At 43.8% G+C, this 286,450-nt stretch overlaps 9 protein-coding genes and 1 long non-coding RNA gene across 16 annotated transcripts; 5 read left to right on the plus strand and 5 right to left on the minus strand.

Moving 5' to 3' along the window:
• The first annotated feature begins 2,599 nt into the window (after positions 1 to 2,599).
• On the plus strand, positions 2,600 to 42,073 carry SUN2 (Sad1 and UNC84 domain containing 2). The gene is made up of 18 exons (XM_060245456.1): positions 2,600 to 3,023; positions 6,616 to 6,782; positions 14,777 to 14,970; positions 15,743 to 15,877; positions 16,547 to 16,642; positions 17,906 to 17,999; positions 18,683 to 18,753; positions 19,586 to 19,707; positions 21,645 to 21,860; positions 23,780 to 23,857; positions 24,522 to 24,565; positions 25,827 to 25,992; positions 27,331 to 27,546; positions 29,446 to 29,530; positions 31,236 to 31,351; positions 34,154 to 34,321; positions 35,143 to 35,235; positions 37,644 to 42,073. The coding sequence occupies exons 2-18, from the start codon at positions 6,649 to 6,651 to the stop codon at positions 37,758 to 37,760; spliced, it is 2,145 nt and encodes a 714-aa protein (XP_060101439.1). The 5' UTR covers positions 2,600 to 3,023; positions 6,616 to 6,648; the 3' UTR covers positions 37,761 to 42,073.
• A 2,009-nt stretch (positions 42,074 to 44,082) lies between these two features.
• Positions 44,083 to 60,531, minus strand: GTPBP1 (GTP binding protein 1). 2 transcript variants are annotated; one of them, XM_060245446.1, is made up of 13 exons: positions 60,288 to 60,531; positions 58,881 to 58,992; positions 57,139 to 57,319; positions 54,823 to 55,171; positions 53,807 to 53,930; positions 51,797 to 51,911; positions 51,530 to 51,674; positions 51,216 to 51,398; positions 49,570 to 49,705; positions 48,333 to 48,511; positions 47,300 to 47,500; positions 46,131 to 46,172; positions 44,083 to 45,507 (listed from the first exon to the last, which is right to left on the minus strand). In XM_060245446.1, the coding sequence occupies exons 1-13, from the start codon at positions 60,516 to 60,518 to the stop codon at positions 45,415 to 45,417; spliced, it is 2,091 nt and encodes a 696-aa protein (XP_060101429.1). In that variant the 5' UTR covers positions 60,519 to 60,531; the 3' UTR covers positions 44,083 to 45,414. The 2 variants fall into 2 exon arrangements, with proteins under 2 accessions (XP_060101429.1, XP_060101430.1); XM_060245447.1 differs by lacking the exon at positions 46,131 to 46,172.
• LOC132576707 (uncharacterized) lies at positions 55,948 to 56,135 on the minus strand. Its single transcript, XR_009555769.1, has 2 exons — positions 56,038 to 56,135; positions 55,948 to 56,007 (listed from the first exon to the last, which is right to left on the minus strand). It is a non-coding gene; the product is annotated as an uncharacterized LOC132576707 (long non-coding RNA).
• Positions 60,532 to 65,680: 5,149 nt separating the features above from the next.
• On the plus strand, positions 65,681 to 72,522 carry JOSD1 (Josephin domain containing 1). Of its 2 annotated transcripts, none has more exons than XM_060245448.1 (5): positions 65,681 to 65,792; positions 66,460 to 67,260; positions 69,366 to 69,494; positions 69,591 to 69,785; positions 70,224 to 72,522. In XM_060245448.1, the coding sequence occupies exons 2-5, from the start codon at positions 67,076 to 67,078 to the stop codon at positions 70,321 to 70,323; spliced, it is 609 nt and encodes a 202-aa protein (XP_060101431.1). In that variant the 5' UTR covers positions 65,681 to 65,792; positions 66,460 to 67,075; the 3' UTR covers positions 70,324 to 72,522. The 2 variants fall into 2 exon arrangements, with proteins under 2 accessions (XP_060101431.1, XP_060101432.1); XM_060245449.1 differs by having other exon boundaries at positions 65,723 to 65,796; positions 66,468 to 67,260.
• An 82-nt stretch (positions 72,523 to 72,604) lies between these two features.
• TOMM22 (translocase of outer mitochondrial membrane 22) lies at positions 72,605 to 77,034 on the minus strand. Its single transcript, XM_060245450.1, has 4 exons — positions 76,790 to 77,034; positions 76,380 to 76,498; positions 74,641 to 74,758; positions 72,605 to 73,361 (listed from the first exon to the last, which is right to left on the minus strand). Exons 1-4 carry the CDS (start codon positions 76,898 to 76,900, stop codon positions 73,287 to 73,289), a joined length of 423 nt encoding a protein of 140 aa, XP_060101433.1. The 5' UTR covers positions 76,901 to 77,034; the 3' UTR covers positions 72,605 to 73,286.
• A 4,160-nt stretch (positions 77,035 to 81,194) lies between these two features.
• Positions 81,195 to 86,342, minus strand: CBY1 (chibby 1, beta catenin antagonist). Of its 3 annotated transcripts, none has more exons than XM_060245460.1 (5): positions 86,029 to 86,342; positions 84,987 to 85,089; positions 84,290 to 84,395; positions 82,423 to 82,538; positions 81,195 to 81,666 (listed from the first exon to the last, which is right to left on the minus strand). In XM_060245460.1, the coding sequence occupies exons 2-5, from the start codon at positions 85,062 to 85,064 to the stop codon at positions 81,586 to 81,588; spliced, it is 381 nt and encodes a 126-aa protein (XP_060101443.1). In that variant the 5' UTR covers positions 85,065 to 85,089; positions 86,029 to 86,342; the 3' UTR covers positions 81,195 to 81,585. The 3 variants fall into 3 exon arrangements, with proteins under 3 accessions (XP_060101443.1, XP_060101442.1, XP_060101444.1); XM_060245459.1 differs by having other exon boundaries at positions 86,039 to 86,311; XM_060245461.1 differs by lacking the exon at positions 86,029 to 86,342 and adding an exon at positions 85,527 to 85,716.
• Positions 86,343 to 92,842: 6,500 nt separating this feature from the next.
• FAM227A (family with sequence similarity 227 member A) lies at positions 92,843 to 139,600 on the plus strand. Of its 2 annotated transcripts, XM_060245458.1 has the most exons (16): positions 92,843 to 92,927; positions 94,055 to 94,182; positions 95,299 to 95,384; positions 105,799 to 105,871; positions 110,680 to 110,756; positions 115,934 to 116,080; positions 116,752 to 116,853; positions 118,762 to 118,866; positions 121,208 to 121,331; positions 122,622 to 122,729; positions 123,860 to 123,939; positions 125,239 to 125,332; positions 134,880 to 134,998; positions 137,362 to 137,519; positions 138,433 to 138,582; positions 139,393 to 139,600. In XM_060245458.1, exons 2-16 carry the CDS (start codon positions 94,062 to 94,064, stop codon positions 139,496 to 139,498), a joined length of 1,650 nt encoding a protein of 549 aa, XP_060101441.1. In that variant the 5' UTR covers positions 92,843 to 92,927; positions 94,055 to 94,061; the 3' UTR covers positions 139,499 to 139,600. The 2 variants fall into 2 exon arrangements, with proteins under 2 accessions (XP_060101441.1, XP_060101440.1); XM_060245457.1 differs by lacking the exons at positions 137,362 to 137,519; positions 138,433 to 138,582; positions 139,393 to 139,600 and adding an exon at positions 136,386 to 136,606.
• A 5,852-nt stretch (positions 139,601 to 145,452) lies between these two features.
• Positions 145,453 to 176,283, plus strand: DMC1 (DNA meiotic recombinase 1). Its single transcript, XM_060244584.1, has 13 exons — positions 145,453 to 145,520; positions 145,695 to 145,739; positions 146,330 to 146,476; positions 148,287 to 148,369; positions 148,848 to 148,900; positions 151,529 to 151,570; positions 163,448 to 163,520; positions 164,011 to 164,102; positions 166,016 to 166,089; positions 166,173 to 166,287; positions 166,977 to 167,037; positions 171,967 to 172,083; positions 176,107 to 176,283. Exons 1-13 carry the CDS (start codon positions 145,464 to 145,466, stop codon positions 176,174 to 176,176), a joined length of 1,029 nt encoding a protein of 342 aa, XP_060100567.1. The 5' UTR covers positions 145,453 to 145,463; the 3' UTR covers positions 176,177 to 176,283.
• An 11,739-nt stretch (positions 176,284 to 188,022) lies between these two features.
• Positions 188,023 to 206,420, plus strand: DDX17 (DEAD-box helicase 17). Of its 2 annotated transcripts, XM_060245451.1 has the most exons (13): positions 188,023 to 188,353; positions 190,864 to 191,002; positions 192,766 to 192,865; positions 194,047 to 194,180; positions 195,181 to 195,246; positions 195,426 to 195,567; positions 196,108 to 196,268; positions 196,353 to 196,525; positions 196,935 to 197,045; positions 197,905 to 197,966; positions 198,339 to 198,398; positions 202,308 to 202,544; positions 203,515 to 206,420. In XM_060245451.1, the coding sequence occupies exons 1-13, from the start codon at positions 188,310 to 188,312 to the stop codon at positions 204,027 to 204,029; spliced, it is 1,944 nt and encodes a 647-aa protein (XP_060101434.1). In that variant the 5' UTR covers positions 188,023 to 188,309; the 3' UTR covers positions 204,030 to 206,420. The 2 variants fall into 2 exon arrangements, with proteins under 2 accessions (XP_060101434.1, XP_060101435.1); XM_060245452.1 differs by lacking the exons at positions 202,308 to 202,544; positions 203,515 to 206,420 and adding an exon at positions 200,115 to 200,375.
• Positions 206,421 to 206,840: 420 nt separating this feature from the next.
• Positions 206,841 to 218,265, minus strand: KDELR3 (KDEL endoplasmic reticulum protein retention receptor 3). Its single transcript, XM_060245453.1, has 5 exons — positions 217,660 to 218,265; positions 211,333 to 211,433; positions 210,671 to 210,829; positions 210,255 to 210,507; positions 206,841 to 207,132 (listed from the first exon to the last, which is right to left on the minus strand). Exons 1-5 carry the CDS (start codon positions 217,748 to 217,750, stop codon positions 207,092 to 207,094), a joined length of 645 nt encoding a protein of 214 aa, XP_060101436.1. The 5' UTR covers positions 217,751 to 218,265; the 3' UTR covers positions 206,841 to 207,091.
• Positions 218,266 to 286,450: the final 68,185 nt, after the last annotated feature.

Consider the following 286,450-nt stretch of genomic DNA (forward strand, 5'->3'; position numbering starts at 1 on the left):
AGGTCAGGCCATGCATGTCATAAAATGTAATGCCAGGTAGCAGATATATAAACTTTACAAAGGATAAAGACAAACACAATTAAAGTTTTTAAAAACTTAAAATATGCTTAAAAGATTAGCAGTCTTGCAATATTTTGTTTAACAGTTTCTGATAACTGACACTTCTTGCTCTGAATTATTGCAGCAAAATTTGGAGACAATCTCTGGTGTAGTAGTCTTGAGTATGCTGTTCATGTGTGTATCAGTAAATTGTAAACCTGGCAGAGCAAATTGTGATGCAGAAGGAAGCAAAAGAGAGGGAGAAGGAAACAGACAACAGCCAGTTACTCAGGGGCCTGATAGGAGCCACCTGGGGGTGTGTGTGTTTCTGATTTGGCCCCAGGGCCACATGTTTGACACCCCTGATCTAGACAGAAACAGGCTCTCACAATCAGTAATAGGACTAGTGGCATATTGAGAATTGAGTCAATTATATGGGAATTGAGTCAAGCATGGAAAGCACTGTTTAAATAATGTTTTGACACAAACTATGGCATTTTAATTGACGCCAAAATTATCCACTTAAACAATTAACATGCCCTTGGAAGCATGTCATTCAACTACACAAAGCAAGGAATTATTCCCTACTGCTTTAGGAGCATGTGTCATATAAAACGTTTTCACACTACACATTTTGATAGTACTTGTTTTTAAAAAGCATTTCATTCAGTTTGAGCCAGTGAGCAACAAAAAAGCTCTCATTCCGTGAGAGCCAGTTTGGTGTAGTGGTTAAGTGTGTGGATTCTTATCTGGGAGAACCGGGTTTGATTCCCCACTCCTCCACTTGCACCTGCTAGCATGGCCTTGGGTCAGCCATAGCTCTGGCAGAGGTTGTCCTTGAAAGGGCAGCTGCTGTGAGAGCCCTCTCCAGCCCCACCCACCTCACAGAATGTCTTTTGTGGGGGAGGAAGGTAAAAGAGATTGTGAGCCGCTCTGAGACTCTTCTGAGTGGAGGGCGGGATATAAACCCAATATCATCTTCTTCATTCCAAACATGAAAATACCCCCAGTTTTTCAGTAAAAAAAAATGTACCTCCAAGTTCTGTCTCCCTCCACCCCATAACATCACTGCTGTGGCTGCCAGAAATAACAGATTTCCATACACAAAAGTTCATCTAGTTAGAACAGCAAATTACGACCGGGCCATTTATTGCATAAAGAGCCTTTTGGGGAGTTCTCCTTACATCACCAAAACAGAATACAACCCTGCACTGTTGCTCAGCTGCACATTCATACAACTGTGTTAATCTTGGTTGTCTATGTGGCCCGCTGCTCTGGGCCTTCCTCGGTCTCCTCCCGACTTGAGCTCACCCAGGAACAGGGCCGGTTAGGCTTTCTGGAGCCCTAGGTGAATCACCCACTAGTGCTCCCCCCATTATTAAAAAATATAGGGAAAATGAAGAGCACAAAACTTGAAACTTTTCACATTTTTAATTTACTGATTTTTAATTTTAAAAAAATGTTATGTTATTAAAAAATTGTGAGAATAAGTGCTTGCCGGCCAAGCCAGGAAGGAGGGTGGCGGGATAGGATGAGGTGGGAGACCAAGTCGCACATTGGGGAGAGGGGGATGGCTTTGCTTGAGGGCAGCTTGGTAATGGGAGAAGACAAGGTGACAGTGGTCAGGAGCCAGAGACCTGTGTCTGGGAGGGGGCACCCAGTGGTGCCCCCTAGGCCAGGTGGTGCCCTAGGCAACTGCCTACTCCCACACATCGGCCCTGCCCAGTAACAGCTAAAGCCCTTTGGGACAGGAATTCAGCAGCAAAAAGGATTTGTGCCTGCATTCCAGGAAAAGCTTCACCTGCTGAACTTTTGCTTGTTCCAGTCCAATAGCTGCCAGGAAACCAGCGGGCAAGGATTATAACAGTGGCTTTGTTCCCTCCTCATTCTTCCTGATCAGTCTTGATCCCTATCTATATCCAGGTCATGCTATTCTTTCCATCCCGGAAACTTAAAAGGAAAGATTTGCCTTGTCCTCTTCCCGCGCGCAGTCCGAACTAAAAGTTTACATAAACTCGCCAAAGCAGGACGCTATACGGAGCAATTCGCATTGGCTGTGCGGTCCTGCATGTGGCAAGCTCCCCTCTTTATTTTTTGGCAGTTATTCAGAAATAATCCAATCCTGCCTTTAAGACTACCCATCATCACCAAAGCATGCTGCAAAAATTGCAAGTTGCAAACCCGGCGGCCAGCGTCCCCAGGGCAACAGGATTTTCAAGAACCTGACTATCAAAAAGAAAAAAAGCCTCATAGGAGACAGCGCATAGAATTCACCCACCGGGGAAGGGGTGGGGGGGGGGGGGAGAAGAGAAACCATACTTTAAAACCCCCACCGCTTTCCCGCTCGCTCCGTTCTGAAAGTTGTTGTTAAAGCCCCGGGGGCGGAGCGTCTCCTTGCAGCAAGCGAAGCCGAGCCCTTGACGCAATACCCAGCAGCTGAAGCCCGGAAAGGAACTGGCCCGGCGGAGTGGGAGGGAAGGCAAGAACGAGGCTTTTTGTTTAAACCAACCAATGGGCGCAGGCCGTCGCCAGAGATTGACAACCAGGGTCAGGTGCGGCCCCTGCCAATGAGCTGCTCGTGCAGGGATTTGACAGACGCACGCACAAAACCCAAGGCCTTATTGTTGCAGGGTGCTTTGGGGTTTGTTTGGGGAAGATTTTTCTTGCTGATGTAGGAAGGATTTCCAAGCGGGTGGAACCGGCGGCTCCTTGTGCCCCCACCCTCCTCGGCTGCGGATTCATCCCTTGAAGAGGTCGCCACGACTCTCCACTCTGCTGATCTCGCATTCTGGAGGGGCACTTTGGACTGATTTATTCTTCATTGGGGCGGACATCTAACAGGACGTTCGGTCGGAAATCAAGGCACTGCAGCTGAAGTTTGTGTGCGTCCAAGGCTGGGAGGCAGAAAGCTCATTTATTTCTTAGCTCATCCCTTATTCTTCGAGTTATTTGCCTCCCACCCCCGGCCGCCGCGAGCATCCCAGGTAAAGCTTTCTTCCTCTCCGCACCTTCCCTCCCCTGGCATTCATTTCCTTTCCCTTTCAAATGAGGTTGCACGGGGGGGGGGGGCTCTGAATTGCTTTTCTCTTCTTTCCTTATATCTCCCTCCCACCAAGAAGGACGAGCAACCGCGTGCTGCTTTTGTTATTATGGAGAAGTGAACGTAGCCGCAGACTGCAAGGGATTCCTTGGCGGGAGGGCCATCTACCCTTTCCATGCTTACTCAGGAGGCAGTAAATGGGACCTGCCCCCCGGGAAGCATATAGAGGAGACTGCCCAAGGGTGCTAACGAGCACTAGCTAGAAACGTCATCCTGTAAGAGGCTTACTCAGCCACTAATGAGCTGCAGCCTCAGGACGAAGTTATCTGTATTTAACTTGGGATCTCTTTTGTCTCCGCTCCCTGGCTTTAATGTTCCCGCTTTATTTTTTTATAATTTTCTCAAACGTTCCAATCGGTTGTTGAGGATTGATATGTATGCGTTTCTTTCCTTCATTTATGCCCTGCGTTTCTCCCCAACACGGTTCTGCTTTCCCCCCATTTTATGCTCACCACAACCCTGTGAGGTAGGTTAGGGGGTTAGGCTGGCCAGCCCAAGGTCACCAGCGAGCTTCCCCTGGCCCAGAGGATTCAGAGCGGGGCCTCCGAGATCCTAGTCCGACGCTCTGATCACTCCACCAGGCTGGTGTAGAATTTGCAACATGGGCGGGGGTGGGATGCAATGGGTAATAGATACGGTGCTGACTGTTCGTTGCTACTGGCGAGATTTTTAAAAGGCTCCTTACCAAGAGCCTCCTCTCCTCTCTGACCTTGGACACCCTCTCCTGTGGGGCGCGGGAGGGGGACGACTAGGGTGGCTCAGCGGTGAGAGAAATGCCCTTAGGGTTGGGCTTGCTGGGAACCAGTTTCTTCGCACGTTGCAAAGCTGAGTGAGCTCTGGTGCTGCAGGGAGCCGCCAGGATTGAGCATTGCGTTTTACTCTCTCGACGGTACAGCTCACTCTTTTGCGGAGTTTCCCTTCGTTCTGCACCCCTCTCGGGTGGGGTTAGGGAGATTAGCATGTGCTTTAAAAAAACCCAGTTGAGGGGCAGTGATGCCTTGAAGATACACAGGAAGTGGCTTGACACTCGCCTTCTTTGTAGAAGAACGGCTATTTTCCCTTGTTCAGTTCTGAAAAGAGGCCAAACCGGATCCCGGGAGCAGCGGACTTGCTTTCAATTGAGTTACCCCAGGGATGGATGCGGTTTCCTAATAGCGCTGAACAGATGCCTTTGCATTTTCTTCTGCCCCTCGGGAATGTAGTGTTAATTCTCTCGCCGTTTCCTGCCTGTTTGGGGGAAGAGGAGTCTCTTGAGAGATGCTGTAAATTTACAGGGTGGCGGGTGTGACACCTAAAAAGCTATGCTTTGCGGCGCAGCAATCGTAAAGTAGGGGTAAGTTCTAACAACGTGTTTATTATTTGTTGTTTGTGACGACATGGGATTTGCCTGGCGTTGAGGGGAACTGATCTTAGGCAGTTTTGCCATGTGACAAGGCAGGGAAAGAAAACCGGTGACTTTCCTCCTATTGTAGGAACAGAAACGCTGCAAGTGCTGTGGTACTGCAGAAACTTATCTGCTTTGTTACCCCGGTATGCAGGGCTGTCTCTAAGGCATGGCTCATTACAGCCTTGTGACTTTGGCTACACTTTGCTCAGCTTCCTGCAGTGTGGGGGTGCCTCTTTCCAGCAAGGGGTGGGTTGGAAAGTGGGGCTTTATGTCCATGTGAATGGGCTTTCTCACTGTGACTGGAAAGAAGCCCAGCCAACGCCATATGAGGGGTGGAAATTAAAAGTGGAGGTCAAGCTGAGTTTTTGCTGCTTAGGCTATTTTGCATCTTGGCAGGCCTCTCTGCAGGGCGGCTGGTGTGGGTTGCGGAAGGGGGGCAAACCTACACGAGTCCCACCAAACTCCAAATGGGCCTGGTCTTAATCTTGGCTGAGACTGGAGTTCTTGTTTTGGCTAAAAGCTCTCTGGCAGCTGTCTGCCAAGTTCAGACGCATTTGGCTCCTGATGCCCTGAAAGAAGTATGTGGTTCGCCCTGTCTGCTGGCCCAGTTAGAAACTCACATGCTAATGCCAGCCAATTGGAGGCACTGATGCTAGGGAGGAGGGGGTGATTGTAGAGACAGCTGCACCCACACTGCTGTGCCCCCTGCTGGACAAGAACGCCTTCCCCATCCTATTTTTTCAAGCAGAATTGTATCTTACTAACATATGAAGTGGTCTTATACTGCACCTGGCTGTTCTTCCTGGCAGAAAACGAAGAGTTTCAGACTGAGAAAGGCATCTCCCAACACCTGCTGCATGAGATCCTTTAACTGGAGATACCAAGGATTAAACCTGGGACCTAGTGTGTGAAAACAGTGTACTTTATTGCTAAGCTACCTACAGCTCATCTCCAGAGAGAGATCAACATATCTATTTCTTCCTTGCTAGTCAGGTGACAAACTGCACACCACCAGCTCCCTGGGCAGTCCCAGCCCTCCCTTTCACCCTTCTTGGAGCCCTCCTCCGTGCTTATATTCCAAGCAGAAGAATTAAGTAGCTCACTTGCCTCTATGTTGCCCTGTTCATACTGATTTCAGTGTTCTGGCTTTGCCCAAGGAACTCTGGAAATTATAGTTGTGCAAGTGTGTTAAAGAAATTTCTCCACAAAACTCTTAACTCCTGGAGTTTTCATAGCTACATTGGATTAAAACTAATTCAAGCTTGTATTTCATGTATGTTTGGATTGGTTGAATCAGGTTTTAAACAGAAGTTGTCAAAAGGAAAGGCCTTGTACTACGCATTTTAACATGCCTTAAAGACTAAACATCTCAGGCTAAGGCAGCTTCTCTTTTGGGATGATGTATAACCTGTTGATTTACCCATGATTTCCCAGGGAGCATTTTTCAGTTGGAGAATGGAATTGAGATGAAGCAAATAGGGTTTGATGGATTAATGGTTGTGACAGAAGCATGGTTGTCACTTATCTGTAGCTGCATTGAGCTGGTAAAATTATGGTTATATGATGGAAAGAGATGGCAGATGACTGATTTGGGATGGATTTTGATTTATTTAGACTGAAAAGGAATTGTGATAGAAACAGGATAAACTGCTTGATGTAGGGATAGTTGTGAAAGAAGTTACATTTTGAGTGGCTAGTCTAGCCACTTATTTATCTCTCTGGTCTAAATGAAGCCAAAGAAAATGTTGTTAAATTCTAATCCCTTTCCCTCAACTTTGACTGCTTAACTTATATGTATGCTGTACTGTTCTAAAATCCATTCCCTGATTAGCATGCATGTTTTGGGCAAGCTACAGAATAGAAACACATTGTAGTCCCTGTGAAGGCTTCTTAGGTACTTTTAAGAACAGGGCATAAAAGGGGAGGCGGCCCTGGGGTAGTCCCAAAGTATAGTATGGGTTTCTGTGGACCTCTTCTCTCCAGTTATGCATGACACAATGATATTTCTAAGACCTGTCCACTGTCTTTATCTGGCCCCTGCTGATGAATTCACAGTTCTTACATCCCCCTTCATCTGCTTCTTCCCCAGGTACTTTAGCACAAGTGGGAGCTTTCCTTGACCATGTCCCGGCGAAGCCAGCGCCTTGGCACTGTCCGTTATTACCAAAGTGATGATGTCGATGATGGTAGTAGCAGCAGCGGTGGGGGTTCACTGCTTGGTGGCCAGCAGGCCCTGTTCAAAGACAATTCCAACAGGTAAGTTAGAAGCAAAGAAAAAGAGAACCAGTATCTTTCCCTTTACCTGAGTTTCTTTGCATCTTTCTTCAAAACAAGCTTGCTGTTGCTCCTTTCCCCATTCCTGGGTTGGCAAGCTGTGGTTTACAAGACAGGATAGGAAGAGGCAAGCAGTGCAGAAGGTCCCAGGTTCAATCCCTGGCATCTCCACTAAAAAGGGTCTAGTCACAAATAGGCGTGAAAAAACTCAGCTTGAGATCCTGGAGAGCTGCAGTAGGTGGTGTGAAAGACCTCTGACTGAGACCCACTGCTAGTCTGAGTAGACAATACTGACTTTGATTGACTGAGGGTCCAAGTCAGGATAAGGCAGTTTCATGGGTTCATATAGTGCTCTTTTTTGTGTGCTCTTTTGTTTTTAGTGCTCTTTTTTGTTAGAGCTCTAGCTAATTAAAAGCAGGCTGAACTATCAAATCTGATTCTATGCATTCCAGCAATTAAAAATAAAAGAAAAATATTCTATATTTTGCATATTGGTTTTTCAGTATTTGGTGCACAGTTTCAGCAGCTGGAGTTGTCTGAGCTTCAGAATTCCAGATTTTGGAATTTAAAATCTGCAACATAAATATCATGGGGAAATATGTTGTGGAACTAGTTTCATCTCATCTTGGTTTCTCAGCAGTATTATCAAGGCAGTATTGCCTGGAATTCTGCAGACTTGTCATGAGTTGTTAAAAGACTCTTCATTCTGAGCACTTCAATATCACCCTTGCCGGATTCTCCCACATCTGTTTTGTGATAACCTTCCCTGTTTCCCAGAGTCCTCCCTGGTCTTTTTTTTTGCCAAGCAGCAGCATGGCCACACCCTGTCTGATGCAGAGCTTCATTACCACACTGGTTTAATTGGATGTGTGACAATATCAGTTTCTTCGGCTCCTCTAGTATTCTTGGCAGTTTACAGCATGGAGGTTCTGTCCTCTCCATTTCAATTCTCTTCAGTTAGAGGGGTTGTCTTCTGTTAGATGATGCTCTTGTGTCTAGGGGGAGCTTGTTAGGGCAGGCTTGTGAAACCCACTTGCCATATTGTCCCAAAGTGAGTAGCAATGACCTGCAGGCAAAGAAAGACTTTCTCAAAATGGAAGAGAGTGGTTCACCACCTTCAAGGCTATCAGTGTGGCACAAGTTGTTCACTTACATGTTTGCAGGTAGTCTAGTAAACCATTTTTGAGGACTACTTTGCAAGACTGTGGTTGCTCTGAAATGGAGGGAACTGCATCCTGGAGATTCAGAGACGTGGCAACAGGGCAGTTGTGTGATACCTTAGGTCCTCAGTCCCCTGCTGTTCTGGGACATTTTTGTAGCTACCAACAGTATTTTGAACAAGTGTTATTCTTTCAAGATTTTAACAACAATTAAAAATTTGTGTGTAGCGCTTTACACATCTGGCCTATAACAGCAGTAGTTGATAGCCACATGATAGAAGCAGAGTTGTGGAAGGGCGAGAGCTGCATTTGTTTGTTTTTTAATTCAAGATGAACAGAGTCCATTTTGAAAGGTTTTCCATTCTCTTTGTGAATGTCACATTGCTGCTTTTCTAGACTCTGGCAAGGCTGGGAGCACGTGCCCATGATGTGCCCAATTTAACCCTCTCAAGAAGTAATGGTCACATTCATGAGTAGCTAGCTTCAACTTTGATGTGATTGGCTTCCCCTCAGCATTGTGGTGTTTCCTTGCACCTCCTGAATTTTTCCTGCCCTTCCTGAGATGTTACCCAAACTTGCTTTTCTGTGATTTTTGAGAAAGATGGCAGCAAAGCTGGGATGACACCCATGTGGATTTTATTTATTTACTTAGAAAATGTTTATGTCACATTTCAAAGAATCTGCCCAAGGTGGCATATTAAAATAACAGAAAACATTAAAAGGTGATCCAAACCCAGCATTAAAATATCCAGCTCCGTATACAAAGATTAACCATAAGGACTCCACTGACAGCTTAAAATAACAGTTTCTAGTGTTTTAAAAAACATAATGTTCTTGATTAACAGTGTGGGTGAACAGAAGTGTTTTGTTGTGTCAACTGGATTAACAAGCAGTGTAGATACCTGGTGAACCTCAATGGGAAGGGCATTCCGTAAGCCGGTTCTATGACTGGAAAAGGCTGGATGGGAAAGTGTCACCCCCTTGGCACCATTTTTCAAGCCCAGTCCCCCATTGGATTTTTTCTTTATAATGCTATAATGGTATTCAATTGCTGATAGCAACATATCTATCAGTTTCTCTGAATTCCTGGCTGTCATGCTTTGTTTTGGTTTTCCTTGTGGAGATATATCTTCCCCTTTATATCTCTGCAAGGAAAGGGGCTACTTCTTTTTAAATTGGAAACCCAGAGAACAAGATAGACACATTGTGGTTTGTTTTGAATAGAGAAAAGCCTTGGTTGGAGTGGGATGTCTGCGGCAGGGAACTGGGATAGAGACAATACAGGGAAACCTGCCACATGGATGCCCTGTTGTTGCATAACATCAGCCTGTGCCCATTTGGACAACACAGCCAGAGGCATGACAAACAAGGGAATTGCGTTTCTTGATTTGTTTAACAACCTGTCCTACCCCACTAGTTGGGTTCAGGCTGGCTCCCAACACGTAGATGTACAGTTTAAATGATTAAAACATAATACTGTAAAAAGTTTTATACAAAATCACAAGATGGTGACAACATAACTAAAGTGCTCTCACAGATTTTCCCTCGTATATGTGCTCAGTTGTATCGGTTATTAGAGTGGCCAAATTCCCACCAATCAATACATAACAATACCTCTGCCTCATGTAGCGGGTAGAGTAGATGAATAGATGGGTAGGGGAAGCCTTACAGTGGTTCTCCTCTTTTCTCTGTGATTGGGGTCAAAGGGTGGCAATTGGTGAGCAGATCTCCCTGTGGCACTCACTCGAATGTGGTGTGCCTCAGGGAGCTATTATTTTGCCAATGATGTTTAACATCTATATGTGCCCCCTTGCCCAGATTGCCCGAGATTTTGGGCTGGGTTATCTCCAGTATGCAGATGACACCCAGCTCTATCTGCTGATGGACGGTCATGCAGACGCCGCCCCAGAACATCTGACCAAGGTGCTAGAAGCTGTGGCTGGATGGATTCAGTTAAGCCGGCTGAAGCTTAATCCAGCTAAGATGGAGGTCCTGTACCTGAGCCAAGTGGGTCTCCCTACCCTGGATGGTGCTCCTCTTGTGCCATCCCAGAAAGTGAGGAGTCTGAGCATGACACTGGATGTCTCCCTTTCCATGAAGGCCCAGGTCACAGCAGTTGCGCGATCAGCATCCTATCTGACCCCCCATGACTTAGCTACAGCGATCCATGCAATGGTCACTTCCAGATTGGTCTACTGTAACTCGCTTTACGCAGGCTTGCCCCTGAGGCTGATTCGGAAACTCCAGCTGGTGCAAAATGTGGCTGCACAGCTAGTAACTGGACTGCCTTTATGGGCAGGCAGTCTGCCAATGCTGTGCACATTGCACTGGTTACCAATTGAGTACCGAATCCGCTTCACGGTTTTGGTATTGACCTTTAAAGCCTTACGCGGCCTGGGACCGACATACTTGCAGGACCGCCTCTCCCCATACGAGCCCCGAAGACTGTTGCGATCAGTCAACCAATACCTTTTGGCCATCCCTGGCCCAAAGGACGTCTGGCTTGTCTTGACCAGGGCCAGGGCTTTTTCGGCCCTGGCCCCAGCCTGGTGGAATCAGCTCCCTGTGGAGGTCCGGGCCCTACCGGATTTACTTCCGTTTCGTAGGGCCTGCAGGATGGTGCTGTTTCGCCAGGCCTTTGGTTGAGGCAGGCAGACGTCCCTTCATTCTTCTGCTTATACCATCTATTGCCCTCCTCCACAATGGGCTATAAAATTACAACGAGCCGGAATATCTGTTTTATCTGAAATATGTGCCTGCCCGCCTATGTATATTTTTGTAGTTGCATTTTATTGGTATATTATTGAGTTATTACTGTGTTTGAATTGTTTTGTTATGACTGTGATCTGCCCTGAGCCCGTATGGAAAAGAGCGGAATATAAATCAACCAAATAAATAAGGGTGGGGGAGTGAGGGACAATCTAATATGGTGGTGTTACTAACGTTACAGAAGCTATCCAATATGTGCCAATGGAGCCAAGCATAAGGAGATCTTCTTGGAAATGGATCTGGTGTTATTCAATTAGACTTATTCCCAGGAAGTGCTCTTAGGATTGCAGCCTTTATCACTTATATTGGTGGCCCATACAACTTGTGTTTCATATAATACTCCAGATAGCACTGGGTATGGTAGCTGAGAAAAAGAAAACCATTTTCTGAGCAACAAAATGCAGCAGTGGTAAAATACTTCCATTTCCTTGCCACAGAAACACTTCATTAAGAAAGCACAGCAGTTCATTAGGGGCTGCAGAGAACAATGCACCTGTGGATGTTGCACTGGATTGTCTTGCCACATAGGGCAATTCAGTTCTGTGTGACTGCTGTAGCGTCAATAGCAGACTGTCTACATGTGTAGATGCAGGCCTAGTTGGCTTTAGAAGTGTCGCTTCTTGAAATGAAACCTTCTAGTGCTTGAGTGGACTTTCAAAGCAGTGCTCTCTTGGCATCAGGGCAGAGCACATCAGGCTGGGGACAGATTTGGGGGGTGTCTGAGGATTGGATCCCAGTGATTCTTGGTGCGTTTGGAGCAGTGCCCAACAGCATGGAATGGAGCCCAGTGCAGATTGACTTGAAATGTACACCTTTTTTAAAAAAATAAAGAACAGCTGAGAGGAGAAACATGCCTTTGTCCTTCACTTGGCTGGCAAGTAGCCCAGAAGGGAAAAAATGCCAGCCAGGATGTGTGTTCTTGTTTTCGCTGGCCAGTGGCAACCCCATTAGCAATGGCTTAATCTTTGGGGGGAAATAAGTTTCTACATTTCCTGTGAGCAGCTGCTAGGTGCTGAGGCTGACACCATTCTGGAAACCCACAGCTGCTGCAGAGGAAACAGGAAGGAAGTAGAATGGGCGAAACCATGGGCAATGTGTTCTCTGTTCTCCAGCGCATCTCCTCTGCTTGGTTGGAAGTTGTGTAGGCAGCTGAAAGATTTTGCCACCTGCCTGTGAAGTTCCTGTTCTGTTTTGTTTTTTGCAGAAGTTGTAGCGCTAGGGAGAAATAGCTGCTTGTGCTTTTTAAAACATCACCCATTTTGAGCTTGAATCTCTGCAGGGTTCAAAAGGTTTGTCTTTGCATCACCCACATCATCGTCCCACATCTCTGAGCAAAAAAGTCATTCTGGTTTGCTTCTGAGATGGAAATCCCCATCCCTATGTTAGGCTTTGCAGTTGTCTGAAAATCCGTTATCTAATCAAGAAAAATAGCACTGAGACAGGAAGCCATCACCACCACAGCAAATGTGAGCCACTGTGGCTAGCTCAGTGTTTCCGGAACTTTTAACACTTAAGAACATAAGAGAAGCCATGTTGCATCAGGCCAATGGCCCATCCAGTCCAACACTGTGTCACACAGTGGCCAAAAAAATTGGTTTATATATATATATACACACAAACACTGTGGCTAATAGCCACTGATGGACCTCTTCTCCATATTTTTATCTAACCCCCTCTTGAAGCTGGCTATGCTTGTAGCTGCTACCACCTCCTGTGTCAGTGAATTCCACATGTTAATCACCCTTTGGGTGAAGAAGTACCTCCTTTTATCCGTTCTAACCCGACTGCTCAGCAAATTCATCGAATGCCCACGAGTTCTTGTATTGTGAGAAAGGGAGAAAAGTACTTCTTTCTCTACCTTCTCCATCCCATGCATAATCTTGTAAACCTCTATCACCCCGCAGTCGACATTTCTCCAAGCTAAAGAGACCCAAGCGTTTTAACCCTTCTTCATAGGGAAAGTGTTCCAAACCTTTAATCATTCTAGTTGCCCTTTTCTGCACTTTTTCCAATGCTGTAATATCCTTTTTGAGGTGAGGTGACCAGAATTGAGACCGCACCATCGATTTATACAGGGGCATTATGATACTGGCTGATTTGTTTTCAATTCCCTTCCTAATAATTCCCAGCATGGCGTTGGCCTTTTTATTGCAATTCCACACTATCTTGACATTGTCAGTGAGTTATCTACCACGACCCCAGGATCCCTCTCTTGGTCAGTCTCTGCTAGTTCACAACCCATCAACTTGTATTTGTAGCTGGGATTCTTGGCCCCAAGGTGCATTACTTTGCACTTGGCCACATTGAACCTCATCTGCCACGTTGACGCCAACTCACCCAGCCTCAACAGATCCCTTTGGAGTTCCTCACAATCCTCTCTGGTTCTCACCACCCTGAACAATTTAGTGTCCTCTGCAAACTTGGCCACTTCACTGCTTGCTCTCAACTCCAAATCATTTATGAACAAGTTAAAGAGCATGGGGCCCAGTACTGAGCCCTGTGGCACTTCACTGCTTACCGTCCTCCACTGCGAAGACTGCCCCTTTACACTCACTCTCTGCTTCCTATTAATTAGCCAGTTTTTGATCCACAAGAAGACCTGTCCTTTTACTCCATGACTTTTGAACTTACTAAGGAGCCTTTGATGAGGAACTTTATCAAAAGCTTTCTGGAAGTCAGGGTAAACAATATGTATCGGGTCTCCTTTGTCCACATGTTTGTTCACCTCCTCAAAGAAATGTAACAGGTTAGTGAGGCAAGATCTTCCCTTACAGAACCCATGCTGAGTCTTCCTCAATAACTTGTGTTCATCAATGTGACTACTCATTCTGTCCTTGATAATGGTTTCTACCAACTTTCCCAGTATTGAAGTCAGATGTCTGGCCTGTAGTTTCCCGGATCTCCTCTGGAACCCTTTTTAAAGATGGGGATGACATTTGCTACCTTCCAGTCCTCGGGAACAGAAGCCCTTGTGAGCCCACACTGCTTTCTTCCTTCTCCTTAGAACAATCCATCTGTTCTGTGGGTGAATTCATGCACAGTTGCACAGTGCAGCCCACTGTTGCGTATGGGGGTATGTGGATTGGAACATCACTTCAACACCAGCATGATAAAAGAAGAGTGTGCTGTCGAGTCCCAGCTGGTCCAACCATGGGGTGTTCAAGGCTAGAGATGAGCAGAGATGTTTTGCCATTGCCTTTGTCAGCAGGGCAACCCTGGGTCATCTTTGGAGGTCTCCTGACTGTGGCTGAACCCTTCTTAGCTCTTAAGTCTCTCTAGTTCAGGCCAAGCTGGGCTATTTGGGCCACTCCAGTGCGAAAAGGGGAACATAATAAAAGTTTCAACAAGAAGACTTTGTGAGAACAAAGCTCTTCCAGGGAGGAATATGGGACACAATCCTTTTCTTGCCTCAGACATCAAACATGCCTCATCCCATCATTTGGGAATCAGGGGTGCACTGAATCATAGGTTCTTTAGCGACCCACCCAATCTCAGAAGGTGAGGGTAAAATAAGATCATCCAGGTGCACTGCCTCTCACTTGTGAAAGGAAGTGAGGGATAACAAGTGTAATAAGTGCCATTTCATTATTATCCCAGCCTTCTGTTTATTAGCTCATCCTTTGGCTTAAAGCACATGTACATTTTTTTGAGTGTCCCTCCACCACACCTGATTTTATCTTCATGATGATCTTGTGACATTAGTCTGAAAAATAGCTTGGTGGAGCTTGGATTTGAACCTGGGATTCCTTGGTCTGAGTCCATTCCTCTAATCATTGTGCCTGGTTGGAGTGGAGATCTGCACTTATGGATACTGTAGGCCACTGGTATGTTGTCTGATGCACAACAGTGCAAGAGATGCTCCACTCCCCTCTTTCTTCACAAGTTAGGTCAACCGCAGTCTAGCGACTAGAGGTTTGTTATCAGTTAGCACAACTTTTTCTCTGTGTGGGGCGGCCTCTGCCTTTCCCTTCCCTGCTTTTCTTTCTTCTCCTGTGTCCTCCATTATCACACCAGGATGTAAACTCATTACTGTTTCTACTCCTGCAGCCGAAGCATACGAAAGAAGTCAAACAGCATAAAGCGTCCCTCTCCAGCCCTTAGCCTGGGATCTAACACAGCTGGGCATACCACCTACTACAGTGAGTCTGTGATTAGCGAGTCCTACCTGAGTGACGGCAGGGGGAGTTCTGCCCGGACCAGTGCTGCCTTGGAAGAGCCACTGAATAGCAGCTCTTACTGGAGTGAGTATTCTTCTCTCTTCAGCACAAATTGCACAGAAGTCCTGCACAATGGGTCTGCCGCCACTCCCCCCACCCCCATTGCATTTTTTAGATTCTGCAATTCTTGCAAAAGCTGATCCACAGCCTGTGTGATAATGTCGTCTCCATTGCAATAATACATACCTGGTCTGCAGCATGACAATGTAAGCACAGTTATTGTGGTTATTCGCTTTGGTGATAAAAATGACCTTTTAATCTTCTTTTCCAAAACCCTGTGAGGTGGGTACCCAGTTACAGGAGAGTCAATTCAAGTGCATGCAAAAAGTTCAAAACATTTAACTGTAGAAGCACTTCCAAGCAATGCCTGGGTGGCAATGCTCTTAGATGCTCCAGTTTGCAAACAGGCAGCTTTGAATAGTAAGTTGATACTGCATTTAAAAGGCTGAACGGTGGAGTGGTGAAATACCAGGTGAGGATGTGTTTTGAGAATCTGTGACAAGGCCACAGGAGCTCATGCAAGGACTATCAGCTGGTAGGTTTCTTGGATCCTTAAGCTTGAACAAAAATATTGAGGGTATTTTAATGCACATTTTGGTTGTATTCTATGGAAACAGTTACATACTTGGAAGCTAGTTGGGGAAGAAAAGGGATGTACAATTTCTGAACTACTTTAAACTGGGAAATGTGTTTTAGCAAGCCTGAAGCCTTTGGAATTCAGTTACATTTACTGTGGAGAAAGGTGAACAAGAATGGCCTAGTTTCTCCCTAAAGAGAGTTCATGTTTCCTGGATAGATGATGAATCTTTGACTAGAAGAAGAAGAGGCACTGGAGGTGCAGAGTCCAGTAAAATCAACGGGTTGGCAGAAAGGAAGACTTATGACACCTATGCTTCTTCATCAGGCTACTCCTCTGAGGATGACTATGCAGGTACAGAAATGCTCTTGCCCCAAAGGGAGCCACTCTGAGTTGGCCTTGTTTTGTTTTTTTAAGTTGGGTAACAGATCTATATATGTTTATCCTTCATTTGCCAAATAAAATCATTTCAAAACTGATCTAAAGAAGTTGTGTGTGCGTGCATGTGTGTGGTTGATGTTACCAACACTAGCCAATATTTTCCCCTCTTCATATACCCCTCTGGTGTTTTGCTGCTTTGGATTCAATTATCCTGACAAGTAGCAGGATAACCATTTCAAAATCTTGAGATCTGGGCATTCCTCCTGTCTTTTCAAGTTCTGAAGCAGCTGTGGAGGGACTAGTTTTGAAAAAGATGGGAGGGGGACAAGATCTTCTGGTCCTACTGCATCATGGGCTCAGTCCTTACAGCATTTTTTAAATGGCCAAATTCTTCTCTAAAATTGCATCTAGTTTGACTCTTGATTTGGATCAGTGTGTTAGTGCTGCCCCCTACTGGACTAGCCAAAGTATTCAGGAGACCCAGACTAGGCATAATCAGCCCCTAAGTCTCCTACCCATCCCCTCTGCCTTCTTGGGCAAGGCTCTGTCCTACTTTTTCCTTATATTTCACACCAAAGATTGGGGAGGAGGGGTGGAGAGACAATGCCCCCTTCTCCTGACTAACAGTTCTGTCTCTTGTAGGTCATACTTCCTTGGATCAGAATGCTTCTGGTTCTGTGTTCAGGAATGCGCTCTCCAAAGCAGGCTCTTTTCTGTGGCTGGTGCTGATATCACCAGGTAAATGAGTGGGGGGGACTGCTAAGTGTTTATTCACTGGCTTGATGTTCTATTGCACAGAGAAACTCTGAGGACACAGTTATATTTCCAAAATGTTTACAGGGGCCTCTTGATTTTTTGCCTATTTTCTGTACATCTCCTAATCCCTATTTTCAGTTCTGGCAGGGGATGTTTGAAAGCTTCCAATGCTGGTATTTCAGATGTTGGGAACTGTGCAGTTCCTGAGCTTCTCCCATGGTTCAAGGAAGCCCCTGAGTTCTGGTTGCAAGAGAGCCACAAATTTGTCTGACCTGAACATGCTACTGTTTAAGATGAGGATGAAAGAACCAGGAAAGTGACAAAAGAAAGCCATACTGGGATGAGCAGGCCTAACTCTCTGTTGCTTGCCATGTTCAAATTGTGGTTTGATGCAGAAATATCACTCATTTCAATGCTGAAACTGGTTTAGGATTAAGATGCAAATCTCTCATATACCCTGAACTTGCCTCTGTGTGGAAGAATGTAGCACATTGTTTTGTGCATTATGTAGTTATTTTTGTCTATTGTCTATATTGTACTTTAATTCACATTTTTTTCTGTAGTGAATCCAATATCTTCCTGCAATGATTTAAATATCAAGGACCCCATCTGTGCTACTGGAAATACTGTAGTGCATTCCAAGATAGGTACAGTTGGGGTGGGGGGCATGGATTACACATGCTCCATTTATCTTCCTGCAAACTGAAGTATCTGATGCCCTGAAATGCTCCCAGGATTTCCCTGTGGCGTTGTTTTGCAAGGGAAGATGGGATAGACTTTCTTTAAGAGTTGCTTGTTCCCTATTAATGTCCTAATAAAACAATCCCTAATCTTTTGAGACAGCTGTGGAGAGAGGCAGAATCCCATAGACCCATTCTGCTAATTGTGGCCATTTCCTTCCGCATCTAGTGAAACAGATCCATGACTTCAAGGGGCAGAGTTTGAAAATTTCTGCTGTATAGTTCTAATTTAAAAATCGGGCTGCCTGAAGTTGAAATGGCTGGTCATTAAAAATCCAAACCAGCAAATGAATGGCCTTTGCCAGTGCCTTGGGTGGGCCAAAGGCAGCCTGTGCTCTGTTCTCTGCAAGGAAATGGACAAATTAATCCTGAAAAAATGTTTTTGTCTAGAAATGCCAGCCAAAGAATGTTTTGGGGATGGAAGGAAGGTAGCATATTAATGCCCTGGCAGAAGACAAAAGGGGGAGGCATAGCTGTTACTAATGTTTCCCTGGGGGTTTTGCAGGTCGATTTTTTGGGCTCCTATACTGGTGGATTGGGACCACATGGTACCGCCTGACAACTGCAGCCTCGCTCCTGGATGTCTTTATCTTAACAAGGTCAGTACAGAAGAGAGTTTACAACACTACAGTTGGGGGCAACAGGAGTATGGAAGAGCTCCTGATGGATGGAGAAGGCAGGAAGTGAAGGTAGACAGCAAAGTAGAAATAGGAAACTTGAGATTTTCACAGTTCATACACAGTCCTGCAGTTTGCATCAGTTATGCCTCTTATCTTCATCCGGGCTGTCTGTTATAAGGTATCCCTGTATGCAACATAGTAGTAAGGAGAGCCAATAGCTGGTGAGAAAATAAGAACTCCGGAATCAGTGGTGCTGTTCTCCCTCTTTGTATCAGTAACTACAGCATGACATCTGCCAACCTGTCCGCTGCATTTTTATTCTCTTCATCCAAGGAGTTCAGATTCCCTGTTTTATTCTGACAAGAACCCTGTGAAGTAGATCGAGCAAGCTTTTTTGCTGAGTGGGGTTTTGAACCATAGTGTCCCCCTGTCACAGCCTCTCCATGAGGCCATCCTTGCTCTCCAGCCTGTGCTGCGTGTTTGTGCTGCAGGTTTCCCTGCTTCCCCTATCTGGTGAGGTGGGATGGAAGGAAGAAGACAGACTGCAGTGGTATCACAACATAATGATGTGTTGTAGTGGATAATGCAAAGAAAGGGGAGCAAGATGGGGGCCTTGAGCAATCACATTGATGCTTACTCCCTTCTCTCTTGTTTGGTGCTAGGAGCTATCCAGTCTTGAAGAAGCTTTTCTTGCTGCTGCTCGTGCTCTTGCTATTGACTGCGATTGGTTATGGTGAGTTTTTTAGGCATCCTTTGCCTGCACAGCCACAGACTACCGTGGATCAAAGTCACCATGTGTTCCTTGAAAGAAGGGGGGAAAGTAATAAATACAAGTTTTCTTTCTGGTTCAGGCCTGTGGAGTCTCATATTCTTTCTCATGCAGTGGCCAGCCAAAAGTAGGGCATGGTGGTGTCAGGTTCCCCCTGCTGTTTCTCGCATTGCAAATTGACTTTGCCTCTGAACACACAGGTTCCATCTTACAGTCACAGCTAATCACTTTTACTGGCCAGATTTTGCTGGCAAAGGATGCCTCCAAAGGATCAAAGCCACCATGTGTTCCTTGAAAGAAGGGGGGAAAGTAATAAATACGAGTTTCCTTCCTGGTTCAGGCCTGTGGAGTCTCTTATTCTTTCTCATGCAGTGGCCAGCCAAATGTAGAGCATGGCGGTGTCAGTTTCCCTCTGCTGTTTCCTGCATCTCGTTGCAAATTGTCTTAGACTGCCTCTGAACACGTAGGTTCCATCTTACAGTCACAGCTAATCACTTTTGCTGGCCAGATCCTTCATGAATTTGCCTAATCTTTTAAAATCCCGTCAGCTAATGGACATAGCTGTGTCTTGTGATCAATTCCACAAGTCAATTAGGTGCTGGGGAAAGGAAATACTTCCTCCTTTCTGTCCTAAATTTACTGCCAGTAGTTTTTACTGGGTGGCTCTGAAAGGCAATATTATGGTATTAAGAGACAAGCAGATCTTCCTTTTATGGATTCTGTTGTACATTCCAAAGTTATCTTTAACCAGATTCCTTTCTCTCTCTCCCTCTCTCCTTTCCCCCTCTCATGTTAGGTGGTTGGTATTTTTACCCTTTTGGGCTTTATCCTTCTATGTTTTCTTGGGGAGCTGCAAAGTCATCCCCCCCTGTTACCAAGAAGGTGTATGAAGCTGGAGATTTGATGACACTCTATGAGGTGAGTGCAGAACATCTCAAGGGTGTACTTTTGGGGGCTAGCAGCAGCATTTCTCTTTACCCATCCTCCAAATATCCAGAAATACACGTGAGCACTAGGCACTTCTCCTTTTAGTAATTTCCAGTTGTGCCATGTCTGGGGTCCATATGGTTCACTGCTGGATGTTGACTGTTGCTAAGCTGTAATCTAGGGTGAGGACAGGTACAGCCTTCTAAAGGGAGTTGCAACAGCTCTTCATTGCCTATCTTCTAAACCTTGTTTTGTGATTTGTGTGTCCAGTCAACCCATGTCCTAACCTGTCTCTTATGTGTCAGGTACCCTTGTCCACTTTTAATGTTGCTGTTATTAAAGCAACACATACGCATTCATGGCTACAGTCATTCATTTACCTTACCCCCCCCCCCCACACACACACACAAAGAAGAGGAGGAGATTGGATTTATACCTTGCCCTTCACTTCCCAAAGGAGTCTCAGAGGCTTACGATCGCCTTTCCCTTTCCCTCCCCACAACAGACACCCTGTGAGGTAGCTGGGGCTGAGAGAGCTCTGAGAGAACTGTTCTTGAGAGAACAGCTCTGAAAGAACTTGTGGATAATAAAAGGAAATCACCGGAAACAATGTAACTTTCACAAAACAGTGTACAAATATATTTAGTGAAAACTGAATTGAACAAAAAGAACAGAACACTGAGTATACAGTATGAATAATGTCACCACAAAGTCTTTCCACAGCCTGGAAGTCAGCTTCTTCTAATAGACACAGGGGTGGGCAAAATCCTTTGAACTCAGCATTCAACTCCAAATGGAGTTATTCAGTTTATATCCCACCCTCCTCACAGGTGGGCTCAGGGCAGGTTATAGGTAACATAAATTTTTATAATAACAGTACAGTTATCATATCATGTAAATTAGAAAGATTAAACATTGGGAAGGTAATAAAAACCAGCATAAGACATTGCCTTGGTAGCGACACTATGATATACGCTTCTGAGTCGTGCCAATGATGTTGGCCACTGACCACAAGGCAAGAGCTACTGGTAGAGGAGGCCAAGAGGTGGAGGAATTGGTAACATCTGCAGGCCTTTGCAAAAAATAAAGTGTAGACAAAGATGCACAAATGTGGTTGACATGATAGTATTACCAAATCCCCTTCTCACTCTTTGAATCTCCTTTTGTCTTTGTCCCTGGAGACCAATAAGTGCTTTAGCATCAGCAGGGATATATTGTTGCTTATTTGTATTATCTTTTGTTACTGTGGCCACTCTCTTTCCTTCCACACTACTTTGGTATCAACATTTAGATTGTAAAGTCTTTGGGGCAGAGGCCCATCTGTTTTGCTTGCATTACTCCAGTGGGCTTCAAACAATAGCAACCTGTTCTAGTCAGAGCCTGGCTGAATATAAGTGAGAAGGGTCTAGAAAAGCTTTCAAAGCTACAGAAGTAAAGTAAGTGGACAGTCATACACAAATGTCTGTTTAAACAAAATTGTTATAGCTGATTTGTAAAAAATGGGAAGAAAGTGCTGTGTTGAGCCTTTTTGGAGAGGGCTTTCTGCAACTGACTAGACACTTGAGGAAACACCCTGTTCTGCCCCCTCTGTTTTCTTCCTTGAGAAGATACTTCATGTATTGCAACATTAGGAGTAGTTAATCTGAGAGAAACGTCCCCCCAAACAGTGAACTGAAGCTTTCAAAGGCATTGAAGGTATTGCCCAGCATCTTAAACTGTGTTTGGAAGCAAGTAGGAAGTCAGGACAAGTGTATGTTCCCTGCCACCTGTGCCTCTTAGGCAACTCAAGCTACAGTGTCCTGCATTGTAGCTTCTGAACAACCTTCAAGGATAGCCTGACATATGCCATGTAACAGTATTCAATCATGGGTGGAACTAAAGTAGCCTTATGAACCTGGATTTTTCTCTTACTATCTCCGGATGAAAAGGCACAGCAGCGGGTTTTATCTCGACTTCAGGCCCTGGAGAAGCGTTTTGAAACCTTGGAGGATGTTGCGTCAGTGCTGGAACTCCAGAAAGGTGCAGCCACTACGGGAGCAGCTTTTCAGCAAGATGATATCTTGGTGCTTCTAGATGGGGTGGTGAAAAGACGAGAAACAGCCATGAGAGAGGATTTCCGCACAGAGACAGATCTTCATCTCCAGGTAGGGCAGCTGTGAAGGATCAGGGTACCTGGGGACTGAGGATCCAGAAGAAATAGATCCAGGGCTGTGGGTTTTAATTTGCTTTGAATGCTTAATCTCCAGTTTTGAAAGCTGTCTTGTCTCTCTAGGAAGAAGCACCTAGAACCTCAGTCTGTATCTTAACAGCCCTTCCAATGGACCTCTGCTCCAGATTGCCACCAGAATCTCAGTTCTGGCAGCTACATTTCCCTTTCTTTTACACAGTCATGTATAAAAAGAAGAAAAAGAATTACTGGGGATGGGAAATCTGGGGTCACCAGGAAGAGGAAATGTGATGGCTTCTAAGGAGGGAGTCATTGGAATGGGATGGATTGCTCTGGTTGGAAGTAGTTGCCTCTTTGAAGGCTTAAGTTGCCTTTGAAGACCTGTATATATTTGTGTTACCATCTGTCATTCCTCATGTAAGAGACAGAGTGGAAGAGTAGCCATCTACAGTGCACATGTGTGTACTTGCTAACAGGTTCTTTTAAATATCCGCATACAAATTCACTTGAATCAGTAATCATGTTAAGCCTCTCTCATGGGTGAGCGTGTGCTGTATCCCTAGGAGAATGCAGCATCATATGGGTGCAATGGGGAGGTTTGCATATTTCAGTAACTAGCTGCAGAAACAGCTTGCTGAGATCTTGCTGAGGATGCATATGAATGTTCCCAGAAACAGGAGTTCGTGGGGGGTCTGCTGTGAATTTTGCTACTCAAGCGACATGCTTACGAGTAGGGCTTTTTTTGTAGCAGCAATTCCTTTGCATATGAGACCACACCCCCTGATGTAGCCAATCCTCCTGGAGCTTACAGTAAGCCCTGTACTAAGAGCCCTGTAAGCTGTCAGAAGATTGGCTACATCAGGGCCTAATATGCAAAGGAGTTCCTGCTACAAAAAAAGCCCTACTTAGGTGGCTGCAATTGAGATGCTGATTACTTTTTCCTCTTCATTCTCCTCTCAGTGCTTCAGACAGGCTACCTATTTGGGTTGCTGGGTTTTTTGTTTCCCCCCCTTCAAAGATTTTACATGCTTATCCAGTCAACTGTTTAGCCTTAAAATGAAGAGCTTCTCTGAGAATGGGAAGGAGGTGCCTTTGTGATTTGGACAACAGCCAGTCAATTAGAAGAGTGCATAGTCCTGCTTTCAGAAGGGGCTGGGTGAGTTCATGGTCGACATAACCTGCCCTCCTGGCCGTAAAGGGAGGGCGGGATACAAATCAAATAAATAAATAAGGGCCAAGCAGCCAATGCAGGGAAAATCTGGTTTCTGCTGGGAGCTAGGAGAATCCCTCTGTGGTTACGGTGTGGCACTGCACTTCTGCTGTATCGCACTACTAAAATTATGTATGTTGAGGTGCAGTCTTCTGCACTTCTGGTCATGAGTTCATCCACGATTTCACTCTGAAATCAACTTCCCTAACAAACTTGCTTTTGATGTTCCTTATATTTCCTTAGTGAGAGTTTTAACTGCTCACTTTGTTATACTGTCTCCTGCACTATCAGTGATTTCTTCACTGGAGACCTTTGTCTGTTAATTTTTTCTTCTTATTCTGAAGGCCTTTTTCAGATAAAATGTTCTCCAGTGCTCTGTTTTTTACTCTGTTTATGTCTGTTAATATCATTTAAATTTGGTATTTTACTTGTCCTATTTTTAAATTTTTTGTATGGAATCATGAGCATTTATTTTAACAACAGGTGGAGTATAAATATTCTAAAATAAAGATTGTTACTGTACAGTTATTTTAAAAAATGAGTCAAAACTTGTTAAAGGCTCACTATGTGTAAATACATGCTTATTTCATTTGCTTTGGAACGGTCTCAAGTATACTTACAGCTCTAGTAGTTTCTGAAAACTTGTTGCCTCTGTGCAGGTTTTCACTGTTTGTTTTTTACTGCAGCATGAACTGGATGCTTTCCAATCTCGGGTGCAGAAAGATTTTGACAGTCTTTTGGAGAAAGTGTCTCAGGCTACCCAGGTAATACATGACTGGTTTCAGAAGTGTACAAATGCTGGGGTTACATGGTTGAGATGCTTTTTGTGGCAGGAATACTTTCCCCAACTTTTAAGCTTGAGTTGTATTCCAGTTGCACAGCCAAAATATACAACAAACTTTCAATAACTTGGGCAAACAGCATTGGAATCATTACACCTTTTCCTGGAAGTGTTCCTCTGCTCTCATTATTTGTACAGCAAGTTTCTTTAATAGTCTTGAGTTGAGAAGGGCTTTTCCCCCCTGAATTGAAATTGTATGTGGTTGTCTGGGTTAGTCTCAGTTTATAGATGAAGAGTGAGGCTGGGAAAGAGTTAGCTGCCCATCTCCTCTGTAACTCCTTATCTGATCTGAGGTTTGAATTCATGCCTGTCAGCCAGGTATAAGTCTAACACTGCTCACATGTACATCATGTGATGGTTCCCAAATCTGGGTAGAAGAAAGGGTTCTGATCTACAAAATCTTTCAGTAAGCCAAAAAAGAAGATAATCCAACAAGAACTGATTTCTTAAGATCCATCTATTCATGCATTGCTATGACTTTGTCATATTCCTCATTTTAGGAATACACATGGTGGTAGTGTGTCTGCCTTTGTGCTTTCTGTACAATATCAATCTTACTTTGCTGTGTTTCCCTTCACTGACAACAGGATACGGAGACTCGAATGGTCCAAATGACTTCACAGTGGCAAAGGTAATTTGAGCATCATTAGCAAGTGACTGTAACCCAGCCATTTCCAATCTTTCGTAAATGGCGGTGGTGGGAATGTGTGTAGTGTGCAGGGATTATTATGTTCAAACCAACATTGGTCTTTGAAAGCAAAGCCATACATTTGCAGAACAGGTTTATGAAGCAATGCATCTGAACTCAGCGCTGTTAACATCTTGTATATCGTCTTTGTTTGTAAAACATATGAATCATACAAAGGATAAAATTCCTTGATTATAACCTGCAATCTTACACTGTAGAGGTCCCCCACTTTGTTGACCTTGCTTGGGATCTTGAGAAAGAGTAGAGGGTGCCTCTACAAAATGGCCGCTATAGGCATGCTTCTCTTTGGAAAATCGTTTGATATGGCAGCAATATTTCCTCCTTCACCCCCCCCCTTTTTTTCTTTCTCCACAGCTGCGATCAAACATGCCACACTCCAGAAAGTTAACCCCTTTACAATTATCTGTGCAAACACCTGGAAATAAATCAAAGGGCAAGATGGCACTTGTATGTGCCATGTTGAGAATCATTAGCTGATGTCATTTGTTTTGTTTGAGAACAATAAGTTTAACTTGGGGTTGGATCCTACAGATTTGTTTGGGTAGAAGAGGTATTTTTTTCCAGTGGAAGAAGCCTTCCCAAACGAAGAGGCTGTGCCTCTGTCATCAAAGCAAACTTCTTCTACCAGAGGAAAGTACCTCTGCTAGCAGAATGGATCTATGGGATCTCACCTATGACCTATTAGTCAAATTAAAAAGACATTCTGCACTGCATTCCCTTCTCTAATTTGTCTATAGTATGTAAGCTTTGTTACCATTATGTGCCATACTTTGTGGAGCTGTTAACTTGGTGTTCAATAGGTCTTTGTACTTTTTTGAATAACTTTTCTTTGATAACAAGAGTAAACAAACAGGTGTACTGATTGGCTATCCCATAATTGTTCTCAAGAAGCATTAGAGCTAGATGGAAGACAAATCTTCATTTCTCAGGATTTCACACTCTGTGCAAAATACCCGAGTCTGTGTGTTGTGTAATAATGTTAACAGATAAGCTGTACTGCTTTGATTGTACAGTTTAGTTAAACAAAATTACCATCTTGGGGAGACTTGGAGGAGTTTGCTGGGGTCCCTTCTCCACTGCCAGGCCTACTTTTTGGACCATGGGGTAGGAAAGAAACTCTTGAGTGTTTTCTACTCAGTTATACATCAGGGGCATCTTCAGCCTTTCTGTTTTGCTTTTCAAGCTCTACACAACAAAGTCTGATGGGTGACTTCCGAAAGGAGATGGGTATGCTGGAGGCACAGCTGGCAGGCCTGAAGAAGGAATTTGCAACCTTGGCTGCAGATCAGAAGGCCTTGGCAAAACACCTGGAGTCTGTTCCAGGACAGATCAAGAGAGTGCAAGAGGATGTGAGTTTGCAGCTCCTCTGTGTGTGTGTGGGGGGGGGGGGGGGGTGGGCAGGGCTTGTGGTTTTATCCCTGGTATGATACAGCCAGAGAGCTCAGCTGTGCAATCTGCACTCTGCTATTCCCTTGCTTTTGTAGGGATTGGAGTAGCATAAGCCATCATCAAACTGAATCACATGACTGTTCATCTTGACAGAGCAGTTCCTTGGTGGAACAGGCTTCCTTGAGAGGTGGCGGGCTCTCCTTCCTTGGAGGTTTTTAAACAGAGGCTACATGGCCATTTGACCGCAATGCTGATTCTGTGAATTAGGCAGATGATAAGGAGAGCAAGAAGGGTGCGTGGGGGGGAGGTATTTGTTTAGTTCCTGAATTGTGCAGGGGATTGGACTAGATGACTCTGGAAGTCTCTTTCAACTCTATGGTTCTATGATTCCTTGCATTTAGACGTATGAGTCACATTTCTGACCCCATAAGGAAGATTCCTACATTCCCTATACATTGTGGTACTTCTTGGCCACACTTCCTCATTAGCTGCTGATGCAACAGCAGTGAGTCTTTGACATGTCAGGTTTCCCCCAGTCCCCACAGTGGGCATTCCCCTCAAAGTGACCTTGTGGGAAAATGCATGATCACTCATGTGAATTTTGCCGCATCCCAGATCACCGTAGAGTTTCTATGCGAATGGGAGGAGTTGCACTAGTACTACTGTAATTTTCCTTTATCGGTGTCTCTAAAGACCTGGTGAAACATGCATTGAGCGCATATGAGCCTGTTGATAGCTTCAGTTTCATTTCTAAATTGATAATATTTGCAAAAAATATGAGGCCCTGCTAAAATTTGAAACCAAGCGGATTATAGAGATAGAGATAAGATGCAGTTCTTTCCTTCATTCCAAGGCAAAACAAGCTTAAACTGAACCAAAAATATTTAGAAAGATGGACGCTATTCAAATAGAAAAATACATTTTAAAAAACAAGTAATCTTTTACTCAACAATCATCATAGAGGTTATGAATTAGATTATGGCACACTTAGCTCATTTTGATTTTGATACTTCATTATCAAAATCAAAGCCACAGTATCCCTCCATATCCCTCCAAAGCCACAGTATCCCACTTGGGTCTCTTGATATGCAGGCATATGATAGCTCCAAACACTGTGGGTCTCTGGAGGTATTCCCATCTTTCATGACCCACGGAAACAGTTGATGAATTTGAAGTGAGAGTAATTTTCCGATTCCCTCTTGTCAGTTTACATGCTCTCTCATAAGAGGTCTGGTTGGGGTGAAGAGGAGAGGAGAGGAATGTCTTCACCAACCTATTCTTCTCTCTGATGATTTTAGGTGGAAATCCAGTTCCCCAGGTGGTTTAGCCAATTCTGGGCTCAATCTAGGCAAGATGGAGAGGGCAGTATGTTCCTGCAGCGCGAGGAACTACAGGAACAGCTCCGCAAACTGGAGCACAAGATCCTGGCCAAAGTCTCTGAGGACCAGCAATTGTCTGCACAGGATGTTGGCATAGCCCTCCAAATGGAAGGAGTCATGGGAGTAACAGCAGAGGTGAGGATCTGCATGCCATCTGTCCTGAGTGGCAATTTGTGGGAATTTTATGTTGAATGCTGTTCATATGGGAAATGCTGCTGTGTACTGGACTGATCTCTTTTGCTACTTATTCTTGTGCACCAATGGAACTTATTTGTGTCATATGTGGTTGGTTTCCTGCCTTGGAATATGATTTCAGGGCACGACAACTTCCTTGCATCCTGGTATGAATCACAATTAACCCCGAAAGAGGCACTGTGGAAGCAGCTCCCTGCGTTGTCTCATCTCCAGGAAGCTGTGATGGTAACTCTCTCCCATGGAGCAATAGCACTTACATCAGGCATTCCCCAGATCAAAGCTTGCAAAAGGCTCCCTCCTCAATTATTCTTCCCTGTCTCCATATCTTTAACCACCTAACTACTGCTGTCACTTCTGGCCAAGTAATTGTGGTATTTAGGCCCTCTATTCAAGATCATCTAATTCACTCCACCCTACATGAAAGTATTCTCTTCCCTGCCTCCTTCCTTTTGCATCGTATCTTGACCCAGAAATTCTACATCTTCAATACAACAGTGCATGGCTGATAGTTTATTCAGCCCTGGACCTTCCAGGTTCATCCTGTCTACAGAGCCCAACAACACCTGAACGGCTCATCCCCTCCGAACCATTACCCATGTGTGCCCAAGAGTTTTTCAGCATGCTGCTTATGGGAAATGTTTTCCTATAGAATTTGGTTGACTTTTGTTGTAAATGATCCATATATCACAGCTAGCTTTGGGCATATTTTGACACCCTAGAAATTAACACCTGTTCATCCATCTTGCTGCTCCTGATACCCTGAGTTTTGCTCCTGTGTTCGTGAGCTAGCTAGGTAGCTATTTATTTATTTAGTTAGTTAATTAGTTAGTTCTTTATTTTTATTGAAGTAAAAAGGATCATACAAATATAAGGTAAGTATAAATTTAGCAAAGAGCAGTATATAACAGAATCATATTATACTGATCATTGGTGTACCACAACTAACATTGAGATATGATCCAAGTCAGTTTATAAAATGTAATGGCTATGCAGTGTTTTCTTTGTGGCTGTCATTGTTTTTCTAAAATCCATCCCTACATGTATACATGTACAGTGCTTGTTTTTTTGAAAACATGGTGATGGAGCCTGCCTCAAATTGGGTGGGACACTAGCAGGCCCTCACCAGATTGTATCCTCAGCCATCCAACTGCCTCTTTCCACAGCTGCCTGTTCATTTTGGTAATATCCAATTTGGGCCCGTCACGTGGTAAGCCCTGACAAGTCTCCTCTGCTATGTGTGTTACCAAAGGATCATCAGGTTGTGAGAGTGTTAACAGTTCTCATTTGTTTTCAGCAGGTCACTAACTTCAGCATAAGTCCCTTTCATACAGTTTCTTTAGTCCACTTTGGCTTCTGAAAAAAGATTTTTAAAAAACATTTCACACAATTTAAGGGATGAGACATGGTCCTCCCACAGTTAGTGATGTTTAATCTGGGTTTTGCAAAGCCTATTTTGCTTCAATGTTGTTGTTTGTCTGGTTTTTTGCATTTTATCTTTATATAAAACGGGTGGGGGGATCTGTTTGCTTTCTGAAACCAGTGTGAAAGGAATCTAAGACACCATGTGTATATTGGAGCAACTGATGTCTCTTCACTGGGAAGTGGGTGGCATCAGATTGTTCCACGTGACAATGTTGGCCTGCGGTGTAGCTTCAGTGGTCTGTCTGTGTATTGGTGTGCTGCTGATTATACAACCAGCCTGTGGATTTTTGTAAACACAGTGTTATTCCTACAAAAGCCCTTGTTTGTGTGAAGGAACGCTGGCCTCTCAGAAGAAAATCATGCTTCAGGGGCCTGTGGTGCTCCTCTTTGCAAGTCAGCCCTGTCGTTTTGTTTCAGCAAGTGAACCACATTGTGAAGCAGGCCCTAAAGCGCTACAGTGAGGATCGCATTGGAATGGTTGATTATGCCCTTGAATCTGCAGGTATGGAGACCAGAAAATAAAGTTTTATTTTTTTACATTGTTAGATAAAACATGTTTAAAATTCTGTATAAGTATAAAGGACAACAAAACACATCCATTATCAAATATAAGAAAGTGATCTGTAAGAATGTTTATACTATGACTAATATTCAGATAATCAATGAAATAATGTCAAGCCCCTGTTGGAAAGATTTTCTAGAACTGCAGTTATTTTTTGACTGTATTAAATTAGATTCAGGTAAGTAGTTTTGTTGATCTGAAGCAGCAAAACAAAGTTTGAGTCCAGTGACACCTTTAAAACCAACAGAGTTTCAGGTCTGAAGAAGTGTGCGTGTGCACAAAAGATTACATCCAGAATAAAACTTAGTTGGTTTTAAAGATGCTGCTGGACTCAAAACTTTGTTGTGTTTAAAATGAAGTTTAACCATTTCAAATCACAGGAAAATGGACTAATCAGGTTATGTACTAACTGGCCTGTTGATCTCTTGAATTGTTTCCATGCTGTGAGAGGGAATGGAGGAAGAGAGCCTGAGAATCATGTTTTGTTTCGTAATGGGGGGGGGAAAAAGAAACAAGCTTTAACACTAAAAGAATAACTGAGACATTTGGGCTTTTCTTCATTCTCATTTTCTTTTGTGTATTCCTGTTTCTTTGGGGGTTCTTTTCTGTTCCTCAGGAGTTTTTCTCCTTCTACTGGTCAATGTGATATTACATTTTGTTCTATCTCCCTGCAGATTTAAATTGCAGGCTTTTAATGCCCAACATAAAGTGGTGTGATATAAATTGACAATTAGAGGAAAGTAAAACATGCAGAACAGAAAAAAGTACCCCAAAGCAACAGGAACACATGAGTGAAGAAAATGAAAATGTGGAAAAGCCCTTCATAGGAAATTTCTAATACAAGCATAAAATCCAGAGGGAGGCCCTTTCTCCATTGACTGTTGTCTCTGAATGTTTCATTGCCCCCTTTCACAAGTTTGAACACCTTCAAAGAAAGAGCCTAACCCCTCCCCAGTTTTTTTAAAACCAAAATAATATGTGCAAATTTGTGTACAGTGGTGTAGTGGCAAAACTCCATCTCTCTTGGACTGCTTTTATTCCAAGTATTTCCCACATTCCATGTGCAGGTGTTTTCATGTTTCTGTACAATAACATGCTCTTTTTGTGCACAGACCATTAACAGACTATTCTTCTACAAACAAATCTGTTTCATTTTAAACCTGTTTTTAAAAAACACAAAAGACTGTTTCCCAGGCAGGACACTATTAGCAGGTGCAGTTGCAGGACTTCCGTGAAGAGCCAGTGAGCTACTTGTCAGATACTGTTCATTTGTTGATGACAGCAAGGGCCATTCCTGGCAAGGATTATTGTAGTAGAAAAGAATTGTCTGCCTTTTAGACAGAGGGGAGGTATTGTAAAAAAGCTATTGTATTTCTGTACAGCGCTGCATTACTGATGTTCCTCAAAGTAAATTTTAAAAATAGAGTAAGAGGAGAGAGAATGGGCAGTTTCACACAGAATCACATAAATAGCCAGATGGTCCCAGAAAAATTACACTGGTACAGAAGCAGCTCAGGTTGTCTCTATTAAGGGTTCTTTTAGGTGATTTTTAATTCTCTGGAATGGTTTATGTGTCATCTTTTAAAATCTTTGACCTGAGGGCAACACGATGCAGTTCGGCTTCATCTGTCTCTTCTAACTACAGGGGCCAGTGTTATCAGCACTCGGTGCTCAGAAACCTACGAGACCAAAACAGCCCTTCTGAGTCTCTTTGGGATCCCCTTGTGGTACCACTCTCAGTCTCCACGGGTTATTCTGCAGGTAAGGGTCAATACAGAGGCCTTTTCCTGTGTTGCCTTCAGTTACTCTGTTCTTCCTTTAATTTTTTAAAATCCAACCTTTGTTCCAATAGGCCCAGTATGCATGGGGGACATCCCATTTTATCCTTACAACAATCTTTTGAGATATCTTAGGCTGAGCAAGAGAGCATGAGAGAGAGGCTGGCTCAATGAACAGCAGACTCAGATATCAATAACATGGTGGCCATGAATAAGGAACCATAGATATTGATGCATTTTCTTTACATAAATGTTTACTAGATGGGAGTGGGTGCTGAGAAACTCAGTCATGCCTTGAGGTTCAAGCCATTGTAATTGCAGAAAATTTACATGACCGTGCTTTCTCAGCCCTGACTGAGGCTTTCAGTATGCTGGAGCTGGGCTTCTCTACAGATCACATTTCTTGGGCTGGACTATTTCAGAGATTTATTGGAAGACCAGAAATACCATAAGAACATAAGAGAAGCCATGTTGGATCAGGCCAATGGCCCATCCAGTCCAACACTCTGTCACACAGTGGCCAAATACACACACACACACACACACACACACACACTGACAGCCACTGATGGACCTCTGCTACATATTTTTATCCAATCCCCTCTTAGAGCTGGCAATGCTTATAGCCGCCGCCACCTTCTGTGGCACTTAATTCCACATATTAATCACCCTTTGGGTGAAGAAGTACTTCCTTTTATCCGTTTTAACCTGACTGCTCAGCAATTTCATTGAATGCCCTCGAGTTCTTGTATTATGAGAAAAGGAGAAAAGTACTTTCTCTAGTTTCTCCATCCCGTGCATAACCTTGTAAATCTCTATCATGTCACCCCGCAGTCGACGTTTCTCCAAGCTAAAGAGCCCAAGCGTTTTAATCTTTCTTCATAGGGAAAGTGTTCCAACCCTTTAATCATTCTAGTTGCCCTTTTCTGGACTTTTTCCAATGCTGTAATATCTTTTTTTGAGGTGAGATGACCAGAATTGTACATAGTATTAAGAACATAAGAGAAGCCATGTTGGATCAGGCCAATGGCCCATCCAGTCCAACACTCTGTGTCACACAGTAGCCAAAAAAATTATATATATATACACACACATATATATACACACATACTGTGGCTAATAGTCACTGATGGACCTCTGCTCCATAGTTTTATCTAACCCCCTCTTGAAGCTGTCTATGCTTGTAGCCACCACCACCTCCTGTGGCAGTGAATTCCACATGTTAATCACCCTTTAGGTGAAGAAGTACTTCCTTTTATCTGTTTTAACCTGACTGCTCAGCAATTTCATCGAATGCCCACGAGTTCTTGTATTGTGAGAAAGGGAGAAAAGTACTTCTTTCACTACTTTCTCCATCCCATGCATTATCTTGTAAACCTCTATCATGTCACCCCGCAGTCGACGTTTCTCCAAGCTAAAGAGCCCCAAGTGTTTTAACCTTTCTTCATAGGGAAAGTGTTCCAACCCTTTAATCATTCTAGTTGCCCTTTTCTGCACTTTTTCCAATGCTATAATATCCTTTTTGAGGCGCGGTGACCAGAATTGCACACAGTATTCCAAATGAGACCGCACCATCGATTTATACAGGGGCATTATGATACTGGCTGATTTGTTTTCAATTCCCTTCCTAATAATACCCAGCATGGCGTTGGCCTTTTTTTATTGCAATCGCAGCCTGTCTTGACATTTTCAGTGAGTTATCTACCACGACCCCAAGATCTCTCTCTTGGTCAGTCTCTGCCAGTTCACACCCCATCAACTTGTATTTGTAGCTGGGATTCTTGGCCCCAATGCGCATTACTTTGCACTTGGCCACAAATGAGACTGCACCATATACTTATACAGGGGCATTATGATACTGATTTGTTTTCAATTCTCTTCCTAATAATTCCCAGCATGGCGTTGGCCTTTTTTTATTGCAATCGCACACTGTCTTGACATTTTCAGTGAGTTATCTACCATGACCCCAAGATCTCTCTTGGTCAGTCTCTGCCAGTTTACAACCCATCAACTTGTATTTGTAGCTGGGATTCTTGGCCTCAATGAACAAGTTCCTCATAATTGGCTGATGTCATGGAGGTGGGTAACAATGATATGATGCTGTCAATATCACCACAAGTGCCTCCATGTTGTGAGAAGGGGGGATAGAGTGCTTGACTTAGAAGTGCAATTTCCAGTAGTATTTTTGTGTTGGTGATAATGTGTAATTTCATCCTGAAAACCATAGAAGATAAATTGCACTCTTATTCATTCATTCATTGAGATTAATATGTTGGTTCCCCTTTCTGTACATGGGATTTTTGCTCCCATGTGCATTACTTTGCAGGTGCCCACATTGAACCTCATTTGCCACATTGATGCCCACTCATCCAGCCTCAACAGTTTCCTCTAGAGTGCCTCACAATTCCCTCTGGTTTTCACTGACCAGAACAACAGATAATGGTGGATAATTTTCAAAGGGAGTAAAATTAAGGAAGTGTGACGTAATAACTGGGTGGAATCTTGGGCATGGAATTATGTGGTGTGTGTACTACTGACGCGTAAATTTGACAGTGGCAGGTTTCGAAGTGAGTTTGCATAGTTCTATGGGTTGAGGCAACATTACACAGGTCCAAAGGGCCATTTTAAATCTTTGAACTGCTAACAAGAGGTGTGATTTTTTTTTTTCTTTGGGTAGAATGGTCACTTAGTGTCCCTGTGCTTTAGGACAGAAGGGTCATATGTGTGCTTGTTTTTGTTACCCAAGAATTGTGGGGTGTGCTTTTTTTGTCTGACTACACTACAGCCAGATGTCTACCCTGGGAATTGCTGGGCATTCCAAGGCTCCCAAGGGTTTGCTGTCATCCGCCTTTCGAGCAAAATCCATCCCACTGCAGTGACACTCGAACACATCCCCAGATCACTCTCACCCAAAGGAACCATTCCCAGCGCCCCCAAGGACTTTGCAGTCTTCGTAAGTAATCTTTGTATGTAGCAGGGCAAGTTGAAACCAGGCACATTGGGATAATGTCTTTCCATTTTCACTTGGAGGAGGAGGAGGAGGAGGAGGAGAAGACGACTTAGTGAGGGAAAACAGTTGTGAGATAACAAATTAGTAAGATAAGGAATTATTAGGCTGCTGTATCTACAACACAAATGTTGTATCTATTTTCTGCTAGTTCAGCCATCATGGCTTCCCCTCAAAATCCTGGAAGATGTAATTTGGTGAGGCTGGTGAGCATTCTGTGTCAAACAGCTCAATCTAGGATTGGGAAATACCTGGAGATTTTGGGGGTGGAGCCTGGGGAGGGCAGGGTTGGGGGATGACTGGAACCTCCATGGGGCTGTGATGCCACTGTCCAAAGCAGCCATTTTCTCCATGGAAACTGATCATGGTTGTCTGGAGATGAATTGTAATAGCAGGAGATTTCCAGGTGCTGTCTGGAGATTGGCAACCGTACCTCAGTCCCTCACACAGGACTATGGCTCTCCAGGCTTTCTAGTTGAGAGGAAATGAGTATTAAGCCTGTAGTGCAAGAATGTCCAGTGAGATTCCTTAACTAGCTTGGCCTTTGAGAAGGAAGGGGGTTAAGTATTTATAAATATCAGCCTTTCCCCCCCTTCTGCTCCTATAAACCCCTTATCCCTTTACTGTTGTGTGTGTGTGCTTCAGCATGCAGCTACAAGAGTGGCATTTAACTACACTTGTATCCATCCCCCTCCACCCCCAATCCTGTGGTTGCTCTATTCTCCCCATGGCCCTTGTCTCCCTCTCCCCAACCTTTGTTTCCACAGGGTTTGAATGAAGAAGGGCAGCAAGAGGGCATTCACCTTGGGAAATTCACATATGACCAGGATGGGGACCCCATCCAGACATTCCATTTGCAGGTAGGAAAAAGGACAAGAAGCCAACACAAAAGTTGGAGGGGGGCACTACATACCCCAAGGGATGGGCTGCACCACACGTTAGCCAACTGGAACTCCTTGGTTTCTAAGATACAGGCAGCAGGTTTGTTATTGAAATGGGCTGGGGCAGAAAAGCCAGCCACTCCAGCCCCAGGTAAAAATGATAAATATGTTTGCTTAACTTCAGTGACCCAAAAGCCTTGCATGGCACTGCCTGGGTGTCATGAAACTCACTGAGTCATGATAGCATCTATAAGCTCTGTGTTTAGCAAGGTTGTCTTTGTTCCAGTCTGTGAGTTTATCAGGTCATGGAACAATAGAGTTGGATAGGATTCCCCAATATTAGCCTACCAATCCTTTACCTAACACAGTCTCAATGGCAGTGTCCAGGGAAAGACCCTCATTAGAACCCCGAATGTAACCTTCATGGTCAGGGACACTGTCTCTTTTATCCCTAGAGTCTGAGGCTTAAACACTAGGGGAGGGATTGATTATGAGTTTTCCTATGGCTGGCTGGTGCCAGTCTGATATAATTTTGCACAACACTGCATTATAAATATTCTGTTATTCAGCATTCCATCTTCTAAGGGCTGAACTTTTTAAAAACAGCTGTGTCTATGTTCCCCATAGTAGCTGCAGAGATGACTGTTAAAAAATAAAGCAGAGCCTGTTTGGGCTTAGGACACTGCCACGGGAGGAAGGGTTCCTACCTCACCTCCCAGCTATTTGCATGAAAACTTTCCTGGGGTGTGTAGTATTTCCCCATTTTTGCTATTTGAAAAATAGGCGTCTAGCTTGGCTCTAAGCCTAGTGATTTCAGTGGGCTTCAACTGTGGTCACTGTGCACTGGTGTCTCCCCTTTCCTTTTACATAGCAATCTTGCAAGGTAGGCTAGATTGAGAGAGCAACTGGTCCAGAGTCACGCAGTGTGCTTTGAACAGGGATTTGAACTCAAAACTTTCCCAATCTGAACCTATCACTAGTCTCTGATGTGTTCTGCAGGAGCATACCAAAAGCTGTTCAGTTCTACAACTATGACAGAGCTCTGCAAACATTTTTAGGTTGATAGATGACAATGATGTCACACTCAGAAGGGCATCCCTGCTCCTCTGTCCTCTGAAAGTATTTGCAGAGTTTTGTCATAATATAAAATTGTGCAGAACTTGGTTACAAGACAGTGCCCCAGTTCCCAGCAGCAGCCAGAACCCCCATTCCTCCTTCTCATAGTCACCCAGGCTTTTTCAGTTTTGTTTTAAATGAGCAGGACAACCAAAATAATACATGCAGACCTTGAATTCAGCACCTATCTACCTGTCTATTGAATAGTAGGTGCATCTGCATAACAATCCCTGGATTAGGAGGGTGGGCTTTCCCACACCCCCAGCAGCCCTCATTGACCCCTGGAGAAACCCGCACCACCCTTTCTCCACTTCTGCTGTGATTTTGGGCAGCAGGTGGCTTGCTGGCCTTTTGACTGGGGGAGGACAGCCAAGGAGATCCCCAGGTGAGCGAGGCCTGCTTGGGCTGGCTGGATCTCTAGCCAGCCCAAGCCGGCCTCATTTGTCCAGGGCTCTCCTTTCTGGTATTGGGTTGCTTTTGGCTGGTGGGGGGGCAGGATATGCTAATGGTTATGTTAATGAACTCCACCACCTATTTTTCTATGAAACAACCCCTGAATGCATGTATCGTGTTCACTGAATTTCCACCTTTACATCTTACCCCTTTCATTGCAGAAGTATGAGGGGAAAGAGGCTACAGATGCATTTTTTAAAAAATTAAGGCTGTGAATTAAGAGATGCTGATGTGCAAATTGCTATGACAATATTCAGTAGCTGAATTAAAAAAAGAAAGAAAGCAAAGAAGGCCCCAGTGGCAGAATTGCCTGTACAGGGACAGTGAAAAAGACTGCAATTTTTGCTGGGCCAGAAAAATATTAATTTCCGGACTTTGCTGAGATCTTCCCCAAAATTTTGCACAAAGCAGGTTTTGAAAAGATCAGACAAAAGCCAGGAAAAACACAGGTGTATGAATGCACCAAGATGTGGCGAAGTGGGAAAAACCTCACTTTCAATCAGCATCAAATCTAGGATAAATAAACTGTGTGTTTGCTCTCAGGAAGTTCATGGCTGAGCAAAGATCTGCATGTTTCCAGTCCTAATTTGCTACTCCACACTGGCTTTCACAGATATGCGAGTATATCAGATTTCTGACTGGGCAGGCTGCTACTCTGGTTAAGTAGCATGTGGACTTCAGAGAAAACCAGGCCATAGGCTCCTCCCCTCCCTCATTTTAGCTCCGCTATTTCTTCTGCTTCCATAGAAGAATGGAGATCTAAAGCTTCTCTGGGTCTTAGTAAAGGGTGTCCCTTTTTTACTCCTTTCCATCTTCAGGATGAAGATAAGAGTGCTGCCTTCCAGCTGGTGGAACTGAGAGTTCTTAGCAACTGGGGCCACCCTGAGTATACCTGCATCTATCGCTTCCGGGTACATGGAGAGCCAGTCTCTTAACCCCTCCCAGTGCCATACCCGTGCTAGCTGGCTACCTCAAGTTCTTCACCTCAAGAGTGACAAAGGCAGTGCCAGAAAGAAGAGCAGCAGGAGGTGGGCAGCACTGTTTTTGCTGCGTTGCTCATCTGTGGGGAGTGGGCACTCAGCAGCCACCTTGTGGTCAATTTATTCTCTTCGTGTGTGGAGGAAGAAGAGGGCTCCTCAATTTGATCTTTTATAAGCTGCTTTTTAACGTGTGTTTTCTCTTTTTGAAAAAGCCTATGCAGTTCATACTTTCCTCACACCCCTCTCCACAAGCAAAAATTGCTTTCCAGGTTTTCCCTTGGAAAGCTCTGTCAGTGGTAGATCTAGTGCTATATACCTAACTATATCATGCAGGAGTATTAGTTTATCCTGTTTGAGGACAGTAGGTGGCTTCTAAGCTGTTGCTGTCTCCTTTCTGGGGCTGATGGAGCTCATTGCTGCTTTTACCTCATTTATAAAAGCTGGCTTGGTGTTGATAGCAATAGGGACCTACAGTGCTGTACAATAGGAATGGGCAGATAGGCAGAAATAAGTATTCACTTATTTAAAGAAAGTTTTCACATGCCAGATGCTGCAGTCTTGAAGGACATGAAAAGCCTGGTTTAAAAGGAAAAACAGTAGAAACACCGTCTTGAGTATTATAAGCTTCCCATTCCTGACAGGGCAGGCTACTGTCAAGACTCAGTCTCATACCACAGTGTTAACTTTTTTTTGAAGCTTCATGGGGAGTGAGGAGAGAGAGAGGCTGGGGCTTGCATCAGCCTGGAAGAATTTCCTCCTAATCCCAAATATATGGAGGCTGATTGCTGCTGTTCAGGGGCAAGAGAATGTATTCTGTACAATTCTGCCAACCTTCCATTCTCATGTAGCATATTTTAACCCAGAGGCTATTTCCCTGCAGGTTGTGCAATGTTGCAAATAGGACCCATGTTTATTTACTTTATATCTAATCTCTGAAGGGCTAAAGAAGAGTCACTGTCAGACAACGCATCGACTGTTGCGCTAGCTAAATGCAGCGTTTTACCCTGTTTCAGGCTTTTCCTTTGTATAGACTGTAGTCATTTATCTGTTTGCCTCATGGAAAATTGACGTACTAGCTAGAACAAGCATTTGGTCAGGTGCATTATTGTCCTGTTACATGGTAGGGAAAACCTTTACTGCAGTGCTGCACCTGAACTTCCTCCTCTACACATGCAGCCAAATGAGGGAGGTCAGAGTTCCAAGTAGGGAACTGCAGCAGTGGGGAGGCTGAGTTTTTTTTTAAACTTGCCTGTATATAAACTGACAGCAGAGCTCAGCTTATACCCCCTTTCCTCACTGCTGTGCTACTTCTAAACTACAGGAACTGTTGGCAGGGGGTGGAATGTTAAAAAATGGAACCCCTTGCCTTTAGTCTGAAGCAGACTACCTCATTGGGTTGCAGGTGCAAACCAGGCCAGTTGAAAAATCCAGGTAATAACTGGCTGTTTTCACACAGTAAGAAGTCTCCATGTTGCTTTCATTGTAGCTGTGCAGCAAGGGTGTTTAGCAGCAGAGCTGCTCCCCGTAAGTTTCCTGCATATTTGTATCCAATTTTCTCTCATCTTTCCATACAGCTCCACTGTGACTGCTATGGCCTCTTTTTTTCCCTTTCTGCACACATGGAACCAGGGAGGTTCCATGTGTACAGAAAGGAAATTCTGTGTGGAAGCAGTTGTGGTAAAATTTTTATTGCCACCTAGTAAAGCAACACAGCAAAGCTAGCTTACCACTTGGTTACATACATGCTGTAGTAACTTGGTGGTGGAGTGTGCTGTCATGTTACAGCCAATTTACGGCTTTTCAAGGCAAGAGATGTTCAGAGATGGTTTGCTATTGCCTGCCTCTGCATAGCGACCCTGGAGTTTCCTTGACAGTCTCCAATTCATCCTAATCAAAGCCAACCCTGCTTTAGTGTATGAGATTGGGCTAGCCCGTGGTCTGTCAAGGCCTGTGGTAACTTACCTCTTGGTAAATGGTTGTTGAGAGCTGTATTCAGCAGGAACAGCCCTCCTGGTATTTGATACCTCATTAATTAGTGCCTTCATTTTAAGGCCTCTAACAAAAAGATGAGGGACAAGCAGATTGCTGATATTTTCAGCTCAGGCAATTCCTCGTTTTGTCATTTGAAATAATTTTGCCATCTCAAGTGTCATATGCTACTTTACTCTGCATACTTGTGCATAAGGCACAGCTGTGGGAGGGGAAAAATCAGTTATGTTTGTATATCAAGGGAAAATGGTTGGGTTTAAGATTGTAAATAGTGACTATGAAAAGCAGTGCATGCACCTCAGAGCAATGGGGAATCAACAGCGTTATATGTATCTGATCACTTCAGTGTTCTTGGGTTGTGAGGGTTAATGACTTTGCCTCAAGGGAGATAGTGCTTAGCTGGTGTAATGTAATGTAATGCTGAGGTAGATCTAGGCTGTATTAGTATTACTAGATCTTGTAAATATAGAGCAAGGGAGATATATATATATATAGTCACTCCTAGAAGCATCCAAGAGAAAGCTCTTGTAGGTGGGAGGAAGAATGGGCACTGAAAAACACCTTCAAGTTAGACAACTGAACACATTGCTGGACTAGTTTTTATTTGTAGGAAATTTTTAAATGAGCTTTCTATGAGGGTAAAAAACCCCAAGAAAATGCAATCAGTAACCTGTACGTTTTTTCAGTGGGTATCTGTTCCGATCAAGATTGGAGTCAGGAAATATTATTTGCTCTATTGAAGAAGGCATCTCAGCAGGGGCTGTAAAAATACTGTCATGTATTTTGGCCTGCAGCAAATCCCTTCTTTAGAATATTTTGATGACTACATTCAGCATGACAGCAAGGGACCCATTCTGAAGTTAGTTTTCCCTAAGATACACATAGGGAAAGCCATTGCAACTCCTTGTAATTGACCATTCAGACATTACCTACTAGGACATACACAAGCGATGATTCTTAAACTACCTTTCAAGTTGCACAGGGCTTATTCCTATCTGCCACCCTTTCCTCAACCCTTCTTTCATTTTAAGATAGAAGTAAGTAAAGAGTAATAGAATCAGCCTTATGACTGCAGCTTGGCTGGTGAGCAGCTCTGGGTAAACTAGTTGCCTGCATGAACTCACCAAAAAAGGTAGAACATGGTTTGCTTGTGCAAAGATTTTGCCCTTTGTTTCTGCATTCATTTAGATCAGGGAAAGGTATCTTTTAATATATACTTGGAGTGCTATTTATCATATCAAAGAAAAATGTTTGAGTTATAGCTTAGCTCTTTGTACTCTCTGCAAGATGGGAGTGTTAAGCACTGATATTTTTAGGAAACTGTCTATTTGTTGAAGATGGAAAAGCTTGATTCAGCTTGAGAAAAAGTAAAGAGATATCTGAGTGCATATATATGATCAAATTTTTAAAATTTTGAGTTAATTGATCTAGTATAGTTACTGTACTTTGGATCTATAATTAAATCACTTATATGAATAATGGTCTTTCCTTAATCATATCTGAAACATGTATTTTAGTCACACTGTGACGTTCCTGAATGCAAGTACAAAAGGGAGATTAAAAATGAGAAGTAATTAGTCATGCTTGGGAGAGCATGGGATTTCATTGACACCAGTGCAGCCCTAAAACGTGTCCTCATTGTGGTGCTGCCTGCTGACACTTTTCGTGGTTGCTTAGAGCTTTTCAGAAAGTGGGTGAGGCTAGGTGAGCATTGGCTGTGGAGATTAAAAGGCTTGCTATTAAACAGGGGTTTCACCTGAACTGCTGGAGAGGTACTACGCAGAGTTATATACAACCTCAATCCCTGAAACCCACAAAATGGCTGTCACACCTCTTGTGACAGCCATTTTGTGCCCAGCAGCCTGCATTTGTGTTCCAGTGGTACCCACAAGTTCAAAAAGGTTTGGGAACCCTAAGCAAGAATTGTGACTTATACATTCATTGTTACTCCTATGAGTTATTTTTCCCATCAGCAGTCACATGCAGCAATACACATCCCTCAGCTTTTTGGTACTGTAGAATATAGAAGCATCAAAGCACCACTGAGAAAGAAGAAAATGCAGTTAGCAGCTAGAAATGCAGTTATCCATGGTAGCGTGTACAAAGCACCTTTTGAAGTATGGTTTGCTTCTCCTGTATCTACACTGTAGGAACTTCCAATTTGTATCTCTCTAGCCTGTTACAAATGCTGCACTATGTTGTTCATCATTTTATATCTACGGATTGTAATTTATGCCTATGCACACAAAAAAATCCAAAACAATAAATTATAAATTTAAGAAGTGTTTTACAACACTAGTTGTTGCTATGGAGGGGATATAAACAGAGGGAAATCAGAGTGCACCCAATGCAATCAGTATAGAATTTTGTTCTCAAAGTTGACTTGAACTGGATGTTTTGTATCATGGGCTATGACAACATTTAAGATTCCATGTTAATAATGTAACAACCTAATAGTCCCAGGAATCACATCCAGCCATTACAGTGGACTAATACCTACCTGAATATACAACTGCTTTTATTGTACTGGCACAAAATAGCTCTGCATAGATCTTGCTGTGTAGACTCTTACACTGGGGGTGACTATTTTAGTTTAACACTGAAGCTAAGTAATGAGATGACTTTGGATTCCTATTTAAAGGGTCAAGTAGCTTTTCAAGACCTCAGGACACAGAGTCCCCCTTTACTACTAATTTTTAAGCATTTGGGTTCACCATGTTATAAATGAGAGATATTCCTCTTCTTCCAGATCAGTGGGGTTTTTTACCATGTTGTATTTCACACTTTATCTGCTCCATTCTTCCATGTTCCTTAAAGATGACTTCCTTGGAAGTTGTACAATGTGTAGATAGCTACAAAACCAGCAAAAGTAACACATTCATTACCGGAGGAAAAATTTCAGCAAGTGCATCTTCTCCCAATGCCAGAAGCACTCTTCCATAAAAATACTTGGTACCTTCTTTTTGTTTAGCACTTATTTGTACCAGAGTTTGCAATAGCAGAGTGCCTTTGACCTTTGTTGTAAGTTCTCCCTCATACACCAGACCCCTGCCTTTCTAGTACAGACCTTTACTGCTGTTTAACTAGGAGAAATTTCTGCTACATGGAGGCAGTATGTTGGAAAGTTCCACATTTGGTTTGACTGTCTGCAGTGATTCTCTTTCACATTATCTGAACTGAGCTGTGATTTCTGAAGACTCACACTGGAATCAATGATAATTTTTTCACACTTTCCTTCTTGCTACCACAGGTGCAACTGGACTTCTACACAGCAACTTTTGCTTGTAATTTTTTTTTAAAAAAAACTGGCAGCTTAACATTGTACTGCTAGACCTTTGTACTAAAACAGGGGTGGCCAAACTGTGGCTTTCACACATATTGTGTGGTTCTCGAAGTTCCCACCGTCCTATCAGCTGGCTTGGAGAAGGCATTTCTCTCTTTAAATCATCTCCATGCCAAGCCAGCCAGCATCTTGGAGAAATGTGTTTAAAGTTAAAGTTGCTTTCTTTCCACATATTCCTCCCCCATCTATCTGCTTTCCTCCCTCCCTTTCTTCCTTCATCTCACAGCTCTGAAACATCTGCTGTATGTTTCATATGTCTCACTTTAAGCAAATTCAGCCACCCCCACACTAAAATATAAATCAGGTTCTGGGTTCCCAGTCATTTTTTTTAAGTCACGATGTTTACAGGTAGCCCTTCCTGCATGCAGCTTTATGAAAAAGCTGCTTCAACTTTGCAAAATGTGCACAAAAGAATAAGCTAGACATAACTGCTTACAACTGGCTTATTTTAATATCTGGGAGAACTAAAAGCAACAAGTCACCACATTTGAAACTTCAATGAAAACTTTTAATATCATTACAATATGCCAACCTCAGTAGTCTTAACTGCTGGTCTCAAAATACGTCTTCAGCATGGCACATCCTTCTTTCAGAGCTAAGGAATGAAGGGGGTGGATAACAGGACCTCAACACTTCTTCTCACTGCAGGTAGATGCCATTCCAAGGCCAAAAACACAGCAGCACAGACTACCATCTCATTTGAGCCCCACTTCAATTCCATTTCTCCTCTTTTGAGGGTGTAATTAATACTGTAGCTGCTCAGGACCAGGTCCAGAAAAGTTCAGGCAAGGCAGGCCCAACATACACCTACTGCTCTCCAATGTTCATTCAGTCTTTCAAAGAACTGTTATTCAAAAAACAGTAGAGGAAATTTGAAATGACAACATGTTGAAAAAGGTAAAAAGTTACAAACCAGTGAACTACAAACCTGGTTCTGTCTTTAAAAAAAAAACAAACACCACGTACACACAGCCATGATACTAATTAAAAAGTCAATTGAGAATGAATGTCTGGAAAGGGTGTTGGCAAATGTCTATCAAAAGTTATAAAACCCAACCATGTGACCACATAAGCTGTATGCTGACTCTAAAGTTCCTGTGTTCACAGACAGCCCAAATTTCCATCATTGTCTTACAGCAAAGTTATGATTCTGAGAAAAAGCTGAAACAAGGGAAAGGGTAGAAGCTGGCCTATAATGCTAAATGTGTCCAGTTGCAGGAGGAGACACCATTTCCCCAGTGGGGAAAAGCATAGCATTACAGAACCCACCAGCAGCAGGCACTATCAAGTAGTAGCTGTTTTTATGTCATGCAAATAAGGGAGAAAAGCATGATCCTTGACAGGAGGTGGGGGGAGGAAACTGCAGACTATTAAATGGACAAGCCAGTGCACACCATCTCTTCCCATCTCCCAGACACATGAATACACATGTAAACGGGCAGCAAGGTCAAGATGGCATGCGCCCAGAACAGAGGGACAGCAATGACTAGTTGGTAAGAAAAATAATTAGTTTTGGAAACATGAACCCCCCACACCAAAATTATGTGGTCAACTGAAGTTCTCACAATGATTATCTTCAGGTGGAAATAAGTGGTTTTGCTTCTATCACCCAACCACACCTCAAGCTTTTAAGCAAGCTTGTTTAACATGTAAGAGACCCAGGATTTCACTTGAAGCTCGATGCTGGTCATGAGCTTCCTTCATGGCAATCATTGCTGCATTACAAATGGGAAGGACAAGTGTACACTCAGCACCGTAACTGCCAGAGGGCAAGAATCACTGCCCCATAGAGAATTTGTGCTCTTAAAGGGGCTTAATGCTTTTAGCAGTTCTAGACTGCAGACACAAGGTGAATTAGTTTCTTTTTTTAAAAAAAAATGAGCAGGGTGGGGACAGGAAAAAATAGACAGGTACCTTATTCTGTATACCTGGATTTCTCCTGATTCTTCATGCGCGCGCGCGCACACACACACAAATGTCCACCATAATAAAAACTAATAAAAATAATGGACTAAGAGCTCACAATGTACAAAATGTTTCAGAGCAGAGGAAGAAGGCGGCAGTTGGTCAGTCCCATGTGTGCTTTGTCACCTTCATTAGCTTCAGCTGCTGACAACCCCCCCCCCAACCCCCATCACTCCCCTCCAGGAAGGGAAAAAAGTTCCACTGCAGCAACAGATCAGCTGAGATGGATTTTGGTTATGCTGCTTGGCAGAGAATGGGGAACTGAAGAAACGGGGAGAGGGTGTAAGAATTCCTCAGTGAGTAAGACAATGTTCAACAGCCACCGGCAGGAGTCACAACAGCTCCTTGAGACTTCACTTTATGGCGCTGGCCTCCCCGTCGCCGGCCTCCCCCTCCAGCCTTTGCCTGAGGAGACAAGAAAACTGGATAAGGTGGGGGTTAGGATGGGCAAGAAGTCCCCTGGGCCACGCTGTCCCTACCTGGGCAAGAGACATCTGGGACAGCAACAGAATCAGAAACAGCAATAAGGCTAAGCCCCAGAGGAAGAAAGGAAAGGTATCTGCAATGCAATAAAGCAGTCCATTTAGCTCAACCTTGCCTGAGAGGTCAGGAAAGGATTAAGCAGGACTTCAGCTTTTTAGATATTCTGAAAAATGTGAAGCTTCCTAAGCAGAAGTTCCAATGATGTTCCCCTAAGTATAAAAGACAGAGGTCTGGTTCAGACATGCAGAGAAAAGAAAGGGCAGAATGGACTGTACCGCTCCAGACTACAGGACAAGGATCACAGTCTGGGCTACTGCCTTATGTTAAGAACTCCCTGCAAACAGACAACCCACAGGGGTTTTTTATGAGAAGGAATTTTACAAGCTGGGGTCATGTGCAGTCTTTGACAGTGCAGTCCATTCTGCCACTTCATTCTCCTGCATGTGTAAAGCAGGCCTTGGACTTAGGGAAAGAAAGTCTCCCAGGTTCCCCATGAGTTGCTCACAGAGGCACACAAGCCAAAGCTACCAAAGAAGCAGAAATACCTTATTGCCCTCTCGGTTGTGGGGCTCTTCATCCAGTGCAGGCTGAAGGAAAGCATCAGGAAAAGAAAAGCACAGGTAAGAGAATGCGCAGAGCATGACAGACATGAGAGGAGTGCCCTTAAAAGCAGGGCACTGTTAAAGCAGCAGAAAGTACAGTACTCGACACACAGGAGAGACAGCAAAGCAAACAAAGAGCTATTTAGCATAGGGTAAAGCAAGAGTTATTCAAAACCTTTGTGTTCCATCTGCTGAGCACGCCTAATTACAAAGCATTTCCTTGTTGCAATAGTCTATGTTTCTGCCACTGGGCCGTGGTTTTCTTCTGCTAGTTCTAGCTGATACTTGAAAATCAACACATACCAAATTTCTCCATTGTCTAAGATGGCTCACAATTATATTGAGTGCATTTAATCATTATCTAGCCTTTCCATCAAGGAGCTGGGGAAGATTACACCCACTCCCTCCTATCTTGCAACAACCCTATCAGGTTAGGATAAAGAGAACAAGTAGCCTAAGGTGAAATTCACAGCAGTTTCCTCCAGCCGCTACACCACAGTGGCTCTGACCCAATACAGTTAAAATGCAACTACGCAATGAAAGCCTGACCAAAATACAGAAGATCGACAGCGGAAACCACATTTTAACTGAAGAGACCAACAAGCAAGACACCTCAAAAACAGTCCAGTCTTGGTGTGGACATCCTTTCTTCACACAGTGGAGACAAACTAAGCAGGGCCCAGTTCAGCCATGTGCTGGCAGTGGCGCTTGCAGAAACCCAGTGTAACAGCTGACAACTCAAGATGATACACATCTCTTTTTTAGTCAGTGCTAGATAAACACCAGGTGCCAGATGTTTTTGATCTTCCGTGAGAAAAAACTCAAGGAACCAAGTCAGCCTGCAATTAGCAGGCCCGCATGACAAGGTTTCACTGTCACAAGATGATCCCCAGCAAGCAGCTCTCATTTTCAAAGACAATCCTGCTCTTTCCAAGGCTGAAGAGGCAGGCAATGCTGTATCTGTTACCCAAGCTGTTTACTGGCATCCAGAACAACTCTGATTCTTCTTCAAGAGGGTCACTTTACTATGGGGAAACCCCAAAGCCATTAATGATGTTTAGGACATTCCTTACTAGGCAGTAAGGAACTGATATATGGGGCATGTTGCGTACCTGTGGTTGCTGGGCACCTGATGGTGCTGAGGGGCCTGCTCCCAAGGAAACAGCATCATCTGCCACAGTAGGGCTTCCTGCTGCCAGGCCAGCCTGAGCCCCCCCATCCTCTCGCTTTATCAGGGGGGCCTTTTTTGTTGACTGCATCTTGATCTGCTGGGGCTTGGAGTTCATTGGAGAGTTATTGGTGGTCTGGAGTAACTGCCAAGTGGAGCAAGTAAATAGAACTGTTACTTTAAAAGTCCATGAAGCCTTAGCTAAGCAGTTAACCCTGACATTAAGAGGGCCTAGAATACATTTAATTTAAAACAGTTCTGTGCTGCCTCATAACAGTTCCTGAGGCAGCTCACAAAAATATCCTTAAACAACAACAACACAGCAGAACAAGCACAAACAGAAAAAAAAATTTAAAAATAAAATCAGTTAAGAAGAAGAAAGGGGGACTGCAAACTTATCACCAAAAACCATGGGGAAAAGAAAGTCTTCACACAGCTTTGCAGCAAGGAGGGGTGAGGGAAAGAAATAAATTTGGCTCTTCCACCTCCTGCTTCTGTATCTTTGTTCTTTTAAACCCCCACAGCTGACGGCAAGAGGGAAATGCCAGGAGGGGACCAGACCTTCCTGATGCCTACTTCTCTTGCTATGGAGAAGGGAGAAGAGGGAAGACAGCAGCAGCACAGATGAACAGCTAGCTGTGGTCCACTTTTTACTGTCCCTTTCAGCAGAGCTAGAGGCAAACCAATGGACTGGGGCTTCTGATTGACTATGCAAGGTTCCCTCTTGTCCTAGAGATAGAAGGAAGCAGAATGCAACCAAGAGGAAAAAATCCCATGCATAAAGCAAGACACAAAGATCCTGAAACAAATTAGAAGTTTCCCTATCATTCCAGGGTACCATCTATTAACAAACCATTAAGTTTTTCGCTAATTAGAAGGGTTGAGTCCCAATAATCATCAAAAGACATTTATAAAATGCAAAAAGCAACTCTTACAAATCCTCACACACCCCATTCCCATCCCAAACTCTTAGGTACCTTGGTGATGGTGCCTACAGCTTTGGTACGGCCCTCACGGAAAACAAGCCGCTGGTCTATGTGCAAATATTCTGGGGTCTTGATGAAGCGGAAGTGAACAGTGGCCTTGTCTCCTGTGCGTAGGCAGTCTTTGTCCATGCTGAGGATAGTAGCTGTCTGGCGGATGCTGCCACAGTGCACTAAAAACAGTAAGATTCCCATGGACACTCAATAGGTAGCCACAGAACAAGGCCAAGCAGAACAGATGCCTCAAAACAGCTACTGCTGTGCTACACATGGAGGGTCCCAGTCAAGAGTGGACTGCCGGCTAGAACTCAGCATGTCAAGCTGCATCCTGTGGCACTTCCCTAGTAAGTCAACACTATAAAAGCCATGGCAATCAGGAGCACTGGAAGGGTTTGCATCAACCACAATGCTGACAAGAGGAGAATGACAGCAATCTAATGCCCAAAGTAAGATTTTTTTTTCCTCCAGCAGCCATATTCTATGGATTTTTTTTATATTTGTAGCCTTCATACCTCCTCTGATGAGGGGTGAGGCTGTGAGAAGGAAACTGGCCTGAGTTTACCCAGAAAGCTGAGCAGGATTTTGAAACAGGTTTCCCAAATCCTAGCCTGACATTCAAACCACCACAACCTTTTTGTTCCAAGTGCCCCCCAAAAACATTTCTGTGGGAAGATACTGGTGCAGCAGGAAAATGGTGTGGGAGTTGGGGAGAGGGGGAATCCAAGGTTGTATTTGTCCAAGCACAGCTGAAGTAAGCCAAGTTCCAGTGGTGCTGCCAGCATCTCAAGGATTTGCCTTGCACACTGTACACAGATCTCCTGCACCGACAGTCTCAGCAGCACAGCTAGTACTGCTTGGTGGGCATCTGGACAGCTGGGGGTGCCAAACAAAATGGTCTGGTGTGCTGCTGTTGGCACACATGCCAAGGGTTGCTTACCCTTGGATTGTACCATACAGGTGACTCTCCCACAGCTGAACTAGGACTTGAAGGTCCCACAATGGCTTACAGCTTCCCAGTGTAAATGTACACAATGCAGTATCCCTTGACTTTGCAAACACTGCTGGTACATGACTGTGCCTTCTGATTTCGATCTTCCCCATCAAGTTAGTACCTCAGAGCACCTCACCAGGAAAGAATTAGAAGAAGGTTCACCACACCCCCAAGGCTGAAACTGACACACGTGAACTTTCTAGTACAGGAAAAAGGGACAGAAGAAGCCACTCCACATACCCATTGCCTGATAACGTGGACTGATGGTGGTAGGATGATGCAATACCAGAATTTCAGCTTCAAATTCCCAAGATGCTTGGGGATTCAGTCGAGGAGACACCATCACCATGCCTTTTCGAATAGAGGAGCGCTTGATCTGGTGAAAAGAGAATGGAGATTAGGATAGATCAAACCAGGGCTTAGGAACTGGTTCTTCTGGTTTTAATTATTTTTTCAAAAGAAAAAGGAGTATATAAGGGGGGAAAAGGGAAGGGGAAAGTATAAATTCATCAGTAATTTTTAAATTTTATGAACAGTTAACAAATCAACTGTTTTAGCAAAAATCCACAATTCATATGTAAGAGCAGACATTAAAACATCCTTATTACAGTATTTTGAAGTGAGTTCTCTTTTAAAAGACTAGGTAAATTTTTCTTGGTTGTGATATTCTATTAACGATAAAAAGGTTACATCTTTTATAGTTGATGAATTCTTGTACTAAAATTTAAATCATCCTGAAAAACCAAGGTAGGAACTGATTCTTGATTTAGAGGAACCCAAACACAGAACTGCTACAGCTGCTTTTCAGAAGGTCATGGGCTGTTTGACATACAGCCACTTTTGCAATAGAATGAGATGCCTGTATACCAGAATGCAATAATGCTGAGCAGGACCTCTGCAATGGGGAAGGAAGACAACTTCAAGAGGATTAACTTCAACAGATACTTGGGTCAGCCTAAAGTTACTAGTTTTCAAGGTTTCAGGCTCAATGCAGAATATAATGTTGGGAGGTCCAGTATTCCGACATGGTGACCTTGCCTAATCCTCTAGATGCAGCTGCCAAGCCTCTAGATCAGGGGTGTCAAACATACCATTCAGGGGCCAAATCAGGCCCCCGGAGGGCTCGTATCAGGCTCCCGAGCAACTGCCTATCTGCTTTTTTCTCCCTCTCTCTTGCCTCCTTTTGCTTTGCAAGGCTCGCTAGATTGCACAGGAGCTACAGAGCAAAACCTCTATATTGGCTGAGGCTCCTCTCTTGGGGATGAAGGGGGGGGTAATAGTTTGCTTTGTCAGGCTCTCTCAATTGCTATTGAGCTACTGAGCCAAGCCTCTCTTCCTTCTATTGGCTGAGGCTTCCTTTGCCCAGTTCCCTGGATCCCATGGGAGAAATACAAAGAAAGCATCTTTAAGACCAATGAATGCTAACATTTTAAGCATGTTTTAAGTTTTTTAAAAAATATTTGTGTTTGTCTGCTTCTTTATAAAATTTGTATCTCTGCTACCTAATCTAAAATAGCCACACACATGGCCCGGCCCAACAAGGTCTCATTTATGTCAGATCCGGCCCTCATAACAAATGAGTTTGACACCTCTGCTCTAGATGCAGCTGCCAAGACCCAATAAGAATCCAAACTTTCAGCTGGAAAAAGGCAAATTTCTAGCCTTCATGGATGAAGTGATGTTTACATATGAAAAACCTTCCCAGTACATTTCTCACTGCCAAACAAATGATTCACCGATGGCTTATTCCTTACAGTGTAGTTTCTACCATTATCGCTCTCTGATATCTTTGCAATTTGTGTACAAAACCCACTACGTTGTCAAGCAGCATGCAGCTAGGTTATCAAAAAGCAATATTCTCCCAGTAGAACAATGCTCATGCTCACCTTTTTCAGAGCAAAGGAGGCTGTCTGCCCTCCCCGCACCTCTTTGACTGGCATGCGCTTGCGGTGAATGGACTTCACAGCAATGGGCAAGAAGTTACCCAGGGGATCTGGTCCTAGGAGCAAGGTGTCATTTAACTTGATCAGCCCTCTCAGTGTTGTCCCAGACACCACTGTTCCAACTCCCTACACCAGAGAGAAGAGAAAAAGTAACTGAATTAGACACAGTGAGAGCAATGGTGGAATCCAGTCAACTTTCCCATTCCTTCCTCAGCTCTGCAAATATGGAAGTGACTTCCAAACATCACTTTCCTTACTGGAACAGAGTAGGTATCATCTATCTGGAATTCTGCAGGCTCTTCTTCCCTGTAACTGGTCCGTGGAGACAGAAGATTGAGAAACATCTTAAGCAAATCCAGGTTCTCACCAGTGACATTTGAAATCTGGAATATTGGGCACATCCTAAAGGAATGAAAGCATAGGTTACTCAAAGCTATTCACTGGTTTAGCTTAAATATTTTGAGGTTCCTCACATGCTGAACTGGATATGTCCACTAAAGGAAGGAAGATTTAGTTCCAATTACCTTTCCGAGCTGAAGTTGGAGGCGGTAACAATGACATCATCCTTGCTCTGGACCAGAACAGGGATCTTCCTGCATCCTGGGGACTTCAGAAGTCGCTGCAACAGCTTCAAGGTTTCTTGAATAACACAATGCACATCGTGAGGCAAGTATTCCATTCAGTACAAACGTAATTTTGGCTGGGTTAGTTAAGATACACACCTACCACAGCACTTGAACAGACTGTGCATCAGTCACATTCACAATCCCTCTCAATATTTAGTAATTTCTGTACTGCCTTCTTTCAACCCAAGTCAGTTTACATAATAAATATCCCTATAAAACAATTACAATACAGCCCCAAAATTTTGATAGTCATACCACTTTAAAACCCAGAAATCTTAGCAATCCAAAAGCAGCACATTAACAAAACAAACATCAAATTATAAGTAAACTGGTTAGTTTAGAATAGACTTTACAAAGTCCTTGTAAGCAGGGCCATTTTGCATAGCCTTGCAAAGACTGGGAGATGGCTTCAATGTCCTCTGAAAGCCCACTTCAGAGCCACTAGTGAAAAAACTTTGAACAGATAAGTATGGCCTATGGAAGGGAAAGGAACTGAAAGCATCAGTTGCCAAGAAGAAGACTGCAGATTTATACCCTGCCCTTCTCTCTGAATCAGAGACTCAGAGCAGCTTACAATCTCCTTTATCTTCTCCCCCCACAACAGACACCCTGTGAGGTGGGTGGGGCTGAGAGGGCTCTCACAGCAGCTGCTCTTTCAAGGACAACTCCTGCGATAGCTATGGCTAGCCCAAGGCCATTCCAGCAGGTGCAAGTGGAGGAGTGAGGAATCAAACCTGGTTCTCCCAGAAAAGAGTTCGCACACTTAACCACTACACCAAACTGGATGACTGTTGTTGGTGTGAGAGCTCATCTAAGAATAGGCAGGCCTTCAATTAAGTGACCCCAAACCACATAAAGCCACCAGCACTGTAAACTGAGCTCAGAAATGAAGAAGCAGGCAATGCAGGCACTCCTGAACAAGAGTGATATGCTCAAGGAGGAGAGTCAACCAGATGCAATTTCTGGGTGGTCTTTAAGAAGGGCAACTTCAAATCCAACACATTGCAGTGATTCAGCCTTGAGGTTACAGTGGTATAGATCAGCAGGCAGTTTTCTGTATTACTTTACAACAGTAAAGAGCAGAACAGAAACTTATATTTCCTCTGTGACCGTTTTGTAAGATGAAGGCTTTAAGAACCATATCTGGCCACTGCTTAAAGACATTCAAGACAGAACAGAATGAGTCCAGGCTACAAAAAGAACAGATTTTGAAACTGGTGCATTTCTCAGCTTCCTGGAATTTCAGATTTCACTTAAGCCCAGCTGCTTAGCCTTCATGATGAGGGAGAGACAGATCACGGAGACAATCCAGATAGTGTCTACTGATTTGCAAAACTGTATTTATATAAACAGCCTTCTCTCTCCATTACTAGCAACCAGATGCCTGAAAGTTAATACTGACCACACAACACTGATGATCAAAAACAGCTGCTTCTGTCAAAAGTGAACCAAAGCTGAATGAAAATAATTTCTTAGAAAAGGAAAGCATTTATGGCCAAAGCAGCCAGAGGAAGGTAGAAAGACAAACAAAAAAACAGAAATGGATCTTTGAATTGGACCTACACAGTCTCTTTGCATAAGGCTAGAGGGAAGCTGCTCATGGGCTGGATCTGAGCCTTGTATGGGCCTGACGCAGCCCATGGGCCACATTTTGACACCCCTGAGAGAGGAAAGACATCCAGAGAAAACCTAAGGTTGAAATGCAGTTTTTAAAGTAAGTTTCAGTGTAGAAAAGATGCATTTTATTGAACTAATGTACAAAAAAAAATTAGATTAAGAACTGGGAGATAATATGGAGGAAAGAATATTTTTAAAAGCTTCTCTAGTTTATTTGAAGGTATGTTTCCAAAGTAGGAAAAGGCAAATATTTCCGAACTGAAAGAAACTGTTGTGTCAACATCCATTTACCCTGAAGAATATTAGCAGGACACATATCAATCTTAGTCACCACTACGAAGACTGGAACATTGAGTGCTAATGCCAGACCCAGATGCTCCTTGGTCATCCCCACAATTCCAGCATTGCTGCCAACCTGTATGGAAGAAAGCACAAGCAAAAGTAAAAACAGTTGCAGGCAAGCAGATCACCTCTAAGGGCTTGCCTAGAAGTCAGGCTTTGCCTGTGTTGGCCTTAGGTGGACACTCACCCCAAAAGGAAGAATTGCAGTACATTAAGAAGGAAAGATCAGTCAACTCTATAATTAAGCACTGTCTTCCTTAAAGTATCCCCTAAAACACAAAGGCCACAAACTTCCCAGGACAATTTCAATAATACAATCAAAAGGTATCCAGTGTTATCCTTGTAGAAGCAGTTCGGATTGCTTGCTCAAAAATAATTATTATGCTTATATTTATTCATGAGCCTGAGGCGCAGGCAGAGATAAGGAACAATTTGCTCATCTGTGTCATAGAAAGAAATTCACAGTGGCAGACATAGTCCAAGTCAACCCATGTTACAAACTATGGGCAGAAACCGGTGATCTCACCTTCCAGAGCAATCTTTTGTTTATTTTGGAAGGGAGACAAAGTAGACTAGGACAACTTGCACATCTGGAGAGATCTTTTACACTCCTACAAGTACAGAAACTCTTGAAAGGACTTCAGCTTAACATGGTGTGCATGATTAACTATGAAAATGAGTGTGATAAAGAATGTAGCAGTGCCACAAGAAACCATGTTGTGAGCAATACACTGCTAACTTGGAAAGTTCCAACATTTTGCAATGAAAAATTACCAGAAGTTGTTGAATAACTCCCAATACCAATTCATTATACTTCTGGATTCCTAAAAAGTTTCAGGGAAAATTCTACGGCACTTTTTAATTTATTAGTTCCTCAACATCTCAATGTGGCAGATGCTTAAAAAGTGTCACAGGTGCCAACTGACTGACTATCTTTGGTAGTGCTCCACACACACTCAACTTACCATTAGCATGCAAAAATCAGGTAGATGCCCCGTCATGCCAAATACTGTAGTCTTCAGGTACTTCTCATGCCCAGCAAGATCAATGAAAGTTATAACCTTTGTTGATTTCTCACAAATCTTAGTCCATTCCAGACTTCCACCATGGCTGTCAGGTTTGTTTACTACATTGCCTTCACTGTCAAAGCCCAAAATGTCATTGCCTACGCTGCTGGTCCGACCCGACTCAATCTCATGCTTGTGGCGGAAGAGTTTTTGCCGGGCAAAACCACGCCCATTGTCCAGCTCGCCGTGAGTCAGGACACCCAGCAGGGTACTTTTCCCAGCATCTACATTGCCAACCACTGCTACCCTACAGAAATGCAGAAGACAGTTATTAGGTCAGTCACCTCCAATTTAACACAACATCAGTTCCTCAATGCCATTAAAGGACAGTACTCTCTAGCATATTTAAGAGGCTGTGGCTATTGAAACAGTAACCATACTACAGAGATCCAAGCTGCAACTTCTAGATTACAGGGAAGGTGTAGCAGAACAAGTTACATCTAAAACTCTCAAACACAGGGGTCCTCAAACTACGGCCCGAGGGCCAGATGCGGCCCATTGAGGACGTTTATGCAGCCCACCGGGTTATGGCAAAATCAGACTGGAAGTGACGTTCGACCTAAACTCGCATTAGCAATGCACACTTCCGGCACTGGGCTAAGGCGGCGGAGACAGAGTGTGAGGCGATACTGAGGTGAGGTGAGTTCCCAGGCCGGGGTGTACGGTATTGGGAAGGGAGAGAGATGCAGAAGACGAAGAACTGACGGCCCGCATCCTTGTACAGTAATGGCAGCCACCACAACAGACAGTTTTTGTTTTTACTATAGTCCGGCCCTCCAACAGTCTGAGGAACAGTGAACTGGCCCCCTATTTAAAAAGTTTGAGGACCCCTGCTCAAACAGATGGTTTCCCACCCCCAAACATTCTGATTGTGATCTTGAAAAAGTAGTTAACTAAGAAGTGCATCATGGTATAAGGGTCACCAGAAGTGTTTCTTAAACACCACAGCTCAAAAATAAGCCTAATAAATAATACAGAATGGTCTGGACTTATGATTATAACTTTTAATCTTCAATGTATCAATGTACAGTGTAGTACATTATAAGATCTCATATCCAACTAAGGGCTCATTCACTGCCCCCCCTCTCAGGTATGCTTGACAGGCAGTGGGACGCCCAAGAGTCTTAGCCTTGCACATACGCAGCTACCATCTGCAAAACATCATGCATGACAAAGTACACGTGTACATCCCCTCATGAATACAACCCACCCTGTTCAATCTCTGCATTTTTTTTTAAATAGAAAGATGATCAAGCATGCATTCTGATCACATGAAAACTTTTACTGAGAGGGGAAGAGAGGCCTTTGTCAAGTCTACAGGATCAGAAAATTAATCAGTGCTAAACTGGAGAAGAATCCTACATTGGTTTAAGAACCTCATTTTATATTATTGTTACTGAAAATATCAAGACAGATTTTTCTCCCACTGGATACAATGCACTGCAAACATCACTAGAATATGTTATTTCATGCATTCAACAGGTTCTAATTTTGAATCCTAGTACCATTGCATTGTTTATTGGATATGCTGTCTAACTGAACTGTTTTCTAGATTTTGGAATCTGTCTTGAATCCCAGTGAAAATGATGTACTATAAATGAAATAAATATAAAATTTTCAATTTTTAAGTGCCAGAATCATAAGAGCCAGCACCAAAGCTTTAATATGCTTGTTCTGAGTAAAGATTTTAAAAAGCTGAAATCATTATTAGTCACCACCATCACATTTTAAGAAACCATATGCATGTAATTTTAACAACTCTGAAAGCAAATAATTTTACATACACATTTTACACCCAACAGAACATTTATCACTATGAAACAATGCTAAAGTCAACCCTCTGACCTAGAAACAAACTATCATAGTCACAAGCCACAAGGTAGATATCACACACCCAGCCCTAAACAAGACCTTTCAAATTCTACAGAGTAAGAACAAGATTTCAGCCAACAATGTTCAGAATCCAGGCTTACAAACAAAACACCAGTACAAGAAGCTGCCTAATCAGACAGCATTTGATGAGCCAAGCACACATTCAAGAACTTAATAAGCAGCTTGTATACAAAGCATAAAGGAAGAGAGACTTTAATAACAAGGTGAGGCCAGGTCACTCCCACAGTCAAACCAGAGTTACCGGCTTCCCACTACTACCTGTGCAGACTACAGGAACAGCTATCCTGGCTGACAAACACTGCTTCCACCTATCTCTCTTACCTGACTTCCAGGAAGTCATTGTCGCCTACACGCTTCCGAACTAAGTAGTCACGTACTTTTCCTCCTGCTTCCTGGTGCTCTCGTAAGAGGATCACATCTGCATCTATTTGTTCTGCCATGCTCTTCACTGTGGCATAGGAAGCTTCCATGTCTGCATCACTGAGCCCATACTCAGTCCCGTCTAACACAGTGGGGTGGGGGAGAAAATGAACAATGCTGAATGTCTTCTAGGTTGAGACAAGAAGAAACATCTATTTTATAATTAATTGACTCTTCTTTAGCACTCAAAAAGTTCTACAACTGCAGACCAGGCACGATGAATGCCCAATGCAAGTCTCTGTTGTTTTGCTCAGTCAATTCTTAGCACAGCTTTTTGAAGTAAATAGCAGGAGGGTCAAGCGCAAAGTCAGCTTCTTCACAATTCATCCCTTTCCCTCATCTCTTATACACTTATGCTAATACAAGGGGCAGGACTGTAGATCTGTTCAAATGTCACACTGCTGTAACTGACAAACAGGTACATTCAAGGAGACTGCAAGGATACCTGGTAAACGCATACTAAAGAAAACATGCATGTTCGCACTCTAGCCTACAAGAACACAGAGAAGGATTTTATTATTTACTCATTTACTTCATTTATTTAAATTAATTTACCTCATTTAATTATTTACTCATTTACTTCATTTATCTAAATAAATTTACTTCATTTATTATTTATTTAAAACATTTCTTAATACTTTTCTACATTGCAAAATATAAGGAGGCTTACAACATAAATAAAAATGATTATAAAAACACATTAAAACCACAATTTAAAATCTCATTCAGGACTGCCAATCAATAAAAACAAATGTTATTGTTTTACTTAAACAAAACACTTCAAATGGTTATTGTTAATTTTTCTCCTTCCAATAAAGTACAGCAGAAAATATATCCATATATGAGAGATTAACCTATTAATCTGGAGACAGATAATTCTGAAATCATTGCAAGGTAAACTATTTGAATGGTAAATTACCAAGCACCCATTAATTTTCTTATATAGCTGTAAAACTAACCTGAAAAAATACTACTCTAAAAATTAAAACTTTATTTGGGTTGTAAATAGCAAGAATGTGTCTTTATGTAGAAAACCATGATTTAAATCAAGTCTTACTGAATAGCGATTTAAATTGTGATTGAAATCAATTTGATTCTAATCCAATCGACCCTGGCCCAAGGTCACCCAGCTTCCATGGCAGAGTGGGCATCTGAACCTGGGTCTGCCCGATCGTAGTCCAACATTCTAACTATAATACAATCCTGGCTTTCTAAAAATAAAAATACCTTTTGGGACTTAAAGTTTCATGGGGTACACAAGATATATTTGCTAGCACCATTCTCAGTATTATGCTCAGACCAATCCAAAGCAGAGGACAGCATAGTTTATTGAAAACATATTTGTAATTGTAACTGTGGACCAAGAAAATTTAACTAACATTTTAAAGCATTAGCTGTATGGATGTGGTGGTGATTGCCAAATGCGTTTATTGTACTAGGGAGTAGAGGTTTTTGAACTCAAGATGTGAGGATCTACCATCTCTTCCCCACTCCTACTTGGAAGCAGCAAACATCACTATTGAGTCACTAATGCTTCTTAACACCAATCTGGTGCAGTCGTTAGAGTGTTGGACAAGATCCAGGAGTGTAAATAAAATAAACACATAAATACATGCACAACTAAAGCAGATAATCATGCTCACCTGACCCTTGACCAATGACATAGATTGTCTCCCCACATCCTTCATCCATTCTCTCCCACATCTGCCGGAGCAAGCTATCATACTGTTCAGATGTCGGACTCACCATTACTAGCTGAACACAAAGATAAATACCCTCTGAAAAGCATACTGCTTTGACAATGTGTGAGAACACTGACACTGTCTTTTCAGAGATGTCAGCCTCAAAATTTGCTTATATATATACATATTAACAATTATATCAAAAATATACATTTGGAAAGACTTCCACCAAAACAAAGTGCTGTCTGGACTACCAGGCAACAATCAACACTGCAACTACATTCAAAGGCCACAGTAATTAAAAGGCAATCACTCAAGAAAGAGCTCACAGCAATAAGCTGTGAAGGAGAATAAGAGATTTTTAAAAAATGTTCAATGAAATATATGTCTTTAAAGTAGACTGAAAAAACATACAATATCATAGAAACAAATGTGGCTGTTTTGCTATTGTTAAATGGGTACAATGCATATGAACTACTAATACTGCATGCTGCTCCAGCTTTTGTGTAAAACAGCTGCTCCATCATTTTGGTTGTGGATCCCATTTACTCCAAACTGCATTAGTCACTAATCAGATTGATAAATACAAGTCTCAAAAAGGGCAATACATGAGACAAGCCAGAATGATTCCATCATCAACTTTCAAGGACACTTTTCTTTCACATCCCACCTGTTTGGAGTCTGTCATGTGATTTGCTGTCCACCCCTCCACCCCCAGCATTACAGGTGAACAGGAATTCAAGGGCTCAGGCACTGACACACATTCTTGAGTCCAAAAAGTGCTCCCCCCTTCTCAAAACAAAATAGTTCCATGGAACTGGGTGATTATCGCCGATTTCAGAACATTTTAATTCCCCAGCACACAACTGCAGTATAACAATTAAAGACACTTTTAAAAATGTTGTTGAAAAAATGAAAGAAGTACTGGACACATCCGGCAGTCTTTGAGGGAACACTGGGTCGACACAACGCAAATTAAAAATATGCCACTTACATTTTTTCAATGCAGGCACACCCCTGCCACGTATACCACCACATCGTGGTACCCTTGGAACCACATCGACTTAAGGCTCCCCCCCCCCCACACACACGTCTGAATATGTACAAGGCTTGGAAGACAGCCGTCTTGTCACCTCTAAAGGCATCGACAGAACGGAGTGTGCATGTGTGAACGGCTATCTAACCCGTGTCAGTGACGCTGCGCAGTGCAAAGGACAAGGAGGGTCACCCACTCCCATGGGAAGAATGAGATGTCGAAGACTTTTTTTTGGGGGGGGGGGGAGGAAAGACGGCTGACGAGGACTGGAGCCGGGTGGACTTTCCTCGGCCAGTCGCTGCCCGCCCCCCGGTGGCCTCAGCCGGGCCTACCTTGCTGGTGAGATCGAGCTCCGGCTCCCCATTGAGCACCTCGCCGTCCTCGCTGCAGTCCGAGTCTGGAATATCGCGGTGAGGCCGGGACGAAGCCGCCGCTGTCCCGCTGTGTGACGCGGGCTCTGGGGCAAACATCGAGGCCGGCACCGGCGAGCCCCCCATTGGGGAGCGACTGCGCTCGGTCGCCATCTTGGCAGCCCCTGTCTCCGACTCCCGCCACATTAGCATAGGCCCCGCCCAGCCCAGCACAAGCCCGCAGAGACTTTTTGCGGCGTCCGCAAACCTACTTAATAATTCATTACCTTTCCCGCCAATCACCGTGCAGCCTCATTAATAATTACTATGGTCCTATGACAACCGAGATCTGATTATTAATAGTCATAAATCATGCCTCTCTCACCCCCCCTCCCCTTTCCGTTTCCTCCAGACTGGAATGATAAATACTGAAGCGGCGGTGCAGCGCCACCCCTTTAATATAGCGCTGAAGCATGGAACTAATCCTACGTGTTTAGCATGTCAAGACCAATGGGAGAGAAGAAGCTTGATAAACAAAGCTTGTGTCCAATCGAGCTAAAGATTTAAATAAGAGGTGGGAGCAGGATCGCGACAGAGGCGGCTTGGTTAGAAAAGAAGGCTGGAAATGTGGGGATTTCCTGTGTTTACTTTTGCCTCTTTGTGACAGAACTCTCCGGCTCCGGGATAGGACCTGGCAATTGCTGATGACAGAGGACCGAAATACATTCCTTTCATCCGTAATGAACTGATGCAAAGGAACTGACACTGTCTGAACGTGTCTGGACTAATCTCCAAACCTGCGAATTGTAAAGATTCACTCATTCAGGTGTTTTAATGTGAATTCATGGTTTCCAGGAAAACTGGCCCATTAAGTGTAACTATTCAACTACAGAACAAAGTTGGAGTCCAGTGGCACCTTTAAGACCAACAAAGTTTTATTCAAGGTATAGTGCATGCACGCTTCCTCAGACATTCTCAATAAAATTTTGTTGTCTTAGGTGCCACTGGACTCCAACTTTGTTCTACTGCTTCAGACCAGTATAGCTGCCCACCTAGATCTATGTTCTACCATAATAAAACTTGCTTATATCTCCCTGAAAAACACAGGGTCCAAGGGGGCAACTGGAATCTGGAGGCTATATTTAGAGGGGCTGTGGCTCAGTGCTATAGCATCTGCTTTGCCTGCAAAAGGTCCCATGTTCAGTACTCAAAATACCAGGTTAAAAGGACCAGGTAGTAGGTGATGTGAAAGCCCTCTGCATAAGACCCTGGAGACCCAGTACACGTGCTAGCAGGCAATACTGATGGTGATGGACCAATGGTCTGATTAAGTATAATGCAGCTTCACATGACCCAAGCTGGAATCTCCAGTCTGCCATGAAACTTACTGGTTAACCTCAGGTCATCCACTATCTCACAGGAGATAAAATGGAAGAAGGGAGAATGATATTGTAAGCCTTAGGGCCCCCCAAAGGGAAGTTAAGCAGGGTATAAATAAATATCTGTCAAGAAACATATAAAACAAGAGTTTAAAAGCAACCAACTGATCATAATTCATCAAAGCCTGAAACATTGTAGGGGGAGGGGGATATTTCAAACGTAGTCTGGAAACAAGCAACTGATGAAGCTATGTTAAAACTGGCTTTTATGGTCATATCTGTGGGCTCCAGTCATCGGAGAGTCTGCAAGTTTTTCCCCCTAAGTAAAGTTTCTGAGTTGTCTGTAAAGGCAGTCCAGAAAACTATGTTCCAGTAGTCCAACAGGTTACAGCAGCATGATGGATCATAAGGCAGCCCTGGATTAATCATTAACCAAAATAAACACATGCTTAGGGCACCAAGGGAAGGGGGGGGCACCACAGAGGGTTTTTATATTCCTTACTGCTCTATTTAGTATTAAACAAATTTTAAAAAATTAGAAGTTTATATTTATTATAGTTATGGGGGGTGGCCTGGAAGAAAACTGAATTTTTAATCTTTTATTTCAGCACTTATTGAGTCCTATTGTTTTGTCAGTTAAACAACGGAAGGGCCAAGGGGCACCATTGTTGGACAGTGCTTAGGACATCAGTTGGCCTTAATTCAGCCCTGCAGCAAAGCCAGAACAGTAAGCTCCATATAAGATGTAATGGTTTTAAATTGTAACTGTGTTTTATTGTTTTTTAAATTGTAAATGTAAATGTTGTTAGCCGCCCTGAGTCTGCTTCTGGAGAGGGCAGGATAGAAATTTAAGGTACATAAATTGAAAGAAAGCTCTTCTTGCATCAGCACAGCAACTGCTTTTCCAAGAGCAAACCTGGATCAAGGAGCACTCATAAATCAGTTCGTGCTAAATTCACCCTGTCCAAAACTGGGAGGAGCATCTCCAATATCAGCCGCTATCACCTCTGACTTGTCTGGATTCTGGTTTTGCTTGTTCTTCCTCAGCATCTGACCACAGCATCCATGCATTGATCCAGGATTGACACATCCAGCTGCTTCCAGAGGATTATTTAATAATATATTGAGCTAGATGATACTTGCATATCAATAGTACACAAACACAATTGTGTGGATGGTATTTACTCTAACGTAATGTTAAAATATACTGGGAGAAGGGTTGCATATCAACCAAACTGTTGATTTCAGCATCCCTGATAACTACTTTTTTAGTTCTATATAGCAGGAAGGGCTGAAACCATCAGAGTGCTGAACGTATAACGTCTCTAGAGAATTTAATGATCAACAGTACCAAAGGCTGCAGACAGATCTAGTAGGACCAAAAAGGATATATTATTCTTTTTACAGCTACAAGTGAAGATCCACCAGAGTGACTAATACTTTCCTGGCCTCAAAACCAGGCCTGAAGTTAGACTGAAATAGGTCACAGATAGATGTGTCCTCCAGAGGCTTCTGCTCTGTTACCACCTGCTCAGGTACATTTTATTTAATTAATTATTTGTGTTATTTTATTTATAGTCTCCAATTAGACTCAAGGAGGATGACACAGTCAATGCAATTAAAAAAATATCTAATAAGAAGTGTGATAGGGCTGGGATCCCAGAAATTTGAGCAAAGTATTAAACATGTGCATGCATGTAAAAGAAATTAGCTTTGTTGGTCTTAAAGATGCCACTGGACTCAAACTTTGTTCTATTGCTTCAGACCAACATGGCTACCTACCTGAAGCAGTAAATGGTATCACATAAGATACAATGCACTGAGAATGAGTGCAACAACAAATAATATATGCCATACACAGCGCATTGCCTCAGAAGGTCAAGGTGCAGTACAATCTTAAGCGGAGTTACATCTTTCTAAGCCAATGGGCTTCAGTTTAGAAGTGAATAACTCTGTTTAGGACTGCACTGTTAGAGACCAGCCTGTATGTTGCTACATCTTCTTTCAACAAATGTATACTAGTAATCATTACTTCCTTTGTTCAGGGGGGAAATCCATCCAGGTTACTCTCAGCTTCTTCTGGCAAGATTGGTTACAAGGGACAGGGTGCCACATAGATCACAGCCTTCAGAACACCTGTCTGCATTGTTCAAGGATACCAATCTAAAGCTATCCATACAAAATTTGCAAGACCGTGCTCCTAACACTTTTGCAATAACCTACATTTAAACTTGAATCCAAGTTAAATAATAGAGCAAATACATCATAAGTGATAATCGCATCTAATGTGTCAGATACTGGTTTCATACAATCCTGAACAATTGTGGTGGATGCAATTCAGCAAATGCAACAGTAGTGGAAACCAAAGCCTTTTCTGGTGTCAGCACTACCTCATAGACCTTCAGGTGAGCTCTATGGCCTACCTGTCTATGAGTCAATCACACAAGTTATCTCCCAGCACTTCTTACTTCCCCAAACTCTTTAGTATTCTGCTAGAAGAAAAATATTGGAGAGCAAAGTTGCCTATTGCATCAGCAAGCCAGGCTTGCATAAATGCTCCAACCTCATTCCTGTTTAAGATATCAAAATCTCCCAAACTATTTCAGATATATTAATCTCCATGGGCAGAACTGCCTGCAGGGGAAAGGGCACCACCACCAAGCAGACCCTAAGCAAACAGTAATCTTGACCAAGACTAAGACCTATACTTTAGCCCAGGGGTCCCCAGCCTTTTAGAGCCTGCAGGCACATTTGGAATTCTGACACAAAAGGTGAGCACAGCAACAAAATGGCTGTCATAGGAGTGGAGCCAGTCAAAAAATGATTGCCACAGCTTAGTTTCAGTAACATGGTGCTTGTACTGTGGTCTACCAAAGCAACATTTAAAAAAATCTGCACAACCAATCAAACGTCCAACAGTCAGTTGGAAGATCTGCCTGGCTCCACCCACTTTCTAAAAACTTGTTGGGTGCTAGAAAAGGTCCCAGAGTGTGCCTGTCTTTGCACCCACAGGCACCACATTGGGGACCCCCGCTTTAGCCCCTTATCCAGATTACCATAAACCTGCTCAGTACAGAAAAGCAGATCCAGAATATGCTACTTATTATGCGTTGGGCCTATAATAACCATGGCAGTCATAAAGTCTTGAGCTTGACCTGATAAGGCTAGTTCAGTGTGGATACTGAAGTCTGTTGGGACAATCAGCTCTGGGGAAAACAGACCAGCAAGATAAATGACAGCTATATGTTCTCAGGAAAACATACACATCTGTGTCAGCCTTTGCCATAAAAAGTTACAGGTTCACTGAGGCAAGGGAAAGTAAATTATATGTTAATTGAAAAGAACAGAGCTTGGAGTCAGAGATCTTGGGAATTACCAGAACCAGGATAGATGGGGCTTCATATCAACTCAAAGCCATAAAACTCACTGATACATAACCTTTGTGCTTGGCTGTGTTCTGCAGGCTCTGGAGGTCCAACCCTCCAAGGTACAGATTGGTTACCTAACCATCTGCATAACCACCTTGAGAGCCACCATGGTTCAGTGGTTCTGTTGTTGGCCTTTGAGCTGGGAGATCCAGGTTTGAATCTCAACTTTGACAGATTAGTTTGTTGGGTGACCCTGGACCAATCACAGTCTCATTTGAAATAACGGAATTTCGTGCCCTAGCTTTCCTCCGAGAAGGCCTACACGTCTTTCCCTTTTTTATCCCTGCAAACAGCCCTTGCCACTGGCAAGTTACGAGAGCGCAACTTTCAAGAGCCATGCGAGAAGATTCAAACCGGCTTCTTAGCTGATCTCCAATATTTTAGTCCCTACAACTGTGCACAGTCACTAGTAGTTCTTTAAGATCAGTTACGGCCCGACACTGCGCGACGTTGGCCAATGGAGATCACACCGGCTTAACTCCTTGCAACTGTCCCTAAAAGGGCCAGAGAAGCGCTTCGCTCGCACCTCAGAAAATCGATCTTAACCTGTTGTGACGTCACGCGGAGTCCCGCTCTCTCAACGTTAACAGGCGGGGCTAAGCGTGCGCGCGACGACCTGGGATGGGTAACTGCTGCGCATGTGCAGGCTAAGCGTCCAAGGTGGTCTGGGCCGCCAGCGGGTGAGTAGGGCCGGGGAGGGGACGACGTAGCGGGGAGGAGGCGCTTTTTTCTCCCACTTGAAAGGGGGTTCAGCCGTGGGGTTCCCTGGAGGGGTCTCCCGCCCTTCGCCTCTGAGGGCCTAGGTAGAGTTGACCCCGTGAGGGAGCCACTTACCTCACACGCCACCCTGAGCAGTCCCCCTCCCCCCGGATTATCTGAGTCACCCCAAGTTGGCAGCTGTTCGAGGGCCCCCCTCCGCAGACCTCAAGAAGGGGCTGCCATAAGCAGCAACTTTCTCCCGTTACTAGTTGGGGGGAGGGGGCTGTTTACAAGGCCTCGCTTTCTGCCCAGTTGCGGCTTTACAGTACAGGCCAGAACTGCTGGGATTGCAAACGCAGAATCCCATCCCCCAGGCACCCTTTCCCTTCTAGCCGCACAGCGATGGTTGGGAATGGAGAACATCCTTAGCTCTTCAGTGCTTGGAATGGTTGCATTTGTGAGGCAAACAAAAGTCAGCCTCCTCACACGGGGAAAAGGAGGGGGTGTAGGCCTTGGAGCTTTGTTGTTGCTTTAGGTTATACAGCGTATCTGTAAAAAACAGGTTTGAGGTGCTTGTTTGTATTTTCGTACTCGGTATAGTGGAAGGGGGAAAAACATGCCTAATTGCATCTGTCTTTTCTCCATTAGGGATTCAGAAGTATTAGCTAGGTGGAGCTGCTTCTTTCCCCTCCTACTTTGGAAGAGGCAGTTTTCTACCTCTTGGGATCATTATTTCTAGGACAGTCTCTCAAGAATTGGAAAACGCACTTGATGCATTGGTGGCATTACTATATTCCTTTTGAACACCAGCAGGCTGGCCTTGTTTAGTTTCATGAAGTTTGCCCTTTTGTTTTTGGGAAGTGAGCATTATTTACTAGGTAAGGCTGTGGATCTTTTGCTTAGTGGGCATCATTGACCAAAGGAAATGGAGGAAAAGGAGCGATGTGATAAATTCCATCTGACAGTCTGATGTTATGGCCATGTAACTTATAAAATATTTTTCAAGAGGAAACAAAGAGAAAGGGGGGAATATATTAAAGACAGTCTCTTGGATGCTGAAGAAGAAAAATGGAAGAAAAATGACTCAGATCTTCAAAAGTTTCTTATGCAGCCATTCAATAAAGTCAACTGTTAAAGCAGCAACAGGTTTGCTGCTTGTGAACTGGAGTTGTCTGTAAAAGAAGTGGTTAGTTGCTTTTTGTGTGTGGGAAGAGGCTTTACACATTTTATCTCTTCCCATCTTCACCTTGTACACTACGAAAAAATGAGTTGTGTGCCATGGAAAGGTGACAAGACCAAATCAGAATCACCAGAAACACCACAGCTGATGCCAGTGCATATTTATCATGAAAAACAAAGAAGGGAGTTGTGTGCTCTACATGCCCTCAATAATGTCTTCCAGGACAGCAATGCCTTTACACGAGATACGCTACAGGAGATTTTCCAGAGGTAAGTGGAACTTCTCTCTATTGGCAATATAATATTCTTTGTGTATGTGTTCACTGCTGGGGTTTTTTAAATTTCTGTACTTTGGAATTTGTGTACTCAGAGGCAGTTTGTAGAGTGAACGAGAGAAAGAAGAAAGGTACCCGGAATGTTACTGTTGATTGTTGAACTGATATCTTCTGCCAGCAGTTACCAAACATTTTTATAGACAATATGACCCTGAACAAAGGTGTTTTGTCTTTGTGCAGGGTCATATTTTGGCCTTTGACTTAGAGCCACTTCACATAGGTCTTAAAACAATGCATATAAAAAACTGCACATAAATATGTACGCATAACAAAAGGGGAATAAAGTTTGGCTGATGTTCCCTGCTGTGTTGACAGAGTTAAACATATGTTTGCTGCCAGGTTTGGTGTGTGGCCATTAGTCCTTTAACCCAAACAGATCATTTCCATATTGCCTACAGTCTGCTCTTTGGAAATCATTGTCTTCTGCAAATGCTTTTATTTTCCTAACCTTCAACTGCACAGGTGGCTTTACTGTCAAAATGCAGCAGTGCACCCTGCATTCCCTATTATTCTGTGACAGAAGGGTAGATAACATGCTCATGAAAATAGCATTGACACTTTATAAGTGGCCTGAGCCAGAGGAGGCTTGAACTAAAAAATAAAGCAGTAGTTGTGCTTAAATCTACACTAGAACTTGTAACTATTTATTTGCTTTTATGAACTGTATTGTTCATCCACTAGCAAGCTGAAATTCTTTCCTAGCATGTGTCATGTGTACCTGTTAGAGGAGTGCATCCCATAGATACAGAATGGTGCTAAAAACGCACAGTTTTTGTAACTTTATGATTCAGAGCTTTTATTGAAAATAAAGATGGGTAAAATAGTGAGTGTAATAGATCCTGTGTTGTTTGTGCAGTATTTTCTTGCTCTTAGGGGAGTTCTCTGTATTTCTCACAACTCTCAGGAGCCTTAATTTAAAAGTCAGCACGTGGAACTTGATTCTCTTGTGCCCCATTCTGGACGTGCTCGAAGTGAAAAATCACATTTGCGGAAAGCATCTGAAACATTAGGAAACCTCTGTGTTTCTAGGTGTTTGATTGATGGTTGTGAGGTTTATGTCCTTACACATTTAATAAATATAATTGCAATAATGTTATGTATGTAGTTTAGCCTATAAAAGTTGATTCCTACATAAAAGTGGCCCTATTCTGGCTTAATTCAGTTAATGTTTCTCTTTGCCTGTTTCTTTGCTTAACTTGTCATGGATCACAGACTTTTGTATTGCTACCAGACATTTGTGGAACAGGTCATAGCAAACCCCTTCTCCCCCATTTTAAAAAAATGGAACGATTAATACATAAATTGTGCCATCAAGTCACAGCCAACTTTTCTTGAAGTTCCGCCTTATGAGGTTTTCAAGGCAAGAGATAATAAGTGGTTTGCCATTGCTTTCTTCTGCATAGCAGCCCCAGTTTTCATTGGTGGTCTTTCAACAGAGTACTGACCCTGCTTCTGTGCTCTGGAGACTGAGCTAGTCTGGGCTATTAAATGTCATCTAGTAGTAGAGAGAAAGGATCTATTCATGTTAAATTTTTGAGGATGTAATTCCTAATACAGTCATTGAAGCATTGCATTTTACTGTTCTTGTGACTGAGGCCAAGATGACCACCTTGTCTTGCTTCAGATATTTTTGCATTGGGCCATTTTTAAATTCAGGATACCAGGTTCTCAAAACCATTTCTTTGAAATTACTGATACTGGATGAGGCTTCTATTAGATGCTGGTATCTGTTGTCATTCAAGCAGTCTATAGCCTCATCTGACAAGGAAGTCTTACTTCTGGGTTCTGCAAACACTTTTTGAACTCCTCTCAGAAAGACCATATCTTCTGACTGAAAGAGTTGGTGTTGGTGAAAGTGGCATGCTTTTGAAATGTATGTTGAGAAGGGTGGAGAAGACAAATGTGCAGTGTCTTTCTGCTGCAGAGAAAAAAACCTGGTAACCACTCTCCTATTCCTAATATGACCTTCAATGATTCCTTTCACCTCCTTGGGAAAAAATATGATCACTGGCTCAATGTGCATGTCCTTGCTTTATTCAGGTTGTCTCCCAATACCATGGTGACCCCACACAAGAAGAGCATGCTGGGAAATGGGAACTATGATGTGAATGTCATCATGGCAGCTCTTCAAACCAAAGGCTATGAAGCAGTTTGGTGGGATAAACGTAGGTAAGGAGAACCAGAGTATCATGCGAGGCTCACTGTCAGGAGAAGATTCTGCTTTTCAGTTTGCTTTTATAATTTTTCAATTTCTTTCTTTCTTAGGGATGTTAGTGTAATTGCGCTCTCTAATGTGATGGGCTTCATTATGAATTTGCCCTCCAGCCTCTGCTGGGGTCCACTGAAACTTCCCCTTAAACGGCAACATTGGATCTGTGTTCGGGAAGTGGGAGGTTCTTACTACAATCTTGACTCCAAACTCAAGGTGCCTGAATGGATTGGTGGTGAAAGTGAGCTCAGGTGAGTTCTCTTCCATCTTAGCTTTCAGCTGGAAGTTCTGCCTTGCCACACAATGTAAGCTGGAGTATTTGGTGCAGTATGATTGGGGTTTTAACTTCTCTTGAGTAGTGGAGAGGTTGAAGTTGTGACAACAAAGTTTAAAAGAAAAAGCAACTATATGCATGTGTTAATCTGGATCTTCTCCAAATTAGGAAAAGTTATCAGTAGGAGATAGGATCTGGAAGCAGGTATTTGTTATTCTGTATACCAAAGACTGTGTCCTTGGCCTGAGGAATGGATATTCATTGTCCAGATAAACTATTGAGGTAGAGAGGTAGCAATTTGTCTGAGACCACAAAGTGAGTCTGTGGTAGAGAAGACTTGAGGTAATCACTTAGATATGCTGGCCCAAAGAGTTCAGTGTCATTAACTGTCTTTTCCCTCTCTTCAATATCATAGGAAGTTTTTGAGACACCAGCTGCGAGGAAAGAACTGTGAACTTCTCTTGGTAGTGCCTGAGGATGTAGAGGCACATCAGAGTTGGAGAGCTGATGCATGACCTGCAAACACCTTGTCCTTGCACTACAGTACTGGTCCTTTCCCCTCACCAACTTCTGTGTCCTGTGATGTGGATAATAAGTGCTCTAACTCCTCTTCCCTGGAATTTGGAAGGGTTTTTTTTGGGGGGAGGGAGGTTATTTTATTTTAAGGGTGCAATAAAAGCAACCACAAGGTATTGTCAGGGCCAAAATGAAGAATAGAAACTGGACACTTACTAGGAAAAGGAAGAATCAGCTGTGTGCTCTATTTAAAATGCATTAATATGCTTTAGGAGTGAGGTATTGGAAGCCCCTTTTCCCTTCCCATCAATCTTAAAGGACTTTAGGCAGTTACACTACTGCCCCCAGAAGTTTCCAAAGCTTCTTTTGACTGGAGAGCATGTCTTTCCTTTAGGGGGAAGGCTGGGGCCAAGCATGCTCCCTTCATATCCACACAAAACTTTTTTGAAGAAACTTGCAAACCATTGGGGTCTCTCAGGAAACTCTAGATACTCTTAGCAACAGTAGGGTGCTTGCAGAGTCCTAATTGTGCCAAGAGTTGGGGGATGTATAGGAGGGGTAAATGGGACCATCACTATGGAACTCCTGTGGTTTTGCCTTCTATATAAATGTGTACTTTGTTGGTCTGAGCATAAGAGTAGCCTGGTTGGAAGATGTAAGCAATGGCTTATTAAAAGACCTCACAGGGTGTGGGGGAAGTGACTCAGCTGTGATTTAAATGCATGTTTTCCATTTATCCTGTTACCAGGGAGATACTCATTGAGCAGGGAGTAAAACTATTGGATGGAATCATGAAATAAAAGGGAAGGCTGACAAAATTTTAGCAACCTAAGAAAATGCTGATGAAAGGGCAAGTTTTGTAGCAGCATAAGACAGTGTTGACGGAAGGGCAAGTTTTACTATTATTGCTAAGAGGAGAAATGTGAACTAGGATCAAAGGGCTAGATTTCTTTGGCTGGGATAGGTGTTTCAGCAAGTTAGCAGAGGGTAAGAGGAGATTGTTTACTGGAGGCACTGAGCCACTATCTTCCTTTGTGGTTGGCAGGTGAACAGTCCTCTGAATTAATCAGCTTTATGCTGTGCCACCCTCTCCTTCTTCCACCATACCCCAGCAGAAAATTGAATTACGGTTTTCCTTGTTAACCCCATGCAGGTGTTGTAATATTGTCACAATCAGTAGATGAAATGGATAATTTAGGATGGGCTTTTCATTATTGACCCTTCTTTGAGCCTAGGTTTCATTCTGTTGCATTTTTCATTACTACTGTTTTGTGCCAGCTTCACCTCCAATATTGGAACAGCAGAAACCAAACCCACATTTTCTGCATTTCATACAGGCAGGCTATTTACATTTGCTACTTGGGCTATTTGGGAGTCTTTGGCCTGCCTTTCCTGAATGTGAGCGTGATGTATACAGTCAGTTAATTCAGCATTCCACTCTCCTTACAGTTTGCGGTGTCAAGATAGGAATATGATCTTATCTGTTGGCCTTCGGACAACCTGTAGACACTATACTGGAAACCTGAGTGGCTCTACATGTACTACAGTTCAAGCCCAATACGTCTGTTTTCACAAAGCGCCCTCACCCCACCTCAGACTACACATTCCAATGACCCAAACCAGCTGGTAGAACTTGTACACACCTACCCACACTTTTCACAAGCAGAACGTCAGGCTTGCAGATCTGCTTCTGACTAAGCCATTTTTTAGAAAAGCATATAAAAACTCAGCAGGAAGACTATGCTCTGACTAAATAGCACTTTCGAGAGACCCTGTTTGCATGGAAGTCAATGGACCAGTGCACAATATGCAAATATCTTATAAAAAACTTAAGGCTGTTTCACTTCTCTGTATTAATGCCATTCTTCTGTTCCCAGGGAAAGTGGTGTGATTCAGCTGCTCAGGAAAAGGGAACATGTGATCTAACACACACACACACCCTCTGGACAAGAGTTATGGTAACAGAGAAAAGGAACTAGCCTAGTCCCATTGCTTGGGAATGGAGAAGCCCATAATCGTTTTCTTGCTTGTTTGGTTTTGTTATAGCCTTGTCTTGGGTTTGTTTACAGAGATGTATTTTGTTTAACCAAATATTAAAAATAAAAAAACCTTTCTGAGTTACTTGTCACTTTCTGTTGTATTTAAGTGTCTTGTAATGATGCATGTAAAGGAAAAATAAATATTGATATGAAGTTGAAGCTTTAAATAAAAGTTTTCTTGCCACCCCCATTCTAGTTTAGGAAGGATACTAGTCTCTGCTAAAACACTCACACATAACACTGAGGTATAACATATATATTATCCAACCTAGAGAAGCAAACAATACATGAAATTTTAAAAAAGACTCCTGTGTGTGCACTGAAACTATTTAATACAAAAGTACAGTAGCTGACTTTGATACTAATAGATTCAGCAAAGAGACTTGGCAAAAATGACTTTTCCCACTTCCCCATATTTTTCACAGACAACATTTATAGGGCATGTAATTTTCTTCAAGTAGGAGCTCACTGCATAAACAGTCTAGTGTACATACAAGATTTTTCCATTTGCTGTATGTGCTGGAATATTCACTCAGTTTCTTACTGTTGCTGCTCTGAAGTAGATCTTCAATACAGCAGGAGAGGAATACAAGAATATTTTACACTGACACTATTTCTGGCTGAAGTTAGCCAAAATGTGACATATCCTGAGGTGGCTTCCTGGATTTAACGATACCAGAACAAAAGCTGCTGAAGTCTTTGCAGTTGCTTACAACATGGATTAAGTGGATGGAAAAAGTCATGACTGCGTAAGGGGGAAGGCAGATAGCCCATTTTAGGAGAACCAGATAGGGATCCTGCCTCCACTGTGAAGAGGCTGATGTTCCAATGCTTATGGGAAAAATGCCCCAGCCTAACCAATCAAAAGTTCCAACAAATAATTTCAAGATTTTCTTTCATGATATGGCTTCAATGTAATTCCTCTATATCTTTCCAGGAAGAGAAGGCAGGGCTCCTGGCATCCCTCCGGACAGCCCTGTGTTGGGTCCTAATAAAATCTGTAAGAAATCATGAGAAAACATGACTGAACATAAAAATAACATTCAAGCCTCTTTACAGCTTAACTGGGAAGGATTTTCCCCTCAGATTTGCACATCTCATTTCGAAGAATGCAAGCCCAGCATTTGCTTACATTTGGTAATGTTCTTTTTGCCCAAACTGCCTTAGACTTAGAGCACAAGGTCAATATGAGAAGGTTGCTAGTTATTCAAGCAATGAAATGTTTCTTATTGTCCAACACGATACCTCACAGTCTATATAGCTCTTTGGTTTTTCCCTCCAGAAGGCAAGAGTGTTTTCAAATTGATACAGAAATATTAAGGCACCAACTGTGCAAGCTTAGGTTCCAATATTTTGATCTCTAGTAAGATAGCCAAGGATTGTACACATTTTGTCATGAATGGTATTTATTGCTGAGCACCAACAAGGATGGCATAAGCAGCCATGAAAGCCAACCAAGGTCATAGTTAGATATGCCAATGACCAAAAGAGGGTGATGCCTCTTCTTTTAGGACGTCATTATAAGCTAGGAAGGCCTGCAGTCACTTGCATGCTTTGCTGTAATAATGGTTCCAGCCCTCAAGTGCCCTCATTCTGAAATTGCTATATAAATTAACTGCACCTAAGCACATCCTATCAAGAAGAAATGGGTAAATGGAAGTTTCTATCACCAGGTGTTTGTTTAAAGGCTTCAGAAAGTTCATCTTACTTAAAGGAGAAAAGCTATTATGATAGGAAAGGATATAAATCTGTGCATGTGATGATAATGTGTGTCAACATCAAGAGAAATGTTAATATGTAATTGCTGCAGTACTGCAGTTGGAGCCCTCTGCTCACGACCTGAGTTCGATCCCAGTGGAAGCTGGTTCAGGTAGCCGGCTCCAGGTTGACTCAGCCTTCCATCCTTCCGAGGTTGGTAAAATGAGTAACCAGCTTGCTTGGGGGAAAGAGTAGATGACTGGGGAAGGCAATGGCAAACCACCTCGTAAAAAGTGCCGTGAAAACGTGAAAGCAACGTCACCCCAGAGTTGAAAATGACTGGTGCACAGGGGACTAATTTTACCTTTTTTATACATAAAAGGGATTGTGAGATTATACATACAGAAGGAACTGTACAAAAAAGAAAACTATGTTTACATTCCAGTGGCTAATGATGAGGGAGGGAGGGAGAGGAATAGAAGTGCTGAAGGTCTAGAGACCAAAAAAGGAGGTAGTTTCAAAAACAGGACAAGGATCGCTAAATAAACGGGCCACACAGGATAGTAATTAAGTTCTTACCTGCCGTTGCTGCAGTTGCTGCTGCTGCTCCATCTGAAGTTTTTCTGTTTCAAAAACAACAGGAAGAACTAGAATCATGAAGGAGGTGGTCCCAATCCACAAAGCTGCCCTGGAGAATCTTTAGAGATAGAAGGACATTGGTAAAGCAATGGTTTTCCATCTCTGCTATAATGGAAAGCATACACTAATAAAGGAAAGGATATGCCTTAATTATACACTATTGCTTCACTTAAATACTTGAATATTGTGCTAGATTTTGGAGCCATTTACAAAACTCAGGAGTTACCCCAGCATCACGTGCCTGCCTATATGTGCAATACTATAGCTTCTTCCCCTTGCCTTCTTTCTCAGCTTCCCTACTTTGAGTGCCACTGACACAGCCGAACTCGAACGCATTTTTTTCTTCCTTGGGGAAGGGCTGTAGCTTAGTGGTAAATAATCTGTTTTGCATGCAAATGATCCCATGTTCAATCCCCAGAACCTCCAGCAGTGAAATATTTCTTCCTGAGATTCTGGGCACCAGCTGCCAGCCAGAGCACACAGGCCAATGGTCTAATTTTGCTGAAGGCAATTTCACGTGGGTGTTATTTACCACTGCTTTCTACTTCAAAATTCTCCCTATTAGCAATAATCTGAAATAACTCCAGGACTTACTGTTTTGTAACACTGATCTTTCATTCTAATATACCATGAGGAACCATTAAAGGGGAGGGGGGGAATATAAACTATACAACAGGTGACCAGTATTTAAATATTTACTCTAATAAGGTTGTCTGATCTTTGAGAAGTCCTGAAAATAAGTTGACTTTTTCAGTAAGAACATTTGTGATGGCTGGGGAATACAATGGTAACGCAGTAAGAAAACAAAGAAAGAATATACTTTCCAATCCTGGAAATGTGTTTTAATCTCTAATCCAGTGGTTCTTAAACTTTAGCAACCTAGAGACCCTCCTCCTACCATATGGATTTCAATTTTTTTGCAGCCCCTCAAACCAACTCCCCTTGTTTACCACATATTAGCCAGTGCCATTTTACAAGGCATGACAAACTGCACATGCTTCATGAAGCCCTCTATTCTCTAGTGTCCTCAAAACCATACAGTGAGGATTACAGCTGTTTAAAAGCAAGTTTAAGTAAAATGCTTGTGCTGTCTCTAAATGGCCCATAAGGTCAGGTCTCAGAGGGTGGCAGTTTCTATAAAGCTGAGATTGAAAAGCTCTGAAGCCCTAAACAGGAACATGATCTAATTATTTTCCCTATAATTAATTAACAACATTTAAACATATCTCAGTCGTCTTTCTCTTATCTTTTATTAAGATTGTCTTTTGTTCTCAATTGTTCAACAATCATTTGCAGAGCATAAAAAGAGTACTTATGGCCTCCCACTGAGCACACACTATTAAACATTGCTTTTCATAAAGCACAAGGGCTTTATGTTAAAAACCCTGAAACAGATACCATATTCTTTTTGCAGTCTTTGTTACAGAACAGACCATTAATCTCATTTAGATTGTGAGCCCTGTGGTAAAACTGCTGGAAACTGCAACTGTTCCAAGTCTGTGGGGTAAAGATTACAAAACTAACAAATATTTCAGATTCAGCGCTCTGCAGCACTGCTAATGAAGTATAAGCATGTTCACCAACAACACACATAACACAGTTCTGGCGAATCATAGCTCAACGTGACATAACGTATAGGATATAAGGGTAGACGAGATTTGGGTGCCTCCATTTCTCACCTGTACATTTTCTGGGCAACAGAACAGGACAAGTCGAAGGTCGCTCCCGCTGCAGCTCGGACGCTCTCGGGGAACATCTCTGTTAAACCCCAAAGCCTCTCTGCCAATGTCTCATCCAGCTGCAATCAGAATCAAGAAGACCGGTGGGCGGACGCTGCCTAGCCAGCCTTTCCTACCTCAACCATTAGGACTACGGTTGCCAATCCACAACTCCAACGTCGCCCCTTCCAGCCCCAACTTCTGGCACCCCACAGCAAAGAGAAAGCACACTGGCCCCGTCCCCACCTCTCCAACCTCCATTCCACCTACACGCTCAGGGCCGGACCAGGCCAGCCCGCCCCCAGGGCGTAACCTCTCGCACATGGCGAGGCCCGGCTGGACACCCCGCAAGAAGGGCCAAGCCCCGCTACCTCCTCGTCATCGTCCTCCTCTGTCATCTCTTCCTCCAGCTCTTCGGCCTTGCCCGGGCCCCCCTTGGGCAAAAGCAAGTCCTCGGGGGAAAGAGGCGTCGCGGCGGCCATGACTGCAACTAGGGAACGGAGAGTATCGAGACCCGAGACCGGCAGCGGCGAGAAAGTCACCGGAAGCAAGAAAAGTCGAAGGACGCGGTGAGGTAGATGCGCAGCGACATCTGGCGCCAGGGAGGAAGCGATGGCATAAGGGGTAAGGTCTGTTGCTTCCCGCAGGGATTTCCGACCCCCATAGAAGTTCCGGCCGCGCTGCTCCAAAGAAAAATCCGAAACGCCATGTAATACGTCAACCAAAACGACTCATAATAGTGTGCAAGTTTAACGAAGTCCAATAGCCCGCTTAAGACCACCAAAGCAATTCTGGGTACAAGCAAGAGTCAAGGGGCACCTTTAAGACCAACAAAGTTTTATTCAGAATATAAGCTTTCATGTGCTAGAAGCACACTTCATCAGACAAAAGCATGGGATGGCAAACAGTCCTAAATACAGAGAAAGTGGGCAGTGAGTTAGTATGCAGAGTCATGGAAATGTTTTTTAGCAGATTAAAAGTGTCACAAATTGGGGTCTGGTGTTTGTTAATGTTAACTGGGCTGAAACAACTATTAAGTTGGAATAGCAGATTGATGTCAATGTACTAAATCCCTTACGTATCCTGGGTGTGAAACTTTCACTACCCACCTGTTATTTGATTTGTTATTCTTTTGAATGTTCCTTCCAATATACCATTGTGGATTGATTGCATTAATAGGGTTCTACCCTTCCCAAAAGATGTTACTATGTTGTTTGTCAGAGTTTGGTTTTTCTGCCTATGGCCCATAAAACATGACCTGTGTGCAAAAAAAAAGTGGGGTTTTTTGCCAGAACTTTGCCCCTGACCTGTTCCATTAATTGCACCTGTACACCAATACAGCCTTTCTAATAGCAAGGATTTTGGCTAAAGAACTGCCTGAAACCTGAGTTAATTTTTGAAAGTTTTTGTTTAAAAATTTCTTTGTACAGTGACTGGAAATGGAGAAGAATGAACATAGTTAATTTTAAAGTCCTGCTTATGACCTAACATGGCTTTTTCCTTGGGGGAAAGAGGTGGAATGAGCTCCAGAACTTCTTTATGGAAACAAAATTCTCAAAAAATGTTTAAAAGTTCATGAGGGGCACCCATGCAGGACCTAGCAATGGTGATCCATGCGACGGTCACCTCAAGACTGGACTACTGTAACGCTCTCTACATGGGGCTGCCTCTCTACCGGACCCGGGAACTGCAGCTAGTGCAGAATGCGGCAGCCAGGCTGCTACTTGGTCTCCCAAGACGGGAGCATATACGGCCGGGGCTGCACGGACTGCACTGGCTGCCGATTGTATACCGGATCCAGTAGAAAGTGCTGGTCATAACCTTTAAAGCCCTATATGGCCAAGGACCGACCTACCTGAGGGACCGTCTCTCCCCATATGAGCCCCAGAGAGCACTGAGGTCAGTAGGCAAAAACAGACTGAATATCCCTGGGCCAAAGGAAGTTAAACTTCAAAGCACCCGCACCCGGGCCTTTTCAGCCGCGGCCCCACAACTCTGGAACCAGCTCCCAGAGGAGGTGCGGGCCCTGCGGAGCTTAGACCAGTTCCGCAGGGCCTGCAAGACCGCCCTTTTCAAACAGGCGTTCACCAATGACTGAGCTAATGTTTACTGCTAAATTAATAATGTTTACCACCAATGTTAGTTTCAGGAATGTTTTGATTACTGATTGATTGGTTTTAATGTGAACTTAATGTTTTATTATTGTACTGTTTCACTTTTAAATGTTGTTAGCCGCCCTGAGCCTGCTCCGGCGGGGGAGGGCGGGATATAAATAAAATTTTACATTACATGCGTTTCGTCTTCATTTCCCTCTTGAGGGTTTGGGCACGTCTTTTCTAGAAAGAAAGCCCTCCCCCTTTTGAGAGAGATCGACAGACATTCTTTGGCTTTTTTGGTTGTTTGAATTTATCCAGGATTAAATAAGAAAGGGGTGTTAGGAGACCCAAAAAGCCAATATAGCAGGGTTGCCACTTTCTGAAAAGTCAGGGAAATGGAAATTGGTCTGAAATCAGGGAAAGTCAGGGAAATTAAGTAATATGGGAATTAGAGCTGTGGAGTCTCTTGCACAAGGACCATTACATCAGAAGAACCTGAAAATTAAATCAAGTCAACAAGCAATATGTTTAGGTTCAAAGCCACGTTCAAATAGTATGTGGAAGAAGCAAAACTCCCCCACAGTAAACCTGCAATTTGTATAAAAGCTGCAATGCAAGATCCACTCATTAAATGCAAAATGGCTTTCATGAAAACAATTGCTGGAGATTGTGAGCTGGTTCTACGAAGATTTCAAAACCAAAAACCATTGGCACCTTTTTTGTATTAAGACCTTTGTAAGCTAATCAAGAAGCTAATGAGTTGTTGCATAAAATTGGAAACACTGCAAAACGTGTCTTCTGGTTCCCAGTTGTTAACAATTGACATCAAATTGAGAACTTGCTTGACAGAAGCAAGGTTGACATTGGCTTTGCAGCAAAGAAGCTATAAAAAAAAATTAAAACTGAGTGAACATCAAGTGGCCGAGTTTTGCCTAGGATGTCGAAACATGGTAGTAGCTGTTGAAAAGTTGATTGAGAGAAGTCCTTTGAAGTTCAAGATGGTGTGCGGCCTATCAGCATTAGATCCTATTATCATTTTATACAAGCCAAATCTTGGAATCACCAGAATAGGGGCTGTTCTTAAAGCTCTACGTGCAGCAAATCAGATCAATGACAGTAGTGAAAATATCAAAGCAATACACTACTTTAACCACAACTGGTCACAATGACTTCCAAGGCTCAATTTTATGCATATGTTGCAAAACAAAATGATGAAGTTGGACTGGATATGTTTTACAGTGGTATTTTGATGTCCAACAAAAGTTTCTCAGACCTGTGGACTGTTGTCAAAATGTGCCTTATCCTGTCATGGTAATGCTTCTGTTGAAAGTGGATTTTCAGTTAATGTCAATGTTAATTGAGAACTTGCATGAAGAAACTGTTGTCTGTCAATGTCAGGTTTACGATGCTGTTTTGAACTGTGGAGGACTTGAAGCTGTCGTAATTGATAGGAATGTCTTGCAGTCAGTCAGGCGTGTTCATGTGTGCTACACAGAGCACTCGGAGGCTAAGCACCATAAGCAACAAGAAATTCAGAAGAAAGAAGAAACTTGAGGGACAAATTAAACATCTTGAAAATGCTAAAAAATGAAAGAAGCAGCCAAAATGGAAGAGGAAACAATTGATGAGAAACTAAGAGAGTTACAAAATAAAAAGAGAAAACTGTAGAAGTGATAATTTTATATCTTAAATCTTCATTCTTTAAAAACAGATTATTTGTATTCTAATTTCTAACTTGATTATTACTGCAATTTCAAAACTAAGTTTTGTAATATGGCTTCAGAGAAACCACTTTAGATGGAACGTTTATATAATTTTTAGTGTACCTTTAAAGTAATAACAAAAATGATATGTCATTTGTTAGCATTCAGAGTTTACTTGAATTGAAGTTTGTATCTTGGTGCAATTACAAAACATGTTGCTGCAGTTAATGTTGAAGGAAACTGATATTAAATCTCTTTGACAAATATTTTTGCAGTTGAGACTTGTGTAGTTGTCGAGTGGAACATTTCATTAAGCCTTGCATTAATGCAACACTACCTATTTATTCTTTTAACTTGTGGTTATTTTTGAATGGTCAGGGAAATGAAAAAAATTTAGTGGCAACCCTGAAAATGCACCTAGAATTCAGGAGACCATCTGACTCCCATTTAACTTTCCCATTAATGTGCCATTTCAGTTACATATAGGGGCAGGAACAGAAATAGAAGGATTTAAACTCACACCCATGAGGCAAAACAGCATGGTGATGAGACAGATAATATGACCAAGGGTTCACACTTTCCCCTATACTGTGTAAGTCAGCTTCAGAGTCCAACCCACATCAAGAATGTCTGCAAACTACATGCAGCTTTAGGAAGCCACACAAAACTCTTCATAATTGTTTACCATCAGATGTCAAATTAGTTTCCTTCACTCATACATATTTCAGAGCTATAGGAATGGGGTCCAAAATTATGCTTATCACCAGTACTTTGTCAGCTCATGGGCATGAACTAAAGTCCAGACTTCATGTTTCCAAATGTAAGAATGAAAGGTACACAACTTAGACAACAATGGATCTGAAATAGATGTTCAAAAAGACAAGAGCATGAGAGACCTCTGCATGCATGCTTTCTCTCCCATATTCAAATGCCTTGTCCTGGGGGGGGGGCAGGGACAAAAAAAGGAAGATGCAGAGTTTCTGCAAAGTACTTTATTGACTAGAACAAAAGTATGTTGCACAGGAATGTTAAGTGCACTTAAAGAAGCTTCACAAAGAATGGGAATAGTACTATCTGTGCCATCTTAAGCAGAGTTACACCTTTCTAAGCCACTGATTTGAGTGGACTTGGGTGTGTCCAGGATGACACTGTAGATCCACATGCTGACCACACCTGAGAGCTTATTAACATTTCACACTTGGGGTCTTGGTTGCATGTCCTGTTGAGACGTAACAAGATGTGAGACCAGAATACTGCAGTCTTCCTAGGCAGATGTGACTTCATCAGTTTGAGGAAGTACATGTCTTTTTAAACCAGATTCTCATGCTCTCTCTTTTCTGCTGTCACCTGGAAACCCACATTTCCTGCTTACTTCCTCCTCCGGCTGTAATTTTTCAGTTCCTCCAGTTCCTTCTCCATGAGATGGGATTCTGCAGTTGTTTCGGAGAGCTGCAAATGAAAGGCAGCAATAGCAATAAGAGAACAATCTTTGTTTTCCCATGGTGCACTAGTGCTGGTAGGTTAGCATATAAAAAGCTTAGCTCCCTGAAAATGTAGATTTTACATCCACATTCCAGAATAGGAATATCTGCCAAGAATTTCTACCTATTGCAAACTGTATGGGGTGTTCTCAGTTAATACAGGACACTTTCCTGGACCTAACATTCCATTATATGGTTATCCATTGCAAGGGAAGACTGGCAAAAATGGACAAGCATGGTCAGACTGACAACAGTGGACAAACATGGCCAGTTGTTTCTTTGTTTTTAGTCTGCCTCTCAAAAGGGAATTCCAGGAACGTAGTTTGAAAGCCACTGTTCTTCCTTCAGCAAGTATTGGTTCAGGAGCACATGAATGGATTATTCATCCATCCACAAAACCCAATGAAATCAGTAGAACAAATCCCCAAAGAAATCCGATACTGTAGTACAGAACTGCATCTTCTAGCATTATGAAAAACTGAAGGTTATGGAAAAGAGGAGAGGGGAGTTATTGTTTTATTTAAGATCCAGAATTTCCAGGAACCCAGAAAGTATGGATTAGAGTTTTGACAAAGATTGGAATCTGAATCCCTGCAACTGCGTAAACCCTCTGCTGAATCATGTGGTGGCCTCCAGTTTCAATTTCCCTGTTCTGCATTAGAAAAACCCATTAATACAGACTTTACTAGATAGTCAAAAGCAATCCAAGTCATCCCATTCTCACCATATCCAACAAAAGATCCACTTTTAGCCGCAAGAGATTGTTCTCTTCCTCCAGCTGTTGGTTCCGTTTGAGTAGTCGCTGGGTCTCTCTGTGGTCCCCACTACCCCCAAATGAGTCTACATGTGAAAAAGAGAACAATATTAAGAATTGTCTTCCACTACAGACTCCACACTGCCTACAGCCCTTGAAAGGCTCAGCAGTTGTCAGCCTTGACCACAGACGTATACTGAGTTTGACAAGAAGTGACAATACTGCCAAGGTGGAAACATCCCAACACATGCCAAAAGACCTACAAATACCTTCCCTGGTAACAAAAGGCTGGAGCCAGCAACAGTATCAGGAAGGAGATTGAGCAGAACAAAAAGTAGCTGAGGTTCTCCCGTGGAATAACAACACCCAAGCAGACCCAAGCCACAGGGCCATTTATGGTACAAGCCCAGACACAATAACCAGTGCCTGCAAGGGTGATTGCTATAAGGCAGGGGTGGGGAATGTCCATCCCAAGGGCCGTTTATGGCCCTCAAGATCACATGGTGTGGCCCTCGGGGATTGCTGAGCCGAGCCATGTGGCAGTCTCCCTGGGGCCTTGCTGACCAACGAGGATTGCAGGGCCTAGCTGCACTGTGCAGTGGCCTTCTCGGGGCCCAGCAGGGATCACAGGGCCCAGCTGCATTGTGCGGCAGCCTCCCTGGGGCTTGGCTGGCTGGCCGGCCAGGAGAGCTGTGGGGCCTGGAAAAGTTACTGTCATAGTTCAGATGAGTTTCTCCCTCATTTCTTTATTTCCCTTTCTTTTCATCTTCCCCCCATTTCTTTATTTCCCTTTATTCCTATTTCTTTATTTCCACTTATTTCCATTTCTTCCCCACATTTCTTTATTTCCCTTCCTTCTCCTTTATTTCCCTTTCTTTCCACTTCTTCCATTTTTTTATTTATTTATTTCTTCTTCCCCCCCTTTGTTTTTTATTCCCTTTTCCTCCTCCCATTTCATTTCCCTTTATTCCTCTTTCTTCCCCCATGTCTTTATTTCCATTTCCCTTCCCACCATTTCTTTATTTTCTTCTTACCCTTTCTTCCCCCTATTTCTTTATTTCCCTTTCTACCCCCTCCCTCCCTCCCTCTCTCTCTCTCTTTTGAGGAACCTGTGTGGTGGGCATTGTGGAGGACTGCTGCTGGGGTATGTGGGTACCTTTAAAGGTCTGCTGGGAGCAGCTGCAGTTTCCACATGAAGGGAGGGAGGAAGTCAGCTTCCACCAGTTCAATTTGCACTTGATTATCCCAGATGGTGTGACCTAATATGCTAATGAGTGTGTGACCTAATACGCTGCTATTAGGGGATGTGGTCTAATATGCTAATGAGTTCTTGCTGGACTTTTTCTACAAAAATAGTCCTGGACCTAGGCATTTGCCTAGAGCGGCAGGCCATGTGTGTGCCAGATTAGGCTCTCCCTACATGACTTGAAGTAGAAAAACAATTTTTTGCATTAATTTTTCTGACCTGAGTCATTCTCCCTTGGCAGAGCACTGTTTTTTAAGTTGATAATTTTGTATGGCCCACAAATGATGTTATATCCATATGGCCCTTGGCAGAAAAAAGATTCCCCACCCCTGATATAAGGGAAAGACCAAAAGATCTTGCCCTGTGTAAATGGGCCCTGGACAGAGTCAGCAAGCACAGTCAACCCACCAACCGATCAACCAATTATGAAGGAAGCATTCCTCTAAGTTGCAACTAAGACTGATAATAAAGACTCAGGATGTTCAGGGGCTACTGTCACTCCAGAATGTATCCTCTGAGGTACTGGATGTTACCCTGACTATGGCTTCTGTCATGCCGCTGACAACATGCCGCTGAAGTGATCTTCCTCACCTGCAATCCACTGGCCATTCTCAAACTTCAGGCTCTGTCCAGCAAGGGTCATAGTTGGAGTGCCATAGTCCAGACCCAGTTCAATTTCACGGGTAGATCTATCTAGCTGTAGGGAGAAAGCGGTTCAATATGTGTAAAGACTTTAATTTTACTCACTCTAATTCTTCTTCTTCATATTTTAATGTTCAGTACAAATGCTAACAAGAGTAGGGTTATATGATGACTTGCGGGGGAGGGGAAATGCTTCCATCCCCCACTGGCCCCTTGCTTACTCCCCCTTGCTCTGACTCCAATTCCCTCCACTTTGTCCACCCACCCAGCCCTTCCTTCTTTCAGAGTACAGATTTGAAAGGGGAGATTTATAGCATCATCTTTTTTCCCCCTACAAAGAAAGGTCAGCCGGGTTAATCACCCTCTTCTAAACACAGTGTTTCTCATCTGTAAAATGGAAATGTTAATTGGCTGGTTGCCTCCAAATATCTGTGTAGCTCATCTAGTACATTTTTAGAATCCATGATCTGCAACAGCTAAGGGTTAGTACAGAGAGGTGAACAGATTGGGTATGGCATATAATTCCAATAGGTTACACTCCTCTGAGTTGCCATTCTGTGTCTGATGGACCTGAGGCAGCGGTTAAACAAAACAAAGTTCTATCTCACAAAACTGAAGTCTGCCCACTCCAGATTCTAGAACTTACCGAGTGCAGGCTAGAAAGTGAAGCTGATTTCCTGGGTGGGGTTTTCTTGGGACTGAAGGTGTTCCCAAAGAGCGGCATGGCTCCTTAGCCTGAAAGCCTTGCTCTGGTTGCCAGTGTGCAAAAGCAGCAAAGGAAATAAAGGGTAAGAATAACAAAAGGCCCATCAGAAAGCAGGGAAACATGAACATTCTGTAAGGCAGCAAGTTTAGCCTACATGAAAATAATGGGAAAGTCAACTGCTGTTTTTTCAAAAGTGAGTCTGTAGCCCTTCTTGCTTGGAGGACAAACAAAAACATTCCCTTCCTCAAACACTTTAGCCCCCATGTCATTTGTAAGGGTCAAGAGTTCATTGCAGAGAACAGAAAGGACTGGAGAAAAACAGATGGCATCTTTAGATTCAAAATGAGGTTAACCCATCATCTTTTTCATAGCAAAAGGTAATTAGTTGCTAGTGCTTTTTGTGTGATGAGCACTAGAGCCTTCTAATTCAGTGCCACTCCCAGAACTCCTAACAACATGATGCTCCCCACCTTTGCCTACCTAAGGCATGGCCAACACATGGAATAGAATGGGGCCTGCAGAGGAGATTAATCGGGCTGTACCACTTCAGATGCAGACGGGGAAATTGACATCTCAGGAGGATTCTACCGCCTTTCAATTACGACCCCTGGTAAAAACGGAAGATGCCTGACAAAGAGAAGCGTCAATTCTGGCTACATCCCAGAAACCCTGGGCCCTCAACCCCATCGACTCTTCCAAAGCAAACCTACGCTGGGTGGAAATCCATACAAAGGGCATGCCTGGCTTCACTTGCGAGGAAAATCTAACAATCTAAATGTATTCTTCGATTACGGGACGGGAGACGAAACAGTACGAGGAGGAGAGATGCAACAACACTGCCTTGCCGAATTCCAAACTAGTCCCTAACAGCCTCTCAACACCAACAACCGTTGGAACCACCACACCAACATTTACACAAAAAACCTCAGCACAACACCCTTTAAATTGCTTTTTATCGCAATCTGCGCAAGCGTACACTTACCCACACTTACTTCGCGAATGCAGGCGGGAGAGGGACGCGTGGGTAACAGGAGCAACAGAGAGCCCCACCTGGAGCAAAAAGATGAAGGAGTCTACCACGAGGCAGAGAGGGGGAGAGGAGCTCCTACAGAAGTGTTTTATAAGGAATAGGCGACTTGGCACCGTCTTATCGAAAAGCTGAAAGTGAGTCAAATGATATTATTTAGAGGAAACTGAAGAGGTAATCAGGGAGTATCGGAAAGTATCCTCCCGTTTCTTTTCCTATAATGGTAGTTTCCCAAACCGCCGTGAAGGGCGGAGCGAAAAACAGAGCCTTTGTCGGGACCATACCATTGATAGGGGGGGAGGGTTTGAGCGCAACTTCCCTCCTTTTATATTAATAATGCCATTCTCAATGCCATTCCCTCGAGACCCGAGAAAATCACTCCTCTCATGAGGATTCCCCAAGAGCAGCTAGTAGTCTGTACCTCCTTTTAGAGAGGCGTAAATGCTCGCGACATGGTTTGCACCGTTCGGTTGTCATGGTTATAGCGGGACGCCCGTTTCCGCGCAAAACCTCTCTCGGAGCTGCGGCCTATTCGGGGCGAGGGGAGCAGATGCCTGGGCCCGGGTCCGAGCCCAGACGCTGGAGGAGCAAGCGAGCGTGATTTGAAGTTGCTGCTAATTAACCAGAAGGAAGCTCTCACTGCCCTTTTTGGTCTGGGATGAAAGTATTTCTTCTCGTTATCTTTCCCTGTTGATATTTTACTCCTTATGTGTTCCTCCTATCTTCCCGCCCTCCTTCAAGGCTGAAATCCAAATGCGCGCTTCTCTGTAAATCCCAGACTTTCGACTCAGAATAAGCATGCTCAGGATCAGGCTGAGCAGCTGTATGCATAGCCTAAGCCTAGGGGGGATGCTCCATTTCCTTCTCACACCCACCACTAGTTCCCTGTGGTTAGCTGGAAAGGCACTGTTCACATACGTTGCTGCATTGCTTTTCTTTATAAATCAGTCAGTAGCAGGGTACATGCTATAGACATACACACATCCTCTGTTCCCCCTACAGCCAGTAGTTAGAAGCATCGGACTGGTACCTGGAAAACCCAAGTCTGAACCCTCATAGGTGCCATGGAAATTCACTGGGTGATCTTGGGCCACACTCTCTCAGACTAACATACCTTCCAGAATTATTGTGAGGATAGAATGGAGGAGAGGAGAATGATGTAAGCCAGGGGTGGCCAACGGTAGCTCTCAAGAAGTTTTTTTTTTGCCTACAACTCCCATCAGCCCCAGCCAGCATGGCCAATGGCTGGGGCTGATGGGAGTTGTAGGCAAAAAAAACATCTGGAGAGCTGCTGTTGGCCACCCCTGAGTAAGCTACTTTGGGCCCCCATTGGGGAGAAAGGCAGGGCATAAATGAATTGAGTAGATCTCTGTGGGGGGTGGGGAACTAGGGTTAGGAAGAAAGCTTTTGTTATAAACATAGAGGACTGGATGGGCTCAAAAGACAACTTTTATTGTTGAATGCACCAGTATAAGGCTGCAATTCTATACATACTTACTATTCTAGTGAACATGATGGAACTGTTATTTGACTAGACATGCATAGGATTGTACTGTGTCTTCTAGATGAACACAAAGAAAGGAGACTCTCCGAAGTCTTGAAGATGTTGTTGGCAGGAAAAGCAAAGAGTTAAACTGCTAGGGAACGCCAGAATCTCATTTATTTTGGCTATGACTGCAACAAAATTTGTTGACCAGCTTGATCTATGCATTTCTACTCTGAAGTTCAATTGAGCTCTATGGGATATAACTTGAAAGAAAAGTATGCATAGGTGTAATGTACTGAGTGACGAGACGTGTTGAAGGCAACATACTTTATTGGCGAGTACGTCACAAGGGAAGGAAACGCGGGCCGGGTCCCGATTATATACATACCCCGGAACAACCCTCCGTCTGGCCAGGTCCAATCCTGGCCAGTTAAACTTCCCGCCACAGATCTTGATTGGCGGAGTGTATTAGCGAGCTACATCCGGGGACCAGTGGGCTTCCACTGGTCGCCTCTGTAGCGTTCGCTGTGTTGTAACATCAAGACTGAAATGCAAGACATAACACTCCTCCCCGCCCTAGTTCAGGACACAAAGTCTTTCAAGTAGGCTGGTGCCCTGTGTTCCCTGGTTGACTTCCTTGGGGTTATTTGGGGAGTTGGAGCGGCCGCCGTGGCTGGCGGGGAGGCTGGTTCCTCGTGTTGGGGTGCCTCCGGAAGAGGACTGTCTGCCGCTTGTTGCCCTTCCGGAATCCCCTCTCTGGGGGGGGGGTCGCTCCCAGCGCTGAGGTGCTCTTCCGCTCGTATAGTCGGTGCAGCTGGCATGGGCTGGGTAGCTTTCGGGGGTGTTGCTGTCAGTTCTCCCCTGCTCCCCCCTCCCCTGATTGCTGTCGGTTCCTCTGGCAAAGTGCGGCGGCGCAGCTGGTCGATATGCCTCTTTAGGATCTGGCCCCCCTCCAACGAGACCTCATAGGAGCAGGACCCAATCACCCGCAGCACCCGGGCGGCTAACCACTCCGGGCTGCTTGCAAAGTTCTTAGTGTACACTGGATCCCCTGGAAAGAACCCCCTAGCGGCTTCCCAGGTTTCGGGGGAACTGCGGAGGTCCGTGGCCCAGTCAGGATGCAATTGGTCTAGCCTCGTGATCAACTTCCTCCCCATTAGTAACTTGGCAGGGCTTAACCCGGTGATGAGGTTGGGGGTGATTCTGTTATCGAATAGGAAGGCTGCCAGGCGGTGGTCCCAATCTCCCTGTACAATGCGGCCCAGGGCCTCTTTAGTAGTGTGCACCATGCGCTCTGCTTGGCCGTTGGTGGCCGGATGGAAGGGGGCGGACCGAATGTGCTGTATGAGGTATCTATTCAAGAATTCCTGGGAGGTGAAAGCAGTCCCATTGTCCGTGACGAGGGTATTGGGAATCCCATGCGTGCAAAAGACCCTACGCAAGGCTCTGACCGCCGCCGCAGTGGAGGTTGAAGCTACAGGAATAACTTACAACCACTTGGTGTATGCATCTACAAGAATAAAGAATATTTGGCCCTGGTATGGCCCCTCAAAATCTAGGTGTAACCGGGACCACTGCCTTCTATTGGACTTCCAGCGGTGGACAGGGGCACTGGGCGGATCAGGCCGGGACTCTTGGCAGGGTCGGCACCTTCGAACCCACCTCTCAATCTCTTTGTCCATTCCCGGCCACCATACATAGCTGCGTGCCAGGGCCATCATCCACACTATTCCCGGATGTGTTTCGTGTAGGGATTCCATTGTTTCCGCAATGGCGGGGGGAACCACCACCCTGCTTCCCCAGAGAAGCCACCCCTTGTGCATGGACAGTTCTTCCCTGCGTGAATTCTGCATCCTGTTTGCCCACGGGCCATCCCCTCCCCATCCAGTCTAAAACATGGGCGAGGATGTGGTCTTTACCCGTGGCCTTAGCTACCTCGGCGGCGTGGAGGGGCCTCTCTGGTAGAGTCTCTATAAGCATCACATGGTGGGCCGGATCCGGGTCCATAGAGGGTAGCGGCAGGCGGCTGAGGGCGTCTGCGTGTCCCATAGCTTTGCCAGGGCGGTGGACCAAGGCATATGTGTATGAATTGAGGAACTGATTCCACCGCAGGACGCGCTGCGACAGAATTTGCGGCGTCTGGCGGTCTGGGGCGAGGAGGCTCAGTAACGGCTTATGGTCCGTGGCGATCATGAAACGCCTACCGTATAGGTAATCGTTGAATTTATGCACACTCGCCACTATTGCCAAGGCCTCCTTGTCTATCTGGGCATAGTTGCGCTCTGCGGAGATCAGGGTCCTTGAATAATAGGCCACAGGAACCTCTCTCCCATCCTGGAGTTGGTGCCCCAGGACGGCGCCCACCCCGTACGGGGAAGCATCGCAAGCCAGAATCACTGGTAAGGATTCATCAAAATGGTGGAGCACCTCATTGGAAACTAGTAGGTCCTTGACTGCCTGAAAAGCGGCGGCCTGCTTCTTTCCCCGGACCCACGAGGCGTTTTTATCTAGGAGCCTATGAAGGGGTTCTGCGATGGCCGCTTTGTGGGGCAAAAATGAATGATAGAAATTTAACGATCCCAAGAAACTTTGTAACTCTGTCTTACACGTAGGGGCTTGAGCGTGGACAATAGCCCTGGTCTTGTCGGCCGTCGGGTGGATGCCCATGGCGTCTACTGCAAACCCCAGGAACTCTATCCTCGACATCCCAAGGGAACACTTCTCCCGCTTTACTTTAAGACCCGCCGCCTGGAACCGGCGGAGTACCTCATGCAGACGGCTACTGAACTCTTCAGCGTCCGGGGCAGCGATCAAAACGTCGTCGAAAAACGGTTGCACCTGGGGATCCCTTTGAGGAAGGAATCCATTATGCTCTGAAAAATCCCCAGAGCCATACTAACCCCAAATTGCAACCGCCGCACCCGAAAAGCTCCCCTGTGGGTCACAATGGTCTGTGCTTCTGCTGTCTCAGTGTCCACCGGGAGTTACTGGAATGCCTGGGCCAAGTCCAGTTTCCCAAAAACCTTAGAGCCCGCTAGTGCTGCCAGTACGTGGCTGACCACCGGAACGGGGTATGGGTTGTCCTGAAGTGCCTTATTAATTGTGCACTTATAGTCTGCGCAGATGTGCACATCTCCATTAGGCTTCACTGGAGTGACTATGGGTTTTTCCCATGCAGTGTAGGAAACAGGTTCTAGCACTCCCTGGGCTGTGAGGTGGTCTAGCTCCGCTACTTTTGGCTTAAGAGTGAACGGAACTCGCCTGGCCTTCAGCCTTATCGGTCTCACGTGGGGATCGAGGGGTAAGGTGATTGGAGGCCCTTTGTAGCACCCCAGGGACCCATCAAACACTTCCGGAAATTCCTGGCACACGTGCTCGAAATTTTGGTTTGCAGCTGCTGCACCCCCACTATTTGAATACCAAGCGGTCGAAACTAGGCCAGCCCCAGTAATGTGGTGTGCTCTGAAAAATCCCCAGAGCCGTACTAACCCCAAATTGCAACCGCCGCACCCAAAAAGCTCCCCTGTGGGTCACAATGGTCTGTGCTTCTGCTGTCTCGGTGTCCACCGGGAGTTGCTGGAATGCCTGGGCCAAGTCCAGTTTCCCAAAAACCTTAGAGCCCGCTAGTGCTGCCAGTACGTGGCTGACCACCGGAACGGGGTATGGGTTGTCCTGAAGTGCCTTATTAATTGTGCACTTGAACTCTGCCCTAACAGTGGCGCAACCCAAAATCTGTACGGGGTTTTTTTGAAAGTCCCACAGTATGAAATCAGCCGGTCGCAGCCTGGGCCAGCCACGGGGGCAAAGTTTTCTTAGAGACTCCTCCGAAATTATGGAGATGGAGGAGCCTGAGTCCATCTCCATTTGGCATGGAGCGCCCTCGATTCGGACCAACACCCTGACCTTATCGGGGGTGTTGAGGGGCAAGTTCATTACCTGCAGGCTAGTCGATGTGGTCGAGTGGTCATCGGTCGAGTCGTGGTTGGTGGACTGGCATCTGCGGGTGGCCTTGGCCCGGCAAGCCCGCGCTTTGTGGCCCACTCTTCCACAGTTCCTGCAGTCTATGTTGTGATAGGGGCAGTCCCATCGCTCGTGTGGATCCCCACAGCTGGTGCACTTGGTGTTGGCTGGTCTCTTGTTCGCTCGTGGCCAATTGGTCGTTCTCTTCCCCATTCCTGGTTAGCGACGGAGCTTGTGTGCCTCCTCCTCTGGGTTGCCCGGCGCCATTTCCTCTTGGTGGACGGCTTCTGCTCATGGGTTGTGGAAAGCTTTGGTGGCTCTCTCAAACGCGGTGGCTTCGTTGAAGGCAAGTTGGAGGGTGAGCTCCTCCTTTGCTGCAGTCTTTCGTCTCGGAGGCTCCAGACGAATCGATCCCTCAGGGCTTCATCCAGCTTGTCGAAGCTGCAGTTCCCCGCAAGTTGGCTGAGGGCAGCCAGGTAGACTGTGGCCATCTCTCCCGCCCCGTGATCCCTCTTGTGGAAGAGAAATCGGCGGGCAATGATGGATGGTTGGGGCAAGAAGTGCCCGGTCAGGAGTCTGACTATCTCCTCGTACGTTTTCTCTGTGATTTTTGCGGGGGCCGAGAGACCCTTTGCGATCTCAAATGTGGCCTCCCCGCAGACACTCAGGAGCAAATCTCTCTTATGGCTGTCATCCGTGATCATGTTCGCTCGTAGGTAGCAGTCGACCCGCTCCGTGTAGGTCTCCCACCTATCGGGGTTGGCGGGGTCGAACTCTGCAAGGTGGCCCGTCGTCACACTCGGGTTAGCCATGGTGGCAGGTGCTTCAGTCTCCCTAGACTGCATGCCTTCCTCGTCTCCAGCCAGGTCAACGAAGTCCCGCTTGGGGAGTTACCTGGCTAGGATCCCACCTTCGTCGCCACTGTAATGTACTGAGTGACGAGACGTGTTGAAGGCAACGTACTTTATTGGCGAGTACATCACAAGGGAAGGAAACGTGGGCCAGGTCCCGATTATATACATACCCCGGAACAACCCTCTGTCTGGCCAGGTCCAATCCTGGCCAGTTAAACTTCCCACCACAGATCTTGATTTGCAGAGCATATTAGTGAGCTACATCTGGGGACCAGTGGGCTTCCTCTGGTTGCCTCTGTAGCGTTCGCTGTGTTGTAACATCAAGACTGAAATGCAAGACATAACAATAGGATTGCAGGGCCAAAATACTATATGATATTTTAAAATAATAATTCCCTATTTGTGACTTTCTGTGTAGTTTGAATGAAACATATAAAGCAAAGCAACAGGATTCAACAGAATGTAAACTGTGCTTCAAAACTGAGGACAACTGTTTGAAAAAGTTTATCGTTTAGATTCTGTGTCACCCCACTGGGCATTAGAGAAACATAAAGGTAATATAGAAGTATTTTCAGGCTTTATGTTTCTTCTATGTGTATCTACACTGCCATCCTAACTGGGCTTAGAAGGATATAACTCTGCTTAGGATGGCACTGTTAAACTTTATTTGCACCTAGCACAATGTAATCTAAATAAGAGCCAAAATAAATATATGCCAGGAGATTCATTGATGGATATCTTGTCAATGTCCACTTTGCGCCAGAGTCTACAAAACCCTTCAACTTAATATTGAGGATGAAATTAGACATGTGGTGATGCAAAGCTTATTTTGGGGTGCAGAGAGAATGTAGCTGTTCCAGTTCCTTATTGAAACCTCCCAATATAAACAGCTTTGAGGCAACCCAAATAGTTCTTGGTTCCAGAACCAGTGTTTGGACTGAGCATCAGTGCATCTCCTCTTGAGCATCAGTGCATTTCCTCTTGTAGTGCCCCGGACGCTGAAGCACCTCCAGAATGTAGGTGTATGTTTCAGGGTGGTCTGACTCCAAAGGTTATTGAGGGTACAGCTTCCCCCCAGTTTCTGAATGTGCATTTGCTCTGGGGCATTCCACTTTGGAACAGTTAACTCAAAAGCTGGGCTTTGGTCCAGTGTGGGGATGTATGAGCTGTGATAGGCCAAGGCTTATTTTGGGGAAGAGATTATTTGAAAGTATTTGTGGTACTCATGAATAAAGAATAAGGAACTTGGATCTGGGATCTGGGATCAACAGCAGCCCCTTTGGCAAACCTAGTATATACTGAACATTCATACTCATGAAGTGTCCTGGAGAATTTTAAAACATGGTTAATGTTTTTGTCATATTGGTCCTGATAAACATTTTTGCCCTACTATTAATTTTGGATTTTTCCTAAACTTCTTGTGCCTTATTTCTGTGTCTTTGTTGGCTGCAGCAGTTGCTACAAAGTAATAGAAACAGTCAGAAGTGCTGCAGAGTCCCTTTTCCCCTCCTAAGTGTGTGTGTGTGTAAAACTATCCACCATTGCTCTCTAGTATAAATCAGTTCTAGACTATAACAAGAAATGTTCAAGTGAGATAATGCTTTGCAAGCAACACAGTGGGAAAGTTTGTATGGAAATAATAAAAAATAAGTTATTCGTGTTTTCCTTTTCTCCTATGCAGAAGAAAGATGGAATTTATACCTACTAATGCCTTTGTGAGCCCTTTAAATGGATTTTTGATATTACCATCAGCAACTCAGAAAAAGAAAGGTGGCACCATGCATTCTAAATTAGATGACAAACCACGAAGTATCCTTTGGTCCCATGGTAAACAATGAATACAGCTTTATACACTTTACACATTCGGTTTTATAATATAAAGGTTCTCTTATTATCCTGATACTTATTTAGTGCTTCTGGCACCCTTCTTTTTCAAAAGAGAGCATAAGATTTTGCTTAAGTTCTGCCTGCTCAGCCTCAGATGCTTACTTATTCATGAAAAGTAAGAATAATTACAACCTGCTTAACAGGATTGTTGTGTAGATATAAATAAAGAAGCACTCTTATTTGTCCTGAACTTTCAGTATAGGACAAGTTATAAATCACTTGTGGGCAGCTGGCAGCTGTTGGACCAAATATGGCTCTCAAATTAACTCTGGTTGGTTAAACATAAAGTGAACTTTATTCAAACTTTCTTCTTCTGCTTCAGGCCAACATGGCTGCCCAACTGAATCCAGCTAACAAGATTTTTTTTAGTCCTTAGCAACATATTGCTGGCTTCAGGACTTAGGATGAGAAGTGGACAATTGGGCCCTGACCTGGATAGCCCAGGCAAGTCTGATCTTGTCAGGTCTTAGAAGCTAAACAGGGTTGGCTGTGGTTAGTACTTGAATGGGAGACTGTCTATAATATAGTGGGTTCTTAGGCATTGAAGAGGTGAGGTGGTAGTGATAACAAGCTCTTTACTGAGTACAGCATGGTAGGTGGCTGCACTAACAAGACTGAGGAACAGGGCCTGCTGGGTCAACTATATACAACACTGGGTTCCCGTGCTAGCACATTATTGGGTCATTCAAACCAGCAGGGGGCCTGTGATTGGAGCAGGGCAGTTTGGATTTGGTTCCTACTGCCCATTGTTCCCAAGTCCCCAAGCTCAGTCCTTCAGGCTCCAGTGAACCAGGCAGGAACACCATTGGTAACAACATGTATTCTCATACATAACACTTTCCTTGAAATACCCAGTCAGGAGGTGGGTACAGCCATATTCAGTCACCTCCCTGAATATCCTTCAGGCCCCTAGTAGAAGGATTTGAAATTATGTCTCACCAGTCCAACATATTAACCACTAAATCATGCTGGTTTTCAAAAGAAACCCCCTCAAAAGGCTTTCAGTCTTCCAAAAGGTTCCTTAACAGATATTTGTAGTGTATGCTGTTGGAACAATGCAGAAAGTCAACCAGAAAATTGCAAATTTCAGAGCAAGATTGCAAAAATTTGACAGTAGTGACCTGGTGAGTGAAGAGATCTTACATCCCTGTTATGCAAAGAATCCCAAAATTCAAGAAGTGTTTTCAATTATGCTAGATTTCATCAATACATGATTTGGCAAAGTATCCTACTTAGCCTTTTTGATAAAAAGATGAAATCACCTTGGGTTCTTTTCTTTTTAGTGAAGGGGATGCCCTGTAACATATTTTATTGTTCCAAGGTGTAAACCAGGTGCAATGATCTTACTTATTACTGAATCAATTTTAATGAAAAATCCACTCTATGTTTTCCTTGCAACTTTGTCTTTGCTGCAGTGTGTTTGAATGGAGTAGAGATAGTTTCACTTTCAACATTCCTATTTAGACAGCTGAAACTCATGCTTCCTGAAGTTGTGTCCTTGCAAATAAAGTGCTGATACTTTGGGCCAGCTTGTCTCTGCTGAATGGATTTGACCTAATGAGTGCTCTAACCTAGGAACCCACAGCCAACGGTGGAATATTACACAGGAGAGCCATTGCCAATCTGAGTAGACCTGAGGGGTGGGGGGGAGAGCTTGCAAAGCCGTTTCATTGTTTTCCCAGGCTCAGAGCATTTTATATTTTTAGTTTCGGCTGTGATCCTTGTTTTATTTTAAAACTTGCATTGCCAAATCCCAGTAGTCCCCCACTTTTCATGTTTTCCCAGGCTAAGATAATTTTTAGTTTCTGCTGTGATCCTTGTGCTTTTTCTTGATGTTATATTTTTAAAATTGCATTGCTAAATCCCACTGCTCCCTCGCCTTTCCATTTTAAACAAAATACTGCAAGAGTTTTAAGCATGCTTGTATTTTAAGTTACAAAAAATATATTTAATTGTGTTTGTCTGTGTCCTTTATAAAGTTTATATCTCTGCTACCTCACATTACATTTTATGATACACTTGACTCAGGCCCCCAAAGTCCCATTTGTGTCAGAACTGGCCCCCCTAAGCTTCCCCAAAGCAACAAGCAAATAAAAGCGTACAGGAGTTGGAGACAAAGGCATGATCCCACCAGAGTTAAGATATTTTGTGCCTCATTGATTTTCATGGGCTGGGCTTTTTTTGTAGAAAAAGCCCAGCAGGAACTCATTTGGGAAAGATTTTAGCTTGTGTCAGTGGAACTGAAAAGTCTGGATTGACTCGTGCCCGTTATAACGAAAGATTTTAGCATCTGAATTTATTTAAAATATTTATATCTTGCTTTTTCCAGCTGGATGAGATGGCCAGGATAGTTCACAGCCCACCACTAAAACAAGAAAAATAGCAGAAAAGTGCAGCAATAATTGCAGAAAAAAAACAGGCCAAATCAGTTTTGGCATCAGCAATATAAAATTAATCATACATTAAAAAGCCATCAGCCAGGAGTAATTGGCAGTTCTCCATAAAAAAACCCTAATTCCTTTGTTTCCGACTGAAAAAAGTTGAAAAAATATTTTCAACAGCCATTACAAGCTTTACAGAGAGAAAGTGTTGCAAACTGTCTTTGAGAGTGCCTTCTATAAGAGAGGAGCTAGAATGCCCTCTCTCTTATGGCCACCCACTGGTACTTCTGAAAAGGAAGGCTTCACAGATGGCCTCAGTGTTTGGATAGGTCTGTTTGGGAGAAGATGATCCTGTAAAAATGCTGGTCCTAAATCATGGCTTAGAGCTGTGAAGGTTACAATACCAGCAGTCTGAACTGAGACCCAAAATAAACAGGCAACCAGTACAAATAGAACAGAATAGAACATATACTTTATTGGCTTGTCCTTATTACCAGCCCGGCAGCAGCCTTCTCAGAACAAGAACAAAATCTGTGGTGTAGTGTAGTGGTTAATCTGTGGTGTAGTGGTTAAGTGTGCGGTCTCTTATCTGGGAGAACCGGGATTGATTCCCCACTCCTTCACTTGCAGCTGCTGTAATGGCCTTGGATCAGCCATAGCTCTGGCAGAGTTGTCCTTGAAAGGGCAGCTGCTGTGAGAGCCCTCTCCAGCCCCACCCACCTCACAGGGTGCTTGTTGTGGTGGGGGGGGGGAAGGTAAAGGAGATTGTGTTTCAAACAATTTTATTAGTAACATATAGTAATATATTCAATTTCTTACATCATTAATAACTACTTTTTCCTCTATCCCATATATTACTTTCTAACCTCCCCTCCCCCCGTTACGTGACCCCCACCGGTGTACTAGACTTAAAATGTTAGTATTAAAGGTACCCTTAATCAATAAGAACCAAAATTCATATCCTCCTCCCTCTTATACTTAGTCATTATCAAAAATTATCCAATGTCCTTTTATTTTCCACTCTTTTTCTACGTATCTTCTGAACTTTTTCCACTCCATCTTAAATACTTCTAAATCATAGTCTTGTAAGGTTCTTGTTAACTTGTCCATTTCACTCCATGCCATAACTTTTACAATCCAATCCCATTTCTCTGGTATTCTTTCTTGCTTCCACAACTGCGCATACATACAGCTGAGAGCAAGTACCAGATTAAAGTCCTATCTTCTTTTGGAAATTTTTCCATTTGTGATCCTAACAGAAAAGTCTCTGCAACTTTGTTAAATTCATATCCCAAGATCATAGAAATCTCTTGTTGAATCATCTGCCAATACTTTTTCGCTCTTTCACAAGTCCACCACATATGGTAGAAAGAACCTTCATGTTTTTTACATTTCCAACACCAGTCCGGCATCTTATTATTCATCTTTGCCAACTTTTTAGGAGTCATATACCATCTATACATCATTTTAAAACAATTTTCTTTGATACTCTGACATGTTGAGAGTTTCATAGAGTTCTTCCACAAATATTCCCATGTATCCATCTGTATTTCTTTATTTACATTAATTGCCCACTTAATCATTTGGGATTTCACTACTTCATCTTCCGTAGACCATTTTAAAAGTAACTTATAAATTTTCGAAATTAATTTTTCATTATCTCCAAGCAGAACTTTTTTCATTTCCGTTTGTTCTCGTCTTATTCCTTCGGTTTTAAGATCACTTTCCACCAAACTCTTTATTTGTTGCATTTGAAACCAATCATACTTATAATTCAGCTCCTCAGCAGTTTTCAACTCTATTTTACCGCTATTTTACCGCTTGACCAGTTCCGCAGGGCCTGCAAGACCGTCCTTTTTAAACAAGCGTACATCGACTGCTGAATTGCTGTGAATAAAGGATCCGCCATCTGCATTACTATGGGACTATTTAAACTGGCAGAACCAGCGTCAGAATTTCACTATTGCTGCCAGATAAATTTAATTTAACTTAAATAATGTATTTTAAATCTATTAACTGGTTTTTATATGTTTAATCTTTTAATTGTTAAATTTAAAGTTTTTATCTATTAATGTAAATGTATAAAATGTTGTTAGCCGCCCTGAGCTGCCTAGGCGGGGAGGGCGGGATACAAATAAAATCTATTATTATTATATTATTATTTGTATTTTTAATAGTTGATTATATGACATCCATTTTCCCTCTCCTAACTCAGCCGTTTTTTTTATTACTTCTGCAGGCACTATCCATAGTGGTTTTCTCTCATCGCCATATTTCTTATACTTCATCCAGATATTTAGCAAGTTATTTCTTATGTAATGGTGAGAGAAATAACCATCCATCTTTTTCTTCCCATAGTACATATAAGCGTGCCAGCCGAATTTATTTCCATGACCTTCCAATGTTAAAAGTTTTTTATTCAATAACATCACCCAATCTTTTATCCACACCAAACAAACTGCTTCATGATATAGTCTTAAATCTGGTAATTGAAATCCTCCTCTTTCTTTAGCATCTGTTAAAACTTTCATTTTAATCCTTGGTTTCTTTCCAGCTCATATAAATTCTGAAATCTTCCTTTGCCATTTATTAAATTGTTTGCTGTCTTTCACAATCAGGATAGTTTGGAATAAATACATTATTCTTGGCAAAATGTTCATCTTAATTGCAGCTATTCTCCCAAGCAATGACAAATTAAGCTTATTCCACTTTATCATATCTTCATCCATTTTACGCCATAACTTTTCATAATTTTTAAACAAATCAATGTTCTTCATTGTTATTTCCACACCCAAATATTTTTCTTTAGAGGTAACCTCACATCCCGTTAGCCTCTGCAGTTCCTTTTGTTTATTTACTTGCATATTTTTACATAAAAGTTTTGATTTTTCTTTATTAACATAAAGTCCCGCCAATTCTCCAAAATTTTGTATTTTAGCTAACAACAAAGGTGTTACTTGTATAGGATTTTCATTTATAAACATTATGTCATCTGCAAATGCTCTATATTTCCGGGATCAGAAAATGGCGAGCTGAGCTGCTTTCCTCAACGGGGGCAGGCTGGCACTTCTATTTGGGGTAGTAAAAGGCAAACTAATGCTTTCTGCCTACTTTTCTCAGCTAGAGAATTGTCCAAGATATGCACAGATACTTTGAGGAGACTTACCTTGGCTGAAAGAGTGTCCTGGAGGGGGCTCCTTTGAGGCTTTGAGGGATCTCCGGAGAGAAGTCGTATATTCATCATCTACAGAAGTTTCCAGAGTCATTTATTTGATATAAGCTCGACAGGATGCGAGTCTTCTTTTACAACTTTAAACATCTAATCTACAAAAAACTGGTGTCGATTTGGATAAACTACAAAAAAAGTTATTGATCGCTATCTTTTCACTCCAAGAGTAACTAAAGCTAAACAAAACAAAATTAAAAGGTGGGAGTTGGATATAATGGAAGCCTGAAAGGAGAAGAAAAGGGGCTAAATTTGAACTTTGTAAATCTAAAAGACAGCGCTAAAAGGAGAAAGGAATTTATTGTTTAGTCTATCTGTGGTTGAGGAAGTAGCCCAACTAGTCACTTACCTGACGTTCTAGCATCCACTTCGGCTTCTGACTTTGGCTTCTGGACCCCCTGACTTTGGCTTTGACTTCTGGACCCCCCCGACTTCGGCTCCTGGACCTTTGACTTGCGATACCTGGACTGTGATTCGGTTTTGGCGTATTGGACCCTCGTTACTCCCCAGCTACAGACCTTGGACTGCCCCTGGACTTCGCCTGACCCAGCCCCAGCACGTGACACATTGCGAGATTTCTCTACCAGTGAAACGAGACTTGGTGGCAGGAAAAGTAGGAAGTACTAGAGGAAGAAGAAGGAAGTAAGAGAAGTAAACAGCCTACTCCAGGATTATAATATCAGTGAGAAATATCGGTGGCCATTGCTGGGAGGACAAAGTTTTAACAAAGTTTTTAAAGACTTGGACAATAAAAATTGGTGGAGTTAAATGAGTTGGTAATTTTAAAATAAGGACTATTGGACAGTGGTGAAGAAGATCTGAATTGGATAAAGGGAAAAGAAGGAAAAATTTTTAAAGTGAAGCAAAAGTTGTGATCGCCATTTTGGGGAAAATAAAAAAACTTTAAACATTAATATCTGAGCCTGGGTGGCACAGAGGATGGTGAAATTGGGTTCATTGGAAAGGGCAAGCTTCACTTTATTAAACCTGATGGTCCAAATTTAATTTGATGAGATAAAATTTTTTGACCTTTTTTACATGTCAGACCCGAAGCAAATTCGTACTAGTTCTGCTTCAATGGAGAAAATGCAAGCCCAATTAGATGCAGTGGAAGCCATGGATTATGAAGGGGGTGAAAGAAATGATAACTGCCTCTAAAAAAGATATAAGAAAGTACATTGAGGACTAAAAAAAAGAATTAAAAAAAGAGATAGAGAATCTCAGAAATGAAACTGTAGTAATAACAAAAAAAAGTACAAGAGGTGGAAGAGAGAGTGAAAACACATGATTCCACCTTGTTAAAATTACAAGAAAAGGTGTTAATACATGACTGCAAGTTGATGGAGACACAGATTCGTCTGAGAGGTGTACCAGAAGATGAAGAATCTGATTTGAAAGAACACATAATAAAAATAAGTGCAGAATTTTTGAAGGAAGATCCCGAAGGGAACAGAAGTATGTATGATTATATGTATAGAGTGAACTCACTCTATGCAAAAAAGAACAATCTGCCAAGAGATGTGGTTATAAGATTTATGACAAAAGAAATGGTGGGAAAAATCATGAATAAAATTTTTGAAAAGACATTGATAGTGGGAGGTAGCAGAATAAAAATTATGAAAGAGTTGCCAAGACAAGTGTTAACTGACAGGAATGCATATACAAAATTGACAGAAAAACTACGTGACAATGGAATGAGATACAGATGGATAATACCTGAAGGTTTGAGCTTTGAACTTTGAGGGGAAAGGATTGCAATTACAAACACACAGGAACTGCGTAGATTTTACGGAGAAAATAAAGAATTTGCACCATGCTGGATTACAAATTGATATCTTGGATGTAAATGGACTAAATACACCACAAAAAAGGGCAACATTTCATTGGATAAAAAAAAAATTGTAATATAGTTTGTTTACAAGAAGTGCATATTAGACAAAAGGATTATAAATTTTTATGGAGCAAGCAATTGGGACTAGAATTTTATACATTGGCTGAACAGAAGAAGAGAGGAGTAATTTTTATATTAAAAAAGAGTTAGACCCGAAATTGGTTTTTAAGATAAAGATGGAAGATATATAACAGTGGAAATTTTATTGAATGCTAAAAAGACTTTATTGTTGGGACTTTATGCTCCAAATGGTGCAAAGGACATTTTCTTTAAAAATATTACGCAACATCTTGATGAAGTGACTTATGAGCAAATTTTGTTGATGGGGGACTTTAATGGAACAATTCAGAACACAATAGATAGATCTGGGAAGACAAAAATTGATAAAGAAGGGAAATTGCCAAAATCTTTTTTTGAGTTGGTTAAACAAGAGAATTTGGAGGATATATGGAGGAAGTTTAACCCTGAAGTACGGGACTACACCTTTTTCTCAGCCAGACATAATTCCTTTTCTAGAATTGACATGTTGTGGGGTACTAAAGATTTTGGATAACAAGGAAGGTAGAGATTTTACCCAAAATAGGAGCTGACCACAACCCAATAATGTGGATTACAAAATTGTCCAAAAAGGTGAGAAGATGGAGAATGAAGATTAACTACAAAATAAAGAAATTGTGATATCTTTAGAAAATGAAACTAAAGCCTATTTCCAAGTTAATGTAAGAGAAGATATAGAATTTCAGATGGTATGGGATGCCTATAAGGCAGTAATGAGAGGAATACTAATAACACTGAATAATAAAGACAAGAGAGCAAAAGATAAACAGATCTTGGACATTCAAAATGAAATTAAGAAAAAAGAAGGTGAATTAAGAAAAAGGCCTGGGAAAAAGAAAATTATAAGGGAGATTACAATATTGCAAACACAAATGAGACATTTGTTAAATAAGGAAATGGAATGGAATTTGAAAAAATTACAACAGAAATCTTTTGAGGGTGCAAACAAACCTGGAAAGTACTTGGCTTGGCAATTGAAGAAAAAGAGAGAAAGTAAAATTATTAACAAAATTGTGGTTGATGGGAAAGAGATGGTGGACCAAGAAGGAATAAAGAGAGAATTTTTTAAGTATTATGCTAATTTATTTAAGGGTGTTAAAGTAAAGAAAGAAAGGATCAAAACGTATTTGCAAAAGATCAAAATAGCACCCTTAACTGAATATATGGAAAAAATTTTGAATGATCCAATTGAAAAAATAGAAATTGAAGCAGCGATTAATGTAATGAAAATTGGGAAGGCACCTGGACCAGATGAATATATGGCAAAAAAATTTAAAATGCTTAAAGAACAATTAGTACCGAAACTTCAAAAATTGATGAATGGAATAAGATTAAATGGGAAAATACCCAACACATGGAGAAAGAAGCTGTAATCTCGTTGATTCCAAAGGAAGATAGAGATGTCACGAATGTAAAGAATTATAGACCAATTTCATTATTAAATAATGATTATAAGATATACACAAGAATCCTGGCAGAGCGGCTTAAACAATATTTAATAAATTTTATAAAGGAAGATCAAGCGGGCTTTCTCCCCAAAAGGCAAATAAGAGACAATATTACAACTGTTGTAAATATTGTAGAATATTATGAAAGACATCCAGAGAAGGAAGTTGCGTTATTTTTTGTGAATGCAGAGAAAGCTTTTGATAATTTGAACTGAGACTTTGTTTGCAGTTATGGAAAAAATAAAGTTTGGGGAAAACTTTGTAAGAATGATAAAGGCAATATATACTGAACAACGTGCCAGGTTATGTATAAATGCAGATCTCACAGATGAAATGAAAATTAGCAAAGGCACAAGACAAGGTTGTCCGCTTTCGCCATTGTTGTTTATAATGACTCTTGAAATTTTATTGATGTAGATACAAGAAGATGAAGAGATAGAAGGAATGAGAATTAAAGGATTTACCTATAAATGAAAGTAAAGGAGATTGTGAGTCGCTCTGAGACTCTTCAGAGTGGAGGGCGGGATATAAATCCAATATCTTCTCTTCTTCTATTAGTACAAATCAACACAAACTGTTATGCAAGCTTTTGAGCTCACCAGAACTCTTCCTCAGGCTGGATGCTAGAAAATGTAAAAAAAAAAAGATTGAAGCAGATTCTTCAAGCCATATGGTTAAAGGTCTGATCTTGCATTTATCCAGCAAAGGTCCAGCATCAACCCCCAGATCAGTCATATATCTGTCCAAGAATGCCTCCATGGCTGAATGAAATTTGTTTGTCCCCCCGTCCATGCAATCACTGATTTCTGATATGCCTTCACAGTTTCCAGAGATTCCCCAGTGTTAGATAGAAATGAGAGAGACAGTAAAGTATCGTGTATATTGATGACAAGAAGTCCAAATCACTGGTTAACTTCCCCTACCAATTTAATGTAGATGTTAAACAGTAAAAGAACAAGGTAAACACCAAGTCAGTGGCAGAGCAGTAGCCCCTCCCCACATTGTTCAGATTTTTATTCTGCCCTCTGCACAAGCAGGCCCAGGGTGGATCACAACATGGGAACAGAGTCAGTTACCCATTACCAGGAGTGTCGAACTCATTTGTTATGAGGGCTGGATCTGACATAAATGGGACTTTGTGGGGCCAGGCCATGTGTGTCATAGAATGTAATGCCAGATAGTGGAGGTACAAACTTTATAAAGGACACAGACAAACACAATTAACAATTATTTTTTAAAAAAAACTTAAAACGTGCTTTAAAAACATTAACACTCTTGCAATATTTTGTTTATTTAACAGTCTCTGGTAATTGACAACTCTTGCTCTGAGGAGCCTTGGCCAATAGAAGGAAGAGAGGCTTGGTTCAGTAGCTCTGCTGTGCAATTGAGAGAGCCTGACAAAGCAAGCTCTCCCTCGAGCTTCATCCAACGGAGAAATAGAGGCTTTACTCCATAGCTCCTGTGTGACTGAGCAAGCCTGGCAAAGCCTGTGATGCAGAAGGAAGCAAGAGAGAGGGAGAAGGAAGCAGATGACGGCCAGTTGCTCGGGGGCCTGAGTCGGCCCTCAGGCTGCATGTTTGACATCCCTGTGTTACAGTATACAAATATTAAAGATAAAATCATTAAAATACTAGATTAAAACAGGCAGCATCACTTGCATAAAAACCTCTCTGGGCCACATAGATGGAATCAGTGGGCACCTCAGCAAAATAGGAACTACAGCAGGGAGGCCAACTGAGGTAGACGCCCTCTGCCTCAACTGAAAGCCTGGCAGAATAGCTTTTGAGAACCATCTTCTAGGAAGGAAGGGAGTCATGTAGAGCCAACCTGAAAGTCACCAAGGTCAATAGTATCAAGAGACTCCAAGAGATCCAGAAAAACCAACAGAAATACACTCATCCTGTTCATGTCCTGGCACTATCATCTTAGGCTAGGATGACTGACTAATAGCCAAACTAGATGAGAAATTTTACATGTTAGGTCAGTTCCAAGCCGAAATGGCCATGGAAGTTCCCAGTTTGCCTAACTGTGAGGGTGCATGTGGCTGTTTCGGCTCAGGAAAATGGCACTGGGTGGAGATTGAAGCTCCTTCTACTTCTGTGCCATATCCCCATGTCAAATTGCATCTCAGTGCACTTGGAATGTTAGTTTTCCAACAGCACAGATGACTGCAAATCAGGTGTCAAATTTATTGTTAAGTTTGGCCCTTAAAACCGTTCTAAAAACAGGCAGAAAGCTCTCTGTCACGAATCCAGGTAAGCAGTATTCTCCAGCAAATGCTGGAATTTCACTGCAACCCATGTGCACCTTGGCCAGAGAATATCCCCATGTGGAGGCTGCACTACAACAATGAATGCCTCTCCATTCTCAACAGTAATGTGAACAGAACAGGGGAATCATTCCTATGTGGAAGCAAACGAAGAATGCCTTTGAGGGTGCTCTTGACATTCTCTTTTTCCACAAAGAAAGTAAACTGCAGATGCTGTTGAGCTCTAAGAAAATAATCTGTAACACTAATTATGTTTATCATTGAAGGTAATTGAGGATACAAGTGGGAAAAAACCTTCAGGACAAAAGAGACTGACATCAAGGCAAATTAGGGGAAAAGGTATGCATTAAATTACTACCTACCTATGCACCTATTTATAAAGTCTTCAAAAACAAATATCATTAGCACATTTTAAAAATGTTTGTACAACCTTTTACGTAGAACTGAACCCATTTTTGGGAAAGGGCAGAAATTGCCTAAATAAATAATAGAACTCCATTTCCACTTGATAGGTTCATGCCTGCTTAGTTTTAGTAATGTTTTAGTATCAGATGTTTACAGATGGTTCATTGAGCGTATAGCTTATCAGTTTTTTCTTCAAATAATTTCCTGTTTGGCACATACTCTGGAGTTGAATTCCACCTGAATGTGGACTAGGAGTGAGGAGGGGATAGCAGTCTTGCTGTATCATTGATAAAAGCTAAATTTTTCAAATGCAAAATGTTTGTATCCCTGAAATTTTTCTCGATCCTAGGATAAAGTAACCAAATAAGAAACTTCTCATCAGTGATGCATCTGAGGGCTGTCAGCTTGGGGAATAACTTAGGTCTTTGGGAATGTGGAGAAACGCCATCTTAGTTAATGGTGGTGCTTGGTTGGGAGGGAACATGAAACTGCTAAGGCAGGCTTTGTGGCCTAGCCTTCCCTTCACTCCCTCCTCCCTTCCGGAGTTAAACCATCAACTCTAGGGGGAAAGCCTCCTAGAGGGGCAGGAAGTTCTTTTTTTTATTGGAGTGAGGCGGGAAAAGGTCAGTTCTCGGCCGGCCCTCAAGGAGAGAGGTTGTCAGTCTGTGGGCTCCTGACTGTGGGAGAGGCCTTCTCAAGAGGGAGAGAAGGACTCCAGGCAGTCAGAACGAGGAAGTCATCCACAGGGCAGGGCAAGTTTAAACCAGGGACGGGAGGATGCGTTTAAATCCACCTTTTATTTGTGCTTCTGGTTGCTGTTCGGGTGCTGTGCTAAACTTTTACATGCAACTGCTTTTGTTTTTTGTTTTTTGTTTCTTTTCTTTTTCTCTTCTAATTAAATATTTTTACTGTTTTAAATGCTGGCAGTCAAACTTTGTACCACATAGATCCCCAACCGCTTTAGACCACGCTGCTTTATGAAGGGGGCCCCGGGGAAAGGGGGAAGGCATGTAGTTGGATAAGGTGCCAATCCTCCAGGGGTTCCCCAAAGAAGTGCTGTGGTCTCTGTGATACACAAGTACAGGGTGGCAGAGGACCTTGAGGCCTGGCCTCAGAGCTGGAGAGGGGGATTGGGAGTCCTGTTCCTCTCAATCTGAACTCCTAGACTGAGCAGGTGGTGGCAGCGAGCCCAAGTGGCCAGAGGAGAAATAGCTCCTTCCAAAAAGGGGAACGGGGTCTGGTAGGCAAACCAGGGCTGTTCCATCACAGAGAATATAAGATCTAATGGCACAAATACCTGCTTGATGCATGTATGAGTCACATGAACTGTTGAGGAGCCTATGTATATTCATTGGGACACAGCTGAGGTGTTTCTGACTCAGTTGGAACAAATTCAGTACTTTGTGGAACACTTTGCTGTACAATTATTTGTCATGCATCTCAGCAGGTAATGTTTTGTTTTGATTTATGGAACCTCTGTAACTTGGAATACAGTAAAGGATTCATAAAACAGCAGCTTCTCTTGAACTTTTCATCTGGTTATTTTCTTTCCATCTGGTTATTTCTGATGCCACTGTAATAGTGAATAAGACGTAGCACAAGGTCTCTGCAAGGATCCCAGTTCTTCCCAGTACATCCCCCTTTCCCAGCAGCTATTTCTATCCCCTTAGAATCATAGAGCTGGAAGGGATCATACAGGCCATCTTTTCCAACCCCCTGCTCAGTGCAGGATCAGCTGGGACATCCCCAACAAGTGTTCGTCCAGATGCTGCTTAAAGACTGCCAGTGAGGGGGAGCTCACCACCTCCCTCAGTAGTTGAACAATTCTTACAGTAAAAAAAGTTTTTCCTGATATCCAGCTGGTACCTTTCTGCCCTTAATTTAAACCCATTATTGTGAGTCCTCTCCTCTGCTATCAACAGCTCCCTGCTCTCGTCTAAGTGAAAGCCCTTCAGATACTTTAAGAAAGCAATCATGTCCCCCCTCAGCCTTCTTAGCCAGACTGAACATTCTCAACTCCTTCAGTCTGTTCTCATAGGGCTTGGTCTTCAGGCCTCAGATCATCCTCGTTGCTCTCCTTTGCACGCACTCAATTCTGTTTGCATCCTTCTTGAACTGTATGTCAAGCATGTGGGTTCCATGACGAGTCGAGGTTGATACAAAGACTACGTTTATTGACAGACCGATACTTTTGCTCAAGCCGTTGCTTGAGAAGAATGAAACCAATACATTGATACACAACTTTTAAGATACACTTCAAAGGGATTCCTACAGGTAGGGGAAGCAAGGGAGCGTTCTCACATAGAATATCAAAACTACATTCATTCCCAGGGCGTTATCAAGCATTCAGCCTTGCATTGCCCAGATGGTGCATCCTCCTGGGGAAGGATTCATGGGAAGGTGCTGATTGCTTTGTTCCCTCTAATTAACGGTCATAAAGCAAAGAGGAGCCAGGAAAGAATAACAAACTAGCAGCATTTGGTTCTCTGGGATCTTACCCAGGCCTGCTTTTGTCAGGCCATAAACCCATCGGTTATTGATCAGAATTAGCCATGCTTGACACTGTAGCCTTCAGAACTGCACACAACACTCCAGGTGTGGCCTAATCAATGTAGTGTACAGTGGAACTTTATGTTATGCCTCTCTTGATACACCCCAAGATCATATTAGCCTTTTTTGTCACTGCATCACACACACATATTTAACTTATGGTCCACCTGTACCCCAAGAGCTTGTTCACGCACGCACTGCTACCCAATTAATGTTTATTCCTGGCATTGCAGTTCCCATTTCCCCCAACTTTGTTTTGGAAAAGAACAATTTTTGCTTACCTTTGAAAGAAAAGGGAAGGCTGTCTGAACCTTTGCATATGAGAGGAAGAAGAAGACAACAACGAGATTGGATTTATATCCCGCCCTCCACTCAAGAGTCTCAGAGGACTCACAATCTCCTTTATCTTCCTCCCCCACAACAAACACCCTGTGAGGTGGGTGGGGCTGAGAGGACTCTCACAGCAGCTGCCCTTTCAAGGACAAGCTTTGTGATAACTATGGCTGACCCAAGGCCATTCCAGCAGGTGCAAGTGGAGGAGTGGGGAATCAAACCTGGTTCTCCCAGATAAGAGTCCGCACACTTAAGCACTACACCAAACTGCTTCTCAGGGAGACAGATAAAAGAGTGAAAGCAAAGCTGCTCTCCAACAGATGGAACATGAAGCAGAGTATGACCAAGTTAGCACGTGCCACTTAAATAGTTTTGCAGTCTTCTCCCACTACACATGAGGAAAAAAACAGGCAGTTTCAGATACTCTTATATCAAGTTTTTTGAGTTGATCTATGGCTATGCAAGAAGATCACTTTGCAATCATATTTTAACCTGTCTGCATTTGTGATTTTGGTTTTAAGTGATAGCCTGAACATGCAGGCAGGCTCATAGGGAGAAAGTGGTCCTTCAGGTTCCCTAGATTTAAAGTAAAGGTATATTCAGACAAGGAAGTGGGGTCCATTCAGAACAGTAGGATTACTAAATAAGTAGGTAACTTCATTTATGTTGGTGTTGACTTGAGTTTTTTTTCCTAAACAAAAATTTGTGTATCGTGATGGTATAAGCCAGGGGTGGCCAATGGTAGCTCTCCTGATGTTTTTTTGCCTACAATTCCCATCAGCCCCAGCCATTGGCCATGCTGGCTGGGGCTGATGGGAGTTGTAGGCAAAAAACATCTGGAGAGCTACCGTTGGCCACCCCTGGTATAAGCTATTCCACATAGGCTTAATTAGTCTGTGGCGAACAGTTATCTTTTGTGTGATGTAAATATGTAAAGTATAATAGATTGCCTGCTGGACTGGGGAGATATGGGTTCAAGCCCCCATTCATCCATGAAGCTCATTGTGCAGTCTTGGGCAAGTTGCTTTTTGTCAGCTTGAACTGTCTCACGGGGTTCTCGTGAAGACAAGTTTGGTTCCTCCATGTAGTGCACCCAGCACATCTTGAAAGAAGGAAGGAATTCACATGTGAAAAATATATGGGACACATGGCTAGCCACCCTTGTCTCCATGCTGGGATGGGTATAACACCAGTGCATTTCACTGACATGAAGCAAATCTAAAGGTTAGACTAGACACTTGCTTTGGTTAAGAGTTGGGTCTGGTTCCCCAGACTACTCAGGTTCTCCATAGCAGCTGTGGGGGATTGAAAAAGCAAATGCAGTGCCTGAGCTCAGAATGCTGCCAAAATTGTTTTCCATGCCAACACAAAATTACTTCCCCATTTTTGCTGCTCCATGTGAAGCAACCAAATCAGGGAAATAATTCTGCCCCCCCCCCATTGTTTTGGCATAGAAAATGGCTGAGGAAGCAGGCAGGAACCTCCCCCTGTGGCAGCATTCTGAGCCCATGTGGGTTCTTCTTTATTTTTTGTATTCTGTTGTGTGGCTGTGGAGAACCCAGACCCCACTCTTTTGAAAAAGGGGAAGAGGAGAAAAAAGCGGGGAAGTCAATAGCGCCTTTAACTGAATTCTCTTTGATCCACATTGTAATTCAACTATAGTGAAGTATGACCAATACCGTGCATATGCACATTATAAAATGCAGTATGCATGGGGATAATACTACTTCACTTTTCTGACTGAAATATCTACAAGCTAAAGCCCAATACACTGATTCAACCAGTTTTCACATAGGTTTGTCCACTATATCACAATAATTCAGGTGCTCAGTAGGACCCTTTATTTCCTTCTGTTGCAGAGAAAGAGTGGAAGGCAATAATGAGTACATGTGTTTCCGCTGATACACGACATCAGACCAAAACACCCCTGAAGAAGGTATGATGAGGTGTGAAGGAGGCAGAGCCATCCATTCTATTCCTGTCTCTGGTATATTATTTAGATGCTAACCACAGATTGCAGGTAGTTGGGAAGCTTCTTTTTCATTTCATTTCATTTTATTCGATTTATATCCCGCCCTCCCCACCGAGGCGGCTCAGGGTGGCTCACAACATAAAATTCTAACAATAAGATTAATGAATATTAAAATACATTAAATAGTTTACAGCAGTTAAAACAAGAAAACAAGAAAACTATCAATGTGCTATCCTACAATCTTCCTTTGGGGGTTTTTAGGTACCGGTCAGTTATATGCCAACCAGAAGAGGACTGTCTTACAGGCCCTGCGGAACTGCCCAAGGTCTCACAGGGCCCTCACCTCTTCCGGTAGCTGGTTCCATCAGCAAGGGGCTGTAATCGAAAAGGCCCTGTCCCTGGTTGACTTCAGACGGGCCTCCTTCGGCCCGGGGATTGTTAGTAGATTTTGAGAACCAGATCTAAGCAGTCTGGGGAACATGTGGGGAGAGACAGTCCCTAAGGTAGGCAGGTCCTAGACTATATAGGGCTTTAAAGGTAATAACCAGCACCTTGGTATATTATTGGCAGCCAGTGCAGTCCCCGGAGCCCCGGCTGAATGTGCTCCCACCTGGGGAGCCCTAATAACAGCCGGGCAGCGGCATTCTGCACTAGCTGCAACTTCCAGGTTTGGCACAGGGGCAGCCCCATGTAGAGGGCATTACAGTAATCCAACTTGGAGGTGACCATTGCATGGATCACTGTTTCCAGATCGTCGTGTTCCAGGAAAGGGGCCAGCTGCCTTGCCCGTCTAAGATGAAAGAATGCGGACTTAGCAGTGGCTGCTATTTGGGCCTCCATTGTCAGGGCAGGCTCCAATAGTACCCCCAAGCTCTTGATCCTGTGTGTCATTGTCAGTGGCACACCATCAAAGGCTGGTAGGGGAATTTCCCTTCCCGGACCACGTCGACCCAAGCAAAGGACCGCTGTCTTCACTGGGTTTAGTCTCAATCTACTCAGCCTGAGCCATCTAGCCACGGCTTGTAACGCCAGGCCGTCCGTCCATGAGTTGATAGAGCTGGGTGTCATCAGCATATTGGTGACAACCTAACCCATACCTCCGGGCAATCTGGGCAAGGGGGCGCATGTAGATGTTGATGTTGAACAACATCGGGGAAAGCACCGCCCCCTGAGGCACCCCGCAATCAAGCGTGTGCCTCCGGGACAGTTCACCCCCAATCGCCACCCTTTGTCCCCAACCATCGAGGAAAGAGGAAAGCCATTGTAAGGCCAGCCCCTGAATCCCCGCGTCGGCGAGACGGCAAGTCAGCAACCGATGGTCAATCGTATCGAACACTGCCAATAGGTCTAACAACATCAGTACCGCTGAGCCGCCTCGGTCCAGATGCCGCTGAAGGTCATCCACCAGAGCAACCAGCACTGTCTCCGTCCCATGACCCAGGCAAAAGCCGGACTGATGGGGATCGAGAACACTAATTTTGAGAATAGTGCCTGTAATGATGCCACATTGGATCAGATGGCTCTAATATTGTTTTATTTAATTAGATATTTATATCCCTGCCTTTCTTTCTAGTGAAAGATCACTTTCTCCCTAGTGGGAACCCAAAGTGGCTTACAATGTTCTACTTTCCTCCATTTTATCCTTACCTGTAACTGGGAGAGAGTGAGTGGCCCAAGGACACCCAGTGAGCTTCCATGATGACGTAGAGATTCAAACCTGACTCTCCCAGATCCTCTCTAGCCACCACACCATGCTTCCCACTCCTGTAATGACTAACTTTGACTAGCTGCTTATTTGGGGGGGGGGGGGGGGGAGATTGTATTTTTTTATGTACGTGCGTGTGAGTACAGCTGGAAGTCATGGCAACCTCTGGTGACTGACTCCTACTGGGGGCATGGAGGATATTCAGTGAGGTGATTGAGTAAAGCCTGCCCCTGTCCTCCCAACTTCTGGGATGACGAAAAGCCAGTTTGGTAATTAAGTAATTAAGTGCGTGGACTCTCATCTGGGAGAACCAGGTTTGATTCCCCACTCTCCATATGCAGCTGCTGAGTGACCTTGGGGCAGTCACAGTTATTATAAGAGCTGCTCTCTCAAGAGTAGTTCTTGAAAGAGCTCTTTCAGCACCTACCCAGGGCCGGCTCGCCCACTAGGTAAACCAGGCGCTTGCCTAGGCCACTGGGAGGGGGGCGCCAAATTCGGCTCCCCCTGACCCGGTGCCCAAGACAAACGCCAAAATTTGCCTCTCCCCCCCTCCCTGTCACTGCCGCCACCACCAGCCCTCCCTTCCCTTCCACTGCGCTCTGCCCGCCATGCCCACCGCCCCCCCCCCCCCCCCCCCCCGTGATCAGAGGAGTGGGCATAACGAGGTTTGACCCTACTGGTTTTGAGGCGGCCAGCATCTGAGTGTTCTTTGAAGAGAAAGCTGGAGGAGGCTTTGCTCCCCCCTCACTTCCGGTTTTGGACAGTGCTCTCTAGCTGCCTCAAAGCTGGTAGGGCTGAGGCTTGTTGCAGTGCACTCCTCTGATTGATTTGTGGGGAGCACGATGGGGCGTGGCACTGTGGAGGGAGGGCAGGCAGCAAGGGGAACGGTGGGCAGGGAGCCTACCTGAGGCACCATGTAACCTAGGGCCAGTACTGCACCTACCTCACAGGGTGTCTGTTGTGGGGAGAGGAAGGGAAAGGAGATTGTAAACTGCTCTGAGCTCCAAATAAAGAGCAGGGTATAAATCCAGTCTCCTCCTCCTCTTCTTCTTCTGAGAGCCAGTTTGGTGTAGTGGTTAAGCGTGCAGACTCTTATCTGGGAGAACCAGGTTTGATTCCCCACTCACTCCAAATGCACTTGCTGATGTGACCTTGAGTCAGTCACAGATTCTCGCAGAGCTGTTCCTCTCAAGAGCTGTTTCTGTTAGAGCTCTCTCAGCTCCATCTGCCTCACAGGATGTCTGTTGAGGGGAGGGAAAGGAGATTGTAAGTCTGAGACTCCTTTGGGTAGTGAAGGGAGAGGTATAAATCCAATCTCCTCCTCCTCCTCCTCCAAAGGAGGTCTCCCATCCGAGTACTTGCCGGAGTCAGCCCTGCTTAGTTTCCAAGATCTAACTAGATCAGGCTTACCTGGGCTGTCCAGATGAGAGCAACTAGTTGCCTATTTTGACTGTTTCGAAACTGGATTTTACCAAAGCATAATGTATGAAAACCCATCAGAATGCCAAATGTTTTCAGAAAACCAAAAGCATTTTCCCACATAGCACCAAGGTTGCAAACAGCAGTGTTTACTACTGAGTAAGCATGGTTAGCATGCTTGTAAATAAGTAAACAAGCCCAAAATTTTATTGAGCTTTAATTTTCTGAAACAACATTTATATCCAGACATAACTAGGCTGGGTTCTTCCATGCACTAAATGGAAGTAATCTCCATTTCAATTGCTGGGACCTATTTCCAATACATGTCCTTAGCCCTGGAGTGTTAATCTCACTGAAGATGATAGGACTAAGCTGTTGAGCAACAAGGATTACAGCCATAACATCATTTCAAGCTAAACAGAATTTTCTAAAGTGCCTTAAAGCCAGTAATGCTCTTATTTACTGTGTGTGACCCTAATTCTCCTGATTGTGTGTTCTTTATCTTGCTTAAAAGCCTAGTTCACTATCTTGGGTCTCAAATTCTAGGATTCAAGCTAGGATTCTTGTCCTGTGTTCAAGAATGAAGGGTTTGTGGAAAATCGATTGGACAGACAGCAATGTGTTAATAAATGCCAGAGAGTTTATGAAGTTTATGGGATTTTTGAGAACCTACATGGGGGTGGGGGGGGGGTGTTATACTGGAAGGAAGGAAGTTTACCTGAGAGTAGCAATCTGCACATCAAAGGGATAGCAGCAGCAGAAGAAGAATTGCAGATTTATACCCCGCCCTTCTCCCTGAATCAGAGACTCAGAGCGGTTTACAATCTCCTATAACTTCTCCCCCCACAACAGACACCCTGTGAAGTGGCTGGGGCTGAGAAGGCTCTCCCAGCAGCTGCCCTTTCAAGGACAACCTCTGAGATAGCTATGACTAACCCAAGGCCATTCCAGCAGGTGCAAGTGGAGGAGTGGGGAATCAAACCTGGTTCTCCCTGATAAGAGTCCACACACTTAACCACTACACCAAACTGGCTACACCAAAGGATACTTAGTGTCCTAGTCTGTTTTTATCTCTGACTCTCTCATAGTCCTCTTTTGAAGGCTTTGACTGAGAGGCAGCGCACAGTCCTTCACTTCTAACAATTACAATATTATAACAATCTATCAGGTTATTTGAATTCTCAGCTTTTCCATTTAAAAAGGTAAGCTTCTTATACGTCTTTCTTCTTATATCTCTGCAAAGAAAGGGTCTCGAGTCTTACTTTTAAAAATAAATGAAAACTGGGAATTCAGGAAACCCAACTGTTGTTATACTATAACCAGGGGTGGAATTTAGTAGGAGCTTCTTTGCATATTAGGTCACACACCCCTGATGTAGCCAATCCTCCTGGAGCTTACAAAAAAGAGCCTTGTAAGCTCTTGGAGGATTGGCTACATCGGTGGGGGGGCAGGGCTGTGACCTAATATGCAAAGGAGCTCCTGCTAGAATTCTACCCCTGGCTATAACAATATTCATTGGCCAATTAAAAAACCTGAAAAAAACCCATTAGCATATGGGGAGAATGGCAGCTGCAAGGGAATTGGGGCCAGGAAAATACCAGGGGAAATTTGCCATATTGAAGCTTCATTGCTCCTGTGCTTTCTGCAAGCCTGTCCCCATATGGAAAACACATTAGTCAGCAAAGAGTTTCAGAAGTGGGGTAGCATACAAGTGATCAGGACGGACAGTAATCTATGTAGCTGTTGATGCCAGTATGAGTCCTCTAACATAGCCAGAGATAGATCTGATGCTATGATCCACTTTGTACACCAGAATTCTTTGTTGGAGACATGAGACTTATTCCTAGCTCCCAGATCAGTAAGTAGTTGATCACATCTGTTTGATTAGGAACTGGAGATGGGAACAGGATTCTTTCCCCAGTGAAGTCCAAGAAATTTTGGCATATCAACAAGATGCCTATTGAACTGGAGGAAGATCTGCTAGCTTTTACATTTTACTTTCTCTTTTGATCTCTAGGTACCAACGGAAAAAGATAAACTTGTAGAATTATATCAATATCCAGGGTACAATAAGCAGGAAGTGACGCCTCTGCCAAATGGAATGGACATAGACGAAATTGTGGAGAAAGTAATTCAAGCCCAAGGAAAAACACCTATTGGGAAGGTACTCTGCATACTTTAAAAAATGCAAGAGTATGTGACCTTCGTAGTAGTAGGTAGTTCAAGGGTCCCCAGGGTGCTATCTATGGGCACCATAGTGCCCACTGAATCTTTCCCTGGTGCCCATCAAGTGCTTTTAGAAAGTGGGCAGGGCCACTTTTTTGCCCAGCAAGACTTCTTACTGGCTATGCAGATTTTTGAAAACTTTACTTTGGCAGCAGCTGCCACCACAGCACAAGGATCTCTGCTGTGTGACTGACGGTAACTCATGTCAGCAATTTTGTAGCTGGTTCAACCTCCTGTGGCAGCCATTTTGTGGTTGTGCCCACCACACTGTTTCTGAATTCCAAAGAATCAAAACGATTGGGAACCCCTGAGGTAGATTGTGTTAGGTTTGTATGCATAACATTTATGTTATGCATACAAATAGTTACTCAATTGGGCATGAGACTGTCAAGTCTCAGTCCTAACAATTTGGTTCAAACATGCCAAAATTAAACTGTTGGAAGACATTAAGGTGAATAATCCTATTGACATCATTGCTTAAGTGGGTTCCGCTGGTACTTTGGTTGGTTCTGAGAAAACAGGAGGCAGGCTGGGAAGCTTAGACAACCAGTGATTTTTTTTAAAAAAAAGACATCTAAACCATGATGTTATAGTTTAGTTTCTTTACAGACAGCCTGGTCTCTGAAGATGCTACGCGGTTTTCTCAAAGCTCCCTGCACCCAAGCTGTTTTACTGGATAGTTTCTGGTGGTTTTTTCTACACCTGTATCACGTAAGGACAAGAACCAAATACTGGGGCATGGTAGATGATGTTCCTTTGGATATTTCACTTCTGTTCTTCTATCGGAGAGCCAGTTTGGTGTAGTGGTTAAGCGTGTAGACTCTAATCTGAGAGAATCAGGTTTGATTCCCTACTCCTCCACATGCACCTGCTGAGTGACTTTGGGTCAGTCACAAGCTCTCTCCAAGCTGTTATTTCAAGAGCAGTTCTTGAAAGAGCTCTCTCAGCCCCACCTACCTCACAGGGGTGTCTGGGGAGGGGAAAGGAAAGGAGTTTTGTATGCTTCTTTGAGACTCCGAGTGAAGGGCAGGGTATGAATCCAGTCTCTTCTTCTCAATACTGTTACTTTCCTGCCTTTGTCCTTATGAAGGGACTTTCTTTTCTTGTCTTTTTAAACACATGATGCTGGGCATACCCAGCCTTTAATTACATTGCTAATGTATTAACTTAATTATCATTCAGCAGCAAGGATTTTTCTTCTGGCCTTGACAACCCTGACTACTTCTTTAAAATGAGCAACAAGTAGGCCAGGGACAATAGAGCACAATCCAAATCTGGTGGGTTTTTTTTTAAAAAGTATTATTACATTTTAATCTTGCACTTCCACCAAAGCATTACAACCTCAGAACAACCCTGTGAGATAGGCTACACCTACCATCACCCTGTAAGCTTCATGGCTAAACAGGGGTTTGAAATTTGGGATCACCTTCATAACCAGTACTCTAGCTACTACATGTTAGAGGATAGCAGTTTTGGACACAGTCTTGATCTTTGCAGGGTGGAGAGACAGAATCAAGACTTGTTTAGCATATTGGACTGGGAAGACTGGAGTTCAGATCCCTACTCTGCCATTGCGTTTATTGGGTGACCTTGGGCTATACACTCTCTTTCAGTCGAATGTACTTCCCAAGGTTGTTGTAAGGGTAAAATAGGAGCAGGATTATTTATATCTCTCTCTGAATTTTTTGGAGGAAGGACAGGATAAAGTAAAATGAACAAAAAGGAGTCAAGCACTGAGTGAATTTCTGCCGTTGATTAAGCTTCAGATGCAGAGAAAATCTCAGTTTAAGCTCTGTAAAAGAGCTAGATTTCATTAGCTGAATGAAGGAAACATTTATTTTAAAGATCTATTTAAACTAAAGAAGACTACAGTTGATAAATGAATAGAATAAGCCAGCCATGAACAAATGTAGGGTGAAAATGGAAAGAAGACTGAAGTCTATACAAAGGCAAAACATGGGCCATTGTCCGTTCATTGCTCGCAGAAAAAAACCCTTATCTTTTCTAATGTTTGAAATGACTGCAAATGATCAGACTAAATAGCATTCCCAGTCAGACATAATGTATAGAAATGTATTTTATGTCATGTCAAAGCCTTTACATATTTACTCAGTAGTAGGTCTCATTGAGTTTAATCAGGCTTCCAATTAAGATTGTAGCCCTAACCGATGGGATTCTCATCTAAAGATCAAGAGGAACCTGTCTCATACATTTAAATGTCTGTTGACCTGGGCAGTGTTTTTTCTTTCTTTAATAAGTCTCTCTGGGGAACATATGGGGAGAGCTGGTCCTGCAGATGTGAGGGCCCCAGACCACGTGGGCCTTTAATTCCATAACCTTGAGCCTGATTCAGTACTCAACGGGAAGCCAGTGCAGTTGGCAAAGACTGAGTCATCTGGAAATGGTAGACACTCTGAGAGAAACTGAAGGAAAGAAGGAGGATCGCAGTGGAGGGCTGGGCTAGTCCAGGAAGGAACCGAGTAAGAATAATGTATACGTTACTGCATTGTGCAGGGGGCTGGACTAGATGAACCTGGAGGTCTTTTCCAATTCTATGATTCTATGATTTCTTTAGCTTCTTCATTCTTCCAGACAATCAATGTATTTCTCTTCCTACAGCCAAATCCAGAGGCTCAGGGATATTTGTTTGACCGCATTGCAGAAAATTATTCCCGCATTCTACTGGGCTGTCACAAGGTTTCCAACCAGGAAAACATTCTAAAAGTGAGTGTGCAAAGATCTGATTGCCATCTGACTGCAAACAGGAAAGTAGTAATGAATAACTTGAAAATGAAAAAAGATACTGCTTTAGGCCTGATTTCCCAAATATAGGAAGAATTTTAGTACATTTCAGTTAGACCCCAAGGACCAAACTAAAATTACATTTAACTCATGGCTTCCAGTTAGACACCCAAGGACCAAACTAAACATTACATTTAACTCATGGCTTCCATGGTGATTTGCAGTCAGATGGCAACTGCAAGTTAGGAACTCTCACAGTGCTTCAGGGGACAGTTGGATTGGGCACTATAGCATGAGGGAGACGTCAGCCTTTCCCCTGCATAATTTTTCCAATGCTGGAGGGGCATTACTTGCCTGATCAGGGTGGCTGCATGTCCACAGAATATAGCCCCCTAATGGGGCAAGTAATGCCCATCAGGCTATTTAAGGTCAGTAGAGTAGCATCCCCATGGCACAGCCCGATCCAGATCTGGCCCATGGTCCTGCAGAAGTAAGTTTCCATAGGGAACTTGTTGTTGCTGTCTGACAGCAAGTTGTTGTGGCAGCCATGAGTTAACTGCCAGTTTGCTTCAAAGAAAAGCTCAGCTGGATTGGAGCAAATGTCCACCTAGTCCAGGATTCTCTTTCTAACAGTAGCTGACCATGTGCATTTGACAAGCTGGCCATAGTGGCAACAGATTGTTGGGTGTCTCCAGCATCTGTTTTTCTGCTTCTGAACACTTAGTTCCATTTAGCTATCATAGATAATAGTTGCTGACTGGGCCTGTCCTCTGCAAATTTTTCTCAATTTTTTTTAATGTCATCTACCCCTCCAGCAGCATCTCCAGTGGCTTCTTCTGTAGCTGCTGTAGCAAACCACATGATTAGTTAAAGCTCATGTCCTTGTGCCATCTTCCAGCATTGCCAGCATGTCAGCTTTCTCTTTCAAACAAAAAACCTGCCTTCTCCCATTCCTTGGCCCAGGTGTTCATAACATGCTAGAAGAGACCCAGTGTTCTGCCCATGTAATAATCCTTATTTTCATGTTTCTCATGAAACAATCATGTCAACTCTCCTCCCCCCCCCAAAAAAAAATCAGTATTCTTTCACAAAACTGGCTTTGCAAGTTGAATGAACAGAAATAAGTGTTTAAAAAAATTAAGACATGAACAAGGGCATTAAGTTTGTTTAAGCTTTAAGGCTGTAGATGGGGAAGGAGCAGATTCATGATTGCCAGTGGTTTTTACTGCCTCTACTGCACAGGATATGGTTCTGAAAAACAGGACTAAAACAGCTAAGATTGTGGTTCCTTTTCATATCAGTAAGGAGCTGACAAACAGGCAGTCTGGTTTCTGGTTTTGCTGAATCTTAGGCTTTGCAAGATAACTTGATGGACACAGGTTTCTGAACAAGGACAAAAGGTCAGCTACTGTGAAAGGAAAGTGGAACTGGAAATGCCTGCAAAGACTATGCCTGTGGAGATTGAGAATGATTCTTTTTTTGTGCTGTCAAGTCACAGCTAAGAGGCATTCATAAGTGGTATGCCATTGCCTGTCTATGTGTCACAACCATGATATTCCATGGAGTCTCCCATCCAAATACTGGCCAAAACCAACTCTGCTTAGCTTCTGAGATCTGACATAGGTGTGAAAAAGTCCCCACTTCAGTAGAGTCCAACAAGGCAGCTCACAAGACAATGGTCGACCAGGCAGAACTCCAGCCTTAATCTAGTTTTGGATCAATGTGGCCAGTTGATCTAGTGTGCTTGACTGAGCTCCATATAGGAACTTAGTAATATGATGCTTAAGATGGAACACCTTCCTATTGATTTAAAATAAATTGTTTTTAGTGAAGAGCAGTTGTCTCTGGGTTCCTTCTATAATAATCCACTCCCTCAAGAGCAGTTGCCTGATCCCATGCTGGTCTTTGGACATTACTAATAATTAAGTGGCAAGAATTAAATAGCATTTCCAAATAGTTCCCCAATAACACCTCATAGTGCAACAGTTGTTAGGCTTGATTCAGTTCAAAAAGGAGGCCAGCAAGGATCCACAGCACACTCATCACTTAAACTGTGTGTGAGTATTGTCATACATGCAACGCCTGTGAAGCTGCACTTTGCAGGGGAAGCTAGGAAGTGGTAGGCAGGTTATATTTCAAGAAAGCTTGTCTACCGATGCTAACCTTCTCAGTCACAAACACCTGATAGCACTTCAGTGAACCTCTAAGTTGCATGGAATAGTTTGAAAAGAACTGGATTAGAGTTTTGAAGGATCTTTGGATGCAAAGCACACAGTTGCAATAATAAATGTTCTCTTTTTTTCTCCCTTTGCTTGAGCTACAGTTTTTCCCATCATTGCTGAGTCAAACGGTGTATACTTGCTTTTGCTCCTGTTTCACAAGGTCATGGTTCAACACTCAGGAATTCAAGGCCCAGCTCTGTGACGTCTTCTGCGAGTGGCTGGGAGGTGAGAGGCCCCTTTCTTCCTGCTCCAGAAGTAGATTCTTGGAGCAGGGTTGAGTTGGCATTTCATGTTTCACACAATAAAATATTATGGGAGGAGGTTCAAAATATCACCACCAGTTAACACTTTGCTGTCTTATAGAATCATAGCATTGGAAGGGACTTCCAGGGTCATCTAGTCCAACTCACCACACAATTCAGGAAATTCACAAATACTTCCCCCCCCCCACACACACACAGTTGCCTCTGCTCCAAGCCCAGAAGATGGCACATTATCATTGTTCTCATCCCACTGTGAACCATGTTGAAGTTTTTTTTAAAAAGTGTGGCTTCCCAGCTTTTTCAGAGAGGCTTTTATTACAGAATTAGATCCCAAGTACAACTTGTTATGGTGGCTTTAAGGTAGTATTGTTTGAACAGCTGCTCTCTGTGCCACGTTGCAAACTGTTTTGGGAAACTGAAGGAGCTTTCCAAAGCAGTTTGAAACATGGCATAGAATTCAAAAGAAAAAAAGAGGTTAAAAAATCCCGATGGGAATGACTTATTCTCTCCAACAGCATGCTTAAATCTGTCACACTTTTATTCCACCCTTGCTGACAAGTTCATGGCACATACATTTTTCTCACCTCCTCCCCTACGCTCAGAACAATCCTGTGAGATAGCTAGATCAGAGCATTACTTTCTTCATAGTTGAGTGGAGTTCTCTCTCTCTCTGTGTTGTACTGACTGTCTGTACTGAGTGCACCCCACTCTCTCTGTAGTACTGACTCTCTGGAGTGCAGTCATACCCTTCATATGCTGTTTCATGTCCAGTTTACCCTTAGCTTGTGTCACTCATGCTTCATTTTGCTATTTCCTGGTATCTGCATTCCTACATTTTATAGGGGAAAATGACATTGGGTCTTCTCATCTGGGAAAACAAGCAGTACGATTATCATATTTCTCCCAGTTCCTTCTTTCCAAGTGGCAGAATTACACCTCATTTTCCTGTTCACCTAAGTAAAAGTTTTTTCCTTCTGTACTACCTCCACATCTATTATTGTAATGAGACAGACATAGCTCTTCCAGGTTACCTGCCAGTGTACACAGAGAAAATGTCACATGTAGTTAGGCTCTAATTTTTTCACCAGTTCTCTGCTAACTCTTTTTTAAAATCCTTTTTTTGACATTAAAACAGAATGACACATAACCTTGTCCAATAAATTAAGGATTGGGTGGATGGCAATTCTGCTCTGGCTGCTCTCTCTCGTTACCTTTGCTTCTGTCAACTGGTGGGGTTTTTTTCTTCCAACAGGTACACTTCATGCTCCAGGGGATTACAATCAATGGGATTATTCCCATCTAGAACCAGAGCGATCCAGGAGAGAAGACATGTTTTCAGGAAAGAGCAAATTAGGGTCTGGTAAGAGTCCTGACCAACTGGGCAAAGTGGGCATCTGCTGTGTAAAATGAAATGACTCTCTATCTTTGAGGCATTGTTACTGGGGCAAAAAAAGAAAGGAAAACCTTCAAATTATGGTACCATGGAACTGCAATAGAGGAACAGCTTCATTTGTTAAGACCTTTAAGAACATTCTGTATTAGGATGCAATGTTTGCATTTTGTGTTTAAGTTTTCTTTGAAAAATTATTATTATTATTATTACTACTACTACTACCACTATTATTATTATTATGAAAACCAACAAGGAATCATATGACTCCTTAAGGACTAAGATTTATTGAAGCATAAGCTTTTTCGGTTAGACCCCACTTTGCCTAATGTGTCCGAGGTAGATTTCAACCTTCAAATAATGATTTCAGTATATCTGTTCATTGTTTTTAGGTGCCACAAGACTCTTTTTGATTTTGTCAAACTTGACATTCCCTCTGGAATGCGAAATTAAGGTAGTATTTTTGCAACGTAACAGGGATTGCAGTTACAAGTGTTTACAGATAGTGTTTACCTGTCTGTCTCACAACTGTTTTGGGTCTGTTCATACAGGAACCTCTCAAATAATTGTTTTTAATGGTATAGAAAGAAGTGAGGGCCAGCACAGCCACTAGACAACTTTTGGCAGTCGCATAGGGGGTGGCCCTGGGGGCCCCCTGGATGGGTGCAGGGGCCCCCTCCCTCCTGGGCGATTTAAATCACATGAGAGGGCACCCAGGAGCAGTCACTGCCCTTCCTGTGGAAAGGTCCTGCCAATCAGCTGATTGACGGGCTTTTCCAGGTGCAGGAGGGCAGCAGCTGTTCCTGGGTGCTCTCCAGCATGATTTAAATTGCCTGGAGGGGGGGGCGGACTTCACCCTCCCAATCTAGGGCACCAGCAAGCCTGGCACCAGCCCTGGAAGGAGTGATTCGAAGTAGTTGGTCAGTCAGTGATATAGGCTAACATTTCAGAGGAAGAATCTTCTTAATATCATAAGGATCATAAAGAATCCCACTTAACATGAAATGTAAAATGAATGTGCTGTGCAGAGAATGCACTATGTCCCAGGTGAACTGTCATACAAAGCAGAAATTGTAAATAGTATTATTGATATCTGTCAGATGATGAAGATCCCTTTGGTACTTCCACAACCTCTGGCAGTTCAAAAAAGTCTTCCAAGTCTTCTTCTCGAATCCAAAAGGTAAAAAATTATTTCATTTGCATGCATTAGTTTGGGGGGGAAAATAATTAATCACTGATCTTTGAGACTATAGTGCCATGGCATTCCTTGTTGCATTATCCTGGTGCATCTGTTAAACAATTATATACTCATTATTGTAGGTTTCTGTATTACTACACTTGTTACTTATTTTCAGATACCTCAGGCACAATGTGCTTTGTCTTCTCCTTTCTGCTTGAGGCATACTGGAATATGGGTCATCAGTTCTCATATGTCCAGGAGATGGAGGTTGAAAGACATAGCCCAAGTTTTGAATTTTATACCAATTCACTATGTAATTTTATGATTTTTTTAAAAAAATTGCATCAGTAGATTAGCTGTCTGCATGAAGGACAAGTTACTGGTGATGCTGGGAGTCCAGTGAATGGTGCCCCATTGTTTGTTTTGTTTTTCCTAAATGGCAGCCATGCAGAACTGCAGTTCAGACTGGATTGAGGAGAAAGTTAACTCTGTTCCCTGCAGCATTTCCCCAAGTAGAAATAGCTTCACAGAACTCCTTTTTGTTTTTGCCCAATTGTAGCAAATATAAGGCATTTTTAGTATGTATTGCCTCTGTCTTTGCCCCTACCAGTTGAATAACTGTTCTGTGAGTGCCTTTCTAGTCAGGGAAATGGCACCAATTGGTGAGGGGAGTAGGAGCAGGATTAAACTCTCCTCTATGCCGTGGTCTTGATCCAGATCAGAGTTCTGTGCATTTGCTTAGTTAAGCAGTCTCAGAATTCTCAACATCACATGCAACTCAAGCTGTTGCAACTAGATGTATAGTAATCTCCTGGTAGAAGGAGAAAGGGAGAGGCACAGGTGTCATGTGCACATATTCTTGCCTATGAACTGGAATGCAGGGGGTTGATCAATGCCCTATGCTATACAAGGGCCACAGCATGGGGAGGAGGGGCAGCAGGGATGGGCATTGCAAGTGGCTGCTGGCCTCTGCCCTCTAGGCTGGATTGTGGCTCCAGCCATCAAAACTGCTATCATCTCTGGTGATTTTTGTTGTGATCTTGTCACAAATATCTACTGGATAACACCAGCAGGGTTTGTTTTAGTAAGTACTTATCCCCTTGAGCCTGTGAATGTACAAATAGCCATTTACAAAGACAGAGAAGGCAGATACCTACTGCCACTGCACTACTCAACCTTCAAATATTTTTCGTTTTTCTAATCTTTTCCCCCCACCATGATGTGTCTCTCCCCTTCCCAAACATATCCAAGCATAATGTGGTATAAAATTTTTATTTGATCTCTCTTCTTGTGTCTCAGAGACCTGAGCGTTTAAGAAAGACTGTTAGCAAGCCCACTCAAGGACTCCAGAAGCTTTCCTCCAAACTTATAAATCAACCTTCTTCCTCAAGAGGTAGCATATTAAAAAGCAAAGGAAATAAACTCGGGCATTTCCCACAAGTTCCATTTTAAAAGAGATCTTCATAATATTTTGTTTTCAAACATTTGTAGCTGTCAGGATATGGCATGCCACCTACATCCATATAGACATGTGTTATCATACTCCATACTTCTGAAGCCACACCTCATGATAAGATTCTGAAGAGCTCTCTTAGCTATTTTAAAAAAAATCCAAGTGCAAGAAAGAACCTTCAGCAATTGGTATGTACTGGAGAGATATAATTGTGTGCTTCACCAAATGATAATGCAGAACATGCAGAGGAGCCCTTGGGGCAGAGAGCAGGAGACTGCAATGTTAAAATGGCCTATGAGCAAACTTAGCCAAGCAGCCTTTGCCAGCACCACAGTTCAACAGTGCAAGGGCCGTTTAGCTCTAAGGCCACCAACAGCCTGGAGGGGGGAAAAATGTACCTTTTAAGTAGAGGCCTCCTGTTTGGATATGGGTGGCTGAAGCTTTTCATAGTTTGGAAGTAAATATCATCCCATTAAGCTTCTGTTAAAGAGACAGGGCCCTCTTTTCTCTGGGTCGTTTGCAATCCTACTCATCTTACACCTAGCCAGTAGCACTAGTGATGGCCATTGTCTCTCCTGCTGTCTCCTCCCACAGTGCCAGCTAGTGACGGTGAGGCAATGGGTGAACTGACAGCAACTGTTTTTGCTGCTGTATAGTCCAAATCAAGTGGCCCCCTGTGACACTGGCAAAGATGCTGGGTGCTCAACTCCATTTGCTCTTCGCTGCCAGCCCCCCAGGGCAGCTGCCCACCATAACCTTTCACTGTAGTTTAAATGGGCAGTAAGCCATTGTTTAAGCAAGTCCACCCTGAATGCACAAGCTCTGCTATACCCAGATCATATAGCAGTACACCATTGCTCCAAACAGCCCAATGTTTCATACACATACTTTTTCTAGATCATTTTGTAAGGTGCTGATGATGTTTAAGCAAGGTTATTTGGGAGAAAGTGTTGAAAGGAGTAAATTTGGACCATGTCAGTTTGGTGGAGTGGTTAAGTTTGTGGACTTTAATCGGGGAGAACTGGCTTTGATTCCCCACTCCTCCACATGCACTTGCTATGTGACCTTGGGCAAGCCACAGTTCTGACAGAGCTGTTCGTTCAAGAGCCATTCTGAAGAGCTCTCTCAGCCTCAGCTACCTCATGCGATGTCTGCTTTGGGGGAAGGAAGAGAAAGGACATTGTAAAGCACTCTGAGACTCCAAGTGAACGGCAGGGCATAAATCCAATCTTCTCCTCCTCTTCCTCCTCCTCCTCCTCCTCCATATCTTCTGCTGGTACTGAGAGGGTCCATACTACAACCCTTTGAAAATATTCTCTGGCTGTTTTGCTGGTTTTTCACAGGTACCATGAACATGATAACAAAGTGGTAGCAAGAAATAAAATATAGTTTACATGCTAAATCTAGAGATTCATACTGTGCCTTGAGTTATAAAAATGAATCACATATGGAAAGACCAGGGCCGGTGCTAGGTTTTTGGTGCCCTAGGCGAGCTGCCCACTAGTGCCCTCCCCCTGAAATTTAAAAAACAGAATAATAGTAGAAATGAAGAAACTTGAAACTATTTACATTTTTAATTTTCAGTTATTTATTTATTTAAAATTGTTAAATTAAGCAATAAAAATTGTGAGAATACTACTTGATCCTTTTAGCTGGAGGTACCAGGGATAAGGCGTTCACATGACCATTTATACTTAATAGTTTTAGTTGGAGGTGCCAGTGACAAGACCTTGTGCATGCGAGGAAGATGCTCTACCACTGAACTATGACTCCCACCCATGTCTCTGTTAAAGCAGAATTGGAAGGATAAGTGGCAGCATACAATTTCAACAGGAGCCAGTTTTTAGAAACTGTAATTGTCTCTTCTTCAGCTTTTACAATTGGTTCATTTATCCCTATTGGGCTCCGAGGAGCGCACTGTGCAGGCGCCATCTGCTGTCACGTTTCCCGGATCTGTAACAGACCAGGGAAATACGAAACCAGCCAGTCATTATCTGTGATCCAAGGAGCCTGTTTTCCATTGTGGAAGGCAGGCTCCAAGGAGCACACACGGGGGCATGTGGTGGTGCCCCCTAGGCCAGGTGGCATCCTAGGCGGCTGCCTACTTGGCCTCCTCCCATGCACTGGCCATGGGAAAGACCCCTATTTGTGCCTTGAGTTAATTGTTGAATTGGGGGCCATATGTTCATGTTGAGGATCAAGACTGCCTCAGCTGGGGGGCGTGGCGTCGCACGCATAGGGAATGGACGCCTGAAAACAGAGCTCCTTACTTACCCCTGCCAAATCCACTTAAGCAAGCGCTCAGCGTTGTTGTTTGTTTTCTTTTTTTTCTTTAATTAGTATGGGAACAGTAGATGGTCAAAAATCCAGATCAAAAAGAAACCCAAGGAACTCTGTTAAAGACTATTTTCCCAAAAAGCCTAAGGCTAAGGCCTCAGGAAAAGCAAGCAGCCCTGCAAGCAAGATGGCGTCGGGAGAAGGGGAAAACACAGCAGCAGACCTAGCTTCATTTCGTTCTGAGGTAATGGAGGCTTTTCAAAAACTGGAAAAAAATATGACTGACAAAATATCTGCCATGATCCAGCCCCTTTCTGCTCAGTTGGAGGGTTTCAAAACGTCCTTAGAGAAGGTGGCAGAGACTGCAGATTCTGCTTTTAACATGGCATGTGCTGTGCAGGAGGACACTCAGTATTTTTATAAAAGAGATGAATGGGCCACTGATAAAATTATTGCACTTGAGAACCAACTGAAAATGGGGAATGTTAAAATTCGCGGGCTCCCCGAGAACTCTGCCTCTCCCTCTGACCTAAAATCTCTTATAGCCTCCTGGCTATCAAAGGCATTGGGTTTTTCTGAATCTGATCTTTGTGCCCTGGAGGCTGCATATAGAATTGGCCCTTTGCGCACACAGAAAACTTCGTTGCCTAGGGACATTTTAGTCCGTTTCTCTTCTGCCTCAGTTAAATCCAAGCTGCTGCAAAAAGCCCGGGCTATAAATCCACTTCTGCTAGGAGATTACAACATCCAAATTCTACAGGATTTGTCTTCTGAAACCTTGCAAAGGCGGAAAATTTTGAAGCCAATTATTGAAATCCTGAACAGGGAAAACATCAGATATCGATGGGTTGCTTCGTACAAGCTGCAAGTTACTGTACAGGATCGGTCGTTTGTCGCTGGAGGCCTTGACTCAGGCCTAAGCATGCTGAGAGATTTGAATCTTCCTGTTCCCACCGGCCTTATAGAAGCAGTTTCACATGTTCACTCAATAACTTCAGACACTAGATGGCGTCGTGTGCCTATGAACCGTCCTGATCGGCCTGTTTCTCCTAGAAGCTAAACACTGGAACTGTTGCTATGCAGAAATCTTCCCTTTTTTTGTGTGAATTCTTGACGTCCCCCCCCCCCTTTTTTTTTTTTCCTGACATATAAGCTTTGCCTACTGAACTGCTGACTTATAAGCTTTGCCTACGTGTAACTCTGTCACGGCTTAGAAATATGCTGATGATTGTTTCGTGCCTATGAAGCAATGTTTATATACGAAATTGGGGGGTCCCCCCCCTTTTTTTTTTTGGTTATTTATATCTTTTGAACACAATGTTATGAATGTGAGGGAGTTATTAATTCAATTCAACTCATTAAAGGAAATCTTCTTGGTTGATTGGGTATGCATGATTGGAAGAATGGGGTGACTTGGAATATATGGTTTGAGTAGGAGCTGGAATGGGGAGGCTGGGTGTTGAGTGAGGGAGTGGGAGAGAGGGAGGGAGAGAGAGTGAGTGAGGGGGGGTAGATCAGAGTGTGAAACTTGAATAGTATGATTAGGCTTTTATATCAATATATTTCTTTCTACTATGAGTTAATGAATTGTCAGGACCTTTTCCCTTCCTGTGTGAATTGTTGAATGGAAATGAATCTGTGAGACAGAGGGTGGGTAGGGAATGTATGTGTGTGTCAGTTTGTGCCTTATGCTACTATGAAGGTTTGGAAACTTGTTTCCCTCACCATCATATCTCCCTACATAGGCTTATAAGTGGCTGAAGGATAGTTGGTGGGGAGTGTTTGGGGAGACCAGTATTTAATAGCGTTCATAGTTCTGTTTAAAGTTTCATTGTATTTTTATCATAGTGTCTTAAGTCTTACAATAACTTTGTGATCGAGATCTGATGCTGTTACACATGGTATATTAGTTTGCCTGTAATTATCTTTAATTCACTAACCTGAGTTGGTAAAAGGCACAGGTTTTATTATATGTGGCTTTCTAGGCATTTTAGCCTTGACTCGATCAGCTTTGTTTGGCCTTTCATCATAAACTTTCTATACATTCGGCTCTGTTATTCTGTTTATAAATTTTATTTTTGCTGGGTTGATAGTGTTAAATATAAGCATTTTTGGCAGAGAGGGAGAATGGAGAACTTCAGTTTTTTTTAATTAGCTCCATTTGGTAGTTGTTGCTAGTTGTGTGGTGTCTTCAGTAACGAAGACTTCCGCTTCAAATTTATCCTTTTAAGTAAATAGTTGTTGTTTTCCCAAGTTTGGGTTAACAGAGTTGGAGGGTGAGTTAGTGGCTAGTGTCTGTTAATGCTAGACCACTGGTGTTGGTTATGGTTTTTTGTTTGTGTTACGGGCATAACTGTATTGAATTATTATGGATTTAGTTGGAAGTTTTTTAAAGCCTTTGATCTGAAATCTGTCCTCATACCTTTGAAATTTGATCTACAGGATTCGCCTCTAGCTATCCTGGTGGCACCTGGGTTCAAAGCTATGAATTGCAATAATTTTGATAACCTTGGTTATTTCCTCTTTCAATTATGGCAGAGTGCCACTTGAAATTTCTATCTCTAAACTGTAATGGGCTAAATAATTTAATTAAGAAAAAACGGGTTGCCTCTGCCATCTCTCATCAGAAACCAGATATAGTTTTTTTGCAAGAAACTCACCTTAAGGGTAACCAGCCCAAGGTCTTCCAGTCAAAATTTTTTGCTCATCAATTTCAAGCTTACGGGTCCTCCAAAGCAAGAGGTGTGGCCATCTTAATAGGTAAATCAGTCCAATTCACTTTTGAAAATTCCTCAATTGACCCTAGGGGTCGGTATATTTTTATCAATGGGGTCTTTAATGGTAGCCCTTATACTCTGGCATCGGTGTATGCTCCAAATGATGGACAAATTGCATTTATTAAAGATACGTTGTCACAACTTCAAACTTTTCATAAAGGGCCCATTATTTTGGGAGGAGATCTCAACTATGTTGTCAATCCTTCTTTAGATAGATCTCAAAAAAGCCTGCTACCTCTATCTGCCAATAAATGGTCTCAATCAAAAGATTCGAATGGCCAAAATGATTTAGCTCAAATCTTTCAATCCTATAATCTGTCAGACATTTGGAGAAGCAGGCATCCAAAAGAAAGAGACTATACCTTCTTTTCTTCTCGTCATCAAACTTATTCCAGAATAGATTTTCTTTTAGTTTCGGATTCTATTTCTAACCCTTTTTTTTAAAGTAGACATTGGCCCAATGATTTGGTCTGATCATGCATGGTTGGAAGGTTATATGTCAGGAATCACTGAAAGATCTTTTTCTTTTAATTGGAGATTGGATAGTAAACTACTGTCTATGAAATCGGTTACAGATTCCATTGAAAAAGACATTAAAGAATTTTTTCAATTCAATACTGAGTGTGGAGTACCTCAGCATATAGTTTGGGACTCGTTTAAAGCTGTAATTCGTGGCAGATTTTTGGCTATTGCCTCTTCGTATAAAAAAGAAAAAGACAAAATTAGATCAGATTTGGTTGCCAACATTACCAAATTGGAAGAGAAATTTAAAAAATTTGGTAGCAAAAAAACTTATTCAAAACTTCTTATAGAAAGGAAAAAATTAGAATCTTTTGACGTCTCCAAGATTCAAAAACAAATGGCTTATATAAAACAAAAATATTGGTTTCGAACTCCTCAATCCCTTAAACTCCTATCATGGAAGGTTAAAAAGAGAATATCCTCAATGGCTATTTCTTCCATTCGTTCTAAATCCGGTACCTTGAAACATTCCACTAAGGATATTGTAGGAGTTTTTAAAAAATACTATTCATCTCTATATTCCTCCCAGCATCCAGCATCAGACCTTATTTCATCTTTTTTAGACACTCACTCAGTTATTAAGCCTGTTTCTCCTGAGGTTAAATCCCTTTTGGACAAACCTTTTACTGCACTTGAAATACAGGAGACTATCAAGTCTATGAAATCCAATAAATCTCCAGGCCGAGATGGCTTTATACCAGAATTTTATAAATTTTTTAATACTTTGTTGGCTCCCATCTTGGCGGACGCCTGTAATCAGTTTGTACAGTCTGGTTCTTTTCCAGTTACTTGGTCACAGGCAAAAATCATTCTTCTTCCAAAGAAAGACAAAGACTTGCTAGACCCTAGTTCATACAGGCCGATATCGCTCCTTAATTGCGATTACAAGATTTTTACAGCAGCCCTGGTGGCTAGGCTTAATACTTTTATAGGGAACTACATTCATCCTGACCAATCGGGCTTTATCCCACACCGTGAGTTAACGGACAATACTAGAATGGTCCTTGATGTTATTCAATACTGCCGGAAATTTAATATTGAGTCTTCCTTTATCTTGTCTATTGATTTTGAAAAAGCCTTTGATTCCGTTGAAGTTCCTTATCTTACAACCTTACTGCAGAAAATGAATTTTGGCCCGAATTTTCTGAAGATAATCCATTCTTTATATAAGTCGCCTTCTGCTATTCTTTCTATTAATAATTTGGATTCTGAAGAATTTAATCTTTTCAGAGGGACGAGGCAAGGTTGCCCCTTGTCTCCTCTGCTTTTTGCAATCGCAATTGAACCTCTTGCTAATGCTATCCGTAATACCAATATTATTGCTGGTATCCCTATTAGAAAGAAACAAATTAAGGTGTCTTTGTTTGCAGATGACCTAGTGCTTTTTGTTACAAAACCTAAGACTTCTTTACCAGCTGTCTTTGATTTATTATCTGTATTTTCTTCTATATCGGGTCTTCGAGTAAACCCATCTAAAACCATTCTTTATCCCATCACAATTTCAGATGCTCTCCAAGATTCCATCTACTCAAATTATCACTTCAAAAAAATGGATAGATATTGGACATATTTGGGGATCAATATACCTTTAAAATTGGGAGATATTTTTAAAGTCAATCATCATTTATTGATTAAGGACATTCTTACTATGCAAAAGAATAAAAATTCTTCACTCATTCCCTGGAATGAAAAAATTCAGATTATTAAATCTTTTATTTTTCCCAAATTTCTGTTTTTATTTCGAGCCATTCCTATTCTTATTCCTGAGGACTTATTTGTGGGTTGGCGTCGTTCGTTCTTAAGATACATTTGGAACAAGGGCTTATCTAGAATAGGGTATGCAACTCTTATTCGTTCTAAATCCTCAGGTGGTCTGGCTCTTCCGGATCTGCATAAATTTTATGAAGCTGCCATTTTAGGAGGCCTTGTCAGATACCATGATGCTGATTTAAATTCAGGCTGGAAGGTCCTAGAAGATACCTATCTAAATAACAAATCGTTTCAATCTACATTATGGGAATTTCCAAAGAAGAGACCTCCTAATATCTCCTCCAACCTTTTCCTTAAAGCCATTTTTCAGATTTGGGACAAACGCCGCCTCTTTTTAGCCCCTCCTATGTCTCCACTATCTCATTTTATGGATGTTTCTTGGTTTCAACCGGGGTTTTTTTACAAGTCTTTTCCAATTTGGAAAAAATATAATCTTTATAGGTTTGTGGATATTTTGTCCAATGGAAAAGTGCTCGACAAAAAATCTTTAGAAGAGAAAACTGGTGGGACAAAAATCCCATGGTTTGAATACTTGCAAATTAACAACTTGGTGACATCACTCTCAAAGAAATACAATTTCAATCGACCTCTTACTTTCTTTGAATCCTTGCTACAATCTCCTTTTTTAAAGCGGAAGGGACTGATTTCATTTATCTATAAGGGTTTGCTAGACATTGATGCTGTTGATTTGTTATCCTATCAAGAAATTTGGCAAAGGAATAGTTCAATTAATTTTCAGGAGGATGTTTGGCAACAAATCTGGTCATCTCCTTCGTTTGTTTCAAAATCATTGAATATACAATTACAAACTCAAAAAATTTTGTTCCGGTGGTATTTAACACCTCAGAGATTAAGCCATATGGCGATAAATCAATCCTCCAAATGTTGGAAAAATTGTGGAGAGGTGGGCACATTTATACACTGCTGGTGGTCTTGCCCGAGGGTGCAGTCGTTTTGGGCAGTAATTGTGGCAAAAATCAAGGATATCACGGGCTATAGTTTACCCTTAAGATTGGAACTCATTTTGCTTGACTGTTGGAAAGGTATTTCTATTACTTCTCTCAATAAATCCCTGATATCCCTTTTACTAGCTGCTGCTAAAATGGTGTTAGCCCAATTTTGGAAATCTCCCAATATTCCTCCAGTTAAAGCCTGGTATGCTAAAATCTGGGAGGTCTATGCTATGGACAAGATAGCAGATAGTTTATGCAATATAAATAATTCAGAAGGTAACGATTCTCTGATGTACAAGTGGCTTCCATTTCTTAAATTTTCTTTTAGTCCTGTAGATCAGATGCGTACATGTATTCCTGGTAGATATTATGACATTATTAATTTGATGTAATTAACATATGGACAGAGTACTTATTTTTTAATTCAGCTGCCAAGTATGTATGTATGTGTGAATGTATGTATGTGTTGTTTTGTTTGTATTTTGTGTATATATATATATTCTGTTTTCTACTGGTATGCTATGCTTATACACAAAGAATGATTGCAGATACAGTCATTGATTGCTTTATTTGTATGTTTACTAAATTCAATAAAAAAGTTTTTGGACATAAAAAAAAAAAAAAAAAAAAGACTGCCTCAGCTTATCCCAGGCACACTGAACATCCTGCATTGGATATCATGTTTGGTTAGTGGCCTGGGCACCTAGAGCTAAATGTAGGTAAACCCAGACCTTCCATATGTACTCAGATTTGTAGTTCTGAGCCTGTGCAAGTTGGACTTTGCATGCATAGGCCCTATACAGACCTCATAGCCAGACTTAGGGCAGGCCACAGCAGCAAAGGGGAAAGACAATCTGGTTTGATCCTGATCCCCCTGGTTTGCATAGAATTATGATCTCCTTAAAATGAAATAGGTTTTGCACTGAAAGAATAATAGCAAGCCAAAACAGGTCTACTCAGTAGTAAGACCCAGTTTATTTTTTGGCGATTACTACCAGGAAAGTGTTCTTAGGACTGCAGCCATGCAAGCATTTTTCCTTTGGATACAAGAAAAAATGTATTCAAATGCTTGCCTTTCATAGTTTGAAACATTAATCAGATATATAATACCTATTAAATTAAAGGATGTCTTACAAAATAACTGAATAATAAGTAACAAATCCCTGTGCTTTTTTTTTTTAATTTCAGAAAGTTCATGTTCTCATCTTCAGTCTGCATTGCATGATGACCTGTTCAGGCAAAAGGATTTATGGAACAAACAAGGCACCCTAAAAAAGAGGCTAAAGATTGCTTACCTTCCCAGAGAGGTGGTGTGATTTTGGGAACAGGGAGGTTTTCAGATATCATAATTACTGGTAGACCTGGAGTGAGATAAAAATATAGTCCTTACTGCTAATATCAGCAACAGACAATAGACAAAAAGGTCTAAAGATTCTTTTCAGGTTTTTCAGAATAAGTATCTTGATTTTTTTTTTGAGAGACAGAGAGCACATAAAAAAACAATTCTCCCTATGATAGTAGTGAAACAGAAATGGAGCACTGTGAATGAACTGGTGAGCAATAAGAGTTCGGTAGATTAGAGAATTTGCTGCCAGAAGATGTAGTGATAGCTACAAACATAGACAGTTTTAAAAGGGGGTTAGACAGATTTATGGAAGATAGGTTTATCAATGGCTGCTAGCTGTAGTGACTTAAGAGAACCTCCACATTCTGAGGCAGTAAACCTCTGCATACCAGTACTGGAAGGCCCTGGCCTCTATAGCCTGTTGTTGGCCCTCCATAATAACTGGTTGGCCACTGTGTGAGATATGATACTGGACTATATGGACTACTGGTCTGATCTAGCAGGGCTGCTGTGTTCTTAGGGAGCAGATCCAAATTATGAGAGCCAGTTCACATTTGACAGTGGCCCCTATATGAGTGATCTTGGGAGTGTGCAGGATTAGAGCCAGACTGGTAGCCAGTTGTGAATCCTCAGGTGGGGGCTGCAGGAATTTGCAGAATCAGCTGCCTCAAAACAGTACCTCAGCTTCCATGGAAATCAAAGTGGATGTCCTAAGGTGGTGGTTCATACAAGGCATCTCTAGGTCAATGTTGCCCATTATCCAGTCATGAAACACTAGCAGCCCTGCACACAATAGAGGCTTTCACAGGGTGGCTGCCGTGAAATGTAATCAAGCCTGTAAATGAAAGTATGTTACATTATTCTGCAAATGAACAATCTATAGGAAATTAGTCAGAGATTAGAGATTACAGTGCTGAAATAAAAAGGCAAAGGTAGCCGCTGTGCAGGCACCCAGTTGTTTCCAACTCAAGGGGTGATGTCACATTACGACATTTTCTTGGCAGATTTTTTACAGGGTGGTTTGCCTTCCCCAGTCATCTACACTTTACCCCCAACTGACCGCTCAGGTCATGAGCAGAGCTTGGATTGCAGTACTGCAGCTTACCACTCTGTGCTACAGGTCTCTGTAGTGCTGAAATAAGTTATTTTAAACAAAACAGTGAGTGAAGTTTCAAAATTTTTAAAGTAGGTTTTGAGGTCAAAATGTGTGCCCATAATTCATGATTAAGGTTCATGCTTGAAATATGGCATAAATATTTGGCTGCTTTGGGTTTATTTTTGTTCTTGATTGGTTAAATGGATTATTTATAGTAGTACAGTGTGATTTTTTCTCCTAAATTCCTTTACAGGTGAAATGCAACAGAAGAGCTGTCAGCTGCTCTCAAATGCTACATGCCTTTTTCTGTCAGATGTTGATTGTGACTCCATGTCATCTGTCAGATTCTGTCAAATATTTACTGCTACTGCAGAATTGTTGGATGTCAGATGCTAATGATGCTATCAGCTATTCACTGAATATTTTCACACGTAGAGAACTTTTGGAGAATATTTTCCATTAAAATGTGCTGAGGCTTTTTTGGGAGAAGAGTTACCCATATTCCTGATACTGTTATCTATGCAGTCCTCCTCCCACCCAAATCATTGGGTCCAATTAGCACATCTTCACAAGCATGGACTGGGAGGGGGGGGGGGGGAAATGGTCCAGGAAAAGGAGGGAAGGAGGAAGAGCCTGCTCCACTAGCTCCATGTTATGCATGGTCTGACCAGACATCTCATTTGCTGTCTGGGGCTCAGCTACGCTGCATGCTTCTTTCCCCCACCCAGAATGGAGGAGTTGGCCTCCTTCCCCTCATCACTTGGGGCTCAGGCACCAGAATTTACCTCCACATAGGGTAAGAACCATCTTTCGCTTGGGTTCATGGTAGAGGAAAATCGCCATCCTGCTAGACCTTTTCTTGGTGGCTTTGTTGCCCAGTCCATCCTTGCACAACTCCATAAACCTTGAGTCAAGCCTTGTTGGTGTTCTTCCTGTCTGCTGTCATGATGGATGATAGGTTCTTACAAAAAGACTGTGCAGCCACTAGTCAGTTAATTTCTGTGCCATTCCCAGAATATTGCAGCCTTTATTGTGCAGCACATAAATTAATGCACATTTGTAGCTTAACAGCCACTCAAAGTAGCCATTCTAGACAGCTGTGTATGTATTATCAAAACCAAGGTGCAATTCAGCTCACTCAGAGTAGAAACTATTACATATGTAAAGTACAGTGTTCTTTGATCAGAGGCCACTGCAATTGACTACTGCTATCCATATCTGTCTTCAAGTCACACCCAGCCTGTCATGGTCCTGAGTTCACCTGGCATCTCTTGAATATCAATGGGCGCAGCCCACTAATTCAGCACTTCCTTCAGAATCACAACCGTGAACCAAAGGCAGGATGTGACGTTTTTATGTCTCGGAGGGAGATTTGCAAGCCTATGCCATATCTTTATAATACCAGCAGGGGGAATGGGATGAAAATTATTTTACAGTTATGTTTTGTTCACAGTGTAGAAGTACAGGATTTTCTTTACTGTGCATGAGCTCATCAGTTTATTGATAAATTCTCAAGACACTATGCTTAATTAATCTGTCTTTGAAAATAATTTCCATCATTAACAGTAGAAATCAAGTCTTTCCATGGAGCACCAGCACAAAGTGTATGAATTAGTGTCAGTGAAAAAATATTGAGATTGTAGGAAGGTAACTTTACAGATTGGATTTGAAGGTACCTTGGGCTACTCTGGTCGAGGATTCCTCATAGAGAACATGAGAGGAAACATCCTTGAAAACCAGAGCTTGCTAGTGGCTACAGGGACCTGGTGGGTGTACTCTAGAATGGGAAGCAAACAATGTTTCTGGGAGCTACTTAGGCTTTTTCCCCCCACAAGACCTTGGGAGCTACCCATCACAAAATGGCAGCTTGGTGGGTGCAGCCAGTCACAGAATGGTGGCTTGTTCAAAAATTGTCGTGTTTAAGACCAGGTCTGCAATGCTCAGGTAGGGAAATTTCCTCTGACTTTTTTTCCCCAAAGCAAACCCAGCAGCAGCCCATACTGTAACTTGCCCTCAGTGTTTTCCCTAGAAGACATTAAAAGCAGCTTTGATGCTGGATAAAAGAGTCAATAGTCTGCTTCTTTCCCATACAGCACCATGCTGGGTCTTAATATTATATTTAATAGAATAGAATACAACTTAATAGCTATAAAATAGAAATGCTTCTTGTAGAATTTGTCATTTTACTAAGTCCTGTTTCCAGGTTATTCACAAATGGGCTTAAGTTTCCTGGTTTTATTCTTTTTGTTACATTTGATTAAAGCAATCAGAGTAGAACTTTCCTTTACACTTAAAACCACCGCTTCTGCTGAGACATATGCAGATGTGATCAAACAAAGTTTCAGCATCCTCTACCAGAGCCGCAAAGCTTATAGAAAGGCATTTTTGAGACACTGGAGAGAAATGAAGAATTTTGACCAGCAATGCAAAGAGAACCAAGAGCTTTTCAGGTATTTAAAGGGACTGCAATTGCAACTTCATTTTAGCATTATGATCTCAGAGAGGACGACCTAAAAGTATGTTTCCATGATCACTTTCCTGTACAATGAAAGCATGTTTATCTCACTTGTTTATTCATACTGTGAACTATCATCCTAGACTGATAGCTCAGTTAATGCATTCTTGGCATTTTCACTGTTACATAGTTCTGTACTCTATATTCTTGTTTGTAATGGCCTACAATTAAATAAGTGACTTTGCACACAGGAGACATGTTTCCCTCATCATTGCCCTTGTGTATTTGGCAGTTTCCCCATAGTTAAAACACAGTATTTTTTTTAACCTGGGGTAAAAATGCCATACTTCCCCTTGATATCACATGCACTGCTGTTGTGGTTGCTCTCTTAAATATATTAATATACAAGTAGCATGGGCTTTTGTGATATCAAAACATTATGGACTATTTTAATGCATTTTCTTTAAATGTCTTCAAGTTGTGTACTTTGTTTTTCCAGTGCTTGACCACTCTCCTAGCTGGATATTTTTGGTAACAGCAAGAACAATTGGCAACAACTTGTCTTTTTCCCCATCCATTATATGTGTTTAACTTATCAAGTTATTGTCATTTTTAAAATCCCTTGCAGTATTGCACACTGTTAGTATGTTTCTCCAGGTTCTTGCCAATCCTAATCAGAACTGAAGCTTTCTGCAATGTAACCACTTCAGTTTTTCTTTAGTTTCTTATATTGAATTAAAAGGTATATTGCCCTTGAAATAGTTCATATGTATTCTTAATTCCATTCTTTCACTTTTCTCCACAGACAAGAGGAACAAGAAGAGATTAAGAAAAAAAATGCAGAAAAGAAGAAAGAGTTGCTTTCTCTTCGCCCAGATGCACTGGACACTTCACACAAGATTTCAAACTAGATACCAAAAACCTGCATCTAGGAACCTGATTTGAGTCCATTGTAACAATTCAGAGAACTTATAGTTGAATGGAGATAAAAATACACTTTTCAGATGAAATACAAATTAGATATGTTTGGTGTCAGCAGTCCTAATGATCTTCCTTTCTCTGTTTTATAGAAAAAATAACTGGAAGAAAAAATAGATTTTGTACAAAGAAATCCAAATCACTAATTACAAACACTTCCACTAAGTATCAAGAAAAAAAAGGTAAAGGTAGTCCCTTTGCAAGCACCGAGTCATTACTGACCCATGGGGGTGACATCACATCATGACATTTTCTTGGCAGACTTTTTATGGGATGGTTTACCATTGCCTTCCCCAGTCATCTACACTTTACTAACAAGCAAGCTGGGTGCTCATTTTACTGACCATGGAAGGATGGAGTCAGCCTTGAGCCAGCTACCTGCACCATTCACAGAAGCAGCCATTGTACTTTGCTGTTGGGATTTTGCCAAGGTTGTGAGCAGAGCTTGGACTGCAGGACTGCAGTTTACCACTCTGCCCCATGGGGGTTCCTAAGTATCAAGAAGGCCTATGTTAAAGAACATCTTGACCTTTAATTGAAGCCATGTATATATACACAGATACAAAACAGTGTGCCTTCAGTGAACGTATACATTTCAGCTTACATCTTTGTTTCCCAGTTCTTTCTTGTAAGAAAAATGCATAGTAAAATTTACCTAACTTTACATATTGCAAAGTATAGCCTAAAACATTGTTTTTAAAAATCTACCATTTTGAATTTAATATTGAACCTTATGTTCACTGAATTTGCATTGAACAAACTGAGACTTACATTATTACAATAATGGCATTTGTGAACACATGCTTCATGCAAATATTATGGACTCAATCCAGCAAACAATCTAGAAGAGCTAGATTTCAGTTCAGTAGCACCTAAGAGCTACTGCATTTTGAAGGTATATGTTTTTGAGTTAAAGCATGTCTTTGAGTTAAACCCACTTTATCTAGCTGGGTCTAGCTGTTTATCTAGCTGTTTTTCAAATAGCAACCCCTCTGTTGAAGAACAACTTTTAAATCTCTGGGTCAGAAAAGGTGATTGTGGTCAAGGTAATCCTGATAATTAACTGTTTCTTATGATCAGCCCAGCACACTTGCACCATATGTAGCAATACAATCCTAAACATGTATCTACTCAGCTCTGGCCCCTGTGTGGAAGTGGCCAGCTAATGCCCCCCCCCCCGTGGCCTCATTTTTGTACAGGTGATACAAATCTTGAAAATCCATATTATGTCAGTTAGAATTCACCCAGAATAGCAGATCCAGGAAATCAGGTGGAAGAAGTCTGAAGCACTAACACTTGTGTGGAGCAGCAACTGCTAATTTTTTTTAACTATGCATTTTCTTTAAAAAAGTTTCTCATTTAAATAAAGCAGCCCTGTCACAAAAGGCTTGTTTTTTTGTTTTTTAAATCAGGGCAGCATACTTTCTGGCTAGGTAGCTTCTAGTGGTATACAGGAAAGTTTGCTGCCTTACGCTGAAAAGGGAAGAGGCCCTCCCATGACTGCAAGAACAACTGTCACCTTTTTTGAGACAGTAAATTTGTAAGGAAGGTAAAGCTATACTAATTCTGAACTTCCAACAGTTCCCTAACATGGGTGATATATAAATGTGTAACAAAATGAGTACAGTGTGGTAAAGATCACCCTAATGTGAGTGATAATAAAATGAGTATATTGTAGTACAAAGATCCCCAGTGTGGTGTCCATAGGTGCCATGGTGCCCCGCTAGCACCTTTTCTGGTGTCTATCAAAGTGTTTTTAGGAAGTGTGGGGCTCTTGCCCAATAGGGCTTCTAATTGATCATTGGATACCTGATTTTCTGCCACCACCATGTTAAATTCTTTAACACACTTCTTTCCCACTGTACTTTTTAAAATTACTACTTTTCTGCACATAAACTTTCTCTGTGTGGCTCTGCCTCCCATGGTGGCCATTTTGTGGTAGTGCCCACCACCCCATATCAGGATTCCAAAGGTGCCCATAGGCTCAAAGAGGTTGGGGACCACTGATGTATGTATGACTTATCAGATTCTTTCTCAGGGCTTAAATGAATATTCTGCATTCACAGAAGTACTTTGCTGTTGCAATTTTGCCAAAGCATATCTGAAACTACATTTAAGCACATAGAAATTCTCTTTCCCTAACCACTGGGGGAATAACTCCAGTTTATCCACACTAACAGTGGAGACAGAAATGTGGTCTTTTTAGAATTTACAACTGAAGTCCTAGAAACACTTTCCTGCAGGGCTTTTTTTGTAGCAGGAACTCTCTTGCATATTAGGTCACACACCCCTGATGTAGCCAATCCTCCAAGAACTTACAGGGCCTACTGTAAGCTCCAGGAGGATTGGCTACATCAGGGGTGTGTGGCCTAATATGCAAAGGAGTTCCTGCTACAGAAAAAGCCCTGCTTTCCTGGGAGTAAACCCCACTGAATAAAATAGGACTTGCTTCTCCATAGAGCTGCTTAGGATTGTTTCCTAAATACTGTCCTGCCCCATAGTGAAGCTGCTTCTAAAAAGGTGAAGGATGGTAGTGATCATTCTTCTCAAGTCTGATGGACACTCACATGTAAAATGTGGCACACATGTTCATTTGAAGTCTTCAAAGAGCTCAGTCCTTTTCTATGCCATGTTTTACATATTTGCTCTATTCAAAATTTCATGAGAGGCATGTGAATTTTCTAAACAAACCTGAACAGAGTAAATAAAGTATTAGACTGGTTCTTCATGCAGATGAGACATGTCACAGGTGTATTTTTTCTGGTACAAGATGATGGAAGCCCTAAAGTGTAAATATGGTCCAAATAGCTGTATAACATCATGATCTGGCCTTTGAAAAGCGGGAATGTTTAACATAATTTTGCAGTTTTTCTTGATGACTTTGTTGTGAGGATCAAATTGTGGAAAACTCCATGTTTCTTGCCTTCCTCAGGTCAGCTGAGTGATTACTTTCGCTTCTACACAGCTTTCTCAATTTACTCTTCCATACATTCCAGGCTCTGGTTGGGCAGGAAGGGAGCTGGCCTAAACACCTCTGTAGTTATTTGTTTTCAGGTGATCCACAAAGCTGTGAATCAATCAGGAGCTCACAACTGGAGGCTCTTTTTTTTTTTTTTTTGTCCTTTTAAGGAGCAACCCTTTCCTCCCCCTCTCGGTCTTGAAGCTGCATATAACATCATTTGAATCCACCAAAAGACCCATTACTATGTGCTTAGGTGGCTGGTATTTTATCAGCTTGGAGCTGGAGGGTGGTATGGTGCCTTGTGGGAAGCAGCATAAACGTAGTTAGGCAGAGTTACCTAGTCTCGGGGTCTACTGGCTACATGCAATCTTGGGAGTTTTACAACTGCCATTTCAGACGTATAATTGACTTCAGAGTGACTGGTATTATTCCCACTTTTAGGTTCATTAGGTTTGTGTTCTGCTCTTCCAGGAGTCATTCCTCACCCCATTTTGAACCACTAGGATCTGTCTCCGATCTGCCAGGTATCATCTCTAGTTCCCAAATTCCACCTCTTAGGGGATCTATCATAGTGCAAATGTGGGTAAGATTAGAGTGTTCCCCATCTCTGGATGTGATTTTTCTTTGTATAGCCCTGCCCCCACTCCAAAACACATTTGTCTTGTTTTAGAAGCCAAGGTGATTTCATTTTCTCCTCAGATGTGGCATCTCTTGTGCTTCACAGGGTAACCAACAGCCTAGTGGGAGAAAAGGCCTCTCGCTTTAATAGAGCCTCAATGTGTGGTGTAAGCTCTTCATGGTATGGAGTTAAAAAACATTATCTGATAAATATCCTTTCAAGTCTCTATTAAAATGGCAGGACTCCCTCCCCCCACCCAGGCTGTGCCACAGAGGATGCAGATTTCCCTCCTCAACACAACAGTGATGGAGCAGCAGGCCTGTTAGTTTTAAACCTGGGTTGACTCCCAATCACATATAAAGTGGGTGTGGGGGGTCCCTTTTTAAAATTAGGAGAATTAAACATCCATGCCTACTGTTCACTTCCTTGTAACCTCTCCCCCCCCACCGCCCTCAAAAAAAACTTTTCTCCCAGACTGCTCTCTTCCATAGCCTAGCCAGGGGGTAAAAGAAATTGTGAGGAGAAAAGCCACAGGCTGAGATAGTTAATCTCTCTACACATGTAGCCCTTTCACTTAAAAATATATAAATAAATTGGGCCCCATACCTTCCACAGTATGTAACTGAGGGAGACCTGAATATAAAGACAGGAATCTAGCACTCCTTGTAGTTTGAGCCTGATTAGAAGAACTATTAGCATTAGGAGTGTGAAAGTACCAAATATGAAACTCTGATTCTATATATAATGTAATGAGTGGCTATTTTCTTGTAATAGATTATATCCTTTACAGTTTGAATCTGATAAGAAGTATTAGCCAGATAGTGAAACTAATCATGTGCTATTGATAGCTTTCTGTCTGTCACTATATTTTGAAACATGATGGGTGCAAATTAGTAGATTTTTCTCTTCCTCACAGTGATACCCCACCTGTCACCTCAATAGCATTTCATCAAGCTGAAACTGAGTGATGGAGTGGCAGGTGTTATATTTTCCCTGCTGCTGCAAGAATTTTACATTTTTGGCATGAGGGAAGAACATTTATGGAAAGTCAAGCCATGCATTAATTCTGAGGTAATAAAATCCATGCATAGAGACCTATCTCCGTTTCATGTGGGAGATTTTGAAATCACCAAATCATAAAGGATTTTTAAAAAAACCCCACAACATAGGGATTTTGATGTGTGACCATTAGACAATGCCTTCCAGGTGGCTAAATAGCCCTCTTCACGTTACAGTGAATGCATGTATAACCTTCATTGTAATAAAAGAGCCAATTCACATTCACTTCACAAATGAAACCAGGTACCAGGATCTGGGTAAACGTGGGGTTTCAGTCAGGGCCTTTTTTGGAGAAAAAGCCCAGCAGGAACTCATTTGTGCATTAGGCCACACACCCTGAAACTACCATTGTTTCACAAAGGGCTTTTTGTAGAAAAAGCCCAGCAGGGACTTATTTGCATATTAGGCCACACTCCCTGATGCCAAGCCAGCCAGAACTGCGTTCCTGTGCATTCCTGCTAAAAAAAAAAGCCCTGGTTTCAGTCACAGGTTCAGCTATATATGCATTGAATGTAACGTAAGAAATCTATAAAGAAAATCAAGTGTACACTATCACAGATTGTATGTGCATTCACTGTAACTTGTGAACAGGGCTAGTATGCTTGCAGTATCAGAGGGTCTAGTGCTCAACAGTGAGTGGATATTTGCTTCTCTGGGCTGAAAAAGTGAGCCACTGCTGCTATTTAGTGATGGAAGCATTAAAGTAAGATGGAGTTGAAGAATCCTTTTAGACATATAAAACAAAATCAGGCACAATTATTTAGCTTGCAAAAACCAATGGTATAACTGATATATTTTCCTATAATCATCATCAAAGGTTTGTTTTCACATTTCACAATTATTCATAAATACAATGAATGAAAAATCCAAAAAATGAAAACATCCGCACAGACATCCCAAAAACAATCTCTTACATTTTATTGCATTTTTAAAATTATCCTTGTTTTGAAAATAACTTCTTGAATTATAATTTCGTGTATCTGTCTTCAAGTTTAGGAAGGATCTATATCAGTGCAAATTCCATGACCCATCCAACCAAGTCTTTCTCTCTCTGGTTTAAATACCTTTCAGTGCAAATAACTTATTTCTGGAATTTACTTAGCTGGTTAAAGCAGATGAAAATTACAATCTTATGACTGCCAGTAATGACGTATTCCAAACTATCAACAAATAGTGTGACTGACATGTCTGATTTTATATGCTTTCACATTATCCAATTGCTTTCTGCAGGGCTAACTGAAATCTGTCTCCTCTAACAATGAAATCAATGGAAGATCAGGTAGTACAGGAAGAACCAGGGTACCAAGATGATGAGGTATAGATGCCAAGTTAATTTATCAGCAGTTCTTAACCTCTTAAGCAACATTTAATGTTAAAAAAACTGTTATAAACAATTATAGAATAATAGATAATTATTTTTTGCTTAAAATAAAATATGGGTGGCTATATATCAAAATAACCAGAATTTTGTGTGTTTTTTTAAACTTAGGAATCCTTTTTCCAGGACATTGATCTATTACAGAAGCATGGGATTGTAAGCCTATTTCAGTACATTCAGCATACACGCAGACAGTGGAAAACACTGCTTGTTGTGTTCAAGCGCCTGACCTGACTGTCTCTACAGATCATCCCTCCATTAATTCAAGGATTGTTCAGTTATGTTTATGGATTTGTGTTCATGGGTTTATATACCTGCCATTTTATCCCACATGGCTTACATTCCTGGCTGACACTGCCAATCCTTCCCAACTCCCCCATCCTTATTCTTCTCTGCTGGAGTGCTGACCACTGTTATGTACCATTTTTAAGATGTTTTAAGTCTCCAGGATGATTTTATGTGCAGACTAATATCAGCTTTCTATTGGTTGTGTAAATACCTTAATTTTGATAATCTTGTAAAAGAGTAAGGCCAAAACATCACATTCATCAACTGATGTTCCTCTACCCTCCCATCCCTTTTTCTAATTACTTAATTTGTATAATGTTTACAACAAAGTATTAAAAACAGTTAACAAATTTTAGTCAGTAAAACAATAACATTATAATACTAAGAATAGCAGATATTTTTGACCAGCTTATTTTTATTTGTTTTCAAATTTATATTCAGATTTACTTATTTTGCAGAATGCAGCTGATATCAAAAAGCTGAAATCGGTGGGCATTTGTACAATTAAAGGAATTCAGATGACAACAAGGCGGGCACTATGCAATGTGAAGGGGCTTTCAGAGACCAAAGTAGAGAAGATTAAAGAAGCAGCCAACAAGCTTATAGTAAGCCAAAGCTACTGCTTTTATTAGGGTTTGTAGAATCTTTCGGGATCAAGTGCCGTGTTCTACTGGAGAAAGTTTTCCTTCCAGACGTTTCGTTCTCAGCTGCGGAGAACATCCTCAGTGGCGTTGCAGCCGGAGCAGGCGCTCAGACCTTCTTGGCTGCTGTGCATTGAGTGGGGCCAGGGCTGCTGGAGAGCTGCTATTTCTAGGCTGGAGGGGGTGTGATGAAAGTGCCCCTTTCATCACACCCCCTCCAGCCTAGAAATAGCAGCTCTCCAGCAGCCCTGGCCCCACTCAATGCACAGCAGCCAAGAAGGTCTGAGCGCCTGCTCCGGCTGCAACGCCACTGAGGATGTTCTCCGCAGCTGAGAACGAAATGTCTGGAAGGAAAACTTTCTCCAGTAGAACACGGCACTTGATCCCGAAAGATTCTACAAACCCTAATGATGTTACCAGCCGTGAAAACCTGAAATCTTTGATACTACTGCTTTTACTTAACAATTATAAGTAATCTTTTGAGCACTTCCAACTGGCAGTGTTAGAATAACTATAGGGTGGATGCTGACTTGGGCAAATGGAGCTAGACTGCCTCCCCTCAACCACTGCAACCTACTTTGAGCCTTGACATTATGCCCTGAGAGTTAGTGGACCACCAAAAACAGGATTGGGCAAAGGGTGGGGGTCTGTAGTAATGGGGGAATCAGCAAAAATTACCTCCCCCTTCTACCACAGACACAAGTGCTTCTTCAAGCAGAAAATGTTAGGATTCAAGGTGTATTTATTAAACAATACTATCAATGTTATTTATATCAGAACTCTTTTCTACTATGGAGCTCCAGGTGGCATAAATAGGGTTCCCAAGATGTTCCACTGTCCTGTGAGTTCCCAGTTGAAACTTGGATTCCAAGGCATGCAGGGGCCTGGTTCTAATTGAGACCCAGCACATAAAGAGAAGGGGCTTACTCCCTCCACCCCACCTTCCCAACCTGCATTTTTTTCCTAGATCCAATCAGTTTAGATCTGGGGTGTCAAACTAAATTGTTATGAGGGCCGGATCTGACATAAATGAGACCTTGTTGGGCCAGGCCATGTGTGTCATAAAATGTAATGCTGGGTAGTAGAGATATAAACTTTATAAAGGACACAGACTAACACAAAGATTTTTAAAAGCTTAAAATAAAACATGCTTAATACATTAGCACTCATTGATCTTAAAGGTGCTTTCTTTGTACCTCTCCAGTGTGATCCAGAAAACTGGGCAAGGGAAGCTCTGGCTCATTCCTTCCTTCCCCAGGGGACCAGGAGGGAAAGGAGCCTCGGCCGATAGCAGGAAGAAAGGCTTGGCTCAGTAGTTCTGCTGTGCAATTGAGAGAGCCTGTCAAAGCAAGCTATTCCTCCTCCCTTCCTCCCCAATGGAGGAGCCTCAGCCAATGGAGAAAATAGAGGCTTTGCTCTGTAGCTCCTGTGTGTCTGAGCAAACCTTGCAAAGCAAGCTGTTATGCAGAAGGAAGCAAGAGAGAGAGAGAAGGAAGCAGATGACAGCCAGTTGCTTGGGGGCCTGATAGGAGCCCTCCAGGGGCCTGATTCAGCCTCTGGTCCACATGTTTGACACCCCTGGCTTAGACTGTGCTCTGTGAATGGTGGGGAAGAGCAAGGTGAGTGTGTGAGTCTGGCAACAGGCTGTTTTCATCAAGGACAAACCTCAGTATCTTGTGACGTTCAAATGCAGCATAATTCTTTAATCAAGCTGTTTGAGTTAAACCCATCTAAAGCCAAATAACCCATTTTGTTTGCTTCATGTTTCCCCAAGGAACCAGGATTTCTGACTGCTTTTGAGTACAGTGAGAAGCGCAAGAGAGTATTCCATATCACCACAGGCAGCCAGGAATTTGAGTGAGTAAACAGGAAACATTGCTGTTTAACTTCTTCCCTACACAGTTTCTGTTTGTTTGCTAGTTTTATTCAAACTGTAAGCTTTGTTGGTCTTAAAGGTGCCACAGGATTCCAATTTCATTGTATTGCTTCAGACCATCACAGCTGCCCACCTGGATCTTTCTTTTCTGAGGTCATCTTTTGAGTCTGAAGATCATTCTTAGCTGAATATCCTAGTCACATCAAATGTCACAGTATCAACTCTACAGAACGTATTATTTCTGTGTATACATAATAAAGACATTTTAAAATAACAAGCACTTCCTTCTTTAAAGTAACCAGCAGGAGCCAGCCAACTGCTAACACAATTCCATACTGTTCCAAAATGCTGCCCCTCTAATCTCAGAAAAATTTTACTTGAAGCAAAAATCCTTTCACGTTGCTTTTCTATACCTTGTTTTGCTTACTTTCTCTTTCTCCCTCCCATCTACTCCTCTAGTAAACTGCTAGGAGGTGGGATTGAAAGCATGGCCATCACAGAAGCCTTTGGAGGTCAGTAGTGGAATACACTAGACATACTAATTTTAAAAGACTGCATTTGTAAGCAGATTTATCATGGGGGAGGGGGCATTGTCTTGGGCCTTACATTCACAAATTGCCTCAATAGACATAACATTATCTACAAATAAGGTTATACTAAGAGTCACAGAGATACTTGTTTGTTAACAGCATTGATTTCTTAAATGTAAACATTTAGGGTTTGCAACTTTAGGCTGCAAAATTCCTGGAGATTTGATGGTGGAGCCTGGGTAGGGCATGGTTTGGAGAGGGACCTCAGCCAGCTAGGTTGCCAATCTGCAGGTGGGAGCTGGAGGTCTCCCAGGCTTACAATTAGAGATGCCAGAAAAAAACTAGAGAAACCAACCTCCAGGTGGGACCTGGGGATCCCCCAGAATTACAACACATCTCCAGACTACAGAGATCAGTTCCCCTGGAGAAAATGAATGCTTTGGAGGATCATTAGAGTGGCCAGGTCCCCCTTGGCTATAAGATTTGCCAGATCCAAGTTGGGAAACTCTTGGCGATTTGGGAATGGAGCATGGGGAGGACAGGGACCTCATTGCCATAAATCCCACCTTCCAAAGCATCCATTTTCTGTAATTCCTGTAATTCTGGGAGATACCCAAGTCCCACCTGGAGGCTGGCATTCCTAAAACAAAACCATATGCAGTGAGAGGAGCTAACCCTGCTATCTCCTTATTTCACTGCAATCTGTTGCTTTGAGCAGTTTTTGGAAAACTTATAAATAAATACACATGGATACTCCCTGTCATCTCTGTGTTATCCCTTACATCTGTTTGGAGCCTTGGCCAGAAGATCCAAAGTTCACAGAAATCCCAAGGAAACAATATGCAAGATCCAGATTTGCTTACAATGAAATTTTAATAAATCATCAAACTTACAGAAATGGCAGGCTAACTTCAGTTCACTGGGACTTGAACATGCACACAGTGAAGCCAGCCAAAACTCAAGACAAGACACATAGCTAAAAGGATGCACTTTATATCCTAATTGCTGGCTACAAGTCAAGAATAGCATAATCAAAAGTACACTCTAGACAATGAGAAAAGCCAAGCCATATCTTGCACCTGGTACTCAGTGGAGGAGGAAAACAAGTCAGGTTTCTAAATAACTCTGGAGAGTGTGAATGAACAAGCTCCCTTTGGAGTGGCCTCCCAGCCATCGTGCCAGGCAACTAGAGGTCAGCCAGGAACTAACAGAACTACAAAATGGGGTTACAAAGGCTATACAACCTCTTAAGTTCCTGCAATAAAAGACAGATTAGCTAGCAGGAAAAATATGTTCAAGATAACTTAAGTGTGATATTACTACTAATGTAGATATGGTGTTCATTGTACACACTTGAATTAAGAGACACTGCAGTAATGAAATTAGGTGCCTAATTTTATTTGGGTGCCTAATTTTATCTACCAAATTTTGATGAAAGCACAGTTTTAAAAATGACTACACTGTCACTGATAAGGAAAAAAGTAAAAAAAAAAGAGTTAAAGTTGCACAAAAAGGTATTTCACACTTCAGAGTAATATGTATCGTTTTGATTCTGAATTCAGCATGTATGTGGCATATATACAAATGTTCATACAATATATAACTGTACATTATAATTATTTATATCCAATATGAGTTGTGTTCCAGAAATAGGGAGCCCTAGTGTTGCTGGCCTTCAGGTCGGGCCTGGAGATCTCCCGCTTTTACAAGTGATCTCCAGCTGGGAGAGATAAGCTCCCCTAGAGAAAATGGCCACTTCGAAGGATGTCCTCTATGCATTGTTCCATGCTGAGGTCCCTCCACTCCCCAAACCCCACCTTCTCCCAGATCCACCCCCAAAGTCTTCAAGTATTTTCCAACACAGACCTGGCAACCCTAGGAAGCCCTCACTCCTGGTTGGTGCCAATGTTGTTAGAAATCCTGATCACTTTTGAATGCATTTGTCTGCGTGACAGTACTGGCTTCTGGGCTATGATATGCAGAATAGAATGCCCCCCCACCCCAAAAAATAGTAGAGAGTGAAAGATAAAAATATTTTGGCTTTTTGGAAAAGTGTAGAGCTGCCACCTCCAGGTTGAAAAATTCCTGGATATCTGGGGGGTAGAGCTCGGGGATGGGGTTAGGTAGGGGAGGGATCACAGTGGAGGATAATGCCATAGACACAACCCTCCAAAACAGCCACATTCTCCAGGGGGGTATAATCAACAAAAAGGGATCACAGTTAATAAGACAGGTAATACAAAAACCAACTACTGTGATGTGGTAGCTAACAATATTTATTAAAATAATTTTAAAACCCAGATGCTCATATAGGACTTTTTTTTGTCATATTGAAATGTGAAAATGGATCTCTGTCATAATATGAAATACAAAAAGATATTTGCAAAGGTTTTTAAATGATTTTAATAAATATTGTTAGCCAGCACATCACAGTAGTTGTTTTCTGTATTACATTCTCCAGGGGAGCTGATCTCTATAATCTGGAGATCAGTTGTAATTCCAAGGGATCTCCAGGTCCCACCTGGAAGTTGGAAACCCAACGTCTTGGAGAGTATTCTTAGTATTCCTGTAGTTTGCAAAATGTCAATGTTTACTCTTCCTTTTCATTAGAATTCCGAACAGGGAAAACTCAGCTTTCTCATACTCTTTGTGGTATGTATAACAATCATATTGAGAATTTTACCTTTTGTGTTGGAAGGCACTTGCACAATGATTTTAAAATAATCTGATCATACTAAAATAAATGTTGCTACAACAAGATATTTTGACCACAGAGATCTGAAATATACTTGTTTTATGTCATACTGTTTTTTTTAATGCTATCAGATTTTTGTTAGTATTTCTAGAACACATATATAAACTAGGGGCTGTATAGGCAGCAAAGCAAAAGATACAGGCCATTTATCTTTTGCTTTGACACACATGAGACAGAAAATGGTGGTAAAAGGTGAAAGATGTATGTGATCTGTAGAGATGTTGGGATTAGCAGAAATGATTAAACTTACTTCTTTAATAAAAGAAAATACATTATTTACTTTTATTGCTAAGTGGAAGCCCCTAATTGACTTTGTGCATCATAAAGAAAAAAATTTACTTGATAATATGTGGATTTGAAGAGTAATATCACGTTTATACAGGATAGAGGGAAAAGGTTGGGTGAAAGATTATGGTTAAGAGGAATAAGTTGGAATGTGATAATAAGTGATTGTATTTTGCTTTGCTGCCGAGATATTACTTGGACTTGGTTAAACAGCTAAGATATGTTTCTCTGTGCTATTTTATTTTTTCCTTTTTCTATTTCTATTTTTGTTTTTATTGTTTATATATTTTCTTCTCAATTTTTCTTGTTTTGTGTGTGTGTGTATTAAACTGGGAATGGAATGGTAGGAAATTATAAATTTAAAATATCACAGGAAGGCAGAGACGTGTTTCTATCAAGTGTCTATACAGGAGGAACATATATAAGGTATCCCTGTATCTTTTTAAAACAGTGGACTGATGATAGCAGTAGCTTTTGCCTTGTTAAACAAGAAGGCACATGATTCAGCAACATGAAGTAGGTAGAGGTCTGACCAATGTCTGATGGGAGACTTCCCAGGTATTGTTGTGTCCTTAATGCTAGATATCAACATAAGGAGGCAACACAGTTTCAAACAGAAGTGCATTTTAATAACTCCAGTTCTTCCTCTGTCTGGAGCTGCAGTGAGAACAACTTCCTTTCTTCCTCTTCCTGCCCACACCAAATCCTGGAGTGGATGAGGACAGTCTAAATAAAACAAGGGCCTAGCTCTAGACTGAAGGAATAGAGTGTCAAAACACCATAACACCACAGGTCAACACCACCACATCAACATATCTTAAGTATCTAACCATGCATATAATTGTTCCCAGTGTTTCCTTGCTGCTTCTTTAGTTTTCCCAGCCAACAGCTGGGATAAGTAGTCTATTTCCACCGTTTCCAAAATTTTCTCTAGCAAGTCCGATCTTGTTGGTATCTCCCACAGTTTCCATTTTTGCGTCAGAAGAATTCTGGCCACTGTGTTCATATGAACTATTAAATGTCTCATCTCTCTTGTATAGTCACTCAGATATATGTTCAATAAAAATAATTCTGGTTTGAATTGAATCTGTGTCTTCAATATTTTTTTGTAAAAGTTCATGTACCATCTTCCAATAGCCTTTCACCACTTCACAGGTCCACCACATATGGTAAAATGAGCCTACATATTTCATACATTTCCAGCAGTTATTATATTAGAATACATTTTAGAAAGTTTCTGAGGAGTTACATACCATCTATAAAACATTTTATAGAGATTTTCTTTAAAGGCTACTGTGACATCTCCCATTCTTCTAACATAACATTACGACCCACATTCTTTGCCCACTGAACCATGCAGTCTTTTACAGTCGCATCTTGCATTTTCATCTGTAATAAATATGAATACAATTTCGAAATCAATTTCTCTTGAGGACCCAAAAAGAGTTTATCAAACAAATATTGTTCTCTATTAAAGCCTATTGTCTTGTCTTTAGCATATCTGGATTCTATTTGTGTTCTCATCCACCAGCTCATTCTAATACCACTATCTTCAAGTTCGTCTTTTGTTTTCAGAAGGTTATCTTTTTTCAACAATTCTTCATACCTGTAAATCTGGTTTGGATTTAGATGATTTGGTAGTGTGAATGCTTCCACTGGAGACACCCATCTTGGAATTTTCTGATAAATTCTAGATTTTAACCAAGTCCAGGTGTGATACAGAGATTTCCGAAACCAATGGTTCTTGAAATAGGGGTGTCCTTCTAACCTTTGATACCACAACTATGCATGCCAACCCAACGTAAGATCATGTCCTTCTAACAGTAGCTATCTTCTGTTATTCAGTAAGACCCAATCTTTCAGCCAAAGTAGAACTGAAGCTCTGTAGTACAATTGCCAATCAGGTAAACTCAAGCCTGCCCTTGTTTTAGAGTCTTGTAGCAGTTTCAATTTAATTCTTGGTTTTTTCTTTCACCAAATAAACTCAGAAATCATTTTGTTTAATTCTTGAAAAAACGCATTGGTCAACAGCACCGGTATAGTTTGAAATAAGAACAGCAATTTGGCAAGATATTCATTTTTATTGAAGCTATTCTTCCCATTAATAAAATATTCAAAGCTTGCCATTTTTCTAAATATTTTTTAATCTCTTTGAGAAGTTTATCATAATTATCTGTCTTTAAATTGCTGCATTTGTTTGAAATATATATGCCTAAATATTCCACTTTTTTCTCATAAGAAAATCCTGATTTTTGTTGGAGTAAATGAATTGAATCTGCTGTCATATTTTTGGCTAAAAACTTCATTTTTGCATAATTTATCTTCAGGCCTGCCCAATAGCCAAACTGCTCAACTTTATTTGTCAGGGAGTCAATTGAGTCTAGTAGTTGTTCCAGAATAAAGACCAAGTCATCTGCAAATGCTCTCAATTTATATTGCTTGCCCTTGATCACTGCCCCTTTAATATTTGGGTCTTCTCTTATTTGGGTATTCAATATCTCCAAACATAAAATAAATAAGAGTGGTGATAATGAACAGCCTTATCTTGTACCTTTTTGAATGGGAATCGAGTCTGATAATTGATTGATTGATTTGATTTATATCCCGCCCTCCCCACCGAGGTGGGCTCAGGGCGGCTTACAACATAAAAGCATAGAACAATAACATTAATAAATATTAGAATACATATTCAATAATTTACAGTAGTTAAAACAATTAAGACAGTTAAGACAAAGGAACAGAAACAATCTATTAATTTGGTGTTAATCTGATGGTAACGGGCTTCCTCCGAAGTTCTTAAATGCCAGTCAGTTGTATGCTAACCGGAAGAGGACAGTCTTGCAGGCCTTGCGGAACTGTCCAAGGTTCCTCAAGGCCCTCACTTCATCTGGTAACTGGTTCCACCAGCAGGGGGCTGTAATTGAAAAGGCCCTATCTCTGGTCAATTTCAGTCAGGCCTCCTTCGGCCCGGGGATTACTAGCAGATTTTGTGATCCAGATCTAAGTACTCTCTGGGGAACATGTGGGGAGAGACGGTCCCTAAGGTTGATAGGTCCTAGACCATATAGGGCTTTAAAGGTAATAACCAGCACCTTGTAACAAACCCGGTATACTATTGGCAGCCAGTGCAGTTCCTGCAGTCCCAGCTGAATCCATTCACCATCACCTTTGCTGATTGGAGAGAATATATTGATTGTATTGCCCTTAAAAAGGATTCACTGCATTCCATCCCCTTCAATTGCTGTATCATGAATTGCCAAGAAACATTGTCAAAGGCCTTTTCTGCATCTAGGCATATTAATGTCAATTGTTTCTCCGAATGATTCTCATAGTAATCAATTATATTGCATATTGTTCTAACATTATCTTTCAAGTATCTTCTAGGAAGAAATCTTGCTTGGTCTTGATGTATGATGACCGAAAGAACTTTTTAAAATCGTTGTGCCAATATATAGGCAAAGATTTTATAGTCCACATTCAACAGAGAGATTGGTCTAAAGTTCTTTATATCTTTCAGGTCTGCACTCTCTTTTGGAATTAGAGATATTGTTGCTTCTTGCCAAGAATTTGGAATATCTGCTTCTTTTTGTATCACTTCCATGAATTTTTTAAATCGTTTCAATAAACAATCTTCAAAAGCTTTGTAATATTCCGCTGGAAGGCCATCTGGACCCGGTGATTTAGCATTCTTTTGCTCTGTGCAGTACCATTATTTGTCACACACCTCAGCAGCTAATCTGTTGTTTTGATTCATGGAGCCTTTGTAACTTGAAACACAGTGATGGATTTATAAAACAGCAGTGTCTCCTAGACTATAACCTTCTCATTTGGTTATTTCCTTGTGACACTGTGTTATAATGGGTAGGATTCAGTACAAGGGCATTGTGAAGCCCTCGCAAGGATCCACCACTCTCCCCTCCCCTCATCAGCCATTTCCAACCCCAGGAAAGTTTATTCTCAAAGTATCTCAGGGCAGTAATCACTGGGCAGGTTAGGAGGCCACAGCAGAGAGGGAGAAAGGAACAGTGAGAGAACAGTTGCCCCCTTTCCACTGCATCCTCTTGACCTACAAGGCTATTATACCATGTGGAGTAAACCTTTCTGAAATTGCAAGTGACTGCTGTGGGGAGTGGAAAACTGAGATCATCAGCAACTCTCCATGCCTTTCACTGACAGATTATGAGATCTAACCTACTACAGTATGCTCCTTTACAGTATATTTAGGAGAAAAGTGTGAATGATTTGAGACTCCACATACACATTACAAAGCCCTTGTGTTTGTTGAGGAGCAATAAAAAGACATTGTATTACATCTACAATGAGAGTTTTGTGCCTCCAATTAGGGTTGCCAACCTCCAGGTGGAACCTGGAGATCTCACACTTTTACAACTGATCTCCAGTTGGCAGAGACCAGCTCCCCTGGAGAAAATGGCTGCTTTGAAGGGAGGACTCTATGGTATTGTACCATGATGAGGCCCTTCCCCTCCCCAAACCCCACCCTCTCCCAGATCCACTCCCAAAATCTTCAGGTATCTTCCAACACAGACCTGGCAACCCTATCCCAGATGTACACTTGCTGTTTCCATTTGTGGCCAAAGCATGCAGGAAGAAGTGGTTGTAGCATTTCCCCCTTCTGTTTCATGTCCTCAAACTACCATGGACCTGCAATTGTCCCTGTTGTAAAAATAATGTTACTTATGTGGCTCATAAGTTTCACAACAGAACCAATAGTGGCTCCATGGAGCATTTTGAGGATCTGAAAACAGTAGAGGACTGGCTACAGGCACTTCTCCCTGTATTCTGTGGTCACAAATGTGAAGAGCTAGTGAGTATCTGGGAGGCACAAAACTCCCAACAAACATGAGGACTTTGTAATATGTAGATAGACCCTTAATGTAAATGTGCAGGCTTCTATGTTTCTTACCTACTTAATTGGAAACATGTTGTACATCAGCCTGAGCTGGGCTCACAACCCGAGTCTGAGTTGGAGTCAGGCAGTTTCCCCTCTGACAAAGAGCTGCTGGTGGGACCTCTGCCAGCAGCTCAGGCACAAGACCCTGCTGCTGAAAGCTTTCCAGCTGACAGAGGCTGGCCTGTGACACTTCAGTCATTGGCAAACCAAAGTCCCTCCTCAGTGGATCAAAGAAATACCTGCAGCTGGTCTGGAGCTGTCAGAGACTGAGCCAAGAGATCAAGCCTCTACAGCTGAAGCAGAGACCTCAGAAGCAATTAGCCGGACTGCAGAGGCTAATCCCAGCCCTCCTGACTCCCCCAGGCAACGCTGGGCTAAAAGACACAGGGAGCTCCAAACAAGGTTGTAATGCACTGAGTTCGGAGGCATTCAGAAGGTAACATACTTTATTGGCGAGTACATCACAAAGACAACATGGCGGGGCCGAGTCCCCTATTATATACATTACCTGGAACAACCCTCTTCCTGGTCAGGGCCAATCCTGACCAGTTAAACTTCCCGCCACTGATCGTCATAGGCGGGCTGCGTTCATCCCTTCTAGTCACTGCCTACAGGCGCACTGCGCTGTACTATCCGGGGACGAACGCAAGACACGACACTCCTCCCCCCCCAGTTCAAGATACATAGTCTTCCAAATAAGCAGGTGGCCGCTGCACCCTGTGCGACCGCCGAGGTTCGATCTGGGGAGCTGGGCTTGCGGCCAGGGGTTCTGTAACTGCTGGTCCCTTGCTGTGGGGCGAGGTCGGCAGAGCATTGTCCCGAGCCTGCGGAGGTATCTCCCCCGCTGGAGAGGGGTCATCCCTGTCCCTGTGAGGTTCCTCCACCCGTGAAGCCGGCAAGGCCGGCAGGGTAGCTTCTTGTGGTGGTTCCGTGCTCTCCCCGTTCCCCACTTCCTCTGGCCCTGCTGGTTCCTCCGGCGGGGTGCGGTGGTGCAATTGGTCTATGTGTCTGCAAAGGAGCTGCCCCCACTCTGACAAGACCTTGTATGAACAGCACCCAGTGACCCGCAGCACCCTTGCTGGTATCCACACCAGCCTGCTCGCAAAGTTTTTCGCATAGACCGGATTCCCCGGAAAGAACACCCTTGTGGCCTCCCTGGTCTCAGGGAAGCAGCGGAGGTCCAGGCCCAGTCAGGGTACAACCTGGTGGTTAACCTCCTGCCCATGAGCAGCTCGGCAGGGCTTACACCCGTAGCCGGATTAGGGGTGATCCTGTTCCCAAACAGGAAGGCAGACAGTCAGTGATCCCAATTCCCTTGCATTATTCACTCCAGGGCCTCCTTGGTGGTGTGAACCATGCGCTCCAGTTGGCCATTAGTGGCCAGGTGAAAGGGAGCGGACCGTATGTGGCGGATGTGGTACCTATGTAGGAACTCCTGGAACTCCCTGGAGGTAAAAGCAGTACCGTTGTCCATCACTATGGTTTCAGGGATCCCATGGGTAAAAACCCTCCATAAGGCTCTGACTGCGGCCGTGGTGGAGGTGGAAGCCACGAGAATCACTGCTAGCCACTTCATGTAAGTGTCCACCAAGATAAAGAATATTTGCCCTTGGTATGGCCCTGCAAAGTCTAGGTGTAGTCGGGACCACGGCACCCGATTAGATTCCCAGCGGTGAACTGGGGCGCCGGGCGGAGAAGGCTGGAACTCTTGGCAGGGCTGGCACCTTCTAACCCACCCCTCTATCTCTTCATCCATCCCTGGCCACCAGACGTAGCTCCGCGCCAGGGCTTTCATACGTACTATTCCAGGGTGCGTCATGTGCAAGGCTTCGAGCACCTGCTTCCGGAGTGGGCAGGGGGACCACCACTCTGCTACCCCAGGGAATGCACCCTTTGTGTAAGGAAAGTTCCTCCCAGCAAGAAACAAAAGGCCTGAATTCAGCGTCCAATTTGCTTATGGGCCAACCCCTCCCCACCCAGTCCAAAACACGTGCAAGGATGCGGTCTCTACCCGTGGCTACCTCTGCAGCGTGGAAGGGCCTCTCCAGTAGAGACTCCAGAAGCATCATGTGGTGAGCTGGGGCTGGATCGAGGTCCATCACCAGCAGCAGAAGGCAGCTGAGGGCGTTGCCGTGTCCCATCGCTTTGCCAGGGCAGAAGACAAGCTTGTACGTGTATGAATTGAGGAATTCGTTCCACCTCAGGACCTGCTGCGATAGGATGTGCGGCGTCTGGCAGTCCAGGGCAAGGAGGCCGAGCAGCGACTTGTGGTCCGTGGTAATGGTGAAGCGCCTACCATACAGGGAGCTGTTGAATTTGTATACACCTGCCATGATTGCCAATGCCACGCCTGTTTGGGTGTAGTTGCGCTCTGCCTGGGTCAATGTCAGGGAGTAATAGGCCATGGGGACTTCTCTCCCGTCCAGGAGTTACAGCGCCCACCCTGTAAGGGGAAGTGTCGCAGGCCAGAATCACCGGAAGGGAATCATCAAAATGGTGGAGCACTTCATTGGAAACCAAGATGTCCTTGATCGCCTGGAAGGCGGCGGCCTGCTTTTCCCACCAGATCCACGGGGCACCCTTATCTAGGAGTCTATGTAGGGGTTCAGCGAGGGCTGCTTTATGGGGCAAGAATGAATGATAAAAGTTCAGGAGCCCTAAAAAACGTGGAAGCTCCGCTTTGCACATGGGGGCCAGGGCCTGGACTATCGCCCTAGTCTTGTCAGTCGTTGGGTGGATTCCTGCAGCATCCACTGCAAACCCCAGGAACTCCATCCTTGGCACACCGAGAGAGCACTTCTCCCATTTCACCTTGAGATCTGCATTCTGGAAACGGCGGAGCACCGCTCGCAGGCGGCGGCTAAACTCATCGGCATTGGGTGCTGCTATCAGAACGTCATTGAAAAAAAGTTGTACTCCAGGAATCCCTTTAAGGAAAGAATCCATTAAACTTTGGAAAATTCTCAGAGCCACGCTAACCCCAAATTCTAGCCTCCGTACCTTGAAGGCACCCCGGAGTGTAACGATGGTCTGAGCCTCGGCCGTTCGCACATCCACCGAAAGTTGTTGGTATACTTGGGCCAGGTCCAACTTCCCGAAAATCTTAGAGCCGGCCAGGGAAGCGAGGACATGGCTGACCACTGGGACAGGGCAAGGGTGGTCCTGGAGTGTTTTATTAATTATGCATTTGTAGTCTGCACAAATGCACACGTCCCCATTTGGCTTTACCGGGGTGACTATGGGGGTTTCCCATGCTGCGTGGGAGAAGGACTCTAACACTCCCTAGGCCACGAGGCGGTCCAGTTCGGCTTCTATTTTTGGCTTAAGCACAAACAGAACCTGCCGAGCCTTCAGCTTTAACGGCTTTACCGTGGGGTCCAGCTGCAGCGTGATAGGGGGCCCCTTATAGGTTCCCAGAACTCAATCGAATACTTCCAGAAACTCCTGGCACACTTGGTCGAAACTGTGGGTCTGAATTTGGTCCGCCCCTACGATTTTGATGCCCAGGGGCTTAAACCAAGCCAATCCCAATAGGGTGGTGAGCTGACGCTTTACGACAAGTATGTCCAGAGCCCCCTTAAAGGTTTTGAACTCCACCCAAACTCTGGCCTACCCCCATGATCTGTACTGGGTTTTTCTGAAAGTCTCGCAATATGAACTCTGCGGGCCACAAGGGTAGCCGGTTGTGGGGGCAGAGTTTTCTGAAGGTCTCCTCCGAAATTATGGAGATGGAGGATCCTAAGTCCAATTCCATCAGGCAGGGGGCCCCTCAATTAAGACCAACACCTTGACCTTTTCTGGAGTGTCCAGGGGCAAGTTCATTACCTGGATGCTAGTTGAGGCTGTCGTGTGTGCATCCGTCAAGTCATGGTGTGAGGACTGGGACCTCCTGTTGGTTCTGGCCCTGCAAGCTCGGGCGATGTGGCCCACCTTTCTACAGCTTCTACAATCCGTGTTTCGGTAGGGGCAGTCTCGTCGCTCATGTGGATCTCCACAGCTAGCACACTTTGTGCTGGCCGGCTTCTCCACAGCCTTTGGTTGGGTTGATGGTTTCGGGCTGCCTTGTTGCTGGTGGCGAAGCTGGTGTGCCTCTTCTTCATCCAAGCCCTCCGAGATCAAGGCAGTGGCGGCCTGATGCGCAGATGGGCTGCTGTGCGTCTGTTCAAAGGCAGTCGCCTGTCAAAGGGCTTTCGGGAGGTCAATGTCTTTGTCCTCGTATGCCAGCAACTTGCGGCGCAGTTTCTCTTCCCTGACGCCCACCACAAAACGGTCCAGCAGGATCTCCTCCAGGTTTCCCGGAAAATCGCACCTCAGGGCTAACCCTCGTAGCTCTGAAAGATAGTTGGTGGCAGACTCAGTCTGCCTCTGCTGTCTCGTGTAGAACGCATGCCTGCGTGCAAGACAGGATGGCTGGGGCGCTAGGTGGTTTGTCACTGCCGTGACCAACTGGTTGTAGGTGGCCCTTGCGAGGGTGGTCAGTTCGATGAGTTACTTCATCAACTGGATGGTTTTCACCCCGCACGAACTCAGGAGGAGCTCCTTCTTCTCCACTGCTTCCTCCATTTTGTGCAGCTTGATGTAGTAGCTGAGCTGGTCCACCCATGATTCCCATAAGTCGGGCCGGGTGATGTTGAATTCCAGTAGGGTTTGTCCTGGAGCCACAGCCATGACACCGGTCACGTGTGGTGCAGACGCGCAGCAGCACTAGAGCTTCGTGCATGGGGCTTGCAGACAGCCAGGCGAAAGGCTGGCTGCTCAACAGGATCCGACCTTCATCGCCAGGCTAATGTACTGAGTTCGGAGACGTTCTGAAGGCAACATACTTTATTGGTGAGTACATCACAAAGACAACATGGAGGGGCCGTGTCCCCTATTATATACATTACCCGGAACAACCCTCTTCCTGGTCAGGGCTAATCCTGACCAGTTAAACTTCCCGCCACTGATCGTCATAGGTGGGCTGCATTTGTCCCTTCTAGTCACTGCCCGCAGGCACGCTGCGCTCCTCAGTGGATCAAAGAAATGCCTGCAGCTGGTCTGGAGCTGTCAGAGACTGAGCCAAGAGATCAAGCCTCTACAGCTGAAGCGGAGACCTCAGAGGCAATTAGCCGGACTGTGGAGGCTAATCCCAGCCCTCCTGACTCCCCCAGGCAACGCTGGGCTAAAAGGCACAGGGAGCTCCAAACAAGGTAGAGGAGTGATTGCTGGCGTCTGTCAAATGTGAGTGATGGCGGGATGGAGGTCAAGTGAAATGGCCAGGCTTGTTAGCAACAGCTTTATCAACAGCCAACAGAAGCAGAAAGGTTGTAGAAGCAAGAAGTGTCTCTGTGCTGATTCACCCACCCTTCAACTCCTGACTCTGTGTTCACCTTGACTATGACCCTTGGACTGACTTCAGACTCTCTGGCTCTTCTGAACTCCTGACCTCAGACCAGTATTGACTTGGCTACCTAGCTCTGACCCTCTGACCACTGGACTGATTGGATCTCTCACTCTCTGGCACTCTGACCTTGGAAATGGATTCTGGACTCTTGATATTTGCAATGTTTGTCTGCTGGGCACCCTGCCTGGCCCTTTTGGGGGACTGACCCATTACACACATTTCTAAATTGTGTCATGACCATGCTTTTGGAGGCTTGCCATAAAGGAAATCATTTGGATTACTTCTCAGCAGTCTTGAGAATTGGGATCTACCTCAGTGAATGAATGATGCCAGATATATATCTTTGAAATGTAGGTAAGATGCTAAAATAACAATATAGTAGGCTGATCCAAGTAGTCAGCTGTGTTGGTCTGAAGTAGTAGAACAAAATAGATGTCAAGTTTCACCTTTAAGACCAACTTAATTTTATTCAGAATGTAAGCTTTCGTGTGCTCTTTAAGCACACTTCATCAGATGAGGAATCCAGTACAGTGAGCAAAGCTACACATAGCTGATAGTCAGTGGCTCAGAATGCAAACTGGTACAAATTTAAGATCCAGTGACAGTATATTAAAATTATCTGGTAGAGAGTGGTTTAGAATGCAAAATGGTACAAATTTAAGATTCAATGACGGAATAGTAAAATTAACAAATTGAGCAAACCTTTGATCTGAGTATGGGCATGCAAAAGCAATAAAACAATAATATGTCAAAATGTGAGAATGCCTGTTAATGACTACATTAAGCCTGGGTCAAAAGGAAGATATTTATATCTCAGAAGATTTCCCATCCAACTAATTTATCTTTTAACATGTAACATACATATAATTTGCCATTAGGAGAAAAATACATTAGAATTAGTGGGAGATGGGTTCAGTATATGTAATGAGATAAACAGCCAATATCCCTGTTTGAGTATGTCAATACAGCTAAAAGAGAAATACATTGGATAGTGATGTTCTTGTCCACCTAATTTACGTTTTAACATGTAAACGTCATTCTAGTTTGCCATAGGAAAAAGGAATACAATAAAATATGCAATGCAATGCATATGCAATGAGATAAACAGCCAATATCCCTATTTTGAGTATGCCAATACAAAATATAGAGGTTGCCTCTATATTAAACTTGTTATTATCTTATCATATATTATAGTGACAGCCCAGCTTCCATCAACAGCTGGTTACACTGGTGGGAAGATTATCTTCATTGACACAGAAAACACCTTGTATCCTTTCTTTTAAGATTTAATAGTTAAAATAAATTGGTTGGAAGGCTTTCCTAGAATAAAACTGACAATTAAAAACTGTTATGAAACAGAGAAGATGCTTCAGGTAGGAGGTTTGAACTATCGAGCCATCTCTGTTAACCAGGTCTTTATAGGATTGGCAGCGCTAAGTTGGGAAATACCTGGAGATTTTGGGGGTGGAGCATGGGGAATGTGGGGACCTCGACAGAGTATGACGCCATACATTCCATCCGCCAAAGCTGCTATTTTCTGGAGGGGAACTAATCTTGGTTGTCTGGAGATCAATTGTAATAGCAGGAGATCTCCAGGTGCTACCTGGAGACTGGCAACCTTAGGTCTTTAGCTTCATGTGAGAGTACTAATGCAAATCAAGTACTTCACTTTAGCATGTGCACTGTCAGTGGATTTATTTGCATGAGTATATAAAAATGAATTAGACTAGGGAATCCTTAACTTCAAAATGCTTTAGTCGTCCTGACCGTCTTCGTGACATTGCTGATCGTTTCAATGTAGACCATGATGCAGTTCTGGATAATGTACTGTATGCACGAGCATACACTAGTAAGTTTATAACTGAAGATGACCTGGAAACCTTCTTATTTTGAGACTGCTATTGCCATCATTGTTGCTCTGTGCTGAAGAGTCACTAGGAATGTTCCTTCCATTTTTCACTTTGCAATTTAAGTTTTGTTTTCTTCTGCTGGTATTAATATGCCCAGGCCAAGTTTGTTTAATTAATATACATTCCATATATACTATTATTTTACTGGAAGTTCAATAAATAGTGCAATATATAAAAGTCATCCAGGTCACACCTCCCACTGGCTTGAGGAGAAAGGCTATGAGTAATTCATTGTTCTTCCTCCTTTCCAGTGGGAGGATTCCCTCCTCCCCTAATACTAGTGGTTCCTGCTTAGAAGCAATAAGGCTTTCATGGAATTCCAGTTTTGTGAAATTTGTAGCATCATGGCTGAAAAACTGGTTCAGTATTGTTCAGTCATGCCTGCTCCAGCTTTATACATGGGCACACACAAGAAGCTGAATCAGTCATTGGTTTCTCAAAGCCAGTATTGTCTATTCTGGCTCATTGGGATCTTAGGAAGAAGTCTTTCAAATCACTTATTACCTGATCCTTTTATCCAGTAATGGCAACCAAGGACTGACTGAACATTAGACCTTATACATGTAAAGCCAGTGTTCTGGTATGGAGCCATGGCCCATACCCTTCAGATTCATCTTATCCTTCCGTGGGAGCCCCTGCCACATTCCACTGGCTGGCCCACTGAGAAGAGAACCAGAATTGTAAAAAGGTAGCAGAGCTCCTCATCTAGGGCTGGCATGAAGATGCAGGCTTCCCACTCTAGAATCACCTTGTAATTCAGCTGGGAGAGGGATTGATGTTAAGAAAACTTCAACATTATTAATTTATTTATTACTTTAAATTTCTATCCCGCCCTCTCCGCAAGTAGACTCAGGGCGGCTGACAACATTCATATTCTCAAGTTAAAACCAATACAAACCAATAAAACATAATTACAATTTAAACTTTAAAAAACCATTTTGTGGTGCTGTGTCACTACAATATAAGCGAGTTCTTATTTTCTGACGGTGATCACCTAGAACTCTATATGATGTCGGGTGGCAGTTCTCTCCTGGTTAGGTATCAAAGGCCTGTTGAAACAATTCGGTCTTACAGGCTCTGCGGAAAGTGGAGAGATCCTGCAGGGCCCTTATGGCCTCCGGGAGAGCATTCCACAATTCTGGTGCTGCCACCAAGAAGGCCCTAGCTTGCGTTGAACGCAACCTAGCCTCCTTTGGTCCAGGGATGGACAATAGATTTTTTGTCCCTGAACGCAGTGCTCTCTGGGGAACATGTGGAACATCACCATACACTCTGAAATAAAAGTTCACATTATATTAACAAAACAAACATTATTCTGGCTTTCTTTCTTTCTATTTAATTGTAAGTGGTGTCCACCTCCAATGGAAAAAGATGCGAAGGAAACAAAGCATGATGCCTCAAGTCAGTTGCTCTTCTGTTATCCACAAAGCTCACAATTCAGAGCTCGATGATTCTGTGCCCTGATATGCCCTCAGATGAAGAGGGCATGGCAGTTGAATCACTTGTGGGGAGGTGAAACATAACAAGAACTTCTTTGGATACACCTCGAAACAGTCCTTTCTCCCTGATTAGGATACAAAAGTTCCATTTCAGAATTAGCCTGAGTGTCCTGGTGCTCTTTGTGGCCACTTCTAATCAATGCAAAGACAGTAGAAGGCTCAAAACTTTATGGATCTTTAGAACTTTAGATACACACTTCACAAGGATTAGGGTAAACGATGTAAAATGATGCTGCCACTCAGTCAACTGGAACATGACACTCCAGTTTCTAAGTATGCTGTATCTGTAAATGTTCATTTTAACTGCTTTTTCTCTTTCTGATTATTTTCCTGTGGCATTTCTCCCTCATCAGGTGAGCATCAAATGGAATTGCTTGACTACGTGGCTGCAAAATTCCATGAGGAAGCTGGCATTTTCAAACTATTGGTACACATTTAATTGTTATAGTCATCCATTCTTCTTTTCCTGGATGCTTTCAAAGCTGTTTCTCTTCTCACATGTCTTGGCAGATCATTGATTCTATTATGGCGCTGTTCCGTGTGGACTTTAGTGGCCGTGGGGAACTGGCAGAAAGGCAACAGAAACTTGCTCAAATGCTGTCAAGGCTTCAGAAGATATCTGAAGGTAGGCAGGAATAAAAATTTTGGAATTAGCAAGAATGCTGGTGTTGATCTGTAGCCTGATGGCCTTCAAATAAGATGTAGCCATAAGAACCAATATGAAGTGTGGAACTGTCAGGTTTAGTAGTGGGAAACCTATGTGCTCAAATTTCTGCTCAACCACAAAGGCTGTCACACACAGTCTCTTAGCCTAACCCACCTCACAGTTCTGCTGTGAAACTAAAATCCTCTGCACTCCTTGGTGGCAGGTGGGATACAATGCAATAGACAAATAATATAACTACTTAGAGAAAATCTAGTAGCAACAATGTGGTGGTAATTCACTGGGAACATGTTTGGGTTGCCAGATAGTGATCATTAGTGTGCCAAACTAAGACTGGGATGCCTTGGTTTCGGTTCTTCACTTTGTCATGAAGGCGACATTTGTTGAAGTCATCCTCTCTGAGACTGAACTACCTCACCAGGTGTTATGGAGATAAAATGAAAACCAGAAGCCTCGATGCCTCCCTGAGCTCCTCAAGTGGAAGGGCAAGATCAAAACTAGATGGAGTCTTTAATGCTTAACACCTTCCACAACCATAATTTCCCATTATTACTTGCAAGGCTAGGAAGAAAAACTAGCTGGTAGAGTAGTGAGTATATTTTCTCTTTTTATATCCACCCCTTTACTTTGGGCCTTGTTTCTCACTGCAGAATATAATGTGGCTGTATTTGTGACCAATCAGATGACTGCTGACCCAGGAGCAACTATGACGTAAGTGTAGTGTATCGGACTCAGCGCAAGCGCCGCGCGACCCGAGCCACCCTTGGGTCGCCGCGCGCAGCGCGGGAAAAGCCACTGCCAATCCTGACCAAGGGCGGGAAGTTTAACTGGCCAGGATTGGGCTGGCCAGCGAAGGGGATGTTCCGGGAGGCATGTATATATTAGCGGACCCGGCCGCGTGTTCTCAGTTGCGTGTGATGTACTAGCCAATAAAGACCTATGCCTTCACCACGTCTCGTCTCCCAGTACATTACACTGGCGACGAGGATGGGATCTAGATAGGTCCGGCCGCCCCGAGGGGAACCTGACCGGGCCGGAGACGAGGAAGGCGTGAGACCGCAGGATCGCACAGCCCGCCGCCACCATGGCGAACTCTACAGTAACGACGGGCCATCTTGCGGAATTCAACCCGGAGCACCCCGAGAGATGGGAGACCTACACCGAAAGGGTCGAGTGCTACCTGCGGGCGAACCTGATCGAAGAGGACGACAGGAAGAGAGACGTCCTGCTGAGCGTCTGTGGAGAAGAAACTTTCGAGATCGCAAGAGGCCTCTCCGCTCCAGCTAAGCTGACCGAGAGGACCTACCGGGAAGTCGTGAGACTCCTCACGGGCCACTTTTCGCCCCAACCGTCCATCGTCGCCCGCCGATTCCTCTTCCACAAGAGGGACCAAAAGTCGGGGGAGACAGCGGCGGTCTACCTGGCGGCCCTTCGACAGATCGCCGGGAACTGCAATTTTGACAAAAGGGACGAAGCCCTGAGGGACCGTTTCGTCTGGGGCCTCCGAGACGAACGACTGCAGCAGAAGCTCTTCGCTAAGGAGGAGCTCACGCTACAACAAGCCTTCAACGAGGCGACGGCGTTCGAGAGGGCCACCAAGGCGTTCGGCCAGCCACGCGGCGAAGCAGTCCACCAAGGGGAAACAGAGCTGGAAGACCGAGCAGAGGAAGAAGCGTTTCAGCTCCGGAGGCCTCAGAGAACGGACACACGGGCCCCCGCGAGACAACGAGCGACGGAGAGGGCCACCGCCACCACCGGTTCCAGGTGCGCCAGCTGCGGCGACCCCCACGAGCGACGGGACTGCCCGTACCGCAACCTGGACTGCCGCAGCTGCGGAAAGACAGGCCACATCGCCCGGGCTTGCCGGGCCAAGAACAGCCGCCGCCAACCGTCAGCACATCACGACTCCCTGGACACACACACGACGGCATCCACCAGTCTGCAGGTATTGAACTTGCCCCTCTCGGCCCCAGACAAGGTCAAAATGTCGGTCCTAATCGAGGGCGCCCCCTGCATCATGGAAGTAGACTCGGGTTCCTCCATCTCTATCATTTCGGAGGAAACCCTCAAGAAACTATGTCCCCGCCGCCGCATCCAAACGAGGCCAGCGGACTTCGTACTGAGGGACTTTCAGAAGAACCCAGTACACATCGTGGGGTGGGCCCGGGTGCATGTAGAAAGAGGGGGTTTTAGGGGGCCCCTAGACATCCTAGTGGTCAAGCGCCAACTGACCACACTTCTCGGGTTGGCGTGGTTCAATCCACTGGGGATCCAGCTGGTGGGGGTGGACCAATTGCAGGCCAGCAATTTCGACGGGGTCTGCCGGGAGTTCCCCGAGGTCTTCGACGGGTCCTTGGGGAGCTACAAGGGTCCGCCCATCACCTTACCGATAGACCCAATGGTCAGGCCCATAAGGCTTAAAGCGAGGCGCGTCCCGTTCGCCCTTAAGCCTAAAATAGAGGCAGAACTGGACCGCCTAACAGCCCAGGGCGTCCTAGAACCTGTAACGTATGCGGAATGGGAGACCCCCATAGTAACGCCAGTCAAACCCAACGGGGAGGTTAGGATCTGCGCTGACTACAAGTGCACGATCAATAAGGCGCTGCAAGACAACCCCTACCCAGTCCCGGTGGTTAGCCACGTCCTCGCAGCACTAGCCGGGGCGAGGGTTTTTGGAAAGCTGGACTTAGCACAAGCATACCAGCAACTGCCGGTCGACGCTAAGACAGCGGAGGCGCAGACGATCGTGACCCACAGGGGCGCGTTCAGGGTTAAACGGCTGCAGTTCGGGGTCAGTGTAGCTCCGGGGATATTCCAGAGCATAATGGACTCTCTCTTGAAAGGGATCCCCGGAGTTCAACCCTTCTTTGACGACGTTTTAATCGCCGCCCCCACCGAAGGAGAGTTCAGCTGCCGCCTGCGAGAGGTCCTCAGACGGTTCCAAGCGGCGGGGCTGCGAGTCAAAAAGGAGAAATGTTTGTTGGGTGTTCCGCGAGTGGAGTTCCTGGGGTTCGCCGTGGACGCGGCTGGAATTCACCCGACGGCGGACAAGACCAGGGCCATAGTCCAGGCCCCTGCCCCCAAATGCAAGGCAGAACTACAGAGTTTTTTAGGATTATTGAACTTTTATCATGCATTCCTGCCACACAAAGCCGCTGTGGCGGAACCGTTGCACCGCTTGTTAGATAAACAGGCCCCGTGGGTCTGGGGTAAACGCCAAGCCGCGGCGTTCCAGGCAGTGAAAGATCTCTTGGTCTCTAACGCGGTACTTCATCACTACGATGAAAACCTACCCCTGATCCTGGCTTGCGACGCCTCCCCCTACGGAGTAGGAGCGGTCTTAGGGCACCAACTCCCGGACGGGAGAGAGGCGCCGATCGCTTACTACTCCCGGACTCTGTCCCCTGCCGAGCGGAACTACGCCCAGATCGATAAGGAGGCCCTGGCGATCGTGGCGGGGGTGCAAAAGTTCAACGACTACCTCTACGGTAGGCGTTTCACCATCGCCACTGACCACAAGCCGCTCCTCGGCCTCCTAGCCCCCGATCGTCAGACCCCCCAGATTCTGTCTCAGAGGGTTTTAAGGTGGAACCAGTTCCTGAATTCATACACTTACGCTCTGATACACCGCCCCGGTAAAGCAATGGGTCACGCAGATGCCCTCAGCCGCCTGCCGCTACCCACAACGGACCCAGATCCCGCCCCGGCACACGGGGTGATGCTCATTGAGTCGCTCCCCGAGCGCCCACTGCACGCGGACGAGGTGGCTCGGGCGACTGGGAGAGACCGCATCCTCGCACGGGTCAGGGACTGGGTGGGAAGGGGGTGGCCCTCGGGCAAGGTGGAAGAAGCATTTCGGCCGTTCGCGTCCAGGAAGGACGAGCTATCGACACACAAGGGGTGCATACTCTGGGGGAGCCGGGTGGTGGTGCCCCCCCCCCCTGCGCAGACAGGTATTGGAGGATCTCCACGAGACCCACCCGGGCATCGTGAGAATGAAAGCCCTGGCCCGGAGCTACGTGTGGTGGCCGGGCATGGATGAGGAAATAGAGGGGTGGGTAAGAAGGTGCCAACCATGCCAGGAGTCCAGACCCAATCCGCCGTCCGCCCCGGTCCACAGGTGGGAGTCGAACGGGCGGCCGTGGTCCCGCCTCCATGTGGATTTCGCGGGGCCGTATCAGGGCCAGATCTTCTTTATACTTGTGGACGCATATACAAAATGGCTAGAGGTTATCCTGGTGGCCTCGACCTCCACCGCAGCAGCAGTCAGGGCGCTCAGAAGGGTCCTCTGCACACACGGGATCCCTGACACCCTGGTGACGGACAACGGCACGGCATTCACCTCCCGGGAATTCCGGGAGTTCACCGACCGGTACCTCATAAGGCACATAAGGTCCGCCCCATTCCATCCAGCCACCAACGGCCAGGCGGAGCGCATGGTGCGGACCACCAAAGAGGCCCTTGGCCGTATAGTACATGGGGATTGGGACCACCGCCTCTCAGCATTCCTGTTCCACAACAGGATCACCCCAAACCCTGTAACCGGTTTCAGCCCCGCAGAACTGCTCATGGGGAGGAAACTGACCACTCGTCTAGATAGGCTACACCCGGACCGGGCGCCGGATGTCCGCGGGTCCCCCGAGGTCCGGGAAGCAGTGAGAGGATTCTTTCCGGGCGACCCAGTGTATGCGAAAAACTTCGCAAGCGGCCCCGAGTGGTTGGCGGGAAGGGTTCTGAGGGTAACTGGCTCCCGGTCATACGAGGTAACCACCGCCGGAGGCCAGGTGCTGAGGCGGCACATCGACCAGCTGCGCCGCCGCACCCTACCCGAGGAGACAGAAGAGGCAGTGAGTAGGGAACCGCCAGCAACGGAACCGCCAGAAGGGGCCCCGCCAATACAGGAGCTACCCACGTACGAGGCCCCCGCAGCCGCGGGACCAGAACCGGAGCCAGCACCCGACCCGGGCCGGCAACAGCCAGAAACGGCGCCACCCACGTTGGGATCGGGCCCCACACCAACGGCAACCCCGAGGAGATCAACACGGGAACGCAGGACGCCAGCGTACCTACAGGACTATGTAGTTTAAACTAGGAGGGGAGGAGTGTAGTGTATCGGACTCAGCGCAAGCGCCGCGCGACCCGAGCCACCCTCGGGTCGCCGCGCGCAGCGCGGGAAAAGCCACTGCCAATCCTGACCAAGGGCGGGAAGTTTAACTGGCCAGGATTGGGCTGGCCAGCGAAGGGGATGTTCCGGGAGGCATGTATATATTAGCGGACCCGGCCGCGTGTTCTCAGTTGCGTGTGATGTACTAGCCAATAAAGACCTATGCCTTCACCACGTCTCGTCTCCCAGTACATTACAGTAAGCAATGCTTTTTTGTTGTTTTTATAAATCATAAAAATAGGAAGTAAGGTAAAGAAAGGAAAGGGATAGTGGCCAATGTAGATGCAGTCAATGATATGAAATAGTTCTGTTGCTGTTGCCAATGACAGCTGCTTCTGGATCTGCCCCCCTAGCTAAGGTCTCCAAAGCAGTTATACCAAAGCAGCTGTTATAAATGGTACTCTACAAGACCTATTGTATAAAGAAAGTACTTAGTTACCCTACAAACTTCACCTAATTGTTATTGTTTGACTTAGCTTTCAGGTAGACCCCAAGAAGCCAATTGGGGGCCACATCCTTGCCCATGCTTCTACAACAAGGATTAGCTTGCGAAAAGGAAGAGGAGAGTTGCGTATTGCCAAGATATATGATAGGTAATATTGGGGTGGAGTAGTCCGGTAGCTGATATCAGAAAATAGAACCAGAATCTAGTTCCAAATGGTGTAAACAGGTTGTGGCTTAGTGGTAAAGCATCTGCTTGGCATGCAGAATATGGTCCTGGGTTCAGTCCCAGGTATCTCTAGTTAAAAAGATTAGAAGAGAAAAAACTGTGCTTGGCTTGAGTAGCCTATACAGACTTTTATGGATCAGTGGTCTGATTCAGTATAAAACAGCTTTGTGTGTGTTCACCATAGTTAATTTGGTTTCAAATTAATAGAGCAATGGGGGGGGGGGGCACGGAACGGGAATAGGGAGCTGACTGATGACTGTGCCGGTGTAACTCAGATTTATGCCACTCTAAAGGGCATTCACTTTCCCCAAACCAGTTGCGGCTGTGCTCTTGCATTCAGGATACCAATGAAGCGTGCACCCAATCAGCACATCCACCCATGCCAGTGCCACCCTTCCCTGGCACCCAATGACAGCTCACTCTGCAGTATAAATGGTTCTAAGGAGGTCACCCCACAACTCTGGAAGTAGGGCGTGCAGCATGAAATACTATCTGATAACTTTGTGCTATGTGGACTGAGAGCTAGCACACTTGCACCTTGGTGGTGGGCAAAACACAGACAGGGCACCTAGCACCATCAGGAAAGCGCCTGGAAGGAAGACACCACCAGGAGAACAAAGTCCACTCCATGGCTGAGCTCTCCCAGATTTCAGGCCTCACAGGTACAGCAGCTCGTCTGCTGGGATCCCAAACGTTGGCCACACAGGAACAGGTAAGCAAGGCAGTCCTTCTCCAACCCCGCTTCCTTCCCTTGGCCAACAACAGTGGCATTGATTGAACCAGGACACAGCATCTCCTGTTCCCAAACCTGGCAGCCAGGGGGACCAAAAGTGCTCCCCCAGACACAAGTGGACCCCATGTACCAGGCAATTTGGTGCACCAGGGGATGCCCAAGGCAGCTGCTGGGGGAGGGGGATGAAGGTGGCACCAGTTCACAAGGCTGTCTGCCATGCCAGTTGGCAGGACTTCCCCTGCACAAAACAGACCAGTGCCTGGGAATCCCCTCCAACCTGAGTGCCAAGTGATCCCACCTGATGGCCTAACCCTTCCTGTGCAGCTGCAGAATGCCCTGACACTGCTGACAAAGTGTGTCTCCACATACACAGCAGTTCTGACAGGATGCTGGTTGAGGTGTGGATGGTCTGGATTCTGCCACCTATGGGGTCCCTCTTGCAGCACTAGAGTGTGTCCATGATAGCCAAATGCCTGACAAGCTGTTACCAAGGAATGTTGGCACCTGCTTCACCACATGTTTTCCCCATGTGCAGGTGTTGATCCAACAGGGACAGTTGTTACCTCAGCTGCTGAGGTAAATCCCCCTCCCATGTGCCCTCTCTGCAGCAGAAGCCTTGGGAGCACACAGACACATCCAGCCTCCAGGCCCTGCCATTCTCACACCAATCAAGAAGGTACCCCTAGCACCAAAGGATGGTGGAGTTTCACATGTCAATACCATGATCCCACTCTTACCATTCTGGTCCCCTCCAATAAAGCTAATCCATTGTGTGTGTCCCAGGTGTTAGTTGCGGACTATGAAAGGTGGGAACACATCAGAGGTACCATGCAAACCAGATAATCCTCACAGACACAACATCCAGACAATAATGCAGCCACAGATAAATCACACATGGAAATGCCATTGGTGATCCCTCATGGATTGGCTCTGTTTGTGTTCCCTGGGCCCCGGCAGCCAGTGTGGGCTGATGACCCATCCAGGAACCAATGCACAAATGATACTGTTGGCATAAAGTGTTGCCACCTTTGTGAGTGACAATGGGTAATAATGGGGGGGGGGGGCTTCCCATGGCCAAGTGCTCAGTGCAACACAGAGCACCATTGACACTCCCTTTGCAGACCAGAAGCCCTGGGGGCTGCTGCAGATGGGCCACAGGAACACCACTGTAGTCCTGGATGAGCCCTGAACCTGGCCATCTGTTGCCAAGATGTGGCTGCTGGTGCTGCAGAACAGGGGAGGACTTCAGTCCTGTTATAGTCGCCAGACATGGGGCCTGCATCTGGCCCAGACAATCCCACCCACCCTTTCCTCCATCTGGGGGGCCATCAAGTGGGAGCAGCTGGAGAGCCATTGCAAGTAGCGGGAAGTCATTTGAGGGGGCAGCAATGAATGGAGGGGCTGGCAGCATCTGTGCCAGCAGCTGCCAGGCTCCTGGAGGGGCTTCTTGCCCCTAGTGAGGGATGCAGGTGAGGGACAAGGGCTCATCAAGAGGCTACTGGGGGACCTGTCTGAGGCTCTCTGGGTTCACTGTCCGCACCACCCCTGGTGGGGGAGCCAAATGCAGATGCCCTCAGCAACATCTGAGCACCACAACCATAGGTGAGCAGGAGGTACCTGCACATCCACATTCTTCTTCCTTGGCCCCACCATGGCTAACAGGTAACATCCCAGTGACAGGTGGCTGGGCATCGTTACAGAAGCTAGTCTCTTTAAGAGGAGGTCCCCAGGTAAGAGCATAGATCCTGTGGCCTGTCCCCTCTGCCCCCTGCCAGTGACAGACCTTTGGCTCCAACTCCTCCACTTGGGACTCCCATTGGTCCCACCTGTCCTCTTTATCACCCTGCTCCTGTCCAGCAGCGACACCAGAATGGGCCATTCCAGTGGAATCACCATAGACCCAGCCATGACAGTGCCCAGCAACACTGTTTTCCTGTTTGGCTACCACCTAAGTACCCTCTTGGGAAAGTTACTAGTGGTGCCACTGCTGTGCTGCAGCCAGGCACCACAGTGCAAGCGCACCTCAGGATTGTTCTTTCTGGCTGCTTTTGAATGCAAGTATAAAAATACGAAATTGTTAATAAATTAATAAATTAACTTTTAACTTAAATCTTCATTTCAATTAAAAGATTTAGGTTCCAAATAATCAGAAAAGGCATGTTCTGTCTTAATTTGTACTACAAGCTTGCATTTCTATTGTATTCACCCTCAAAATAGGGTTGCCAGGTGGGTTTACCCTGCCAGCAGGAGGTGGGAGGCAGCTTTCCAGGAGTGGGGTGGTTGGGGCAATATTGCCAACGTGATGACATCATACAAAAGTGAAGTCATTACACTGGTGATATTGCATGACAATACCCTAGCATTTGGGGCAAAACTCTATGGTTAACATTGAATTTTTACCCCAAATGCTAGAGAATTGCTATGCAACGTCCCCAGCATGATGATGTCCCTTCCATGTGACACCATTGCGTCAGCAACTTTGTCACAAGAGGAGTTTGTTTATCAGGCCGGCTGTGGGCTGAAGCCCTGAAAATCAGGGGAACCCTCGCCTCTACTGGTGGTTTGGCAACCCTATCTCAAAAGAACAATTTGTATAATTCACAGCTGTCGAATAACCAAGATTCAAAAATTACTCCAGCAGTAAGTACTGTTGATCAAAATTTAAATTATCCAGCCTATGTATTTGAAACAAAGGGGACAAAGACATTTGAGTATGCATATATTGACTGATTATCATAATTGTCAGAAGTAAAGCATGGAAAATGTGTGCAATGAAGTTTTTTTAATATCAGTTAATATGGCAGAAACAAAGGACATCAAAGCATGTCTGTTTTGTGCAGCTTAGGTGAAACCAGGGCTTTTTTTGAGCAGGAATACACAGGAATGCAGTTCCAACCAGCTTGGCACCAGGGGGTGTGGCCTAATATACAAATGAGTTCTTGCTGGGCCTTTTCTTTTAAAAAGCCCTGCATGAAACAATGGTGTTGTAAGGGGTATGGCCTGATATGCAAATGAGTTCCTGCTGGGCTTTTTCTACAAAAAAGGCTCTGCATAAGACATACACAGAAGGGCGTACATTCAGCTTTTCTACATATGATACATTTTAGGGGCAGTTCAGACAAGTACAAAAGCGATAGCTTTGTTGAACCCGTGTTTCTGTGAAAGAAATAATGCTTTATCTAGAATGTAAAGCCACTTTCTCTATTTTCTCAGCCCTGAAATGCCTGAAAATGAAGCCACATTCGCAATAACTTCTGGAGGAATTGGAGATGCCAAAGAGTAGACAGATCTAGTCAGCAAACAATTGAGGAAATACCACCACCTCAAGTTATTCTGTGATACTAATGCCTGGTTATTTGGGTTCACTGCACTAAACTTGGATCTATCTAAACTTGGAGCGTTCAGAACTGGGGTTTGTTAACAAGCTAATACAGAGCTCTTCTAAGGATGTTGGATCCATTTCTGTGGCAACCAGTCACATGCAGTCAGACTTTCTGCTTGCCACACAGATACAGTATTTGCTTCACGTAAGATGCCAGCAAGCAAAATTTTTTTAAGAAACTGAGAATGTCCAAGTGTCATGAGAATCGAGGCTTAGTAGGACGCCATAACATGTATGCGTGTGTGTTGTTTTTGGCATACTGGTTGCCTGTAATTAACTTTTCAGTTTTAAACATCTCAAGCTAATTCCAGGATACCATGCTGATACTTCTGCAGTTTTAGTAACTATGCATGTAAAACAGAGCATGGAATGATCTCGAAAATGAGCTATGGTAATCAGTTACCATTTTTAAAATATACTTGGCATTGAAGCTTCCATATATAGCACAATCTGCTATGGTAAAATGGAAATTGATAGCATGTTTGTCCTGGAAAAATGGTAATTGTAAAGCTTTCAAAATTAAATCCATCTTGACAGGTTTGTTAACTGAAGTCAAGCAGTTGCCAAATTTTAAAATTCAGATTTATACTTTTCATTTATGGCTAGTTTTTGTGTCTATGGAAAACTACAGCCTCTCTTCCATCTGCTTTTGTCTAACCAGCAGAAGCTGGAAAAATATCCTAAGTGGTTAAAAGAATATACTTATTTTGTTTGTTCTCATCTGTTTATGTATTCCTAAACAGCACATGTTTGGTCCTCTGTGTTTTATTTCCTCCTAATCATCCCAGGAAGTTGATTGTCCCAGAACACAAAAGATGCTGTGTTCCAGACTCTTTAAAATCTGGCAGACAAAAGGGACATATAAAATAAGAATTCTCTCTTGGAGTCCAGAATACAGATATTTTTCTTATCTATGATTTTGCACTAAATATCTTTCTTAAATCAATTTAAAATGGTACTGGATCCTATGTGTATATTAATCCTATTTGCCCCTAATTCCTGAAGTCTGGTGGTAATTATGGTAAATTAGAGGAAAGATAAGAAGAGTCGCCAAACTGAATCAGACCCTGAAGTTCAGCATCTTGTTTTCATCAGTGGCCAGCCAGTTGGCACAGGGTAGCCTACTGACAACAGCTTTCATCTGTTTAGTGTGCCTTAGCACCTGACAGTGAGAGGCATTCTCTTATCACCAGGTCACACCCTAACAATGTATATATGAAATGAGGATTTCCCTCCAACATGAATCACTTCGTATTTACATTGAATTTCATCTGCCATTTTGTTGTCCATTCATTAAATCTGGAGATGCCCTTTTAGAACACTTTGCAATCCCCTCGTGTTTCCAGGATTCTGAACTGTTTAGTTTCAGAGGATAGTCATGTTGGTTTGCAGTAGAACAGCTAGATTTGAGTCCAGTAGCCCCTTAGAAACCAACAAGATTTCCAGGGTATAAACACTGGAGAGTCAAAGCTCCCTTTGTCAGATAACAAGGAGGAATGGCGATCCCTGAGTCCTCAAAAGGTGGGAAGGGTGTTTGAAGGAATGAACAGTCGACCCATGTATCTTGAGGAAGCAGAGAGGTCTGACTTCTTTAGCCAACCTTCCCTATATTTATATAGCCTGCCTTGAAGCTACATATTTGCTTAGTACATAGTGTTTAAACAAACAACAGGAAGCATCTGTTCAAGGGAGACCAAATCTATACTTGTTTACAGGATTCAATAGTCATCAATTTGTCAATACTGCATGTGTCAGCATAAGGAAGTGAGAATGTGGTGAACACGGATGTGAAATGCCTGTGCCCTTTTGACTCTTCAGACACAATGGGGAATGCAGGGCTCCAGGCTGGTATGCCAGATACATGGTTTCACCCACGTTCCTGTCTGTGGTCTTTGTGGGACCCGGGAATCAAGCAGCTTCTCAGGGCATGATTCCCACATGCCACTCTTTTTTCTTTTCTTTCCAGCTATCTACACACTTGTGTTCACCCCAACTACTTTATCCATAGATAATAGGTGATAATATAGTAAGGCGTTTTTACAGCCTGATCATAGCTAAGCATTTATGATATAACACCATTTGTTTTATAACCTCAAGACCCTTTAAAGGACTAGCCCTAATTGGATATGCAAAGGACGTATGCAAGTGACATGCTGTAGACGGAATCAATTCATGTGCCTTTATGGCAGGAAATTTATTGTGGAAGGGGTGATCAATGACACATTCAATAACACATTCAAGCATAGGTGAGAGCATCACCAGAGATGGGCAGTCCATACTGGCTACATTATTACAATACAAAAACCATTTCCTGAATAATTCTTTGTTCCCCTCCTCCTTTAGTCTAACAAAAGGTTTTCTTTCTTGAGTTCATGGAGAGTTTGCGTGCTCTATGCATGACAATTTTTTCACAGGAAAATCTGTTTCTATTGCAGCCAAAAGGAATTCCTTTTCCTGGAAGCATAACTTGTAAGTGGCAGTGGGGCTGCTATTGTGATCAGCTGGGGCAACCAGCCTTTTGCTAGGCAGAGGAATTTCCCTGGAAATAAGTTTTCTTCATAACTCAGTTTGGATGGGGTTTTGGGGGAGGCCTTCCTTCCAACATCAATGAGGCATGACCAGGCAAATTTCAGGACCTCTGGGTAGATATGGAAGAGCCTGGAAAACATACTTGGAGAAACAAACAAACAAAACAACAATAATAGGTGCTTTTTTCCCCCTTTAAAGCTTTTCTTGGCTGTCCACAAATTGCCATGACTTGAGCTCAACCCTGTTGAGATAGGGTTGCACATATTAGCTAAATTACCACACTTGTTTTGGACTGGAGACATCCTCCTCCTCACATGGAGTCTTAGTTTGACAAGGTCTCTATCCTTCCAATGTTAAAGGGCAAATTTTATACACCATACAAATCCACAATATAAACCTATGCATCACTTCTCATGATTCAGGCTAGTGTACACCCATATAGAAAGCATGCACCTAGAGATTCATGAGAGGCTTTTTACTTTGTTGCAACAGATATGAATTTTAAAAAAGAAAACATGAAATTGTGCACAAGATTGGAGCTCCAAAAAAAGATTACCAGAGCTGGAATTACCCCTGGATTATGAAAATGGTCACAAAAAGGGAAGAAAAACTTTTGCTATAGCTTTGGAACATATGAAATTGTCAAAAATAAGAAAAACGTCAAAAACAAACAAAACAAAACTGAGGCCTCAATAGAACACTGCCAGCTTTAACATACATATATATAAGGGATCAGACTCAAAATGATTACGGAACTGGATCAGAGAATTTAAACCATTTTTCTCCGTGCCAGTTCATCCAAAATTTGTTCTGTGGGACTCACATAGGTTTGAGAGTGGGTTTCAACAAACTTTAACAACAAAATCCTAAAAGCAAATTCTGGTTAATACACCTTGACAAACACACAAAACAATTCTTAATTCTATTTATAATAAGCATGCAATAAATATATAAACTTAGGAGAAAACCTAGTAAGGAGCTTGCACAGCCAAGGAGATGTGTGCGGCAGTGCAAAGATATAATTCAAAACTGATGCATAAAGCAGGGTGCTAAAACATGCACCTTGATGAAGAAGGTTGAAATAATGGAGAGGCTGAAACTTCATAAAATAAAATAGATAAGCATGTAGATGCCTCTTTCCACAGCTAAGAGATTTACCAAATAGCTAAATAGGAAGATTGATATGTACAGTTCATAGATGGAACATAACTATAAATGACATTAAGAGAGCAAATGAAGATATACATTTGAGGAATGCAGAACATTATTAAAGTCCAGATTTCTAATGAAACCAAGAGTTTTCAGAAATTGCCCAGGACAGTGAATTACCAACAAATCTAGAAAAGGTATTTCTATGAGAAACACGACACTGAGAATAATTGAGTCACTGATAAAACAAAGTATTAGTTTTTCAAGACTTAAGAGAGAAGATGCACAGTGAGAGGGTAGTTTTATCCAAGGAAGGGTACAGATGTGCTTCTATAACACATGCTATAACTTCAAATGAAAAGAGGTCTTGTAGGAACCAAAATTTGTGAGGTAGAATTTTAAAACATTGTTCTTTTAGAAAATAAAAATTCAGAACCAACAACAAAAGGAATTTTCAGATTTAAATGAATGAAAAATTGGGGAAGTTCAAAGAAGATAGAAAACTGTGTTAAATGTAAAACTAATAGCCTTGACAGGAGACAAAATCATTGTGAGCTGCAAAAACAGCAGCCACCAAATTCTCTGGAGCCCAGCCCCTTCCAGCGTTCGTTGAGCTTGATTAGTTAGACGCTTCATATCTCCCCATGTGATATCATGAGCTGTCTGGGTGTGTGGGCGTCGCAAAATCTCTCGTTTGAGGCTGAGATTGAAATTGGGAACCAGATTTGGGAGACCCTGATGCCATGCCATCTTTAGCTGGGTGAATACAACGTGCCAGAACCCACAAAAGACCTGCAAGAGAAAACACAGCAGCATGCCTGCACCCCCAGGTAATAAGGGGAGCTGGATCATGCCAAGTTAATAAGCCCAAAGATCAAATTCAATTGTTCCTGAACCTGCATTTGGGTAGGAACCTTCATTTTCACTCCTTTTAATTGATTTTGAAGAGTGGTTTTCAATGTCTGATTAGCATGTTTCATAACAGCTTGACCTGTGGAATTATATGGAATACCAGGACTGAGACTGATTTCTCATTGGATACAAAATTTTTGAAAACCAGCAGAATAGCAGGCAGGGCCATTGTCTGTCCTGAGTTTTTGAGGTTTGCCCAGGACAGTGATGGCAGCAATTAAGTGAGCAATGACATGAGTAGCAGACTCCCCTCTTTGAGGAGTGGCCCACTACCGCAAAGGCAGAAATAAGGTGAGCCATGACATGTTTTATGGCTGCACCACAGTGAGCAGTAGCCTAAAGATATTTAGAGTACATGTCTATGCAAACATGGACACAGTATCAGGGTTTCAGGGAAACTATATGGTTAATATCCATTTGTCAAAGTTTGTTAGGGAGCACTTTCCCCATGAGGAAACGTAAAAACACTTGAGGCTCATTGGCTTGGAGAAACAGGGTGACATGATAAAGGTTTACAAGATTATGCATGGGATGGAGAAAGCAGAGAAAGAAATACTTTTCTCCCTTTCTCACAATACAAAAACTTGTGAGCATTCAATGAAATTGCTGAGCAGTCAGGCTAAAACAGATAAAAGGAAGTACTTCTTCACCTGAAGGGTGATTAACATGTGGAATTCACTGCTACAAGAGATAGTGGCAGCTACAAGCATAGCCAGTCCCAAGAGGGGACTAGACAAAAATATAGAGCAGAGGGCCATTAGTTGCTATTAGCCACAGTATAGATATACATGTGCATATGTGTATGCATAGAAGAAGACATTGTATCTATATTCTGCCCTCCCTCCCAACAGAAACCCTGTGAGGTGAGTGGGACTGAGAGCACTGACAGAAACTGCTCTTAACCAGAACAACCTCTGAGAGGGCTATGACCGCCCAAGGTCACTCCAGCAGTTGCAAGTGGAGGAGTGGGGAATCAAACCTGGCTCTCCCAGATAAGAGTCCACACACTTAATCACTACACCAAACTGACACATATATTGGTCACTGTATGACACAGAGTGCTGGACTGGATGGGACACTGGTCTGATCCAACACAGCTTCTCCTATGTTCTTATGTTAGTTTGCAAACTACACAGGTTAACAGCATAAATAGAGAAGTAAAGTCTTATCAGCAAATGCATTGCCCTGAGCAATCACACCAGGAAGATTAAAATTACTTTCACTATTAGTAACAGAAAAGAGGTAACTCATAACAAAAAAATAAAAACTGCAAGATTAAAAATATAGCCAATCAAATTAAGGTCAATTTGGAGATATACATGCACCAGGAAGTTGATGAATCAAATTAAGTGCATATAAGGTGTCTTATTAAGTTGAAAGCCTGTGTGAATAGTAACAATTTCAGCCTGCTGCACTGAGCACTGCTGCAAAGTAAAGTGTGTCTTTTACATTTCCCCCCCAGCAAACTGGGTACTCATTTGACCAACCTCAGGAGAGTGGAGGGCTGAGTAACCTTGAGGCAGCTACCTGAATCCAGCTTCGGCCAGGATCAAACTCAGGCCGTAAGCAGAGCTCAAGACTGTAGTACTGCAGCTTTAACACTCTGCACCACGGGGCTCTTTTTGAATCCAAATTAGCATTTTCCTTGGCCAATTTCATCATCAACTCTCCTGCTGCATCAGGATCATCAATCTGTCTTCTGATTGCTACCTGAAAACTGATAAGGTCTAAATAGGGTTTTTGTGGCTTTTGACAGAGTTGCAACAGGGAGCACAGCTTGCGCTTCAATAGTATTGAACTGTCCAGATCCATATAGTTGTTCACCATTGGAGCCACACCCTTGAGCATCAGCCAATTACAATATTCACTGTCCCATACCACATATTGTCCAGGAGTTAACATCATTCCCACCATATTTTCCAATCTTGAGGAATCACAGTGTATCCATTAGAGAGTCCTTCTAAAAGACTCTGCACATTGGTTCCTCCTATGCCCACATCTCTGATAGCCTTTTGAGTTTCACTCAAGACAGAGTGGGGCAACACAGTATAGTTAACAGCCTGTTGCCTATTCTCATTCTGGGCATGTTACTGGGCATACCAATAAAAGGTCAGGCAACTCTTCCCCTGTCAAATGTACAGGGCAAATAGACAACATTTCTGCCAATTCTGAGAAATTTTCCAATTTAGCCTGATCAAGTTCCTTCTCCAAAACTTCACAGACCATGCGTCCTGGGGTGTTAGATGGTGGGCCCACGGGTGGATCTGTTGGTGGAGGAGGGGGAGAAGGAGGAGGAAGAAGAGGAGGGGCAGGGGGCACAAGTTGGATACCAGTGCCTTTTAGGGGACAATCTTTGGAGAGCTGGCTTGGGTTAGAAATGGGCATAAATTTCTCTACTGCATACCTGCATTGATGCCAGGCTTGCAGCAGTTTAATAGAAGCTCGGGGCTCTGTGTGAAAGATCTTCCCTATCTTCTCCTAGTCCTGAAGTTTAAGAGAACCTCCCTCTGGGTACCAGAGGCATTGCTTACTGATCTCTTGTAACAGAGTCTTGAGTTGGCCAGAAGTCACGGACCCGCCAGACTTTTGCATCAAAAACTTTATCCACCTAAATGTTTCTGCTCAGCCTGAAAGAACTGTCCACCCATACTTACCAAATGAAAGGGGTCATTTGAAAACCACAGAGTGCGCACTTCGGGGCCTATGCCAGGCATTTGATAAGTAGGAGCTGAGCTGCTGGACTGTGCCAGGTGATACCTAAAAGCAGGAGCTGTTCCTGCTTCGGTGAGCTGTCCCTGCTTCGGGAGCAGAATGGTCCATGTTCGGGCGCCACTTGAAGGAATGAACAGTCGACCCATGTATCTTGAGGTCTGAGTTCTTTAGCCAACCTTCCCTTTATTTATACATCCTGTCTTGAAGCTGCATATTTGCTTAGTACATAGTGTTTAAACAAACAACAGGAAGCATCTGTTCAAGGGAGACCAAATCTATACTTGTTTACAGGATTCAATACAGTCATCAATTTGTCAATACTGCATTTGTCAGCATAAGGAAGTGAGAATGTGGGTGAACACGGATGTGAAATGCCTGTGCCCTTTTGACTCTTCAGACACAATGAGGAATGCAGGGCTCCAGGCTGGTATGCCAGACACATGGTCTCACCCACGTTCCTGTCTGTGGTCTTTGTGGGACCCGGGAATCAAGCAGCTTCTCAGGGCATAATTCCCACAGGTGTTGTAAGGAAAGGAGTTAGGATGCAAAGGTACAATGCCAAATGTAGATTCAGGTGTAATTCAATGTAAGTATGAATGTTGGAAGAAAATCCTAATTTCACATATGCATTGGTGGGGTGTGACCTGGTGTTGGTCTGAAGCAACAGAACAAAGTTTAAATCCAGTGGCACCTTTTAAGACCAATGAAGTTTTATTCAAGGTATAAGCTTTTGTGTGCATGCGCACTTCTTCAGATACAGTATGCACAGGATCCCTGGAATTACAGTTCATCTCCAGACTACAGAGATCAGTTTGCCTGGAGAAAATGGATGCTTTGGAGGGTGGACTCAGAGGCATTACACCCTAATGAGATCCCTGTCCTTCCCAGGCTCCATCTCTAAAACTAGGAGATCCTCAACCTGGATCTGGAAACCCTACTCCAACATCCTCCACCAGTAGCCAGGGGGGATGTGGCAACCCTATCTGTAGTGAGATAAGAACCATATGTCCCTATCCAGGTGGGGGAGTGGGGTGTCCATTGAATGAACTCAAGTTCATCAATCTTGTTTTAAGAACATAAGTGAAGCCATGTTGGATCAGGCAATGACCCATATAGTCCAATACTGTGTCACACAATGGCCAAAACTCAGGTGCCATCAGGAGCCAGAACTCCAGAAACCCTCCCACTGTTGCCCCCCAAGCATCTCTACCCCAGACAGATAGTTCCATCTATATCTTATGGTTAATAGTCATTGATGGACCTCTGCTCCATATGATTATCCAGTCCCCTCTTGAAACTGTCTCTGATTGTAGCTGCCACCACTTCTTGTGGCAGGGAATTCCATGTGTTAATTACTCTTCCAGCAAAGAAGTACTTCCTTTTATCTGTTCTAAGCTTAACAGCTTTAATTGCTCTTAATCATTTTAGTTGTCCTTTTTTGCACCTTTTCCAGTGCCGTAATATATTTGTTGAGGTGCAGTGACCAGAATTGTACACAACATTCCAAATTAGATCACACCATAGATTTATACAGGGGCATTAGGATACTAGCAGATTTGTTTTCTCCTTCCTAATAATCCCCAGCATAGCATTTGCCTTTTTTTATTAAAGTCGTAGACTGAGTTGACATTTTTTATCTACCATGACTCCAAGACCTCTTACCACCAGTTCGGACTCCATCATCATAGATTTATAATTGGGATTTTTGGCTCCAATGTGCATTATTTTGCACTTGCCTACACTGAACCTCATTTGCCATGTTGACACCCATTCTCCCAGCCTCAACAGATTCCCTCTGGAGAGCTTCACAGTCCTCCCAGGCTTTCATCACCCTGAACAACTTAGTGTCTTCTGCAAACCTATCCACTTCACTGTTCACTCCCAACTGTAAATCATTCATGAACATTAGGGTTTGTAGAATCTTTCGGGATCAAGTGCCGTGTTCTACTGGAGAAAGTTTTCCTTCCAGACGTTTCGTTCTCAGCTGCGGAGAACATCCTCAGTGGCGTTGCAGCCGGAGCAGGCACTCAGACCTTCTTGGCTGCTGGTCTGAGCGCCTGCTCCGGCTGCAACGCCACTGAGGATGTTCTCCGCAGCTGAGAACGAAATGTCTGGAAGGAAAACTTTCTCCAGTAGAACACGGCACTTGATCCCGAAAGATTCTACAAACCCTAATGATGTTACCAGCCGTGAAAACCTGAAATCTTTGATAACATTCATGAACAATTTAAAAAGCACTGGATCCAGTATTGAGCAGTGCGTTACCCCACTGCTTACCACCTTCCACTGCAAAAACTGCCCATTCATACTCACTCTCTGTTTCCTGTTAATTAACCAGTTTTTAATTCACAAGAGGACTTGTCCTCTTATCCCATGACTGCTGAGTTTACTTAGGAGTCTTTGACGAGGAACTTTCTCAAAAGCTTTCTAGAAGTCTAGGTACACAACATCTGCTGGGTCACCCTTGCCCATGTTTGTTCACCATCAAAAAACTCTAAGGTTAGTGAAACTTTCCCTTACAGAATCCATGCCAATTCTTCCTCAATAGTTTTTGTTCATAAATGTGCCTACTAATTTAATAATGGATTCCACCAATTTACCCAGTATCAGCATTACACTGTCCTTCCTGTAATTTCCCAGATATCCTCTGGAACTTTTTTTAAAAGATGGGGGTTACACTGGCTCCCTTCCAGTCTTCGGAATGGAGACAGATTTTAGTGATAGAGTGTCTTAATCTATTTTTGAAGTTTCTCTGTTTGAGGACTGCTTATGTAATTCTTGATGAAACTTTCAGGATTATAGATTACTTGCCTTGGACAGTTCTATTTAAGTGCAGCCACACAAGGGTAATGGCTGACATATCATGTGGGTAGGGAACTGTATTGTCTTTATACAACCATGAAATCTAACTGAAAGAAAAACAGTGAGGTGGATCCTACCCCTATTATATAACTTATTGAGCCACATTTATTTAAATATTTACAGATACCCACACAAACTTTGCCCTGGTTTTAATAGTGAGTTTAATGCTCTTCTAAACCTATTGACTCTTATTGCTTCAGATGTTTGTTAACTCTGTTTAGCACTGCACTGTCATTGTCAGTAACAAGGAACTATCACTGATTTTATTCTTATGAATCTGTTGAGGCATTTTAATGGTGTTATTTTGCTTTAGTATTTATTGCAAGTTTATGATAATTAATGGGTTTTGATTTTCATCTCAATTTTGTAAACAAGTAATTTTGCTGACAGTAAAAGCCCACTACTATGAAATTAGGGATAAATTTGTCAGAGACTAAGACCCACTACTGTTTTCAGCACAGGGCTTGGTCCTGGACCAAGTGTTTATTTACCTAAACACAACTAGTGCCTAGATCTCTACAATCATAAAGAGCAGGGGTGGCCAACGGTAGCTCTCTAGATGTTTTTGCCTACAACTCCCATCAGCCCCAGCCATTGGCCATGCTGGCTGGGGCTGATGGAAGTTGTAGGCAAAAAAACATCTGGAGCGCTACCGTTGGCCACCCCTGACATGGAGAGTTTCTAAACATGAGTCGCAGCCAGATTTGAGTGCTGCTAACTTCTGAAATTGAGCAACTTTAGGAAGTTTTGTTTTCATTCATTATTTTGAAGCCCTTTATTGTACTAAAAAGACGTAAGACAGTAAAACCCAAAAACAGTAATTTCAGTTTCTAACCAGCGTGGCAATATAAGGTCTGTAAGATTTCTGGAAAACAGCGAAGAGCAAGCATCATGGCTGCAAGGGTAGGACTATATTGTAGCAACTCGCTATTGACTAATCGCTATGCGACTATCACAAACGACCCGCACTTATCAATGCCCGTCGTGGTTCAACAGCAACTGGCTTCGAACTCAGGAGAGTGCTCTACATTTCGGAGAATCCAACGTAAAAGCTCGTGATGGGACCTTATCAATTTCATTTTTCGACATATAAGAGTTCATTGTCTCACTATTCCGGTACCTCCTCCTTTACGTGCCACTGGAAGAAGCCCCTATTCTTTATGCAGAATACGCTACGGACTATACGTAACTCATTATTTCCCTGCAGTTTCTACGCAAGATCGGAATTTCCCGCTTCTCTACGCTAAACCCGGTTTAGAAAGAGCGGTAGATACAGAAATTGCTGGGAGTAGTAATTTTCCGTATTGCGTTTCGTAGCAAGGTTTTTACTCAGGCGTCTCCTAACAATGTGGCACAAGCGCTTTCCGCAGATGCCTTTTGGGAATAGAAACAATTCGCCACACAAAGAACCAACCCAGACACATTGCTACGTTCTTTCCCTATAGCGTGTCCCTTGAATGTGCTATTTAGAGGACGGTCAACGCACACGGCTGATGTTAGAGAATAGATGTAACGACTTTTTTCCCGCCTCCCTGGCTATTCAGGGACGTAACTTACGCAAATCTCGGGTAGACCGGTAACGTAAGAAGAGGCGAGCTAGGGTGACGGCGGCCATTTTGTGTGTGGAGACCGGGAGAGAAAGACAATCCTGCCTCTATCGCTAACCGGTTTTTGGTTTTCTTCAGCCCGTCTTGAAGGACCCGAAATCAAGCCTAAGTGGCTCTGCAGCTCGGGAAACACGGCTGCTAAGTTTAACTCCACAGAGATAGAGCGGTAGCAGCAAAACCGGTAGCAGCTGCGGTTGGGCCTCCTGGTCTCTAGCTCATCCGCTCACATTGTCTTGCGCTGCGGCCTCCTTCGGCCTGAGAGGATGCGAGGCTTCGGAGACCGAGGCCGCGACCGTGACCGCGGCGGGTAAGGAGGGTCGGCGAAGGAGGGTGGGCTGCCCGACGGAACTTGCTGCCTCCCACCCCCGGAATGTGGAACCGCCTCGGGGCCTTGGCGGGCAGAAGTTGACCAGGCACTTTTTCGTTTCGGGAAATACTGACCTGTTGAATTTCTGCCCATCATTGTCAAGGCACAAGAGGGCCTCCTTAAATTGAGGGAGAGGGAAGAAAAAGGAATAATGAGAGCGTATTTTTTGTTTGGTTGCAAATTTGCTGTCATGTGTACACTGCGTCGAGGAAGTCCTATTGAAATCGGTATAGTACTTCTTGAGTAAGCGTGTAGAGGGCGGCGGCATTAAATGGAGTTATACTTGCCAGGTTTTTGGGGTGGTGGTGCTGGCAATTCACCGATCGGAACTTTGATTTCCGATGGGGAAAAACTTCACCCACTAACTTCTGGATTCAAAGGAACTGTCCAACAACAACAACAAAAAGTTGGAAATTGAATGTTTTTGCGTGGGAAATATTGTCACAATATGGAAGCCAAAGTGTGGGCGGGGAAGTGCCCCTGTGTAAGCTACGAAGGGCGGAGATCTAGGGAGAGAAGCGAGAAGGTTGAAGGAGGAGGGAACTGCAGGCACGGAGGACTGTTTTCTCCTCCCCCCTTTCCTGTCTGTTTTTAATGACCGGATGAGAAGGGAGTCTCTTCTTGTGACGAATTGCCCATCGCGGTAATCCGACGGACATTTTCGGTGTTCGCTTCCTCCTGACCCCGCGCGATTAGCATTTTTCTCTGGGTTGGGCGGGACAGGCACCTTTACAGAAGCAGGTGTGGTGTTTTCCGGTGTCTGTCAGGGTCTCTTTTTGCAGAGGACATTAAAATGGTATATGAATGTTACTTCTGCAGCCAGAACGGGTGTAATCCTGTTCAGACCGCTGTGATTCTAGTCCTTGCTTGTCTTTGAGAACAGCGAGAGGACTCTTAATTCCATTCTGGGTCTTCTGGATTTCTAGGCCTCATTGTCACATATATGTTTGGGATGGCAAATGTGTTAGTTTAAAGCAACAGTGCAGAGGCAAAATAGTTTTGATTCTTATTTGCTCATCATGTAGCTTCAGTTTATGCTGCAATCCTTTGCTTGCTAGGAAACAGTTTTGTTTATATTAAGGAGACAAATGCCATGTGAACTTTTTCTGGGATCCCCTAATACGTTGTGTGTGTTAACTGCTGTCAGAATTCCTTCTGACCTATGGCGATCCTATGAACTAATGTCCTTCAAAACATCGTGTCATTAACAGCCTTCAAAATGAGGGCTGTGTTTCCTTTATTGACTCAATCCATCTCATGTTGGGTTTTCCTTTATTCTTGCTGCCTTTGAGTTTTACTAGCATTATTATCTTTTCTAGTGACTCATGTCTTCTCATGTGGCCAAAGTAGGATAACAAAGTAGGATTGTTGTGTTCTATATTGAGAATTAGACAGTTCTCCCTTCAGTAATGGTAGTATCAATGCCGGTTTTGTCCTGTTACAGTGGGTTAGCACTACGGAAATTACTTTTGTGCTACTGTTTTTCTGCATGGCCGTTACTGATTCTGCCAGTCTTTTTGAACTAGCAGTAGTCAGTATGAGAATCAACTTGGTCAGTGTTTGACTTGTAGGTGCTGGACATGCCAAATTAGAATGGCTGTTGCATAAAGTTGCCAGTACCTCTATCAGAAAGCATACTTGAGTGGAAATCTGCAGCTTCTTTCTCGAGATCATTAAACCAGGTCAAGGCAAATGTCATGCTTGACATGTTCACGTTGCTCGTTCCTTTTCTTAATTAAATTCAGAAATGACGTGTCAAAGCAAAAAATATTTCCTTGTGTAGTAGGTCCCAGGAGGAATCTACCTGCAAGGTTACATAACTGATTAATTGCAGTGTGTGTGGTTTATTTTTATTTATTTATTTCATTCGATTTATATCCCGCCCTACCCCATTGAAGCGGGCTCAGGGCAGCTGTGGCATTTGGAACCAGTAGTTTGTTGCTAAATTAACCATGAAAATGGCTTACAAAATTACTGTCATTCATATATAGTATTTCTTTTCAAAGTTTTGCTTCATCATTTGAAATTCAGCATCCATTGGAAAGTAATGTTAGGAAAATACTTGGCATTTCTAAATGACCATCCAAACTTAAAATGAACTGGAATAGTTTTGATTCTTTACTGTTATGGTAGAAAAAATTACATACAATAAAAGTTTGGTGTTTTCAGTATCTTCTGAAGCAGCATTGTTCTGTGTGCATAATGGTGCTGCTGTGGCTTGGCTTTCTCTCCTTTTTGTTTTTTATTTGTTGGCTAGCAGTGCTATGTGGCAAATGGTGAAAGAATGAAAGTTGATATTGCTTTTAGGTCGTACTCTCCCCACCATATTTGATAGTGTTTCTTTGATTAAGCAATATTATAGTACTTAAGAAATCCACAAAAATAGATTCTTAATTTTTTTTCTGAAGTGCTTTCTGTAAATAGTTGCTACTGTGTCCCCCCTCCTCCAGGTTTGGCAGTCCTCTTCCTCCCAAGAAATTTGGAAACCCCGGTGAACGGCTGCGTAAAAAGAAATGGGACTTGAATGAGTTGCCCAAGTTTGAGAAGAACTTCTATGTTGAACATCCAGAAGTGGCTCGACTCACTCCAGTAAGTGTTGTTCTTTGCATACTTGGAAGCTTTCCTAGTTTTAATCTTTCCAACTGGACGCTGTCTAGGCTTTGAAAATGGCTAGGAGTTTGTGTACAGATTCGTTTGCTAATTTATATACTATACTGCTTATCAGTCAGTTATTACAGTTTATATATTTTTATTTATCTTATTTAAGATTATATAAACCTACAAAATGTATGTTTGTAAAAGCTTACTCAGCCACCTTTCCTAGACATATTTATGTTACTAATGTGATTAAATAGAATAGTAGCAAGGACAAAACTCTCTTCCAGTTTGCAAAACTTTTGGTGCTTGATCCTTTAAAAGCCATTCATACTCACCATCATACATCGGCCTGAGATCCTGAATAATTGCTGCCAGTCTGAGTAGACAATACTAACCTTGATAGATCAATGGTCTGACTTCGTATAAGGCAGCTTCAAGTGTTCATGCAAGTGGCTAATCTCACTGTGGAATTCAAGTTTGTAATCCATGTTATCACAGCCTCTTATGTGTCCTGACTTGTGCAAAGGCTGGGGAGAATGGACTTTGGGCGGTTAAATTTATTTTTAAGAGCACATTCCCAGCTGTTTTGCTAAAAAATGATAAAGCTGCATATGTGGAGGTATAAAAAATGGCCAAATGTTTATATTTCTTACAAAAACAAGATGCAACTCTCCAAAATCTTTGTCTCTAGAAACAGGAATAGGCCCTCATATACATTAAATCATAATCGTTTAACTTTTTAAAAAATTGTTTCCAAATAGTTATTTACAGATATCAAACAAGTGAAAACAAAGTTCTTTTTTACTTTTAACAGGGTTGTGGAGAACTTGCTGTAGTTTTTTTAAACAAATGCATTTTGAGGGATCAGTGCTTGCCTTTGAGTGTAACAGGGTTTTCAAAAAATTATAGTTGTATTTTCAGGGCATCAGAAATGCTGTCTGCCTTTATGGAGATGATATTAAAAACAGGAGTTGAAGGATATATCACTTGGGTTTGCTGTGAATTCTGATGAAATAAATCCAGTGATTTTAGTATACAAATAAATCCTCTAACGAGGAAGCCAAAGACCCCAGATGGAATAAGCTTCAAAAAAGATGGAGTAGCCTCAAAGAAAGTGGGCAAAACCATTTGCTAAGTTTTTAATTAACTCTGAGTATTTTGAGATGAGTGGATTATGAATGCTATAAAATATGATATAGTCCATGTTAAAATATTGATTTAGATAAGCAAGGACAGGTCTTGATGTGATGTATTTTCTCGATTTGCTAGAGCCTCATTTTGTAGATGCAGTAGAATATTGAATATCTTGAGAATATGTTCATAGTAAAGTATTTAATATATGACAAGACAGCTACAGGAGGTCCCATTTTGAGTCGTACAGGCATTTGGTTAGAGCCAGCCTTCCTCAAAGAAACATTCTTCTGACTTAAGTAGCTCTTTGGTAAGGTGCTTTAGGCTGGAAGAAAGCTTCAGGCTTTGCTCCGTGGAGTGGTAGGATAACAGTAGGATCCACCCCAAAAAGGCTGTTGCTTTTTACTACGTAGGATGTGAGTCAACAGGGCCTAGTACACTTGAGTTTCAGAAACATGTTCCTACACTGATAGAGACTTTTCTTAGATCTTTCGCTACCATATAGCTGTTAGATAAGAGAGATCTAAAAATCACATAATGTATATTCTGTTAAAGTTTGGTATGAATTATATCCACTGATAGAAATAAAAGGACTATCTATTTGTTTGCTTTTTTAAAAATAGTATGAGGTTGATGAGCTAAGAAGAAAGAAAGAGATTACAGTTAGAGGAGCAGATGGGTGCCCCAAGCCTGTATTTGCCTTCCACCAATGTAACTTCCCACGTGAGTATTCGTCCAAATAGTTAAGCACAGGTATTGGGAAAGGGGAGGGAATCTTAACTACAAAAACATTTATATGTCACTTTTTGGCACCCCCAAAGCAATTCATAGTAGCCATGGAGACAATAATGGATAAAACAGAGAATCACAGTGACAGTCTAACGAGTGCAATAAATACAAGCAGAGGAATGATACAATTAATAACATTAGAAGCAGGATGAAAATTGAACGTGAGCCCATTAAAACATTCCTGTCCCTCATAAATGATAAAGGTAATCTTAACCACAAGCTTGCTCAGGAGCTTGTTTACAGTCCTCCTAAATATTAAAAGAGAAATATTATTATTATTACTAAATATTAAAAGACCCAATGTTTCTTCTGTAGGAAGGCATTCCACTGTGTGCGCCACCAGTAGGAATTTACTTTTGCGTGTCACCAGCTGCCAGACCTATATTTAATGGAGCACCCTTTTGGACTAACAGAACTTTTCAGAGACATATCAGAACATATTTCAGTAGTGTAGTCTGGAGATCACTAAGCCATGCATAAGTGTAGCTAGGTTAGGTTTTTTGAGGAAAAGTCATGTTAGGTATACCAGCCTAAACTGATAAACTGTCATTCTGGCTGCTGATGCTACGTTTTCACCAGGAGTACACCTGAACTGCAAACCAGAGTTTTCTGGTATAGTCAACACAGTCCAAAGCAACTTAAATACCTTCTTGTTCCCCTGGACCACAATATCTGTATCTGGCCTGTAGAAAGCTTCAGTTTATTCCGTTTCTATTTATTCACATATTTGGCAAATGCAGTGCCTCTTTTGGATCAGATTAAATCATTACCTGTGTATTGATGATACCATACCACAAACCCTTTGGCTTTCTCAAGCAGTTTCTTATAGATGTTAAATAAACTTGAGGCAATGGAATAGCACTGCAGGACTAGAACCACCTTAAGATAGGTCAATAGGTGAACTGTAGATTTCATGGTTTTTTTAGCTTCAGGGTAAAATTACCTTCCAATTTTAATTTTAGCCACATGCTAAATATGACTAAGCAATAGCAATAATTATTTTTGTTGCTTATATTTGACTTTAGAAGGTAATTTTAGCATGTAGCTTTGGAGAAACTATACAGTGATACTTCACAGTTCTTGATTTTGTTTGTATCTTTTCCTCTGACTTTTAGAATATGTAATGGATGTCTTGATGGACCAGCATTTCACAGAACCAACCCCAATTCAGTGTCAGGGCTTCCCATTAGCCCTCAGTGGTCGTGATATGGTGGGCATTGCACAGACCGGCTCTGGGAAAACATTGGCAGTACGTTGTTTTTTCTTTTTCTGCGGGATTACTTTTTATTATTGTCTTCTCAACACCAAGGCTAGATCTTGAATTTTCCCACACATCTTAGTATATCCTTTGAAAGTTGTTATGGTGTTCTTGGTAAATGGGGAAGGGTATATGTTTATAAATGAAGTACAGACTTCAAGGGTGATAAGAAATGTGAGAAATTGACTCCAGTGTCACACAGCCCCATCTTAAGTATGTGTGTTTAGTAGAAGCAAGTTTCATTTTGTTCAGTGGGACAATTGCAGTGAATAGGGTCACAACCATAGACAGGGACCTCAGTAGTCTGCTTGTACTTGGATATAGAATCATAGAGTGAGAAGATGCCTCCAGGGTCATCTAGTCCAGCCCCATTAACATGTACCATTGTCAATGAAAACTGCTACCATATATGTCCTTAAGTCTTAAAGCCTTGAAAATGGTAAAAGAAGCATTCAGAAGCACCTCTATTCTTAGATGTTTTGAATCGTGAAAACTACAGAGAGGATTATGTGTGGAAAAACTTTTTATTCCTCTTTGGTAAACATCAGTATCAGTGTTGAAACTGTAGTCTCTGCTTGCAAGTGTGTCCTGAACTGCAGCCTGCTTACTATCATCTGCTGTTTCTCCTTTTCTCCCTACACCAGTATCAGTACTTAGCTTGGTTAAGCAAATGAGATCCTAAAACTTCACTACCATAGATCTCACGTGAATGAATTCTAGCTGTCCCCCATTAATGCAGCTCTGTGAAGATCAGCTTGGCTGATCTCAGGAATTGAGATCACTTAATTTCTGAACCAGGCATAACACATACCTATCTCTGTTATGTTGAACATGCCTACCTCTGTTATGTTGAAGTGGATGTTCTTAGCTTCTGGTTTGATGCCAGTTTAGTGTTTTGAGGCAGGATTTTAGAAATAGTTAATTGTTGTACAGTAGCTGTATATCTACTACATATTGTAACCTTTAATGGATGCTGTTTTCCTCATTTCAGTATTTGCTACCTGCAATTGTTCACATCAATCACCAGCCATATTTGGAAAGAGGAGATGGTCCAATTGTGAGTACTTTTTTTGGGTTGTCTTCCCCTCACCCCATGGTGTATTGTATGCTGGTTTGTCAGACTGTATTGTGGATCTTTGGTAAATTGCAGTTCTGTGAGCTTCCCTTCTATTATTTAAATAGGGGACTGTTGGGAGTGTTGTATTTAGTATTCTGGATGGGTTTTTTTTTTTGCAGTGCTTGGTTTTGGCTCCTACTCGAGAGCTGGCTCAGCAAGTCCAACAGGTAGCTGATGATTATGGTAAATGTTCAAGGCTGAAAAGTACCTGTATATATGGAGGAGCACCCAAAGGTCCCCAAATCAGAGACCTGGAGAGAGGTAATTGACAGTTGGTGGAACTCTAGTATTTTCGTAAGCAGTTACACTTTTCTAAGTTCTTGAAAGTCTATTGACGTTAAGTTAATGTTTTATGGGTATATATAATTAGTAAAAGTAAAGATTGCCTTTGAACGATGAAGTTATCGTAATTATGGCCATGGGGTGGAAGATTCATGTGTTCAAATCAAATAAAAATACTATTCTGTAGAAATGGTGTTATATGATTTTTAATCAGTTTAATATATATATATAATATAAAATTTTATATTTTAATATAAAAATATATCATCAAATTTTTATTTAATTTGTCTGTAATGTGTGCATTCAGAGTTACAGACTAGAAGAGGTTCATTCAGCTTCGTTATAAGCAAAGATACATGTGTAATGCATGCTTAACAACTGTATTTTTATGCTTGAGATAGTCATTAGGTTAGTAGATTAAGGCATGAGAACGTAAACCCAAGTAATGGCAGGGTTGACTGGTACAGTAATCTAGATTGTTAACTTGAAGGTTCAAGTGATTTTATTCCTCTTGTCCAGGTGTTGAAATCTGTATTGCTACGCCTGGACGTCTGATTGACTTTTTGGAAGCAGGAAAAACCAACCTCCGCCGTTGTACATACCTTGTATTGGATGAAGCTGACAGAATGCTGGATATGGGTTTTGAACCTCAGATTCGCAAAATTGTTGATCAGATACGGGTATATAATTTTTTTTGTCTTTTTACATTTCCTTTTTATAACAAATTTACATGTGTATGCTATATAACTTGTTGTTCCTCTCAGCCTGACAGGCAGACTCTCATGTGGAGTGCCACTTGGCCAAAGGAGGTGCGCCAGCTGGCGGAGGACTTTTTACATGACTATGTTCAGATCAACGTGGGCAACCTGGAGCTGAGTGCTAATCATAATATCCTGCAAATAGTGGATGTGTGCATGGAGAGCGAAAAGGACCATAAGTATGGATGCTGCTATACTATCCTCAGTTTTCCTGCATGTTCAGTCAGAACCTCTTTTTATCTGTGATACTATCTGGCTATACCATTTCAGTTACACCAGTGAAATTTTAAGTATATATTGACATCTATTTTTATCCTTTTTGCCCTCTTTCTAATGGAACCTTCAAAGTGCTTACAAAAAGAAATCCATAAAATAGAGCCACCAATATAAATATTTCAGTAATACTTAAGACCAAACTTAAAACCAGTCACTTCTATAAGTATGCACTGGCTTAAAATATTTAACTCACTTTTAAACGCTGTTCTTAGTTATTGGATAATTGAGTGGTATCAAAATGAGCTTTTCTGCTTATCTCAAAATGAATAAACTTCCTTATGTATAATTTATAAGGTTTTTATTTATTAATAGATTGATACAACTAATGGAAGAAATTATGGCTGAAAAAGAGAACAAGACTATTATCTTTGTGGAGACAAAAAGACGATGTGATGATTTAACTCGAAGGATGCGTAGAGATGGGTAGGTCTTGTGGCCTTAATTTGAATCAATGCATTGTAGATGAAGAACTTTGAGAAGCATAAATGGTCCTTTTGGCAGCCCTTGCAGTGATGATGTTCATATGAATGTTTTCGTTGTTTGATTTATAATGAAACCCAGACAGCAAAAGGGTTGCTTTCTAGAAATTGTTGAATCTTGCTTTCTGTGTGAGAAGCTAGGATCTGTGTGTTTGTAAGGCCTATATTGAAGTTGGTTACAAATAATGGGTTACAGGATACCCAGATGGATGTGCTGCAGCAGAACCACGTGCTTGATTGAGAAGTGAAGTATTAGGAAGTAAGAGAGAGGACTAAGAATAAGTTGTTCATAACATGTTCTGAACCACTTGGGTAAATCTCTATGGATAAAAAGCAGGATGTAAATATAGTAATAAGAAAAAGAAAACTCTGGGAAAATGAAATCGTAGGTCAGTCTGTGAACGAAGAAATAATTAATCACCAATATGATAGCAAACACTCATCTCAGAAATATGCAAGCTGTAATTGGAAAGCACAAACTGAGAGAGAGCATGGTGTTCTTCCCAAATGCTTGTTTGGGTTCCTTCTTATAGAACTTTCTATGAACTAAGAAACAGTTTATAGCCTGGGCAAAGAGTTCTTTACCTTCTTAGCTTCTGTAGAACCACACCATCTCCTGGTGGTGTTTGGCTGTATATCTGAAAGGTATCCATTATCATGTTGTTGTTTACTCTGTCTTAAAAGCTTGAATTGTCTTAAATTGGTCTGCATCAGTATGTTGTTAAACTAAATATTGACAGCATTTAGGTTTTTAATTTTCTGCCTTTGTTGTCTAAAACTTTTTTAATCTTTTGTTTTGGTAGATGGCCAGCTATGTGTATTCATGGAGACAAGAGTCAGCCAGAAAGAGATTGGGTGCTTAATGGTGAGTAGAATGAAGAATTTGTCTGGCTTACCAGAACACTTTAAAACAACAACAATGTGAACTGTGTTATTTATAAGCAGTACATTAATACAGGTTTATAGATTTTTTCTATATGCTGAACGTACTTCCTGTTTAGCTTTTACTAGTTTCTGTGTTGAGTTTAATTTGTAATGTACTTTGTTAACTGCAGTAATGAGCGTTTTTCAGAACATGCCAAGGGAAGTTATTTCCTGCAGTTCTAGTATGGGTCTGATTCTTGGCATTCAGGACTTGCAATGGAATGATCAGAATCAAAGAGATATCTGTGTGTGTTGCGTTAAACATTATTTTGTGAATCAAAGAGGTATATCAAGATTGGTTCTTTTCTTTCAGAATTCCGTTCTGGAAAGGCTCCTATCTTAATTGCTACGGATGTTGCATCTCGTGGGCTAGGTTTGTACACGTAGGCTTCTCTGCCTGCTTCTCAGGTCATTTCTTTAGATTCAGAAGTTTTTTTCCCAAAGAATTTAAAGCGTGACTTTCCCCCACATGTGAAATGCCTTTTTTTAACCTTAATCTTTTTTTTCTTTCATATTCAAAGTCCTCTTCCTGCTCCTAATGAACAGGCTTTGGTCTTCAGCAAGGCCTAGGCATGACTAATCGATCGCCAGTGGGGAGAAGAGACGTCCAATTACTCAGCCCAATCCTACCTCACCCACCTCCTTTCCAGCTCCAGCTTTGTATCTGGATGGCTAGGACTGGACTGCATCCAATGAGCTGTTGACTAGAATTATTAAGTAGAAGAGTGTACACCTTAAAAGAAATCCTTTTTCACCCAAATGCATTACTAACGTAATTGCGCCATAAAAGCCTTGCCTAGATAGACTTCACTCTTTCCTTCACCCAGTCACAGAACACTGTTTCACTTAGGTGAGCATATTTAGTATTTTCATTCACATGTCCTCCTACACAAGTGCCTCACTTGTCCTCCTACGCTGGATTACTGAGGTTATAGTAAAAGCCACCAGGTGCTTTGTTATAGTGAGAACGTACCTTAGTTTTCTTTGAGGAGTGTGGATGCTTGAGTGAACAGCACTTCACCAAGGATATCTGTATTCTCTGATTCTCGTGGGTTCAGAAATGTCAGACCCCCTTGTACAAACTTGGCAAGTATGGCAGTAATCACACTGTGGAGCTATTCAGTAGTATTGAGTCCCATTGGGCTGGCCCACTGTGACTGATCTTAGAGTGAATCTGGAAATAATCCTATATGTGGTTTATACGGACTTCTTTTAAATGTGTGAACCTATTGCCACTCAGAATTCTTTAAGTACTGAAAAGATAGCTTGTTCATATTGCATCTTATATATTATAAACATACTAAACAGATTAGGAGCCTTTAGTCTCATAACCTTCATTCTCCCACCCCATCCTCTAAATTGTCCACTGCTTCTCTGAGAGATGTTCATATGGACTTCAGTCTCTGTCCTCTGGGGTCATGTCTGGACCTGTGCAGGTAGAACTTAGGCCTGTTAGGAGAAGGGGTAAAGCCATAATGGGTGTTGTTTTTTCTAAGTAAAAGACAATATTGTTTTCTTTGGCATTCGTTTTTAAACAGGCTTGCTGTGTGCTGGTAGCTTCTTTGTGCATCTTGCCTAGACACTTAAAAACAGCCCTACTCCTCATATAGATCCCCAAAACAACTCATTTGGATACTATTTAAAGAAAACAGTCTTCCCGCTCTGCCTTCCCCACTTCACTGAGGCTGTGGGGAAAAGGTACCAGAGTCTGTTTCTTGTTACTATATAACATCTTGGCTTGTTTTGGGGCCCAGAATTTGCTGCTTTTATAAAACATAAAATAGTACCTAACCAGCAAATCTCTGGACGAATTCCTCCAAGTTCCTGGAAAGTGAAGGCTTCTACCTAAAATATAGAACAGGGGCGCGCACTTTTTGGTTGAGTCACCAGGGTTTTTCCCTCTTCCCAGTGGAACACTGGTTTCAGAAAGCTCCTTCCAGGTAAGTTGAGTCCCCCATAATGGCTTCTTTGTGAATGAACCCCGAACGAGAAGACTTCCCTCTGCACTGTTTCTCATTAAAAAATTGGTTACACTTCACTCTGTTAAAGTCAAATCATTAAATTTCTTTTTGTTTGTTTTCTTTAACAGAAACTTTGATATCAGCTGCCGATCACTCAGTGCAGGTCTGGGGACATATCTACATTGGTGGTCGAAGCAGCTCTCTAGATGATCGTGTTTGCTAATTTCAGCCCCTCCCAATTTACATTCAGACATTCAGTCCTTTTCCGGGGGCATCTCAGTGGGTATGCATCCCCAGATAGTCAGGCTCCTTTTTAGAAGGATCAAGAACTGAATATAGTTCCTTGGAAGAAATATTGTGATGAGCACGATTTACGTCAGTGCAAACTTGATTAAGAGAAAAATCTACTTTTTACTGCATGTTTCCCCTGCCTCCCACCTTTCACCCTATTTAGATAATGGGCATATCAATCCACCCCACCTGTCAAAGGTGGAAATTGCCCCACTCCCTCCCTCCTGCTTTTCCTTGGTGTCCTTCCGTTGATTTCCCACCCAGATCTACTCACTGAACCCTGCATTGTTAATTGACAGTTCCTGTGCTTTCTAACAAGAAGCGTTTCTTGGTATTCCTTGTGGCTACTTTGCTAATGGATGTTCACAATCGGATTGGCTGAGGCCATGTAGCCTGCTGTCTTGTCAGACTCCAGTTAAATCCTAGATGTGAAGATGTGAACGTACTGAGTGCTTTACCCTGCCCCTCCCTAATATTTGCTGTTTGAGATAGTTGCACCAAGCTGGAGACTCGCGCTGCCCCCTGTGAAATCTGCCTTCTCACTTTTTAGTGTGATTCAGGACTTTGGAGTCTGGAAAGAATGAGGAGCCCCCCCTTGCTGTAATAAGAAACAGACATAACACCCCTTTGCCACCTATAACAACCCACTGTCCCTTTCCCTCAGTCCTTTTATTTGAAATTGATGCAGTCTGGGCAATAGATGCAGCCTTACCCTATGGATGTAATTTTTAACACCTTCATTTTTGACAATTGCCCCCTTTAAGCCCTGTGAGGGGACAGCAAGCGTTGGAGGACCTGAAACATTTACGTGAACCCAGGTTCTCAGGCGCTTGACAACCAAATGGGGCTACAGAGAAGCAACTAAGCCAGTTCACAGAGCGAGCGTGTGTGGGGACTTCTCGCTGCCATGGACCCTTGATGCATGCTCCCCGCGCTCCAGTGGTCCCGTGTCAGAGGGCGGAGTTTTCGAAAGGAGGCCGCCAAAAATAAAAGGCAAAGAGACGGGATCGGCTGCAGCGATTTCCCACAGGAGGAGGGAGTGTGCATCGGTCTGGTAACAACAGGGAATGTTTCTCATTTTTAAAAGAAAAGTCAATCTGTGTTTTATCTTGGATATAATCTGAATATTCTCCTTAAAATGCAGATTTTTTTGTACGTGAGCTGTTAATTTAATGTAAAATTGCTTTTCCTTAATATTGTTTGGCAGGGTTTCAGCAAAGCATTGCACTAACATTTATGGGTTTCTACTGTCCACATTTCTGAAGTTTCAGGTGCTTCCCCTAGGCAATGCAGTTGGGTTTAATCTTCTTAGTTCACATCAATGGCAAACAATTTTATACTAAAAATCTTACCTAGGCAAAACTTAGTGATGTGATTAAATGTTAGTGTTTTGCATATCTATAGAAACAAAGGATTAAAATTGTCTAGCCATCCTTTACCCAAACTGACATAATTCATCACAGCTGTAACTGGAATATCTTACGGCTGCTAGGGAGGGGAATTTTTGAAATTATTTGTAGCAATTGTCATATTTTGAAAAAGTTCTGTGTTAACTTGTTACTGAATGGAAGGTAAGTGACTTAAATGATGGTAGACTTGATAGGCTTCTCCTAACAGAGTTAAGGGTGTTTAACAGTTCTTTCACTCATCCCTTCCATTTTGCTGTTTGTAAAAAGAGTGGCACAGTTTGTTGATACAGGTAAAACTGCCTGAATTCCACAAGTTAATGTTCAGAGAGTGATACTATGTGTATGTGTTCACGGCATGCCTAAGCAAAGGATGGGTGAATTTGAGAGTGATGAACTGTTTTAACGTGTGAAAACAAATTTTGCATTCTCATTGGAAATCTCCTAATTTAGCCTTCTGCTCTGTTGGGAAAAGTCTGTATTGTCTTCACTCTTTGCAGCTAGTAACTTTTTTCTTTTCTCTTGTTACTGTCACTTGCATTCGTACACCCTACCTTCTGTTGGCACATCCTTCCTCCACTACCCTCTCCTCAACCCTTCACTGTGCTTTGGTTGCCTCACAAGATGTGGAAGATGTAAAGTTTGTGATAAACTACGACTATCCAAACAGCTCGGAGGATTATGTGCACCGAATTGGCCGTACGGCTCGTAGCACCAACAAAGGCACTGCGTACACATTCTTCACACCAGGGAATTTGAAACAAGCCAGAGAACTGATAAAAGTGCTAGAGGAAGCCAACCAGGCCATCAATCCAAAACTGATGCAGCTTGTGGACCATAGAGGTGGTGGTGGAGGTGGAGGTAAATGTTTTCTAGTTGTTTCATTTGTTGACTTGCATATTTCAATGGGTGGGTTATCAAGTGTCAGTCAGGGCATAGGGTAGATTTCCCTGGCAGTTAGGGTGCTTGTTGGATATGTAGGGTCATCCCTGCCAGAAGTCGGAATAGATGGTCCATCTGTTTCCTTGAGTGTGTGTATATATGCAGAGTGTGTAACCCATATTTCATAACAGTGTAAGCCAGTACAGATTTAAGATATAATTTGTTAGCTGCCTTGGTGGCCCTTATGAGTGCAGAAAGTTGGAGTATATATTTTGTTAAATAAAGACAGACAGAAAAATTGAGCAGCATAATGAAATAAAAAGGAGAGTAAACAAAATTGTCCAGTAAACAAATAATAGTTACCAGAATCCAACTACTACAAAAAGATTTTCATCTCCTTGCAGAATGGTGCACAGAGAAAAGCCAAGCAGATTGAGGGCTCAAACAAGGGCATTCTAGAGCTTTAAGTATCACCTTTATATAAGATGGTATCTGAAGCAAAACTGCTCCTAATATTAAAGTATAGTGAGATTCAGAGCAGAATGTAGAGAACTCTTCCCACTCACTTATAGGCAGGGCCATAGAAATTATACAGAGATTTTTGTCCTGCCTGATAAGAGGTCTCTTTGAAAAACTCACATTAAACATACTTACTTTTATATCCTTGATTGTACTCTCCGAAATCCCCATCAAATGTCTTCCAACTCCTTAGTTCTTTTTTAAAACTTAGATTAAATCAAATGTATCAAACTTTATGCTTTTACAGTGTTTTATTCTAAAATTTGATGATCATATAATGTGAAAAGAATTAACAGTTGTGTGGTAGTTTCATGATGTCTTAATAGGCGCTATTAGATATAGTATTGCAAATATGGATACAAATTGATTTATGAAGAGCTTTTATTTTAGATTGAGATGCTGTATTAAAGTGAACCATATCTATCACTAGGTGGTCGTTCTCGTTACCGAACCAGCAATTCATCCAACAACCCTAATCTGATGTACCAGGAGGAATGTGAACGAAGGCTCCGAGGTGTTAAAGATGGCCGAAGAGACTCTGGTAGCTTCAGGGATCGTGAGCGCAGTGACAGCTTTGCCAATGGAGCCAACAAGGCCTATGGTAGCACATATGGAAGTCCCAATTCTGCCTTTGGGACACAGCAGGGCCAATATGGTTATGCCCAGGGGGCCTATGGAGCTGCTGCTTATGGCACAAGTGGCTATGGGGCAGAATATGGTGCTGCTGGTTATGGTGGAGCCAACACTGCCAATGCTGGGAGAACCTCACAAAGTACCAGCCAACAGCAATATGCAGGGATGGGCCGTTCAGGCCAGCAGCCTCAACCTCTCATGTCGCAACAGTTTCCTCAGCCTCCAGGCACTAACGTGATGGGCTATATGGGACAGACCGCTGGCTACCAATATCCACCTCCTCCCCCACCCCCACCCCCTTCACGCAAGTGAGACCATTTGGTTTACTAGCGCCAGTCAAGATTTGCAATGTAAGAACCTTCTCTTCCCTTTCTTCCCTCATCTCACCCATTGTGATGTGTTCCAATACAGCTTAGATGTAGAGTTCACCATCCAAATTCTGCCCAAGACAGTGGTCCCTAGTCCATGTTACTGATTTTGTTTTTAAAATTAGAATTGACTGGAATACTGACCATGTTACAGACATGAAGTTTGGCCTTTGCATGCTTAAAGAATCTCGAATGATTTTCTCTTTAAAAACGAAATGAGGAGGGGGAGAGACTATGCAGGGCAGAAATGTCCCAGCCCAATTGTCTTTGTGTCTGAGGCTTGTGTAAGAAAACTTGCTGCAGAGAGGACATGTTCTCCATGCTGTGAACATCAAGAATGAAGGTGCCATGCAGTGCTCCCTTCTTAACAGAAAATAAGAGTGTACTATTTTCTCTAGAGTTAAGACTTCATTTTAAAACATGAACATAGAATACAAAGTATTTGGATTTGGTATAGGTGAATTTTGAAAGTATAATTTGTCTAGTATTGCTCAGCTCATGGTGTTCCAAAACCCCTCTGTTAGACAAAATAATAATTACCAGATAATTTTGGTTAGCATTTCTGCAGCTCTTGGATGGTAGTAGCTGGAGGGGGAAGGTGTAAATATCAGTAGGGGGTCCTTTGTCTGTTGCAGTGTACTTTCATCCCAGATTTAACTGCTGAAAAAATAAATTGGGTTTTTCTGTGGCTGTTAAATTATTACTAACTGGATTCCACTTAAGAGAGCTTGAGTGAAATCTTGCCCACAGATATCGGCTGCCATGGTTAAAATTGCTCTTCAGCAGAAGATAGAAATAAACTAAGACAGTTTCTGTTTACTTGGTAATATTTCTTTTAGTAAGAAGTATTTACTGAATAGGTTCAGGATACCACTGTCCAAAATACAGTGATTCAATTTTAACTTCAGAGGTTTATTTAGGTCCCTGTTCAGGGGGAGTTGAGGCAGAGATAGCTAATATGTCTTGGAGTGTCATTCGTACCTTCAACTGATTTGGGCTTTGCTTTTGAGTGAGCTATCCTTTGCACTCAGCTTTTACAGGTAGGTAGTAGCATTCTAGGAAATTTTAGGCAGGTATAACACTTTTATTCAATCTCTTTTTTTTCTCCCTCCTCAGGCTGAGAGAGGGTTTTATGTTGGTGGGTAGGGTGGGTGGGATAGGATTTTTCTTCTAGTACTGAGGTTTATATGTTGTGACTATTAGCAGAATGGCTGGTGATAGTTGATCTTGTTACATCACCTGTCACATTCAGATATATGACAGGAGATGACTTGCGTCCTGATTTGAGGGCATAAATCTTGTGATGCAAGGTTGGCTACCTTATTTTCTGTTTGGGGGAGTACATAGTTCAAACAAAACAAATAAGATTGCCCAGTTATTTTATAGTGATTAAGACCTGACTTACAAAAACCAGCTTTGTATTTGCATTCCTCAGTAGAGAGCAGGATGAGGGATGATAGATCACTTATGTATCTGCACGCAATGTACAGGTAGGTTGTGGGCACAATCTGTGGGAGGGAAATATGTGCCAGTTTAAATTTCTCTTGTCTTATTTGACTTACATTTGTCTAGGTCTGGAAAATCAGAGAACACTTGATGTGTCTGGCAGAAAGCTCCAATGCAAATGAACATTCATTTACTGAACTTTAATCTACACTTCCTTCATGAAATATATCTTGGAGCTATATTTTTAGTTCACGCAGAAATTAATCTACAGGTTTAGGGGGATGTGGGAAAACCACATAACCTTCTCTCTGTCTTTAAAGGTAAAAGGGTTTCAGGACAGTCAGGACTGCTAAGTGGACTTTGTGTTTCTTCAGTCCCTTTGCAGAGGCAAAATTGTTTTGGGCTTAGCAGTGCTTTGTTGCAGCTTGAAGACTGCTTCAGCCTAGAGTCTCATGCTCAGCCAGAGTATTAACCGTTGAATGCTTCATGGCATGTACTGCTTCTGTCCCATGTGGCACTTCTTGGTTCCGTATGCCAGCTAGAGAGCCCTGTTGACAAAGCAGTAATGTCTACCATTTTCCCAGTAAAAGCATTTGTGGAAATAACAATCCAATATATCTTTTTACTGATAAGTTTTTGTGTGGGCTTTGCTTAATGGAAAGGTTTAGAGGCTTTTTGGGTAGGATCAGTACGCTGTTTCAACCCTGACTGGTATTTGAACACATTCCTGTTATATTAAACAAAGACTTGAATGGAGAGATTCGTAGCTCTGTGGTGTTCAGGCACAGTATACTAAAGGCTATGTTATGATTAGTTTATAAATTGTCCTTTTGATACCATCTTGTTTTCTTTTGTAGGTATGAATAAAACACTGTTGTCAAAGTGCAAACTCTTGTCTTAATTCAAAAGTTTTTGAATTAAATTTGTATTTCAGAAGTTTGTATATCCCACCTGCTCCTACTTAAAATATATGGGACACAAGAAGTACCCAGTTCAGTGGTGCAGGTTGTCCTACATGGTCTTCCTCCTCCCATCAGTTCAGTGTCAAGATAAATTCGTATAAAAGTATAAATCTTTATTTGAACATTTCTGCTTGAATCCAAGGCAGAATAAAATTGTTGGACTGCCAGTTCAGAATAGTCAGTTCTGTGGCTGTTGAGGCTTCTGTGTCCATTTCTGTCATAATTTTGACCATAGCAAAAGTATTTAATGATTTGACCTGGCACCCACTTAATTAGGATCTGTTGAATGAACTGTCGCTCCAAAAACATTTGTATCAACACCGAAGTAAATGAAGACAAGAGCAGTATAAAGTTAACTATTTTATTTGTTAAAGGCAGTTTGATTACCAAAGGAATGCTCAGATATAAAAGACAATAGAAATACTTAAGTATCGCTCAGCACTGAAGAATTTCTAGTCATTCAGTCTTTAGGCATAGTCTGAAATTTGCCAGTCACAGTGTTGAGCAGCAGGTAAGTTCCATGAAGGATAGCTGAACCACAAGGCACAAAAGGCAATCTTAGAGTGTCTTCAGGAGTGTATATCATTTGTGCACCTCTTCAGATGGGCATTGGGAGGCTCAATTTCTTTCCTTTCAGTACTAGAAGACAAAAAATTTTGCTCAGTGTGGGAAAGGAATAACAAATTGGATAAACTTATGTGGTGATACTTAGCTAGTATTCCTTAGCTGTTTAAGGCTGCTTTATACATCAGAAAGCTACACAGAAAGGAAACCCCTGATGTTTCAGCTTATTAAAACTTGGGTCGAGCATCTTCCCTTCCTCTTTTTACAGGTAACCAAAGTCTGAACTTGGCAAGAGCTAAAGCAGTGTTTTCCATTTTCAGGGTCGTGACCCGGTACTGGGCCACGGAAGCCTCACTACCAGGTCACAAGACAAGCCAAAGCTAGCCCCGCCCCATCTCTGTGTTCTGCAGAGAGGAGCTGAGCTGCCTCTCCTTCTCCCCCACTCCCAATTTTTGAGAGAAAAGCTAGCATCCACTGGCACTTCAGAAGATTTGGATTTATATCCTGCCCTATACTCCAAATCTCAGAGCAGTCACAATCTCCTCTACCTTCCCCCCCCCCCACAACAAACACCCTGTGAGGTAGGTGGGGCTGAGAGTGCTTTTACAGCAGCTGCCCTTTCAAGGACAACTATGAAAGCTATGGCTGACCCAAGGCCATCTCAGCAGGTGCAAGTGGAGGAGTGGGGAATCAAACCCGGTTCTCCCAGATAACAGTCCGTGCACTTAACCACTATACCAAACTGGTTCTCCAAACTTTAGACCCATGAAGGTATGAGCTTTCATGTGCCTTTCAGTATGTTCTTTTGGGGAGATTTCCCCGGGTGGCAAAGAAGGGTGTGTGTGTTTTTTTCAGCCAGGAGGGGTGGGGAGTGGGCATTCCAGTAGCTATGTTTTTTTACCAAACGACTCCTGGGCAGCATTTTTGCTTTCTGGGGTCATCTGATGGTGAGGAAGGCTTTTTTTTTCTTTGCCCCCCCTTCTTTCTTTCCCTGCAAGTGATGCTCTGTCTGTGTTCTTGGTGCTGGGAGGGAGGGAAGCAACAGTGGGAGGGCTTCTAGTGCCCTGGCCCCACTGGTGGACATTCTGGTGCTTTTTTGGGCATTGTATGAGAGAATTTTGGACTGGATAGTCTACTGGCCTGATCCAACATGGCTCCTCTTATGTTTATGTTTTTTCTTTCCATGTCTTTCTTTCCCTTTCCTTTCCTTACCTTCCATTTCATTCTTTCCCTTTCTCTTTCCTTCATTTTTACTGGATGAAACTTTTCTGTTCATCATACTGTTGTTGCAAACATAGGAGCTCTGCCAATGAAAAGTTGGCACCCCCAGTAGTAGCCAGGTGGCCTTCTATGAGATTTCTGTGTGAGTGAGAGTAAGAGGTGTGGGGCAGAAAGAGATTGTTGGAGATTATTGCGGTATATCTCAACAGCGCTAGAAGAGATGGTACTATGAACTTGGCACCATTTTACTGGTTCTGCTTTTAACAGCTGTCTGACACCAAAATTAAACTCCTGTAGATATTAAAAAGGATGAAAGTAGTTCACTGGCTAAGTATCTGCACAACAGTTTGCTTTGAAAGGCATGGGAAACACAGCCAGTAAAAACCTGCAAGCCCCTCATAAATATCCTTTTTGGGATAACTGCAGAAAAGCTTGTATGAACTTCATATAACTTGAAATTAATTCATTAATTGCAATTCAATTCTCTGCTACCTTTCACAGCAATTTCCCCATGTTTTAACCAAAGAAAAGTATGAAAAACAGCTGTCAAAAGATTTTCTTGAAACCAAGCAAGCTTGGTTGTAGCTTGAGGCAAGGTCCAGTAGTATCAGCTGAAGGAAGGGCCTACTAAATGTGTCAGCATATTTTGAGGTAGAGCAGCTGCCAGGGCCCAGTGTGGGTGGTACACAGTGCTAGCATTTCTGATGGCAATGGCAACAGCACTCCAAAGAAGAGGCAGGTTTGGGGGAGTGCCCTGGAAGTGACATCACTTGGTCCTTGACACCACAGGAAATAACATAATTCCTGTCTCCCGCCTCCACTTCCAAAGTCTCCTGGCTCCACCCCCAAATTTTAGTGGGCCACGAAGGAGAAGTGTAAAAATAACCGGGCATGGAAAAGAAAAGTTTGGGAAACCCTGAGCTAAAGGACTTTTGGTGCTTGGCTTTTTTAGTGGTCTGCAACCTATGGCCCACAGATTAGCCAGTCCAGGATCCCCTTGTGTAACTGAAGGCATACGGGATTGTATATTTTTAATACAGACAATACAAATTTGGTGCATTTACAATGCAAATTGCTTTGGGACCTCAATGTGGAAGGAAAGTGGGAGAAAATATTTAAATTGACACACGTGCTAGGAACCCACATGAAATTACTCTCTGTAGTTGTTGCAAATATGATCCACGTTTCTTTCATTGGAAGAGCTGTAGAATATGTGAAGCATGAGCATGTCTGGAGTACGGGAAACAATTTTAAAGGGACGCAGGTACTCCATTGGTGCCTCTTGCTGCTGTGGGTTAAACCACAAAATTCAATTTCTTTCATATTATAAGAAGTTATGTTTACTTCCTTGTTTGCCTTTAGAGTTGGTATGGAGAAACACTCCTCTAAGGAATCAATGGTAGGCAGTAAAATTCAGTTACTGATAGGGCAGTTTCTGGCCTTCAAAAATCCATATAACATTTTGCACTAACAGTTTTGTGTTAATAGCAATTTCACATATATGGATGCTTCATAAAGACAGAACTAATGCTTACAAGTGTCTTAAGTTGGGAGAGAGTACTGTATGCCTAAATATATGGTCTGCTTAGGGTCAGCATTACAGAAAAATGAACCATGAGCAGTTACCATCTGTTGACTGCCTGATGTATTAATTTCATTCAAATATCTCAGCAAATGGCGGTGATTGTCTTGCTTGTTCACTCCCCTCTCTCTTCTGCTTGTGGGCAGAGCACAATTTGGAAGTCTGGGGTTGAGAAACCATGTTTCAAATTGTCATGATATCAAACTCCAGGCACTTGCATCTAGACATCCTAGCAAACAAACTTGATTGAAAGCTTTTCATTCTCAGGTACTTTCCGTTGCAATTTTTAAGAGGGGTCCTCAGAGCACACAAAACAACAAGTTATGCCCATAACAGTAATGGGATGGCTTAATGCAACTTCTTTATCAGTAATTTTCACTCTTAAGATTCTTACCTTTGGTAATATAGAGGTAAAAAAAGTCACAATAAAAGATGGTCTGTACAACTCCAGAAACTACAGCAATTTGATCATAGTAGTTTTCTGTTTGGTAGCGCCAGATCCAGTTGGCAAGATATAGAGCACGGTAGAGGCCTAAGAAGAAAAGGTAATGTGTAGTGATTGTCTCTGCCTCGCCTGTTTTGCTAATCATGAAAAGCTGTGGAAGGATAGCCACTGATTCCAGGTAAATAGAGAAAGTCCAGAGGATCTGAGGAAGAGGAAAATAAGACAAAGTTAGTTTGTGGGGCTATGGAGGGATGCAGAGAAAAACCATATGTGGGCCTTTGTATATCCTGAAACATTTCAATGGCATGAAGGAAATCATGCTGTTATCACCTACATCTCCCCTGCAATATGCATGGCTTCCTTACCTCCAAAGGGGTGAAACTCTGGTTTTCCAGAAATGACAGACCTGTGACAGGGATCAAAAGGAACTCAAGGCGGAAAGAGTCATTCTCATTATCAAAGGTTTTACGGAACTTCCCGTAGATAAAGTACACAGTAATGTAGGCACAGATTAAGAAAACAAGCTGTGGAGAGACAAAATTAGAAAATGTTACAGTTCTATTTATCTTAACAATGTAAGGCTTTCAGGATTATTCTGGAGTAACCTTTGAATTTGGTCCCTTTAGTGATTTTTCAGTACATCAAAGATCAGGCTACAGATTTGACCTCAGTTTCTATTTTACCTAAACACCTTTAATATTTGCTTTGCAGCACCACATCTTATTGTGCAGTTCCCGCCTCTCTGCCCTTGAATTGCTGCAAGAAGGGCATGGAAACGTCTCTGTTTATAGCTGCTATGTTCCAATAAGGCTACTGGACAGTGCAACTCTGCTCCTAGGGAATAGGATTCAGCTGGAGTCTCCAGATTTAAGACACCCTGTCCACCTTTATGATAGAAATAGAGCAGGAGGCAAAAGCATGCATACAAACCAAGAGTCATCTGGGCCTCAAGGTCATGTTTTGCTTTGTGTTCACCTAATTAAGTGATGTGGTGGTGGGAAAAATGAATTCAGGCTCTTGACCTTACCTTCATGACAGTATTGTAGATGGAGATGAAATTTGTGAATAAGTCAAGGTAGCGGCTTGTGAAAACAACTGCAAAAAGGACTTGGCTCTTTCCTGAGATTCCTGCAGGCCACAAGAGAAAGTAAAATCAGATGAGTGGGAGAAACATCTCTTGACAGTCATAAGGATGCAGTCATCTTAGAGAAAGCCTTTCCTTCAGTGGTTTGTGCAAGCTACTGCAGCTTTAGAAAGGTTTCTGTAACTACATTCTTAATACTCTTTATTAATAAAAAGCATTATCAGTGAGAAGTTTCAACTGTGAAATTTAATTTGTGAAATGGCTTAGTGTTCCAGAGAAAAGACTTGTCACTAGCACACACAAAAAAGATCACTCCCAAGTTGTGAATACACAGAAACCCTGATTTATAAGCATAGAAAGGAGGCACATGGCCAAATTAACCCCCAGAGTGATATGTAATTGGCCTTGCCGCATGTGAAGTCATCTCCAAGCTTTTCTAAGTATTACAGAGTGATTGCTTACTCTCCCAGTTGTGAAAACTTTGACACCGGCCTGTTTTGTTAACCTCACTGTGGTCATCACAAATATATAATCCTATTTCCATAAACCCTACTACACCAAACATGACTACCCATCTCTACAGGGCTGCCAACTTCTGGTTAGAAAATTTCTGAATGGAGCCAGGGGATGGCAGGGACCTTGCAGGATATAATGTCATAAAAGCCCACCTCCAAAACAGCCATTTTCTCCAGGGGGACCAATCTCCATCAGCTGGAGATCAGTTGTGATTCCAAGAGACATCAAGGCCTCACCTTGAGGTTGACAACAGTATATATCAGTTCCAAACACCCACGACATATATTTGTCACAATTGGGAAATAGAAGAGATTTATGTTTCTAGAGGAAATGGTACAAAAATAAACATACCTCTATAGAGAATTTCACTGGTCATTCAGAGTGCTGTGTACTTGAATTGTGGGTATAGCTTCCTGGGTGACCTTGGGCCAATCACTCAGCCTAACCTACTTTACAGGGTGGTCATTGTGAGGATAAACTGGAGGTGGGAAGAATTATATTGTTTGACCCTGGTCAGTCTTTGGATGGGAGAACACCAAGGAAAGTCCAGGCAGACAACGGCAAACCACATCTGTTCATCTCTTGCCTCGAAATCCCTACTGGGTTGCCAGGTCCCCCAGAGCAGCTGGTGGGGGATGGGAGCACACAGCAGGGAGGAACACCAGGCATTTCAGCAATGTACCTATGTGACCCAAAAGTGACACAGACATGTTGGGGGGAGGCATTCTGCTTTTGGGGCAAAATTCTGGTAGAATTAGCTTCGCTACCATAGAGTTTTTGCCCCCAAACCAGAGCTTCATCCCCAACATACCTATGTCACAAGTCATGTAAGCACATCACTGAAATGCTAGGCATTCCTGCCTTGGGGGGGGGGCGGTAATTCCCCTTCACCAGCCAGCTGGCTGGCAGCAGAGAGGTGGGGCCTGGCAATGGAAGACCCTCACCCCCACATCTGTATATAACATATTGTCATGGTCCTAGGCCTGAGGCTAGGGAGTGAAGCAATCTGTAGGGCTCAAGACAGCCTTTCCCTCGTGCAGGCCTGGCCTAGGTTTCCTAGGCACCCTCCAAGCCTCAGGATTGGGCCTGGGGAGAAATGCAGGGATAAGCAGACACCAATAGCTGTCAAGGAGACGGGTATAACAGCATATAAAACTGTATACAGGAAGGGAAGTGTGTTCATTCCCTGAAGCTGAGGTGGTAGTAGAAAGAGTTGGTTTTATACCTCACCCTTCACTACCTGAAGGAGTTTTGAAGCGGCTTACTATCACCTTCCCTTCCTCTACCCCACAACAGCCACCCTAGGGTTTGCCATTGCCTGCCTCGGCATAGCAACCTCAGACTTCCTTGGTGGTTTCCCATTCAAATACTGACCAGGGCTGAGTCTGCTTAGCTTCTGAGATATGATGAGATCAGGCAAGCCTGGGCCATCTTAGGCTATAACTATATTTGTTGTTGTATTTGTTTAATTTTCTGTTTCTCATTTACTCTGCCTGGGTCCTTCACGCCTTATATTTGGTCATATATCAGGCCACACCCTGACTGAAAAGGGAGTTGCCTGGAGACCAGGGAGGGTGCTCTGGGCCCTCACTAATAAAGCCCTAGAACCAGAGCAGTAGCAGCCAGTTAGATCCGTGCTTGCTCCAGGGCTGAATGGAGTTGGAGGGAACCAGGGGAATGAGGGATCCCTGGAAAAGGCAATCTTACCACAGTAAATCCTGCACAGCCCCACCCTTTTCTACAACTATAATTGGGCAGCCAGGGGAGTCTTAAACTACACGATCACACCGCCATCGGCCTCCCCAGGACTAATAAGGGTGTCACATTGTGGCAGTCCTGTGTTCAACCAGCAGCAAAGTCAGATGAGCAACAATAGGTGCAGAAACAAAAGCTTGCATAGCAGCACTGGAACTCTCCCACAGCATCTTTGTAAACGCTGTTGCCATCCACTAGTCACGAGACTGCTCATTGATGATGCCCCCATACTAACCAAGTAGGAAGGCATCAGACAATGAGCAGCAAAAGACAAATTACCCCATGATGTCGTTTAGAGCAGGAAGCACAATGGGCAAACAATGTACAGCCTGAAAGCAACAGCACAAAACCTCAGGGCAGACCTCAAGACAAAGAGGTACTAGGATTGTCACTGACACCTCTAGCCAAAAATTCCAGGTCTCCTTATTGATGGGCTTGAATCCCTGTCACAATATGCTCAGTCTCCAAGGAAACATCCTTCTGGCAGGATAACAAAGCATCAAACAGTGAAAGAAGGAATCGCATTCCCAGACAGATCTACCTCCATAAACTGATTGGCTGGAGGAATACATGGAGAACCCCATGGTATTCCTCTAGGATAAATGCTCTAGTTCCACCACAGAAAAATACTCTCAACAGATTCATCAGAACACTCCATGCAACAGTTGTATTGGTAGCCGTTTGAGAGGAACATGCATGCCCGCTGCACAGACCTCCACGAGGCCCATTTTCCTGTGGGCCTTTGCACTTGTATGGCATCTTATTTAAACCAGGTGGTGAGCAACTGCATGTGGCTGGTTTTGCAGTTTGCAGTTGATCTAGGAATGTTCACAGCTGAGAAAAGCCTGTGGAGGCAGGGGCAACCCAGCTGTCCTCCCCATCCCATTCTGTAGACATAATTCCTAACCCCTGAGTCTCAAGGCCTGAATCTCCAAGAGAAGCCCTGTCACCCAGAGCAGTCTGCTCTGTTAAAACACTCCAGTGAGAGAAACATGGGGAAAATAGCATTTACTGCTTCAGAGAGGCTGGTTGTAAATTGGCAGTTGCTGGCATTCCTCGAGACATACTAACATTTATTTCCAATGACTCCATGTCTGCTGGACAAATCAAGCTATTCACTCTAAAATGTGTTTCTTTAAGCAAGGAAACAATCACTTTCATCAGAAAAGCCAAGATTGATAGTTCAGTGCTTTCAGTACAGCAGATGAGGCCTTTTGTGAGGAAGTAAAGATTTCATTTGTGTGGTTCAGGGCACTTAGAGCCCTTAGAAGAGCAAATAGCATCACTTTGCTTCTGCTTCAAGTTACTGATCCACCTTCTGTCTTCCGTCCAACTCTGATCTATGGCAGCTTGTGATTTGCACCTGCTGCTGTTGCATTTGCTTCTCTTTTCTCGGCCAATTTTTTTTTAACTTTTGCCCCTATAGATTTTGCTCTTTCTCCTCTCCCCACAGTTTCCTGCCCATCCAGGGCCTCTTCTGAATCCTCAGTCTCCCTGACCTGTTTGCCGGTTTCCTCATTATCTGTATTTCAACTGGTTTATATGGCAGCTAGCTTAACCAGGACTTGCAACATAGAGCATATTTGGTCAACATTAAAAGGTGTCCTCTTGGTCTCAATTGTTTCTAGGAACTTATCAAAGTTGGGTTTGATTCACAGAGCTTTAAAGAGTTTGGGACCAGAACTGCCTATTCTTATATGAGCTTGCCTTTTCCTCAAGATCATGTCCTCCGGGGATAGAGCCTTTTTGGTGGTGGCATCTATACTCTTTCTGAAAATGTTTGAATATCCATTAGATCCAGATTTAAATAGTTGTAGTTGCAGGAGGATCTGATTACGTAATGCACTTTGCTGCTCCCTATTTGTATTTTAATTTTGAAAATATACTTTTTAGACCTAATTGAATATTCTATGTTTAATTATATTACCTCTTTTAAAGGCTTATTAAGCAGAAAGGTGGGGAATGTATGTGTTAAATAATGATCTGCCTTGAATCCGTTCTTTGTCAGGCTTCACAAAGTACATGTTGTGTTGTCCCTAAGCTGGGTGGAGAGACATGTTCTGGAGGTCCAGACTTCCCAGGTGTGTGTGGGCCTAACCCAAACTGGGGGTATGACACATTGAAATAATCTCCTCCCCACATCTTTTTCCCAGCCTGAAACAACTTGGAGGGTGAGCTATTTGCTCCGTTGTGGAAATGTGCAGACCCCAACCGGGCAAATAGCACTCCAGGTCATTTTCCAGTTGGATAACTTGACATGGGAAGGAAAAGGAGTGGCCCCACTGGTAGATCTCCTGATGGCACTTGGGGTTTTTTGGCCACTGTGTGACACAGAGTGTTGGACTGGATGGGCCATTGGCCTGATCCAACATGGCTTCTCTTATGTTCTGAAGGAGCACTAAGCCACCTCTCTCTGTGTGGTGTGATCCTAATTCAAATTGGGCCTGCATATGACAAGGACGTATGAAACTTCAAAACACATCACCTAATATATGCCATTTATTGGATACATTCTATATTAATCCCTGATTGGACAAATCTCAAAGATCTCTTCAGGAAAAGAGACCAAAGGTAAAGAATGTTGTCGACTGACTTTCTTGTGTATTGAGTAGTTTTGCAGTTAAATCCCTGTGTCTCATTGTTCAGCCTCAGTGCAGAAACAGAATGACAAACAGCTACACAGAATTCTGTACAAGAAACTTGATTCTGAATGCTCTTTCCTCCTACTACTACAAACATAGCCATTTATCTTGATCGCAGGATATATGCACACACACACATCAGGAACTGAGATATGCTTGTACCACTTTTACTGCCACATCACAACTCCTCCCAAATACAGCCTTGATCACACCCCCAAAGGGGAAAAAAGTTAGGGTGGAGTGGGCTTGCTTGCACGCAGAAAACTCTGATCATGCAGAGAGAAGGGTTTAAAAGAAGCTATCCAAAGAAGAGAACAATTTTTACAGAAAAGGAGATTAATGTAATAAAATAAAAGAAATAATGAATTAGCATTCAATCTGGGATACTAAAGGCTTTCCTCGAGATCTCAGTCTCAAGCTTCAGTGTATTTATGTGTAGAGGGCAGGGGAGGCAATAGTCTTGATTCAATTATTAAAAAGCGATAAGAGCTTTTATTACGGTTAGTTTTTATGCTTCAAAATACCTAAGTATGTAGGTGATCCTGAAGAAAGAAATTATTTGTGGCCAAAAGCAAGTGGGATGCGTGCACTTCTTCCACCCCATTTCTTCTTTCTAAATAGCACTCCTGTATTTCCCCTTGTTTTATGTATAAGGTTTTGGCCATTTTCTGTTCACTGAGGAGAGTTCTGAGAAGGAACAAAGAGATCTTTGGCTAAACTTCTGGCTCCACCATTTCTGCTGGTTGTAATAGCAGAGTCCAGGTTTGGAACTTGGAGTTGTTCTTCTACGCATCTGGCATACAAGGATTCCCTTCTTTGTTACTGGCATCCAAGTACCCCAGGCTGAGGATTCCTGCCCTTTGTATCCTTCAAAAGAAATCTTATTTTGCTGAGGTTCAGTGATGTTTCAGGTTGTGAAGAGACACAGAAGGAAAGGTCGGGCCACTGCAAATTCCCCGTTTACTAGAAAGTCAGTGACCAAATCAGATTGTGTGGACATGCCTATGAATAAATTAACAGGTAGTTTTAAATGAAAAATTGATGCAGAAGCATTGTTATGCATTAAAAATGTTATGGGGATGTGTCTGAGAGAAACCTGTTCCCTCATCAGAACATTTGTTGACTAGAGTGGGTTCTACATAAATGAAAGAATGCATGCAATTCTATTTTTCTTATTTTCCACCCCTATTTCATTTTTAAGTTAGTTATTCTTTGTTGTTCTAATAAGCTCTTGGCAAAACCCAAATCTAGTATTTTAGGCCACAAGTCTATTCATAGGCTTGGCTGCTCCCTTCTTTCCTTCTGAATTGTTTTCCTCTGGTCAGCAGGATGGAGAAAAAGGAGAACAAAGACTTACCAGCACAAGACTTTGATCTCCATATCTTCACCAGCAACATGATCATAGCTAAGAGGTGAGAGACATCCCCCAGGATCCGAAATATATTCATGGTGACCCACAAACAAAGGGCTTAGAAGGCAAACCACATAAGTAATCTTGAGGAAGAAGAGATATGTGACAGTTCTTTGAACTTCTCTTAATAGGTACTTTCTGGATCCTCAGTCAGAACTTGGTCAAGGATGATTCCCTTCCTCAAGAGCTAAATGATGCTTTTCCATTAAATGTATTTGGGAAGTTTTTGGGTGGAAAAAAACATATAGCCTTTTCTTCTCCTGGTGGAACTGCATTCAGATCTTTTCTGCTAATTAGAAATCTTCCTAGTTGAACTCAAAGCCGTGGTGTATTAGAACTAGTTTCTGTTTATGTAGAGAAAGTTTGTTTGTTCTTCTTGTGCGCTTCTTCTGTGGGAAGTTTGGTGCCTCCTCTAGGCTGATTTGTTCCCGCGACAGAGTAGTGGACGGGCATCACAGTCTCAGTTTACTGAAAAGCTCCAGGACGAACACTGGGTGACGTGGCGTGGCGGCTGCTCATATGGGTTGGGTGAAGGAAGAGGCGGGAACAAGGAGGCTGAGCTGAATTTTCTCTTGCATCCCTCCAGCTTTACTTCTCAGGTTACAGCCTAAAACGTTCTTAAAGGGGGAAAGGAGGTGGGGGAGATATCCCTTTACAAGTTCAAAGGGGAAAGTATCAGCCTGTTGCAGCCTCCCAAGGACTGTCTTCCTTTCCTCACAACACTCTTGGTCTTCTGTGCAAACCACTTTAAATGAAACAGTTAGTTGGGGATCAGCAAATGTGTGTTGCATTCTTCACTCCCAGTTGAATTTTCCTCATGTCCTTCCAGTTTTTTACTATCAGGAAATACTTCTTGGCAGGGCCTTTTTCTGGGGGAGTGGGGTGGAATGCATTTCCAGAACCAACTCTTTGTGGAAACAAAATTCTAAAACAAAACAAAACTGTAAAAGTTCATGAGGGGCCCCCATGTGGTTCTCCTTCATTTCCCTCTTAAGAGTTCCAGCACCTCTTTTTCCAGAAAAAAAATCCCTGCTTCTTGGTGTTTGTGGGTGTTTGTCCTTTGCTCAGTCACTTGTGTGACTCCGCAGGGTATGCATACCTAGAAAACACCGGGTACTCAGGGACCTGAAGTTGAACCTAATGAAGTCTGTTTTCCTATAATATGCACATCTGTTAATTCATGCATGCACATACAAACATCCACATTAATCTGCTCTCCTCTACCAGGACCCTAGGTGGTGATCTTATCAAGATGCTTTCCATTGTATTCTTCTCTCCCTACAGAATTCCCATAACTTCAGCCTGCAGTTCACAGGGGGAAAGAGCGGTGGCTGAGGTGCACTGCTGCTTTACTATAGTTACAGGGAACTGTGCTGTGGGTACTATTTTTATTTATTTATTTATTTTAGATTTATATACTGCCTTTCTCTGAGTTCAGAGAGCCCAGAGCAGGGCAGTAACAAACCGAACAGTATGCAAATAAAATTTAAAAAAAAATTAAAATAGCTAACTAAAAGTTAAAATAGCTACTTGTTTTCTAGATGGGCAGTGGATGGGGGCCAAAACAACGAACCATTAAAACCCATCTATGGCTGGTCTTTCAGAGCTGTTCCACACAGCAACACTTTTCTTCAGACGCCATTCCATGAGGATAGAGTCAGGTGGGTAGCCATGTTGGTCTAAAACAGCAGAACAAAGTTGCCACTGGACTCAGACTTTGCTCTTCAGAAGAGCCTGTTACTGCTGTAGCTGCCAGTGCAGCACAGTAGCAATGGGGTTTCCAGATGGTGAATTTCCTCACATTTTTCTTATTCAAGTCCAGTGATGGCCATGCCATCAGAGGGCTTTTTCAAGAATTTGTTCCCAGTAATTAGTATGGGCATTGCAGGCAGTATACCATTCTATTGGTATATCATTATGTCGGTTATCAGAAAAAACGACTTGGAAAAGCCCTCTGGTAGTGAGGGGATGCCTGCCTACTGCAGGGAGTGTGGCAGAGAAAATGGCTGCCATATGCGTGGGACTGGAAAAATCAAACATTTCCTGCCCACCTGCCAGGCTTTGCTGGGATCCTTCCCAAAACTTTACAGCAAAGACAGTTTCTGCAAGATTGGAGAAAAGCTGATGAAAATCCAGGAGGTGCAGGAATTCACAATGCTGTGGGGAAGCAGGAAAAAGAACTGCTTCCCACCAGCATCAAACAAAGGGCAAATAGGTTCTCTTGTGTTTTGTGTTCAGTCCTCCATTGCAATTGATAGAGTTGGAGCTGTTGGGTGTGTGAAGCACTTTGAAAAAAACGACATATAAATAGCACCTACCCTCTTTCTTTCTGCTGTACTACTAGGAAACTGTAAAGTATATATGATCTTCTCTCCATTGAGAATTCATCATACTACATTGATCTCTAAGAAGTACAGAATATTGATGGCAGCTGAGTGTCAATTAAGAAATAAAACAAGGGGATGGGGAAGAAAGACTGGGGAAAGTTGTTGATGGGAAGGATTTCCAGTAGTTTCCCATCCCCTCTAATTCCTTCATACTCAAAGAATTTTAAAATCACTGCATTTGAAAACTCAGAAAATGATGTATTTTCGGGCATTTAATACATACTAGCAGTAGAACTTTCTAGTACAGACCCTGCAAAAAAATTATCTGTCTTGTAGTCGTCAGCCAAGGTAGTAGGGTTCTCAACTTCCCGCTGGGGGATGGGGTTTCCCCCAATCTTGGGGAAACAGGATTGGCCTCAAAGAGCTCCAGTGGCACCCAATGTGCCCAGCATGCTGACATCACCCAGAAGTGCCATAATCATGTCAGGCACATAGTGCAGGGACACTCTAGCATTTTGGTATAAAACTCTATGGCACCATAGAGTTTTATACCAAAATGCTAGAGCATCCCCCTGCCAGCAGCCAGGAAGGATATGACAACCCTAGCCAACTGGCTGTCTTGCTAACTCAATAGAATGAGTTAGGCAAACAATGTCATGGCAACACCAAGACAGCATATCTGTGACAGGCAAGGCACCCTTCTGAGCAACCTCCCAGGGTTAGTCCATTATTAGTAGTTATGTACCTTCCCCCATTTCTCAGCCTGCACATGTGTTCCTCCTCCCACCCCCACAGCTTTCCAGTAGCACAAATGAGTGTGTGAAGGAGTGTGACACAATCACAAATGCTTTTGGAAGAAGTGGAAACATGTGGGTAGTCAAATATGCAAATAAATTAGGGGGCTGAAAGGGGACTTTAAAACAGCTCTCAGCTCTAAATATGGAAAAGGCCCTCTCAGAACCCCCATAAAATTGTTGGTTTTAAAATAATTAAACTTTTAAAAATAATCATGGACCATTTACAAAGTCATAATTAGATACTTCTGGACAGGCTTAAAACCCTGTTGCTCCCCCCCTCCCCCGATATGTGAGCAAAAGCAACAGGTATGATTCTAGATGCATAATTTTGGCTCTGTCCTGCATGAATAGATATTTTGTATTATGAGAATCCTGGTAGTTCAAATCACATGGAGGAAAAAAGGCATTGCCTGGTCCCTACTTAACAGAAAACCTGGCCTGACAATTACCCTTACAACAGAGGCTCATTCTTCCTGTGTCTAGTCTGTGCCACTTTGGATTACAGGTGGGATCATATGAAAAGGATAGCTAACTCTTGGAAGGCACAAATTTGGCATGGAGTGAAGGTGGGCTCCACGCCCCACCCAGAGGCAAAACCAGTGGGGCCAAGGGTTGGAAGTCAGTGTGGTTCAGGGGCAGAACCAACAGAAAATACTAATTCATTTAAAATGCACAGTTTTCTGTCTCATTCTACTCTGTGTCTCTGGCTGAGGAGATACTAGGAAGGAAAGGTGATTAGAAAAGGCAGTCTAAAACAATGCCAGTAATTAGAATAACTGCTTTTGAGGCACAGACAAATGAAAGTTAAAATCAGCTGTAGGTAAGGTTCCCAGGTCTTCCCTGGCCATTGGCAGAAGGTGAGGGGGGAGGGGAGGGTTGCCAGATCCAGGTTGGGAAACTCTTACAGATTTGGGGATGGAGCCTGAGAAGGACAGGAACCTCAGTGGGGTACAATGCCATACAATGTCATCCTCCAAAGCATCTATTTCCTCCACGGGAACTGATGTTTGTAGTATGGAGATGAGCTGTAATTCTGGGGGATCCCCTGGTCCCACCTAGAAGCTGGCATCCCTAGCTACAAGTACTGCTGCAAAAGTCCTAAATTAGGGGTATCAAATGTGTGCCCCAAGGGCCGGATCTGGCCCCTGAAGGGCTCCTATCAGGCCCACGAGCAACTCTCTGTCATCTGCTTCCCTCTCTCTCTCTCTTGCCTTCTTCTGCATCACAGCTTACATTGCCAGGCTTGCTCAATCACACAGGAGCTACAGAGCAAAGCCTCTATTTTCTTCATTCTGCATCACAGCTTACATTGCCAGGCTTGCTCAATCGCACAGGAGCTACAGAGCAAAGCCTCTATTTTCTTCATTCTGCATCACAGCTTACATTGCCAGGCTTGCTCAATCACACAGGAGCTACAGAGCAAAGCCTCTATTTTCTTCATTCTGCATCACAGCTTACATTGCCAGGCTTGCTCAATCGCACAGGAGCTACAGAGCAAAGCCTCTATTTTCTCCATTAGCTGACCAGCATATGAAGCAACTTATGTACAAAACTCACAATGCTCAGTCATTTCACTTTCCCCCCTGGGTCTTAGGCCCAAAGCATTGACTATAAAATTTCTGTAATGACTGTCAATAAATCAAAAGTAGCTTTGTAGCTTACAGACACACACCTGAACAACACCTGAACAGGATACTCAAGATTGCTACAGCACAGACATTGTCTCCAGATTTTGATGCAATAAATAAAATATTGGAAGAATGTTAATCTTTTCAGCATATTTTAAGTTTTTAAAAATATCTTTAATTGTGTTTGTCTGTGTCCTTTATAAAATTTATATCTCCGCTACCTGGCATTACATTTTATGACACACAAGGCCTGGCTCAACAAGGTCTCATTAATGTCAGATCCAGCCCACATAATAAATTAGTTTGACTCCCCTATCCTAAAGGTTCGACACAGCAAATTCCTTTGGCTTGAAACACACTAAATTTTTAAAAGGCCCTCTCTTATTCATTTTATGTTTTTTAGAAACCCTTATTTAACAACCAGTCAGAAATAGGGAAAAGCAAATCAGACCAGTGAGAAACTGGCCAAATTGCAACCTTATTGAATTATCCTCCATACAAAACATCCCTTTGGCAAAGAAAGCTATATGGTAGGAGGAAGGGCTGTCATGTAGCCTCCTTAACTTCTAGTTTTCTGTATGTGGGGATCACTCCTATCCACACTCTTAAGTGGTACTTACTGTCACAGATACAGAAAACCTCCCTCTATTTTTGCATTTACCTTAATAGGAGCATTAGGTCACGCTAATTATCTAGAACCTTTTAAAGCTAGGTTCTCATGAAGGGAATCCCCAACACACATGCTGAACCTCAACATGCCAGACTATTTTGCCAGCATGCAGAACTAGTTTTCTGTATTTATTTTATTTTAGTTAATTTCTAGTCTGCCGTATCCTGTGAGCGGGCTCGGGGCAGATTGCCACACTTAAGCAACAACAATAAGCAATAAAATTAGAAGTAAATAAACAATTAAACAATTAAAACAATAAAATTACTCCATACTGTATAAGAAATAAGAGTGAAATTTTTAGATGCTGCTGCTGAAGCTAATGATAATGGGAGAAAAGGTGGGTGTGTTTTATGCCTGTCATTGTTTCCTTGACATGGCTGGGTTATAGGCAAGCTTCCTGAGGCACTGGCAGCCCTCTTCAGGGTTAGCCAAGTACAACCTTCATCCTTCCACCCCATTGTTTGCTGGCATACTAACATCTTAACAAACAGCTATATGGGGGGATTTCAGACAAAGAAATTTCCTGTCTTGAGACTAGGACATGGCACAGAAACTTCCTTGGTTGCCCTGATGAATGGTCTACGCTGGTTGATTGACAGAGGTCTGTATTCTGGACCTACTGGTGGCTTTTGATACCATCAACTATGGGATCCTTTTGTAGTGCCTAGCTGAGGTGGGCCACTGTCTCTGTGCTGATTTTAATCTATCTTGATAGGTAAAGAAGGTGGTGCTTGAGGATTCCTGTTCTGTCCTTTGGTCTTTGGCCTGGGGTGCCACAAGGTTCTGCCCTGTCCCCCAAGGTGTTTAAGTCTACACGAAACCACCGGGGGGGGGGAATCATAGGGAGATGTCCACAGATGACACCCAACGCTCTCCTTCCTACCAAATGTCAGTGAAGCAGTGATAGTGCTGAAACAAATGTTTTGGGGGGAAAGTAAAGGGCTAGATAAGAAGATAAATGGAAGTGCTGCAGAGAGGGAGTAAAGATGACAAAGCAGTAGGTACATAACCTGTTCTGGATAGGGTTGCATTGTCTGAGAAAGGCACGTAGTTTGGAGCACTCGTGGACTTTGCCACTTAAAGACAGCTGGCAGAAGTAGTTGTGACACTTTTTACCAGCTTCAACTGGTTTGCAGATTGCAGCTGTTCCTGGGGAATGTTGATCTCAGTAAGAACCAGATTACATTAATGCACTTTGTGAGGTTCTGTCTTCTGAAAAAGGTATGGGAAAAAATAAAGTGGTGCAAAATTTGGGAGCTGGAATATTGCCAGTGGTTTGCTGCATTAGTTACATAAAACCAGTTATATCAACAGTTTTGGCTGCCAGTTCCCCGCTCCCCAAGTTGTTTTTGATGTTTAACGCTCTTAATTGCTTCATTCTGAAGGTCCATTGTCACTCATGTAAGTCTGCCCAGGTTTGGCAGGGAGAAGGGCTTTATGTAGAGGCTAATGTTTTTGGAACTTTGATTGGCAGGGACAGGGCTTTTTTTGAGCAGGAACAACACAGAGGAACATAGTTCTTGTTGGCCTGGCATCAGGGCAAATGAGTTCCTCCTGGGTATTTTCTACAAAAAAGAGCCCTGGGCAAGGATCAGTGGTAAAGACTTCTTGTCTGCTGCCTAAACTATGAACTTCATAATCCTTTCCAGAAGTACCTAGGCATGGTTTTTAAATTCTTTGTTCTGTACTATTTTTGTGTTTTTAACAAGTTCTGGTTTATTATTTGCTTGTATGCTGTGTTGGGAACTGTATGAGTAGAAAGAAGGCCTAGAAATTTTGTAACTAACTGTACAATTTTTAAAGTCTTTCCTGAATCTTCAAGATTAACAAGATTGGAACTGATTTCCTCTTTGGGCCCCTTTCTTCTGGGCTCTTAAAACTGCTTATTTTGCAGGGCCTAAAACAAAGCAAGGACATGAATGAAACTGAATCCCCAACAAATAATTTTCCTTCCCTCACAGAAGCTATACTGCCAACCTTCTGGTAGCTTTGGCTGATAACAGACAGGCAATGTGGAGCGGATGGGAGGTGTTCCAAATTAGGCTGGCTCATAAAGAGCTGTCCTGAAGCCTCCACACGCTCCTTCACAAGCCATCCCCATCCCATCCATGGGGCGACATGGGCGTGTTCAGACAGCTGTTGCGCACCATTCCCGTCACTCAGCTTGGGTTCCCCCCCCCATACATTTTCAGTAGTCATGTGCATGCACACACATATGTGCGCATGTGCATATGTGCACTCTGAACAGATTTGTTTTTAAAAAGCCAGATGCAACTTGGGGCGGCTGGGCAGTTTCACACCGCCAAGACGCCTCGCTTGCGCCCTTCTGCTTCCAGACACCAAGGAGGCGACTGGTGTGCGGCTCAGATATTTGCTACCACTTTAGAAGCGGTAGCTTTTTGAGTCACTGCGGAGGATGGAGGACAGGGTGAGTATGGGACGCGGCAAGCCAGCAGATGTTTGTGTGTGGAAGGATTTTTTTTGGTCAATTTCAGAGCCATCTCTGAGTTAGCCCAAAGTGCTGGTCTGTAATCACCCTTTGTTTCCTATGCAGCTGGAATGTTCAGGAACGCTATCCCTATCCTCAAAGCTCAGCTAATGAGTATCAGAGATTTGCTGTCTCCAGCTTCACATGCAGTTTAGATTTTGTGACTAAGAACTCTGCAAGGCCTGCCAGGATTTACGGTAGGACCCTAAAGTGGCCAGATGCGAGCAACAGAAGAGCAAGATTCCTTTCTAAGCTGTCTACATTAAAGAATTTTAGCTGGTAAAGCTCATCGTGCCATAATATTGCCAGGGTGAGAAAAGCTTGCCTGCAGAAATTGCTTGTTCCTCACAGGAGCTCTGTCCTCTTCTATTAAATCTGGCATGCCTAGGGCCTAGTCAAAATACATATACCTCTAAACAGTTGTTTCCTGTGCTCTTGATTCAGCGATTCTTATTATATTAAGGAAAATGGAGAAAAAAATACATGCCTTCATAAGACAGACGCCTTGCATTGCAAGGTGAGTGTGTGAGTCAAATTTCTAACCTCAGGGTGGTGCCTGGGCCTTGAGCAGCCAAGTGACAAGAACCACTATGGGAAGTGACTTTCCTCATTGCTGCTGTCTCCATGGCCACCAAAACTTCACCTGCTAAACTTCTGCTAGACTCGGCGCAGTTACTTAAAAGTACAGGATGAGATGAGATAAAAGGACAGGTGAATGTGCATTTCCCTTCAAAGCTACCCTACAGATGCGCCCTAAGAAGAACAGCTTTTTCTCTTGCCATTTTCTACTGCCAGGCTGGGGCCTTTTGCGAGAGGAGTGGCGGGGGAAGGAGCAACAAAAATGCTCCAAATGTGACATCCATGTACCATCAAAATGGCTGAGGGAGGATGTGGGTGAAGAAATGCTTGAAAGAAGGGGGAAGAGGCTTCCAAATTTGGAATAACTGAAAAAGAAAAAGTTGGCACATGAAGTGGGAACAATTAAAAATAAACCTTCTCATTCCCCCCATCTCCTTCTTCTGCTGCAAAATAAGCTTGAAAAGCTTCACTCCAGGTGTCTCCCTGCCTCCTAAAATAATCCAAGATGCTGCTACTGTCTCTCTCTTTCTCTGTAATGCTCCCCCCCACCAATGCCTTGGGTTTCCATGGTGACTGCAAGCAATGTCACTAGGGTGACAAGAGAAAAAAATTAGAAATTAGAAGACATACTTGATTGTTATTTGTTCTCATAATTTTCCAAATTAAGAGAGTTGTTTATTCTCCTACCCCCAATTTGGGGTAGTAATTTTCATAACGTGTTACCAATTTAGAGCAAATTTTTATCGTATCAGCTGGGTCCTGATGAAACAATGGTGGGAAGAAGAAGATAACAGCCCTTCTCTCCATCAATGACTTCTTTCCACAACTCCACAGTATAGCAGGAAGCAGACACTCATGTGCCTTTTTGTTGGGTTTCTGATGCAATTTCACTTCCTGTTGTCATGAGTTAATTAAATGTTTGTATATGCATGCTGATGTTTAGCCAGTGAGTAGGTAGGGCCAATGAGAATGTGTGCACGTACTTCCCGCCAAGGCTAGGTGTAAATATGCATAGTGACCAGCGAGGGAGAGCCCTAATAGGCTAATACATATATTTGGAAGGTGGTCTGAGGGAAACCATTTGGTCAGTTTTATTGTCCTTTGTGTAAAGCCCTTAGATCTCCATGAAGTTGAAGTTAGGACTCCAGAGAGTCGAGATGTAGCCTAGAAGCTAGAAAGGATATTGAATCCTTCTTTGTTTTCTAGAAATCCCAGTCATACCTCTTTCTCATTAGAAAAGTAAACTACTTTTATTCTTAAGCTAAACCGTGTGCCTGGCTGCTTTTTGTGGTTATCTCCACATTACTCTGCTAAAGGTATATGTAAACCCCAACACTTTTACATTGAAATTGTCTCTGTTTTCATTTGTTATACTTGGACCTCACATATGATGTTGTCTTAAAGCACTTTTACACATTTCTCCCACTGTTTGCCAGCATGTGTGGAAGATCAAAAACAGTTTTAAATATTCTTGTTTCAGATTTTTAAATTTATTGGTAGCTATGCAGAAAGTGGACTTGTGGTCTGATTTCAGTCTTTCTGTACTGGCTTGCAGACTCCGAGTGTCAGAAGTCAAGCAAAGCAGAGTTGCTCAGTCCAAGGTCAGAGGTTCGGAAGCCAGGCAAGGCAGAGTAGGGGACTTAGCATACTTGTTGCATCCATACCTAACAGTCTCTCTGGCTAGTTTTATAGTCCCATACCTAAGGGTCATGCTTGCAACCATTCCTCAAAAGTGATGCTGTAACTACTCATCTTCATTATCAGCAAGCACCTGGCATCAGGCCAGGAGGCGTGCACTTAGCAGTCTTGTCTGCAGTTCTGTTCCCAGTCTCTGTCTGTGGCACTCTACGAGGCTGGGAATGGCCAACTGAGGTTCACCTGCTGAATCAGGACTGGAGAATGTTGGTGGCTCTGCACCAGCTCTTGGATGAATTCCAACAAGCCTGTAGCTCATTTTCCTGCTGGTCAGCTTCCATTAACTCAAGGCTGGCTACACAGGGCTTCTGTACATGAGACTTCTCTCCTCCTGAGGAGTCCTCACTATCGCTGAGCTTAACTTCTAACGACACTTTCTACAATTTTTGCATCACTTCTAAGAACATAAGAAAAGCTCTGCTGGATCAGACCTATGGTCCATCTAGCTCATTTCCTCTGGGTAGCCATCAACAAGGCATAGAGGCTGAGGTCTTCCCCTGATTTTGCCTCCTGGGTCTGGGATTCAGAGGTTTAATGCCTTTGAATGTGGAGATTCCCCTCAGTTACCATGGCTAGTAGCCACTGACATATTTATTATCCATTAATCTATCTAATCCCCTTTTAAAGCTGTTTATTCCTGTGGCCATCATTACATCCTCTGGCAGCAAGGATTTTAATCACTCTTTCTGTAAAGTACTAAAGAGCTGGTTTGGTGTAGTGGTTAAGTGGTGTAGTGGTTAAGTGTGCGGACTCTTATCTGGGAGAACCGGGTTTGATTCCCAACTCCTCCACTTGCACCTGCTAGTATGGCCTTGGGTCAGCCATAGCCCTGGCAGAGGTTGTCCTTGAAAGGGCAGCTGCTGTGAGAGCCCTCTCCAGCCCCACCCACCTCACAGGGTGTCTGTTGTGGGGGAGGAAGGTAAAGGAGATTGTGAGCCGCTCTGAGACTCTTTGGAGTGGAGGGCGGGATATAAATCCAATATCATCTTCTTCTTCTATATAAAGTCCTTTTGTCCATCCTGAACCTACTGCCCATCAGCTTCGTTGGCTATCTTTGAGTTCTAGTATTTTGAGAGAGGGGGAACAATTCTCTTTGTCAGCTCTCTCCACCTCATGCATAATTTTATAAACCTCAGTCTATTATGCCCCCCAGTCATCTTTTTTCTAAACTAAAAAGTCCAAGAGTCATCAGCATTTCCCCCTTGTCACAAGCAGGGGACCAGGAAGGGCCTCTACCAGCTGCTACCACTCTGGTACGATTCAGCCTGGGAGGGCCCAGAGCACCCACTCAACCCGTATCTTCCTTCCTAACAAACACCTTCCATCCTTGACTAAAGAAATGTGAGGACCCAGGCAGTATAACAATAATAAGTTTACTTTAAGTACTCAAGAACAAGTGGTTTTAATTATTAGTGCAACACTGAAAGTGAAACAAACAGTAAAGATGGTGCAAACAAAATAAAAGCCGTGATACAACTAACTATACGTTCCCTTCCTTCTGCTTCCAACGGACTCACCACTCTTTGGATGAGGGAACTCTCCTGACTGCAGCCTTCTCTCCAGTCCAGCTTTTCCAGATAGAACTCTTTCGCCTCTTTAGCTTGGCCTTTTATTTCCTTCCTTCCAGATCCCACCCCTCTGGTCTCTACTGGGCAGTTTTCCCTTCAAAGCTGCTGCCCACCCAATCAGAGGGACAGAAGGGATCCTGGGAAATGTAGGCCCTGTAGCTACTCTGATACAGGCTTCCCTGGAGCCTGTAGGCCTCACTAGGCCTAGGATCATGACATCCCTAATAATCTTGGTGGCTCTCCTCTGTACTCTTTCCAGTTTTACAGTGTTCTTTGTAAGATACAGTGACTAGAATGTACACAGTCTTCTAAATAAGGCCACACCATAGATCTATACAGGGGCATTATAATATTGTCCATTTTATTCACAGTTCCTTTTCTTATAATCCCTAACACTTGAGTGGTATGTATTTTGGGATAGCTTTTTTATCAGTTCCCCCATAAGTAAGTACCTCTTTGATCAGTATTAGTAGGCATAAGGGTTGCAAGGTCCAACTCAGAAAATATCTGGAGACTTTGGGGGTGGAGCCAGGAGACTCCCATTCCCTAAAATAAATAATAATACAGCAGTGCAGTTCCCCTGAATACAGTCTTAATTTTCTTGTCCCCCAGCAGCTAAACTTCCACTAAATGAAAGTGAACACACTCTCACAAAGCAGTCAAAATAAATACAATTAGCAAGCACACACTTTTGTGATCTTACTGGGAGAATTTACTCACATTGCTTAATATAAGCAACTTCTTCAGAATAATAGGAAAATGAAAGAACAGCCTAGGGGGTGGAGTTTTCCTCCAAATAAACAGAGGGGCTGAGAGCAATGTGGCTCTTTCTGCTTGCCTTGCCCTCCTGCAGCTTTCCTGCCAAGATATAAAGGCACACAGACATTCAGAAACAGTTGCAAGCCTCTTCTAAACCTTTGAGGTTTGAAGAAACATGGTGGCTGTCAGGCTTCCCCCTGCCAGACAGCTGGCTGGTGATGGGGAGGATCTCCTGCCAGGGCATGGGAACTGGCAAACCAAGTAGGCAAGTAATTTTGTATTGTCTGGCCTCATGTCAGTTAAATTGGTGCCTTATGTGAATGAGCACTTTTCCAACTGGACTCAGAGTAACACAAATAGATATTTGGGGAGAAATCTCTCCTCTGCCATCTCTCACTTCCTGTCCTAGCAGGAGCTAGGTTTTAATATCCAGCTAGATAGTGCCCAATCTTAATGTATTGATTTAGTTAATTTACATTCCATCCGTTCCTGAAATGGGCTCAGGGCAGATGACAACATAGATAAAACAACAATTAAAACTTACAATTAAAATCAAAACAATATGAGGCAGTACAGTAAAATAATAGGCAAGTTATAGACCATAGATGGTGGTTTCAATTGGGCACATTCTAAAGTTCAGTGTACTAAAATACAATGGGTGATTGCAGGGCTTTTTTTGTAGAAAAAGTCCAGCAGGAACTCATTTGCATCCTAGGCCACACCCCGTGATGTCACCACTGTTTCACATAGGGCTTTTTTGTATAAAAAGCCCAGCAGGAATTCATTTACATATTAGGCCACACCTCCTGTTGCCCAGCTAGCTGGAACTGCGTTCCTGTGCGTTAAGGCTCAAAAAAAAGCCCTGGGTGATGGTATAGCAATAAGATGGCTAGCTGATGGGATAGGATGCCTGTTGCCTCAACCAAAGGCCCAGCAGAATAGCTCTGTTTTACAGGCCCTACAAAAAGTTAACAAATCAGTAAGGTCCCAGATCTCTGTGGGGAGCTGATTCCACCAGGCTGGGGCCAAGGCCAAAAAAGCCTTGGCCCTGGTTGAGGCAAGTCAGACATCTTCGGGCCAGGGATGGTCAGTAGCTGCTGCGAACCAGATCTTAATGATCATTGGGACACATAAGGGGAGAGGCGGTCCCATAGGTATGTCAGTCCCAGGCTGTGTAACTGAAACCACAACAATTTTATTTTAGTCATCATTTATACAAAGTAACAAGGCACAAATGCAAAGTTGGAATGAAGACAAAAACAGAGATTTAGCAGATTAATTAGCGAAATTTTATTTAATATGAGTAAAAGCAAATAGCCCAAGTAATAGTCAAATATGTTATATACTAAATACTATATGTTTCTCAAATACCCCATTCCAGTGCCCACACAATATCTACACTGTTCAGTATGAAGCTCAGAGAATGAAAAGGGACAAAGGAAGGAAAAGGACAGCGAGGGTGAAAGAAGGTGTTCCTTATCCTTTTCTATTGGTGAATGTCACCGGGGTGGCACTTATGGGCATTATGGTATTTAATGAACCAAGCAGACCTCAGACCTACACAGATCCAGATAAAAGGAATTCCAGGATGGATAGCTAGGCAAGGGTGCCCAACAGAAATCCAAGCAATCCAAATGATATCCAGAGGGGGTAGCACATGGAGGAGGACTGGTCTGACAGAAATTAGTCAGGACCCAGGACATACAGCTGAAGCCAAGAATGGACTGAAGGGCTGAGCAGCAGCTATAGCTTTTATTGATTGATTGTATGGCAGAGATACACACAGGAAGTATATTATAATACCAAATATGTAACCAAATTAATACAATAGTTATACAGTTCAACTGGGCAATCTCCCAATATACTACACCTGTAGGAGCCATAGAACTATATTGGCAAAAATCTGATTTATCTGGGAGGACAGAGAGGCCAGGAAAATTCAGATGAAGTCAGAGGCAAGCTTTTAGATTGGCTTGTAGAGGAGGAAGGGGAAAGGCTCAGCATAGGGAAGAGATGTTTTTGGAAGAGACTTTTGAGACAGAAGGCTTTCCAGCTCAGGAAAACAGAAAATATAGATGCTTAGGGCATTTCTCGAAGTAACCTCCTTAAATTACCACTGGAAATCTTTTTGTTAGGTAAGACAATAGAATGCCAAATTGAGTAATTTCTGTCTGGGCTTTTCCTTGTACCAGGTAACACCTTCCTGCAGCCATGCCAGCTGGCCATTATATCTTACGAGTGGTCTGCTCCTGCTTATTCCCCTGCTCAGCCTGGCTCTCCTCTTGTCCTGCAAAACACCCTTCAGAACAATTGTCAGAGAAGGGTTTGCCAGCTTGCCTTGAATTTCACGGCACTGGTGGGCTGATTTTAGTCCCAAGGAGTTGAGAATGAGGACCAAAAAATAGAAGCAGAATGGTCATGGCAACAGGCATCATATTTTCAAGGTGAGAAAATTGTTCACCATATTTTTGCCTGTCTAAAAGTGAAAAGTGAAGGGGGTGGGTAGAGCAGAGGACTCTCCCTCCCACAAATACTGGGAAGGAAAATGAAGCATAGCAGTAGCCACAGTAGATGCTGCCATGCTCTCTTTCGCTTTCTGAGGTTATTGCCCTTTTCCCTACTCTTCTTCTAAAGGAAATATGCATCACTAATAAAGCCAAATGAGTATGATATTTTCTTCCATGCTTGCAGTCATATAACTGGAAACCTACTTATTAGTTGTCTGTGTCCTCCCTCTCGCCTCCCTCTCTGTCTCCAATCCCCCAGCTCTTGCCTGTGTTTGTTTAACAATCCATGTGCATAAACCCATGCTGGAGTCCATGGTAATATTTTCATTTCAAAAAAGAAACTGACAAGGCACAAGGCAAAATTGTATCTCTTCAAATGTCCCAAACAAAACATCTGTTTGCAGAGGACACAAACTTGGTTAATGGTTACACTTGTATTTTCCCTGCCTCCTCCCCACCCTCCTTGAAAGTGACATGCAATCAAAGACTTCCTGGTTTCAGAAGTCTTCAATCAACTTCATAGGATCATAGAATGACAAAATTGGAATCTAGTTCAACCCCTTGCTCAGTGCAGGATCAGCCTACAGCATCCCCCATAAGTGTTTGCCAAGTCCCTTCTTAAAGACTGCCAGTGACTGGGAGCTCCCCACCTCCCTAGGAAACAGATTCCACTCTTACTGTAAAATTTCCCCCCTAATATCCAGCCCATACCTTCCTGCCCTTAATTTAAACCCGTTATTGCAAGTCCTTTCCTCTGTTGCACTCTTCTAAGTGAACAATCATATCCTCCCTCAATCTCCTCTTCTCCAGACTGAACATTCCCAAGTCCCTCAGTCTTTCTTCATAGGGCTTGGTCTCCAGGCCCCTGATCATCCTCATCACTCTCCTCTGCACCTGCTCCATTCTGTCCACATCCTTTTTGAAGTAAGGCCTCCAGAACTGCACACAATACTCCAGGTATGGCCTGACCAATGCAAAGTACAGTGGGACTATAATATCTTACAATTTGGATGTAGGCTTGTAGGGCCAGGCACATCAAGTGCAATGAAGCTCTTTGGGGGCAGGAATCCTGCCCCCCCCCACCAGCCAACTCTGTGCCGGCGGATTGCAGGCCCTTAAACTGGGGGAACCCGTGCTTCCAATGGGAGGCTGGGAAGCCTAACTGCTATCCTGAAGTGTATTCCCCATCCAGTATGCGTGTTCCTCATTTTTGTTACTCTGATGTAGAACTCAGCACATATCCTTGTTAAATTGCATCTTGTTCACATCCACCCACCTTTCCAGAGTGTTCATATGATTGAATTCCATCTCTATCTTCTGGTGTCTTTGCTGCTTCTTTCAGTTTGATGTCACCTGCAAACTTAAAGAGTCGCCTCTCCATACCCTCATCCAGAATATTTAAAAGTATCAGGCCAAAAACTGAGCCCTGTGGCATCCCAATGGAGACCTCCCTCCATTCAGATGAAATGCCATCAACTACTCTTTGAATGCAGTTCTCCAACCGGTTCCTTATCCACCTAACTATCTTAGGCTGAGTCTGGAAGGCAAGAGCAGTGGTGTGTGTGTGTTCTCCTCAGAGGAGAGCACAGCCTGGCTGCTCTCACCTTCCAGATCTGCACAGACCCAGAAGGCAAGAGTAGCGGGGCAGCGTATGGTCTCCAGGTATGTCCTACCCTGGAGTTGGCAACTCTATCTGCAAATCAGTATCTGCCTGAAAGAATTTGCACCATAGGATATGTATCTGAACCTTCTACTTTTAACCCCCAAAATGTTCTTCTTCAAACATTACAACTGCAAACACAAGCAGCAGGGATTGGCATTTTTGTCTTTACTTCATCATGTCTTATAATAGTTAACAGTATTCTAAATTTAATTAAACAGCTACTCTTTGCAGTGCATACTTATGGGTTGCTTCCAGCCCTGTGCCATCCATAGTAATGCAGTTTGTATTTTTAATGTGTGTGTCTATATAAAATATCTGCTTTATTTACAACTACTCAAGCAGAGCATTTGTTGTTTTTGTTGCCATTAAGTCATAGCTGATTAATGGTGACCCTGCAGGGTTTTCAAGGCAGGAGATGCTCAGAGATGGGCCGCGGTCACACTCACCATTAAATCCATCCCTAAGCCATCGCTATTATACCCCGCAGCTTTTTTACAACGAATTTCCTGATCAGACATCCCTCCATCCTTCAGTTCTAAGCAGCGTTGGTCCCATCGCTGGTTGATCAGAGGTCTCAACCGGACCTCATTTTTTGAGATGGCATTCCACACTCGCACAAGCGCAGCACCGTGGGATATCATGCTTGGCTTTACAAAAAAAAAAATGCCAGAAAAGGTGTGCGATCTGCACCCCCCCCCCCCATTTAAACACCAGGAAAGGAAGGGGAAGCCCAGGAGTTCTCTTTGCTGTCTCTCCGCCTAGCAGGGATCCAGCAAAGCTGGTTGATCTTCCTCCCCCCCATTTAAACACCCCAACATGGTATTTAAATGGGGGTGGGGAGCATGGCAACTCTCTTTGCTGTCTCTCCGCCTGGCGGGGAGACAGCAAAGGTGGGTGATCTTCCTCCCCCCCCCCCATTTAAACACCCGACGTGGTGTTTAAATAGGGGGGGGCATGGCAAAGGTGGGTCATCTTCCTCCCCTAGCAGGGAGACAGCAAAGGTGGGTGATCTGCCTCCCCCCTCCCATTTAGGAAAGGTCCCCTGTGCAAGCACCAGTCGTTTTCGACTGTGGGGGAATGCTGCTTTCACAAAGTTTTCATGGCAGACCTTTTACGGGGTGGTTTGCCATTGCCTTCCCCAGTCATCTATACTCCCCCCCCCCAGCAAGCTGGGTGCATATTTTACTGCCCTCGGAAGGTTGGAAGGCTGAGTCAACAATTGCTGGTGCAATGATATCATTTGGAGTGGGCTCTCGCAGGGAAGCAGATGTGCACTTGCGACAAGTCGGCTACAATGGAGCGTTCAAACATAGAAAGTACTCACGGGAGTTGTCGGAAGCATTCTTATTCCGGATTTAATGGGCCGAGGTTTGACGAACATAAACTAACGAGATGGGCATGGATGAAAGCCAGATGCATGTCGGATTTTATGTGGTTGTCCAAACATCAGCATCTGGCAATGGTCGTTGGCTCGTTCGTGTCCCGAACTGCGACGACTGAGACGTGGACTTTTTTGATAGTACATTAAATCCGGAATACGAATGCTTCCAACGACTCCCGCGCATACTTTCTATGTTTGAACGCTCCAGGCCACGGTCACACTCACCATTAAATCTATCCCTAACCCCTCGCTATTATACCCTGCAGCTTTTTTACAACGAATTTTCTGATCAGACATCCCTCCATCCTTCAGTTCTAAGCAGCATTGGTCCCGTCGCTGGTTGATCAGAGGTCTCAACCAGACCTCATTTTTTGAGATGGCATTCCACACTCGTGCAAGCGCAGTACGTGGGAAATTCGTTGTAAAAAAGCTGCGGGGTATAATAGCGATGGCTTAGGAATGGATTTAATGGTGAGCGTGACTGCGGCCTCAGAGCGGCTTACAATCTCCTACAACTTCTCCCCCCACAACAGACACCCTGTGAGGGGGGTGGGGTGGAGAGGGCTCTCCCAGCAGCTGCCTTTCAAGGACAACCTCTGAGATAGCTATGGCTAACCCAAGGCCATTCCAGCAGGTACAAGTGGAGGAGTGGGGAATCAAACTCAGTTCTCCCAGATAGGAGTCCACGCACTTAACCACTACACCAAACCGGCTCTTTTAATCAATGGTGCGACCTCATTTGAAGTACTGTGTACAATTCTGGTCACTGCACCTCAAAAAAGATATTATAGCATTGGAAAAAGTGCAGAAAAGGGCAACTAGAATGATTAAAGGGATGGAACACTTTCCCTAAGAAGAAAGGTTAAAACGCTTGAGGCTCTTTAGCTTGGAGAAGCATCGATTGCAGGGTGACATGATAGAGGTTTACAAAATTATGCATGGGATAGAGAAGGTAGAGAAAGAAGTACTTTTCTCCCTTTCTCACTATACAAGAACTCGTGGGCATTCAATGAAATTGCTGAGCAGTCAGATTAGAACTGATAAAAGGAGGTACTTCTTCACTCAAAGGGTGATTAACATGTGGAATTCACTACCACAGGAGGTGGTAGCGGCTACAAGCATAGAAAGCTTCAAGAGGGGAATGGATAAGCATATGGAGCAGAGGTCTATCAGTGGCTATTAGCCACAGCTTATTGTTGGAACTCTCTGTCTGGGGCAGTGGTACTCTGTATTCTTATGCTTGGGGGGGCACAGTGGAAGGGCTTCTAGCCCCCCTGGTGGACCTCTTGATAGCACTTGGGGGGCTTTGGCCACTGTGTGACACAGAGTGTTGGACTGGATGGTCCATTGCCCTGATCCAACATGGCTTCTCTTATGTTCTTAAGAACTCTCAAGAGGGAAATGGAGAAATACACGGGTGCCCTTTATGAACTTTAAAGCATTTTTTGAGAATTTTGTTTTTACAGATTGGTTCCAGAACTCTGCCAACAAACTCCAGGTTTGTAGAAAAACCCAAAAAGGGTGAAAATGTGAGGGGTGGGGGTTGAAAATCCCTAAATTTATTTATGTAATGTCTGCACCCAGGCAGATACCACAACTTAAAGGGGGGGAGGACATGTGGTTGCCTAGCAACCCAAATAAACATTGTAGAAGCATTTGGTAGGAGGTTTGTGGGTGGGGAAGAGGCAGCAACAGGAGGGTATGAGGGAAAGAAAGAGAAAGCAGCAGAGGTGATGGGAGAGGTGAAAGGGGGAGAAAGAGATGGTGGTGGGAGGGCAGGGGAGGAAGGAGGTGGCAGCAGCAGGATTTTTTTTGAGTAGGAACACAGTTCCAGTGGGCTGGTGTTGAAGTGTGGGAACTGAGGAGAGCCTACAACTCAGAACCGATTATTACACAGAGAGAAGACTCCAGACCAGACTTGCATATTCCATAATGAGTGAATCTGCTGTCTTGATTTGGTCTTGATTTGGTTTTTGATTGGTTGCATTCAGATGTCTACATACTTTCCAGCATAAAATATTTCCAATAATCTCATCTGTGGCCTGAAGATAAAAAAAAAAATATTAAGAAGTCATCTGCAACATCCTTGCACTGTTCTTTAGGTACGTAATCCAGTCATCATCTGAGTTCTGCAATGCAACAATACAGCCATCCTAAAACATACATGTCACAAACTACTTTGCTAGCATATTCCCACTGAAAATAAGCAGGATTCTTTGTGACACCTTAAATAAATTTTTATTCTGACATAAGCGTTCAAGGACTGGAGGTCACCTCCTTGAGTCTTGTGTGTGAAGAATTGGGCTCTAGTTCATGTGTTAGTGTAAAAATGTGTTTAAGGTCTCTCAAGGCTCTTGTTTGTTGAAGTCCTGACCTGGATAGCCCAAGCAAGCCCGATCTCCTCAGATCTCAGAAGTGCTAAGTAGGATCAACTCTGGTTAGTACTTTGATGGGAGACCTCCTTGAAATACCAAGTTGGGAGGACAGGGGCAGGTCTTATTCAGCCACCTCTCTGAATTTCCTCTAGACCCCCCAGTCACCAGAGGTTGCCATGACTTCCAGATGCAGGCACACACAACAAATATAAGAAGGAAGGAAGAGCTCTTGCTTGTTGTTACTCCAACATGGCTACTCTCTGGCATTTATCTTTCTGTAGGTTTATTTGCAGGATAATATGAACAGTTTGAGAACAAAATTACATGAAGGTGAGATAAGACTGCCATACCTTTGCCATGTGTAGCAAGATCAGTTATCTGTTTCCCTTTCATAACAGCAACCTGCCTTTGTTTCTTATCTCATTCTACACCTGTCTCAGTCACTGAATAGAATATGCCTCCAGTCTTCTACATGAAGATGGAGAAACTGAAATGGTTTCTAGGGCCACCTCAAGTGAATTCAACCCTTTCATGTTGAGGTACCACATGCAGTTTGGAAAGTATGAATACAAAGAAAAGGGAATAGAGAAACATTTTAAAATTCATCTGGGATAATTACTGAAAAAACTAACAGCATAATCCTATTGCAAGCTGCTAAACGGCTTAGCACAGGTAAACCCTACATTGATGTAGCTCACAGATATGCCTATGGTGGAACCAGCCCACTTTGCCTTGCAGACCTAGTTCTCCCCACTCCCTCCATTGGGTTGCCAGTTCCCAGAGAGAGCTATTCTGCTTCCTGCCACTTAGGGTATCTCATAAGAACATAAGAGAAGCCATGTTGGATCAGGCCAATGGCCCATCCAGTCCAACACTCTGTGGCCAAAAAAAAATTATGCATACATACACACACACACATATACACACACACACACACACACTGTGGTTAATAGCCACGGATGGACCTCTGCTCCATATTTTTATCTAAACCCCTCTTGGAGGTGGCCATGCTTATGGCCGCCACCACCTCCTGGGCAGTGAATGCCACATGTTAATCACCCTTTGGGTGAAGAAGTACTTCCTTTTATCCATTTTAACCTGTCTGCTCAGCAATTTCATCGAATGCCCATGAGTTCTTGTATTGTGAAAAAGAGAGAAAAGTAGCTCTTTCTCTACTTTCTCCATTCCATGCATAATCTTGTAAACCTCTATCATGTCACCCCACAGTCGACGTTTCTCCAAGCTAAAGAGTCCCAAGCGTTTCAACCTTTCTTCATAGGGAAAGTGTTCCAGCCCTTTAATCATTCTAGTTGCCCTTTTCTGGACTTTCTCCAATGCTATAATATCCTTTTTGAGGTGCGGCGACCAGAACTGCACACAGTACTCCAAATGAGACCGCACCATCGATTTATACAGGGGCATTATGATACTGGCTGATTTGTTTTCAATTCCCTTCCTAATAATTCCCAGCGTTATTGCAAACGCACACTGTCTTGACATTTTCAGTGAGTTATTTACCACGACCCCAAGATCTTTCTCTTGGTCAGTCTCTACCAGTTCACACCCCATCAATTTGTATTTGTAGCTGGGATTCTTGGCCCCAATGTGCATTACTTTGCACTTGGCCACACTGAACTGCATCTGCCACGTTGACGCCCACTCACCCAGCCTCAACAGGTCCTTTTGGAGTTCCTCACAATCCTCTCTGGTTCTCACCACCCTGAACAATTTAGTGTCATCCGCAAACTTGGCCACTTCACTGCTCACTCCCAACTCTAAATCATTTATGAACAAGTTAAAGAGCATGGGACCCAGTACTGAGCCCTGCGGCACCCCACTGCTTACCGTCCTCCATTGCGAAGACTGCCCATTTATACTCACTCTCTGCTTCCTATTACTCAGCCAGTTTTTGATCCACAAGAGGACCTGTCCTTTTACTCCATGACTCTCAAGCTTTCTAAGGAGCCTTTGATGAGGAACTTTATCAAAAGCTTTCTGGAAGTCAAGGTAAACAACATCTATCGGGTCTCCTTTGTCCACATCTCTGTCACCACTGTAATTTTGGGGTCTTCCTTCCAGGAGGGATAGACTTCTGACCCCTCCTTCTCAACCTTAGGCTCCTCCTCTGGACTCCTGGAGGGTTGGCAACAGGAGCCTTCACCACTTCCTTCCCACTATGGAGGCCCCTCTGGCAAATGAATAGCGTGTTGAAGCAGGAGAACTATGTGTCCCAGAGAACACTGCCAGATTCAAAAGGTAACAATATTTATTGAAAAGAGAAAGTCTACACGTATACCTTTAACCTAAAACCAGATCAGCAAAACAGAAACAAAAGAAATTTGGAATAATTGCAGACCTCCTTTCCCTCCTCTAACATGTCCTAAATTAATTCTGATTTATTGTTTTAATTGTTTAACTGTACTGAAGTTTTATTGTTGGTTTTAATGGTTTTTAATGGTTTTATTATGTTGAAATCCACCCTAAGCCCATAATGGGAAAGGGCAGACTATAAATCTATGGAAATAAATAAATACTCTTACTAGATGTTGCAAGCAGAATAGGCCTAATAAGTCTTAGAAAGCTGCAAGTTTGGTCACTGGAAGAAGAAGAATTGTAGATTTATACCCCGCCCTTCTCTCTGAATCAGAGACTCAGAGAGGCTTACAATCTCCTATAACTTCTTTCCCAACAACAGACACCCTATGAGGTGGGTGGGCTGAGAGGGCTCTCCCAGCAGCTGCCCTTTTAAGGACAACCTCTGAGATAGCTATGGCTAACCCAAGGTCATTCCAGCAGGTGCAAGTGGAGGAGTGGAGAATCAAACCCAGTTTTCCCAGATAAGAGTTCACACACTTAACCACTACACCAAACTGGCTCTCTGGAGAGATCTGCAACTTCCCAACAGGCTGCCTGGTCTCTCAAAATGGCCACCATGTCGCACAGCACAGCCAGATGCCTGCTCTCCTTGATGGCCCAGCACTTTCCACCCCCTTTTCCTCTTGGTGGGGAATATTTCTCAACTCTCTTGCCAACCCAGGAACTGTTCATCTTTTCCCTAAAGCAGTCTGGGAAGAAAAGTCCCAAAACATGTCTGGAATGTCCTGTTTCATCCTGCCTCTCTAGCAAATGACTCCCTCCTCTATGGTTAACAAGGAGAGTGGGGAGAGAGACAGCAGTCAGCTGCCCTTGGGAACTCTAAGCTGGCTCTCTCCCACAGAAGAAAAGCCCCTTTTAAAAAGTTAGTTCCAGCAAGGAAGGTGTTTTTGCCAGTATAGCAAACCATAAAGGCTACATGATGTTTTGTGTACAACTTGTGTACAAAAGCTCACAATGCCCAGCCATTTCATGTTTTCATCAGGGTCTTAGGCAGGGAGATGAAGACCCGTGGCTATTGGGATGAATAACAGCAGGTGATCAGCCTCATGAACATGTGGGAGGGAGCTAGGAAAAATGATTGGAATCTGGGAATAGCCAATCAGCTTGAGCAACCCATCAGAGGTGATTGGTTCTGACAGTTTAAGATCTCAGCCTGCTAGGCATGCCACATTCCTCCCTCCACCTGCAATTGCTGTGTTTTTTTTTCTTTCCTCTTTTGTTGTGTTCTGTCTGTGGGTTGGGGCAGGTTTTATCTATTTATTTATTTAAAAAAAATATATGCCGCCTCTTCAGAGATTTGCTTCAAGGAGCTATAAAGTTAAAATCAACTTTCTTTAAAAGACCCCAGCCAATAAAGACCTAGAAACACAAAAAAACTTGGAAGCACAAAACAATGTTAAAAATACAGTGCATAAAAATGTGGCAGCCTCAGTTATCCTTATAACATAACTCCAGTCTGAAACAAATTGTAAAAACAATTAAAAAGAGACACGCCTAGTTAAAACCCTGGGCTAAAAGAAATGTATTAATTTGGCACCTACAGGAAAGTAGAGTAGGCACCAGGTGACCCTAAAAGTGAGGGCAACTGTGTGACACAGAGTGTTGGACTGGATAGGCCATTGGCCTGATCCAACATGGCTTCTCTTATGTTCTTACAGCTTGCTTTGCCAGGCTTGCTCAATAGCACAGGAACTACAGAGCAAAGCCTCTATTTTCTCCATTGTCTGACCAGCACATAAAGCAACTTGTGTACAAAAGTTCACAATGCCCAGCCATTTCATATTTTCATTTTGGTCTTAGGCACAAAGCATTGATCATAAGATTTCCGCAATGAATGTCAATGTCAAAAGTAGGTTTGCAGTTTACAGATTCACACCTGAAACAGTGCCAGACTAAACCCTGTGGAGGCCCCTAGGTAGTCAAAATCTTGGGGGGGGCCCTTGCAAATTATCGCAGAGTCTGAGTGCCCACCCCACTGCCTGCAGGCACCTTCTTAAAAGCCCCTTTTACTAAACTGCAGGGGAGAGGCAGAGAGAGGCAAACTTGGCAACAACATGAGCAGCAACCGCAGCAGGCAATTTGGGCAAATAGCAGCTCAGTTGTTGGCTGTGCGTGTAGGCTGGGAGGGCTGCAGGCAGGGGAAAAACTGGGGAGGGGAGATGGCCCAGGGCGCCTAAAGGGCCCACTTTAACTGTTAATCCAACTCTGACCTGAACAACACTGAACTGCCTACTCAAGATCGCTACAGCACAGACATTGTCGCCACATTTTGATGCAATCATGAGCCGACTAAAAAACAATTCAGAGCAAGAGCTGTCAGTTATCAGAAACTGTTACATAAACAAAATATTTTTTTTTAAAGGTAAAAGTAGTCCCCTGTGCAAGCACCAATAGTTTCTGACTCTGGGGTGACATTGCTTTCATAACCTTTTCACGGCAGACTTTTTACGGGGTGGTTTGCTGTTGCCTTCCTCAGTCATCTGCACTTTTCCCCCAGCAAGCTGGGTACTCATTATACTGACCTTGGAAGGATGGAAGGCTGAGTCAACCTAGAGCTGGCTACCTGAACACAGCTTCTGCTGGGATTGAACTCAGGTCGTGAGCAGAGCTTAGGACTGCAGTATTATAGCTTTACCACTCTGCGCCACGGGATTCTGTAAACAAAATATTGTTTAATCTTTTAAGCAGGCCTCAGATTCAGCAGGAGCTCACAGAAGCACAGCTCCTGAACCTTTCTGATGGTTCCCCCTCTTCCTCCCCACCTACCTTGGCCATTGAATAGTAGGTGCAGCTGCATAACAATCCCTGAATTCGAAGGGCGGGCAGCCAGCCAGTCATCAGGGACTTTGCCACACCCCCAGCAGCCCTCATTAACCGCTGGAGAATCCCACACCACCCTTTCTCCACTTCTTATGCAATTTTAGGTAGCAGGTGGCTTGCTGGCCTTTTGCCTTGCGGGGGGGCAGCCAAGGAGAGCCCCAGGTAAGTGAGGCCTGCTTGGGCTGGCTGGATCTGTAGCCAGCCCAAGCAGGCCTCGCTTGCCCAGGGCTCTCCTTTCTTGCATCAGGCTGCTTTTTGCGGCGGGGGTGGTGGTGGCATATGCTGATGAGTTATGCCAATGAGCTCTGCCACCTATTTTTTTTTCCAAACGACCTCTACTTTTAATAGGCTTCCCAAATCCCCCGCCTGGGCGGGGGACCCCCGATTTGGAGTCTCCTCCCCCCGCTCGCCAAAAATTCAGAAAGCGGGGGGGGGGGAATGGCGGCCCTTCCCACCCAGCCCCGATCCCAGCAGCTTCTCCTGGCCCCTTCCCTTCCCACCGATCCCTGATGCTTCTCCTCATCCCTTCCCTTCCCACCCCGGGTCACAGCAGCTTCTCCTTGCCCTTCCCTTCCCACCCAGCCCCTATCGCAGCAGCCAGAGTTCTTCTGTTTTCCCAGGCTGCTTCCCGCCCCCAGTCAGCTGGCCGGTGGGGGGGAGCCCCGCCCTACCCCCAAAGGACCATGCGCCTTTGCACCTCCGGAGGCTTGATTGAAAGACTTCAACTTGGAATGGTGTATCTGTGTTGCTGTGAAGAAGTTGGCAGCAACTTCTTCACAGCAACTTCTGTGAAGAAGTTGGCAGGCCAATCCCCTGCATCAGATTTGCCAGAAATGGGAGGGGGAAGGGGGAGGAGAGGGAAACGTCTTCATTATTCCCTATGTGGAGATCGATTCTCATAGGGTATAATGGGGAATTGATCTGGAGGTTTCGGGGGCTCTGGGGGAGCTGTTTTTTTTAGGTAGAGGCACCAAATTTTCAATATAGTATCTAGTGCCTCTTCCCAAAGTACCCCCCAAGTTTCAAAACGATTGGACCAGGGGGTCCAATTCTATGAGCCCCAAAAGAAGGTGCCCCTATCCTTCATTATTTCCTATGGAAGGAAGACATTTAAAAAGGTGTGCTGTCCCTTTAAATGTGACGGCCAGAACTCTCTTGGAGTTCAATTATGCTTGTCACACCCTTGTTCCTGGCTCCGCCCCAATGTCTCCTGGCTCCACCCCCAAAGTCCCCAGATATTTCTTGAATTGGACTTGGCAACCCTAGCTTTTAAGCATATTTTAAGGGGTTTTTTAAAAGCTTTAATTGTGATTGTATCCTTTATAAAGTTTACATATCCACTACCTAGCATTACATTATTTGACACATATGGCCCAGCCCAACAAGGTCTCATTTATGTCAGATCTGGCCCTCCTAACAAAAAAGTTCGACACCCCTGCTTTAAGCACTTCTGGTTTGTAACCATGAAACTGTTTTGTTAAAGATGGCACCACCAGATGAACCCTCTCTTTCGAGGTGAAGAGCTGATATAAAGTAGAATGCTACTTCCAAGCAAACCTCCAGCACAAAAATGCTCTCTTGCCTTATTTCCGTCAGTCACTTAAGCTCTCGGTCCTAATGTACTAACACATTTAAATTCCTTTCAGCCTGCCTACCAGTACACTCTGAGTACTGTCGGTGTGTGAGCTCTAAGAATTATTCACAAGGGCCAGGGGTCTCTAACAACATCTCCTATTAACCAAAACTCATGGCTATTGAAATTTTCTGGCTTTTAAAGTTCATGTGCACCATCACAGACTAAGCTCGCCATGTAATTGCCAACCATTTAGTATGTTGAACTGAGCCTAGACCATCAGTTTGATCACAAAAAGTCCTCAACAAGTTGTGGCTGTGCAACTGAATTCCAAAAGTTGGTCCATGCTCAGCTCAGAGTACGCTGGGCAGCAGCAGTTGGTAGCCCCGCTAAGGCAATATGATAAGGAGTTTTGAAGGAAGAGACCTGCGTTTAAATGTATATTCAGCTTTGAAGTTCAGTGGTGAAGTCAATTTCTCTTAGCTGTTCCAAGAACACAAGAGGTGTCCTGCTAAGGAGAAAAAAGTCCAGAACAGGCCTCAGAATCACTACCACCTCCCTGTTACCCACCCACTCCCTGCCTGAACTATCCCAGGTTCAAGAAAGGGGTGACTTTTGCCTCATGCAAGGTGGACAGGCATTTGGGGCTGCTGGTGAGTCAGCTGCTCTCTGAGGCCCAGAGGGAGCAGCAGTCGGGTCTGTGCAGTGATTACCAAGCTGGCCAGCTGCTGTCCACTTGCCTGAGACCCAGATAGGATAGAAAGTGGGCACTGCTGGCCATCCACTGCCTCAGCCCTGGAGCCATGCATGGCAACCACTGCATGGCAACCACTGAGCTGGACAGCTCCCACACACATTCCAGACAGGGCATGAATACCTGGCCACTACTGGCTCTTCCTCTTCATTCCTCTTGGGGGAGGGGCAGGGTTGTGGGCAGTTGGGGCCCTGCCCAGCTTGGGCCCCAGGGCAGCTGTCCTAGGTGTCTCATGGCATAGACCACACCTGCCCTGCTAGATTAGACCAATGGTCCATCTAGTCCAGTATCTCACTCAATATAATAGTTAAGCAGTTCTCCTGGAGAACCAACAACTTAGGCACAGAGGCCCTCTCTTGATGTTGCCTCCTAGCAGTAGTATTCAGAAGTTTACTGCCTCTAAACATGGTGATTCATTTTAGTCACCATGGGTCATAGCCATTGATGGATTGATCTAGTCCCCTTTTAAAGCTCTCAGTGCTAGGGGTCATCATCACTACATCCAATGGCACTGAATTCCACAATTTAATTACTTGTTGAGTAAAGAAGTGCTTTCTTTTGTCTGTCCTGAATCTATGGCCCATCCTGCTCCACTGGATAACATGTTGTGGGGATAACATGAAGAACCTTGTATGTTGCTCTGAACTCTTTGAAAGAAGGATAGGGGAAAAATGAGAGAAATAATCAGTTCAGTTTGTGGCAAGTCAGCATGAGCAGAAAAAAACATAATCCATTTACTGAAAGGTCATGTGATTGATCCTCCTTTGCCCTCACACTGTTATTTTGAGGAAAAGGCCTGACAGTTTAACTAGTGTCAAATAGTGGAAAGACTGGCCAATTTAGGCTATTACTTTTTTGCTTGCCCTTGGGACATCTCTCAGCACTCTGGTTGCTTGAGTTTCGTTGTTGTTTTTAACTCTTAAAAATGCAATTCCTACTTGCTCTTTAGTGGTGTCTACAATCATATGTCAAGTTGGTGGGTAGCTGTTAATTCCAGCTTGGGACAGAGGTTGGTGGTGAAACGATTTTCTTCATGTTCCCAGAAGCTACTAGATCTCCTCTGTTCCTTCACCTCCCCCATCCCCACAACATTAGCAGCAGGAAAGGTTGGTAGAATGGGACTATTTTGGGGAGCGTCTCCTTAGCAACGGCTGCTGCCACCGTCTGTGGTGGTTTATCCATAGGTGCTAAAATATTCTATGCTTCTTAATAAAGAAAGCAGCTGGTAAAGCAAACTTGGGGGTGTGAAGGGTTGTCCACCCAGTTACCTTGCCCAGTGTCTCCAACAGGCCCATAGCCAGAAAATTTGGGGTGGAGGGGCCCAGGTGAAAAAAAATTGGTGGGGGGGGGGCGCAGGGCTTGGCTGCTTCTTCCCGGTTCTGCTTTCGACCTCCACCTGCCCCCAGGCGAGGATCACTTCCCCCTACTACTCAAGAGAAAGCCCATGCCTGCCTGAGCAGCCTGCAGCAGGCCAGAGTCCAACCGTGGGGTGGGGGGGAACGGGCAGGGGGATGCTAATGGAAGAAGCCACCCCACAACCTTGTCACACCTAGTATGCGCATCTGCAGCACTCCTACAAAACCAGTTACATTGAAGGATAATAAGTGGATAATTTTCAGTCTGCTATGGCAGGCAGCTAAAATCCTTGTACTGAAAAATGATGCTTTCCCCCATGAATCGCTTGGCAGTCTGCAGAACGGTCAGCTGCTTACAGAAATGGGATGGACCATTGATGGGCGGGGTTCAGGCTCCTAGCGACCCTCTCGGTCTCCCCCTCTGCTCAGGCAGTAACATTTGTTACCACTCTCAGTCCTCTAAGAAGGTCGGGTTGGAACGTGCTATTATAGCAGGGAGGAGCAAGATATCGCGGTGTGTTTCAGTCCTCGGCAAAGTTGCTGTCGTTTTAACTAAGCCGCCAGTGCTGTGTGACAGCTGCCAAACAGTCATGCTGTGCTGAGCAGACTTTCATTTGTTGCTGAGGGCTTCAGGAAGGACATAACTCCCCCCCCCCCCATTTAGGATGCAAGTTTGGCCCAACAGGCAACCACTTCCTCCTTCAGTTCGCTTGCCTTTCCAGATCTTTGCCACCGCCACCTCAGAGGCAGAGGACAGTTTGGGAAAAGGCCTGTGGTAGCACGGATCCCCTCTTCATGTGGGCCCCAAGATGTCTGTGGCGTTCACAGCCCCCAGGTGTTGTCGCTTTCTCTTTCACTCTCCCCCTCGCTTGCTCTCGCTGTCCATCTTTCTCTCGTGTCCGCCCCCCCGCGCGCGCTGTTGCTCTCTCTCTTTCTTGATCACTCTCTCACTGCCCCCCCCTTTAACTCCGCTTCACCACCTCCAGATCCTGCTCGGAAAGAAAGTGTGTCGGGTTCTTAGAGGGCAGCTCCAATGGAGGGGCCCTATAGAGGGAAGGGGGGTTTAAACAGAGGGGCTATGCCCCTCGTGCCCCTAATGTAGCTACAGGCCTGGTCTCCAAGCTCACAAGAGACTCAAAAAAGAGCAGCAACTGGAAAAGTAAAAGAAGTCTAAACAGAGTGTGTTTTGACAGTCCATCTATTAAGGTCTTGATCAAAAAGTGTCCACACTGCCGCCTACTGGGGAAAAGCATCCATCCCTCACCTATAATGCAGTCTGGTAAATGCAACTCAGAAGATACAAAATAAAGCTTTTGTTAGGGACCACTTTTCTTTTGTTACTGGAAGTTGAATTTGCAGAAGAAGCCTCTTGGGAGGGTCCTTTTGGAATGGAAGAACTATCATAGAACTTTTAAAAGGCTGTTAGTACACTCATGAATAAATGAAACTGCCTTCTATAGAGGCAAATCACTGGTCTATCAAAATCAGTATTGTCTACTCATACTGGCAGTGGCTCTCAGGAGGGTCCAACTTGTTCTTCATGGACTAAACCTTGGAGCTTCTGCATGATAAGCAGATGCTCTACCACTGGGCCACATATAACTATGTTCAACAGAAGGTTACGCTTATTCCTGGAGGACAGGGTCTTCCTGTTCTGTACCTGCATTTTTCAATGATGTGTCTAGGAGGTGATTCATGCCATTTTGGGATATATATATTTGTAGTGAAGCTGACTTGGTTATGTTCCCTGGCATTGATTTGTAAGTTTCAGAGGGCAGCCATGTTGGTCTGCTGTGAAACATACTGGACTTCAATCTAATTGACTTGGAAGAAAGTGCTATAATTCTCTTCACCTCCATGTTTGCTACTGTGTTGAGGTCTCCTTCACGCATATGTTTTTAAACTGTTTCTGCTCCCCTGCAGCTCTACAGTGCTGGGTCTGAAGAATGACTGTGGGTACAGCTGTTTGGTTGGGATTGGAAAAAGCTAGAAATTCACAGATAACTCTCTCAATGTAAGTGCTTTTTTCTGCAGACCTAATTTGTTTGTTTTGTTTCATTAATGTGACTTCTAAATGCTTCCAACCTCTTCACCCATAAAATACTTACTACCTATACAGCACCATGTTCCTTTGACTAAAAATGATGCCTTCATACAGGGGCAGGCTTTACCAGTCAAAGCCACTGGAAACTCTACAAATTATCTGTGTAATTGAACGAAGAAAGAAGCAGGAGATGTTAGATCATGGCATCCGGCCCCATCACACCTTAGCAAATAGAAGGAGAAGACATGGAAGTAGTGACAGACTTCACATTTCTGGGATCCAAGATCACTGCAGATGGTGACTTTGGCCATGAAATTAAAAGACGTTTGCTCCTTGGAGGACAGCTATGGCGAACCTGGGCCGTATAATAAAAAGTAGAGACATCACCCTGCTAACAAAAATCCGTATAGTCAAAGCGATGGTATTCCCAGTAGTAATGTATGGCTGTGAGACCTGGACCATAAGGAAGGCTGAGCGCAGAAGAATAGATGCTTTTGAGATGTGGTGCTGGAGAAGAATCCTGAGAGTCCCTTGGACTGCAAGAAGATCAAATCAGTCATTCCTAAGGGAAATCAACCCAGACTGTTCACTGGAAGGTCAGATGCTGAAGCTGAAGCTCAAATACTTTGGCCACCAAATGAGAAGGGAGCACTCACTGGAGAAGATCCTGATGCTAGGAAAGCCAGAAGGCAAAAGAAGAAGAGGACGGCAAAAGATGAGATGGCTGGGCAGCATTACTGATGTAACAAACACAAATTTAAGCAGACTTTGGAGGATGGTGGAAGACAGAAGGGCCTGGCGTGACTTTGTCCATGGGGTCGCAAAGAGTCGGACTCAACTGTGCGACCAAACAACGACAACAAAAAGTGTGGGCTGCCCCCCAAAATCAACAGAGTAAGATAGAAAAGGCCATCATTCCTGGGTTAGTATTTTAATTTGTTCTGGATTTACATATAAGAATTGATTAATAGGTCACATAGGAGTTCTGTACTTGTGGCAGATAACCTTGCCTAATGTCATTGTGGCAAACCACCACAATTGCACATGGAGGAACACCAAAACTAAAGCTTCTGTATGTGGTTAATACATTGGATGACCAATGGGATCATGAATGACTCAGACAGCCAGTATAATGTAGTGACTGGCATGTCAGAACAGAACTGAGAAGGTATGGGTTCAAATCCCCACTCAGTCATGAAGCTAATTTGTGAGCCACTAGTGTCTTTCACATGAGAATGGGATTTTGTGGTTTCCCCATTGCTGGTGCAGCTGCAGATAAAGTGCAGCAGCAATGAGGCTTTCACATGGCAGGTTTCTGAGTGGTATTGCTGCCCCCAACACCCTAGCAGCTGTTAACTGCCACTCCTGGGACACCCAGGGCTTTTGCATTTTTTTTAAAAAAAAATCAGCATTAGAATGTCATAAGGCAATTGGTCCCCTTTCTCAAACTCAATAACTTGGCAACAGTGATCTATGCTATGGTCACCTTGAGATTGGATTACTGTAATGCCCTCTACATGGGGCTGCCCTTGTCTCAAACCGGGAAGCTTCAACTAGTGCAGAATGCTGCAGCCAGGTTGTTAATGGGGCTTCCCTTGTGGGGGCACATTCAACCTGTACTGAAAGCGCTGAACTGGTTACCTATTGCATACCAGATTCATTTCAAGGTGGTGATTCGTGCCGTTAAAGCCCTATATGGCTAGGGACGTGCATATTTCCGGGACCGCCTTCCCCTGGAGAACGCTTCAGTCAGGGTCGCAAAACCTGCTTTTGATCCCCAGCCTCAAAGAGGCCAGGCTCATGACAACCAGAGCCAGGGCCTTTTCTGTTGCAGTTCCATGCTGGTGGAATGAGCTTACTGAGGAGGTTAGGGCCGTGCAAGAACTGCCACAGTTCCATAGGACCTGCAAGATGGTGCTCTTCCAGCAGGCATTTGCTAACGAAGACTGCAACAGACATTTTGTTATCTGGACCACCTCAAAGCACAAGCATGACCCTAAGATCTGTTTTTCTTTATGAAACATCTAGTGGTAACAGCTGATAGCTGCCTATCCATTCTGAGTCAGATTTTGCTATCTGCCATAATAAAATATGGCATTTTAAGATTATCAACGTACCTGAAACTGTTTTATGCTTTTATATGTTATTGTATTTTTATATGTAGTTGTATTAGGAGTATATTGACTAACTGGCAGGGCTTTTTTGGTAGAAAAAGCCCAGCACGAACTCATTTGCATATTAGGCCACACACCCCTGATGCCACCATTGTTTCACATAGGGCTTTTTGTAGAAAAAGTCCAACAGGAACTCATTTGCATATTAGGGCACACACCCTGACACCAAGCCAGCCAGAACTGCGTTCCTGTTCAAAAAAAGCCCTGGTAACTGGTAGTTATGTGACTGGTAGTTAAGCCGCCCTGAGCCTGCTCCAGCAGGGAATGTGGGATATATATCAAATGAATGAATGAATAAAGTTATGCTTTCATTCCCAGCTTTCTTTTTTTTAAAGTACGGTAATTTTGTGAAGATACATCTTTTTCCTTATACATTTGCAAAGGGAAGGGGCTATGGAACTACTTTTAAAAAAACAACAGGAAAGCTGAGAATTCAGAGAACCTATGACACCTGTTGTTACAAAGGCTTATGATAACGATCTTCTAGTGCCAATTTAAAATAAATTAATAAAAGTCCCCTCTGGTAGCAGGAGGGAGAAATGGCTGCCATGGGAACAGGGTCAGGGAAAATGGCTGCCATGTGGGCTGCCATGTGGCCTATGTACAAAGTAGCCATCCAGGCTTTACTGCAGTCTTTCCCAAAACTTCAACACAAAGGAGATTTGTCAAAGACTGGAGAAGAGCCAGGAAAGCCCGTGCAGGTGTAGAAATACACCATGAATAATACTTTGTAGGGTTGCCAATCCTCAGGCTGGAGAACCTGTTGTGCCAGATTGAAGATAGTCATTGCTAGAAGTAAAAATACTTGAGCACTGGTTCCAAACTTCATTGCAGCCAGGAAGAAGAAAGAGAAACATGAAATATACCTAGGATTCATGTCGCCACTGAAATATTGCATATACTGCATATTTAATGTATAAGATGTCCAGAGTGTGATCTACTTTCAAGCTGACAACTAATACTAGTGGTATGGAGGAAACTGACAAAGGTTTTGCAAGTATATCATACACGTTAAATTGGCAGGAGTAGACGCACGCACAAACATTATTGGGAGTGTTGCTTTAAAAAGTTTGATGGACGGTGCAGTCCTATGAGTGTTTGCAACATAACTTTGGTCTTTGTAACATTTGAGGAATTGTGAAGTTCATACAATATAATAAGCTATGAAATATTGAGAGTATCTGAAATAAGGTGAAATAGTTTACAGCTTTTTTTGGAGTGTATATAAATCCAGGAGAACCTGTTGTGCCAGATTGAAGACAGAGAGTCATTGCCAGAAGTAAAAATACTTGAGCACTGGTTCCAAATTTAATTGCGGCCAGGAAGAAGAAACGGAAACATGAAATATACCTAGGATTCATGTCGCTGCTGAAATACTGCATATACTGCATATTTAATCTATAAGACGTCCTGAGTGTGATCTACTTTCAAGCTGACAACTAATACCAGTGGTATGGAGGAAACTGACAAAGGTTTTGCAAGTATATCGCAAGTATTAAATTGGCAGGAGTAGACACACGCACAGAAATTTTGGGACTGTTGCTTTAAAAAGTTTGATGGACGGTGCAGACCTATGAGTGTTTGCAACATAACTTTGATCTTTGTAATATCTGAGAAATTGTGAAGTTCATACAATATAATAAACAATGAAATATTGAGAGTATCTGAAATAAGGTTATAATATAGTAGGTTCTATACAATACTGAGGCGAGGTGGTAGCGAACATAGCTCTTTTATTGAATACAGCATGGTATAGACTGAAGGTATAGCCTACGAAGACTGAAAACTAGAGCTGCAGGGCCCGCTATATATACACACTCAAAGTTCTTGCGCTGCCTGTGACTGGACCATTCAAATCGGTCAAGGGCTCTTGATTGGAGCAGGGCAGCAGGATTTGCTGCCTAGTGTTCCTGAGCCCCCCAAGCTCTGTCCTTCAGACTCCAGTGAGCTAGGCAAGAACTGCAGCTTATAGATACAATTCTAAGCACATATACAACATCCCTCCCCCCTTAGTTTGCAAGCCTAGCTGACGTAGTCATTGAGGTAGGCTGGCTTGCGATGCTCTCTGGTGGACCGCCTGAGCCCCGGAGGAGGTGGGGAGCGGATGCAGTTGTAGTGGCGGTGAGTGGAGGGGCTGCCGCTGTATCGCTCTCAGCTGGCGGTTCCCGGGCCTCCGTGACCGCTGGCTCCGCCAGAAGGGTGGGGCTCTGGGCCCCTGCCTCTGCTGTGGTGGTCAGGAAGGAGTGGAGGTGGCGGTCTGGTTGTCAGGACTGTAATCCTCAACTTCTACCTCGGGGCTCTTGTGGGATCTCAGCTGATTGATGTGCCTCCTTATGGTGGACCCCCCCCCCTCTGTTGTAACCTCGTACATTACAGACCCTAGCACCCTGACAACCCTTGCCGGAATCCAAGCGAGCCCCCCCCCAAACTTCTTAGCCATGACCCGGTCCCCTGTATCTAGCCCCCGAGGTGTCCGGATCGATTCTGGAACCTCCTGCAGGTCAAGGGCTCTGTCTGGGTGCAATTGGTCTAGTAGGGTGGCTACCCGGCAGCCCAAGAGGAGTTTGGCAGGGCTGCAGCCCATGGCTGAGGAGGGAATACTGTGCTGTGATAGTAAGAATTCTGCAAGGTGGCCCTCCCAGTCCCCATGGATGACGCGGCGGAGCAATTCTTTAGTTGTCCACACCATCCTTTCGGCCTGGCCGTTGGTGGCCCGGTGGAATGGGGCTGACCTGATGTGCCTAATGAGGTTGCGGGTGCAGAAGTCCTGGAATTCTCCCAACGTGAAGGCCATCCCGTTATCCGAGACCAGCGTGTCCGGGAGGCCATGTGTGCCGCACACCCGGCAGAGGCCGCCAATGGTGGCCCGGAAGGAGGTGGATGCCACCGGGAGCACCTTCAGCCATTTCAAGTTTGAGTCCACAATTAAGAAAAACATTTGTCCCTGGAAGGGCCCCACAAAGTCCAGGTGCAACCAGGACCAAGGGTTTCGTGTGGATTCCCAGTGCTGCACCGGAGCCTGGGAGGCACCGGCCAGGTCTCATGGCAGGGCTGGCATCGAGTGACCCAAGACTTGATCGCATTGTCCATCCCAGGCCACCATACATAACTGCGGGCAAGTGCCTTCATGTGCATGATCCCCGGGTGGGTTTCGTGCAGTGCCGTTAGGACTCGGTGTCTTAGAACCGGGGGCACCACCACCCTGTTCCCCCATAGCAAACACCCCTTATGGACAGAGAGCTCGTCCCTACAGGATGCGAATGCCCCAAACTCTGGTCCCACCCAGCCTGTGGGCCATCTCCTCCATACCCAGTTCAGAACTCAGGAGAGTATTTTGTCCTTGGTTGAGCATCAAGCAATGTCTTTCACATGCACTGGGTGGTCCGGGAGGGACTCTAAAAGCAGAATCTGGTGTGCTGTGGCCAGATCTGGATCTTTTGATGGCAGCGGCAGGCGGCTGAGGGCATTCACATGGCCCATGGCTTTCCCCGGCCTGTACTGAAGACTATACTGTTACCCCACCAAGAAAATGGACCACCGTAGTACCCTGGGTGACAACATCTGGGGCGTTTGTTGGTCAAGGGCGAAGAGGCCAAGTAAGGGCTTGTGGTCCATATGGATGGTAAAGGGCCGGCTGTATAAGTAATCATGGAATTTTTTTACTCCCGCCATGATTGCCAGGCCCTTCTTGTCTATTTGCGCGTAGTTGCACTCCAGTTTCTGCAATGTTTTGGAGTAATAGGCCACCAGGACTTCCCTGCCGTCTGGCAACACATGGGCCAGGACGGTGCCCACCCCATAGGGGGAGGTGTCGCAAGCCAAAATAATGGGCATTCTCTCATCAAAGTGTGCCAGCAAGCTGTTGGATGTCAGGAGGTCTTTAATGGCCTGGAAGGTGGCGGCTTGCCGGTGGCCCCAAACCACGCTGACCCTGAACTGGAGGCGCTTTACCCGGAAAGCGTTCCGACGTGTGACTATGGTTTGGGCCTCAGCTGTGGCGGCGTCCCTGGCAATTGCTGGTATGCTTGGGCCAGATCCAGCTTCCCCAAAATTTTGGTGCCTGCTAGGGATGCTAACACATGGCTAACCACCGGGACCAGGTAGGCGTGGTCCTGCAGCGCTTTATTGATCGTGCATTTGTAGTCTGCACAGATGCAGACCCTCCTGTTTGACTTGACTAGGGTGACGATTGGGGTTTCCCATCGTGCGTTGGCGACCAGCTCCAGGACCCCTTGTGCCACTAGGTGGTCTAGCTCCTCCTCTATCTTGGGTTTCAAGGCAAAGGGTACCCACCGGGCCTTTAACCGAATGGGCAGCATGTTGGGGTTTATTTGTAACGACACGGGGAAACCCGTGTATGTTCCTAGTGTCCCATCAAAAACTGCCGGAAACTCCCCACAGATGTCCTGGAAATCCATGCTGGTGGGGGCATGATGGATTCCCTCTACTCGGATCCCCAAGGGTGTAAACCAAGCCTGGCCCAACAGGCTACTCAGGTCCCCTTCTGCCACAAGCAAGGGAAGGTCTCTCGAAAATTTCCTGTATTGCACCTTGACTACCCCGGCCCCTTTGATGCCAATCGCCCTTTTCTGGAAATCTTGTAGGAGCACGGGGGATGGGTATAGCTTAAGTCCCCCCTTGGGGCAAAGTTTCTTTAGGGCTTGGGCGGAGATGATGGTGTGTGTGGTCCCTGAATCAACCTCCATTCGACAGGGGGTGCCTTCAATAAACACTGTCATTTTGAGTTTATCTGGGGACGGCATAGGGATGTCACATACCTGTCCGACCGATGCAGTGATGGAGTTGATATCCTCTACGATGGTGACCTCATGGCGGCAGCCATTTTTCCGCTCTTCCGACAGGGGGCGCTCTCTCGGGTTGCTGTCATTTTCAAGTGGCATTTTCGATGTTGTCACCCTGGCGAGGTGACCCGTCTTCCCACATTGGTGGCAGACGGTGTCCCGGAATTGGCAGGAGCCGCACTCGTGGTTTTCCCCGCAACTTGCACACTCTCAAGCTGGTGTGTTTTTAGTTGCACGTGGCGGCAGCGTGGTGGTGCTTGAGAGCATTGTCTCCCCCTGAATTGTCTGCTTCCGAGGAGGATGAGGCGGCTTGGTGAACCGCCGCCACCATGCACTCTCCCCGCAATTTCTCATAGGCAGTAGCCACTTTGATCACCTTGGGGAGATCCATCTCATCTTTCCCAAGCAGCTTCCTCCTCAGTGGCTCATCCCACAGCTCGAAAATAAATCGGTCCCTCAGTCTTTCCTCCAATCGGTGAAACTCGCAGCGGAGTGACAGCCAGCAGAGGGCTGCAATGTAGTCAACGGCAGACTCGTTGGGCCACTGCCTGTACTCGGAAAAGTCGAAGCGATGGGTCAGGACTGACGACTGTGGTGCGAAATGGGTCGTCAGGGCGGCGGTGATGTCCGTGTAGGAGACATCCTTGAGGAGGGTGGGCGCCATTAGCCCCTGGGCTAGCTCCTGGGTGTTTATTCCGCACGAGCTGAGGAATAGCAATCTCTTTTTATCCCCCACAGCTCCGTGGTAGTGGATGAAGTTCTCCAGTCGATCCAACTAAGTCTCCCATCGCTCTGGGCTGGTCACATTGAACTCGGGAATCGTTCCTGGCGTAGCGGCCATTGTCAGCGCTGGTGGTGCGTGCATGGTGCGGAACGGCCATAGCTGCTGGCCTTGCTTACCAAGATCCCATCCTCATCGCCACTATAATATAGTGGGTTCTATACAATAATGAGGAAAGGTGGTAGTGAACATAGCTCTTTTATTGACTACTGCATAGTATAGTGCTGCTTAGGAAGACTGAAAACTAGGGCCACAGGGCCCCCTATATATACACACCCAAAGTTCCCATGCTGCCTGTGACTGGACCATTCAAACCAGTCGGGGGCTCTTGATTGTAGCAGGGCAGCAGGATTTGCTGCCTATTGTTCCCAAGTCCCCCAAGCTCTGTCCTTCAGGCCCCAGCGAGCCAGGCAAGAACTCCAGCTTATAGATAGAATTCTAAGCACATATACAACAAAGGTGAAATAGTTTACAGCTTTTTTTTGGTGTGTATAAATCCTCAGGTGGGGGCAGGGGATCCTAATGTTTGGAGGTCCTCCCCCTGCTTCAGGGTCATCAGAAAGCGGGGGGAAGGAAATGTCTGCTGGGCACTCCATTATTTTCTATGGAGACCGATTCCCATTAGGGTTGCCAAGTCTAACTCAAATAATATCTGGGGACTTTGAGGGTGGAGCCAGGAGACTTTCCCTAAAATAAATAAATAAAAACACAGCAGTGCAGTTCCCCTGAATATAGTCTTCATTTCCTCACCCAAGCAGCTGCAAATCATCTCTCTCTTTCCCTCTCTCTCTCTCTCTCTCTCTCACACACACACACATACACACACACACACACACACACACACAGAAGCAAAAATAAAGAATTTTGCAATCTCACACTTGCAGGACTGGATTTAGGGGGGGGACAAGAGGGGGTGCCTGCTCTGGGCACCGTTGGGGTGTGTGCGCCAAATTGGCCACCCCACCCATGCTTTTCTCCTCCCCTGCTGTGTGTGCACAGACTGGGGAAAGAGAAAGTAAAGGCGTCCTGATGGTGTTTGCGCGATCCTTGGAGCTGAGGACAGCGCAAATACTGCCCCAGTCCTTTTTGAGGGCATCCTGGCAGGGTTTGCACTGTCCTTGAAGCCGAGGCCGGTGCAAACACTGCTCCCCCCCTTTCTCCTCGTGTCTGTATGCACAGACCCAGGGAGGAGAAAGGGGTTGGGGCACCATTTGTGCCGTCCTCCACTCTGAGGACAGCGCAAACACCACTCTCTCCCCCCCCCCCCACTTTCTCCTCCTTGGGTCTGTGTGCACAGACCCAGGGAGGAGAAAACCAGGGCATCCCGGTGGTGTTTGCGCCTTCCTTGAAGCTGAGGATGGCACAAACACTGCCCCCCCTTCTCCTCCCTGGGTCTGTGTGCACAGACCCTGGGAGGAGAAATTGACAGCATCCTGGAGATGTTTGCACTGCCCTCCCTTTTTCCCTTGGGTCTATGCACAGACCTGGGAAAGAAAAAAGGGGTGAGCACCTTGGGGGGGGGGCAGAAGACTGGGGCTGCTTTGTGGGAGTGGAGTGCCTTGCCTGGGGCGGCAGGCACCCCCCCACACACCATTTTTTGATTGGGGGTGCCATTTTTTAGTTTTGCCCCCACTCACAAAAATGGGTAGATCCGGTCCTGCACACTAATGTGGTCTTACTGAGGCAATTTACTCACGAGTTGCTGAACTTCCAATAACACAGGGAAACCAAAGTTTCAAGTTTGCCATTTACTATACAATGACCTCTGAAAAGCTTGTACAACAAATGGAGGGTCTGGGCTGCTTTCACAGCTACTGATAGCAGCCACATTGTTTTGCCTGCTCACCCAGTCCCCATTCAGCCTTAGACACAGACACACCATCCAAAAAGGAAGCCTTTGCAAGCTTTCTCCTAGCGTTCTGAAGGGGAAGGGCACATGGTAGCTGTGGGGGCGGAGCTTCGCCCCCCCCCCCCCCCGGCCAGCTAACTAGGGGTTGGAAGGAGCCTGGGAAAGTGGGAGAACCCCCGCTGGAACCTGGGGATTGGCAAGCCTAATTCCCTTAGGGTATAATGGAGAATTGATCCCCTGGTATCTGGGGCTCTGGGGAGGGGCTGTTTTTTGAGGTAGAGGTTCCAAGTTTTCAGCATAGCATCCAGTGCCTCTCCTCAAAACACCCTCCAAGTTTCAAAAAGTGTGGACCAGGGGGTCTAATTCTATGAGCCCCCCCAAAAGGTGTCCCTATCCTTCATTATTTCCAATGGAGGGAAGGCATTGAAAAAGCGTGTGGTCCCTTTAAATGTGATGGCCAGCACTCCCTTTGGAGTTCAATTTTGCTTCTCACACCCTTGCTTCTGGCTCCGCCCCAATGTCTCCTGGCTCCACCCCCAAAGTCTCCTGGCTTTACCCCTAAAGTCCCCAGATATTTCTTGAATTAGACTTTGCAACCCTAATACTTTGGGAAAGCAAGGAAAAAACACTTTCCAAACACACTGAACTCAGAGTTAAATAAGCTATGTGGAAGTCATCACTGTCTCTTAGCCTAATTTATCTCACAGGGGGATTAAACAGGAGGGAAGAATGTATCTGCCACCATGGGCTCCTCAGAGGAAACATGGGATAAACAAGGGTAGATAGAGAGATCTACTTGTCAAAAACCGCCACAGTCTGAGGGAATAAGTGGTGGCAATAGGGTTGCCAGGTCAAATTACCTGGTCAATGGGGGTCTCCTGATGTCCTTTTGGGAGTACAGAAGCAATGTTGGGCATTGTCGGGCCTACTTCTGGTATGGGATGACATTATGGGTTTTGGGGCAAAATTCTACGGTAAATTTGGCTTCAAACTATAGTTTTACCCAAAAACCAGAGCATAAGAACATAAGAGAAGCCATGTTGGATCAGGCCAATGGCCCATCCAGTCCAACACTCTGTGTCACACAGTGGCCAAAAAAATTATATATATATACACACACACACATATATACACACTGTGACTAATAGCCACTGATGGACCTCTGCTCCATAGTTTTATCTAACCCCCTCTTGAAGCTGGCTATGCTTGTAGCCGCCACCACCTCCTTTGCCCCCAAATGGAAGTAGGCCCCAAAAGGTCATTTGGGGACAGGATTTTCTCCGATATCTAGCTGGCTCGCTGTGGGCAAGAGCCTGCAAAAGCAGAGTTTTCCTACTTCCTCCAATGGGGGGGTGGGGCTGGCAACCCTAGGTGGCACTGAGTCTGGTGTAGGGTTGCTAGATACTTAGTCCCCAGTCACCAGGCTCTGGCCTCTAGCTGCTGATCAGCTAGCTAGTAAGGGGACTTACCAATAGAAAGAGGAAGTCCCAGGTTGCATTGCCGGCATCACACAGGAAGTGATGTCATCGCTACATTGATCTCCAGCCAGTGCTCTGGTTTTTGTGCAAAAACTCTATGGCAGAAGCTGGTTTTACTACAGAGTTTTGTCCAAATATCAGAGCATCACCCAGAAGTCACTGGCATGATTATGTCATCTCCTGTGCAACACCGGTGATGTGGTCTGGGCCTTTATTTTTCTTTTGGTAAACCCCTCCATTCCCCGCCAGTTGCCTGAAGGGACCTGGCAACCCTAGTCTGACTGCTGTGTGAATCAAAATTTTAGCAGCTAAGTATAAGTTCCAAGACTTGAGTGGGGAGTTGATTTTCTTACAATCCTCTCTATAATTATAGATTCAACTATATTTTTTTTAACTCTCACCCCATAGCTTGTTCATATCATGCCTCATTACTCATTTGAAGGACTGTACAAGATCTAGAGAGCCGTACCTCTGCTCCCAGGCACTGAACCACAGCCACCTGGGCCTGCCAGGAGCCTCAAGGCAGGGCCGGCACTGGGGTTTCTGCTGCCCCAAGTAAGGCTCCAACCCCCCCCCCCCCGTCCTTCAGTGTGGGAGGGCCCCCAGCACTGGCCCAAATCAGGCCCCGTTTGCAAGCGCCCCCCCCCAACTTTCTGAGGAACGGGAAAGCCGAGTGGGGTAAGATCACTCGGCCCTTCCCTTCTCCAGTGCCCTTGGAGTACGCTGGGGAAGGGAAATGCTGCTTTTTTGGCTCTGGAGGGATCAGGGGAGCTCCTAGTTCACCGACTCCCATGCTCCAGCCCTGCCTCAATGAATCTGGACCTTCTATGTATGGTCCTGGAGAGCCCTTCTCCCGCTCCCAGGGTATGAACCACAGCCACCCATGCCAGCCAGGCGCCTCAAAAGATCCAGACATTACCACTTATTGTAAAGTGAGTTCAGTCAAGTCTTATGTAAGCAGCAACAGTTTATTCAAGAAGGAACAGTCACAAACAACACAGGCAACTCAACTGAATATATACACTGTGACCGAGTAAAACCCGCCTCCTTTAGTTGGCAGCAATCCCTCCTATTGGTGTTTCCAGAATCTTTTATTTGCATTTCCTTGAGAAATGCCTTGTGCCCTGATTGGCCGGTTCTAAGAGAATGGTTAATCAGAAAGCAGGCATCAGGATCCTGAAGAGTAATGGAAGCATGCTTCAAGCTCAAGCCTACAAACAGTAAATCACATAAGCAAATACATAATACCATTCCTGCTCCTGGGTGCTGAACCACAGCCACCCAGGCCAGCCAGGAGTCCCACAGATTCTAGACATATTACCATGGGCTTTTAACCTCCCAGGTTCTCCTCTGAGGTTATCTGCAAGCTCACAGTAAGTAACTCCAGACACTATATTATACTTATGTTCCAACTATACTTTATGCTATTTTAATGATTTTAATTGCTTTGCAAATGCTTTCAATCATAAATAAACTTCTTTTAAAGGGGTGGTGGTGGAAAGGTAGGAAAGGTTCCAAGTTTAGTAGGCTGCTCGAGTTACAAAGGGTGTGTGCTAGACTGGAAGCATCCTTAGGGCACACACAATAGCAATTAAAAGAAAGACTCTTAGAGCTCATCAGATGGAGGTCCACCACATGGTTCTTGCATACAGGCTTGAGGGAGAAAGTCCATCCCATGCCAGGCAGTCCACAGTATAGGAAGATCAATGACACAGCCCCCTTTCAGCTGTTGAAGTAATAGCTGGCTTCTCATTCCCCAAGAGAGGCATATTTTCTGATGCCCATGCCTCAGCTCATGAAGTGATTAACCAATCAGGACATGGTTAGCTAATTGACACAAGCAGATTGAAACATATTAGGAAGACTCCCAAGAATGGGCCTCTTAACAACCAAAAGCCACAGATGAAACACTGTTTTTAGCAAGTCAAGTCAGGGGCCTGCAAAAACATACAGGCTAAAGAAACTGATAAGCTCAAGTAACATCAAACCTGTAAGGCAGCTATTCCTTATAGACTACAACATGAAGTGTTAGGCTTAATGTGTGACTGGAGCATTCATTTATACAGAACCAACATTAGCACATTCAATAACAAATCATCAGCTGTTGAGTAAAGATATGCCAGGTAAGTTGGTCCAGAACAGGAATTCTTCTGGTCTATGTTTTTGACCAAACTGAAGGAAATAAATGTTTCCGAAGGATTTTCCCTTGTCCTGCCTGCAAGAAATGCAGCAAGATAGAAACTGAATAAACTAAAGTTAAACCAGGACAGGAAGCACCCAGCCTAGCTCAGTTTTGATGGAACTCATGGTGGAATAATGCTGTGCAAAGTCCATTTCATGCCATACAAAGCTATAAATGCAGTGATACGTGAAAAGGATTCAGGGATTTTTAAATAGCGTGCATCTGTACTGAGTATAAAGGACACAAAACTGCACATGTTCCTCACATTGCAGGACACAACATGGGGTATGTTTGATATCTACTTATTTTGGCATTTATAAAAGAGCCCTTATAAAACAGGCTGTAATTAGGCTTGATAAGGCTGTCTCTTTAGTTTGGACTGTTCATATTCCTCTGCTTTCTAACAGAAAAATGGAAATTTTGCTGTCTAAGCCTTCTTTCTAATAAAGAAGACTTTGAAACAACTGGGAAATCTCCTTTCTCTGGAACAGAATGTAGAAGCAGAACAATTTCCTCCTCAAGTAAGGGTTTTCTCTCCAGATCAGTCAATTTCAAACTTTAAAAAAGAATGTCAAAGCTCCAAAATGTATAAGCATATCTCATAACCAACTGAAAAAATAAACAGAAAATTGGTTAAATAACAAAATAGCAGAACAAATGCAGTGGCTAGAAAAACAGACATTAGAGCAGATGTTTAAGCCCATGGGCCAGAACTAGCCTTTAATCAGGCCTGCAGGGCTCTTTTCTCCCTCCTCCTCCCCCTCCTGCCCTCACCCTTTGAAGCTCCCAGTCTGAGGAAGTTCGCTGCTCTTTCTACTTTGTCTTTGCTGGCTGCAGTAGGAAGCAAAGCTGCAAGGAAAACATGGAATGGATTTTCCATTAAGGTCTCTGAGCCCAGATAGATAGGGCCCAGGAACCTTAATGGAAAATCCATTTCACATTTTCCTTGCAACTTTGGGCTGCAATGTGTTTCAATGGAGTGGAGATCAGTTTCACTTTCAGCATTCCGATAGGGTCGCAAAGAGTCAGACTTGACTGTGCAACTGCACAACATAGCCAGTTGAAGCTCATGCTTCCTGGAGTTGAATCCTTGCAAACAAAGTGCTGATGCTTTGAGCCAGCTTGTCTCTGCTCAATGAATATGGTATAGTGGTTACAGTAGGGGTGTCAAATGTCTAGCCAGCGGGCCAGAAGCAGCCCACCCAAGGCTTTAATCAGGCCCACAGGGCTCTTTTCTCTCTCCCCTCTTGTCCTCACCCTTTGAAGCACTAAGGCTGCCGAAGTTCGCAGCTCCCTCTTCCTTGTCTTTGCAGCCTGAAGTAGGAAGCAATTCTGGACTTGCAAAAATGCAAAGAAAATGCAGAATGGACTTTCCATTGAAGTCTCTGTGCCTGGATAGACAGAGACCTTAACGGAAAATCCATTCTGTGTTTTCCTTGCAGCTTTGTCTGTGATGCAATGTGTTTAATGGAATGGAGCTCAGTTTCACATTTCAGTGTTTATATCACCAGTCAGAAGTTGTTTCTTGCTGGAGTTGTGTGACCTTGCAAATAAAAGATTGATACTATGAGCCAGCATGTCTCGACTGAATGGACCTTAGAACTGGTGCCCAGTGAATACTCTAACCTGGGAACCCATGGCCAAAGGGGGATATTACACTGAAGAGCCATTGTCAATCTGAGTAGACCTGGGGGCAAAGGAAGAAGCTTGCAATGCCCAGCCATTTCATGTTTTCCTAAACCCAGAGCATTTTAAATTTTTGGTTTATATTTTTAGTTTCTGCTGTGATCCTTGTGCTTTTTCTTGATGTTTTGTTTTTTAAAATTGCATTGCCAAATCCCACTATTCCTCCACCTTTCCATTTTAAACAAAACATCACAATAGTTTTAAGCATGTTTGTATTTTAAGTAAAAAATATCTTTAATTGTGTTTCTCTGTATCCTTTATAAAATTTATATCTCCACAACCTGGCATTACATTTTATGATATGCACGGCCTGGTCCCACAAAGTTCCATTTATGTCAGATCTGGCTCACATAAGAAATTAGTTCAACACCCCTGCCCTACTGTCTGAGGCAAGGGTGTCACATGTCCATCCTGCAGGCCAGAACCTGCCCACTCTGGGCTTTAAACAGGCCCACAGTTACTTTATACCCCCTCTTCCCCCTTCTGTCCTTACCCTTTAAGGCTCTGAGGCTGCCAAAGTTCCCAGCTTCTTCTGGGCTTGCAAAGCTACAAAGAAAATGCAGAATGATCTATCTGAACCTGGAGACCTTAATGGAAAATCCATTTCATGTTTTCCTTGCAACTTTGTGCTGCAATGTGTGTCAACAGGGTAGAGCTCAGTTTCACTTTGCAGTGTTCCTAACGGCAGCTGAAGCTGTTGCTTCCTGGAGTTGTGTCCTTGCAAATGAAGGGTTGGTGCTTCGAGCCAGCTTGTCTCTGCTGAATGGACATGAGAACTGGTGCCTAGTGAGTACTCTAACCTAGGAACCCACAGCCAAAGGGAGATATTACACTGAAAAGCCATTATCAATCTGAGTGGACCTGGGGTGGGGGGAAGCTTGCAATGCCCAGCCATTTCATGTTTTCTTAGGCTCAGAGCATTTTATATTTTTAGTTTCTGCTGTGATCCTTGTACTTCTGCTTGATGTTTTATTTTTAAAATTGCATTGCCAAATCCCACTATTCCCCGACCGTTCCATTTTAAACAAAACGTCACAAGAGTTTTAAGCATGTTTGTATTTCAAGTAAAAAATAGTATCCTTAAATGTGTTTCTCTATGTCCTTTATAAATTTTATATCCCCACAACTTGGCATTACATCTCCACTACCTGGCACTACATTTTATGACACAAAGTCCCATTTATGTCAAATCCAGCTCTCGTAACAAATGAGGAAATGAATAGATCATGAGCAGACGCAGGTGAGGGTAAAGGTAATGCTTAACATTACAGTGATCTGAGATATCTTCCCACTTCTTACAGGAGAGAGTGGAACTCACTGTGACTCCCTGGCATTTGAAGATAATGGCTTGGAGACTGATTCAGACTTGAAGCTCTTCATTTCCTGCTTTTCATTTGTCCTCTCCCCTTTTCCAGAGTTAACAGTCTTTCAGTCTCTCTGACCTTTTCCACACCTCAGTGTTGCTGCTGTTTTTCATCGAGTTGAATCCCCAGCTGATGCTACAACTTTGCAGCACCCCATCCGCAAAAAGACATTTATTTCAGGGAACTTCTTCTTGAATTCAGATTTGACCGTCTTCATGTGTTCTGCACTTCTATTGAAAAGGGATTGTGCGGTCATGTCATCATGTATTCAATCAGTAGAACTTCCTTTTCTGTGCACATGTGGTGTTATAACATCATAACATTGTAAAAAGTCTGGATGTATTGTGGGGAACAGCATGGTTGCCATCAGGGGTTGTTTTGTAGAAAAATAGGTGGCAGAGCCCATTAGTATAACTCATTAGCATATGCCCCCCCCAGCCAAAAGCAACCTGATGCAAGAAAGGAGAGCCCCAGGCGAGCAAGGCCTGCTTGGGCTGGCTAGAGATCCAGCCAGCCCAAGCAGGCCTTGTTCGCCTGGGGCTCTCCTGGGCCGCCGCCCCCCCCCCCCCAGTCAAAAGGGCAGCAAAACCTGCCACCCAAAATCACTTAAGAAGTGGAGAAAGGGTGGTGCAGGCTTCTCCAGGGGTTAATGAGGGCTGCTGGGGGTGTGGCAAAACCCCTGGTGGCTGGCTGGCTGCCTGCTCTCCTAATCTAAGGATTGTTATGCAGCTGCACCTACTATTCAATGGACAAAGTAGGTGGGGAGTAGGGTGGCCAGACCGTCCCGGTCTCCCGGGACATTCCCGGTTCTGGCCACCCAATCCCGGCTCCCGGGCTGCCTATACCGGGACCATTAAAGGTCCCGGTTTAGGCAGCCCCGGAGCCGGTGGGCCGCGGGCGCCGGCGGGGAAGGCAGGGAGTGAGGGAGGGAGCGTCCCTGCGCCTGCGCAGGGCCCCTGCGCACGCGCAGGGACGCTCCCTCCCTCACTCCCCGCCTTCCCCGCCCGCGCGCGGGGCCCGGCGGCAGTGGTGGAGGCCTCTCCGTGGCCTCCGCTGGTCGCTGGAAGCCCTCCAGAGACTCTGGAGGGCCTCCAGCGACCAGCGGAGGCCGCGGAGAGGCCGCGGGGCACCCGGCGCTGGTCCCGGAAGGCCTTCCAGAGCCTCTGGAAGGCCTTCCGGGACCAGCGCCGGCCAGCGAACGCCTCCCCGCGGCCTCCAGGGACCAGCGGAGGCCGCGTGGAGGCCGCGGGGCACCCGGCGCTGGTACCGGAAGGCCTTCCAGAGACTCTGGAAGGCCTTCCGGGACCAGCGCCGGCCAGCGAAGGCCTCCCCGCGGCCTCCGCTGGTCCCTGGAGGCCCTCCAGAGTCTCTGGAGGGCCTCCAGGGACCAGCGGAGGCAGCGGGGAGGCCGCGGGGCACCCGGCGCTGGTCCCGGAAGGCCTTCCAGAGCCTCTGGAAGGCCTTCCGGGACCAGCGCCGGCCAGCGAACGCCTCCCCGCGGCCTCCGCTGGTCCCTGGAGGCCCTCCAGAGTCTCTGGAGGGCCTCCAGGGACCAGCGGAGGCCGCGTGGAGGCCGCGGGGCACCCGGCGCTGGTCCCGGAAGGCCTTCCAGAGCCTCTGGAAGGCCTTCCGGGACCAGCGCCGGCCAGCGAAGGCTTCCCCGCGGCCTCCGCTGGTCCCTGGAGGCCCTCCAGAGTCTCTGGAGGGCCTCCAGGGACCAGCGGAGGCCGCGGGGAGGCCGCGGGGCACCCGGCGCTGGTCCCGGAAGGCCTTCCAGAGCCTCTGGAAGGCCTTCCGGGACCAGCGCCGGCCAGCGAAGGCTTCCCCGCGGCCTCCGCTGGTCCCTGGAGGCCCTACAGAGTCTCTGGAGGGCCTCCAGGGACCAGCGGAGGCCGCGGGGAGGCCGCGGGGCACCCGGCGCTGGTCCCGGAAGGCCTTCCAGAGCCTCTGGAAGGCCTTCCGGGACCAGCGCCGGCCAGCGAAGGCCTCCCCGCGGCCTCCGCTGGTCCCTGGAGGGCCTCCAGGGACCAGCGGAGGCCGCGGGGAAGCCGCGGGGCAGCCGGCGCTGGTCCCTGGAGGCCTCCAGAGGCCAGCGCCGGCAGCTCCCTCCCTCCCTCGCCGCGAGGCCGCCGCCGCAGGACTCCCCGCCGCCGCCGCTGGATGCCGCCCTGGAATCAGGTAAGGGGGCCGAAAGCGGGGGGGGCGGGGGGCGGCCTTCCTTTCTTCCCTCCCTCCTCCCTCCCTCCCTCCCTCCCTTCCTTCCTTCCTTCCTTCCTCCCTTCCTTCCTTCCTTCCTTCCTTCCTTCCTTCCTTCCTTCCTTCCTTCCTTCCTTCCTTCCTTCCTTCCCTCCCTTCCCTTCCTTCCTTCCCTCCCTCCTCCCTTCCTTCCTTTCTTCCTTCCTTCCTTCCCTCCCTCCCTCCCCCCTTCCTTCCTTCCTTCCCTCCCTCCCTCCCCCTTCCTTCCTTCCTTCCTTCCTTCCTTCCTTCCTTCCTTCCTTCCTTCCTTCCTTCCTTCCTTCCTTCCTTCCTTCCTTCCCTCCCTCCTCCCTTCCTTCCTTTCTTCCTTCCTTCTTTCCCTCCCTTCCTTCCCTCACTCCCTTCCCTTCCTTCCTTCCCTCCCTCCTCCCTTCCTTCCCTCCCTCCCTCCCTCCCCCTTCCTTCCTTCCTTCCTTCCTTCCTTCCTTCCTTCCTTCCTTCCTTCCTTCCTTCCTTCCTTCCTTCCTTCCTTCCTTCCTTCCTTCCTTCCTTCCCTTCCCTTCCCTTCCCTTCCCTTCCCTTCCCTTCCCTTCCCTTCCCTTCCCTTCCCTTCCCTTCCCTTCCCTTCCCTTCCCTTCCCTTCCCTTCCCTTCCCTTCCCTTCCCTCCCTCCTTATGTTCTTATGTGACACAGAGTGTTGGACTGGAGGGGCCACTGGCCTGATGCAACAGGGCTTCTCTTATATTTTTATGTGACACAGAGTGTTGGACTGGAGGGGCCACTGGCCTGATCCAACAGGGCTTCTGTTATGTTCTTATGTGACGCAGAGTGTTGGACTGGATGGGCCACTGGCCTGATCCAACAGGGCTTCTCTTATGTTCTTATGTGACGCAGAGTGTTGGACTGGATGGGCCACTGGCCTGATCCAACAGGGCTTCTGTTATGTTCTTATGTGACGCAGAGTGTTGGACTGGATGGGCCACTGGCCTGATCCAACAGGGCTTCTCTTATGTTCTTATGTGACGCAGAGTGTTGGACTGGATGGGCCACTGGCCTGATCCAACAGGGCTTCTCTTATGTTCTTATGTGATGCAGAGTGTTGGACTGGATGGGCCACTGGCCTGATCCAACAGGGCTTCTGTTATGTTCTTATGTGACGCAGAGTGTTGGACTGGATGGGCCATTGGCCTGATCCAACATGGCTTCTCTTATGTTCTTATGTGACAATACTGACTTTGGTGGACCCAAGCACTGATTCAGTGTAAGGGAGCTTTGTGTTTGTGACTGGAGTGGACAATACTGACTTTGGTGGACCCAAGCACTGATTCAGTGTAAGGGAGCTTTGTGTTTGTGTCTTCTGGTGCAATTTTGTTCTCAGATCCTGTATTTACTTCATCAGTATATGGGATAAGGCACTTTCTCAACTGTGCTGCATAATGCAGCCTATTTATTTTGTCCTGTTTGCTCTGTTGGCTCTATCTGCGCCACCTTCATCACTTTCGGGGTGCGGATCCCCCAGTGGGGTGGTCTCCCGACTCCCTCCGCCGGCTGTTTCTGATAGCCCTGCGCCCCCTCTTTCATTTGATATGTGTCCCGTGCGGGTGCCACCCTCCCGCCGGGAGATGCCGCAAAATGAGCCCCCTTGAGGCTTATGGCGGCAGGGCTCGGGGGAAGCGAGCTAGACTGCTGTTCTTTTGAGGGGTTATAGAGTGTTTCGAGCCCGTCCCTGTGGCATCGGTCCCATCATTGTAGGGCCCAGGGGGCCGGCGCAGCGGCCTGCTGAAGCAGCCTGTCGGTCACTTCCGGGTTCCTGTCCTGCATCTCGACCTGTGTTATTAGTGACAGGCTGCTTCGGCGGGCCGCTGCGCCGGCCCCCTGGGTCCCACAACGATGAGACCGATGCCACAGGGACGGGCTCAAAACACTCTATAACCCCTCAAAAGAACAGCAGTCTAGCTCGCTTCCCCCGAGCCCTGCCGCCATAAGCCTCAAGGGGGCTCATTTTGCGGCATCTCCCAGCGGGAAGGTGGCACCCGCACGGGACACATATCAAATGAAAGAGGGGGCGCAGGGCTATCAGAAACAGCCGGCGGAGGGAGTCGGGAGACCACCCCACTGGGGGATCCACACCCCGAAAGTGATGAAGGTGGCGCAGATAGAGCCAACAGAGCAAACAGGACAAAATAAATAGGCTGCATTATGCAGCACAGTTGAGAAAGTGCCTTATCCCATATACTGATGAAGTATATACAGGATTTGAGAACAAAATTGTTTCCGGCGGTGATATTTGGGGGATTTTTGGGGACGTCACAGGAAGTGCTGTGAAGTCACTTCCTGTTTCCGGCAGTGGCATTTGGGGGAAATGATGTCATTTGGGGGAAGTGATGTCAGAGGAAGTGATGTCACTTCCCGTTTCCGGCAGGTGACGCGGGGAAATGATGTCACAGGAAGTGGTGTCACTTCCTGCTTCCGGCGGTGGCATGCCGTCACCGGAAGTGACGTCACTTCCTGTTTCCGGCGGCGCCCGCGCTTTGCGCGCGCGCACCCCTACCTTCCCCCCCCCCAGGTGTCCCTGGCTGGCCTTCAGACATTATGGTCACCCTAGCTGGGGAGGAAGAGGGGAAACCATCAGAAAGGTTCAGGAGCTGTGCTTCTGTGAGTTCCCGCTGAATCTGAGGCCTGGTTGCCATTATTTCAAAGGTCCCCTGCATCTCTTTAGCTGCCCACTAAGAAAATGGCTGGTGATTGTCAAATTAGGTACACCAAGTCATAACAGTGTTATTCAATAATTATGAAGCATGCTAAATGCATCATCATTTATAGATCCTCCTCTCCATCTGCATGTGCAGTAATGTGATAGCATCATAACATTGTTTTAAAAAGAAAAGAAAACACATCGGGAGCTGTAGGGGAAGAGAAGGGGAGATAATGAAGAAACAACACAAACACATGGTGTCAAAACCTACCCACCAAAAAGAAAGACAGAAAAAGAAAGGAAAGGAACTTCATAGATGTGTAGTTGCCCTGAGAAGGCTACATGAAACCTCCCTGCCTGTTTTGTCCCAATGTTATGACATTGTATATATTACAAAGAAGAATTGTGTCATAACACAATCAACATTACACTTTTAAAAATTAGCAGCTTGCTCAGGGGACAACCTGAGAGGGGCAGGAGGGTGGGTAGGGGATGATCATGAAACACTGACAACACAAAAGGGTTGTGGGAAACAAAATTCAAAACTGGGAATTCCTCACTGGAAGACTGCAAGCACAGATCTGAAGTGGGGAGGGAATTGTGGTACAAGTGGGTTTGGAAAATGTGGAGTAATGGGGCATTAAATTTGGATCTAATCCTGAGGAGGCAAAAATTTGTGCAGAAAGTTTTACAAACTTTAATTATTTTAGAACACTGATGTGGAGACTTGCACTTTTGCAGAAATGGTTTCTGTCTGCTCTGTGAACAGCTTCAGGGTTCTCAAGCTAAGACCTCTCCTCTCTGCAGAAAAAGGAAGAAAATAATTGCCTTGTCAGGAAATTGTCATTTTATCCCCATCTTCCATCCCAGAGAAAGGGAACTTCTCAGTTGCTCTGGAATGTCGTTTTGATTTTGACTGAGAACTGCTGGGCAGGGGGCGGAATCCACTTCGTTTTTCTACCATTTTATTTGTCACTGTTGAGAGGTAGTAGGTTAGGGACCAGTTAGTATAAAGTAATTCACTGTGAAAAACTTGATCCTAGTATCAGAAGAGTATGCAGCCCCCACCCCGCCCCATCATACAGTATTGGTATGACGTAGGGTTGCCAGGTCTGACTCAAGAAATATCTGGGGACTTTGGGAGCGGAGCCAGGAGACTTTGGGGGTGAAGCCAGGAGCAAGGGTGTGACAAGCACAATTGAACTCCAAAGGGAGTTCTGGCCATCACACACCTTTTAAATGCCTTCCCTCAATTGGAAATAATGGAGGATAGGGGCACCTTCTTTTGAGGCTCATAGAATTGGACCCCCTGGTCCAATCTTTTTGAAACTTGGAGGGTTTTTTGAGAAGAGGCGCCAGATGCTATGCAGAAAATTTGATGTCTCTACCTAAAAAAGAACAACAGCCCCCCTGAGCCCCATATACCCACAGATCAATTCTCCATTATACCCTATGGGAATTGGTCTCCATAGGGAATAATGGAGTGCCAGCAGACATTCCCCCCCACCCTGCCACTTTCTGATAACCCTTAAGTGGGAGGAGGGCCTCCAAACTGGGGGATCCCCTACCCCCAACTGGAATTGGCAACCCTAGTATGACCTAAAACTACCTGAGCTGAGGATAAAACCAGATAGCTGCTTCCTGCTTGGTTGCTGCTTTTAAAAAAATTCCACAGGATAACTGGGAACCAATCATGTGGAAGCCTCCAGTCACTAGGCCATCTTATTACAGTTCAATAGCAGAAGGAAGTAGGCAGGGGTGTGCAGGGGGATACACTTTACATGACTTCGTAGCAGTATCAACATCACAAATTATTGGGTTTATTCAGGTGGGTAGTCGTGTTGGTCTGAAGCAGCAGAACAGTTTGAGTCCAGTGGCAGTGTAATGGTAGGGTCTCAGTTCTTTACTCTCAGCATTCCACTATCAAGGATGCAGATCTTTCCATCAATTTTCAGTTTTTACATATTTATTTCCTTCATTATGTTTCCCACCCTGGAATTAAACCCAAACAAATGGTAACCATATAAACGAAGCTTTTTATTCCTGTTTGGTCCTGTTAAAGATCTTCATTATGCTGTATGCTAATTTACTGCTCATGCTCTACTTATATGTATAGACTGATAATTTCCATTTTGTTGTACCTGAAGAAGTGTGCATGTACATGAAAGCTTATACCTTGAATAAAACATCGTTGGTCTTAAATGAGCCACGCCCACTGGACTCAAACTTTGTTCTATTGGGGCTATGTTAGAATTAACAAATTGACTCATTGAGAGTGTGGGCGGCTCCATGCACTGATGCACCCAGCTTGCCATTCAGCCCACATTTTCAGCTTTGTCAGCTATGCTGCGAAGCAATAAATGGAGTCATGACCTGAGGTACTCACACGCACCCACTTCAGCATGTGCCAAGTTCTGCAAGGATCCATACTCTCAGCAGGTGACTTTAGTTTTGTGACTTTACCACTGGTTTCTCAGGAAGTCATGGAACAACAGAAGTGGCCCTACTATGAGCCAAGATGAAATGTTCACTTGAGGCAGCAACAAAGCTCTTAAACAATCCCTTCCCCTACAGATGCCTGTCAACGGCTAGCAGCCATGGTGACTAAAGACAGGAAACCTCCTAATTAGGAGGCAACATCAGGGAACTATATGCTCTGTATGTTAATCCTCTGGGTCAACTGGTTGGCAAGTCTGAATCAGGATTCTAGACTGGATGAGCCAGTTGTCTGATCTAACAGGGCTGTTATGTTATTGTCTTATGTTCCTCTTGTCTTCAATTATGTTTGCAACAGAGAACTTCCTGTGTCTGGAGTTTAATAGCAGGAGGAGACATGCCACGTGAGTCTTCTGCTTCCAAAACCAAAGTATCGTGGCTTGGTCCTATGGAATACTGTAATGAAAAAGGTGCCCAAGGAGAAAGTTCTGGAAGTGGTAGGCTTTGAGGACTTCCCTGAAACTAACTTGGGGTACCACAGTTAGGAAGCAAATAAAACTCTGAAAGTGGATGTGTACATTTTCTGGAATGGGTGACAAGCTTCTTCAGGCGCCAGCACTCCACACAAAGATGCCTGGGGCACTGCAGTGCCAGCCACATATTTTCCGATTAATGTTTCATTGCTTTGGGTTGCTTTTGCTTTTTCCCCATCACTGCATCTGCAGCGTGTATCCATGGTTCTGAGATCACATGCAAGGATGGGTTAAAGTAGTGGAAGGCTGTTGGATTCTAGCGGAGTTACTGACTTCTTAGCTACAGACTGCATGGTAATCAGAGAACAGGGAGACGAGCAATTTGAGAGGAAGAAGGAGAGGGTGGAGGAGGAAAAGAGTAAAAGAAGCTGCAGGAGTGTAATATAGAAGGAGGAGGAAAAAGAGGAGACAGAAGCTGAAAAAGAAGCATCATTCCAAGACTGGCAAAAGCAGCAAATCCAAAGATCAGAACCCCACACAGGAAAAAAAAATGTCAAAATCTGGAAAGTGTTGAAACAAAGAGGAGTGGAGAAGCAGGTAGAAAAACCAGTGAAGGAAAGTTGGAGAAAGACCAAAAGCAGGGAAAATTCTGGAGAGCTACGTGGAAAGCAAAGGAGATGGTCCAGGAGAGGGAACAATTTGGGGGGATTTAACCCAAGCTGGATGGGATATAGGCAATTCCTTCTTTGCCTTTCTCTTATAACTGGATTTGCAACACTCAGATGGGCAGTAGCTAACCACAGACCAGGTAAGAAGAGATCCTTAGCTGTTATTAAGTGTTGCATATATGATTTAAGTTGGATAATGCATTTTTGTGGGACTGAGTATATTTAGATCTATGCATGCATGTCTGTAAAAAGGAAGGCACAATCAATTTACTTCTGGCTGCAATCCTGTGCCTAGTTAGGCTGCTCATATCCCATTGAAGCAGTGACCTATACTGTTCACTCATTGTACTCAGAGACATTTACATGCACTGCTTAGAAGGTACTCTTGGAAAATTTGGTGTTAGATTGTATATTGAACTAACTTCATGAATGCCAGTCCTTCATATTTCGTATGCTCCAGAAGAGTTTTTTAACATGGCTTTGAAACTCATTTTTGTAGCAGGAACCTGCACTTTTCAAAGTAGTCATGTCTCAAATGGTCTCCATGGTTTCAGCAGGATGGATCTGGAGTGAGGTATTTGTGGTGGGCACAGTCAGACCCTAGGATTGTGGGGGAAACAGAATGAAGTGCCAGGTTTCTGTTGAAAACTCAGGCATATCAAAGTTTTCTCTGGGACTAGAACAACTCAGCATTTCTCTCCCTCTCCCTCTTTCTTCCACTCCCACAATCACATGCAAGCTGCCACTGTTTATCTTGATACTGCTTGCCTCTTTGTTCTACCCTGTTAAGGTCACACATTCCTTGCCTGATGAATTGATAGAAATTAGTCCTCAGATTTTAGAGCATATAGAAAGCAGCTTCTTTAAAGGAACTCAAACCAACTGGCACTTGCACCAGAAAGGAGAGTAGAACAGATGTGTGGTATCAGACTGTCTATCTGCACTGCTTCTTTTGCAGTTCTAATGTAGAAAAGAACAGTAGAGGGATCCTAAGAACTTTCTAATCAAGCATGTGGAGTGTATGTCAGTAGCAGCACTGCTCCTAACCCCACTTGCCCTCCAGATGAATGGTGGGACCTTCTTATGTTTCCCAGTGCTTTACGACTGATAGGATTTACTCAGCCTTTGTAAAAGGCAAACAGGTTGGAAAAGTCTAACATGTTGCTGTGCTTTATGGACTATTTAAATGATAATATAGAACACTTTTAGGACTAAGGCCCCCAAAGTGCATCTTTTAGTCTCTGTTAAAAGTGAAATATTGTGGCCAAGGGGATGCTTTGAGTGAATATTCCCTTGTGCAGAATGCAGGGCCGCATCTGGCTCCCTTTCCATTCCTGTTTGGCACTGCTGACAGATGGAAACCTCTTCTTCTGAGGAAATGGTTTGGGCTTCCATGTGGTTTGTGGCTCACAAACCACATGGAAGCCAAAAACAAATCCTCTGAAGAAGATTGTGGGAATGAGATGAAAGATCTATCCAACCTAATTGGATATACGATAGATGATAGATACATAGACAGACAGGCAGACACAGAACCAGGTTATCTGAGTGGCCTGATGAAAATCCCAGGTCTAAAATACTGGCATAACTTAATATGTGTACTATAGAAATCTAAGGACCAAATTACAATGGCATATATTGGAAGCTATCAACATCTGGCAAGTCTAACAATTAAGAATTCTGATTAGAAATTTATGCATGTTGCTGATATAGGAGACTAGACTGAGTGGCTCATAGATTGAAACCAGATAACATGGAATTATTGATAAGTCAGCCTAGTTAAGAATCAGCTTTTGACCCAAGAAACCATGGGAATTTTTTAGGATGTAAGAGGAGGACTTCATATATGGGCAAACATTGCATGTATTTGATAGTAGTGTCATATTGGTGAGATGACTATTAGTATAAATTTAATTTTATTTGAACATAAAAAGATCTGTGTTGGATCAGACCAGTAGTCCATTTAGTCCAGCATTCTGTCTCACACAGTGGCCAACCAATTCCTCTGAAGCCCAACAACAGGCATAGAGGCCAAGGCCTTCCCTTAATATGGCTCAGGATTCAGAGGATTAGTGCCTCTGAATGTGGAAATTTCTCTCAGTCACAATGGCTAATAGCCATTGGTAGACTTATCTTCCACGAATCTATCTAATCCTCTTTTAAAGCTGTTATTCATGTGGTCATCACTACATCCTCTGGCAGCCAATTCTACATCTTAATCACTCTCTGCATAAAGTGTTGGAATGAACCACACAACACGTGTGTTGAGGAGAAAATTCTTCTGCCTTGCCTCTCTGAGCAAGGGTTTATTTATCTCTGCATCAATTGTGCCAGAAATAAACCAGCTTACAGCATCCAACAGACAAAAGCACTAACCGGAAGTCATACCCCCCTTTACCATGAGGTCGTGTCTGCCTAGTCTACAGAAACTAATACCAGCTCAGCAATTGTCAAGAATACATGTGTAAGCAAAAGGAAGCGTGAATATGAGTGTAAGATGTCTGCACCCTTTTAGCCTTTCAGACACAACATGGGCAGCTCAGGCTGATATGCCAAATGTGTGATCCACCCACATTTCTGTCTTCAGGCTTTGTGGGGTCTGGGGGCTCAAGTGCGTGAGCCCCACATTCCACTCTTTTCTTTTTTATATGGCTGCTTGCAAAGGGCAGCAAAATAACAATTTCATCTTGACATTCCCAGGAAGGAATGAAATAACATTACAATGAGTTAATAAAAAAAGTGTACTAATAAAGATGGGGTAATAGATAAGCCACAGGAAGGAAACAAACAATGATGGATTTATGCATTCACACTGGTACATCTTAGTATTTAGTTTTTGTCTGTCCAGAAAAGATGCATATATAGGGGGAGAAGGGTTATTCAGAGGCATACTTTTGGCTAGGCAGGCCAGCCTTCCACTACAGTGCTGTTTAAGTCTCCATCATGGAGCTGGGTATGCAGGCTAGGGTGAGAGGGCCCACCATGTGTTTTGAGGCTAGGCTACCCCCTCTAGCGTGAGAGGGTCCACCAGGTCTCTTTTGAAACTAGGCTACCCTCTTTATACAATAGCACCCTGGTATCAGTTCTCCCCCTTCCTGCACTGTACAGTTCCTGGAGAGTGTAGGCCAAATTGCATGACGTGCTCTCATTTAGGTTTCAAACAACCAAGGTTAAAACACAGTTGAGACAAGAGGGGGATGGGAATGTCAATTACCAAAAAGTAAGCTCTTCATGCATGCGGGAAAGCTATGTGTCTTGATATTGAAAATTTGTTTTCAATAAACATTACTAGCTATGTTGCAAAAATATAAGATGAATATCTTAACTTCTAGGCACATAAGCAATACTGAGGGACATATGCAAGTGACATGTTATAAACTGAATTAATTCATGTGCCTTTATGGCAAGCAACATATTGCAGCCTAGGTGATCAAGATACACACATTCAGACATAGGTGAAAGCAGTGCCAGAAATGGGCAGTCCATACTGGCTTATTATTACAATATAAAAACCATTTCACTGTTCATTTCTTGTTCCCCTCCACCCTTAGTCTAACAAAAGGTCTTCTTTCTTGAGTTCATGGAGAGTTTGCGTGCTTTATGCATGACAATCTTTTCACAGAGAAATGTGTTTCTATTGCAGCCAAAAGGAATTCTTTTTATTTGGAAGTATGACTTGGAAGTGGCCTTGGGCTGCTTATTGGGATCTCGCTGGGGCCTCTAGCCTTTTGCTAGGCAGAGGAATTTTCCTGGAAATAAGTGGTCTCCATAACTCAGTTTGGATGGGGTTTTGGGGGAGGCCTTCCTTCCAACATCAATGAGGCATGTCCAGGCAATTTCAGGACCCCTGGGTAGATATGGAAGAGCTTGGAAAATATACTTGGAGAAACAAACAAACAAAATAACAATAATAGATTTTTTTTTCTTTTAAAGCTTTTCTTGGCTGTCCACAATTTGCCATAACTAAATTACTACACTTGTTTTGGACTGGAGAATTTCTTCTCCTCACATGAAATTTTAGTTTGACAATGTCTCTGCCCTTCCATTGTTAAAGGGCAAATTTTATACACCATACATTATGCAGAATACAAATTCACAATATAAACCTATGCATCACTTCTCATGATTCAGGCTAGTGTACATCCATATAAAAAGCATGCCCCTAAGAGATTCCTGAGAGGCTTTTTACTTTGTTGCAACAGATATGAATTTTAAAAAAAGGAAACATGAAATTGTGCACAACATTGGAGCTCCACATAAAGATTACCAGAGTTGAAATTACCCCTGGATTATAAAAATGGTCACAAAAAGGAAAGAAAAACTTTTGCTATAGCTTTGGAACATATGAAATTGTCAAAAATAAGAAAAACTTCAAAAACAAACAAAACAAAACTGAGGCCTCAATAGAACAATGCCAGCTTTTAACATACATGTATATGAGGGATCAGACTCAAAATGATTAGAGAATTGGATCAGAGAATTTAAACCATTGGAAATCAGTGGGGTGATCAAGTTCCACTGAACTCCATTTTTCTCTGTGCCAACTCATCCCAATCTGTTCTGTGGGTCTCACATAGGTGTGAGAGTGGGTTTCAACAAACTTTAGCAACAAAATCCTAAAAACAAATAATAATCCTTAAATAAACAATTCTTAACAGACATACCAGCAATTCTTAAAACTATCATAATGAACATGCATTTAAACTTGACTTGCAGGTCCAGATTTCCTGCACGGGATATTGAAAGAAAAGATGAGCAAACTTAATAAAACAATGAAAAAATCCTAGAAATCAAATTATGGTTAATACCTGGTCAAAAACACAAAACAATTCTTAAATCTATTTATAATAAGCATGCAATATATATATAAACTTAGGAGAAAACCTAGTAAGGAGCTTGCACAGCCAAGATGATGTGTGGAGCAGTGCAAAGATAGACTTTAGAACTGATGCATAAAGCAGGGTGCTAAAACATGCATCTTGATGAAGAATGGTTGAAATAATGGAAAGGCTGAAACTTAAAACAAGCAAATGGAAATGTGTTATCCAGTAGTAAGCCTGGCCAGGACTGTAGACTGAATTGAAACACAAAATCAAGCAGAACTGGAGTCCTACCATGATAAGAACATGAAATATAGAAAGGATTTTCTAAACAAAACACTCAGAAAAGGTCAAACTCTAACAAAATACAATAGAGGCATAAAATAAAATAGATAAGCATGTAGATGCCTCTTTCCACAGGTAAGAGGTTCACCAAATAGCTAAATAGGAAGATTGATATGTACAGTTCATAGATGGAAATAACTATAAATGACATTAAGAGAGCAAATGAAGATATACATTTGAGGAATGCAGAACGTTATTAAAGTCTATATTTCTAATGAAGACCAAGAGTTTTCAGGAATTCTGCCTAGTGAATCACCAACAGATCTAGAAAAGGTATTTCTATGAGAAACATGACACTGAGAGTAATTGGGTCACTGATAAGACAAGGTATTAATTTTTCAAGACTTAAAAGAAGATGCACAGTGAGAGGGTAGTTTTATCCAAGGAAGGGTACAGATGTTCTTCTATAACACATTCTATAACTTCAAATGAAAAGAGGTCTTGTAGGAACCAAAATTTATGAGGTAGAATTTTAAAACACTGTTCTTTTCAGAAAATAAAAATTCAGAGCCAACAACAAAAGGAATTTTCAAATTTAAATTAATAAAAATTGTGAAGCAATTCAAAATAAGATGGAAAATTGTGATAAATGTAAAACTAATAGCCTTAACAGGAGACAAAATACATAAATACAAACAATAGAGACTAGTCATGGATTTCATTGTGAGTTGCAAAAATAGCAGCCACCAAATTCTCTGGAGAAGGCTCTTGCCCAACCTCTTCCAGCGTTTGAGGCTGAGATTGAAATTGGGAATCAGATTTGGGAGGCCCTGATGCCATGCCATCTTTAGCCAGGCAAATACAATGTGCCAGAACCCACAAAAGACCTGCAAGAGAAAACACAGCAGCATGCCTGCACCCCCAGGTAAGGAGGGCTGGACCATGCCAAGTTAATAAGACAAAATTCAATTTGAACCCTCATTTTCACTCCTTTTAATTGTTTTTGAAGAGTGGTTTTTAATGTATGATTAGCATGTTCCACAATAGCTTGACCTGTGGAATTACATGAAATGCCATGCTGGAATTAAATGTTCCATTGTGTACAAAAATCAACAAATTCAGAAAAACAGGTAAAGCAAAATGGAATTCAGCAAAAGAAATACAAAAATATAGATAAAGGCCTTGTGTAGCATGTACAAAGCTAGCAGGCACATAGTAAAATCTGTTATCACCCCCCCACCCCCCTTGTGTTCTTGCAACAGAGAGGATGTATGTCTGGAACCATCGTTTGTTACTGCTGTTTCCAGAGGGGACAGGTTTTCAGATGCACGCTTTTATGGGCAATGTGAAATTACCAGGGCTACTTTTACTGCTGGTGTGTGTGCATGTGAGACCATATCTTAATTCTAGAAAATATTAGAACACACTTGAGATTAAATCAAGAGAAAAACAAAATTAATTCTATATCACATGGCTGATCAAGAATGTTTGTTTGTTTTCTTTGTTCATGAAAAGAAAAGCTAGGGTTAAAAATGAGGTTGCCTTTTGCTTTTCAGAGCAATAAAGGGTTACATGCCTTAACTCCATGCAAAAAAGCACTAAGCTATTTATTGCGCAGTGAAGTTCTGCTCATTTCCTGTTTCCTCTCTAAACGCAAAGAGAGAGAGAAATGGCTGGAAGCACATGTTGCTATGCTGTTCTGGTATTTTGTTCTGGCAATTCAGTTTTTCCTTTTCAAATTGAGTCAGTCTTGCCTGACACAAAAAGGTGGCTTGCAGGGCTGTTTTTTTTCTTTTTTTTCTTTTCTTTGTTTGTTTTAATTTAAAAAAATTCTTCTATGGAGGAAGGAGCAACTTTTGTAAAAAAAATCTGGCTGGGGTTTTTAAAGTAATGTTATCTGTCTGTCTGCCGCTCCTCTATTGGCAGTAAGACTTTGTGGGCTGTTTTTCTGTCTTCATTGCACAAGCCTGTTATTTGTACTTGGCCCACCTTGCAGGGCTGGTGTGCAAGTTCAGAGCAGAGTTGTTAGCAATGAGGAAAAAAATGGGTAAGTGTGCCAATTGCTTTTGGTTCCTACTAAGCATTCAATGAAATTGTTAAGCAGTCAGGTTAAAATAGATAAAAGGAAGTACTTCTTCACCTGAAGGGTAATTAACATGTGGAATTCACTGCTACAAGAGGTGGTGGTGGCTACAAGCATAGCCAGTCCCAAGAGGGCAGATAAAAATATAGAGCAGAGGTCCATCAGTTGCTATTAGCCACAGTATAGATATGCATATATATGTGCATGTGTGTATGCATAAAAAAACCATTGGATTCATATTCTGTCCTCCACTCAAGAGTCTCAGAGCAGCTCACAATTTCCTCTATCTCCCTCTCCCACAACAGACGTGGGTGGGGCTGAGAGAACTCTCACAGCAGTCGCACTTTCAAGGACAACCTCTGCAAGAGCTATGGCTAACCCAAGGCTGTTCCAGCAGTTGCAAATGGAGGAGTGGGGAATCAAACCTGGGATTATTAGCCCAATGTGAACACAAGAGAACAATTTTGCTAAGTCTAGTCAAAAGCAACAAGAATGGTTTGTCTAGTGTTTTGGCATTTTAGGTAACTGAAAGAAAGAATAAATAGGGAAGTGACATCTTTCAAAGTCTTGTTAGAAGATGAAGAAGAAGAAGATATTGGATTTATATCCCGCCCTCCACTCCGAAGAGTCTCAGAGCGGCTCACAATCTCCTTTACCTTCCTCCCCCACAACAAACACCCTGTGAGGTGGGTGGGGCTGGAGAGGACTCTCACAGCAGCTGCCCTTTCAAGGACAACCTCTGCCAGAGCTATGGCTGACCCAAGGCCATGCTAGCAGGTGCAAGTGGAGGAGTGGGGAATCAAACCCGGTTCTCCCAGATAAGAGTCCGCACACTTAACCACTACACCAAACTGGTTAGCAAATGCATTGCCCTGAGCAATCACACCAGGAGGATTAAAATGACTTTAAATAGTGAGCAATGAGAAAAGTAACAACAAGAAATTAAAACCTGCAAGATTAAAAATATAGCCAATCAAATCAAGGTCAATTTGGAGAGATACATGCATAAAACATGAAATTGATGAATCAAATTAAGTGCATATAAGGTATCAACTTTTAAGTTGAAAGCCTGTGTGAATGGTAACAATTTCAGCCTGCTGCACTGAGCATTGTCACAAAGTAAAGTGCGTCCTTTACACTTCCCCCCAGCAAACTGGGTACTCATTTGACCAACCTCAGAAAAATGGAAGGCTGAGTAACCTTGAGGCAGCTACCTGAATCCAGCTTCCACCAGGATCAAACTCATGCCGTAAGCAGAGCTCAAGACTGCAGTACTGCATCTTTAACACTCTGCTCCACGGGGCTCTTTTTGAATCCAAATTAGCATTTTCCTTGGCCAATTTCATCATTAATTTTCCTGCTGCATCAGGATTATCAACATATCTTCTGATTGCTGCCTGAAGACGATTGATAAGGTCTAAATAGGACTTTTGTGGCTTTTGACAGACAGTTGCAAAACTATGGGCTAGTTTCTATTTTGTAGGTACCTTGACAAAAGCCTGTAAAGCACATTTCACAGTGTAGCCATTAGAGAGTCCTTCTAAAAGATTTTGCACATTGGTTTTCCCTATGCCCATATCTCTGATAGCCTTTACCGATAAAAGGTCAGGCAACTCTTCCCCTGTCAAATGTACAGGGCAAATAGACAACATTTCTACCAATTCTGGGACATCTTCCAATTTAGCCTGATCAAGTTCCTTCTCCAAAATTTCACAGACCATGAATCCCGGGGCGTTAGATGGCGGGCCCATGGGTGGATCTGTTGGTGGAGGAGGGGGAAAAGGAGGAGGAAGAAGAGGGGGGGCAGAGGGCACTAGTTGAACACCAGTGCTTTTTAGGGACCAATCTTTGGAGAGCTGGCTTGGGTTAGAAACAGGCATAAATTTCTCTACTGCATACCTGCATTTATGCCAGACTTGCAGAAGTTCAGTAGAAGCCCAGGGCTCTGTGTGAAAGGTCTTCCCTATCTTCTCCCAGTCCCGAAGTTTAAAGGAACCTCCCTTTGGATACCAGGGGCATTGCTTACTGATCTCTTGTAACAGAGTCTTAAGTTGGCCAGAAGTCACGGACCCGCCTGACTTTTGTATCAAAAACTTTAACTCACCTAAATGTTTCTGCTCAGCCTGAAAGAACAGTCCACCCATACTTACCAAATGAAAGGGGTCGTTTGAGAACGACGAAGAGTGCACTCAAGTGGCCTTTGCCAGGCGTTTGATAAGTAGGAGCTGAGCTGATGGGCTGTTCCAGGTGATACCTGAAAGCAGGAGCTCTCCCTTGTCCCAGGAGCTGAGCTGTCAGCTTCGGTGAGCTGTCCCTGTTCGGGTGCCATTTGTTGGAACACAACACGCGTGTTGAGGAGAAAATTCTTCTGCCTTGCCTCTCTGAGCAAGGGTTTATTTATCTCTGCATCAGTTGCGCCAGAAATAAACCAGTTTACAGCATTGAACAGACAAAAGCACTAACAGGAAGACATGCCCCCCTTTACCATGAGGTCGTGTCTGCCTAGTCTACAGAAACTAATACCAGCTCAGCAGTTGTCAAGAATATATGTGTAAGCAAAAGGAAGCGTGAATACGAGTGTAAGATGTCTGCGCTCTTTTAGCCTTTCAGACACAACATGGGCAGCTCAGGCTGATATGCCAAATGCGTGATCCACCCACATTTCTGTCTTCAGGCTTTGTGGAGTCTGGGGGCTCAAGCGCGTGAGCCCCACAGTAAAGTAGTATTTCCTTTTGTCTGTCCTAAACCTACTGCCCATCAGTTTCATTGGATGCCTTCAAGTTCTAGTATTTTAGCAGAGGGAGAGAATTTTCTCTTTGTCAGCTCTTTCATTTGGTCCAAAGGTTAGCTAGACAGGTGGGAAACTATGAGCAAACCCACCTTCTTGTTGGTTGGTTGAATGCAGTACCAGACTGGGAAGTTGGAAACTGGCATAATGTAAGAAGATACACTGAGATGCGGGAGATACTTGGTTCAAATCTTACTTTTGCCATGGACTCACTAGGTAACGTTAGACTGGTTGCCCTTCCTTCCTTCCTTCCTTCCTTCCTTCCTTCCTTCCTTCCTTCCTTCCTTCCTTCCTTCCTTCCTTCCTTCCTTCCTTCCTTCCTTCCTTCCTTCCTTCCTTCCCCCTCTACAATATGGGATTAATAATAATAATAGTAATAGTAATAGTAATCTATTGTACAGAGCTGTTGTAAGATAGCAGTTATAAGTACGTAAAGCACTTTGAATACTACTAGGCCATCTATATTATACCATAAGGGGGATTGTACAGTGGGATAAAGGTAATTGGTGAGCCCACCAGCAAAAATATCTGGCTTATGCAAGGGTTTCATAATTATTTTTAAAAAGCAGGAGAATAAAGTATGCACTGTTCAGGCTTTTAAAAGGAGAAATATAACATCAATAGGAGCACATTGGCATTTTACACCATTGAAGTCCCTCCCCTCCCCAAACCCCACTTTCTTCAGGCTCTATCCCCAAAATCTCCAGGTATTTCACAAGCTGGAGCTGGCAGCCCTATCTCTCAAAGTGATCTTTGGAAAGAGGGTGTTGTTTGATGCTGTGAGATGCAGGACAGAACTGGTGCCAAAATCTACATGAACTATAAGATACCACAATTCTGCCATCTTCATTACCCAGCTATATACATCCCCAGTGCCTGCAACTGGTTCATTCCCTACAAAGCAGTGTATGTCTGTGAGGATTTAAAGTAAAGCAGGGCCAAGCAATAGGGCTGCCAGGTTGGTGTTGGAAAATACCTGGAGACTTTGGGGGTGGATCCAAGAGAGGGCAGGGTTTGAGGAGGGGTCTCAGCATGATACAGTGCCATAGAGTCCACCCTTCAAAACAGCCATTTTCTCCAAGAGAGTTGATCTCTGTCAGCTGGAGATCAGTTGTAAAAGAGGGAGATCTCCAGGCCCCACCTGGAGGCTGGCAACCCTTCCAAGAAGTCTGGTCATGAAATCTCACTAAAAGAAAAATTGCTAAAGCAGGCAGTGGGGAGAAGGCGAGGAGAGGGGGGGAGGGTTCAGTCTGTCTTCCTGCCTAAGCATGAAACCCTTTAATTCACCCTGTCCTGCTGTTTTGGGGTGATTCAGCAGCAGATCTAGTTCTGCTAGGGGCCTGACACCATCACAGCTAATTTGGTCTGTAGAACCCAGAGTGGAAGATGGCAAGATTTTGTGAGTTTCGTGCATGGTATAGCACAAAAGCAGCAATTAAGAAGTCTTCCAAGGCAATTTTAAATAATTAGGCAGCTCTGACATGTAGTGGTTGGCCCCCTAAAGATCTACAGGGTGGGAAATGAGAAAGATGGGGCTTCTTTATGTGGCCAGGGATCCACATACCTTACTCCTATGGAGCAGAGGTCCATCAATGGCTATTAGCCACAGTGTATGTGTGTATATAAAATTTTTGGCCACTGTGTGACACAGAGTGTTGGACTGGATGGGCCGTTGGCCTGATCCAACATGGCTTCTCTTATGTTCTCCCTTAAGATCGGGGTGCTATTTAGCTAAGGTGGTAGAATTGCATGTTTCACAGTGTTCCTCAAAGGTACCTATGTTTCTGGCAATATTATGGTTGCCAGCTCCGTGTTTGGAAATTGTAATGTACTGGGAGACGAGACGTGGTAAAGGCATTGGTCTTTAATCGCTGATACATTACAGAACTGGGAAACACGCGGCCGGGTCCGCTAATATATACATGCACCCCGGATCAACCCCCCTGCTGGCCAGCCCAATCCTGGCCAGTTAAACTTCCCGCGCTTGGTCTTGATTGGCGGTGACTTTTCCCGCGCTGCGCCAGGTAACCCGAGGACGTCCCGGCTTGCGCGGCGCGGGTGCAGAGTCCGATACTCAACACTCCTCCCCCCTTAGTTTAAACCACATAGTCCCGGAGGTACGCCGGTGCTCTCCGTTCCCGTGTCGATCTCCTCGGGGTCGCTCTTGGTGCGGAGGCTGGTTCCGTTGTGGGCGATGCTGCTTCTGGCTGCGGGATGTTGGGGTCTGTTTCAGGCTCCGGCTCTGGTTCGGTGTCTCTGGGGGCGTCATAAGTGGGTAGTTCCTGTATTGGCGAGCGCCCTTCCGGACCTTCGGTTGCCCGCGGATCCCTATTCCCTACCTCCTCTGTTTCTTCGGGTAGGGTGCGGCGGCGCAGCTGATCTATGTGCCGCCTTAGTACCTGGCCCCCCTCGGTGGTCACCTCGTATGACCTGGAACCTGTCACCCTAAGGACTCTCCCCGCGACCCACTCGGGACCGCTTGCGAAGTTCTTCGCGTATACCGGGTCACCCGGAAAGAACCCCCGCACCGCCTCCCGGACCTCTGGGGACCCGCGGACCTCGGGGGCCCGGTCGGGGTGCAGCCTGTCTAGGCGTGTTGTCAGTTTCCTCCCCATAAG

This window comes from Heteronotia binoei, chromosome 8, assembly GCF_032191835.1.
Source record: "Heteronotia binoei isolate CCM8104 ecotype False Entrance Well chromosome 8, APGP_CSIRO_Hbin_v1, whole genome shotgun sequence".
Classification (NCBI taxonomy): domain Eukaryota; kingdom Metazoa; phylum Chordata; class Lepidosauria; order Squamata; family Gekkonidae; genus Heteronotia; species Heteronotia binoei.

Coding starts and splice junctions, on each gene's coding strand:
- DMC1 (XM_060244584.1), top strand. CDS start 145,464: ATGAAATCAATGGAAGATCAGGTAGTACAGGAAGAACCAGGGTACCAA. Junction 166,090..166,172: donor CTGGCATTTTCAAACTATTG/GTACACATTTAA, acceptor ATGTCTTGGCAG/ATCATTGATTCTATTATGGC. Junction 167,038..171,966: donor GACCCAGGAGCAACTATGAC/GTAAGTGTAGTG, acceptor TGTTTGACTTAG/CTTTCAGGTAGACCCCAAGA.
- JOSD1 (XM_060245448.1), top strand. CDS start 67,076: ATGAGTTGTGTGCCATGGAAAGGTGACAAGACCAAATCAGAATCACCA. Junction 67,261..69,365: donor CTACAGGAGATTTTCCAGAG/GTAAGTGGAACT, acceptor TGCTTTATTCAG/GTTGTCTCCCAATACCATGG. Junction 69,786..70,223: donor GGTGGTGAAAGTGAGCTCAG/GTGAGTTCTCTT, acceptor TCAATATCATAG/GAAGTTTTTGAGACACCAGC.
- FAM227A (XM_060245458.1), top strand. CDS start 94,062: ATGGAATTTATACCTACTAATGCCTTTGTGAGCCCTTTAAATGGATTT. Junction 118,867..121,207: donor ACCAGGAAAACATTCTAAAA/GTGAGTGTGCAA, acceptor CTTGAGCTACAG/TTTTTCCCATCATTGCTGAG. Junction 137,520..138,432: donor GAGATTTGCAAGCCTATGCC/ATATCTTTATAA, acceptor ACTTAAAACCAC/CGCTTCTGCTGAGACATATG.
- CBY1 (XM_060245460.1), bottom strand. CDS start 85,064: ATGCCGCTCTTTGGGAACACCTTCAGTCCCAAGAAAACCCCACCCAGG. Junction 84,396..84,986: donor CACTTTCTAGCCTGCACTCG/GTAAGTTCTAGA, acceptor TTCTCCCTACAG/CTAGATAGATCTACCCGTGA. Junction 82,539..84,289: donor GAATGGCCAGTGGATTGCAG/GTGAGGAAGATC, acceptor TTTCACATGTAG/ACTCATTTGGGGGTAGTGGG.
- SUN2 (XM_060245456.1), top strand. CDS start 6,649: ATGTCCCGGCGAAGCCAGCGCCTTGGCACTGTCCGTTATTACCAAAGT. Junction 24,566..25,826: donor ATGACTTCACAGTGGCAAAG/GTAATTTGAGCA, acceptor TTGCTTTTCAAG/CTCTACACAACAAAGTCTGA. Junction 25,993..27,330: donor TCAAGAGAGTGCAAGAGGAT/GTGAGTTTGCAG, acceptor TGATGATTTTAG/GTGGAAATCCAGTTCCCCAG.
- KDELR3 (XM_060245453.1), bottom strand. CDS start 217,750: ATGAATATATTTCGGATCCTGGGGGATGTCTCTCACCTCTTAGCTATG. Junction 211,434..217,659: donor GAGATCAAAGTCTTGTGCTG/GTAAGTCTTTGT, acceptor TGTGGCCTGCAG/GAATCTCAGGAAAGAGCCAA. Junction 210,830..211,332: donor TCTACAATACTGTCATGAAG/GTAAGGTCAAGA, acceptor GTCTCTCCACAG/CTTGTTTTCTTAATCTGTGC.
- GTPBP1 (XM_060245446.1), bottom strand. CDS start 60,518: ATGCTAATGTGGCGGGAGTCGGAGACAGGGGCTGCCAAGATGGCGACC. Junction 51,399..51,529: donor ATGATACCTACTCTGTTCCA/GTAAGGAAAGTG, acceptor TCTCTGGTGTAG/GGAGTTGGAACAGTGGTGTC. Junction 48,512..49,569: donor TCCACGTTATCAGGCAATGG/GTATGTGGAGTG, acceptor TACTGTTTTTAG/TGCACTGTGGCAGCATCCGC.
- TOMM22 (XM_060245450.1), bottom strand. CDS start 76,900: ATGGCCGCCGCGACGCCTCTTTCCCCCGAGGACTTGCTTTTGCCCAAG. Junction 76,499..76,789: donor AGGAGGACGATGACGAGGAG/GTAGCGGGGCTT, acceptor TTCTGATTGCAG/CTGGATGAGACATTGGCAGA. Junction 73,362..74,640: donor AGCAACTGCAGCAACGGCAG/GTAAGAACTTAA, acceptor GATTTCTTACAG/ATTTTATTAGGACCCAACAC.
- DDX17 (XM_060245451.1), top strand. CDS start 188,310: ATGCGAGGCTTCGGAGACCGAGGCCGCGACCGTGACCGCGGCGG. Junction 188,354..190,863: donor CGCGACCGTGACCGCGGCGG/GTAAGGAGGGTC, acceptor CCCCTCCTCCAG/GTTTGGCAGTCCTCTTCCTC. Junction 195,247..195,425: donor AAAGAGGAGATGGTCCAATT/GTGAGTACTTTT, acceptor TTTTTTTTGCAG/TGCTTGGTTTTGGCTCCTAC.